The 288,358-nt window shown below is 43.5% G+C and overlaps 4 protein-coding genes across 4 annotated transcripts; 2 read left to right on the plus strand and 2 right to left on the minus strand.

Moving 5' to 3' along the window:
- The first annotated feature begins 3,270 nt into the window (after positions 1–3,270).
- Positions 3,271–17,350, plus strand: S1PR3 (sphingosine-1-phosphate receptor 3). Its single transcript, XM_079109198.1, has 2 exons — positions 3,271–3,484; positions 12,054–17,350. The coding sequence occupies exon 2, from the start codon at positions 12,202–12,204 to the stop codon at positions 13,336–13,338; it is 1,137 nt and encodes a 378-aa protein (XP_078965324.1). The 5' UTR covers positions 3,271–3,484; positions 12,054–12,201; the 3' UTR covers positions 13,339–17,350.
- A 4,728-nt stretch (positions 17,351–22,078) lies between these two features.
- SHC3 (SHC adaptor protein 3) lies at positions 22,079–238,801 on the minus strand. The gene is made up of 12 exons (XM_079109199.1): positions 237,498–238,801; positions 192,503–192,573; positions 155,255–155,318; positions 152,645–152,764; positions 149,489–149,542; positions 144,348–144,399; positions 118,256–118,382; positions 72,912–73,062; positions 71,753–71,840; positions 68,964–69,122; positions 63,565–63,860; positions 22,079–23,878 (listed from the first exon to the last, which is right to left on the minus strand). Exons 1-12 carry the CDS (start codon positions 237,975–237,977, stop codon positions 23,750–23,752), a joined length of 1,791 nt encoding a protein of 596 aa, XP_078965325.1. The 5' UTR covers positions 237,978–238,801; the 3' UTR covers positions 22,079–23,749.
- LOC306642596 (uncharacterized protein) lies at positions 81,447–116,301 on the minus strand (the record flags this gene model as incomplete). Its single annotated transcript, XM_079108390.1, has 5 exons — positions 116,186–116,301; positions 113,060–113,113; positions 107,941–107,991; positions 81,888–82,014; positions 81,447–81,568 (listed from the first exon to the last, which is right to left on the minus strand). Exons 1-5 carry the CDS (start codon positions 116,291–116,293, stop codon positions 81,447–81,449), a joined length of 462 nt encoding a protein of 153 aa, XP_078964516.1. The 5' UTR covers positions 116,294–116,301.
- A 28,666-nt stretch (positions 238,802–267,467) lies between the features above and the next one.
- Positions 267,468–268,219, plus strand: LOC306643093 (microtubule-associated protein 1 light chain 3 alpha-like; the record flags this gene model as incomplete). The annotated part of the gene is made up of 2 exons (XM_079109036.1): positions 267,468–267,907; positions 268,215–268,219. Exons 1-2 carry the CDS (start codon positions 267,541–267,543, stop codon positions 268,217–268,219), a joined length of 372 nt encoding a protein of 123 aa, XP_078965162.1. The 5' UTR covers positions 267,468–267,540.
- Between the last annotated feature and the right edge of the window lie 20,139 nt (positions 268,220–288,358).

Consider the following 288,358-nt stretch of genomic DNA (forward strand, 5'->3'; position numbering starts at 1 on the left):
CATACACACACCACACATGCACACATACTACACACACACATACACATCACTCACACATCGCATACATTACACACATATGCACACGCGCCATACATACCACATACACACTAATTAGGTTTCTAAGTGTTAGAAACATTCTTATAAAATTTGAAATGTGGAAAGAACAAATCCTGGCACCTTGATAGCTCCTGGCTGACCTCAAGGGTGGAAGCAGGGGAGAGCAGGAGTATGACGATGGGGTCACTCGGCTTTGGGAGACATCTCTGTCAGTGAGGGTACACTCCTCCTTGAAGGACTCCAACAGTGAGTCAAAGGCCTCAGACAGGGTTACTGTATAAAAGGCAACATTTCATTTGCAAATCCACATCAAGATGGATATTTTAAAGTTATTGCTCCCGAGTATAGAGCAAGTCAGCAGAGAAGAAGTGGCTTTGGGTTGTCTGTCACCTTGCAGACAGAGTGGCCACAAGACCTGAGTGGCCAGTATTACTCAGGGCTTCTTTCTACCACCAGAGCCCTATCTGTGTAAAGGTCTTCCCTTTCCCTGGGGCCACCATATCATGTTGGGACCCTCCAAAGAAACAGAAACAAGAGGCGATGTACACACACACTCACACACACACACACACACACACACACACACACACACACACAGATCTACCACGAGGGACTGGCTCACACAATTATGGAGGCTGGCAAATCCAAAATCTATACAGCTGATGTCCCCGCTCAATTCTGAAGCTATGTACACTATTGTAGAGCAGTCTAAAGACAGACTCTAACTAAGGGGTGTGCTGGTCTTTTGTCTTCAACAAAGATCCATTCAGGCCTTCAACAGACTGGATGAGGGTCACTCACACTGGGGAGGGACATCAGCTTTACTCAGTCTACAGATTCGAATGTTCAGTTCATCCAAAATCACCTTCACAGACATACTCAGAAAAATGCTTGACTAAATATCTGGGCACCTCATGGCCCAGTCAAGTTAATACATAACATCAACCATTCCACCCACCAAAAGTCTCTATGGAAGGTGGAAAAGCCTTTATTCTCTTCCAGTGAGCATCCTCACTGATTATCTGGATTGCCTGCACACTTTCACCTACAGGCACCACACCACACCTATTGGCGCACCCTGGCTGACTCAATTATTTCATCCAGGGTTGCAGAATGAGGATTTCCTAACTCGCCTGCTCCTTCTTGTACCTATAAGTGGGTATCCCTCCATTAAACTGCTTTCCTCATGAACCAGGGATGCACAAGGCGAGACTTTTATTCAACCGAACTGTAGGGAGAGATATTCTCCCCAGAGAAGCAGTGAGAGAAATATGTCTCTAGGGGCTTTACAGGGGTACAGAATGCCCCATTGTCAGGACCAGCGTCTGAGTCTTAAAGTCCAGAGACAAGATGAGGCCCTTGTTTAGTGAGAGGACTGTGTGTGGGGAGAGCTTCTCCAAACCAGGAATCTTTGGGGAAAAGAAATTTAATTGAAAGAGGAGTTTTGGGGACCTCTAAGTGATGATGTGGGCCAAATCCCCTTATCTCTTTTATGGAACTCTTCAGTGAAGAACAAAGAGTCCCATTTTATCCTCAGGACTGCTGGAGTCCACTCTGAAAACCTCAGCAGGACTTATGAATTAGGGTTACAGATTTTCTCTGTGAATGAAGACATGGGTGCTGTTCAAACTTCAGTCAGCATCCCAACAGTGAATTTCACATAGTGGGAGGTAACTCAGTGAGCACACTTGTTAATGAACCCATTGACCACCTTCATGAAGCGCAGATTTAGTGGCCAGGCTGCAGTGTTGTTACCCCTTATGGTAAAGGCCTGTGAAGCACACTCCCCGCCTCCTCTTCTTGACTTGGTGCTGTAGAACTCAAACAAATGGAAGCACATTTGGTCCCACCTGCTGTTGGAGTCAGAAAATTTTTTTTCTTTTTTTTTCCCCCCAGTGCTCTGCATAAGACTGAGAGCAAATTTGGTAGACTAGGCAAATTAGGTGATGTGAAAACACTGAGTCGGCTCAGGGGCCCACTTTACCAGCGAATCCGAGGGTAGGCAGAGCCCTGCAGCCTCAGCTGGGCAGGGTTCATGTCCCTGAGGGCTTGCATTTCTCACCAGGCAACAAAACTCGCCAACTTCTGCTCTGTGCCCTAATATGCCAGATGCAGCCCTAATAAGCATATGCTCCAGCTCCGAGGGAAGGATGTGGGGGCAGTGGGGGGCGCATCCTTTGAGGTAAGACGACAAAGTGAAAAGGGAGCGGGAGCTTTTTACACAGAGAACCCTAAACTCTCTCCAGGGGCTTCCACGCTGTCTGCCCAGGAATTTACAGTCCTGATCTGGATAATAGCCCTTTAGTTCCTCCTTCCTTTTTGTCTCCCCTTCTCCCTCTCCCTCCTCCCAAAAGCGTCTAGGATTGTACCCCTATTGAGGTCATCAAGGTCTTTGCCTTCCGCTTTTAATTGACAATTTGGCCCTTCCCTGCGGGGGGGTGGGGGGTTCTTCTGTTTAAAGACTTCACAGGGATGACCTCAGTTATCCACACACGGGGAGAGAATCCCGGCGCATAGCTGGAGGTGCAGCACAGCCGTGGTGGGGTGGGGGGCTTCACAGGTCATCTGCCTGCTGGACTCTGCTGGACGGCTCCGGTGCCCAAGGGTGTGTTCCCAGAGGAGCTGGGTTCTCCCGGCGTCAGAGGGGTCCCATCCCGAGAGGGACCCGGCAGGCGCAGGAGGGGAGATGGGCAGAGAGGGAAGAAGTCCAGAAGAAACCACTGCCAGTCGCCAGAGGCTAACCCACAAGTTCAAACCGGCGGACGGTCAATTTCAGACAGGGATGGTAGCGATCAGGACAATAATAACACTATTAATAATGGCAACAACGATATTAATAGTTTAATTAATCACCATCAGTCCGAACCCTCGCTCTCAGCTCTCGCTGGACACGGCTTCGTCCAGTTAGATTTCTGCCCCGCCGGTCCTGGGCGCCCGCGGGCGGCACCTGGAGCTCGCGTGAGGGTCGCAGGTGTGGCATCGGTCTGGGCCCAGGACCTGGTGTCCGGACGGCCCCCAGGGGACTGAGGAATAGGGCAGCGGGCGTCCAGGCTGGATGGCGAGCCCCTGCTCAGGTAAGAGGGGCCGATGGCGGGGGCCGGCGCCGGTCTCCAGGCTGGGCGGGCAGAAGGGGCGGGCAGAGCGACGCGAGTCGGTGGCGGGAGGAGGGCTCTGCGGGGCCCCGCCCCGGCGGGCCGCTGGAAAAGTTTGTGCTCTGACTCGCTGGAGCAGAGGCTGAGCGAGCCGGTTCCAGGGACACGCGACAACCACTCGGCCCCGAGTGAGTGTGCAGGACGAGCTCAAGGGAAACTCCAGGGCAGGAGCGACCTCCCGCCCCTCTAGACTTGAGCAGAGGAAGGGGCGCCTCGGTCACTGCCGCACCCCACCAGCCAGGATGCTGGTGGCCCAATGCTCTTTCCAGACGGAGGTGAGCGAACGGTACTGGTCCCGGGGACTCGTGGACACGGAGCCCTGGTTGGGTGGCCTGGCGGGAGCGTGAGGGGGTTCCCTCTGGGCCCACTTTTCGAACAAAATTCCAGCCGATGCTGGGTGCCATCGTGACCTGGTTCGCCGCCAGAGCGCTTCCCATCAGCATCCCCCTCCGGTGACCGAGCCACGGAAGGGGCAGGGAGGGGCAATGCCTTTTAAACTACCCTGAGACCGCTTAAAAAGAGCTGGATCTGGGGGTGGATGGATGGGTGTGGGGTAAATTGAATGAAAGTGAGGTGGCTTGAAGTTCCTTTAGTATTTTCCTTGGACAATTGAAAGTGTTAGGCGCCCTCCCCAAATGAGGACCTGGGGAACCGTGGAGGTGAAGGAGGATTGGGTTTCTTCGCCTGGAAAAAAAAAAAAAAAAAAATCATCATTTTAGGTTCCATTAGCCACAACATGCCAGTTTTCCTAACGTATTTCAAACGAGTCAATTAAGGCTATCGGCATCGGAGCTGGAAGACAAAGTCCCCACAAAACTGTAACCAAGTTCTCAACAGAAAATTGGCACTGTTAGTTTCATAATTGAGGTGCAGCCTAGGAAGAGACCAGTCTCAGAATGGTCTCTGTCTCAAGCCATCTTTCTGGTTGCTTCTGTCTCTCTTTCTGGCTTTGGGCACTCCCAATGGCATATTTCTTTGTGGTGTTTTTATATTTAGATGTAAGAGAGGGACTCCTTGTTGGGTTTTTAAAGGAAACACGCTTTGATTGGAACACTGCAGAAAAGAAAGGACAGCAACTTGAACTGAGGGTTCTTCTATCCTGTGTCTAGTATCCCTGGCCAGAACTCTGAGACTTCCAGAATGATGTGTCTTTCTAAAATCTGAACAGTAAAATTAACAGATGTTCCATGTAATCACATGTGTGCCATGTATTTTTTTCAATATCATTTTATTCTTTTCTTCATGGATGCAAATCTTGCAGACAGGGTTAAGGAAACTATAATTCCTAGAAAGTATAGAGAAGGCTTTTGTTCTGCAGGTCAATGACCAGAGCCAGTTTTTGTATGAGTGGTGGGTGGTGGTGGGGATATATGTATATGCGTGCTCTGCTTGAGTCATGGAAGTGTCCAGATTTTAATGGATACAGAGCTCAACATTCAGATGAATTATTTTGTTGCCATAGAAGAACTACACATTGGGTTTTTTAAATCAACAAACCAACAAATGTCCACATTGTCCCTACTAAGTCCTTCCTGTTCTCTGACACCAGAGATCTACCCTGCAAAGGCAGTCCTTTAGGGCCGCCCCCCAACAAGATGCAAGGAAGAATGAAGTTACCACCAGATTTCAGCTTTGAAAAGGCCATTTTTCTCATTACACTTGTGAATTTTTTAAGTGCCCAACTGTCCTAATTTTCTACCATATTTGGATGCTAGAAACTCTCATTTCCTGTAGGAGAAGCTTTACGTATTGGCCTAATGACCTGATTCCTCAAAATTCAGAGACTAATTTCCCTCTTTCTGGAAATCATGAATGTTTACTTATTTCCATGGTATCTCTTCCATCTTCCTCAATATCTACAGCATATTTATATATATACAGATTTTTGATTTACAGAAAATAATGAAAATAATGAAAAATAATGGAAAAATTGGGAGTTTCCCTATTGTAGACCCCCTTTTTCCTGCCAAATCCCGGGGAAACCCTTGAGCAAACTGTTCAGGACTGTAACCGTGGTGCTGCAGGTTACCCACACCTTTCTAGCTCTTCACATCTGGCTTCATAAGTTCTCTCTTATCACTTTTGGAGCCATTTCATATTATTCCCGTATCATGCATTTTCTGTTCAATTAATGATCTTAAAAGATTTTCCAGAAGGTTTTGGAGATCATGTTTTGAGGAAAAGAATACACTCCACGGAATCCTATCTAGTTTCAGTTAGTACATTTCAGCTGTTGCTTTTGTTACTGCTACTGGGCAAAAATCCTCCCATTTTGTTTTTGCATTCAACTTTTGAGGAATTGAAGCTGTTTCAATGCAACAAGGCAATGGGCCAATTAGGTGAAAAGATTTGGGCGTGCAGAGTGTGACACTCAGTAGGTAGGTGACTTTTCCCTGTTGGCAAGCGTGCTGGTGGTGTGGTCAAGCAGCGTCCCGGAGGGAGATCCTTAGCCAGCTCTTTCGTCTTGAAGGTTCTTCTCCATTTCCCTGGCTTCATAATTTTCTGAATATTTCAGTAAAGCCCCCAGAGTGTCATTCCAAAATGTTTCCAGCACAGTAGCTAGGCAATTCAGCTGTAAAACATACTGGAAAAGTTCTTATCACCTCCTAGTTAAAGGGCATGTGGCAAGGTGACAGCCTTCCAAAGCGCTTATCCCTGAGGGCGTGCATGGGAACCAGATGACAGGGACATCCAGCTCAGCCAGGCTCTACAACTAAGGACGAACGGCCCCTCCCCCAGCCTTAGTTTCCCATGCATATGATACTGTGGGTCTAGTCTTGGCACAGGACGGACCACAGTGGACTTCTTGGGCAGGATACCTCTTGTGTGAATTTCCTTTGGCTTCCTCACAGAGCCTGTTTCCACGCACCTGCATTCATTTTGTGGAAATCTTAGCAGCAATTCAATCCAGTGCTCTTGAGGACATGAGCAAAAAGAGTTTGAAAAGACTGGTTAGAAAGCAAAGGGGCAGATTCAATTGTCTCCCCATGGAACAGTCCGGAAGCCTAGGAGGATGTTCATGGGGGGGGGGGATGCCTGGGGCCAGTAACTGAGGTTCCTGGGACACAATCCCCCTGTCTGAGGTTCCCTGGACTCTGCCCAGATTCATAATAGCACCCTAGACTTGTTTGTTAAAGAGAACTATGTGAAAAAGCCACCAGGAAGCAGGAATCTCCACCAGGAAAGCGAATTCAATTCTACACTCTGAAGAAGAAAAGTGGAAAAAGATGTGACGGTTGGTATCTCACAGGGAGCTTCATTAAAGGGCCTAGATCAAAGCATTAGGCACGGGAGACTGTGTGTGAAGCCTGCATTTTTCCATGGACGATCTGGAGGCAGAGTGAGGTCACCCAAGAAAACCAGAGCAAGGGAGGAGACTCATTAGTGAGGGAATTTCGCTGGAGCCGTGAAAGGGCCAGCTCATTATTTCCTTTCTAAGTTCTTCTAAATGAAAAGAAAAGGGAAATTCTTGCTTTTCAAGAAATTTTGCTTGTTGGCAAACCCCGAGTGCTTTGCATTCAGTTCGGGGGATGAGGTGGTTGACTTTCCTAGGAGAATATTCCTTTTAAAAACATAGCATCTTGCATCTGACACGGGAAATGTCTTCCTATCTCATTGTGCTTGCTTTTTATGCAGGGGGTTGGGGAGAGAGGGGGCTAGACTTTGTGGAAATATTAGCCTTCTTCTTTTTGCCTTTCCCTTCTTTTTATAGTTTGTTTATTTTTCAAAGCGACATGTGTGGAGAAAGTGAATCGCTGGAGTAGAAAGCACATCTGGAATCCATCTGGCCCCCTCTCCCAGGCTCACCTCCCCCCAGGGGATGCTCCTTTTGGAGTGGGGGAAGGTAGCCCCGGCGAACATTGGTGGGGTCTAACTTGGGGTCACCCGCCATGGAATCATCTTCTAGAAGGTGTCTTACTCCTTCTGGGCAAAAAAGTAAACATATTGGTGTTAAATTGCCTCGAGGTAGGCCGGAGATCCCAGATCAATGATGCCAAAGGGAAGATTCTCAGGAAACAGTGTCCTAAAGGAGTTCAGGGGTGAGCAGAGCTCTCATGCAGACCAGGGCAGGCGGGAGGGGAGCAGACACAGGCAAAGAAATGCCCAAGTCCCTGGCAGAGCTGGGGAGTGAGCGGGAGCAAGGGGCTGCGAGGGTGGTCAGGGAGGGTTGTTGGGAAGGACTCAGCACTGAGTGCTCTTTGCTGATGAACTTCAGGCAAGACGCTGCAGAGGAGTCTGGCTGGCTGGAAAACCCCTGCGGGCCCCTCTGCCCTCCTGTGGCTTCTGCCCCATGCCGCCGCTTTCCAGCGCTGCCCAGAACTCTGGGCCATAGTGGCGTTCCTCAGCATCAGGCTTTCTTTTTAAGTGTTTGGGTGGAAATTAAACAACAATCGACATGTCACTGCCGTCTCCGGACAATGATCATTTAAAATAAAACAGAACGTGAGACTTCCTGCTGTGTCAGCCTTGCCCTGGAGATGGAGGGCACCCGGGCTCCCCACACTGGCTCCGTTTTGCAGGATGAGGAGACAAGCTCCCATCAGTGCCCACTTCCAGGAAGCCCAGCACCCCTGAATCATGGCACGGGTTTGTCTTAGACACCAGCACGCTGCTCAGAAAGCCAGAGGAACCAGCAGAGCATAGGAGTGTGTTCACCCGGAGGGCACCCTCTCCAGACCTGGCAGCGTTACTGGATGATAAGCAGCACGTGGGCCGTAGAGCAATTACCCTGTGTCCACAAACGAGTTTGAGTAGAGGGTGGCATGTCTGTCCACGTGGTGGATGAAGGCAGTCAGGACTGGCCGTGTCCCCAAGCATGATTCTCATGAGCATCCTAGTGAGAGAAATGTGTCAGACACCATTGTGCCCTGCGGGTTCCTTTTATGTGGAGGGCAGAAACAGGAGGAACTCACCAGGGGATGTCAAGTCCTGAGAGTGACCACACTAGGGGCTGTAGTGACCAGGAGGGCACTAAATAGCCTGAGGGGCTGGGTCCCATCCGGGGATATTCTGGGTGCTGTTCTCATGGTATTTACATCGTGTCTGTGTGGTGGGACAGGCTGACCACCCAGTTCTCTGGCAGTGGGAGTCCTGAGCTGAGCTTGCTGGGGACAGAGCTTTCTTCCAACACACTTGAGGTCTGTGGCTAGCACCCTTCAGGAGTAGGAGGAAGAACTTGCTCATGATATGCTTTTGACCGCTCGCAATAATGTTTAGGCAAAGCCAAAATCAATATGGCCTTTTGGCTTTTAGCCCAGCACTTAACTCTCAGGATGGGTCCGGCTTTGTAAATGCTGATAATCCAGAGAAAATAAGCTTTTAGATTCCAAAGAGAGACTGATATCTTCCAGTTATGCAAATGCAGAGAGTTGTATTTCACAGAAGACGTCCTGCAAAAATATACTCTGTGAGTGATGAATATCTAATTAAGGGAAATGATAAATCTAGCATCGGTGGGAAAGTATGTTTGCCCTCGAGGTTCATGGTCTTCTTGGTGGCTCTCTGGCACATCTACTAGTTTTATTGTGGTCATTTGATTGCTGGTTACTCGTCTTTATTGTTTGCCTGTTTTTCTGTTGTTCTGCACAATCTTACATATGGGAAGGAGAGGAAAGATGTGAGCTTGCATAGCGTTTTGTCTCTTAACCCTCAGTTCTCTTCCAGATTTGGCTATTTTAAAGGAACTCATTCCCCTCCCTCCCACTTCATGGCAAAATCCAAAGTGTGCAAAACTTTCCAGGGAGCACTGAAGTGTATAAAAGCGAGGTGTGGGGTTATTGTGGAGGAAAGTGAAACACAGACGACAAGATGAGTTAGCTCGAACACAGTCTGAATCATCAAGACTTACTCGTGTTACCTAGGGGACCATAAATGCAGCACTGCATTGAGTCCCCACCCAGGCATCAGCATTGGAACCAGGGTTTGTCTAAGCCTGTCACTTCCTGGGACCCAGAACCCTGGTGGTGATACAAATTGCCCAGGGATATTTTGAGATAAACCTGGATAGAATGGCATCTTGGAACATAACTGGTAGCCTGGAGGGGAGCTGGGCAGGGTGTGGCAGATCAGTTCAGTGGTGATGGCTTAGGCCCAGCATCCACAGGACATGGTGCCAGGGTCTGTTCATCCCCAATCATGCAGAGTGAGGGAGTGGGAAAAGTAATTCTTCAGTCCCTACTCACAGAGAAAGAAATAACCAGATAAGCATCATGGAGGGCACAGGTCTCTGCTGAGCACCTATTAACTTCCAAAGTGGTGGGAAAGACACCGGGAAACGAGCCCATCCAGGCAGAGTGTCCGTGTGTTCATGGGTTTGTAGTTAGTGCTCAGAAAATTTTATCTGCTTCTTATGATCACTGTTCTTCAAAAGATTGCTGGCAATTTTTAGAAAGTGATATTCAGCCTTGGGTCAAGTTCACCAGGGGCTGGGCTGATACCAGAAAATGCTACAAAACAGATAGAACGTGACTTGGGGCCTTGAAGGACAGAAAAGATTTGAATAAAAATCAGGGTTGGGGGCTATAGGAAAGCTGTCCACTGAGCAGCTCTGCCTGCCTCCTGGAGAACCCCAAAGTCCTGCAAGGCTGGGGAGCAGGGCTGGATGAGACAGCGCTGGCATGGGGTTGGTCATGAGTGACATGGAGAAGCCTGGGTAGGTGACCCCTCCTGTCCTTCAGTCAGCCCAGCTTCGGAGCTGGGCTGCTTTTCTTTCTGAAGTCAGAAGAGAGCTTTGGCCAACATCTAAAGGTTTCTCCAGCACGTGACATTCAAGCTGACCTTGACCCACGCCCTCTGTGATCCCAGACAGCTCTCATGGAGGGGCCTGGCAGTTCCAAGCAGAGAACAGACGTCAGCTCACACAGCTCCTGGGGCTTCCAGAACAACCAACCCTTCAAGCTCCAAAACACTGGAAGAAGCCTCTGCGAAGAAGTCATGAACCCTCTCTTCCCTATCTGGGAAAATTCAGGACTTCCACAGTAATGTAGGGAGGCAAGGACTTGGACAGCGGCTGTGCCCCTGGAGGGTCACTAGGGTGTCGAAAGACTTTAAAGCCACCTTTGTTCCTCAGCCCCACAGTGTAGCTTCCAGTGCAAGCGCCTGCACTCTTCATGGGACTGAGGTCCTCACAGGGTCTAGATTCACACATAGGGAGGAACTCAGGAGTGGGGAGACCTTCAGATTACACCAGTCCCCAAAATGGAGAGCCGCATATTGTCGCAGAGAGATCCAAGTGTCTCTGAACCAGTTGCAAGGACTGCAGCTTAAACACCATGAGAGTAAAAAAATCTTCACTGGATACACACAGCGGGCTATTTCAAATGAACCTCATTTGGTCTTCTTTAGATTTTTAAATATGTAAATAATTCGAATTTAAAATAAGTGAGTCTAGAAAGATGCCGCATGATCTCACTTGTATGCAAAAGCTAAAATGTTCATTTCATAGAAGCAGAGAGTAGAACAGTGATCACTACAGACTGGGAAAGGGAGGGGCAGGAGGAGGGACAATGGGCACAAAGTTACAGTTAGACACAGAAATAAGTTCCAGTGTTCTGCAGCACAGTGGCTACAGCTCATAACAATTTAATATATATTCCATAAAGAACTAAAAGAGAGGAATTCAAAACTCCCCAACACTGAAAAATGGCAAATGTTTAAGGAGAAGGAAATGCTAATGACCCTGATTAGATCATTACACGTTGTGTTGAGCTAACACACGGTACCCCACACAAATGTACGGTTATTATGTGTCAGTTACAAATTAAAAAAATAATTCTACAGAAAGCAATTTCTGCTTTGATAGTTGGGTCCTCATCACCATCACTACTAAAGGATGCTGATCAAGATGACCAATGGTCAGGGTTCAGTGGAGGAAACATTAAAATCCAGAACCCCTCAAAGGCCTGTGCTTGGATCTGCCGCCCTCACGACCTCGCAATGCTCCCAGACATGTGGTTTCTTCTGGCTCACAAGCATTGAGTTAGTTTTGCTTAATATTCAGGCCTCTGGTTTTCTTTTTCCTTGAGGTGCTGGGGTGGAACACAGGGCCTCAAGCACGCTAAGTGCACACTCTACCACTGAGCTACGCCCCAAGCCCAGCATTTGAGGCACACTCAAAGCCTGCACGGTCTCCATTGCTGTCTCTTCTTCCCTTAACCTCAGCACCAGCTGAGGCTGGCAGGCTTGTACTCCTTCTTCACCAAGCCTTGAACTCTGGTGCACAATGGCTGCATGGCCCACACTCTGCCTTCAGCTGTTTTTCCCGTGGTGGCTGCATGGCGGTCAGGTCTTGGACTCTCTGACAGGCAGACCTAAGCCCCTGCAGACCCCAGGGGGAGCTTTCCAAGGAAATATTAGTGTTTCCCACAATGTCACTCCAAATCTCATCTGAGAGGTCTTGAAAATTGAGCAGGCGTCATTCTGGATTCCATCCTATTATCCCTTGTTTGTTTGTGTGTATTTGGTTGGTTTGTTTTTATGTTCAGGTTTTGTTGTTTTGTTTTGCTCTGAGAAAACCCTGAATCTCTCTGGGTAACTGGGGAACATGGTTTACCAGCTCCCGTGTGGTAGCGGAAGGCTGACAGTTTAGCATTTCCTGGTGCTTGGAGATTTTCAAGTGGAACCTTAATTTGGGTCTGTATAGTCACATGATTGAATTTCACACCTTGGTCATTGCAAACCCCAGAGAGCTTTCCCTCAACCACTTAGAAACTTGGCCTGTGTTTACAAACCCTCCACAGCCCTGACCAGGCCAGCTGTCCAAATGCTTCGGCAGTTTTCTCTCTGTGGTTCCTTGGGTGGCGATCGATGGCTTTATCCAGGGCTCTCTCCTTCGTCTTGTTGCAGGAGGCCGTGTGCAACACCCTTGCTGGAATGGGGCCTGCACTCCGTCCTGAAGCCATAGCCAGCCGCAGTCCTGTTTGTCTCTTGAAATGAACGTTCCCTGGGCGCCACCTGGTGGATCGTGGAGCTAACTGTCCGTCGATGCCAAGCGATGGCAACCGTGCTCCCGCCAGGTCCCCAGCCCGCCTTGGGGAACGAAACTCTGCAGGTACATTACAACTACGTGGGGAAGCTGGAGGACAGGCTGAAGGACCCCTCCGAGGGCAGCACGCTCACCACGGTCCTCTTCTTGGTCGTCTGCAGCTTCATCGTCTTGGAGAACCTGATGGTCTTGATTGCCATCTGGAAAAACAATAAATTTCACAACCGCATGTACTTTTTCATCGGTAACCTGGCTCTCTGCGACCTGCTGGCCGGCATCGTGTACAAGGTCAACATTCTGATGTCGGGCAAGAAGACGTTCGGCCTGTCTCTGACGGTCTGGTTCCTCAGGGAGGGCAGCATGTTCGTGGCCCTGGGGGCGTCCACCTGCAGCTTACTGGCCATCGCCATCGAGCGGCACTTGACCATGATCAAGATGAGGCCCTACGATGCCAACAAGAAGCACCGCGTCTTCCTTCTGATTGGGATGTGCTGGCTCATCGCGTTTTCGCTGGGCGCCTTGCCCATTCTAGGCTGGAACTGCCTGCAGAACCTCCCAGACTGCTCCACCATCCTGCCCCTCTATTCCAAGAAGTACATCGCCTTCTGCATCAGCATCTTCATCGCCATCCTGGTGACCATCGTGATCCTGTACGCACGCATCTACTTCCTGGTCAAGTCCAGCAGCCGCAAGGTGGCCAATCACAACAACTCGGAGCGGTCCATGGCCCTGCTGCGAACGGTGGTGATCGTGGTGAGTGTGTTCATTGCCTGCTGGTCCCCCCTCTTCATCCTCTTCCTCGTAGATGTGGCCTGCCGGGCGAAGGAGTGCTCCATCCTGTTCAAGGACCGGTGGTTCATCATGCTGGCTGTCCTCAACTCGGCCATGAACCCTGTCATCTACACACTGGCCAGCAAGGAGATGCGCCGGGCCTTCTTCCGTCTGGTCTGCAACTGCCTGGTCAGGGGCAAGGGGGCCCACGCCTCGCCCATGCAGCCAGCTCTCGACCCAAGCAGAAGCAAATCGAGCACCAGCAACAACAGCAGCCACTCCCCAAAGATCAAGGAAGACCTGCCCCACCCAGCCACCACACCCTGCATCACTGACAGCACCAGAACGCTTCAGAATGGGATCCTCTGCAAGTGAACGTCTCCGTGTGCCCCGCTCTGCAGCCAAGCTCTTATTTATTGTATGTGTGGCTTCCAATGGGACCTCGAAAGAGCTGTGGCTCAGGAGATCTACTTGATGTTGCCCGACAACCTGCCCAGTGGCCATCTCCTGAGGAGGGGACCCAAGGAATCACCAACCCATTTCCATAGACAGAGTGCCTTGTCTGTTTCAGGCACCAGACTACTAAGCTGCTGATGTCATCCGCTGCCTTCTGCTGAACTCTGGAGCCACGTTCCATTGTTCATGAAGAGGGAAGGTCACCGGCTACCGGATGCGTAGGGTTTCTCAGCGTGCCTCTGGATGACGTTTCATAACTCCACACTACACTTACTGGGCCTGGAATGGGTGCTTGTATCTTCGTCTCTTTACGTGCTGCATGGAATTCATGTTCCGGGCATTTGCCACATGGTGCCGACACAAAATTCGTACCTTGCTCACGCAGTTAGGTAACTAGTTCTACAAATGTGTTCTGACTGTAGCACCAGGTACGAGGACTTGGTGTGAATTAGGTGGACCTGCTACTCCCAGCCTCTTTAGACTGATATGAAGTCTCACGGTAAGCAAAATTTTAAGGCCTAAATTACCAAAATAAGGCTTGTCCAAGGCCAGCCTCTGATGTGTGAGTCTGACCCTAAATAGCCCTGTGTCCCTTCCATCCTGTGTCCCTGAATAATTTTAAGCACATCCAAAAGTGAGAGATCACTTAATTTAGGGGAGGGGTATTTCTGCAAATTGCAGCCAGGATCTCCCAAGAGCCTGTGCTCCCCAGCTAACCAAAGAAACTGCCCAGGAGGGAGAGGCAGGGTTTTGCCTCCATCCTGGTTTGCCTTACCAAGTCACCGGGGGTTGTAATGGGGGAGTTTCCACTGGAAGGAGAGGGTGAGAAGACAGAACTCTGGTTCTATGTCAAGTCTGATTCTGCACTGGAAAAGTACAGGGCCAGTAACCCCCCATGCCGTCGCCGCCGAGTAGCTGGGACCATCAACAAAGTCTCACGGCTTCCTGAAAGCAGACACCGACGGTGGCTAGGAGAGCAGCTTAATTGTCAGGTTAGAAAACATAATTGACAATTCATGCATGCTTCAGAGAGATGCATGGTAATACTGCATGATACTCTCATTTTATTTTTCAACACAAGTTGGACCTATATCACTCTGTTTACCTTACAAAGGAATTACTCAGAAGCAACCTAGTACGTGTTCTTCCCCAAGGATCTTACATGCGATATACATGGAAGAAAAACGAGTACGCGTGTAGAGCTGGCATGTACACAGGGTCTCTGTGCTCTTTGTGACAAGAACAGAAGCCCCCTTCAGAAGGCTTCTCGCTGGGAGTGACTTCACATCAGTGCCCCCTACTGTTTTGTTTTGTTTTTTAGGTTTAGTGAGAACTTTGCCTTATTAATACTTAAAAGAACAGTCTTAACTCATGAATGACTCTTGGTAACAGAACTTCCCTCCTAGCGAGTTGCTCTTATTAAGGAACATTCCGTGGGTCCTGGGTAACCTGTATGTACTGACCAAAGACCTTCCTCTTTTTTTTCCTGTTGAGATAGGTCCTATTGGTAAGGAAATGTTCCATGAGGCATCTAATGCTGCCTTTGCTACATCACTAAAAAATAGTGTATTCTCTTATAAATAGCATGAGAGAGCCCAGAGCATTTCTAGGAAAGCTTTATGTAAGGTTCTGGGTTAAGAATAAGAACGATAAAAATGTATCAGGGAGCCAAAAATGCATTTTCACATAGGAAATGAAATTATTTGATCTGTCACAATTCTGAGTTGCTTTGGGGGCCTTGGGTCTCTGACAGTGTTATTGTCACACTTTGGTCCATAACTGTGACTCCTCTGGTATCTGTGCATGTTAGTTTTCATTCATTAACTTTCCTGGGGGGCCACACCTGTCATTCCCTCTAGGAGGCGTTATACAGGCTCCTTGGAGATGACGGGCAAAGCGTTTAAACAATCTGAATGAAAAATACACTTAAAAAGTAATTGTGCTTATTTGATATATGCAAAAGCCAATCACCTTCAATACCTGTATGCGCATTCCTAACTAGCTAACCAACTTCCTAACTAGAAGTTGAGCATGTCAAAGTCATCACGTGAAGTTTGGAAACAGGTGATCTTATATGCTGCAGAGAACCTGTGTTAGATCTTGTTGCAGTTTGTAACCTTTACCATTTCCAATGTATGTTTGTTAAAATAAATAAATAAAACCAAAAGGCCTCATGTCAACCAGTTTTTGGGGAGTCCGTGTGGTGGGATTGTTTTCTCATTTCACCTGGGCCACCCCTAGCAGTGTGCAGTGGAGTGGGCTGGCTGGTCACTGCTGCCTGTGCTTCTCAGCATCTTGGGGATAAACAACATTTAGAACCCCAGATCACCTTCTCCTTGGACTTGCCAACTCTTTATTGAAGGTCTGGCATACTGGATGCTATTTGCACCAATTCTGGTAGATTCTTCTGTTTTGAGGAAGGGGACTAGGGGGCTCTTTGGACAGGGAGGAGATTGTAAGAGCCATTGCAAGAAAGTACAGCCCAGAGAGATGGAATGTTTGGTTCTGCTCCCTTTGCTGTTATTTAAGCCAACCAGTGAGTGGGGCAGAACCCGGCTTTGCAGCTGCTTTCTCCACTACAAATATTAAGGTTCAGCCTCTTCATCCTGTCCCTGGAAAGGGGAGCCAATATTGGACCTGAGGGTTCTGGTGCTGACACTTATAACAACTTACAATAAAATGCCCCCTACCCCACTAAGAACTGGAGCCCTCCACCCCTCTGTCCACCTTCAGTTCTGTTCAAGGCAGACTAGGCACTAGGTCACAAAATTACCATAAGTCCCCTAGGATGGCTTCTGCCTAGCCTCCGATTTTCCTTCTCCCGGGGAATAACTGAGAATACTATTTTCCAGGGGGGAAAAAAGGGTTCAAACTACCCTCCTCTCTTTTATGATCCATCATTCAAATGAAAGAGACTTTTCTCAATAGCCTTTATTGCCAGCAGACTTACATTTATAGTCATTGAAACAATGAACTATTTTAAAAATGGTTTTTTCTCTCAACCCTTCAGCCATAGTTACTCTGCACTGGTTAAGAGCCTTTCACAGAAATGTAACAAGGTGTATTTTATAGAAAACGTCTAATTACATTGGCAGTTCCATGCTTTTAAATTGTATCTACAAGTGCAAAACCTCGACACCCAAACGTTTTTAGTAGCTAAGTCAAATATTCAAAGGGGTTGCTATGTAATCAGAAATGCACAGACCACTATTCCAATAATAAAGGCACATTTGCTGATAACCAATTATAACGAGAAGGGCAGCACGGTCTGAATTACGTGTGCCATCTTTCGCTCCTGGGTCATCACGATGACACCCAGCATGCCACGTGATATTCCTCCGCCGGGCCATCCCAGAAGCTCAGGGATGCACCAGACACGTGGTGATGGGCTCTAACGGGAAACCGCATCATTTCCTGAACTTGTGAATTGGATTCGTTGAAGGTGAGGAGGGAACCGGAGACAATTGTCGTTACTCGCTTACAGTCAGATCTCCAAAATAACCGAATAACTTAGGCTTTCTCATTCTTCAAAGAAGAAAGATTGGAAAACTTGAAGTCAGTTTTGTATTTCCCCTCCTCAGGGATGTCCCCGAAGCCAATTCCTTTCCAATCCCGAAGTGGGAAAGGCAAACTGGCAATACAACCAGACAGTAATTCTTTTTTGCTTCACGAAAGTTAATGGAAACAAATTTTTCGAATAATCACTCACGTATCGATATGTATAATTTTCCATCCAAATGCTTTTTTAAAAGTAATAAATATTATTACACATTAAATTTACATGGAATCGTCTCCTAATCCTGGGATTGAAACACCAAATGTTTAATTCTGAATACAAAGAAACATTCACACACTGAATTTCACAATATTCTGGAACAAGTTACAGTCAAAAGTCAAATGAACAGAACATTCCACTTGCAACTCACACATAGTTGTTACAAAAAATGTAACTCATTGTTCAGAGATGGATTTGCCCATTCATTTCTGCTTCGTTAATTGCTGCTTGATTTCAGTGGTCAAGAGAGTTTGGTTGTGGTAAAAATGTCTACTTGTGTGTCAATTCATGACCTCGAAAGCTCCGAGCCATCAGCCTCGCTCCCCAGTGTGTGTTTTTCTATCTACAATAGTCCAAGCTGAGACAACCAAACAGATTCATAAATACTTAGTAGGATTGTTTCCTTTCCTGTGATTTCTTCTGTAAAAATCTTTCTCTAAGCCCTGGGGAAAAACACCTATGCGTTTTAGGTCTGGGATTCACTTATTCAGGGCATCTGGGAGGAAGAAAGGGGGGAGACTGGGAACCCTGCCCCTCCCATCCAGCATCCTTCTGATGCTAGCGCCTCACCTGTACCAGGTGGGTCCTGAGCCTCCCCTATCTTTAGCCTTCCACATCTTGACAGCTTCTTCTGACATTCCATGTCAATGCCCAGTGGGCCAAGCCTTCACAGCGGCCCCAGACTGACCAGGTCCTGTTGAACATGGGTGCACCGGTATTAAGCAAGGCTTGTCACACTCCAACACTCTCGTGTGTGCACGCGCATGCGCACGTGTTGATTTCCTACTAGATTACACCCTCAGGCAGAAACTCTGTGTATTTACTTCTCTATTCCACAAGCCCAGTGCAGGGACTGCCACCTAAGGATTCATGGGCAAATGAAGCTGAGAAGACTGGTCAGAAAAGAGGTTGTGCCCATCAAATGCAGCTGCAACCAGGGAACAACCCACCTTCCAAAGCAGGCCACCATGGCGACTCCCTCCCGTACTGCACAGAGGCCTGTGAGGTCTGCAATGCTTTGTCTTCCGTCTCTCTTCGCTTTCCTTTTGTCCTACCTCTGCCTTCCTCTCCTAGGGCTTCCCTCGCCAGCTTCTCTTCCCTCTTGTCTCTCATGGCCCACAGTGGCCTCATCCCGTCCCAATGTCCTAGTATTTTGTGCTAGGCTCCTGCCAGGGAGGAGTCCGACGGTGCACAGCAGAGACTTAACCTGCATGTGGCACACACACACACACACACACACACACACACACACACACCCAAATGCATATCTATCTTAATCACCCGTAAGTATATGTACAGGTGTGTATATATATGCAGTTCACATTCACAGGTCCTGGTATGAAGTTGAAATTTTTCTGACTGCTATAAAATATGCAAGTTTTAAAACTGTGCATTTGTTGCTTGCAAACTTATAAATATGTGTAAACGTCATTATAAATAAATCGTGGCTGGCAGATGGCGTTTTATCTGCCAGCAATGGTTGCATGGAGTTATAAGTGCTTATTAATCCTCTGCTTTTGAATTCACAGCATGGACCCTGGGAACTAAGACACAAAGAAAGTATGAAACTTAATCATAAAACAGGGCAGGAACCACCAATAAGTGACAAGAAAACTCTCTTCAGTCAGTTGTTCTCAAAGTCAACCAGCTGCACCAAGGTTATCATCAATAAGGTGATAACCTTGTGATGTAATTGAAAAGCAAATGCTCAGGCCTCTCTCCAGACTCACTGAGTCAGGAACTCAGGTTGCAGAACTCTGTAATTTGTGTGTGAACCAGCAAGCCAGGTGGTTCCAATTCCTGCCTTTCATGCCAAGTTTGTTTGCTAAGAACATCTGTCTCTGCCCAAGGACATCCCGGATTGCAAAGTGTGCTCAGGTGTGCTCAGGGTCCCCCAAAACAGCCTTCCATCAATGATGGACTTGGTAAATAAAGCAATAAAGCCCAACTTTCCACACCTCCCCGCATCCACTGGGCTACTTCCGAGGTGTCCTCAGCCCTGTCTCTCTGGCCTCCCAGTGGTGAAGGCCCCATTGTCCACATCATGGAAACTTGACTTCCTTACTATCTTCCTTCCCCATACTGCTAAAATCATCTCCCAAATAAATTAGATACACTCAAATCTTCTTCAGGTTCTGCTTCCCAAAGAACCCCAACTAAGAGGAAACAGAAGCACTTCCCTTCCCATCTAAATGGCTCAGGCCTTCGTGCTTTTGAGATGGAGCATAGAGGTAAAGCCTGAGGACAGAAGCGCACTTGCCATTGTCATGGGGCTGAGCTCCATGTGCAAGCCCTAAAGGACCTTAGTAAGTCCTCCTGCATTCTCTCTTAAATTTATCCACTGACTATTGCCATTCTCCAGCAGGACACCTGGCTCCAGTTTCCTCATCTGAAAAACAAGGGTCCCCTCCCATTGGACCATCCTGTAAAGCTTCTTTGTTATCCTGTATGAAGCCAACAGGCTTAGGTTTTCAAACTGTTCCAGGGATGGGATTCCTCTACTTTGCCTTTCTTAGAAAACACTTTAAGTTCCATGAGAACCAGAGTGCTATTCTGAAACCCACTGCAAAGACTTGTCTGGGTGCAATGATCTATTTTGCAGTCTTTCCAAATCCTCCTACCCACTTCCAATCTGGTTGTCACCATCCAGAGAAAGGGGTTTACAGATGGCACTCAACCTTGGGCCAGTGAGAGAGAACTGATGTACACTTTTGTGAATGAAGCATCTCAGCCAGTATCTGTTTACATATTACCCGTTCACCAACCCCCAACACTCACATGGGGACTATGTGCAGCCACTTTGCCGTGTGGAGCAAGCCATGGCTCAGAGAAATCCAGCTACTGACATGCCCAAGGCCGACTCATGCTGGGCATGCTGAAGCTGAGGATGGACAGAGGTGCCCACCTGCTGCTGGCACTGCCCCAGAGGTGCCTGTGGTGCAGGCTTCTACTCAGCTCAGCCCAACAGGAAAAGGATCGTGGGACTGGCTTTCCTATAGCAGCCAATGCAGAGGAAAGGAAGACTGGATGTCAGCCTGAAACATCACCTGGATGATGGGGTCATCCAAGTAAGTGATGCTCCTGGGAAGAAAAGCTTCATTTCAGGAGCTGGGGCATCTTCAGAACCCAGGATAGGAGGAGGCTGGACATGTGTCAACAGTGACCCTAAGCTGATGGGCCCTCTTGGGCTCACTCCTCACTGGGCCTGTCCTTCCCTCCAGGCGGGGCCTTTACCTCCACTCATGGCTTATCAGTTTTTGTCTTCATTTAAAACTATTTATGATCCCTTCTGCCACCAGGCGACCCTCAAGGACACCATCATACATGACCCAATTGGACCTTGATCCGTTCACCCCAACATCCAAGATGGCCTTAAACAGAATAGTCACTCATCCAGGCTGAGCATGAACCCAGATCTGTGGTCCTTCAAATATCAGAAGCCCCACTCATGGTAACCGAGGCATAGGATTTAAGGTTGAGTCATTAGACCCTGTCCTTTATCCGCCTGCTCACCTGATGCTGCAGGGAGCCCATCCAGGGACAGCCTGAGTAAAGCTGATCAGACCACAATGAGCAACCCCGTGGGAGCCCCAACCAGCTTCAGTGAGACAGGGATGTCATCTGAAGCACAGATAATTCACCCAGGAGGGCAGAGGCTGGAGGGGCTGGGTATCTCCAGGTTCACCATGCCAGAGCAGAGAAGGGCATTTCAAGACTGATAGGCCCCATCTGGCACTTCTAGCAGAGTTCTGGCTGGGGTGGTGGGATATGCTCATGAGAAGGGGCGAGAGCTCTGGCATACTCTGCAGGCCCAGGGTGGCCCGGCACAGAGTGCGGCTACTACGCCCAGGGAATCAGAGCCCCAGAATACACCAGACAGTACTGTTCTGCCTGGGTTTGTTGTTCAGCAGCCCTGTACCCGCAGGCAGAAATGCAGTCTGAGAATCATGGGGAAGCAGAGCCCAGGCTAGGGAGGGAGGAGGTTCCATTAGGTGTGCCTCCAAATCCCAAGCTCCAAGCACAGGCTGGCACATGGCAGAGTTCAGGTAATGCTGGACAAGCAGCATAGCTCTGTTGCCAGCTGGCTGCATGACCTGGAGCAAGCCTCAGTTTCCCACATGGAAGCAAGAGGCTTCTGGGAATGCCCCATCACATTCCCGGCAAGGAATGTGGAAGAACGGGTGAGATGACTCATGTGTGCAGTACCCAGCTGTACAAATGAAGGGAAGGAAGAGTACAAGATCCCTGCCAATCACCACCTCTCAAATCTGCTTTGAGATGTTGTTCCCAAAAGGGAATGACAATTTTTTGACTTGGCATTATTTCAGTGTAACTAATCTTGTCATCTGAAATCAAAATTAGATATTTTGAATTAAGAGTGAAAAGTAAAAATTTGATCCCAATACTTTGGATATTCTAAATTGATTCCCATACAGGAAAAAAAAAATATGTTTCCTATCATCCTCTAAATCAACACTGACTTCAGATAAGAGGGTTACTAGAACCATAGACTAGCACTTTTTATTTCACCAAGAGGAAAATAAAATGGCATCCGTGGTTCTTAACCTTGGTTTTCTATTATGCTACTACCCCCAAACATGAATATTTTGACCTTTCACAGTGGGGGATGAAAGAATGTTGAAAGAAGGTAATCTCACAACATTTTTATATGTAGTTTATGCTCACACAGGAGGGTCAGAACTGAATATGCGTGTATAGGGGACAGCTTCCCAGGGGACAGGAGTGCAGGGTGATTCAGAGCCACCCCAAACCTATGTGGTCACAAGGCAGGAGTCAAAGCAGCTGCCATCAGCCACCTTGTCAGTCCCACTGAGGTGGATGACTTGGAGCAGGGTGTTCAGGCTGTGTCTGAAACCAACACCAGTGCCAGGCTCTCCAGAGTTCCAATCCACCACAGAACATTCTAGAAGACTGACTCAGCTGTCAGCGTGGATTCTTTGGACGCTTCAAGGGCAAAACATCCAAAGAAGGCTGCTTATATGACGTCTGGGAGTCACCCAACCCATCCTCATCCATTACCTCCACACTGTCCTCCCATTTGCCGCACATCCCCCAAAGCGGAAGTGGAAACCACATGCTCAGCAGTAGAACTTCGCCAGACATATTTAAGTCTCTCTTAATTCCTCTGAAAGCATCCAATTTTACACGACCCAACTCTGTGAGTGGAGCATCTTTCAGTTCAATTGGCCAGGGATGCCACGTGCTAACAGGATCTCACTGGGACCAGGTGACACTGGAGGAGGTGTCAACCAATGACCGAATCATCCAACTGTGTTTGAAAAGACAGCATCTGTTAAGTTACGGGGCAATCTCAGTCCCTATTTTTTTTAAAAGTCGTAAGTGTTGCCAACTTCCTAACACCAAAGGACCTATCGGAAAATGACGACATTTGATCCGAAGGGAGTCAGGACAGAGAGCTGCCGCAGGGGGCACTGGCCCTGCCCACCGAGAGACTGGGAAGCAAGGCAGTTCACCATCCCTCACTCCAGGAGTGGAACCTCAAACTAATTCTGAAGACTGCAGAACTCCCTCCCGGCCACACAGACCCAGGAGGACCCGCAGGTGTGCGGTCTCCAGGGCTGAACTCGGCGCGCATGCGCACATCTGCCCTCCCGCAGCTCTTAGACGTTTCTCTGCTGAATACAAAGGGCGGCTGCGCGGCTACTTCACTCACAGCTATTACAGGCAGCCCGGCACCAACGCGCTGGCTAAGAAAGTGCCTCCGCTGTCTTCCATGCATACTCATTTCATCATGTAGGGAGGAAAACAAGGGTGGCATCTGCCAGTCAAGATCTTGATGGGTGACCTCAAATGAATCCCTACACATAACTGGGGTCAAAGGTGACAGGCTCCCATGCTCAGCAGGGCCCAGAGGAGCTGGAGCATCCCCTGCTTTATAGTGAAGCTGCAGCAAGTGGTCCTACAGTGGAAACCCCGTGTACACAGAGCCCCGAGGTGCAAGAAGTAGGAACACGTGGAAGGAGGGGCCCAGTTCAGCAAGCCTATCCAATCTCAGGGCCACTTTCATAACAGTACTTAAAATGTAGGGTTAGACACTACTTCGGCAGCTTGCTGCCTTAATTTGATTACAATTCCATGTTTATTATGGAACCTCCTGCTTGCCTTGTATTGTGCTTATTAGGTAAAACTGCAGGCTACACCTTCCTAGAGAAATTTCCCAGTGGAACAGGTCAGTGGAGTTAAATTTTTGCCTGGACAACTACAGACAAACTTTTTTTTTTTTTTTTCATTAAAAACTTATAGCACAGAACATTAGTCTTACATCTTTCTTAGTCTTAAAAAATATAAATATAGAGGGATAATTTGTACAGGATGTATAGGTATGTACACCTTTCATATGCATATGAGAAATTTGGAACAAGTTTATGAAACTTGAACTTGAAGGAAGCTTTCCTTTGGGGGCTTTTGAAGAAGGCTCTGTGCCCTTAGGTGGCAACCCCAGGTCCTGTAGCAGGAGACTGTCGCCCCAGGTCCTCCTGACCTGTGCGGCGTTGGAAGAGGGCCGGGGCCAGCTCACTGCTTCCTCTCCACTGGCTGCTGGAGGCAGAGTTCACTCCCCGCAGAGACGATGGGCAGGCTGCTCTCAAGGTGGTGGCTGATGAGGTGGCTGATACTGTCGAAGACCCTGTCCTTTGTCCGGATCTGTGCAGGAAGCAAACAGAGGGTTGAGCATGTCCCATAGGCAGAAGAAAAGAAAACACTGTATTCAGAGCCAGGTGGACCATCTGAATTGGCCCAAGGGCAAAGGGCAAGAGGAGGGTAGCCTTCCTGGAACTGGGGCCTCCCCACACTTCAGAGATGCTGTCTATGAAGACCCTGGTCACTAACTGCAGCTGGTCGGTTCAGTCCATTTCATCTGCCCACTCCTCTGAGACAGCCCTGAATGTCCCAGCACACTGCCGCATGGACCCTGTCCACCTTGTTCCTTCCATCCTGACCACACCGGGACAGGGCCCTGGAGGCACAGCCTTCCCCAGGGACTACACTACCACACCTCTCTGCCCTGTTCCTTCCCTCACAGAAGCCTCTATCCAGCCAGCCTGCACTTTACCACTGGGGTCAAAGGGCTCCTGTGCCCTTCTTGCCTATGGGCCTTTGCATAGTTGTTCCCTGGGCTGGAAGTTCTTCTACCTGAGAATCTGGCTCAGCCTCAGTCTTGAGGCCAGAACCTCCCAATGGCCTCTCTCCCGCCATGCCTCCCAGGCCAGCCCTAGCACAAAAACGCTGCCCTCACAGGCTCTTCCATTGGCGGATGGGCCTGGCCGAGACAAAAGGATCACACTACACGTTCCTGGGCTTCCAGTTCTAGAGTTGTGCACAGTGTGTGCTGTGGGAAGCTGTCCTTATTTAGCAGAATCAGACTAGCTGAGCCAGGGGACGCGGAGGCCTGGCTTCTAGGAAATGCCGGGAAGCATGTGGCACTGTGTGGGAGTGGTTCCCTATCTCCTTCTGGAATTTTCCCCCTAAGAGAATAGATTCCCTAACTCCACCTATCCTGTCTATCACAGAAGAAGCTCCTCCCAGTCCTTACCCCCTTTACCTGCATGTTATAAATAAAAGAGAGTTGGGCGAGTTGTTGTTGTAAGAGGCCAGAGCTGGTACGACCAGACCCGTCATGCCCCCTCTCATTTAAAAAGAGTATTGGCTCTTGTGTGTTTATTGAGCAGATAAGTTTTTTGGGTACTAGATTAAAAAAAACCACCAACATCCTCCTCCGGCAGTTAACCTTTTTCTCCTCCACACGGGATGTAATAGAGAGGACCCCCCGTAGTGTGCCCCATGAACTTTTCCTGAATAAATAAATGGGAGGCAGAAGAAGGATTTGCATCCTGTTCTGCTCAGTAACCTGTACTGTGGTCCCTGAGGACCAAAAGCCATCTCTACCCTGAGCTGGTAAATTTTATTGGTATACCAGCTCACCTTTGAGCAGCCCAGCTTGGCTCCTTTGAGATGTGGGAGATGGGAAGTCGATGCCTGGCTAGACCTGGTTAGCCCTCACAAGTCAGGATGCCTGAGTGTTCTGGTCTCACTCTCCAACCTCAGGAGATCCCTCTTCACCCGTGTTCATATGAGTTGCCAGGAGCCCATCCTCTCTCTAGACAGCCAACCCTCTACCACCTTGCAGGAGTGTCCGAGGGCACGTATATTCTCTTCCTTACTCATTTGTCCTAATACGCTCCTTTCTCCAAATTCTTAATGTCATTCCCACCTCCCCTAAGGTAGCTCCTTTTGTCTATTCCTCCATCAACCACTGATGGGATGTTAGTTTCTGGGTCATTAGCCCCAGATTCCACTCCCAATCTGGCTGAAGACTCAGAAATTGATATGTTCCGAGTGAATGTGTTGCAAACCCCACCCTAAGTGCTGGAGAAGTGCAAGCCGCCTTCTCAGGGCCCTACCCACTGGCAGCTCAAGGTAACTGCAGAAGCTTTGTAATTAGGATATCTTGCCCTTTGTGATTTTCCTCCACCTTTCACTCTGTGCCCTGGAGAGGGAAGAAACTTCCTGAGCTGCAGAGGCCCCTGCTTCATGGGCAACCAGCCTCACCAATGATGAAATCTGTTGGACAAGTTGGAAAAGAATCTTTTTTTGCAAAACTTCCCAGAATCTTTTCATTGAGAAGATTGTTTAATTCTTTTGAAGCTCCTTGGAATTTCTACCCCCCCCCCCCAAAAAAAAAAAAAAAAGAAAAACCCTGGGTGATGCATTAGCTAAGTATTTAGAATCTGGGGCACCCAGAAACTCAGCTTGAGACCAGTATTCTTGGGGTTTTGTTTTAAACTTAACCCCTTATTTCTATTTTTTAATATGTTGGTTTTGGAGGAATTGGGTGATGAAGGAAGGTGTACAACAGAAAGTGCCTGAAACAGCAGTCTCAGCCAAGACCCAAGTCACCTGAGGGGCTTTCAGTAACCCCATACCCAGGTCGCAGCCCAGGACAATTCCATCCGAAGCTGGGGAGGTGATGCCCACACATCCACATAGCTCAGACTTCCCAGGTGATCCCAACATGCTGCAAAGTTAAGAGCCACCAGTTGGCGTCTTTGCAGTACACAGGCTAGACAACACAAGCACATAGGAGTAGTCATATATTTACTAAATTAAATAAAAGGATCAGTTCATCTAATTTCTATAAATACTTCCTAGAACTTCAATCTGGCTCCTGCCCAGAAAACTTGCAGCCCACAGTTATCTGTGTGGATCCACAAGTTGCACACTAGAAATGCCAGTATCTGATTAAAACCACCCAGCCCCTGGGATAAAACCAAGGCTCTAGACAGCTAAAGAGAGTCTGCTATAGTGAGGACACACTGATTGCTAACCCCAGACAACTAACTGTACAGAGATCTATATAGCAAAGAGGAAATAAAAATGAGGAAGGAAACTCCATTCTTATCAGTCTACAGAAGAATAGACCAAAATATGCATATATTAAAAAAAAGAAAAGTCTAAAATCAATATTCTAAGCTTCTACCTTAAGAAACTAGAAATGAAAAAGCAAACTAACCTAAAGTAAGCAGAAATAAATACTGAGAATGAGAACAGAAATCAGTGAAATTGAAAGCAGAAAACCAATAGAGAAAATTAGTGAAACCAAAATATTAACAGAATTTTTAAGCTGTTAGCAAGGCTAAGTAAAATGAGGGGTGGAAGGATACAAATTACAATAAAAAATGAAAGGGAATTACAGATCCCATGAACATTACAAAGATAATAGAGGAATACTATGAACAACTCTATGCCCATAAATTTGATAAATCTGCATGACATGAGGGACCAATTCCCTGAAAGACACAATCTGCTAAAACTCACATGAGAAGAAACAGACAGTCTGAATAGGCCTCTCTAGCAAAGAAATTGAATCAATGATTAATAACCCTCCTCAAAAGAAAGCACCAGGCCCATCTGGGTTCACTGGTGATTTCTATCAATCATTTGAGGAAGAATTTATACTAACTTTCTAAAATGTCTTGCAGAAGATAGAATCAAAGAATACTTCCTGACTCATTCTATGAAGCCAGCATTGCCTTAATACCAAAACCTGGCAAAGACATTATAGGAAAACTATAGAAAGTATCTCAAAAGAACATAAATGCAAAAATTCCCAACAAAATATTGTCAAATCAAATTCAACAATGCATAAAAAATTTATATGTCACAACTGAGGGATTTATTTCAGATGTTTAAAGTTGGCTCAATATAAAAGAATCAATATAATAATTTATTATTACATTAACAAGTTAAAGAAGAAAAATCACATGACAGTATCAATAGATACAGAAAAAGTATTTGACAAAATCCAACACCCACACATGATTAAAAAAAAAAAATCTCTCAATAAACTAGGAATAGAAGGGAAGCTTCTAAACTTGATAGAGAATATCTTCCCAAAAAACCTATAGATAATACTATAACTAACAGTGAAAAACCAAAGATTTTCCAATAAGATCAGGAACAAGGCAAGGATGCCCTTTCTTATCATCTTTTTCAATATAATACTGGAAGTCCCAAAGTTTTCCTCAATACAATAAGACAAGAAAAAGAAATAAAAGGTATTCATATTGGCAAGGAAGAAGTAAAACTACCTTTGTTTGCAGACTCATGATTGTTCATTAAGAAAATCTGAAAGAATCTACAATAAAAAAAAAAAAAACCCTCCTTAAACTAAGCAGTTATAGTAAGGTTGCAAGTTACAAGGTTAATACAAAATTCAATCACTTTCCTATGTATCAGCAATGAAAATATAGTGTTGAAATTTAAACTGCAATACCATTTACATTAGCATCCCCCAAAATGAAACACATAGGTATAACTCCAATAAAGTATATACAAGATCTATATGAAGAAATCTATTAAAGTCTGATGAAGAAAATCAAACAAGAACTAAATATGGAGAAGGTATTACAAGGAATTCCAAGGTATTCCATGTTTGTGGAAAGGAAAACTCAATATTGTCAAGATGTCAGTTCTTCCCAAATTGATCTCTAGATTCAATGCCAAATCAACCAAAATCCTTCCAAGTTATGTAATATTGATAAACTTTTTCTATAGTTTATCTGGAGGGGGGAAAAGATCCAGAGTATCTAACACAATACTGAAAGGGGAGAATGAATTTAGAGAATCATCACTACTCAACTTCAAGACTTACTACAAAGTTGTAGCAATCAAGACATTGTGGCATTAGTAGAATGATAGCCAAATAGATCAATGGATGAGAACGGAGAGCCCAGAAAAGATCCACACAAACATAATCAACTGAGTTTTAACAAGAAGCAGAGGAAACACAGAAAAATGTAGTGTGGACATCTCAAATGTTATTGATTGCATATGAAGTAACCTATCCCTGACCCAAAGCTTATGTGTGAGACAATGAAAGAAAGCTCAGAGGTGGAATGATCATGTTCTGTTACCTGTAACCTAATCAGTGGATTCATTCACTGATATGGATTAGCTGAGTGGTAACTGGATAGGTTGCTGTGGCTGGAGGAGGTAAGGCACTGGCGTGTGCCTTGGGGGTTTGTATTTTGTCCCTGGGGAGTGTGTGATGGGCTGACAGATCTGGCTCCATGAGAATGTTATAGGCCAGACTCTAAGGGAAATGACTAAACAGACTCCATTTTGCTCTGAGCCTCCATGTTATGTAGGAAATAAGTTTCTCCCATGGGAACGCCCTGCCTCTGTACCCATCATCAGTTACTTAGTGTGACATGTTTAATAATATACAATGGCAACTCCTATGTAGTAACCAATGTACCATGTAAACGGTAATTGTATGGATGTTAGCAACCATTCTTTAGTTTGTACCTAGGTAAGGGTCAGTTTGACCCACTTCCCCCTCTGTCGATGATCTCATGATGTTAGCTTGTAATTTTGAATCATCGCAACAGACACTTATGATTGATGTGATTTTTGGTATAAGAACCCCTACAACCCTGTGGTCGGGGCTGTTCTCCCAATAGCCATATTTTGGGGCATTGTGTGAGACAGTCAGCCGACCAGCTTAATAAAGACTCTCAAATTCGGACTTCTCAGTGGTGATCGTTCTGTTCTTAAGTTGCGCCCCATAACAGAGTGGAGCACTCTCCCTCTTCCTATTGCTGAATCCTGAGCTGCTTTCCTCTGTCACATCCTTCCACTATGATGTTCTGCTTCACCTTGGGACTGAGCTCTGGAGGCTGATCATGAACTGAAACTCTCAAACGGTGAGTCTAAATGAACTTTTCCTCCTGTGCATTTTTCTTGTTGGGTCTTTGGGTCACAGCAATGGAAAAGCTAACCAAAACACATGGAAAAAAAGGTTAATTTATTTAAAGACAGACTCTTTCAAAAATTAACTCAAAATCCTTTACACACTTAAATGTAAACCGAAAAACTATAAAATCAGAAAAAATGGCAGATGAAGGGCACCTACTGTAAAGTAGCTGCTCTCTGAGATTGAATCAAGACACCAGTTCTGTAGCTGCATGGTGCTACTGAAAGATTGCAGGAAAGTGCCAGAAGGCAATGCGGAGAGCCAGCAACCAGGTGAAACCAGAAATACCAGTTTTTATATTAGAGAGAGAATTAATAAAAGAAATAGACTGCGCCAGAGCCCAGCACATGGTGGTTCAGAGGGAAGGGACGCCTCCCTCCAATAAGCTAAAAGTTCCCCAAGGAATTTAAGAAAAGCAGGCTCTTCTGTCCAGCAAAACCACAATCTGAGCAGAAAAGACTCAATCCTGCAATGTGAGCAGATGCTAGAGAGTCCTGACACTTCCCACCAGGTATAGTGAAAGTGGCAAAGATGGGTCACCTTAAAAATTTCATTTTTAAAAGTTTCTGGGGGCTGGGGAGATAGCTCAATCGGTAGAGTGCTTGCCTTGCAAGCACAAGGCCCTGGGTTCGATCCCCAGCACCACAAAAAAAAAAAAAAAAAAAAAAAAGTTTCTGTACAGAAAATTAGAAATTCCTGAAACTTACCTTTCCTTTTCTTTCTTTCCCCTCCCTCCTTCCCTCCCTCTTTCTTTCTTTCTTCTCTCTCCTTCCTTCCTTTCTCTTTCTTTCTTTTTCCTTCCTTCCTTTCTTCCTTTCTTTTTCTTTCTTTCCCCTCCCTTCCACCTACCTTCCCCTTCTTCCTTTCTCTGTTGTCTTGTTTTTGGCTTGCTTCCTTATTGTGTATTCAAGACCAATGTCCACCTAGGCTTTAGTAGGATCAGTGGGCGCTCAAGTCATGAGTCACTCTAGGCTCAAGAGTGGCACTGGGTGGTGACAGGAGATACAGGTATCATTCTATGGGTCTTCAGAGAAGAGAAAGGGGTGTTTTCATTTGAAATTGTCGGTCTGACTCTATGACAAGGGCAAGGCTGACAAGGTACAGCAGGGGCTGGGCTCAGAGTCCCACAGAAAGCTGCTACTGAAGCTCCCACTGCAGGCCAACCACCGTCCCCATGCGGGAGGATCTCCAGTGTGATGGAGGCACTTCCCACACTCTCCCCAGCGCGTGCACTGGCGCCCTTGGGACTGAGGGGCACTGCACAGTCCCAACTGGTGCCCAGACTACAGAGGGACAGGCTGACCCGCAGAGCCTGCTGCCGCTGTGCTCCCATTCAGCACACAGATGCCCCTAAAGAGAGTGACCAGTCTGGGTCTGAGCTTTGAATGGACGGACAGAAACTTAACTGTGTGTCACAAACCACCTACAGCTAAGGGCCTCTGAAATCAAATCCCCAGAAAGAACTGTCCATTTCAAACACCTCAGCAAGGAGAAAACTGAATTTTTTTTTTAATTATTGTTGGTGCATTAGATATTTTGTTTAAAGTGTTTTGTTGGATCTTCCTTCATTACTTGTTTTTCATAGGTCTATCCAATTTTATGTATTTTTCAATTAATTTGTTTGTTTTTCTTGACAAGTCTTCTTCTTCACCATCTACGTTGTTCCCTTCTCTTTCATCCTTCTTCTCTCCTTATTTTACGTTTCCTTTCCCTCCCCACCCTCCTTCTTGCCTTTCCCCCTTCTTCCAATATAATTTAGCATTAAGTACACTATTGATTCCTAACTTTACAATCTATTCTATATTCTTTCTAACCCACTTTTCTCATTGGTTAGTAGAGTTGTAGAATCATTAAGCTTCTAAATATATGATGCTGTATGGTTTGCTCTTAGGTTTCCTCTGTTAACTGGTGTTTATTCTCTTTTCTCAAAGCACTGCTGGTGGTAGAAGTAAGCACCTCAATCACACTGGATGTTTTGAAGCTAAGACAACCTCAGCTCAGTCTATGGTAAAGGGATAACTGCTTACTGAATGACCTTCACGTTTCTTATGTGAGGAGAAGCCTCACAGGAGATGCACGCACAACCTGGAATGTCCAAACACATGAGGCAGCAAACCAAGGAGATATTTCCAGAAGTTCACACCCCCCTATAACGAAATCCACAGATATCAAAGTGATGAAACACTGGATGACAAACTTAAAAAGTTGACTGTTAAAATGACCCATGAATTAAAAGAACAGCTAAGGAATGAACCCAGAGGGAAAAAGCAGGATACGAATGAACATTTCAATACGGAGACAGAGACTCTGAAAAAGAAATATTCAGAAATCTTGGGAGTGAAAGATGCAATAAGTCAAATAAAAAACTCAGTTAGAAGTCTTGCCAACAGATTAGATTAAGTAGAAGGCTATCTTGGAGCTTGAGGACACAGTAAACAGACTCGAACATTCAGGTGGATTTAAAGAAAATTGTAGGAAACTGTGATCAGAATAGATGAGAACTCTAGGACAACCTCAAAAGACCAAAGGCAAGGCTCACAGGTATTGAGGAAGGAGCAGAGATACAGGTTAATGGCATTGGCAGCCTATTCAGTGACATAATAGCAGAAAATATTCCAAACCTTGGGTTTGGGATGGATATCCACATACTGGAGGAATTTAAGACCACAGACAAACAAGACGAGAAAAAAGCCTCTCCGTTACACATTATGATTACAATGCCAAAATTCCAGAAAAAAAGGAAGTAATTTTAGAAGCTACAAGAGAGATGACCAGGTCATATTTAAAGGAAAACCAATGAAAATAACAGAAGATTTCTCTGAAGAAACCCTTAAGTCCAGGAAGACTTGGAATAATGGATTTCAAGACCTTAAAAGGAAAAAAAAAAAAGAACCTGCCAACCAAGATTTCTATATCCAACAAAAGTCTCCTTCAGAGTCAAAGAAAATAAAAACCTCCCAAGGTAAACATGAAGTAAAGGAATTCATGACTACTATGAGAGCTCAGGAAGAATAAATCTCATTAGAATGGATAAGCAAATGAGAATTAGGATTGAAGCAAACACCGGAAGTAAATCAAAATGACAGGAAGTAATACGTACCTATCTACAATAACACTGAATGTAAATGTTGTAAATTCTCAATTAAAAGAGACTGTCAGAATGGATTAGAAAACAAGGCCCAAATCTGTTACCTGCAAGAAACACACCTCATAGGTAAAGACGTTCCATCACAAGGATATTCCATGCAATGGAAACTGGAAGCAAGCAGGAGGATCTCCTCCACCTGACAAAGCAGACTTCAAGCCAAAATCAGTTAGAAGTGACAAAGAAGATCATTATGTACTGGTAAATGAAACAATTCAACAAGAAGTTATAACAATAGTAAATATTTATGCCCCAAAGAGTCCACCAGATTACATAAAACAAATGTTATTTGACATAAAGCCTCAGACAGATTCAAATACAATAAAACTGGGTAATTTTAATACACCTCAGTCACAAATAGGTAATTCAGACATAAAATCATCAAAGACACTACAGGGTTAAAACAATGTAAATCAAATGAACATGAAAGGTATCTGCAGAGTATTTCATTCAACAACTAAATATGCTTTGTTTTCAGCTACTCATATAACATTTTCCAAAACAGATTATATTCTAGGCCACAAAGCAAGTCTTACAAATACAAAAAAATGAAATAATTCCTTGCAATTTATCCGATCATAGTGGAGTGAAGTTAGAAGCCAATAGCAAGAAAAACCATAGAAACTAAACAAACACATGGAGATTGAACAATGTACTTTTGAATGATGAGTGGATCATTGAAGAAATCAGAGGAGAAATTTAAAAATGCTTAGAATCAAACAAGAATAGAAATAAAACATACCAAAATCTCTGGGACACAGCAAATTCAGATTTAAGAACAAAGTCAATTGCAATGAGTATCTACTTAAAAATTGAGAAAGATCCCAAATAAATAATCTGCATCTCAAGATATTAGGTAAACAAGAACAAACTATTCACAAAATAATTTTGCTTATACTGACAAGCAAAGAAATAATAAATATCAAAGGTAAAATTAATGGAATAGAGAGTAAATGGACAATAATAAGAATAAATGAAGCAAAAGAGTTGGTTGTTTGGAAAGATAAACAAGATTGATAAACCCTTAGCCAAACTAAACAAAAGAAAAAGAGAACACTCAAATTTTAGAGATGAAAAAGGACATATCACAACTAATGAAATCAAAATCCAGAGAATCATTATGGATTATTTTGAAAACTTATATTCCAGTAAATTGGAAAATCTAGAAGAAATATATAAAATTTTCTACCCGTATGAACCACTAAAACTGAACAAAGGGGCCATACAAAACCTAAGCAGAGTGATAATAAGCGATTAGATTACAGCAGTAATAAAAAGCCTTCCAACAAAGAAAAGCTCAAGAGCAGATGGATTCTCCGCTGAATTCTACTAGACCTTTAAAGAAGAAATAATGCCAATGCTCCCGAGATTTTTCTATGAAACATAAAGGGGGGTGCTTCCAAACTCTAAACCACTGTCACTTGCAGAGCCCAACCAGAAAAGGACACTTGAAGGAAAGAAAACTGCAAACCAAATTCCTTGAGAAACACAAAGGCAAAAATCCTTAATAAAATTCTAGCAAATTGAATTTAAAAAACACATTACAAAGATTATACACCACAATCAAGTTGGTTTCATTCCAGGGATGCAAGGATTGTTGAACATATGTAAATCACTAAACATAATATACCACATAAATGGAACCAAGGACAAAAATTACATGATCATCTCAACAGATGCATAGAAAGTCTTTGACAAAATTCAACACCTATCCATGATTAAAAAAAAAAAAACCTAAAGAGTCTAAGAATAGGAAAAATCCTACCTTAACATCATAAAGGCTACATAAGACAAACTCAAAGGCAAGATTACAACAAATGGGGGAAAACTTAAGACCTGTCCTCTAAAATGAGAAACAAGACAAGAATGTTCACTCTCACCCCTCCTATTCAATATGGCACTTGAAATCTCACCCAGTGCAATTAGGTATGAGAAGGAAGCAAAAGGGACAAACATAGGAAAGGAAGTAGTCAAATTGTTGCTGTGGGCAGTTGATGTGATCCTTTACTTTGAAGATCCTAAAAGCTCCACCAAAAAATTCCTAGAGCTGATAACCAAATTCAGCAAAAGAGCAGGATACAAAATGAACATATAAAAATCAATAGCTTGTTTTATACACCAACAATGGATGCTGAGAATGAAATCAGGAAAATTTTATTCACAACAGCTTTAAAAAATAAAATAATTTAGAGTAATTCTAATAAGAAGTAAAACACATCTATGAGAAAATTATTGAACACTGAAAAAAGAAATCAAAGAAGACACTAAAAGATTGAACGACCTCTCATGTTCATATATAGGCAGAATTAATACTGTTAAAACAGCCGTAGTACCAAAAGCAACTTACAGATTCAATGCAATCCTCCTCAAAATACCAATGACACTCTTTTCAGAACTAGAAAAAAAAAAAGTCCTAAAATTCACATGGAAGAACAAATGAATCAGAAGAGTCAAAGCAATTCTGAGCAAAAAGATTCAAGCTAGAGGTATCACAAAACCTGAGTTCAAATTATACTACAGAACTGTAGTAATGAAAACAACTTTGGCATAAAAACAGACAAATAGGCCAATGGGACAGAATAGAAGACAGAGAGACAAACTCAGACAGTCATCTGATTCTTGCCAACATGCCAAATAATTACGTTGGAGAAAAAGACAGCCTTTTTAACAAATGGTAATGTAAAAGATTGAAGCTAGATCTCTCTTTCTCACCCTGCACAGACAACTCAAAATGGACTAAGACCAGAAACTTACCAACTGCCAGAAGAGAACATAGAGGAAGCACCAACATATAGACATAGGTGGCAATTTCCTCTCCGGGACTCCTACAACTCAGGAAAAAGGACCGAGAATCAATAAATGGGGTAGCACCAACATAGAAAGTTTCCGCACAGCAAGGGATATAATAGCATGAAGAAAGAACCTGAAGAAGAGGAGAAAATCTTTGCCAGCTACTCTTCTGACAGAGGTTGACTATGAAGAATATATATAGAACTCAAAAAACAACTCCAAACAAACAAATTGCCCATTCAACGAATGGATACTTGAACTAAACAGACACTTCTCAAAAGAAGAAGTACAAATGATCAACAAATATATGAAAAAATGTTCACCATCTCCAGCCATCAGGGAAATGCAAGTCAAAACAACACTGAGATTCCTTCTCCCTCCAATAAGAAGAATAATCATTAATGAGACAAGTAACAACAGATGCTGCTGAGGAAACAGGGAAAGACAGCCCTGTGCACTGCTGACGGGAATGTAAATTAGTACAGCCACTATGCAAAGCAGCACAGAGGTCCCTCACAAAACTAAAAATGGAGCGACTGCAAGATCCAGCTCCACTACTCCTTAGTATGTATCCACAAGAATTAAAGACAGCGTACTTTATACATGCATACCTATGTTTATTGCAGAACAGTTCGCAGTAGCCAAGTTATGGAATTAGCCTAATTATCTATCGACAAATTATTATCGACTGAATGGATAAGCACAGTGTAGTATATATACACAATGGAGTTTTATTCAGCCATAAACGAGAATGAAAGTATGCTATTTTCAGGAAAATGGATGGAACTGGAGAACATTGTTAAGCAAAATAAGCCAGACTCAGAAATATAAGTACCATGTTTTCTTTCACATGTGAAAGCTAGAGAGAAAAAAGGGGGAGACAGGGGACCTTATAAAAATAAAACAGGGGACCATTATAGTAGAAGAGGGAAGAAGGGTGGGGAAGGGAGGCACAATGTAGTGACACTGATCAAATTATGTCACATGCATGTATGAATATGCCACAATGAAGCACACTCTTGTATAATTACTATGCACTTAAATTTTATTAAAAACATAAAAATTATAAAACTCTTAGAAAATACTATAAGAAAAAATATAGACAGGAAGAGGGTGGAAGAGAGGGATTGGTCCATGGCATGAACCAAGAAAAGCAGGCAGACAGCTTTTTGACAAGGCAAGTGAATGATCAAGAATTAGGGGGGACTTGACTGGCATTTAATACTGGACACTCAAAACAGGTCAGGGACTCAGAAGATCTTATATAATGAAATAAGAGGGGAATCTGCAGCCCCACAGCCAGAGCAGTGGCTAGAAGTGCAAACCAGAACAGTTCCTATGTGAATACAATAAAGAAATTAAAGGAAACCCCATTCTTGGGAAGACCGAGGCATGTTGGGGTATGGAGAGCTCAGAGATAAGAGACGCTGCTCAAAACACTGTGCTGCACAGAATCCATGTGTGGGAGGGAAGCCACTGTCTCTCTCAGTGGCATGCACAGAGGACTGCAGAAGGAACCATGTGCAGCTGTGGTACAGGGGCTGGCAGCTGGGGGAGCCGATTATTGGCAGACCTGAGTCTGGCCCTGATACAAGCCAGGCAAACCCCATGCTGCATGATAGACAGTGTACCTAAATGACCAGCAGAAAATAATTAAGCATGGAGAGAGATTTACACAGGGGAATGCTAATCATGGAAATCCACCTGGCTTCCCCGTCCTTCTCCAATCTGGCTGCCTGCAGGACCAGCAGAGAGAGAAGCACCTGATTGGGAATTCAAAAGGGTGGGGGTATGAGGAATCGAATTCAGAGACTATATCAGAGACCAGGAATCACAGGCAAAGAAGTGGGCGAACAACAGATCCTACAACCAGTGCAACCCAAAGCAGATCCCTGGGGTGCAGTCTTCCAATGCAGACCAGCAATTGCTGGGCCTTGGAGGTGCACTGACCCGACTAATTGGCACCCATTGAAGAGACCCAAGCATACCCGAGCCTACACCCTGTCTCTAGGAGTTCCATCTCCAGGACTAACCCTCTCACCCTAGCAACCCCACTCATCCTGAGAGTGGAGTGAGTATCAAATTCCAAACAATCCCACCTAACTGCTGAGAAGGGAAGCTGAGAAACTTCTGAACTCCAATGGAAATAATTGCTCAATATTTTATCAAGATCCTTTTTCTTTCTTCTCTCACATTTCTACTCTTTTCAAAACCAAGTATTTCTCCTGCATCATTTTATTAAGGACTGAGATGTCTGAATAGTATATTACAGTTTTGTTATGTATTCTTTTATTTTTACTTTTTTCTTTTTCAAAAAATTAGTATTTTATATATAGTTTTCCTCTCACTTATCTGTTTCCCTGGATTCTCTTTCTCTCTTTTCTCCTGCTAACAGTCAACTTCTATTAATTCCTCTTTCACTCTTCCTATAATTCTTTACTTTTATCTTCTCTCCTCATTCCTCATAAATATCATATCTTATACCACTTCTGTACTTTGTCCACCATTTAAAATTGTAAATACATTTGCAAACTTACTGTTTGTATTGTAGACAATAATTGAACACATCATTTCTGTTTAATGTGGCAAAACTGTAGAAGTCTTAATAGGAGCTATTTGGTTTAAAGCTGTATACTGTTTGCATTGGTGCTGTTATTATTTCTCTCCCCCTTAAAGGTGAGGTCCTGGAAACCACGAGGGACACCATAAGTCTACAGGGTAGAAACTGTACCGCCTCAGATCCACACTGCTAGATGGGAAGACACATGAACAACATGAAAAAACAAGGGGACAAAGTGCCCCAAAGAAACCAAGATGCTCCAATAACAGAATCCAATGACAACACAGTAGAAGAAATGTCATAGAAGAAGTTTAGAATGTACATAGTTAAAACTGCTCTGCAAAGTAAAGGATGATATAAGAAGTGAAATCAAAGATAACTGTCAGGAGCTGAAAGACCACTTCAATAAAGAGATAGAGATTTTGAAAAGAAATCAAGCAGAAATCCTTAATATGAAGGAATCAATAGACCAAATTAAAAATTCAATGGAAAGCATCAACAACAGACTTGACCACATGGAAGACAGCCCATCAGACAATGAAGACAAAATACATAATCTTGAAAATAAAGTTGACCACACAGAGGTGATATTAAGAAACCATGAACAGAACTTCCAAAAATTATGGGATAACATGAAAAGACAAAATTTAAGATGTATCAGGACAGATGAAGGTGCAGAGATACAAACCAAAGGAATGCACAATCTTCTAAATGAAATAATATTGAAAAATTTCCCAAACCTAAAGAACAAAATGGAAAATCAAATACAAGAGGCTTAGAGGACCCAAAATGTACAAAATTTCAATAGACCCACACCAAGTCATATTATAACAAAAATGCCTAGCATACAGAATAAGGACAGAATTTCAAAGACTGCAAGAGAAAAATATCAGATTACATATAGGGGGGAAACAATGCAATCTGAGCTGATTTCTCAGTCCAGACTGCAAAGTTAGGAGGTCCTGGAGTAACACATACCAAGCTCTGAAAGAAAATGGATGCCAACCAAAAATTATATCTGGCAAAACTAAGCTTCGGATTGAAGATGAAAACCTTCCATGATAAACAAAAGTTAAAAGAATTCACAACTAGAATTCACGCACTACAGAACATTCTCAACAAAATATTCCATGAACATGAAATGGAAAAAAGTGAAAACCAGCAAAGGGAGGAACTACACTAAAGGAATAGCCAATCCAAGGAGAAACTATTTTTTAATTAAAAACCAGAAATAAACTAAAATGCCTGGGAATAGGAATCATATCTCAATAATAACCTTCAGTGTTAATGGCTTAAACTCATCAATCAAAAGACACAGACTGGCAAATTGGATTAAAAAACAAGACCCAACAATATGCTGTCTCCAAGAGACTCACCTCATAGGCAAAGACATCCACACACTGAAGGTGAAAGGGTGGGAAAAAACATGTCACTCACGTGGATCATGTAATCAAGCAGGGGTTCCTAGCCTCATATCAGATAAAGTGGACTTCAAGCTTAAGTTAATCAGAAGGGACAAAGAAGGACATTGCATACTGCTTAAGGGAATTATACATCGAGACGTAACAATCATGAATATATATGCCCCAAACAATGGAGCATCTATGTACATCAAACAAACCCTTCTCAATTTCAAGAATCAAATAGACCACAACACAATAATATTGCATGACTTTAACATACTTCTCTCACTACTGGATAAGTTCTACAAACAAAAACTAAACAAAGAAACTAGAACTTAATAATACAATCAATAATTCAGACTTAACAGACATATATAGAATATTCCATCCATCAACAAGCAAATACACTTACTTCTTGGCAGCACATGGATTCTTTTCTAAAATAGACCGTATCTTATGCCACAAAACAAATCTTAGCAAATACAAAAAACATAGAGGTAATATCCTGCATTCTATCTGATCATAATCGGATGAAATTAGAAATCAACAATAAAATAAAAAACAGAAGCTACTCTAACACATGGAGACTGATATGCTATTGAATAACTGAATGATCAATGGATGTCAGAAGAAATCAGAGATGAAATAAAACAATACTTAAGAGGTAAATAAGAATAACAATATGATGTATCAAAATCTCTGGAACACTATGAAGGCAGGGCTAAGAGGAAAGTTCATTGCATTGAGCTCATTCACTAAAAGAATAGAAAGTCAATGAATAAGTGACCTAACATGATATCTCAAAACCCTAGAAAAAGAAGAACAAATCAACACCCAAAGCCATAGAAGACAGGAAATAAATAAAATCAGAGTTGAAATTAATGAAATTGAAACAAAAGAAAAAATTCAAAAAATTGCCAAAACAAAAAGTTGGTTCTTTGAAAACATAAAATTAATAAACTCTTAGCCATGCTAACAAAGAGAAAAAGAAAGAAAACTCAAATTACTAAAATTCATGATGAAAAAGGAAATATCACAATGGACACTAACTGAAACACAGAAGATAATCAGAAACTATTTTGAAAATTTATATTCAAATAACATAGAAAATATTGAAGACATCGACATATGACATCTGACCTACCCAAACTGAATCAAGAGGACATACACAATTTAAACAGGTCAATTTCAAACAAGAGAATAGAAGACACCATCAAAAGCCTACCAACCAAGAAAAGCCCAGGACCAGACGAATTCTCAGCCGAATTCTCCAAGACCAATATTCGTCAAATTATTCTGTGAAATAGAAAAGAAAGGAACCCTTCCAAACTATTTCTATGAGACTAGTATCACCCTCATACCAAAACCAGACAAAGACACATCAAGGAAAGAAAACTTCAGAGCAACTCTGATGAATGTAGATGCAAAAATTCTCAAAATTCTGGCAAGTCACATACAAAAACAAACTACAATGATAGTGCACCATGATCAAATGGGATTCATCCCAGGGACTCAAGATTGGTTCAACATTCAGAAATCAATAAATGTGATTCATCACATCAATAGACTTAGAGACAAGAATCATACGATCATCTCAATCGATGCGGAAAAAGCATTTTACAAAATGTAGCACTCCTTCATGCTCAGAACACTAGAAGAACTAAGGATAGTAGGAACATACCTCAACATTGTAAAACCTATGTATGCTAAATCCAAGGCCAACATCATTCTAAATGGAGAAAGTATTGAAAGCATTCCCTCTAAGAATTGGAAAAAGACAAGGATGCCATCTTTCACCACTTTTATTCAACATCATTCTTGAAACTTTAGCCAAAAGAATTAGACAGTAGAAAGACATTAAAGGGATACAAATAGGAAAAGAGGAATTCAAACTATCACTATTTGCTGATGACATGATTCTGTATTTAGAAGATCCAAAAAATTCCACCAGAAAACTTCCAGAACTCATAAATTAATTCAGCAAAATATCAGGATATAAAATTAATATCCATAAATCAAATGCATTCGTATACATCAGTGATGAATCAACCGAAAGAGAAATTAGGAAAACTACTACATTCACAATAATCTCAAAAAAATAAAATATCTGGGAATCAATCTAACAAAGAAGGTGAAAGACCTCTACAATGAAAACTACAGCACACTAAAGAAAAAAATTTTTTAAAAAACTTAGAAGATAGAAAGGTCTCCCATGCTCTTGGATAGGCAGAATTAACATTGTCAAAATGACTGCACTACCAAAAGTGTTGTAGAGATTTAATGCAAGTCCTATTAAAATCTCAATGGCATGGTTCATAGAAATAGGAAAAGCAATCATGAAATTCATTTGGAAAAATGAGAGACTCAGAAAAACCAAAGCAATTTTTAGCATGAAAAGTGAAGCAGGAGATATCACAATACCAGACCTTATATTATGCTACAGAGTCATAGTAACAAAAACAGCATGGTGTTGGCACCAAAACAGACACATAGACCAATGACACAGAATAGAAGACACACAACCAAACCTACATAAATACAGTTATCTCATAGTCAACAAAGAGAAAAGATAGCTTGTTCAACAAATGGTGCTGGGAAAACTAGAAATCCATAGGTAACAAAATGAAATTAAAGCCCTATCTTGCACCCTGAACAAAACTCAAAGTAAATTAAGGACTTAGGCATTAGAACAGAGACCCTGTGCCTACTAGAAGAAAAGTAGGCCCAAACTTTCACCACGCTGGCTTAGGATCTGACTTCCTTAACACGACTCCTAAAGCTCAAGAAGTAAAATCAAGAATCAGTAAGTAGAATGAAATCAAACTAAAAAGCTTCTTCACAGCAAAGGAAATAATAACTTGAAGAGAGAGGCTAAAGAATGGGAGGAAATCTTTAGCTTAGATAGAGCATTAATTTCCAGAATATATAAAGAACTCAAAAAAACACCACCACCACCAACAACAACAACAAAAAAACAACAACACAATCAACAAATGGGCTAAAGAACTGACAGAAACTTCACAGAAGAAATATGATCGGTCAACAAATATATAAAAAAATGTCCAACATCTCTAGCAATTGGAGAAATGCAAATCAAAACTGCTCTAAGATTTTATCTCAGTCTAGTCAGAATGGCAAGTGTCAAGAATACAAGCAACAATAAATGTTGGAGAGGATGTGGGAGAAATTGCTGGTGGGACTGCAAATTGGTGCAACCACTCTGGAAAGAAGTATGGAGATTCCTCAGAAAACTTGGAATGGAACAACCATTTGACCTAGTTATTCCACTCCTTTGTTTATACTCAAAGGACTTAAAATCAGCATACTACGGTGACAGCCACATCAATGTTTATAGCAGCTCAATTCACATTAGCTAAACTATGGAACCAACCTAGGTGCCCTTGGACAGAAGAATGAATATACAAAATATGGTACATATACACAGTGGAATATTACTCAGCCTTAAAGAAGAATGAAATTATGGCATTTGCCAGTAAATGGATAGAACTAGAGAATATCATGCTAAGCGAAATAAGCTAATCCCAAAGAACCAAAGGATGAATGTTTTCTCTGATATGGGGATGCTAATTACCATGTGGGGGTGGGGGTGGTTAGGGAAGAATAAACCTACTTTGGATTAGATAGGTGTTATGGTTTGGATGTGGGGTGACCCCAAAAGCTCACATGTGAGACAATGCAAGAAGGTTCAGAGGAGAAATGATTGGGTTGTAAGAGTCTTAACTCAATCAGTGAATTAATTCCCTGATAGGAATTAACTAAGTGGTAACTGAAGTGGTGGGGTGTGGCTGGAGGAGGTGGGAATTGGGGCGTGGCTTTGGGTCTGTATTTTGTATCTAGAGAGTGGAGTCAGTCTCTCTCTCTCTCTCTCTCTCTCTCTCTCTCTCTCTCTCTCTCTCTCTCTCTCTCTCTCCCTCTGCCACACTCTTCTGCCATGATGTCCTGCCTCACCTTGAGCCCTGAGGAATGGAGCCTACTGTCTATAGACTAAGACCTCTGAAACTGTGAGCCCTCAAACTTTTCCTCCTTTAAAATTGTTCTGGTCAGATCATTTAATCACAGCAGCAAAGCAGCTGACTAAAACACCAGGGGCATGAAGGGGGGCGGACCTGGGGTAGGAAGGACAGGAGAATGAACCGAGCATTATCACCCTACATGCATATATGGTTACATGACCAGCGTAACTCCACACCATGTACGACCAATGAGAAGTCAAACTCCATTTATCTATGATGCGTCAGAGTGCATTCTACTCTCATGTACAGCTAATTAGAACAAACTTTTAAAAAAGAAAAAAAATGTAGATAACCTTGGGTTTGGCCATGCCTTTTTTCAAATACACCACTGAAGCACAATCCATGCAAGAAAGAATTGATAAACTAGACTTCTTTAAAATAAAGAGTTTCTGCTCTGGCTAAGACACGGTCAAGAGGACAAGAAGGCAAGCCACAGACAGGGAGAAAATCTTGGTGAAAAACATATTCAATTAAGAACTGTTACCCAAAACACACATACAAAGAAATCTTAAAGCTGAGTGATAAGAAAATAATCCAATAGGGGGAAATGGTCCAAACACCTGAACAGAGCCAAAGAAGATATACAGATGGTAAATAAGCATAGGAAAAGATTTTCACATTATGTGCCATCCAGGAAAAGCTGATTAAAATGTCAAGGAGACACTATCATATCACGTCTTTTGGAATGGCCAAAATCCAGAACAGATAGCACCAAATGTTGGCGAAGATGAGGCGTAACCAGAACTCTATTGCTCATGGGAACACAAACATACAGGAAGGCACAGGGCTGAAAACGCGAAGCAGATTCCCCTCGCTGACCCTGCACTTCTTCCATCAGCAGTGTCTAAGCCAGGTGTGGACACCTACTGAGGGACATTAACACATCTGGCTGAGCTCTGCTGTCCAGGCTCACTACCTTGGTGGTGGTTGGAAGTGCCTGTGGTGGAAGACGATAGGGGGAGACTTTTGCTCTCTGGTGGTATGTGTGAGCCTTCCAAGGATGGGCGGAGTTTGGGGGACATGCAGAGCAAGTTGTGGGTGATCCACAGAGCTGCAGGCCTGGTTGGACTTCACATACTGTGCACTGAACTTCCATGTCCTTGCGAGAGATGGAGGCCACCAGGCCAGCCCTTTGGAATGCTAACATGCTAACAGAATCACGTGTGTGACTTTTGTTCTAACCATATGGGAAGCCCAGTGGTCCCTCAGTGTCCAGAGGGGATTGATGGCAGGACCCCCGTAGATTCCAAAATCCATGGATGCCGAAGACCCTTAACATAAAATGCCATAGTATTTGCATATGAGGTACATGGACCCTCCTGTAGACTTTATCTCTAGATTACCTATAATATCAATGACCTTGTAAATGCTATGTAAATTGTTGTTATACTCCACTGTACAATGACAACTAAAAACATGCAGATGCCTCTGCTTGTTTGGCAGAGGTGCAAATGTATTTCCTGAATACCCACAGTTGGTTGACACTGCAGATGTGGAACCCACAGTGCAGAGGGCATCAAGTCCATTCCACCTTTAAAATGATGTCTCAGGAGCTGGGCCACTGGGCAGAATAGTTGTCTCTCATCCCTGTCTGAGGAGCTCTCCCCGCCCCCCAAATTCTGACCCCAACTGTGAAAGCCTAGGCTGTATTGGGAGGTGTGTGGCCTCCATGAGCCTCCAGGACACCAGCTGATGAGTCACTGAAGAGACCACAAAGAAGTCTCCATTCAGCACCAAACGGGGGTGGGGAGGGATGGGCTGCTGGGACCACCACACTCAATGATCCCAAGCTGTCCAGCCCCCAGAGCCCTCAGTGACCAGAGGTAGCGCCAATTCCATTCACAGAGGGGAGGGCCCAGGTCCGAGGACACCAGCCCAGGAAGGTCACAGCTGTTCCACAAACTCCATACATTCATAAAACTCCACAAATCCAGAGCAAAGCTGGAGAAGAGGAGGAAGTACAGGCAGGAAGTGTGCAGTGGACTCTCCCCTCAGCCCCCAAGACCTAGAGCAGAGGCCTGATGCTCACCTGCCTGGGGCCCTCCCAGATGAGGCTCCTCCAGCCCCTGCAAGGTGGAAATGGTGTGCTCCTGGCGCCCCCTTGTGGCCAGAAGAACACAATGGGGGGGATTTGAAAATTTCCTCTTGGAAGGTTCCTTCAACATTAGTATCTAGAAACATTTTCTTCTTGGTCATGGAACAACTCTGTCACACAGAACCCTATGTGGACACCCAATATATAAGACCCAGGAAGAAGGCAGGAGGGGCAGGTCACAGAGCACTTCCAGGACTTGAAGACGGGTCTTCCCACCCAAGATCTCAAATGGATGGGGAAGTCACCCAACTTGCCCAGGGCCAGAGGTGACTGAAAAATTATTATGGCACCATAATCTCCATATTTTTACAATCAACAAATAACAATGACAACAATAGGAGACAGCACACCTAAATTGCCCACTCTTGTGTTTCAGTGATCATGCAAAGTAATTCTACTGAACAGAGAACTCTGCCCCCACCCCACCCCACAGCAGAGATGGACCATCAGAATTAGTCCCCCAGCTCAAGTCCCAAGCAGGAACCTGCGTAGCCTCCAGCACTGTTCAAGAGGCCTTGACCTTCCCCGGGAACCCAGACTCCTGGAGGTGCAAGGAGACCAAGATGCAGGGTTGATGGGGGCCACTCCCGCCCCACTGCCTGGCCTGGGACACCCAGCAGGAGGAGGTTGGGCAGCCAGGGCCTCCTCCATGCCTGCTGTGTCAGCGTAGCTGTGGTTCTTTGGCTGGTCTTGCCTTCTTAGGGAGGGGACAGGCGCAGGCTTTCTCAAAGTGACCCAAACTATCCTGGAGTGAGACCAGCGTGGGGTCTTCGACACACCTGATCTACGTGGTGAGCTCTGACTGGCCTCAGGAGCAGCCTGCTAGATAGGGTTTGTCACGCATGGTCTCTGGGTTGCTTATAATGTTTCTAGTCATTTCAGGAAGAGTCTGAAAGTACAGGAAACTCGGATTCCACAGATAAAAGAGATAAGCGTGGTGGGAAGGAACCAAATCCCAGGCAACCAAAAGGCCAGGTTTATTTAGGACCAAAGATGCCCGAGAGCCTTGGAGGGAACACTGGGGTCCTGGCCTTCCCTGGCTCTTTTCATTCCCAGCAATAGTCTAACTTCCCCCCACCAGGCCCGACCTCCTGAGGGTCCACCCCCTCCCAACAGTGTCCAGCTCTGCACTGAGCCTGGAACACACGGGCCTTCAGAAGACATTCCAGACCCAAGCTGTAGCACTTCCTGTTCTTCCCTACCTTCCAGAAACAGGTAGAAGTTAGTATTTCAACTTTAGTCACCACACACCTAGGCTACTCGCACTTGTGTTTCAGTGATTATGCAAAGCAGGACAGATCAGAAGGGACTGCCATGCAGGGGAGAGATCCCTGCTCAAGAAGTCACCGGTCTAGGGCTTGAATCTCAATTCTGCCAATGTGCTGTTCTTGGTAAGTTACTGAGTGCATCCTTCGTCTTTACAACTTTCTCCACATGAGTGACATCAGCATGCCCTGGTGGGCTGATGAAAGCTCACGCCGTTGGCCCCTCACTCAGCATTTCTGACTCAGCAGTCTGGGGAAGCTCTGACAATCTGCATTTCTGAGCAAGTTCCAGATGGTACACGCTGCTGGACAGCGGAGCCACTCTGAGGCCCGCTGGGCTAGAAAAAGGGCTCAAAGTTCTGCCAGTCCACTTTGTTCCATTAATTGGAATTAACACCTGCCCAATCTATTCAGTCCCTCCCACGACCCAGAGGGAACAGAGGGCCCTTCTCCGAGGCCACTGATAATGTGAAAAGCCTGGTGGATGCACCCGGGTGCCCGTGCATGAAGCAGGTGCTCAGGCACATGCCCCTTCAGTGCCATCTGTCATGCCCACGACTCCCGTGAGAAGCATTCTGCTGCTGTGACAAGTGACAAGAAGGCAGTTTTGAGCACTGGCTGCATTCCGCCTGTCCCCTTCTGATGGTGCTCCTGAAGGCCAGTACGTGACCCTTCTGTGAAGTGGCTGTCATGTGTCCGACTTCACAGAGAGGACTACTGTCAGAATGACAAGATTGATAAGCACTGAGCGCAGGGCATGGCCTCTCCAAAGTGCTTGGGACGTGGTTGCTATTGCTATTCTCTTACCACACTGGGCACTGTGATCTTACCCTGGATGTGACAGGTGTCCCAGGTGGATTCCAGGAAGCGAGTGACCTAAGCAGAGCCTCTGCTGGCAGTGCAGGGGGAGGAGCGGGCTGGTCATTGGAAGCTGGGTGGGGAAGAAGGGCCAGCATTCTGAGTTATTTTGGGGCCATCTGATCAGTATTTGGAGGAGGAGCGTGTGAAGGGAGGCTGGGGCAGCTGAGGCTGCCTCCTGGATGGTGGAAAGGACTCCAGAAGGCCCGCTGGAGCCAGGAGTGAGGAGGATGCACGCTGCCGGGCTTGCGTTGCCTAGGCAACGTCTAAGTGGAGTTACCCTGCAGGCAGTTAGAAATCCCATTTAAAAATTTTCACTAACAAATAAACTCAATCAATGACAAAATGATCATGTCAGGCCCTTTCCAAAGGGTGACACTAGAATGGGCCAAGCTGCCCTGATGACAACACAGGTTCCCTGGGAACAGCTGGCACATGCAGCTGCTGCTCCTCATCTGATTTCCTGGCTCTGGCTGGATCCACTGGGAGGCCCTGACCCCACCCAAGGGCTCCTGCCTGAATCCAGCCCAGCTGGGATGCAGACCAAGCCCAGAAGCACTGCCCTGGCCTCTCCTGGTCCAAAAGTAACACCAGGTCCTTCCGGGAGGCAATAGTTGGGCCACAGGGCCGACCCCAACCGCCCACTCTCCCTCTCCATGTGACAGTGCCGGGACCTTGTTCACCCACCGCTCACCGCCCTTTCCCCTGCCCCTGGAGAGCACTCACTGTTCTCCAGACACTGAGCTTGACCCCGGGGCTCTGCCCAGGTGGGATCCTGATGTTCCTCCCTGGCCTGCTCCCTTGGCCTCCCCAGGCAGTGTGTCCGGGGGAGGAGGAATCTGTTTCCTTTGAGTTCAGCCTCCCTGGTCCCACTCCTTCTGACGTAATTTCCCAAGTACTGAAGACCCCATCATCCCCAGCTTTGCCCAAGCGTCTGCAAAGTCTCGTTCTGACAACAGAGAATATTAAAAAATAAAACAAAATAAAATAAAACAAGAGAACTGATCCTGGTGACACAAAAGGAAATTCATAGAAAAGGTCACCAATCAGAACTTCTTCAGATCCAATTAGAGAAGAGAGGGTTTGCGGACACAGGATCCCAAAGCTCCTCCAGACTAGCCGCATTAGCCCTGGCCATTTGCATAGCATCAGAGAGAAGGAGGAAAAGTTCCTTAAGCACCGAGTGAGGAAGATGCTAAAATCTAGCTGCTTTTGTTTCTTTAATTTTGCTTGAGTTTGAAATCCTTCATAGACGATAATAGGTACATGAAGCACTGGTGTTCAAGATCAGTCAGGAATTTCCCTACTTCTCCTTCCTACACCCAATACACGACGACAGAGGAATAAACTTCTAAAACAAAAGGGAAGGATGGGGCTATGGGCTAACAAGAAAGAGGGAGCCTGCCCAACAAGCCAGGAGGAGGAGCCATCCAGAATGTAGGCGGGGCTTGTGGTCATCCATCCGACAGTGGGAGGGGCCATACACACCAGAGGGAGTGGCTGCAGACTGGGAACGACAGCTCTCCTCCTCTTCCCTCCCTTTTGCCTCCTAACAGCCTGACTAGCATTTTATATTCAGAGAAGAGGTCAGGGAATATTTATTCAGAGAAATCAAACATGCTGTCTGGGAGGAATTAAGCCTGAAGGAGAATCATGGTGACCCGAGGTAGAGGCTTCTTGAGAGGGACCCAGCCTAAAATGTCCCAGTGTCCCCTGCTTTTTTAATCTATCAGGCAACTCCCTTGCCCCTGTGTTCATCCCCTCCATCCTTCCTCCCATCCCAACACACACACACACACACACACACACACACACACACACACACACACACAATCTCTGTCAGACTTCTGATGCCAGGGACAGACAAGAGGGAGAGAGAACTGTATATCACAGCAGAGGAGACACATCCCGGGTAATCAACCCAGCCTCTTTTCCCTAAATCTCACAGTGAAAGCATCTTTAAGGTTACAGAACATAAAGGAAATGAAAAAGTTAAAAATTTCCAGTAAAAAAGTCACCACAAGGGATGAAGCATCAGATCAGCCATACTATAACTAACCATACTGTGAATCAAAAGTGACTTAAAAACATTTTCAGACATGTAAGAACGAGAAAGTTTATATGTTGCACCTGTTCTGAGAAAGGCAATTAAGGAAGCGATCCAGTAAAATGTGACTGAATACCAAGAAAGAAGATTTGAGATACACAGCACACTGAAACTCACTCAAAGTTCAAGGAAAATATGTCTCGGGAATGATTAATTTGCTCTAGAAACATGTTAGTCCACTTCAGAAGAAGTCTATCTGTCTTCATGTGTGTTGTAAACAATAGAGGGATGATCATGGTGCTGACTGAACACCAGTAATGACACTGTGAGAAAAACATAGCTTTCTTCTCTCAAGATAAGCACATTTAGAAACTTCAAAATTAACTTATTGAAAAAGCAATTGCATAAAAGAGCACATCTATAATGCAATGTTGGGCCTAACATATAGGAATGTGATATAACATCTTTGCCAATAACAGCACAAAGAGAGTGAGTTGCAGTAAATCTACTTTGACTGAGGAAACTTCAGATGGCAATAATTATACCAATGTATCTTTTGGCTTGTTATGTTAATAGATCTAGTATATATGGCAATAATTCTACACAAAAGAAAAAGAATAGAGCTACACAGAAGTGATATTTTGCATATCAGAAGAATTAAGCTAGTATAAATTTGAAGCTAATTCTGGCAAGATAAAATGTATATGGTTAACTCTGGGGCAATCACAAAAAGATTCAAAATGTATAATGGAAAATCATTAAAAATTAAAAGACAAAGGAAGGTACTAGGAAATTAAAATAATCAAATTATGTTGTGCACCTATATAAATATGGTATAAAAATTCCCATGATTATGTATAAACAATGCACCAAAAAAAGATATAATGTATTGATCATTAAAAAATTAACATGCCACATTATAAAATATTCACTTAATGAAAAGGTAAAGCAGGAATAGAGGAATAAAAAAAAGACATGAGACATGTAAAAAACAAAAAGTAATACAGCAGATGTAAATCTAGTCATATCAATAATGACACTAAATGTTAGTTAATGGATAAAACAATGCAAAGATTATCAGAATAAATAAGGAAATATCATGATCTGACTCTATGCTCTCTGAAGGAGACTTGCTTTAGATTCAAAGATACAAGCAGATTGAAAGTACAGGATAGAAAAGGACATATTATCCAAATAGCAGCCTTGAAAAAGTTGGAGTGGATATACTAATTCTGGACTTCAGAACAAAAATGTTACTACAAATGAGGAGAGTCATTAAATTTAATACTAATAAAAGGTCACTGTTAGAAGACATAGCAATCATACACATACATGCACTTAAGAACAGACCACCAAAATACATGAAGCAAAACTGACAGAAATGGAGAGACAAGTCAACAATAATAGTTAGAGACTTCAGTATCCCATTTTTAATAATGGGTAGAATGACCAGGCAGAAGACCAACAAGGAGACAGAAGACTTGAACAGCACTAAAAATCAACTGGACCTGTTGGGTATCTTTAAACCACTCCATTCAACAATAGAATATACATTCTTCATACATGATTGCCAATTTGATAGTGAGATAAAATGGACAAATTTCTAGAAAGGCACAAACTATCAAAACTGACACTTGAAGAAATAGACAATCTATTGACCTAGGACAATGAAGGAGAATTAGTACTCAAACTACCCAAAACAAAAAAGCTAGGACAAAATGGCTTCACTGCTGAATTCTGCCAAGAATCTAAGGAAGAATTTACCAACTCTTCATAAACTCTTCCAAGAAGTGGGAGATAGAAACTCCTAAACTCACTTTGTGAGTTTCATAATACCCTGATAGCCAAAACCAGACAAAGAAAACACAAAGAGTAAATAATAATAATAATAATAATAATAATAATAATAATAATAAACCCTACAGATTCCCTTATGACTACAAATGGGAAAATCCTCAACAAAACATTGGCAAACCAAATGTAGCAAATAATAAATTATACATCCACACCCAAGTGGAATTTGTTCCAGGAATACAAGGTTTAACATCTGAAAATCAGTTGGCATAATACAAAAACCATAAGTCATCTCAACAGACACAGAAAATAATTTGACAAAATCCACCTCTCTCGTGTTTAAAACAAAGTCTCTTAACAAACTAGGGGTAAAATGATTTTTTTTTTTCAAACTGATAAAGCGTATGTACAAATATCCCAAAGTTAACATACTTGATTGTGAAAAGCTGGATGTTTTCAGTAACAAGACACAGAGGTCTCCTCTTGCCACTTCTATTTATCATTGTAGGGAGCTTGTAGCTAGGATAATTAGGAAATGCAGAGAAATAAAAGGCATCCAGGTTGGAAAGGGAAAAAAAAAAAAACTCTATTTGCTGATGACATGATCTTTATATAGAAAATTCTAACTATCCACTAAAATATTAAAACCAGTAATGACTTCAGTACAAGTTTGCAGTATACAAATATTTCTATACACTTTTGATGAATAGTCTGAAAATGAAATTGAAAAGATAATTCCATTAATAAGAACATTCAGAAGTAAAATACTTAGAAGTAAAATTAACAAAAGAAGTGCAAAACTTACACCCTATGAACTATAAAATATTGTCAAAAATTAAGGAAGATATAAATATATGAGAAAACATCTCTCTATCATGGTTTGGAAGACTTAATTGTTAAGATGTCACTATTCTCCAAATTGATCTGTAGATTCAATGTAATTTCTATCAGAATCACAACTGACTTCTTTGTAGAAGTAGACAAGCTTATTCTAACATTTATACAGAATTACTAGAAACCCCAAATAGCCAAATCAACCCTGAAAAAGAATAACAAAGTTGGTAGACTCACCTGTCCTGATTTAAAAACTTACTAAAAAAATGGTAATCAATATTTTAATCCAGTGAATACACTTGAGAGTCCACAATACAATTATACATCAATGATCAACTGATTTTCAATAGTGGTGCCGGCAATATTCAATAGGGAAAGAATAATCTTAACAAATGATGGCAAGATAACTGAATATCCACCAGTAAAAGAAGAAAGTTCAACTATTACACCATTATACATACAAATTAACATAAAGTGAATCAAAGGCTTAAATGTTAGCACTAAAACTACAAATTCTTTGAAGAAAATACAGAGGTGAATCTTCATGTCCTTGATTTGGCAAAAGTCTCAGGTATGACAGGTATGACATTAAAAGACCTGAGCATGAAAGAAAAGATAAAATTAACTTCATCAAAATTAAAAACTTTTATGCTTTAGAGGATACCATCAAGAAAGTGAAAAGACTACCTTCAAGAAAGGAAAAAAAAATAATGACAAATTATACATCTGACAATGGGCTTGTATCTAGCATATATAAAGAACTCTTAGAATGCAATAATAAAAGATAAATAATTCAATTTAAACAAATGGGCAAAGGATCTAAATAGACTTTTCTTTAAGAACGATATGTGGTCAATAAGAGAATGAAGAGTTGCTCAACATTATTAGTTATCAGAAAACTGTAAATCAAAACCACAGTGAGATATCAATTCCTAACCATGAGGATGGCTAGAATCATAAAGTGTGGTGACTTGTTGGTGAGGCTGTGGAAAAATCAAAGCCTTCATATGCTGCCAGTTGGAAAGTAAAATGGCACAGTTACCATGGGAAAATGGTCTGGCACTTTTTCAAAAAATAGAGAAAATATGGACTTTCTCAAAAAATAATGTCTACCATATGTCTCAGCAATTCTACTGCTAGGTATACATCAAAGAATAATGAAAACATAAGCTAATATTAACTACAAAAAATATTTACGGCAGTATTATTACTAACAGCCAAAATGTGGAAACAACCCAAACATCTGTCAACAGATGAATAATAAAATGTGATCTACCCATACAAGGGAGTATTTTAATTCAGCTATAAAAAGAAAACAGTACAAATACGTACTACAGATTAGATGAACCTTGAAAACATGCTGAGTGATAGAAGTTGGTCACAAAAGTTCACATACTATTTTATTTATATTAAATTCCAGAATGGAAAACCTATAGGGACAGAAAATATTCCTAAAAGGTCTGTGGGAGGTTAGAGGGTTTTAGTGCAATGGGATGGTATTTGTTTTGATGGTGATAAAAATGTTCTAAGATTGACAGTGGTGATGGATGCAAATGTGAATGAATTTACTGAAAACCAAATATACTAAATGCCCATTTGGACATGCTCTGTGGATTATATCTCAATAAAATAACATTTAAAAAAATCTCCGTACTTTCCAGTTTATAAAAAATACAGGAGAAGAAGGCAAAGGAACAAGTTCAACAATACCACAAGGAAGCAACTGATAAATCTTAGTGCAGGATATTTTACAGACAAAAAAATCTAATTTTTCCAAAAAATCATGAGTCTAGAAGAAAAAAAAAAAAGCTGCAATATGATAAAATCATGTCAAAAGACAACAAAATTCAAATGCATGCCACATTTGGATTCTGATTCCAACAAATTTATAATAAAAAGAACATCTTTGAGACAACTACAAAAAATGAATATGGATTGGGGATTGGATAATGCTGATTAGTTATTTTTAGTTTTATTGGATGAACAAGGATATTACAGAACTTTTAAGAATATTTTATAGGTGTACACGCATGTTGAAGTTCTTTACAGGTGACATGACCGGAGTCAGGCCTTGTATACACTACAAAATACTTTGAACACTCCCTCCTTCCTCTTCCTTCTCACTCTTTTTCTTTCTTGAATAATCAGTCCAAAAGGCAAGATGCTCTGGGGAGTGGAGATAGCCACTGAGACCCCCATGGGGTTCCTGAGTTCAGAGTATGGAGAGGGTGCCTCTCTGGTATGACAGATCAGCAGGGAGTTTCAGAGGCCAAGTGGACAGAGGGGAGGGCACGGTGCCAGGGGGGAGAAGGCCACACAGCCCCGCGTGGGATGTCGGAGTCCGAGGAGGGAAGGGGCCATCTAGGTGAGAGGTGGCTGGGGTGGGGTGTCAGCATGGATAGGGTGAGCAGAGAGCCCCAGTGGGGATGGGGGGGGGGGCAGGAGGAAGGGCTCACAGAGAGGAGGGGCAGCAGGCAAGACAGGAGAGGGCTCACCTATGGGGGCCTAGGCAAATAAGTGAAGGTATCAAGCGCAGAGGGAGTCAGGTAGCTCACTGCTGTGGATGAGATATAAATATGGAAAAAGAAGAATTATAATGAACCCTGAGATACTGAGTTGGAATTGGAAGACTTGCTGTGAATGACATAGAAATAAATGTAGATATTAATACAAATTGTGTGTGAGGTTCAAGTCAGAATTTGTGGGGGTGTGTGCAGGGGTGCGTGGGTACGTGTATGAGTGTGTACTTGGGTGTGCCTGTGTCTGTGTACATGTGAGGGCATTATGTGACTGTATGTGGGAGGGTACGTGTGTGTCCGTGTAAGAGTGTTGCGTGTGTGTCCGTGTGCACGTGTGTGTGAGTGTATGTGGCCTAACCTTGACCATTCAGAGGCCTGGGGCCAGACACACCACTGCTCTGGTCTGAGTAGGTCTCCCGAAGTCCCGTGTGTTGAAGGCGTGGCCCCTCTAGGAGGTGGGCTTAGAGGAAAGACGTCCAGTGGCCGGGAGTGTGCACTTGAAGGAGGCGTGGGCACCCAGCCCCTTCCTCTCTTTTTCTTTGCTTCCTGGCTACATTAGGTGAGTAGCTTCCTTCACCACACACTCCCACCATGGTGTCCGCCTCGCCACAGGCCCAAAGGCAAGAGGACGAAGCAACCCTGGACTGAAACCATGAGCCAAGTGGCCCTTTCCTCCTTTAAGTTGATCATCTCAGGAGTTTTGTCATGGAGATGGAAAGATGACCAACACAGCTCCCCAAAAGCCCACCTAGGGCCCAATCTCCATCTCTACAGCCATTGCCCTCATAAAGGACCTGGAGTCCTCAGGAGGAAAGGTGGACTGCAGGGGAAGCTGGGCCTCCGAAGCGTTTTTGCACTAGGAAGAAGTAGGCACTCAAACAGTGACAAGGACATGTCACAAGGACAGAAGCCAGTTTGAAGGAGCCTCGGAATAAATACAGAAACAGATCAGAACCCACCAAGTAAAAGTGGAAACCACAAATCCACGGCCACAAAAAATAAATAAACAGATAGATTAGGAACTAGAGTAATTAGTTTCCAAATGCCTCTCACTAGATATGTCTCAATTACAGAGGGAAGAGGAGGAAGTCTCCAGTGGGGCAGCCTGGCAAACGCCTCCCTAACTGAGTGACCACAATGGACACCATCTGTCATTTCCAGCTCAACAGATATAATAATTCAAGGAATATAATATTAAGTAACAAAAGACATAATAATTTAATCACATTTCTTTGGGATGACACAGGGTCCCTGTCAAGAGAACTTTCAGAGAAACTACTGTTTCTCTCAGAAATGGTTCCAGTTTCACGTTCATACATTGCTGGTTGAGTTGCAAATTGGTGCAGCCACTCTGAAAATCAGTATGGAGATTCCTCAGAAAACTGGAATGGGCCCATCATTTGACCCAGCTATCCTACTCCTCAATTTATACCCAAAGGACTTAAAGTCAGGATACTACAGTGATGCAGCCACATCAACATTTAAAGCAGCTCAATTCACAATAGCTAGATTGTGGAACGAATCTAGATGCCCTTCAGTTGATGAATGAATAAAGAAACTGTGGTATATATACACAATGGAATACTACTCAGCCATAAAGAAGAATAAAATCATGGCATTTGCAAGTAAATGGATGAAGTTGGAGACTATCATGCTAAGTGAAATAAGCCAATCCCAAAAAACCAAAGGCTGAATGTTTTCCCTGATAAGTGGATGATGATATATAATGGGGGTGGGGGAGGGGGATGAGAGGAACTTTGGATTGTGTAGAGGGAAATGGGGCAGGAGGGGGTGGGGGAAGGAAAAATGGTGGAATGAGACAGACATCATTACCCTGTGTACATGTATGATTACACGAATAGTGTGAATTTACGTCATGCACCACCATAGAAATGAAAAGTCGTACCCCATTTATGTACAATGAATCAAAATGCAGTCTGTAAAAAGAAGAAATGATGGCAGGGTTGGGAAGAGAGACCAGGTGCAGAGCTTTCTTTAAGTGCTTTTCTGCTGTGTCTTACTTGGTTGTATTTTTGGTGTCACACTGATAAAAATGTAAAAGGCATGTTGCTGAGATCATCTGGTTGGGCAAACACTCCATGTCCTTCCTGGCATTCCTCAGCCACCTGTCCAGGTTGGGACAAATGGACTGGGAGGGGAGGTGACAGGTGACACCTCCCCAGCAAGGCCACCAAGAGCCAGAGAGCTTTCTGCAGCCCTCCTCTCCTCTGGGCCTCTATGTGGAGACAGCAAATCCAGGAGATGAACACCACCCAGGTCTGGGTCACTCGAGTGACAGAGGGGTCTGAGCAGCCACATGACACACAGAGGACTTGGTGTAAGTCAGGGCTGAAGCTGTGTTGGGTGAAGCTTCTGACATATAATCATCGTACTAAATTATGGGGTACGGTATGATGTTTTGATCTGTGTACACATTGCATAATGATCAGATGAAGATAATTAGCATATCCATCACCTCTCCTGTATTATTTGGAAGAGCATTCAGAATTCTTTCTTTCAGATTTTTGAAATATATAAGATATTACTGTTAGCTAGTCACCTTACCATGCAACAGAACCAGAATTTATCCCTCCTGGCTAACTGTGACTTTGTACCCATTAGTGAAACTTTCCCGTCTCCCTCCCCTTCCTTCTCCAGCCTCTGATAACCACATTTCTACTCTCTTCTAGGAGATCAGTCTCCCTGGATTCCACACCAGTGAGATCACGTGGTATTTGTCTCTCTGGGCTTATTTCATTTAACGTCATGCCCTCTAGTTCATCCATCCGTAAATGACAGGATTTCATCCTTTTAGGGCTGAACACACAGTGTTCCTGTGTATAGATACACCATATTTTCTTGATCCATTCATCTGTTCACTTGATCCCACATCTTGGCTGTTGTGAACACCACCACATAAACCCAGGATTGTGGATGTGTCTCTGACATACCGATTTCATTTTCTTTGGGTACTGGGATTGTTGGATCATGCAAGAGCTCTGCTTTCAATTATGTGAGGGACCGCCATGCTGTTTTCCATAGTGTACACACAACCAAGAGTATGTAAAATTTTTCTTTTCTCTACATCCTTACCAGAATTTAATATTTTTTTTTTTTGTCTTTAGGATAATAGCCATCTAACTGTGGTGAGAGGATATTCCACTGTGGTTTCAATTTGCATTTCCTGATATTTAGTGACATTGAGCATTGTTTCACACACCTGTTGGCCATTTGAGTGTGCGTGTCTGTGTGTGTGTGTGTGTGTGTGTGTTTTTGAGAAATGTCTATTTAGGTTTTTTGTCTCATTTTCAATTGGACTTGTTTCCTACCAAGTTGAGTTCTTTATGAACTCTGGATATTACTCTCTTATTAGATGAATAGTTTGCAGGTCTTCACCCATCCTTGGGTTGTCTCTTCATGCTGTTCATTGCTTCCTTTGCTGTGTAGAAGCTTTTCATGTTGATGAGGTCCGTTTGTCTAGAGTGCCTTGGCTATCTGTGATATTGGAGGCTAATCCAAAAAAAATCCTTTCTGTTTTTTAAGTGACTCCCAGGATAAAAGAAAAATCTAGTAAATGTGGGAGTGTTGGACTGTTGCTGCTGTTTTGTGTGTGTGCTCTTAAATGTGCAATAACCGGAGACCATGTGGGTCACGTCTGTGGAAAGTCCAGCCCCCTATGGGGCAGTGGCATGCCCAAACAGATCAGAATGCCTATCCTACTGTGCTCATCCTAAGGGATGAATCCATGGTGAGTGACTCAGAGGGTAATTTTAGACACACAGGTTGACTAAATGATTCATAAGATGTTGAAATTTTTTAAAAAGGTGGGGGGCATTTCCAACTGCATCCCTGAGGCTGCTGGGACAGACCCGGTCCCCACTCATGCCACCTGCTATTTTAGGGTAAGTATTTTCCACACCTTTCCAGGGTTGCTCAGAGGCTGCCAGGGCTGGCCTTCTCTCTGGGTTTCCAGTGACCTCAGCACACAGTGGGAGGCTCAGGGGTTGGTAGACTCTGGGGTAAATTTAGACACAGAGCTGTTTTGCAGCCTTCCTTCTCTGAGTAATCTGTTCTGCCAAGTTCCCTCCCTTATAGTCAGGGACCAACCAATTAACATGAAAATCAGATGAATAAATATTGAAGAGAATGTGTTCAGCGTCTATTTTGGTGTCCTCACAGCAAGGAAGCGATGTTACATTTTTAATTAAGTCTTTCATTTCCATTTTCTTTTCATCTAAAGCTATCCTCCATAGGATCAATTAAACTAGATAATCAGATCCAGATAAAAGTCCCCCAAAAGAAAAGCCATTAGTAGGTATGACTTAACAAGTGTTCTCAGGGGTGCTACACAGTTCTCCAAAATTAACATACATGAACAGCACAGCGATGGGTAACGGCAATGTGGACACCTGGTTTAAACAAGCTACCAAAATTCCACCTCCTCACTTTCTACACCATCTTGAAACTGATTTGTGAATTTATGATAAATATATTATTAACAGGGGCATATCTCTCTAAGTTATTTTTTGGTCTACAAAGACTAAATGGAAAAAATTAATCATCTTTGTTCTATACAATGACATATTAAGTTAGGTTTTAACACTTTGTACATTTCAATAACCCAGATTTTCAGCCGAAATGTGTATCTTCTCATAGAATTGCTCGAGTATTTTCTCTCCTATTTTTTTGTTAGTTAACCACGACGGAATCATTAGACAGCCTGAGCAGGTAGAAAGAACTCTGGGTTGGTTCTAGTTAGAGAATCTTGCTTGGGAGTCTACATCTGGGGTAACGCGTGACCCTTGCACCCCTACATACGTAAACCCCTGTAACCTCCCTAGATTCTCATTTTCTAACCAGGAAAAGCCCAAGTTGATCAAGTATTCATCGAATGCTTACTGAACACCTACTGTGTACCAGGGACCATTCCAGGTGTTGGGGGTAGGAGAGACAATAAATAAAGCCACTACCCTTATGGAGAGCAGAGGCTAGTGGAAGCAGGGAGGCAAGTAATAAATTCATAAATTCATAAATGTACAAATGCTTGCTTGCCGTAAGTGCGTTAAAGTAAAAACACATCAGAATACAGAAACAGGAAGTACCCAGGGAAGTAAACCCATCAGGGACGCTTCTGATAAACCATCTCTGATCTGGAGAAAGTCCGGCTCCCTCTAGGAAGCAAGCGTACTCATGTGAGCTTGATGCCCAAGCCAGATGGGCTCACACGCACGAAAGCAGCAAAGACAGTTAAGATGGACTTCGCTTGCCAACAGTCTTAGAAAAATTCTGAAGAAAATATGAGGCATCCAAATCCGACAACGTATCTCACAGTTACTATGCCAAGGGACAGCAGTGCTTATGACAGGCTCCCAACATCAGAAAGGCCTACCTGCCCAGCTCCCGTACAGACCAAGTTAAGGAAAACATCACGCTGCTATCTCAAAAGATGCTGAAGAAGCATTTGATGAAGTTCAATACCTGCATCTGATAAAAGTCATGAGGTAATTAATATGTATAAGTCCCGTCGATGCAGAGATTTTTCTCCTTAAATTGGTTCACGGATACAGACCAAGTGCCAAAAGTGATGTCAGGATTGAGTAGCTATTCCATGCACATTTGTTAAATGAATGAATTCCTTTAGGCTGAGAAGAACAAGCCACTAAAAGGCCAAAGCCAACATCCCTAATAGAAGAAAACTGCAAAAAATGTCCTTGCAGCTGGGTTTAAGGCAAGGATGCCCCCTTCTGATTAATGCTTAACAGTGCCCCTAGTCCATGCAGTGGTGTGAGATCAGGTGTGAGGATAGGCCCTGGAAGGCAGGAGACAAGACTCCCAATATCTGCAAATGTAGAGAGCCAGGGAAACTGCTGGAATCAGCAAAATTTCTGGGCACAAGATCATAACACATTCCTATTCCTACAGCAGTCATTGTTGAGAAAAAGATAACTAAAAATAACATGCCGTTTACTAGGCACTCTCAGAAATAACCCAACAAGCTGGGCACGGAGGCACATGCTTATAACCTAGGGAGGCTGAGGTTGGAAGATTGTGAGTTCAAAGCCAGCCTCAGCAACTTAGCAAGGCCCTAAGCAACTCAGTGAGACCCTGTCTCTAAATAAAATACAAAAAAGGCCTAGGGATGTAGCTCAATGGTTAAGCAGCCCTGGGTTCAATCCCTAGTACCAAGAAACAAACAAACAAACAAACAAAAAACCTAGCAAAGGAAACAGAAGAACTTTCTGCACAGAATTTTTAAACTCAAAGAAAACCTTAAAACCTGGTTCATCACATCATGGGATGATGATCTAATATTGAAAACTGGCTGTTCTTTGCCAAAAATAACATAAGTCCTATTGATTCCAGCATGTATTTTGGGGGACTTGAACTAATTTTACAATCAAGATAAAGAAGAATAAATGTTTGAGAAGTGCTTGAACAATTCCGATACAGGAAAGTCAAGAGGAAGGACTCACACCACCAGATATTAAGACAGCAGCAAAGTCATAATAATAAAAAGAGTATAGGTCTTACACAAGGAATAAATGGTCAAGTCAATCGAATCAAGGGTCCAGAAACAGACCCAGGATGTCAAGAACTCAGTATGTCACAGAAGGAGAAGGAACTTCAGTATGGCAAGGAGAAGATGAAAAATTTGATAAATGGTAACAACAAAAAAATGAACTTACTATAATGAAGATTTTAAAATCTGGGGGTTCCTATCTCATATTGTATTCAAAAGTATTTCTCATTGAAATTAAAACCTAATTGTAAATGATCAAACTATAAAGAGAAATAGAAAAAAATATATAGAACACAGTGCAATTTGTGATTTGTGAGTAAGGGAAAATTTAAAACTCTGAATCATTAATCACAAGGGTAAAAGTGGATGGATTCACTGTGAAGAACCTCACAGACAAAATGATAAAATAAGCAGAGAAGGAGAAGGAGAAGAAGAGGAGGAGAATATACATGGAAATTCTACTGTTGAAAAAACTCAAAAGTAGGGGGGCAACAGCATAATATTTACAGGAGATAGACTGATTCTTGGCTAATGATGTGCAATCAAAGAATTGACCATGAGCTACACCTTTGCTCCTTACTCCTACCAATCAGCAAAAGCAGAAAGGCACTATCTAGGAAGAGTGAGATGTGGGCCCCCCACAGTCTGCTGGTGTGCCCCTCAGTAATCCAGCTGATCTGGAGGCAAGTACGTATTTCCTGTGACCAAAACTTCCACCCCTGGCATATGCCCTAGGGACACTATCCCTGGTATAGAGAGAAACGTGTGAGGGTCTGTAGCAGCCTGGACAACCTTCTCCAGATTCAGTGGGACTCCAGATGTATGTATGATGACCCCGGGGCAGTCCACCAAAGTGACAAGCCAACACACAAAAAGCACCATTGACACATCTGGGCGGGGCACAGTGGCGCACACCTGCAATTCCAGCAACTCCAGAGGCTGAGACAGGAGGATGGCAAGTTCAAAGGCAGCCTCAGCAAAGGCAAGGCCCTAAGCAACTCAGTGAGACCCTTTCTCTAAATAAAATACAAAAGCAGGGCCACAGTGCCCCTGAGTTCAATCCTCAGTACCCCCAACCCCCAAAAAGAAGGAAAGCACCATTGATATGTCTCAAAAACTTGAGAGGAAGGAAGAAAACAAAAGATTTGTGGACCATTGTGTTCATAAATTTCTAAAAGACATGAATGCAAAATATATATTTTTACAGATGACATCTATATTAAAAAATGACTACAGAAAATAGACTGTAAGGAAATGGTTATGTTTATTATAAAATTCCATCCCTGGGAAGCGGTTGCCTTGGTAGAAGAGGAACTAGGCAGACAGAAGTTCCAAGAATGCCCAGAGCCGAGGTATACAGGCACCTCAGTCGGGGCCCCTCACGGACCCCCATTCCACCTGCACCTCCCACAAGATGAGGTCAAGTCCAGAGGAAGACCAAAGCTTCACTCCTACCTCTCAATCACTTAAATAATTCCACCTTGCTATTTTGTTTTCACCAGATAAGAAGTTTTAAACAACAATCCTGGAATTTCCTCAACAGTTAAGTTAATTTGGTTGCATTTATTGCAATCATCTGGACTAAGCCCGGGATGAAATCAGATGTATGTACAATTGCAAGATGGTCAATTCAGTCAAACCCATACAGTTATGCAGACACAGCTGCACAGCCAGAGACCCTCAAATGCTGCATCACTAGGCACTACCTCTCTGGGTGGAAAACCAGAGACTGATTAGGGGGTTGGCTTACTGTTCAGCACTTTCCAGCCCACAGATCAAATCTCAGTGACCCAACTTTCAGAAATATTTGAGATAAACAGTACAAACCCAGAAGCCCATGCTTCCTTGTCTGTTATGAATGTATTAAGAAGAAAAATGTCCTTTTCACAGATTTGGTTTCTTCTTTCACTCTGAGGTTTTAATTCCAACTGAAGGTACTTTTGAAGATGATATGAGATGGGAACCTAACATCTTTTAAATCTCTGCAAATTAAGTCAAAGTTTCAGTGTTTATTTATCTTAAAGGACAGGAAAGTCATGACTTTCACCCTGGGCCATGAAAATTTTCCAGGCTTTATAATTCACATGGGGCCCTGACCCCTGCCACCTGCTGCCTGGCATGCACACATGGATAGAGGAGGGAGGTGCCCCCGTGAGTAGAGATGGTTAAAGGCAGGTACCAGCTTAGAAGAAGCCCTGCCCCATGCCTCACCGTGCCTTCGGGGTCCACCAGCAACAGATGCTTGGCCTGGCCATTGTGCATGCCCGTGAGGACGAAGGAGCCTGGGTTGGTGGTGCTCTTTCTGACCAGGAAATCTCCATCTTTCTCCAGAAGACCCTCCGCCTCCTTCCTACTCATCTCTCCTTGGTACCAAGGCTCGGCTTTCAGCTCCTCCAGCATCTTGGCGTCAGGGGCTCTAGGGGAGACGGGGCTGATGCACTCCACAGAGGCTGCCTTGCTCAACGTGGGTCCCAAGGACTGGTTCCTGAGTGCATCTTCAAAAGGCTCTGCATCAACGACACGCCAGTAGTGAGTTAGTCACAAGGAGAGCAAATGATAAAAATACAATGTAAGAGATGAGAATGCAATCACCATCACCATCATCACCATCACCATCGTCATCACCTACACAATAACCATCACCACCACCATCATCACCACCACCACCATCATCATCTTCACAATCACCATCATCTTCACCATCACCATCACTACTATTTCCATCATCTTCATCACCATCGCCATCATCACCTTCACATGCCAGCAGTGAGTTAGTCACAAGGAGAGCAAATGATAAAAATACAATGTAGAGATGAGAATGCAAACGAGTCCCCCAGGGTAGGAAAACCAGAGAGAAATAACTGGCCTTGATATATCAAGGCATATCATAACAAGCAATTACAAGCACAGCCCAATTTTTGGCATGACTCCCTCTGGTGAGTCTGTTTTCCCTGACAGCTGGAAGTTCTGCCAAGGATTCAAGTTCACCCTCTGTCTTGCTAGGTAGAAGGACTTCATTGTTGCCTACTGCAAGAGGCCAGGCATAGTTCATTCCCTCTACTTTCCCTGGAATGTCAGCCATATTCCTTAATAAATTTTGAATAAAAACTTGCTAATATCAAAGGTAAAGACAAGTTATGCAGCTTTGATTTCATGTAGAACCGAAGCCCAACTTACCAATGGTTTACTTCAAAATCTTTGGGTGCCTCTTGTGTGACTTGCTCTAGGATAGGAGCTCTAACTCCCCTGGACCTTCATTTACTTCCCTGCAGCAAAAGGCTTTTGCTTGACTGCCTGACACCAAGGTTGGCTTTGTGCCCCTTGAAACACACTTCTCACTGCAAGGTGGCTGTGCAGGGGAAACCGCTGCTCTAGCAGCAACGAAGACCAGTGGCAAAGGAAGGAGACAGAAATGTCTAATTAAATTTCAGTATTCAATTTTCCAGTAAGGTGGTATGTACAAAAGCACTCTGAAACATGCACGTGGTGCACGCAAATGTAGGTGTGATGGGGTGACTTAGGACAGCACGGCCCACCCAGTGTGGCGCAAGCATCACAAGAAGAGGAAAGGTCCTCTCCCGGGCAAGCTGTCTCCAGGGCCTCATGTTGTTCCTAGGACAAAACTCATACTCTTTAAGTATCCAATGGATGCTGTAAAATAAGCCAAATTTGGCAAATTTAGTAGAGGACAGAAAGCAAGGAGATGAATACATGAAGCCCAAATTAGGTCTTTTTGATAACTGCTAAATCTTTCACATGTCTAGAGGGGAAAGAGGCCAGAACTATAGCATAGAGCCATGTCTGTGGATTCTCCTCTTTTGTCATCTTCTCTGATCACCTGGAGTACCTGGAAGTCAGGGTCACAGGTCACACTGTTTCTGCAGCCTCACCACCTTCACTGTCTTCACCATCATCAGCATCATCCCATTTGTCCCCACATTCACATTGGTCAGCCCAGTCACCATTAGCACCGACATTATCACCATCACCATCACCACCATCACCACCTCCATCCCCACCACTGTTATCATGTTCACCACCACACCATCTTCATCACCATCATCATCATCACCTTCACCATCACCATCATCCCACCACCATCACCATCATCACCACCATCACCATCATCCCACCACCATCACCACCATCATCACCTTCACCATCACCATAATCACCATCACCATCATCCCACCACCATCACCACCATCATCTTCACAATTACCATCCCCACCACTGTTATCATCTTCATCACCATCACCATCATCATCATCATCATCTTCACCACCATCATCATCATCATCACCTTCACCATCACCATCATCCCACCACCACCATCACCACCATCACCATCATCACCATCACCATCACCATCATCCCACCACCATCATCACCATCACCACCATCACCACCATCACCACCTCCATCCCCACCACTGTAATCATGTTCATCGCCACACCATCTTCATCACCATCATCATCATCATCACCATCACCATCACCACCACCATCACCATCATCCCACCGCCATCATCATCACCACCATCACCACCATCATCACCTTCACAATCACCATCATCACCACCACCGTCATCACCATCACTACCATCATCACCATCACTATTTCCATCATCATCTTCATCACCATCACCATCATCATCATCATCTTCACAATCACCATCACCACCATCACCACCATCACCACCTCCATCCCCACCACTGTTATCATCTTCATCACCATCACCATCATCATCATCTTCACCACCATCACCACAACCACCACCATCATCACCATTACCATCATCACCATCACTACAATTTCCATCATCTTCATCACCATCGCCATCATCATCACCTTCACAATCACCATCATCACCACCTCCATCCCCACCACTGTTATCATCTTCACCACCACACCATCTTCATCACCATCACCATCATCACCTTCACCATCACCATCATCATCATCATCACCTTCACCATCACCATCATCCCACCACCATCACCATCATCCCACCACCATCACCACCATCATCACCTTCACCATCACCATCATCACCTTCACCATCACCATCATCATCACCATCACTATTTCCATCATCATCTTCATCACCATCACCATCACCATCATCATCATCACCTTCACCATCACCATCATCCTCACCTTCACCATCATCACCTTCACCATCACCATCATCATCACCATCACTATTTCCATCATCATCTTCATCACCATCACCATCACCATCATCATCACCACCATCACCACCATCACCACCATCATCACCATCACCACCATCATCACCATCATCACCATCACCATCACCACCATCCTCACCTTCACCATCATCACCATCATCATCACCATCACCACCATCATCACCATCACTATTTCCATCATCATCTTCATCACCATCACCATCACCATCATCATCATCATCTTCACAATCACCATCCCCACCACTGTTATCATCTTCATCACCATCACCATCATCATCATCATCATCTTCACCACCACCATCACCATCATCCCACCACCATCACCATCACCACCATCACCACCGTCATCACCATCACCATCACCATCACTACCATCATCACCATCACTATTTCCATCATCATCTTCATCACCATCACCATCATCATCATCATCTTCACAATCACCATCACCACCATCACCACCATCACCACCTCCATACCCACCACTGTTATCATCTTCATCACCACACCATCTTCATCACCATCACCATCATTATCATCTCCACAATCACCATCCTCACCATCACCACCACCATCACCATCACTACCATTTCCATCATAATCTTTATCACCATCATCTCCATCATCACCACCACCACCACCATCATCATCACATACACAATCATCATCATCACCATCACCACCACCATTATCTTAATCACCACCATTACCACCACTACCATTTCCATCCTCATCTTCATCACCACCACCATCACCATCATCACCACTTCCAACATCATCTTCATCACCACCACCATCTTCATCGCCATCGCCACCATCACCATCTTCATTCACATCACCATCACACCATCACTACCATTTCTATAATCTTCATCACCACCACCATCGTCATCATCACCATCATCACCGCCACTAGAATTATTTAACACTGGTGGTTCAAGATAAATAACACGGTGCTGGCTTTTATTTCTTAGTTACTTTTTAGTAGACACCAGTCTCTCTAAGACCCTTTCTACCTTCTGTCTCCCCTTCTCTGGTTTCTGGAGCAGAAATAGAAATTCATTGATAAGAAGAGTGGTTCCAGTTCCCATTTTTCTCAAAGCCCAACCCACCTAGCCCTCCCCAGGCTCTGGGGCCAGGAGTCACTGGCAAACTGACTAAGTTAATAGTAAAAATGGCTGCCCGTAAAAACAACAGCAAAACTACAGCCGGGAGACACCATAACAACCCAAGCAGAGGCTGGGAGAGTCACCACTTTGCAGCTTAGGAAACTGGCTCCACGCAACTTGGGCTGTCTCATTTAAAAAAATGAAAGCATTGAATTAAGAGATCTAAGGTGCCTCTCAGCACTGAGATTTGAGAGTTCTTCTAGCTGAGGTGATTTCTGACAAAATGGGAGTCCACTGTGTCTAGGAAGCCAAATTGGCTAAGGATGGGAATGTGGCCTAATCATAAAGACATGTGACCCCATCCTCACCCACATCTGATCCCTGGAGTAGCAAATACTAGACCAGCAAAGACTTTTACACCTGGTGAAGTTCTTAACCTCTAGGATTCTGCACTTCCTCTTCTATAAAATAGGGATAGTGTTAGTAATAATATTATCTACCTTCCAGATCTGTATGACAGACAGAAATCCCATGGTTCACAGGCCACCTCTGAACACTGCCCATCACTTTCCTTGTCTTATTTTGTTGTTCACAACTTGTGAGCACTTATTACCATCCGGTGGCACACAATTAGTTGTTGAAAACCCATTCATTGAGTGGGGACCGTCTATTTGGCTTTTTGGGTATCTCCACTAAATAGAAAAGTATTTGACACATGAGAAGTGCTCAACAAATTTTTGCAAGTGGGTAGGAGAAAAGAAAGAGAGAGGGAAAGAAAAGGAAAATGAGAGAAATGACGTAAAGAGAAAAGAGGGAGGAAGAGAAAGAAAGCACATGTAAGAGAGAGGCACATTGGGGTTTCTTGTTTCTACATTGGTCCTGCCTGGAAGACTGACAGTTCTGTGAATATGGCCCATTTCATCTTTGCATCTTTGACAACTAATACAATAGTTGGCATTTAATAGCCAATTAATATTTAAGTGTGTAGATCCCTGAGCACACTTATTTCTGCATGTTGTTTATCTCAATACATTTGCAGGTCTTCAAGAAGAAAGTCTGTTCCAGAAAGAGAGGGAAATTGGCTTTGCCTCTTGACTATAGAGAGGGTTATATAAGTCCCAGAGCCATAAATGAGGCCAATTGTAGCCCAGAAAAGTGCAGCTAATCACCATCATTAATCAAAACCCTGCTGGCAGAAAATCCAGTCATTGCACAGAGAGCAAGTAAGAGTCAGTGTAAAAGGTAACCTCAAAAGAGAAGAAAACAGAGACAAATGGAGACCTACTCATGTCGAAGAGGTCTTTCCGTGGGCTGCTCTCTGCACTGTTGGCCACCGCTGGCCGGGCCTGTGGTGGCATGTGCTGGGTGTTGACGTAGGTGGGAGCTTCTCCCATGGGGGCCACGTGTGATTTCCCTTCTGGCATACTGTAGATGTCCAAGGACCCTGCAACAAGAAATGCCTCTATAGTTGAACCACCCACCATTCCACAGAAGGGTTCCTTCATTAGCCCACCAATGGGACAATTCTTTCTGAAGATCCCTATCAGCTAAATTCTCCTTTCCTAGGCCTGTCTCTGCTGTATCCTAGCTAGGATGCTTCTCTGTCCTTCATGCCAAAGTGGGATCTGCCAGCCAACATTGCGGTGGACACCATATTGGTTAGGGGGCTCACCAAAGATTCTGGACCACATGTCCCCAGGGTCCTGCAAGCTCAGCAGCCATAGATGCCCCGTCTCCTTCTCTCCTTTACAAACACTCTGAGATCAAATAACTGAGCAAGAGAACTGCAAGGCTTGGTTTGGCTGCTCTTTATGTAAGGGTCAGTGAATGCTTTGTAAATTACAAAGTGCCTCCTAAAGAATTGAGACAGTTTCCTTACAACACAGAGCCACCCCTGCTGAGCTGGATCTATCCAGAGAGCCCAGGGTGGGTGCGCAATTGAGAAGCCCCCTCTTACAAGGCAGTGATGCTGACTCCATGCGACTGCTCAGCTGACCAAAGGGGTGCTGAGCCTGAGTGAGCCCAGGGGCTGGCTCTTCTGTCACCCAGAGGTGGCAAAAGAGGTGTTGCCCAGGATTGCCTGTTTGGATCCCGGTTTCTGTGTTTGCCTTTTCTCCAATGCAGTTAAACAAACCTATCCAAGAGATTGTCCCATGGCGCTGTCATTTCTGGAAAGAGGGCACCTTTCATACCCAGGGTCAGCAATTTGTTGAAGATGGTTCCATGCAACTGGCAAGAGTCAGTTCAGGGCTTTTTAAAAATTGCCAAGAGCCTATTGCTGGGTGTTTGCCGCCCCCAGCCATCTCCCAGCCAGCATGCGTGAGGGTGAGCTGGCCTGCTAACGTGCCTCCACGGGGGAATAGCACCTGCAAAACCAGGAGCTGTGATTCTACTCTCCGAATCCCACACACACTTTCTTTTTAAGAGGCTGTTTCTGGATCACCTGTCCTAGGGTTAGGAGCTGCTATTTAAGTGTATGCATTTAGGTATATTGTGAACAAATCTCCTTTAGAAAAGAATTCCACAAGCTCATTTCAAAAAGAAGATCAAAAGCCCCATGAATGACCTTCCTGACAGTCCTTTCCCACTACAGATGACAGCAGATGCTGAACTGGGACAGACAGACACCTGCCATGGTGGTCCCTTGAGCTCATACTCCCTCAGGAGGAATAGTTATGAGCAAATTAACGAGCGACATTCTTATTTGTTTCATGGGAAAACATACTTATTATTTTTAAATAAGAGCTTGAGACTTATGAGTCTCAAGTTCCATATGGGGAACTTGCATAAGACACATTTTGCCCTGGGGGAGCCTGCTACCTTCTCTGATCTTGAACCAGCTAGAATAACTTGAAAAAAAAATATATACATATATATATATATTTAAAAAAGACATTTTACAGTAAACCTGATTTATTGTACAATAATGTAAATATCTAGAAGAAATAACATGCCTATTTTAGCCTTTGACAATTGTATCTCTACATGCATATGTTATATAATACATTATAAACATAAATAGAACAGGGGTGAAAAGCTCATACTGAAAAGGTACCTGTGACAAAATCCTATCTTTGACTATTTCCATCCTACTTTGAGGCAGAGCCACAGGGTGGCTTCAGCCAGGCCTTTTGCTTTGTTGACAGGGCCAGCTCTGTGGGTCTTCCTTTCACTGGGATAGACAAGACATGAAATTCTTTTGCATGAGGAAAATTTGAAAAACTGTATTATCATTTGGTTCCTGGCACAAATAGTTATAATAAAGGGGTACATCTTAATATTAAATCAATAAGTGACTGCATTTATATTCATAGTGGTAGGAGTTGGATCCACCTCATCTAAACCTTTGTAGCAGGGCCTTAGAACTATGGAAAGAGTTAAAGAAAATTTTTGAGAAGAAAAAAGCTTAAAATTAAAAGAAATTCTTAAAAGATAAATGGACAGGTAGATTGATGGAGGGATGAATGGACAGATGGATGGGTGGGTGGGTGGATGGATGGATCAAAGATAGATGATAGAATGGATGGAAAGAGAGAAATGAATTCATACATATATATTTATATTAATAACTAGAAAATAAAGACATGTGAGCAGAAAGCAAGTTCTTAGAAAGTTATATGTAAATTACTATAGTTCTATCAGAATATGTCCAGATTATCCTTAGATGATATCTGGATTATAGATAGTTATATCTAAATTAGATCTAGCTATAGCTAGATGGTCACATCTAAATTATTTTTAGCATGTAATGTAAGTGCATGCTATTAGATTTGCTAAGACCCGAACGTGTCTTCTAAAAGCATGGAGGGCCTGAGTCTGGTCAGTCTCCAGGGGGGCACGAGGACAGTACTTAATGGACTGGACCTGATGGAGGCACTATAGGACCAGGCCAATGGTCATCAATACTGCTATCACCTCCATTTCTATGGTCTACTCAGGAATCTACAGGACCGCTCACAGAAAATATCAGCAGGGGTTCACGCTGCTACTCCGCAGAGACGGACAGCCCGCTGGCAAGCACACCGCTCATCCCAAGCATGCTTTGTGTCTCCACGGCCTCACCTTGCCTCTCACCTTGCCTGGAAGGTGTCTGCTGCCAGTCTTCACCAAATGTGTCCCCCAGGTGTCTTCCCTGGTAATAAGTTTGCTCTTTTCCTGCAAACTGTAGACACATGTAAATATATAGAAAGAAAGAACCACCCTCTTCTCATTCCCCGTCTTGGAGAGCCATGGTGCAGAGGGGGACCTTGATAACCTTGATGTGGTCACCGCTTTCTCTGCTACATCCAATGTTGCCTTGATGTCTCGCAGTTTGCACTAAAGTCTGACGAACAGATTTGTGTGGGTGTGAGGAGAAGGCTGCACCCCCGTCAAGACCACACACGGCTCCTTCTTCTCCTGACCTCACAGCCCCTCCCCAGGTGTGGCGGTACAGTCAGCTCTCGCACATGTGGCTGTATCACTCCATGTGTCCTAACACGGGTTTTAACCAAAGAGAGTGTCCCTGTGCCACGTGACACTCCCACCAACACACACATCCACCGTCGTTCACGCTAAGGGAAGCCCACTCCCTGAAGACGAGAAAGTTCCCTTGCCGTGTTAGAACTTCCATATCAGCGTCATTGTGCCATTTTTATTACGGTCATTATCATTCACCTAAGTAGATAATGGTGAAAAAGGAAAAATGTCCATGGCTGGGGCTCGGCGGTGGAGCATGGGCTTGGTATGCATGAGGCTCTGGGTTCTACCTCAGTTCTAGGGGGAACAAAAAGAAAAAGAAAAGAAAAAATTCCTATAAAAAGAGAGATAGAATTCTAGAAGGCAATTTTGAATGAAAGGGAAATTTTGAGTTGGAGGGGGAATGAGGAAAAGAGAAAAATGCATAAGTTTCTCATAATTTAAGGTTCCATATTCACTCTCTTTTCAAAGAGCCCAAAATATCATACAAATTCCATCTTCCCCTCATTAAGATCAACCAGAGTGTGATGGGATTTGTCCTAGGACGGAGAGGACTCCCCAGATTCAAAACCTCAGGAACCACAATATAATCCAAGTCCCTTGGCTAAAGCACTGTGATGTGTTAGACAAAAGTGTCTCCTACTCGCATGCAAGAGAAAGTGTGTGAGCGAGCGTGTCAAGAGTTAGCTGGAACATCAGCCTGAGATAAAATCAAAGAGAATTCAGGGAATAAAGTTCAGTGAGCCTCCAACGCAGGAGAAAAGCTCAGACCTACCTGGGCCGAGTCCGGAGCATGGGGTCTGTTTTTCAGTCGCGTGTCAAGAAAACCTCCCGGAGGAGGCATCTTGCTGGGAATGCTGTTGTAGTATGGGTGGTCTGGGCCATCCCCCTCCTCTTCTGTCCACGGTTCATCCAGACTCTGCATTCTGTTAAAAGATTTGCAAGTGCTTTCACCAGAAGTTGAACTTATAGGCAAACCCAGCAGCTCCAATGTGAGTACCTCCTTGGTTTGGATATGGTTGAAGTGTGAACCTCCGCCACAGAGTTTGATGTGTTGGAGGCTTGGTCCTCAAGGCAGCAGTATTGGGAGGTGGTAGGACCTTTAAGAAGGTCATGGACAATTCAGGGTGTGCCTTCAGAAAGAATTATAGGACCCAAGTCCTTCTCTGTTTTCCTATTTCTAGAAGTGATCCCCTCCTTCCTCTCATGTGCTTCCTCCATAATGTGATGCATCTAAGATGGTCGGTCCTCAGAGGACTGAATATATGAACGTACCATGCCCTTTCTCCTTCCATTTTTCTTTAACCTATTTTCTTTAACAAGATATCCAGCTCCAGGTATTTTGTTATAGTCATGGAAAATGAGCTTATAAAATATCTACTGCCAAATAAAGAGAATGTAGTCACTGCCCTCTCAGCCATCTATATCTTGGGCAGATATAAAAATTAGATGAGTAGTTTGATCAAAAGGTCTGCTTTATTCAGAGTTATACCCATTGGGAAATCCCAATCATATTTGACACAGTCCTTTTTGTGCATTTTGATTGAGAAATAAAAAATTTATAAGTAAAGATAACCAGGTTGTCAAGGTACTGGCACACATTTCAGTATGTCATGAAATTTATATAAGATAAAATCAACTAAAATATGAAGATTACCTCAGAGAAAGTGGCAGAATAAAAACCTTTAAAAATCATCTCTTCCACAGAAGCAACAATAAGATTGTCCAAAGATAAACAATAAGATTGTCCAAAGATAAGATTGTCCAAAGATAAACAGAAATTAGTTTTTCAAAACTCTTGAAATTAACCAGCAGCTCGGGAAGCTTACAGTACCCCAGGGAGTATTTATTTGTTAAAATTGTAAGAACAGTATCTTTGTGGCATTTTTAAATTGCCCTATTTCCATCTCTGTGGTAGCCTGGGAAACCAAGTGTCCTTAATCACAATGAAAACCAACACTCTGGCAGTCATGGAAGGGCAGAAGGGTAGCGAGACTCCTTCAAAGCCTCATTCCCAGAAACTGCCATTATTTGACCTGATTGATCCTTGAAAGACACAACTCCCAAAGCGGTCCTTTTCAAAGTTTATTTTGAACTAATGCATAATAATCATGTATATTTATGGGGCACAGTGTGACAAATCAACACACTTACATAATATGTAATGATCACATCAGAGTAATTAGCATTTTCATCTCCGAAAACATGATCATTTCTTTGCAATTGTCTTTATTTGACCTGATTCAGAGCTGGCCCAAAGAGGCAAAAAGATCTCTTCCCCAGGGCACTTGTCAAAAACAATTCGAGGTGATTGTTTAACATTGTGGCTTACTGAGGCAGTGGGTGACATTTGGGTTGAACAGTAGATTAATCAAAAGCTTGAAAGGAAAAGCTGGCATATGAGGTTTTTATAGGGATTTTAACAAGCTCCAATATAATTCTGGGCATTTAGAAAGACACATGCTTGTGCAGGCTTATGTGCTTGCCTAGGGTTGTGTGTCTGCACAGGACCAAGGTAAGAAGTCCTAAGCTCTCACCTCTGGCTGACCTTGAATCTCTGCATGAGCAGAAAGAGAAGGCTAAGGTAAAGCTGTTGACTGCCTGGCTGAAGACTGAAGGAGTGCCCCAACAGCCCTGGCCACACACACACACACACACACACACACACACACACACAGCCCCATTGGCAAAGGCTGGGAGACTTAGTGGTTCCAGACATTTAAGGAAACATGTCTCCAGTCATTAGCAAAGTAATATAGCTAACCAAGATCAGCCATTGGTGGGCATATATGACAAAGAATATAGACTTCCCAAATGGGGTAGAGAAAAGTCACTGGAACAAACAACCACAAACAACAACCCTGAAAAGGGGAGAAATATGATTTTCAGTTTGCACATTATATCATTTAAATTTCAAGTTTTAACAAAAACAATCTGGCATATGAAGAAACATGAGACAATAGCTTGTATATAGAAAAAAATAAATACATAGAAATGGTCCCAAGGAAACTCAGACTTTGGACTAAGTAAACAGACTCTAAATTAACTACTTTAAATGTGATAAAAGACCTAGGGCCATGTATGAAAACTAAACAGGAGAATGATGCCTCATGAGATAAGGAATATTAACATACATACAAAAAGAATAAAGTAAAACAGATACATTCTATAGTTGAAAATTCTAGTAACTAAATTTTTAAAAAATCATTCAAGGGTATTAATAGCAGGTTTGAGGAGGTAGAAGAACAAATGACAGGACTTAAACATTGGTCAACTGAGATTAATTAGTCTATAGAACAAAAAGAAAATAATGATCAAGGGAAATGAGCAGATCCTCAGATACCTATAGGACTCCATTAAGCATACCAATGTACACATAATGGAATCCCCAAAGGAGAAGAGAGGCTGAGGAGGACAGAAGAAAAAAACATTGAAGACACAATAATGAAGAAAATGAAGACATTTGAAGAAAAAATGGTCGAGGGAAGGGCAAAATCCTAAATCTTCAGTAACTGCATTCAATATAAATGCATTAAATACTCCAATCAAAAGTCAGAGATTGACAGAATGGATTAAAATATGATTTGACTATGTATTTTCTATGACAGACAGACACTTTAGGAAAAAAACAAAGGGAGAAATAGAAAATTTAACAATAATGCTTGGAGACACTGATATACCACTTTCAATAATAGATGGAACAATTGAAAAGAATAAGAAATAGAACTTCGAGCAATACAATTAGTCAATTAGACCAAGAGACATTTACAAAACACTCTGCCCAACAATAGAGAATAAAAGTTTTTCTCAAGTACATATGGAACATACTCTAGGATAGACCATATATATGTTAAGCCATTAAATGACCCTCAGAAATTTTTAAGGACGGAAATGACAAAAAAATATGTTTTCAGACAATGTTGGAATCAAACTAAAAATCAATAGGAATTTTGCAGGATTCACAAAATGTAGAAATTAACTTATTTCTAAATAAACATAGATCAAAAAAGAAGTTCACAAGGGAAATTAGACATTTCTTTGAAATTAATGAAAATAAAAACAACTCTCCAAAAGTTATGGAACAAAATAAAATAAATGTTTAGAGAGAAATACCTATATAATAAAATACCTAATGATAAAAGAAATATCTCAAATCAATAACTGACCTTCCACCTTAAGAAACCAGAAAAGAAAGAGCAAACTAAGCCAAAAGTCATCAAAAGGAAGAAGATACCATTAAAATAGAAATAAAGGAAATGAACAACAGAAAAACAATAGAGAAAATTAATGAAACCAAGAATTGGAAGGATCAGCAAAACTGTCAAAGGTCTAGCTAGACTGACCAAGGAAAAGGAGAGAAGGCTTAAATTATAAAAATCAGAAATGAAAGAGGACAACACTACCAACCATACAGAAGTGAAAAGGATTGTAAGAGAAATGATGAATACAATACAATTTTTGCAGATGAAGTGGAAAGACTCTAGAAAAATTCAAACTATTAAAACTGACTCGAAAAGAAATAGAAACTCTGAATAGACTAACAAATAAGAAGATTGAATTTGCAGTCAAAAAGTTTACCCTCCAAGAAAAGCCTGGGAACATATTGCTTCCTAATGAACAGGTAAAAAGAATTATACAACATGACAAAGTAGGATTTATCTCAGAAATGCAAGATTGGTTCAGTGTTTTAAAAAATCAGCTGCTGTAATATACCATATCAATAGAATAAAAAATAAATATCACATAAATATCTCAACATACACACACAAAAAAATTGAAAATATCCAATACCCTTGCATAAGAAAACACTAAAATAATAAAAACACACTTGGAATTTAAAGTCATTTCCACTAAAGGAATCTAAGAAAAGCCCACAGCTAACATCACAACTAATAATGAAAGACCAGATAGTTTTCCTTAAAAGCAAGAACAAGACAAGACTGTCCCTTCTTGCCTACCCTAGTCCAGTCAGAGAAGATAATAAAGAGAAGCAAAAGGCATTTATATTAGAAAGAAAGGAAGAAAGCCATCTCCATTTGCAGATGACTTGAACTTGTAAATAGAAAACCCAAGGTCCATAAAAAAGTTATTAGCAGTAATAAATGAGTGGAGTAAGCTTGATGGATACAAGATCAATGTACAAAAATCAACTGTATTTTAGGGGCTGGGGATATAGCTCAGTTGGTAGAGTACTTGCCTCATAAGCACAGGCCCTGGGTTCAATCCCCAGCATCTTAAAAAAAAAAAAAAATCAACTGTATTTTATACATTAAAAATGGGAAATAAACAAAAATAAAATTAACAATTCCATCTATTATAGCATCAAAAGGAATAAAATATTTAAGAGAAAATTACTAAAACAAGTGCAATATTTGCAGGCTAAAAATTATCATCTTGAAAGAAACACAACCCACAAAATTGGAGAAAATATTTGCTAAGTATATATCTTTAAAAAATCCCTCGATCCAGAATATATAAAGAACTGCCACAACTCAAATATAAAAAGATAAGTAACCTAATCTTAAAAAAAATGGACTAAAGATTTGAGCAGACCTTCTCCAGAGAAGATATACATATGGCCAATAAACACATGAACAGATGTTTGACATCATTCGTCATCAGTAAAATGCAAATTGAAATTCCAATGGAGACCACCTCACTTGCACTAGGACAGCTAAAATAAAAGACATCATCACAAGTGTGGAGGACACAGAGAAATCAGAAGCCTCCCCGATGGCTTATGGGGATGCACAATAGTGCAGACACTTTGGAAAAGAGCTTGGCAGTTTCTCACAGAGCTCCGCATCACAAGGCCATTGGACCCAGCGTTCCCACTCTGAGGTCTATGCACCATGTCCATACAAAATGTCTACCTTCGTAGAAGCAAGGTCTGTAACTGCTAAGAGGCAAAAACAAAACCAAACGTCCATAAACAAATGAATGGATGAACAAAAAATTACTCATCCACGTAACAGATTACTAAGAGTTCCCAGAAGAACAAAATCCTGATGGATCCTATGACGTCAATGAATCTTGAAGACATTCTTTTAAGGAAAGAAGGTGGACTCATACTCTTAGGGTTTGGATCTGAAATGTCCCCTAAAAGTGCATGTGCTGAAGACTTGGTCCCCAAGGTGGCAGTGTTCAGAAGTGGGACCTCTGAATTATTATTAGATGGTGAGGACTTTGATCTCATTAATGGATGGAAATATTGATGGATTCAAGCTATTCACAGGTGGTGAAATCTTAGGAGGAAGGGCCCACTTGAAGGAGGTAGGTGCGTGGGACTGCACCTGAAGCTGTATCTCATCCCATCTTCTCTCCCTTCCCTCTTCCCTCCCCTCCCCTGCTTTCCCCTCCCCTCTTTCCTTTTTTCTTTTCTTTTCTTTTCTCTCCTCCTCCTTCCTTCCTTCTTTCTTTCTTTTTATTTCTTTCTTTCCCCCTCTCCCCCTCCCTCTCCCTCCCCCTCCCCCTCTCCCCCTCCCCCTCTCCCTCTCCCCCTCTCCCTCTCCCCCTCTCCCTCTCTCTCTCCCTCTCCCTCTCCCTCCCCCTCCCCCTCTTCCTCTCCCCCCCCCCCTCTCCCTCTCCCTCTCTCTCCCTCTCTCCCTCTCCCCCCCTCTCTTTCTCTCCTTCTGAGCCACCTCAGGCCAAGAGTGATGGGGCCAAGTGACCAGGGACTGAAACCTCTGAAACCAAATAAATCTTGCCACCTTTACAGTGATTTTCTCAGATATTTTGTCACAGTGACAAAGAACTAACACACATACACACACGTATATAATTCTAGTTATACAAAGTAGCCAGAATTGAGAAATCCATAGAGACAGAAAATTGATAAGCAATTAGAAAGAGGAAGGTGGATAATTCAAAGTAATTGCTAATGGGTACTGAGGGTTTTTTTTTTTTTTTTCTTTGTGTGTGTGTGGGGGGGGGTAATAAAATATTTTTGGAATTAAGGTGATGTTTATAAAACCTCCAAATATAACAAATACATTAAACCATACGGTGTAAAGGGTGAACTTTATGATGTGAAAATCACACCTCGATCATCTTTTCCTTTTTGTCATGCTGGGGGTCAATCCCAGGGCCTCGGATGTGCTAGACAAGTGTTCTACCACTTAGCTACATTCCCGACCCTACACATCAACTTGAAAAAATAATAAACATATGCAGAGCTTTAGCTGCATGTGATTTGTCTTCCATTGTCTTCTCTGCTGTTGTATTGAGACGCCCTCAGGAAAATCAGACCATAACCAAAACCACCCTCCACTGAAATGTTCTGCGTTTTATTTTCAGCTAAAGAAGGGTGAAGAATCCAGATCACAGAATGTCTCCCCCAATCATTAATACAATGAACAAAAAAACAATACAGGAACAAGCAACTTCCCTCACCAGCAGGGACAGAAGGGGCCGGGAAGCCTGGCTCTAGGAACAGGGAAGGATTTGGACTCTTGCGCAGAGTGGGAGACCCTGTGCCACCCTTGCCAGTCTCTCTCCACCCCAAGCAATGTGGGACCAAATCCTCTGGCTTCTAGCAAATATTTCCCTATTTGGAGAGAAATGGCCTGAAGAAGAAGAAAGTAGAAAGACCAGAAGCACCTGCAATGCTGGGCCCCTGGGAGCCTGGCGCCCCAGAGGGAACACTGCGGGTGCCATTATCCACAATGCAGGTCCCCAGGACTGGGGGGGGTGAGAGGAGGGCAGGTGGAGAAGGGGTGCAGTCCCCCAGCACCAAGCTGCTCCTGCTGGAGGAGGGGAGCGGCGCCCAGGTAGAGCCGGCCCCAGGGGTGCCACCTGGGTCTGCCCCCCAGAGCCCGCGCAGTGAACATAAGGAGCACGCCGCTCAGGCTGAGGCTGAGCAGGACAAGACCCTGCAGTACCAGGCTGCAGGAAAGGCGCCTTATAATGTTCCCTTGTAGAATTCTAATCAACATTTACATTTGAAGCTTTTCTTAAAGGATAAGATCCTGTCTACTTCCTTTCCTTTCCTCCTGAAGACCTTCAGACTTAATTCCCCTCTACCTACGTTTGTACGATCATTTTATCTGACTTTAATGCAACATTTTAAAAATACAGAAAAAGCCATAATAATTACTCTTAAAGATGCCTAGGCATCGGCCACTGTGATTGATCAAATGTTAACCCATTTTGCTCTGTTTCTTGCCACCTTTCTTTTAAAGGACTAAAATTTCCCCAGGACCTCAAGAAATAAAATAAATACATAAACAATAAAAGAAATAGAAAGGAAAGGTGAGAGAGAAAGGAAGAAAGGGAGAGAGGTAGGATGGAAATTGATCACACTCTGGATGGATAAATAGGTTAACAGCGTGTTAGTGGCAGATACTAAATGCTGGAAATATAGGTATTCACTCTAAAATTCTTCGTGTATATTGAAAAATTTTTATTTTAAAATGGGAGGGCAAAATTACATTTGACAAGTCTATTTCAAACCAACCCATCAACCCCCACCCATCCTCAGATATCCTGCAGTTGATGTGTAATATTCTTAGATGCTTTTGATACTCTACACACATGTACATAGCTATAAACTACATGTACAATTGTTTATGTATTTTCAAAAGGTTCATATCCATTTCCAATTTGTTCAAGCTTTATCCTGGTAATACACATATACTGATGGATTCTTTTTAATGACTAAGTCCATCATGTACAAAATAAAACTTCTGTTGACTTGTTCTCAGCCCAGGGTACCCAGGGCCCTGCCACTTCCTACCTTTACCTCCCCTTACAGATCTCTCTCTGCTCCAGCATGCTGAGCTTTCTAATAACCTGGAAAAAGTGGGCTTTTCACAGGTGCTTCCAAAATAGACGCCTTAAAGGGAATTTCCCAGGGGATAAATAAGATAAAAGACTTTTAGTCTCTTTCCAGAGAGGTAAAGAGCAGAAGGCAGATGAAATGGGCCTTCATAATAATGGAGAAAAAACAGACACTGACCTAGGACTACAGCACAGAGTGAGGCTTTAACCATTATAAATTTTCATTGTGCATGTGGATCAAGGACAGGTTGTATGCAAGCTCAGTGAAGGGCAGAATACTGGGCAACCCATACGTCTTGTATTATGGTTTTTAATCCTTTACGCTGCATGGAATACTCAGAGGAAGCACCACAGTAGATGCCACCCATCACTTATAATAAACTTGATATCTCATGAGTGCTTCTGACAATCGCTAATTCACTTAACAATGAACTGTCCACTATCTATTTTACAGATGAAGCTCCTAGATTCAGAGAGTTTAAGGAACTTGCCCAAGGCCACACAGCAGACAAACAAACAGACTCCAAAGCTGTTAGGCCACCAAGGCCAATAAAGCAAAAGGGATGCTGGCAGCCAGTGGGAGCTCCTTGTAGCAGGATGTTGGCGAATTGTAATGACAAGGACAATGGGGCATTTGGAACCTGTAGCACAGATCTAAGGAGGTGACATATGGAAAAATCACATGGTTGCAGAAGAAACAGAACAAAATATTACAATGAAGTCGCTTTTTGGTAACCTTGGTTACTATCACTATAGTTGCAAAAAAATATTTTCTACACATTCACAGCATCATCCATATGTTGGCATCCATCTGTGGTTTCCTGGGCCTCAGCCCAGCACGATCAGGTGTCTCTGGGCCCAGGAAGCCCTCTGATGAACTGGGCCTGATCAGAGTGCAGCTTGGGGATGTAGTTTTAAAAGAAAGTGTCATCAAACGCAGAGTCTGCCGCAAGTGGTGTCAGTCCCTACTCACCGGTCCTGGAGAGTGGGAATCTTGGAAGGACACTGCAAGTATTGCTTAAACCGGAGCTCAAAGGCTTGTCCAATGGAGCCAATGACATCTTGGGCCAGCCCGTCACAGCATTCCAGAATGTGACAAGCTGAGAGAAAAGGAGACACAGGCCAATTAGAGACAGAGGCTGGAGCTCCCCAGCTCCTCAGCAAAGAGCCCCTCCATTGAAGACAGAGAGACAAAGAGGTGTCTTCCTCCTCCATAGTACATCCCAGCAGAAGTGCCTGCACCGTCATCTCTGGGGACATCTCTGGGGGCATCCCACAGCTATGGCAGTAGACATTCATTTTGTTAAGAGGCCAATGTCTGCAAAATTATAGGCTCTATTTTTAAATAAAGGATTTTGCAGTCCAAGTTGGTGGTTCTTCAATATCTTTAGAGTCTTCAAACCATCGATTCTAACCTTGATAAGGAAACAGCATTTGGAAGGAAACCTCAGCACAACTAGAGTCTGATCTTGCACAAATGGAGTCCCATTAAGGCCCCGTGGGTTTTAAGCAAAGGATTTAAACTGGTGTCTATTAAATGAATCTTCATCTATTCAAAAGACTTGGAGAAAGTTGTTCAGTTACTTTTCAGCGGGAGTACAAAGTAGATCACAAAATGCAGCCTCTGGAAATAGTAAGAAGCACAACGTTTTCCAATGATTGTAAAGGGGAGTTAGTCAATATGCCCATCTCAGCAACGTGCAACCTGCGTCCACACAAGACTGAGACTAGATTTTCATGCCACAGTCTCAGGAAGGCAGCTTGTGAGAAAGAAGATATCAAAGTCAGGGATGCCAGTGGGTCAGAACAGCACTCAGGGCAGGGGAAGAGGCCCGAGAGGGCTTTTAATGGTTTGAGGGCAGGTGCCAGCAGGACAGCCTTGACAGCGGGACAGCGTGTCCTGATGTGAACCCTCCAGACAAAAGCAGGCTGAATGAGAAAGGAACAGGAGAGGGCCTCCCAGCCTCCGTGCTCGAAGAAAGTGCTACTTCTCCAGAGCCTCAGGAAATACTTCTACTCCCAGAACAGCATCCGTGGCACCCACCAGAAGGAGACACGACCCCTCTACCTGTCCCTCCTGAGGTGCTACCAGCCTGTCACCAGGAGCAGCATGCTGACAAAATGGCAGAGGCTAGAGTTTGCCCTGAGCTCCTGCACTTGTCCCAACAGACCAGACCAGACTAGCATGGAGTCATGTATGCCAAATGCCCCAGACCATGCTGAAACTTTAAGGAAGCAGACAAATCCCAAAATAGATGGTTTTTCCAGAGAACAGGAGATTCCAGTGTACCGGAGCCAGTATAATAAGAAATGCCCTCTGTTTTAGCCCTTACCAAAAAAAACTTAATAATAAGTAACCTGATGCTGACCAATCAGATTTTTTTTCTTTTGTTCTGTTTCCTTGTTCCCACTTTACAAAACCCGCTGTTCTGCCTTGGCCCTGAGGGAGCTCTCCTTCTATTTTTAGAATGAGACATCCCCAATTCATGAATCACAAATAAATGAGATCTGTGACTAAATTTGTTGTAATTTTGTCTTTTGACAAGCATAACACACAGTCTTGTTACGAACAGGATAAAGGAATTCTCCCTAGAGAAAAATGACAGATGCCTATCACACTCCATTTTTCTCTTGCCAACAGTCACAATGTGTTTCTAGGGAGGCTCCTTCCAGAAGCTTCATTGATCCCCCAGCAAGGAGTATGGGTAGTTATTCCCAAGGGGTGACAGGGACTAGGGAGACATGGAATTGCACCCACCTTGCAGGAGAAACCACACAAGAAAGAAGCCTCATGTCGACAGGAAGTGGGCAGAGACCCCACCACCTCCACTCTCAACTGCACAAAGCCAGCCAGGTACTGGCAGTTCACCCAGAAGGCAACCCTGGAACCTCAGGCTGCCTCTCCCCAAGACTGCAGATGGACACAGGGAATTGTATTTGGGGGAAGAATGTGGGTGAGCACACCATTGCCTCTGACTGCAGTCAATCCCACTGGATATAGTAGTCCTATTTTAGTGACAGGCGAAGAATTCACGTACAAAGGTACAGGTGTCCTGGCGACCTTTTTTAGGTTGATTATTGATCTTATTTTACTTTATTGTGGACATTATTATTAAGTATAGTCCTGGGTAGTCACAAAGCAAGCCCATAGGAAGCAACTGTCACAGTTACACGAGTTGTCGATTAATACAAATGGAAGCATTTTTTTTTTTTTTTTCAGGCTAATAAGGAAGTAGGAATTCAAGTAGACCTGAAGGAGGAAAAGCCAGAACACCATTGTTCCGCCAGCCTATCTGCTGGCTTCCAGTCATACTGGGTCCCCAAAGGAATTGGCTGGTGGAAACTTTGAAGAACCAGAAAATAAGAGTGGAAAAATGTCAAAAAGTAGTCTTTTTTTAAAAAAAAAGAAGTCATAAGCTAACATTTGTAATGGAGAGCGAAGAATAGGATTTTTTTCAGGCAGTACACTCCCACCCCACACTGACTAAACTTCTATACACCCGAAAACATGGAGGCCTGAGAAGGGTGTGCTGCAACATAAGGTCAGGACACTTGGAGCCCTGCAAGGCCCTAGGCAGGAAGGGCCCTAGCAGGACGAGGACAGGTCCTGCCAGTCTAAGTGACAGAGTGTGGCACAGCCTACAGATAGAGAGCAGGCACATGAGCTTCTAGGGCTTAAATCATGACTCGGTCCTGGAACCTGACACAGTTCCCAAGTGAATGGAGAAAACAATGTCATCGGCTGCTTGATCTGAGGATTTCTGTTGTAAAGTGGCCTTTATAAGTCCCAGAAACTCACTCCACATCCCAAACGAACCCTGGATGTCATGCCTTGAGCCTGGTAACTTCTCTGAGAGTTTTTACAGTCTTTAGCCAGAAGTCACATCCTCTAGCCTAACCCATGGGATCTGGCATGTGCATCAAAAGATGAGTCCCCCTAAGGGTGGTCATCCGACCTGTGTGGCACTGTTGAGCTTCTCATGTCCATGAGGACATGACAGCCAAAGGCACGGTTCCCAAGCAAGGAGAATGACGAGACAGACCCAGAGCATGGGGCCCAGAATTAAGATGTGAAATGATAGACAAGTGAAGAACATGGGTCAGGGGGCCAGCAAAATGGAAGCACGGCATGTTCCATCTCCTTGGGGGAACCTGGTCCTTTTGCTGGTACTGACAGTCAGCAGGAATGTCATTCACCTACTGTGGAGCACATTTGCCAACATTAGTCTCTCTCTTGTTTAGCCCTGGCCAATAATTAAAGTCAGAGTCGCCCTCCAGGAGAGCTAGTCCAAACTTTGTGGCTGCACCAAAGACTACTGCATCCCTGACATGAGTCACCGGAGAGCAAGCTACTAAGCTGTGAATGTACTGTGGCTCTTGTAACCACCCAGAGCATGCAGCATGTTTCTCCCACAGGGTGGCCCTCTGGTAGTCATACAGATGCCTTCCATTTACTGAAGAATGGTAAGCATCAGTGGATCAGAAGATGGGGCCCAGCTGCACCCCAATCCATTAGAATTCTGGTTCACATAATTCACATTTCTTCAAATAAGTTCAAAGGCCAATGACTGCCCATGTCCATTAATGATCCAGGTCACCTGCTTGCTGAGTGGACTGTGGGTCAACTGGGAACCTCCAGTAACTAGCGTGCAGCTGGTTCGCATGATCACGATCTCAACAACCTGCCTGACACCTCCTCTACTGGTCAGGATGGGCAAGTTATGCTGCAGTAACAAACAACCACTACAATTCTGGCTGAAAACAACCCTTTCACTCTTGCTCATTCATTCCTAGACAACTCTCCAAGGCAATTATCCTCAGTGATCCAGGTGCTTTTGCCTTCTAATCCTGGGTCTCAATATAAGGCCTCCTCCACAACCTGGAGAAGAAAGAACCAGCAGGGCCTTGCACTGGGACTTCATGCTCCATTTATTCTGCTGACAGCCTCTGGTACGGACCTGTCACTTGGCTCCTGCTAAACAGGAAGACTGGAGGGTGCAGTCTGCTGTGAATTTGGGAGGAGAGAAAAGTAGGATATGGCAGTCCCCCTTATTCTTGGTTTTGCTTTCAATGGTTTGTTCCCTGGAAAATTCTAGAAATAAACAATTCATGTTTTAAATAGTGCCTTGTGCCTCTCCTGCCACTCTGCTCTGTCCTGCCTTGGACATGAGTCACCCCTTTGTCCAGCATAGCCATGCTGTTGAGGGTCATATTCAAGGGCCATATGGCCAGGGCCATATTCAACTAACCCTTCTGTTACTTAACAACAACTCCCAAGCACAAGAGTAGTGGCACTGATGATTCAGATATGCCAAGGAGAAGACAGGAAGCACTTTTTTCAAGTGAAAAGGTGAAAGTTCTCAACTTAAGACCTCCTGTAAGAACCAGTCTACTCTCCATGAAATTGTGAAGAAGGAAAAAAGAAATCTATGCTGGTTTTGCTGCAATAACTCACACTGCAAGTTACACCCAGTGTGTGAAAAGGACTTAGTTAAGATGGAAAAAGTCTTAAGTCATAGGATTGGGGGCTAGTCTCAGTTTCAGACATCCACTGGGGGTCTTGGAACACACCCCCATGGGCAAGAGGGGGTTCCATGTTTCTTTGTACTCACACCTACCAGTAAAGACCTTTTCGAGCATGTGTCCCAGATATGTGTGTTTCTTTATAAATTATTAATATGTGTCCCTGTGTTAATATGAATATAAAAACATTTTAAAGATATGTTTTATCTTTAAAAGTGATAAGCTAAACAAAAGTTTAACATGTCTTGTTGGCCCTATGAACATTACTGCATTGTAGTCAGTATCTCAAGACACATGACAAATATGGGCACAGTTCCTCATTAAGAACAATGGTTATAAATTTATTTTTACATCTTTGAAATACTTTTAAAATAATTTTTAATTTGGAAGAGTTGATATCTTTTCTGATGAGATTATTGTTTTTACTTTAAAATGACACCTATGAAGCATTCATATTGGAAGTCAATCTTACCAGCTTTTCTCTTTCTTTCCTGTTTGCCTAAGTTCCCATTGCTATTATAATCCCTGATTTATGGTTTCTCTCTGAGAGGTTTAGTTCAGTTAAAAATAGTTAATCATTTGATATAACCCATTTCTCAGTTCTTGCTCTTGTTAACTGTGCTTTTGAGGTCTGATCCAAAAAATCCTTGCCCAGACCAATGGCATGAAACATTTCCCTTGTTTTCTTCTACTAGTTTCTTGACAGATAACCCTTCTGTCAATTATGTCTTTAATCCATTTTAGTTGACTTTTATATGTGGAGAGAGACAGCAGCTAGCTGCATCCTTCTGTGTGTGGATATCCAGTTTTTCCAGTGATGACTTTTGAATAGACTATCCTTTCCCCAGTGTGTGTTTCTGCACCCTTATGGAAAAGCAGCTGGCTGTGAATGCATGGATTTATTTCTGGGATTTCTACTCTGTTCCATGGTCTATGTGTCTGTTTTATGCTCAAACTGTGCTTTCTTTGTTACTGCAACATTGCAGTATAATTTGAAGTCAGGTAGTGGGTTGCCTCCAGCTTTGTTCTTTTTGCTCAAGATTATTTTGGTTATTCGGGGTCTTTTGTGATTCCATACAAATTTTAGGATTGCTCTTTTTTTACTTCTGTGAATATCATTGGTGTTTTGATAGGGAATCTATAGACTTGATTTTTAAAAATTGAACTCATGGAAGGAGAAAGTAGAATGGTGGACATCATGAGTGGGAAGTGGGTGTTCTGGAGAGGAGGGATGGAGAGATGTTGGGTAAAGGATACACAACTACAGTGAGATAGGAAGAATACATTTCCAGAGATCTAGTGTACAGCAAGATGACTACATGTACAGCATGATGACAAAATATTGTATTATTGAAAAATGTAAAAAAGAAAGTGGTTGCTATCAAAAAATAATAACTATGCGAGGGTGATGCATGGGTTAATTAGCCAGATTTAACAATTCCATAATAAATATCTATAGTCTTCCCTTAGAATATGAGGGGGATTGATTCCAGGATCTCCTGAGGATACCAAAATCTGAGGATGTCAATGCCCCCATAGAAAGTGGCATATATTTACACACAATCTGCACACATTCTCCCTATGCTCTAGATTACTTAACATACCTAACACAATGTAAATGCTATGCAAATAGTTGTTATATTCTATTTTTACATGTACTATTTTTATTGCATTGTTATTCTAAATATTTTTGGTCTGCAATTCTGAAGATGTGGAGTCCATGGATACAGAAGGTCTACTGTACTTCTATTTTAATGTACAACATGATGAAATCACAATGCTATCCATTAATTTAAAAAGTAAAAAACAAAAGCTTTTAAATCTAGTTAATGCAAGATTTGAATCCACTTCCTGAAGCCACTTGATTCAAATTCCTCAGCACGCCAGGGTGGCAGCAACGTCTTAAGAGCTCCTGATCGCCCATGCCCTTCACTGAGCCCACTCTTCCCCATACCTTCTGCGGCAGGGCCACCTGACACACACACAATGTCTCCTGAGTCACTGTGCCTTTTCTATACTATGTTTTCTTCTATACCATTATAGGCAACGCTGCCCTGAATTTTCAGACTAGCTATAACTCAAAGAGGAGGCTCCACCCTTTGTAGAGCCAAGGAGATGTTTCCATCCCCTTCAGGGGAGCCACCTGCCATAGTGCTCAGGACAGAGATGGTCTCTAGCTGCCTCCCCAAGCTAGCCCAAGCTGTCCCTCCTCAGCCATCCACAAGCCTCTTATCAAGACACCCCAGGTCTCCCAGAGTTCAAATTCATGGCCTCACTCTCTACTAGCTGCAACCGGCATGGGAAGACCTGGGGACGTTGGGAGTCATTACTCAAATTGGGAAAGTTCCTGTATTATGATTTGGATCACTGGTGTCCCCAAAGCTCACATTGAGACCAATGCAGGAATGTTTGGCAGTGAAGTGGTCATGGTATGAGAGCTGTGACCTAATCAGTGGTTAATCCATTTAATGAATTAATAATTCGAATGGATCCATGGGTGGCAATTGTAGGCAGGTAGGGCATGATTGAAAAAAGTAGGTCGCGGGGGCGTGCCCTTGGGATTCCATCGATTTTAGCTCTGGGTCCTTGTACTCACGCTCTCTCTGCTTCCTGCTTGCCATTACCTGAGCTGCTTTCCTCTGCCACACCCTCCCATCATGACCCTCTGCCTCACCTTGGACCCAAAACAGTGGAGTCAGCCCACCATGGTCTAAACCTCTGAAACCATGAGCCAAATAAACTTTTCCTCCTCTGAGTTGTTCTTGTCAGGTCTTTTGGTTACAGAGATGAAAAGCGGACTAACACATCCTGCTGAACTGTGGCTACTCTCTCTTCCTCTTAGGGGCTGAGAGCTCCCCACTTAAATAGAGCATCAAAGTCCAGTGAACTCTAAGCAGAGAAAGGGAGACTCTTCAAACTCTAGCAGATTTATCAGCCAACCTTAGTCTGTTTATTTCACATATTTATGTGCACATCATTTTTCAGAGCTTTGATTCAAGGTAGGTAAGAAATAAAAAATGAAGCCACCATTCTAGTAGTTATTTAACATGTGTCCTAGCAGCAGAGGAGCAGATTATACCCATTAGACTGGCAGGAATTTCAAAGTCTGAAAGTGTCAACTGTTAAAACGAAGGAGCCCTTCTATATCACTCGTGGGGTAATCATTTCAGAACAGTTGAAGCTGAACAAAGACATGGTAATTCAGCCTTGGAGGTGTGAATACCCTGAAAAAATTCTTGCACTGAAGCACAAAACAGTGTGTCTAAAGTATTTACTGAAGATGTTATTCAACAAACATGTATCAAGCATCTACCCAGTTCTAGGCCCAGTTCCTGCTCTCATCAAGATCATTTGTCTCATATGAGACAAAAGAAGAGAAGACAGGGACACTGATTAGGAAGAGATGAGGTAAAAATGGAGACAGAGATCGGAGCAATGTGGCCACAAGCCAAGGAAAGCTGGCAGCCACCCAAAGCTGCAAGGGTCAAGGAAGGATCCTCCGCTAGGGCCTCTGGAGAAAAGGAAGGCTTGCTGACTACTCATCTCAGACTTCTGGTCTCCAGAAGGTTGAGAGAATAAATTTCTTTGTTTGAAGCTACCTACTCTGTAGTCATTGGTTATAGTACCACAGGAAACAAATACAACCATGAAGAAAAGGTAAATATAAAGAGGATTCTGGTATCCGGTGAACATACAAGATGATCAGAGGAGGTTTGACCTGGAGAGGACACCTGAAGGGAGCCAGGAGTGAAGGCTGGTGTAGGAGGGTCCTAGGTACTGGGTCCAACAAGTACAATGGCCCTGGGGCAGGAGCTTGCCAGTCATGTCGGAGGATGATCCCAAAGTTACCATTGCCAGAGTGGTGGGAAGGGGAGGTTGCGGGAGATGAGACAGGGATCAGGCAGGAGGGAGTCCACAGAGGCTGATGTCGACAGGCGGCCAGAGTAGATAAGGCAGAGACGTGGGGAAGTAAGGAAGGGGTCATTGCCACTGGACCACAAAACCTGAGACAGCAGGTGGGGTTTTTTTTTGGGGGGGGGAGGTTGCATTTTTTCTCACTGAGCCCACAGCTGGAGTCAAGTATAAAGCACAAGGGAGTAGCCCAAACCACCACCAGATGGGTCCACTTGGGATTCCAATGAAAGAAGTTTCAAATACCTGGGTGACCAGTACAGAGCATTTATAGGGGAACCGACCACAGTGCCTCAGCTTATTTTCACTAAGGACACTGAGAGAACAGGGATTAAGATTTAGATATTAGAGTTCCTCCAAAAGTTCATATGTGAGACAATGAAAAGAACATTCAGAGGGGAAATGATGAGATTGTGAGAGGTCTAACCTGTTCAGTGTATTAATCCCCTGATAAGGATTAACTGGGTGGTAACTGTGGGCAGGTAGGGTGTGGCTGGAGGAGGTGGATCACCAGGGGGTGTGCCTTTGGGGTCTATATTTTGTCCCTGATGAGCAGCGCTCTCCCTCTCTCTCCCTCTCTCTCCCTCTCTCCCTCTCTCTCTCTCTCTCTCTCTCTCTCTCTCTCTCTCTCTCTCTCTCTCTCTCTCTCTCTCTCTCTCTTTCTCTATCTCTCTGTTTCTCTGCTTCCTGGTGGCCCTGTCCTGAGCTGCTTTCCTCCACCATGTTCTCTGTTCTCTGCTATTGGATCACCTTGAGCCCACAGCCATGGAGTCAGCCATCTATGGACTGAGGCCTCTGAAACTGTGACCCATTAAACTTCCCTCCTCTGTCGTTCTTGTCAGGTCTTTTGGTTACCAAATTGAAAAAGCTGACTAAAACAGGCACATCTACAGCAAGGCACTTAGGCACATCTACAGCAAGGGGGCTGGGCACGGGGTTACACAAGGGTCTGACGAATGCTTGACCAGGGCTGGGGGCAGTTTTTTCAATGTTTTGGACAACCAAAACACCTTTGTCAATGTTCGAGAATGTTCAAGGCCCTGGCTGAGAAAACCCCACAGTCTCAGATGTGACTTTTCATGTGCCACTCCAGGAGTACAGCCAAGGCACTCTGATTTTAAATTCGAACCCAACAAGAAAGTTGGGGTGGGGAGAAACAGAACCACAGGGGAAAAAAGAGAAAAGAAAAACAAAGGAGCCTCAGGGGTGTGTGGGTGGGTTGGGAACAGTTCAGGGAGGACCTAACAGATGGGATTAGCCATTCCTGAGTGGGAGGGACGAGGTAGGTCTCCTGAGTGGCACAAGGAGCCGGCTGGCGACACGTGAGTCCAGCTTCCCAGGCTACAAAGGTGTATGTGAGAATCTTCGGCACAGGGATAAGATTGGGGACCTGGCATTGTTGGCAAAAATACTGCTCCCAACAGCCAAATTTGGAAACGATCTCGACATCAGTCCATGGGGAGAAGAACCTTCAGCCACACTGTCATTAGGAAAAGTATTTAACCTCCTGGGTAAATTGAAAGAAAAAAAAAAAAAAAGACTAAGTATTGCATGCACCCATTACGCAGATAAGGCTTTGTTTCCAGGGGAAAGAAAAGTTAGAGGTGGAGCTACAGTAATTTTCACCAATGGGATTTTTGTTTTGTTTGCAGCATTGGGGACTGAACCTAGGGGTACCTACCACTGAGCTGCATCCACAGCCCTTATTTTATTTTGAAGCAGTGTATTGCTAAATGGCCTACACGGCCCACTGTGATCCTTCTGCCTCACCCTCCCGAGTAGCTGGGACCAGGGGTGTGCACCTGTGTGTACATTAGGGGTGCGTGCCTGGTAATGAGTTCTGATGTAAAGACTTTCTGAGAAGGTCACCACCTAGTGCCTTCTGCCATCAGGGTTGAAGGAAACAGATTCCTTTCACTGAAATAACCACCTATTAATAAAGGCCAGAATAAGCAAGTCTGGCTACCTGTAGTACTCATCCCATTTCCAGGTTTTCCACTCAAGCCCATTCTACACATCTTCCACCAGTCAGAAAATCTTGGGTACAGAGCACAGGATGTTTTGTGAACTTTAGGTCGAATATGTCAGTTTTTCTCCTATTAAGTCAGCAACACCTAAGTCTCAGATATGACTTTTCATGTGTCATTCCAGGGAGTACCAAAGGGTGCTTAACCAGGGTGCCATTATGACTGTAAACTAGAAGAATCACATGCCCCTTGTAGACAGCTGTATGTCCAACTGGAGCATCATTTTGTAGTAGTTGCTTATGACCCAAATAGATCACTTAGAACTAATAGGTGCATAAGTTTGTAGGGATGGAAGTCATTGGGTAGCAATGAGAGTCCTCAAGTGGTATTTATCCCAAGAAACTGAAATAAACATATTAAAGAGAAATCTGTACTTACATGTTGACAGCAGCAGTGTTCACAATAACCAAGACATGGAACCAGTCTGAGACCATCAACAGGTGAGTGGATGAAGAAAATGTGATAAATAAACACAGAAAAACCACTCAGCCATAAAAAAGAGTGAAATCTTGTGATTTGCAGCAATATGGATAAACCATATTTATCCATATTGGGCACTATGTTAAGTGAAAGAGCAGGGCACTATGTTAAGTGAAAGAGCAGGCACAGAAAGATAAATTCTGCCTGTTCTCACACATGTGTGGAATCTAAAAGCAGCTGATCTCAGCAATAGAGAGTAGAATGGTAGTTATCACAGGCTGGGAAGGGTGTGGAGCAGGAGATGAGCAAAGACTGGTCAACAGGTACAACACTTGGTTAATTGGAAGGAATAAGTTCTGTTGGGCAATTGCACAAGACTGTGACTACAGTCAACAATAAACTATATGTATCAAATAACAGAGAATTTTTAATATCCTCACCATAAAGAAATGATAAGTGTTTGAGGTAACAGAAATGCTAATTATTCTGATTTGATCATTATACATTGTATGTGAATATGTAAAACATCACATGTGCCTCGTGAGCATATATAATGTATGTTGATTAAAAATTAAACAGAACTTTAAAAAACATGAATTTTAGAAAAGAACATGGTTTGGATGTGAGGTGGCACCCAAGAGTTCCCCTGTGGGACCATGCAAGAAGGTTCAGCATGATCGGGTTCTGAGAGTCTTAACCCAATCAGTGAATTACTCCCTGATGGGATTAACTGAGTGGTAACTGGAGGCAGGTGCAGTGCTGCCGGAGAAGGTGGTTTGTTGGGAGCAGGGCCATGGGGTATATATTTTACATCTGGAGAGTGGAGTCTCCCTCTGCTTCCTGATCACCATGATGTGAGCTTCTTCCCTCCACCACCTTCTCCGGAAATGACATTTAGCCTCACCTCGAGCCCTGCAGAATGGAGCTGGCCCTCTGTGGACTAAGATCTCTGACACCGTGAGCCCTCAAGTCAACTTTTCCTCCTCTACGGTTGTTCTGGTCAGATTTTATAGTCACAGCTGACTAACAAACATGCCTCATTAGGACCCAACAAAGCCTGATGCACTAGGAGTTTCATCGTCACACACGTCACCGCCTTGACCTCCCGTTGGTCCTGGTTTTCAGCTCTAACTCACCAACTTCCTGAAACTTCACTCGTGTGCCACCCTTGTCTCCTGGAGATGTTGGTGGTGGTTGTCCCCCTGGGACTCAGTGACTAGGAAAAGAGACCTTTTTCCCTTCCACCAGATTAACATAGTAACTGGGGATTCTTGATACCAGACAGACAAATATGGATGCTCATTAGAAGAACTACTTCTAGATGAAGAGGATGGGAAAATGTTAGAAAGGTAATAGAATAGGCGTCTGCTTTATGCTTTAAATATAAACCTTGCTGCTCGGCCACTGGTGGCTTATTCTAAAACTGGCATTTTCCCCTTCTCTTGTCCTGCTCCTCTTCCCTGACCTCACATGAAGCAAAATTACCGTTCTTCCTGAGTTGGGCCTAGTATCAGTCCTGCTCATCAACTACAAGAAGGAAGAGATCCAGACTCGGGAGTGGAGGCTCTAAGAAACAGCTGTCTCTCAAGGCTACCGCTGGGATCTGAACTGACTCCCAAGAGGGACACCTGGACTTGAGCCTACTATCCCCCACACTCACCCTCCAGTCACTTAGAATCACTGACTACTCTGGGACAGGAGTTCCTGTGTGTTCTCATTTGCCAGCACATCAAGACAGCTTCTATTTCTTTTCTCTCAAAGCCTTATCCTTGGTGTTGGATCAGCAATGGAGATAAAACTGAGCTCCTGGGATTGGTAGCGGCCAGCGCCCTGGTTGCTCCCTGAGATAGAAGAGTTTTATGCAGCTGCTGGATGAGATAGGCAAGCAGAAGAAAAGTGTGCACTTCAACTCAGGAGTCAGTGAACAGGTGGGGCGCAGGAATAATGGCCCCTTGAAATAGTAAGAGAGAAGAGGAAAAAAAAAAGAAACAGAACCCATCATGGCCAGCCCTGTGGCTGCTGTGTTCAGGCTGAAAAGAGAATCCGGAAGACTTCCGGAAATGCAGTCTTCCCTCCTGGGCAGGTATGCAGTCTGAGCTGAAGAGCAGACCTGTACTTCCAGCGCTTCCCTCTAGACTCTTGAGTGAGACGGAGGCACAACCGGCTGGGAGCTCTAGACTGAGACAGACGGACAGCGGGACCTTTGAAACGGGAGGGTTAGATCTACGCCAGCCCACGCACACCAGCTGCAGTCTGGCACAGCTTAAACGGTCCAGCTCCCAAGCAGAGGGATTCGTCAAAGGACAAGCAGAGCCACCCAGCTGCCCCAGAGAAGGGCGGGCGAGATGTGTGCAACGGCAGGGACATCGTTCGTCCCCCAGGACACAAAGTTGCACTCCCCGTCAGGGAAAGATCTGGCAACAGGCTGCAGTCACTCGGGCCAGCCCCTCAAACTGTTCTAAGAGCTTTTAGGTGCCCAGGAATGCCACAGAAACACGGGAGCCCCACAGGTGGGACGAGATGGGTGGGGAGAGACAAAGAACCTGAGTTGTGTGCAGCATTTGACGCAGAAGACTGAGCTGGACCGGTCAAGAACGGAATATGCAGCAGAGGACAGGGGCTGCGACCTCCACGCCCAGAGACACTGGGGTCACCCCATCAAGACCCCAGTGTCTACTCTTGCCTCCCAGCATCTGGCATGATCCCAGCTGGAAGGCCCAGCAAGAAACCCCTCCCTCTACGTGCCTTGACAAGGAGTAATGTTGGGTTCCGTAAGGCTCGCCATCCTGGTTTAACCTCGATGGTCTTCTGTATTGCTTTGACAGATGGCACCCCTCCACTTGATATGGCACTCTCTGATCCAGTTTTACGCACTGTTTCTTTAAGCGTGTTAACTGAGGCGTTCACTCCACTGTCCTTCTCTCTGTCACTCCCCCTTTTCTTTCTCGCCTTTCCCCCTCCTGTCTGGCTTCCCTCCCCGCTTCCCGATTTTGTGTCTGTCCTGTGATGATAGGGACTGAATCCAGGTGCTCTGCCGCTGGACTGCTTCCCCAGCCCTTCTTGCTTTTCCTTTTGAGACCGGATCTCCCTGCGTCTTCGAGGCTGGCCTTGGGTCTGCAGTCCTCCAGCCTCTGCCTCTGCAGGGGGTGGCGCTGCAGGGTTGTGCTGCCCCACCTCTTTTAAAATGTAAGGTGGGGGGCTGAGGTCGTGGCTCAGTGGTAGAGAGCTTACCGGGCCAGTGTGAGGCACTGGGTTCGATTCTCAGCACCTTGTATAAATAAACAAATAAAGGTCCACCAATAACTAAAAAAAACAATTTTTTTTAAATGTAAGGTGGGGACTGGATTTCTTCATTCTATTTTTTCCTTATTCCTCTTTTTCATGATCTTTGTGATCTTTCCCTCTCATCACTTTTCCTTCTTCTGTCCCTCTACCTTCCCTCTCTGCTTCTTTATTTTTTCTTCTTTTTGTGGTTCTTGGTTTTCTTTTGTTTTTGTTTTCTTAATTTTCTTCTGCTACTTTTTCTCTTCTATTTTTCTTTGTGGTGTCAATTGGATGCATTCATTCCATCTTCCTCTTCTTTCTCTTTTCTTTGCTCTCCCCCTCTCTCTTTTTTCCTCTACTTATTTTTTCTTCTTCTGCATCTCTTCTGTCCCCTTCCCTGTTTGTTTCCCTTCTTTTTCATTATGCTTCTTCTCCTTCTTCATTTTATTTCAAGTCCTACATAGTATAATATCAATTTTACTTTCTTTAAAACGAATTATTGTCCCATTCTAGGGTATTACTCCCCTTTTCTACTTCTGGACTAGTGGACTGGTATAGAACATTTTAAGTAAGTTTTTATGGTTAATCAGTATATGGTTTGCTCTCAAGTAATCAGTTATGGGGATCATCATCTCCTCTCAGAAGGACGTTAGGAACTGAGTGAAACAGACATACTGAGTCAGTCCTCCCAACACGGGGCTACACACCTGGCATGGGGACCACAGTAAAGAAATCAGCTTACTAATGAATCCTCTGTATAACAGCAGGAAAGACAGACATTCCAGCAGATGGGCGTCGCTGGCTCTTTGCGGTTCCAAATCCATGGACATTTGTCACCGCCTGCAGCAACAACTTGCACGGGTCTTATGGGTGGTGGAGTGGAAAACTGAGGCACTTCTATCTTTCTCTTTAGTGCACTGCTTTCTTGCTTGTTTATAGAGGATAGAGGAAGATGAGGTTTACTTGCTTTGAGAGGAGAGAGAGAGAGACTTTGCTTAAGAGAGAAACTTTGAAAGACAGGCTTTGCTTAGAGCTTAGAGGAAGAGACTTCGCTACACCTTAAAGTCCTGCATCCTGTGAGCTAAGGGTACATCCACCCAAGGTGCCCTAGTGATGCGTCTCAGTTCTCCGTTCCGCGATCTGCCTTCCGCCGCTGCCCCTACTCGCTGCTGTGTTCTTTCTTCTGGCTTTTCTGCTAATGGCTGCTGTTGCGTATGTCCCTACTAGCTACTGACGCCTGTTTTTCCCTCTGGCTGCTAATGGCTGCTCTGGCGTGTCTTCTTCTCTGGCTACTTCTAATGGCTGCTGTTGCATCTGTCTCGCTCTGCCTACGCTTATATCACCTCCAGGACGCGGAGAGCAGGGCCACGCCTCTTACGCAAAGATTAGGTGAGACGCTCTGAGCAGGCAATTAGTGCTCGAGAACAACATGCGCATACATTGTGTGCGTGGAGGAGAAAATCACCTGAGTGTGCTTATGTCAATTAACCTCCTCACTGCCGATGTGATCAGGCGCCATCCCAGCGCCGCCAACATGGCACAGCCCCCAACAGATGGGCAAATCTCCATATAGAAGAAGAAACAGTGCAGAAAGTTCTGAACTCCCCAATAATGGAATTCACATATACTGAAGTAGATGAAATCTCAAGTATGATTAATGAATTTAAAAGATCTAAGGAATAAATTAAAGGAGGGGAAAAAAAAAACAGGATCTGAATGAGCCTTTCACTAGAAAGACAGATTCTTAAAAAGAACCAAACAGAAATCTTAGGAATGAAAGGTATAATAAGACAAATAAAAGACTCAGTTGAAAGTTCCTAAAATATTTCTATCAAGGAAAACATGGAATCTCAGTTCGAGGATAAGATAGCCAGCCTTCAAACATTCAGAGGGCATTAAAGAAAAAATAAGAATCTGTGATGGTTTAGATCTGAGGTGTCCCTCAAAAGCTCATGTGGAGAATGCAAGAATTTTCAGGTGAAATGATTAGACCATGACCTAACTGGTGGATTTATCCAGCTATCTGGATTAACTGGTTGGTAACTATAGGCAGGCAGGATGTAGCTGGAGGAGGCAGGTCACTGGGGGTGTGGCCTTGGAGTTTATATTTTGTCCTTGGTTAGTGGAGCTCCCTCTCTGCTTTCTGGTTGCCATGTCTTGAGTTGCTTCCCTCTGCCACATCTTTCCATCATAATGTTCGTGTCACCTAGAGCCCAGAGCTATGGAGTTGGCCAACCAAGGACTGAATCTCTAAAACTATGAGCCAAAATGAACTTTTCCTCCTCTAAATTGTTCTTGTCAGGTCTTTTCGTCATAGAAACACAGAGCTAACTAAAACAGAAACTATGATCAGAACATATAAGAACTCTGGAGTTCTTATTAACAAATCAAACAATACTCATTAGCAGTGAGCAAGCAGTAGAAAGCAGGTTATTGTCATTGACGTCATATTCAGTGAAATAATAGTAGAATACTTCCTAAACTTTGAATGAGTCATACATCAAGATACCGGAAGCATATGGAATCCTAAATAGACAAGACATATGACACAGTATACTTACAATGATAAAAATCCAGAAGAATGAAGAAATTTAGAGGATACAAGAGTGACAGCCAGGTCACATCTCAAGAAAATCACTTAAAATAACAGCAAATTTCTCTGAAGGAAGTCTGAAGTTCAGGAGTACTTGGACTGATGTATTCTGAGTCCTGAAAGAAAAAGACTGCCAACCAAGATTGCTATATCCAGCAAAGCAATCCTTCAGAATCAAAGAAGAAATAAAAACTTCCAAGGTAAACGTAAAGGAATTCATGACTACTTATCTAGCATTGCAGGAGATACTTAAAAGAGTTTCTACACACCAAGAGAGCTTAGGAAAGAATAAATCTCATTAGAAGAATAGATCAGCAAATGAGAATTAGGATTGAAGTACACACTGCAAATAAGTAAAATGACAGGAAATAATACTTATCTCTCTACAATACCACCGAGTATACATGGTTTCAGACCTCAATTAATACAAATTGTCAGGTTTCATTAAAAAAAATTGGATCCAACTATATGTTGCCTGCAAGAAACACATCTCATAGATGAAGACATCCACCAGGCTTAAAGTGAAAAGACAAAAATGATGATCCATGCAAATAAAGCCTGAAAGCAAGCAGGAGTGGCTGCTCCAATCTGTCAAAGTGGACTTCAAAACCAAATTAGGTAAAGGGAACAATCCAACAAGAAGAAATGATAGCAATATTTATGCTCCACTTAGAGGTGCACCTGATCATATAAAACCAAATGCTATTTAACAAAAGACTCAGACAAATCCCAATACAATTAAAACAGTTATTTCAATACACCTTTCACCAATAGGTCACCCAGACATAAAATCAGCAAAAACAACTACAGAATTAAAACATACTATGGATCAAATAGACTTACAGGCATCTATAGAATATTCCATCCAACACAATGTAACTACACTTTCTTCTCAGCTGCTCTTGGAACTTTATCCAAATAGAACACATCTTGACCACAAAACAAGTCATCATAAATGAAAGAAAGGATGATGTGATTTGTTGCATGTTATCAGATTGTAATAGAATGAAGTTAGAAATTAACAGCAAGAAAAATACAGAAATTAAACATGGAGATTCAACAATACACTTTTGAATCATGACTGAGTCACTGAATAAATAAGGGGAGAAATTTTTAATTCTTAGAATCAAACCAGAATTTAGAAATATAACATACCAATCTTGGTATACAGTAAAAGCAATTTTAAAGGAAATTTTATATCTATAAATGCCTATGTAAAAAATGAGAAAGATCCCAAATAACCTAATGGTATGTCTCAATATCTTAGCAAAATAAGAATGAACCATTCCCAAAATGTAGTAGAAGAAAAGAAATATAGTCTAAAATCAAAGTTAATGAAATAGAGACTAAAAATACAATGAATGGACCAATGGAGAGTTGGTTTTTTTGAACAGATAGCAAGATTAATAAACCTGTATTCAAACTAACAGAGAGGAGAAGAGGTCAAATTAATAGAGGTGAAAGGAATATTAAAAACAGACAATCAATGGAATCTAGAGGATCATTAGGAAACTATTTTGAAACTTATATTTCTAATAACTTAGAAAACTTTAATAAATGAATAAATTTTAGACACATATGAACTACAGAAGTTTTCACCAAGAGGCTATAGAAAACCTAAGCCACAATAACAAGCAATGAGGTTAAAGCTCTAATAAGAATATTCCAACAAAGAAAATCTCAGGACAAGATGGGTATACAGCAGAATTCTTCCAGACCGGTAAAGAAAAATGGCCTATGCTCCTCAAGTTATTCTGGTGAAATAAAAAGAGAGGGAACATTTCAAACTGATTCTATGAAGCCAGAATCACCCTAATGATCAAAACAAGGTAAGGACACTCCAAGAAAAAAACTATAGACCACAAAAAAATAGTGACATTTATGTAGAATGAGTAGTCTGGGGAGTTAATGTACAGTTAATAGTGACAAATTGCATGCTTGGAATTTCTGAGGCAGGCAGATGTTAAGTTCTCACCACACACACATATAAAGGTGATGGATGTATTACTTTGTTTGGCTGTAGTCAGATTTGACCCTACATCAAAATATCACATTAAATCTAGGTGAGGTGGTGCACCCTGTAATCTCAGCTACTTGGGAGGCTGAGGCAGAAGGGCTACCGTTTCAGGGCAGCCTGGGAAACTTAGTAAGACCTTGTCGCACCAATGAAATTTGTAAAGGGCTGGGGTGTAGCTCAGTGGTCGAGTGCCACTGAGTTCAACCTCCAGTGCTATTGAAGAAAATCACTTTGTACATTTAAAATATTTACAAGTTGTAGTTTAAAAACAAATATAAAAGAAAAAAGAGACGGAGAATTCCAATTTCCTGAAAAGGAGTGGATCTACTCAGGGCTATACTAATAACATAATCAAAGTTGAAGATTTCCATTCAGTCTTTTCACCTAGTTCTGATGCTTCGTTTTCACATGAAAATGGGAAAATGGGGGGCATGATGGTACACATCTGTAATTCCTCGCAAATCTGGAAGCTGAGGCAGGAGAATCTCAAGTTTGAGGTCAGCCCAAGCAACTGAGCAAGGCACTTAGAAACTTAATGAAAACCTTACTCAAAATAAAAAAAAATAAAAGGGCTGAGGATGTGACTTAGGAAAGTACCCCTGGGTTCAATCCCCCCAAAAATAAATGGAAAAATGGGGTGAATTCTAAATTGTTGTTTTTTTAAGTCCTGAATAAGATCCAGAAATACGAATGATGTGAGCACAAGAGTAATATCCAAGGGCCTGGGGATGTGGCTCGTTTGTAGAGCACTTGCCTACCATGTGTGAGGCCTTGGGGGTGGAATATACATATTTCTCTCATAGATGAGAGAGAAGGAGAGATAATCCTTTACCTGTTTGATACTCTTTCACATGATCTTACATACTTGTTCAGCAAATAGGGGTATAGTCAATCACCAATCAAAAAGGAAGAGGAAAATATGAATCCAACTGTGATCTAAATCCAGTCACTCAGGATGTAGAGTCCCTCGTTTAGCCAAGGACAATCTCAGAATGAGAGTTCTTTCCCAAGTCTCTAATGTTCTATAGCTAGTCACATCTCCAAAGTAGCACCTCCTGTTATGTATGGTTTGGTATGAGGTATCCCCCTGAAAACTCATGCAGGAATGTTCCGAGGGTAAGATGATTAGGTACGAGATCTATAGCCTAAGCAGTGAATTAATCCGTTAATGGATTAATAATTTCAAAGAACTACTGTACTTGGAGAGACAGATAGGCAGCAATAGTCTGGAAGGAGGAAGGAGGTCACTGGGGATATGCCTTTGGGGTTGATATTTTGTCCCTGGTGACTCATTTTCCTTCTGTTTTTCCAGTCCTCAGTCATATCCTTCTACATGATATTCTACGGAGCAATGGAGTTGACCAATCATGAACTAAACTCTGAAACTGTGAATCCAAAATAAACTTTTCCTCCTCTAAATTGTTGTTATTGTTTCAGGTCTTTTCAGTCACAGTGACCAAAATCAGACTATTTTAGTCAGCTTTTTCACTTCTGTGACCACAAGACCTGACAAGAACAAATTTAGGGGTAGAAATGTTTATTTTGGGGCTCACAGTTCCAGAAGTCTCAGTCCATAGATGACCAACTCCATTCTTTGGGGCCCAAGGTGAGGCAGAACATGGTAGAAAGATGGTGGAGAAAAGTGGCTTAAGATATGGCACCAGGAGGCAGAGATACCTAAGCTCAACAGTACAAAGCTCAACAAGGCATTGCCCCCAATGATCCATCTCCTTCAGCCACACCCTACCTGCCCACAGTTACTAACCAGTTAATTACTAATCACTGATTAGTTGAAGACTCTGATAATTCAATTCATTTCCCCTCTAAGTTTTCTTGCATTGTCTCACACATAAGCTTTTGGGGCACCCCTCATATCTAAACCAGAACATTCTGCCTCAGACTTCATGCCCATTTCACAATGAAAAATACATTTAGATAATTTCCAAGAGTACTCCTCATAGTCCTAAACAGTTCCAGGATTGCCCAAAAGTACAAGTTCAAAGTCTCCACCAAGACTCAAGATAAACTCTCAAGGTAGCCCTTGTAAAAACTAAAGCAAGTTACATATATCCAAGATACAAAGGCACAGAGCATATATTTCTGTTTCAAAATAGAGAAATATGGGTAAGAAAGAAGGGATTGGGACCAAAGGAAGACCAAAATTCAGCTGAACAAACAAGTCTATAGCTCCACATCCAGTATCTACAGTACATGGCATGATAATATTCTCACCATAGGGCTTGTGTAGATCTGCACTGTAGCCTTGTTGGTGGCAGCCCACATGACCTCTTTCTGGGCTTCTCTTTGCTTGATTCCTGCAGCTTTCCTCAGCATTCATTCCATGTGACTGACAATCTCTTAAGCTTGGAGGTCTGCGGCAACATCCACTTCCTTCTTATGCGTTGCTCTCTCAGGGGCTGCCTACTGGGATTCCAACCCTGCTACTCTTTGCCTGGCCTCTCAGGCATTCCTCTGAAATCTCAGTGAAGTCTCCATGACCACCTAGTTCCAGTGTCCTGCATTCCTGCAGAACCAGGACCAGGTGGTTGACATTAAGGTTTGCTGCCATCTTGAGCAGTAGCCAAGGACCATGTAGCCTGGGACCATGGCTGCAGTAGCCTCTGAGTGACTGGGTATCTGAGTACAGTGAAACAAATTCCCAGGCACCCCCTGTACAATCAGAGGGCCCCACCTCTGGTCTCTTCTCAAAGGAATTTTTAGTTTTATACCTCCAAGCCTGACATAGGTATGGTCTTGCAAATTCCTGAGATGCCCTCAAGTCATCTTTCCTACTGCATCTGAGTAAACTACTTTAGCATCTCTTTAGTGGTTATAACTTCTTTAACAACCACAGCTTCCTAAGCTCTGTTTTTACTCACAATTTTCTGGTCAAACTGCAAGTTTTTCAAATCTTATGCTTGCTTTATGCTCCTGATTATCACAATAAACTTGGCTATAATCCCCTGAATTCTATGCTGCCTTGAAATTTCCTCCACCAGATTAATTAATTCATCACCTTAAATTCAGCTTCACAGAAAGGCTCAAGACATGGGGAAAATGTAGACAATTTCTTTGTCAGACTGGTAATGCAATCAGCCTCTAATCCAGTTTCCCATATAGTCTTCTGTCTCTGAAACCTCATGAGCTCCATCTTTACTGTCCACAGTCCTACTGGCATTCTTTGAGATCCCATCAGAATCACCTATTAATCTCTGCTTACAACATTGTAAAGCTTTTCAACCTGCATCTCTATACGTTTCAAAATCCTCCCTCCCCTGCAAACCAGCCTCAAAGGCTTCTGAATCACATGGTCAGGTTACTCGCAGTGGATGACCCCCCTTCTCTATAACAATTTCTGATTCAGTAAGCTTATTCAATGCTGTAACTAAAATACCTGAGAGGAACAACAAAGAGGAGAAAAAGTTTATTTGGCTTACAGCAAAGAGGAGAAAAAGTTTATTTTGGTCAGGTCCATGAACAGCCAACTCCATGCTCTGGACCCAGCGAAGGCAGAATATATGGTGGAAGGGTGTGGCAGAGAGGAACAACTCAGGATAAGGCAACCAGGAAGCAGAGAGAGCTCTGCTCACCAGGGAAAAAATATAACCCCAAAGGCACATCCCTAGTGACTAATTCCTCTAGCCACACCGTACCTGACTACAGCTATCAAACAGTTATACACTGATTAGGTAATATCTCATAATCTAATCATCTCACCTCTGAAAATTCTTACATTGTCTCACACATGAGCTTTAGGGGACACCTCACATCAAAGCTATAAACACCATTCATATATATATTTATATATATATATATATGAATGGTGTTATATTTATATATATATATATATATATGAATTAAAGTCATAGCAGCATAATTCACAATAGCCAAGTTATGTAACCAGCCTAGGTTTCTGTCAACAATGGATACAGATGACGTGGGATATATACATGATGGAGTTTTATTCAGCCATAAAGAAGAACAAAATCATGTCACTTTCAGAAAAGTGGATGGAACTAAAAAAGGATCATGTTAAGTGAAATAAGCCAGACTCAAAAGTTGAGGGTCATGTTTTCTCTCATATGCAGAAGCCAAGAGAATTTTAAAAGCAGGATCTCATGAAAATAGAACACAAGTAGGATAGAGGAAGGGATCAGAGGCAGAGAGGAAGGAGGGGCAAGGAAGATATTAGGGAATGAAATTTATCATGTACAAGTATGAATATGTCACAACAAATCCTTTGATTTTTATATTATTATGCCCTAATGAAAAATTTTTAAATACTTCTAGATGAGCCAAAATAACATGCAAACATTCATAAGCAGGAATCATCATGGAAACAAACAGTAACAGCAGCAAGACACCATGACCTAGCACTGCAGGGTTTCTGCAACCCCAAAGTGTCACAACCCTTGCAGTCTTTTGTTTGTTTGTTTGTTTTTTCTGTACTGGGAATTGAACTCAGGGCCTTGTGCTTGCAAGGCAAGCACTCTACCAGCTGAGCTATCTCCCCAGCCCATACCCCTTGCAGTCTTGAGGACTCTGCTTGCAGTCTAAGGAACAACAAAGCTTCAAGGCTTCCTGGAGCACACAGAACCTAGTGCTGTCTGAATGAGGACTAAGGTACTTGAGAGTCTCAGTAAGAACTTCTAGAATTCTGACTAATCTGACTGTTAATGGTCGAGACATTCATAGTAAATTAAAGCTTCCACTTGGCCTAAGGGAGGAAGGATAGAAGTTTGGAAAAGGCCCTTCCCTGACTCCTTCTAGGAGGAGGAAATGCTGGGTGGACACAGATTGGGATGGGCCAGAGGCAGACAGTGTGCACTCATGTTCATGGCAAGGTGGCCACAGGGATACAGCTAGACCTCCTCCCCATTCACACTGACTCGGAAATGGTGTGGACAAAACAGAGGTACGACAGATCATCGTGGCTGCAAATTCCTTGATATGACTGTCCTCAAAGAGGAGGTGTGTTAGTCATCATTTGTCACCATGACCGGGATAGCTGACAAGAATCACTTAGAGGAAGAAGTTTATTTTGTCTCACAGTTTCAGAGGTTCAGTCTAGTGTGGGTCAAATCCATTGCTCTGGCCTTAGGTGAGGCAGAATATCAAGGCAGAGAGCACAGTGAAGGAGAGATGCTTGTCTCTTGGCAGCCAGAAAGCAGAGAGAGAAAGAAGGAAGAGCCAGAGGGACAAGATAGAATCCCCAAAGGCATGCTCTGAGACACCACTTCCACCAGCCAGGCCACACCTGCCTGCAATTACCACCCAATAATCTATTCAAATGATCACTCAATCAACTAGACGAATGCACCAATTGGTTATGACTCTTGTAATCGAATCCTTTTACCTCCTCCATTAGCACAGATTTTGGGGAACACCTCATATCCAAACCATAACAATGGGCGTAGTTCTACTCTCCACGAATCTGAGCTACATGTGGTTGCTTTGAACAATAAAATACAGCAGAAGTGCAGCTGCCTTTCTCAGCACAAGAAGTTTCCACTTGTGGTCTCATAGAGCCCAGAGCTGCCATGTAGGAAGCTATACTTCCTTGACAGATGGAGGCACCACCTGGAAAGGCCCTGGGACTCCACACATCATAGAAGGACAGGCTGATGCAAGCTTCTAAACATCCCTGCTGAGTACCAGACATGGGAGTGAAGCTAACTTGAACTCTCTAGATCCAGATCTAAATTAGCAAAGTGGGTTTGTGTTCAACTGGTCTGGATGACAGTCCTGACTATAATAGGTGTGACCCTGCTCACCTGAGACAAATACGGGCCATCTGCAATCATCATAGAAAAGCTGCCTCTCCTGAGAAATGGTGGACTAGAATATTATGTTGGCAAGGAAGGCATCATGGGGACCACCCTAGGCTCATCAAGACCACCTGGGTCCCTTTTCTTCTATCCTCACAACTTTGTAATTACCTCATCTCTGTTCAGGAGTGACAATGTGACAATCATAAAATAGGAAGATATCTGTATTTGACCTGAATTACCTCACCTGTAGAAGTTCCCCTATCCCCCACCTAACCAAAAGGATAGTTCTGGTGATGGATGGTCAAGCTTGTCTGGGAGAGACGATAGCTATTACTGGTGGTAAAGTCTTGGTACCCTTCAATCTCAAGAAACCATTCAAAGGAAAGACAACCCGATCAATTCACTGCTTATCAGCCCAGGGGTAGAAAAGACCCAGGTGGAAAATTATCCTCACACACACACATGGGAATGAAAATTTTCACAGCCAGTGTAGGGTTCCATTTGCAAGGGCCACTGATCCCTATTAACTGCCTAACCCCTTGCTCTGCAAATACCCCTTTAGGAGGAATCGTGAGTCATAAGACATCATGCCAAAGAACAGAAGAGCTTGCAGGGTCCCTGGGGAGCAGGTCTCCATACTGTGGATTCATCTGCCCATATGGGTTGTCTTGAAAATATTTCCAAGATAGAGGGTTGCAAGGGGGGTGGAAAACAAAATGCTAAGATCTCATTCATATTGAAATTTTAAAATGGGAGAAAATACATGAGTGTGGTTATGAATTATAAAATGATGGCAAGCCAACTGGAAAATCAGCAGTTGGTACATGGGGTAGGGGCCGGGAGGAAGTGAGGGGCCAGCTGGTAGTGGAAGGAAGTGGTTTGCATTGTTATAAATGTCAGTGGTGGTAGTTCTCATCAATGAGCTTTCGACTGCAGCTGTGGTTGTGGCACACAAGGAGATGCCCAGCATTTAAGAGCCACACAGCATTGGCAGCCCCACCCCCCCAAGTGTGTTATCATCCAGTGGGTCTTGGTATTGCAAATGAACCTCCCCCCTTTTCCCAGGCTTTGTGTAAGACCCAGGAGCTCAAAGTGGTATAAGGAGACGGCACCCTGAGCTTGGACACTGGGCTGCAGAGCTGGGCAGGGCATAAGAGGCAGCTCAGGTGGCTTAATCATCCGTGGGCACACACAGGTGTGTGTTTTCAAAGTGTAACCAGGGTCACTACCAGAGCACAGGCGGGAGGTGCTAGTGTGATAAGTCAGGTGTAGCCAACTGTAGCCATCTGGACACAGGTGTGTGTTTTAAGCTTAGCAAGTCCAGGAGCTCCTAAATCAGTCAGGTGACACTGCTACCATTGCAATCTCAATTATCCTTCATAATACGATATGACACATGTTCATTTTGGCAAAGGAACTGAGCTAATGAGGAACATCTGGTACAGTGTTAAGCCTGGCTGTACATAAATGAGCGATTATGTGGGTCAAGCATCACTTACCTCTGCGATTAACAGGTCCTTAGCTACATAAGCAACGTAGTCTGTTGTGTCCTGTTAAAGAAAAACAAGATATCTGAATCACTCATCACAGGGAGAGGCAACACCACAGGGGTACAGCACACCAAGCACAAGCTGAGAAGGACTCAACCCATCACACAAGAATCAAACACTGGCTACACAACAGCCCAACCATGGCAGGTTCTTGTGATGCAGATTCTGACTCAGCCTGTCAAGGCAGGGCCTGAGCTTCTGCATTTCCAGACACCCTCCTGGTGCTGATGCTACTGGTCCCCGTTCACATTTAGAGTAGCAAAGATGCAAGGTGCCGCTTCTCTGCATGTTGGAGCTTCTGGGAAGCTTCCAACGCTTTGATACCGGAGTCCTATTGCCCAGATAATTTAACTGGTATGGTTGTGAGCCTTGAGCATCAGGAAGTTTTTAAAGTCCCCAGATAATATCAAAGTGAACCTAAGCTGAGAACCACTGCTCTCAGCAATGTCTATACCCGGGACCCTCAAAGTTGACTTAGTGTCAGAATCCCCTGCAAGTCTTGCTACAACAGATTGCTAGACCATACACCTGGAATTTCCCTCTGGTGGGCCAGGTGTATGACCCCAAAACTGGATTTCTGACAAGTTACAGCTGCAACTGGGCTGGGGACCATGCTCTGAGAAGGACTGGTCTAGAAGAAAACCAGAGTAGAAGGATGTTCAAAAGTTGATTGAAAACATCCCCTCTTGGGTGATTGAGATAAGATAGTTCTTTTCTTTTCTTTTCTTCTTCTTTTTTTTTTTTTTTTTTTGGTACCAGGGATTGAACTCAGGGGCACTCGACCCGTGAGACAAATCCCCAGTCTCCTATTTTGTATTTTATTTAGAGACAGGGTCTCATTGAATTGCTTAGGGCCTCATCTTTGCTGAGGCTGGCTTTGTAGTTGCGATCCTCCTGCCTTGGCCTCCAAAGACACTGGAATTACAGGTGTGCACCACCACACCAGGCAAGATAGTTCTTTTATTTTTGGACATAAATAATAATTTTATTCCTTTAAGATATTTTTAAAATATAAGGTCTATTTAGAAGTCTTGTCCTTCCTTGTGAAATAAGACTTTCCTCACCTGCCTTTTAAACCAATGCATAGAGAAAAACAAGACTTCAAAAGTATACTGAAGCAGCCAGGTACAATGGCTCACACCTGTCATCTCAGCGGCTCGGGAGGCTGAGGCAGGAGGATCACAAGTTCAAGGCCAGTCTCAGCAACTTAGCAAGACCCTGTCTCAAAATAAAAGTAAAAAGAACTGGGGATGTGTCTCAGTGGTTAAGTGCTCCTGGGTTCAATCCCAAGTGCCAAAAAAAAAAAAAAAAAAAAAAGAGACTGAAGCACCCATGTGCTTTGCTAGTTTCTAAAAAAGTAATAGGAGGAGAAATTGTCATCTTAAGTCTTGAAAACCAAAACACTTCTCTTCAGAGACAGTATTTTCAACATCAAAAAAAAAAAAAAAAAAAAAAAAGAATCTCAGTGGAGTAACTGGTAATGGTACTCTCACATTGGAAGCTATTACCAAATCTTATTATTTCAAAGGGCTTCAAGGTGATTCAGCTACTGGGGAGGCTAAGGCAGGAGGATCATGAGTTTGAGACCAGCCTGGGCAACACAGCAAGACTCCTCAGGAAAGAGAGAGAGAGAGAGAGTGGGGAGGGGAGGTGGCTTTCAAGTTGATTGATCAGTTCCTACTGTCGTCAGCTCCTGTCAGGGTTCTCTATGGTGACCTCCTCCGGTCACTGTCTACGAGCAGAGGGACATCCCTTATCTCTCAACAACACTCTAGAAAATGCTGCGATGAGAGAAGGGACAAGGGAGCAGGTGTGTGTGGAACAGGCATGGGTCCCTTCCTTGTATGCACCCACCTCCAGGTGGTGGGTGGTACCAGACACTTTCCACACACCACCCCCTGCATCTCACAGCAACCCACCACACCTGCACAAGCTGGAACTCTTCCAGCAGAAGTTGAGATAATGGAATGTTACCCTGGGCCACTCTCCAGGGTGAGGCTCATCGAAGCCACTTCCTTTTTCTGTTCATTGGATTTTCACAGACTGCCTAGAGAAGCCAGTTGGATTGGCTTTTGCTCACTTCTATCCAGGAGGATCTGGTGAAGATCTGAAGCTACTGGCAAAAATATATGGATTGCAGCTCATAATCAGACTCTTCCTGGCTTCAAGAGATGTGAGTGTTGGAAGGGTCCTTGGGAAACCCTTAAGAACATCTTAGCATCAGTGTTGCTCAAACTGAGGACCACAGAACCCTAGGGTGTGTTCTCCAGTGTTTGAGACGTTGCCAGGTTTGGGGGTTACAATTTCATATTTTCCTTTCCATGATAATCTTAAAACCTAATTTGATAATATCCAGGAACACTTACATGCCACTCTCACTGCCTTTGGCATACAATTTCAATGCCAAGATTGCAGTTGGGTTTCCAACATTAAGGGTGCCAGGTTTTTAAAGAATTTGAAAGAAAAGAACAGTCAGAGTAGATGCCTTAAGTCCCACTTGAAGTAATTGCTGTCACATTTGGACATAATGATGCACAACTGCAGATTTTGCTTGAATAGGAGAAAGTAGTAGAAGAATCAAGTCATCCTTACACCGATGGCAGGAGGGAGACACTGAATTCAACGGCTTCTGCCCATGGCAGTGAGTCTGGCAGCACATCAGGAGCACAGATTTAGTTTCAGTGAACTTTGTCCATCACCATAAATTCAAGTTACTTGAATGTCACTGGCTTTACAATGTTTATTTGTATTTAACTTCCAAATTTGATTGGAGTTTAGAGTTCAATAAAAAGTATAAACATAAGAAATCTATTCTTGGATTTTTGTACAGATTCAGATAACAAACGAATTTGAGTCAGCACTAATGGTAGATTCAAGGAAATACTTTAAAAATAAAATTCCATTCTAGTCTAAGAAACTCTACTCTGGCTCAAAGTTGGGAGAGGAAGGCCAATAAGAAGACCTGATAAGTATCTCTCAGATGATCAGTGCTCAGCCTGGACATGGCTGTTCTGATTCCAGTCTTGATCTTTTTCTGGAATAGTACCAGAGTGTATTAGGATTCAAGCAATGTTCTTGACATCACCCAACTACCAGTGAGCATACAAAGTTCCAAAGAAGGGGCTGCAAAGTACCTATTCTGTACTTAGACTCTCTGAACCTGGTCATTACTCTAAAATTCTTTTGGTGGTATTTTAACATTGCTTATCATAGTAGACTGTAATTATTATGTGACTATTATTATTTTTGGAGAGGGGTTAATAATGTTTTTCCAGTCTGTCTCATTCGATGTTTATCCACCATTTTCCTAAATAACACATAGATTTAGCAGGAATATCAGGACTAGAACCTAGAATTCTTGGTTTTATTTAAATTATCTACCAATAATTATAATGTGCTAAATTGTGGTTACAATTCAATTTGTAATGAGATCTCATGCACTGTCTAACATGTATTTGGAAAGTATTTGGATTGGTTAAAATGGAAAGTAACTAGGCTTTCCTGTCCTCTGGGATCATGACATTTTCTATATTAGACAAAAAAACACAACAAATATAAAAGTTATGGATTACTTTAAGTATCAGTAAATAGTTCCATTTATTAAAATGAAAAAATTATAAGGAAACTTGAAGAGAAAAAGTCCATAATCATGTGTACATCCTGGAGAATAAAATAATTTTAAGACAATTTGAATCTGGTTTTCCAGGATCTTGGATATTTGTATCTCCACTCAAAATATCATCAAGACAAAAATTAAGAAAAGTTCCTGAAGGAAGCTATTGATGCAGTTAAGTAAGATATCTGTCCTTTAATTTTCTAAACTGGGTTACATTTACATTAGAAAATGTTTTCGTCCCCTGCACAAGGAAGGAAACAAGGAAAAGAAAATTATGGTTCCAAGCATCATATTGGTTAAGCAATTAGACAACCACTGCCAATTACTTAGACCCAGAAAAAGGCAAGGATCCTGGTCGAGATATGTGTTGTGAGTGCTTTACAGGTAGGTACACAAACTTACACAGACAGGATCCTAACAAATGCAGTGTGGGAGCGTCTCTATGGAAGACTTCCGTGTTCTAACACACATCTCAATGAGGGCTTTCATGTTACATCAATTGTGGGAAATTGTCAGGATTTAGAAAGAAACAAAGGCACAGCAAGAAGGAAAAAAAAGAAAGGAGAAAAGAAAGGAAACCACTGTGGGAGAACTTTTAAAACAAGACTTTAAGTATTAACAAGAGTTAATGGGATGTCACTGATGAACTGTGCTCTGGTCATCCTTGGTCAATTAAGCAAAGCTGTAAGGGCAAAGATCCATGTGCAGGGTGGGCAATCCCTTCTGCCACCAAGTGTCCTGGGCTCGGGGTCTGAGGTGGGGTGCTGGAAAGTAGTGGGGCCCAAGACTCTCAAAGCAGTTACACTGGTCCTGGCTAGAGCCGACAATGCCAGCCATGCCTGCCCCTGACAGCCACCACCACTGGACAAAGAGAATCACTGCTTCTTGGTTGTACTGAGATCTGTGTCCCTATTATTCTGTCCTTCGGAAACATCTAGAATCTGCAGCTGAAATGGCTCTCCTGATTGATCTGACGTCCACTGTGCCAGCAGCAGTTCTATAACAAGGTTACCAGGTAAAGGAAGTAGGAAGATCATCAGGAAAATTCCCCTCCCAGGGCGAGCTGCAGACAGGATCCCCAGCATTAAGATAAGAAGTAACACGCCAATCACAAGAGCTACCTCAGGGAGAGAAAAAAAAAAGCAGAGAGCAATGAGGACCCCAGCAACTCTGAAAACTGGCGCAGGGTGCCATCTGTCACCTCTTAAAAAGGCCAAAGCTTCCAGCATGTCTGACCACTTTGGGCTGTGAAATAAAAATGAACAGCAGGTCCTTGTCAAGGTTACCTCCCCACAAAGAAATGACAGTCAAGAAGAATTTCTAAAATTTGAGAGGGGAGGTAGTTGGCTCACAATTAACTTTTGTACAGTGTCATGGGGGCACACTTTAAGTAAGGGTCCCTTCTTGGAAATTCCCAACAAGAACAAGAGGAACAAGTCCAAGGGCACTTACCGGATCGCCCCCAGAGGCGAAGGAGATGGACAGCATGTGATGATTCGCTATGATCTGCCGGGCCCAAAACAAGAAATGACACATGCTGTTATCACCCTTTCCGCATCCTGCAAAATCCACCCTTAATTATCAGGTGATCCAAATTGACAAGTTTTCCTGAAAACTGGTACCCATATGAAAAGAGCAACTGTAAAAGTAATGGCACTAGATCATCTTTCATGAACGTTCACACCCAGATGGCTGCTGTCTAGCTGGCTGGTCTGAATGACTTCCGTTAAGTCCCCCAGCAGCTGTGGAGTGGAACATCAGAATTCCATTTGATAGGTGAGGTGGCTGGGGCCACAAGGGCCACAAGACTTCCTCAAAGTAACTCAACTGATAATCAAAGACCTGTGTTGGAACAGCCTCTACCCGCCAGCCAGGGTCTTAAGGACCACACCTTGAGAAGGAAAAAGTCACACATGCACACCAAAACATTGCAATTTAGGGTTGCTGTTTCCAAAAACACCAGGACCCCCATCACAGATCCCACAGCTAGGATGGGAGGAGTGGCCCATCCCTCTGTCTTCATGCTGTTTGTACTGTGCACATACAAATGAGAAAGCCAGAAACAAAGATTAAGAGTCGGTGCTATCTAGAGCACGCTCGTAATTTATCAACTTAAAAACCAAAGAGGACATTCCAAGTTAATTTTAAAATGAGAAATTTCCATTAGCTTTATAAACCGCAGCATACTGTGGAATTTAGTAGACACTAAATAAATTAGAAGCTGCCCTAAATTTAAAAAGCTACATAAGTCTTCAATGCTATTTTTATCTTTATAAGACAATGCAATGACATTGAAGTACATTTCTGAGGGTGGGGAAAGAGCTCTCATCTCCAGCCCAACACAGCAGGTTTGTTTCTGCACAGTCCCTCAGGCCCTTGTCCTCAAGGGCGCAGGTAGAATTTACACTGCTACATTTGTGCCATCTGAGGGATCTTGCCAAACGTGCTCCTGTAAAACTCGAAATATAATCAAATTATATCAGATATTTACTTTTAAATGCCTACTTTCGTTTTTGCCAATTGCAAAACTTCAGGATATAGGAAAAATATGAACATATAAGTTACCATAGGACAGTGAGGCTGGCTAAGTAACCTGTACCCAAGCCCCAGGTGACCCAAGCTAGTAATAATCACCCTAGAATCCTTCCCTCGGACCACAGGTAGAAGGAATGGTGAGGAGATAGCTAGGACTGCCAAAGTTTTGAATTCTGCATGATTAGCTTCTGTGTACTTAATTTTTTGCTTATGACACAGCTCTAAAACTGGGGTTTAGAAATTAAATTGGAAGGTAAGATTTAGCAGGGGGAAAGTAAAAGTCATATTTGATCAACATGATGCATGATCATTATTGTGTGACTGAATCTAACTCCCTAGAGTAACAGAAAAATTGAAAAGAGGAGAAAGAAAATTAGAGTTAATTGACTCTAATAGATATAGCCTGTGCTTCCACTCTGAGGGCTTTATCTCCATTCTTCTTCTTGGAACTCGGGAGAGTGGGGTACTGCCTGTCTGCTCTCTCTGGACAGAGGAGGAAGGATCTCACTACACTGTCCTCAATTTGCTGCATTTGATAATCAAAGTCAACTGGAAGGGAGTCCAGAGTCATGGGCTTTGCCTCTGCTTAACCCACCACAGACTGCACTTTGTCATCTGAGTGGGCAACACCTGGGTGTCTGGAGCCCACCCACCCAACCTAGGGGCCAGAAGATAGGAAACAGACAAATCCAACAGATGGAGCAGCGCCAACGGCAGCAGTAGCAGCCTCTTTTATTTTATTGAGGTGGGGAAGGAGGTAAATGGAGGGAGAAGCTCCCATAGAATTGAGGGTATAGTCTGAACATTCCTGGAAACAAAAGCCCACTAGGAGTAGAGAAGGTGAAGGGTATGAGTGTAGATGGGATGCAGGGCTGAGTGGACCAGCCTCCAGAAACAGCTCAGGCAAAGGTGGAGCCTCCCCAACAAGCTTCAGCCGCAGCCTCCAGGGCTAATTACCCAATCCTCAGCACAGGGAATGTAAAAAGACTCAGGAGCGAGAGTGGCATCCAGTTATGCCCAAACAAAGCCTGGGTGTGGCTTCTCATGTCTATGCTGAATCTAGAATTTTTTCTACCTCTAGGGTAGGAATTGGAGGAATAAATGAAGCTGAGGATGCTGCTGAGTCCACCTGAGGCTGGGGAGGCCAGTAAACAGAACTATGAGTAGGAACACCAGAATTGGAGTGTTTTGTGCAGAGGTCACATTCAATTTCCAGCTCACCCTGCAAACACTGGAGGCTTAGCGGGGCAGGGGAGGCAGAAACATTGCTGTCACTTAAACCATGACAGGCCAGCCACTTCAAAGTTGATAAAATAAAATGTCGAGTCCACATCTGCTTTCCTACTCCACAAACATTTCCCCCTCCACCTCATCTGACCTCCAGAATCTCCTGTTGGTAACCAGGACCACTACTCATTTTTCCAACTGAAGAAACTTATGATAGATCAGAGAAACATCAAAGACAGACACTGCCCAGGAACACAATCGTCCTAAATGGAATTAGCCTTAATAAACATGGCTGTGCTGCGCTGCTCAGCTCTGAATTCATCCATTCTGTTTGCGCCATGGATATGCCACATCTTGTCAGCCCTGCAACACTATGAACTAAGATGCTCCAAAATAACAAACCACTAAGGAAGAAACACTACTGTCAATCAGACCATCATAGGCTAGCCACTTCACAGTTGATTAAAAAAAAAATGTCATCTATAAAATCCAAGAAAACGTGGTTATAAAGGGCTAGGACATCAAGAGACTTTTGCACATACATCACCTGTTTTCACATTGCAAATGAAAGCAACAATTTCTTCCACTGTCTTTCAAAAACAACAACAACAAACAGTTACTTATAGCCAAATTAAAGAGAACCAATGTCACCCACCATTCTCTTGGTGACTTCTCAAAGTGGTCAAAATTCATTGCCTTGTCAAGATTTCACACAAACATGTTCTATGTGGGTCTGGTGAAGCTACAAGCAGGAAGCCATCGGAGGACCCGCAGATGGGGCTCTTGGAGGGCAGGAAGGCCTGAGTAACCACACACCTGTTTGGAGTCAGGCGTCCGCAGGTTCAGACTGGCGGTGGAGATGGTCAGAGAGATGCTCATCCCTGCAAACTGAAGGTTGCTCTTTCCCAGGATGCTGGACAGCATTTTGCTCGGAGGCTGTGAAATCAAAGAGCATTATTTTAGCCTTTTATTTACAGAAGACCATCCTGCCGGGCCTCTGGGTTGACCTTGTCTGCAGGGGTGGAGACCCGGATGTCAGCCACCCCCCCCCCCCCCACACACACCCAAGCCCTCCTCAGACACTGGAAGATAGAGATGAAATGCATGAGCTAAGAGGAGAGAGCCGACGCTGACAGGGACACTCTAGAATATGCAATGTGCACAAGGAGAATCAAACTCCTTTCAAGGAGGAGGAAAGCAGACCAGCATTGGGGATTATAAGCAATCTCCAAGGATGGTGAGAACGTTGGTCGCTAAGAGAATAGCGCACAAACCCTACCACACAAACATCTTCCAGGTCGGGCTCATGTAGAGGGTCCAGCTAGAATCCCATGGCCAGGACCCAGCCCAGGATGGACAGACACGGGCTGGCTATACCTGGCGTCCCCATCCTTGCAGGAATCAAAGGACTGAGTTTCCCAGTTGGGTGCCTTCTCCCCAAGTCCCTGGACAAGCATTGTCAACACTCATTGCTCCATCCTTGGGACCCACCCAGCCTTTCGATTTGAAGTAAAATACTCTCTTTCCAAATGCCAATTAGTTTCTAAACAAGGCATATCCTTTTTTTAACTCTGGAAAATAAAAGGAAGTGACGAAGGTCAAGGTTTTCTCAAGCGGAGTCGGCAGACTGTGAGGCCTGCCCTCCACCGGCTGAAGGTAGAGCCACGGAATGCTCCGCAGGCTGGGTCCATCCCTGAAGTCAGGAACCGAGGGCCTTCTCTGTCTCTCAGCTGGGCGTACCCTATTTAACTAGCCAATCAGAATGGGTTTCAGTGTAGGATTTCTACCCAGAAATGAATTGTCTCCAAAAATGACCTTTTATGGAAATTTCGTACTGGTAAAAAAAAAAAAAAAAAAAAAAATCCCTCTTCTGTGCTTCTGTGCTTGCCTTAGGGGACACTATTCATGGCTGCCCTGATTCAGTTTGCCCAATTGCAGCACTTTGCTTCCCAGATAAATGCTACTTCTTTTGATCTCTGTGCTGGTTCTTCTCTTTTTAAGTTAACACTCCTGAAAAAGTTATTTAAAAATAGAGAGGTCCAAGGCCCACCTGTGAGATTTGGGTCAAGTGTACCTTAGGTGAAGCCCAGAAATTGGCATTGCTTCTTCCTCTTCCCACCAAGAGAACCATGAGGGTAACCCAAGACCTGTTAGCACCACCAACCTTTGAGAGATGAAGTTCCCTATCTCGGTTCTCGGACCCTCCTGTTTATGTCATCCCAGTTCTCTGCCTGAAACCTGGTTGATCTAGAGGTGCATGAATGTCCCCCAGCTCTGAAGACAGATACCACCTGGTGCCCTAGGAAGAGCAAAACCAAGCTGGCAAACTGCCCAAATGATCTGGGATGGAGATATGCGCAGCCTCCAGGGCAGATTCAGGTTCTTAAATGTAGCTTTTCCCACAATTCAGCCACACAGCAGACAAACAAACAGACTCCAAAGCTGTTAGGCCACCAAGGCCAATAAAGCAAAAGGGATGCTGGCAGCCAGTGGGAGCTCCTTGTAGCAGGATGTTGGCGAATTGTAATGACAAGGACAATGGGGCATTTGGAACCTGTAGCACAGATCTAAGGAGGTGACATATGGAAAAATCACATGGTTGCAGAAGAAACAGAACAAAATATTACAATGAAGTCGCTTTTTGGTAACCTTGGTTACTATCACTATAGTTGCAAAAAAATATTTTCTACACATTCACAGCATCATCCATATGTTGGCATCCATCTGTGGTTTCCTGGGCCTCAGCCCAGCACGATCAGGTGTCTCTGGGCCCAGGAAGCCCTCTGATGAACTGGGCCTGATCAGAGTGCAGCTTGGGGATGTAGTTTTAAAAGAAAGTGTCATCAAACGCAGAGTCTGCCGCAAGTGGTGTCAGTCCCTACTCACCGGTCCTGGAGAGTGGGAATCTTGGAAGGACACTGCAAGTATTGCTTAAACCGGAGCTCAAAGGCTTGTCCAATGGAGCCAATGACATCTTGGGCCAGCCCGTCACAGCATTCCAGAATGTGACAAGCTGAGAGAAAAGGAGACACAGGCCAATTAGAGACAGAGGCTGGAGCTCCCCAGCTCCTCAGCAAAGAGCCCCTCCATGAAGACAGAGAGACAAAGAGGTGTCTTCCTCCTCCATAGTACATCCCAGCAGAAGTGCCTGCACCGTCATCTCTGGGGACATCTCTGGGGGCATCCCACAGCTATGGCAGTAGACATTCATTTTGTTAAGAGGCCAATGTCTGCAAAATTATAGGCTCTATTTTTAAATAAAGGATTTTGCAGTCCAAGTTGGTGGTTCTTCAATATCTTTAGAGTCTTCAAACCATCGATTCTAACCTTGATAAGGAAACAGCATTTGGAAGGAAACCTCAGCACAACTAGAGTCTGATCTTGCACAAATGGAGTCCCATTAAGGCCCCGTGGGTTTTAAGCAAAGGATTTAAACTGGTGTCTATTAAATGAATCTTCATCTATTCAAAAGACTTGGAGAAAGTTGTTCAGTTACTTTTCAGCGGGAGTACAAAGTAGATCACAAAATGCAGCCTCTGGAAATAGTAAGAAGCACAACGTTTTCCAATGATTGTAAAGGGGAGTTAGTCAATATGCCCATCTCAGCAACGTGCAACCTGCGTCCACACAAGACTGAGACTAGATTTTCATGCCACGTCTCAGGAAGGCAGCTTGTGAGAAAGAAGATATCAAAGTCAGGGATGCCAGTGGGTCAGAACAGCACTCAGGGCAGGGGAAGAGGCCCGAGAGGGCTTTTAATGGTTTGAGGGCAGGTGCCAGCAGGACAGCCTTGACAGCGGGACAGCGTGTCCTGATGTGAACCCTCCAGACAAAAGCAGGCTGAATGAGAAAGGAACAGGAGAGGGCCTCCCAGCCTCCGTGCTCGAAGAAAGTGCTACTTCTCCAGAGCCTCAGGAAATACTTCTACTCCCAGAACAGCATCCGTGGCACCCACCAGAAGGAGACACGACCCCTCTACCTGTCCCTCCTGAGGTGCTACCAGCCTGTCACCAGGAGCAGCATGCTGACAAAATGGCAGAGGCAGAGTTTGCCCTGAGCTCCTGCACTTGTCCCAACAGACCAGACCAGACTAGCATGGAGTCATGTATGCCAAATGCCCCAGACCATGCTGAAACTTTAAGGAAGCAGACAAATCCCAAAATAGATGGTTTTTCCAGAGAACAGGAGATTCCAGTTTACCGGAGCCAGTATAATAAGAAATGCCCTCTGTTTTAGCCCTTACCAAAAAAAACTTAATAATAAGTAACTTGATGCTGACCAATCAGATTTTTTTTCTTTTGTTCTGTTTCCTTGTTCCCACTTTACAAAACCCGCTGTTCTGCCTTGGCCCTGAGGGAGCTCTCCTTCTATTTTTAGAATGAGACATCCCCAATTCATGAATCACAAATAAATGAGATCTGTGACTAAATTTGTTGTAATTTTGTCTTTTGACAAGCATAACACACAGTCTTGTTACGAACAGGATAAAGGAATTCTCCCTAGAGAAAAATGACAGATGCCTATCACACTCCATTTTTCTCTTGCCAACAGTCACAATGTTTCTAGGGAGGCTCCTTCCAGAAGCTTCATTGATCCCCCAGCAAGGAGTATGGGTAGTTATTCCCAAGGGGTGACAGGGACTAGGGAGACATGGAATTGCACCCACCTTGCAGGAGAAACCACACAAGAAAGAAGCCTCATGTCGACAGGAAGTGGGCAGAGACCCCACCACCTCCACTCTCAACTGCACAAAGCCAGCCAGGTACTGGCAGTTCACCCAGAAGGCAACCCTGGAACCTCAGGCTGCCTCTCCCCAAGACTGCAGATGGACACAGGGAATTGTATTTGGGGGAAGAATGTGGGTGAGCACACCATTGCCTCTGACTGCAGTCAATCCCACTGGATATAGTAGTCCTATTTTAGTGACAGGCGCAGAATTCACGTACAAAGGTACAGGTGTCCTGGCGACCTTTTTAGGTTGATTATTGATCTTATTTTACTTTATTGTGGACATTATTATTAAGTATAGTCCTGGGTAGTCACAAAGCAAGCCCATAGGAAGCAACTGTCACAGTTACACGAGTTGTCGATTAATACAAATGGAAGCATTTTTTTTTTTTTTCAGGCTAATAAGGAAGTAGGAATTCAAGTAGACCTGAAGGAGGAAAAGCCAGAACACCATTGTTCCGCCAGCCTATCTGCTGGCTTCCAGTCATACTGGGTCCCCAAAGGAATTGGCTGGTGGAAACTTTGAAGAACCAGAAAATAAGAGTGGAAAATGTCAAAAAGTAGTCTTTTTTTAAAAAAAAAGAAGTCATAAGCTAACATTTGTAATGGAGAGCGAAGAATAGGATTTTTTTCAGGCAGTACACTCCCACCCCACACTGACTAAACTTCTATACACCCGAAAACATGGAGGCCTGAGAAGGGTGTGCTGCAACATAAGGTCAGGACACTTGGAGCCCTGCAAGGCCCTAGGCAGAAGGGCCCTAGCAGGACGAGGACAGGTCCTGCCAGTCTAAGTGACAGAGTGTGGCACAGCCTACAGATAGAGAGCAGGCACATGAGCTTCTAGGGCTTAAATCATGACTCGGTCCTGGAACCTGACACAGTTCCCAAGTGAATGGAGAAAACAATGTCATCGGCTGCTTGATCTGAGGATTTCTGTTGTAAAGTGGCCTTTATAAGTCCCAGAAACTCACTCCACATCCCAAACGAACCCTGGATGTCATGCCTTGAGCCTGGTAACTTCTCTGAGAGTTTTTACAGTCTTTAGCCAGAAGTCACATCCTCTAGCCTAACCCATGGGATCTGGCATGTGCATCAAAAGATGAGTCCCCCTAAGGGTGGTCATCCGACCTGTGTGGCACTGTTGAGCTTCTCATGTCCATGAGGACATGACAGCCAAAGGCACGGTTCCCAAGCAAGGAGAATGACGAGACAGACCCAGAGCATGGGGCCCAGAATTAAGATGTGAAATGATAGACAAGTGAAGAACATGGGTCAGGGGGCCAGCAAAATGGAAGCACGGCATGTTCCATCTCCTTGGGGGAACCTGGTCCTTTTGCTGGTACTGACAGTCAGCAGGAATGTCATTCACCTACTGTGGAGCACATTTGCCAACATTAGTCTCTCTCTTGTTTAGCCCTGGCCAATAATTAAAGTCAGAGTCGCCCTCCAGGAGAGCTAGTCCAAACTTTGTGGCTGCACCAAAGACTACTGCATCCCTGACATGAGTCACCGGAGAGCAAGCTACTAAGCTGTGAATGTACTGTGGCTCTTGTAACCACCCAGAGCATGCAGCATGTTTCTCCCACAGGGTGGCCCTCTGGTAGTCATACAGATGCCTTCCATTTACTGAAGAATGGTAAGCATCAGTGGATCAGAAGATGGGGCCCAGCTGCACCCCAATCCATTAGAATTCTGGTTCACATAATTCACATTTCTTCAAATAAGTTCAAAGGCCAATGACTGCCCATGTCCATTAATGATCCAGGTCACCTGCTTGCTGAGTGGACTGTGGGTCAACTGGGAACCTCCAGTAACTAGCGTGCAGCTGGTTCGCATGATCACGATCTCAACAACCTGCCTGACACCTCCTCTACTGGTCAGGATGGGCAAGTTATGCTGCAGTAACAAACAACCACTACAATTCTGGCTGAAAACAACCCTTTCACTCTTGCTCATTCATTCCTAGACAACTCTCCAAGGCAATTATCCTCAGTGATCCAGGCTTGCTTTTTGCCTTCTAATCCCTGGGTCTCAATATAAAGGCCTCCTCCACAACCTGGAGAAGAAAGAACCAGCAGGGCTTTGCACTGGGACTTCATGCTCCATTATTCTGCTGACAGCCTCTGGTACGGACCTGTCACTTGGTCCTGCTAAACAGGAAGACTGGAGGGTGCAGTCTGCTGTGAATTTGGGAGGAGAGAAAAGTAGGATATGGCAGTCCCCCTTATTCTTGGTTTTGCTTTCAATGGTTTTGGTCCCTGGAAAATTCTAGAAATAAACATTCCTGTTTTAAATAGGCCTTGTGCCTCTCCTGCCACTCTGCTCTGTCCTGCCTTGGACATGAGTCACCCCTTTGTCCAGCATAGCCATGCTGTTGAGGGTCATATTCAAGGGCCATATGGCCAGGGCCATATTCAACTAACCCTTCTTTACTTAACAACAACTCCCAAGCACAAGGAGTAGTGGCACTGATGATTCAGATTATGCCAAGGAGAAGACAGGAAGCACTTTTTTCAAGTGAAAAGCGTAGAAAGTTCTCAACTTAAGACTCCTGTAAGAACCAGTCTACTCTCCATGAAATTGTGAAGAAGGAAAAAAGAAATCTATGCTGGTTTTGCTGCAATAACTCACACTGCCAAGTTACACCCAGTGTGTGAAAAGGACTTAGTTAAGATGGAAAAAGTCTTAAGTCATAGGATTGGGGGCTAGTCTCAGTTTCAGACATCCACTGGGGGTCTTGGAACACACCCCATGGGCAAGAGGGGGTTCCATGTTTCTTTGTACTCACACCTACCAGTAAAGACCTTTTCGAGCATGTGTCCCAGATATGTGTGTTTCTTTATAAATTATTAATATGTGTCCCTGTGTTAATATGAATATAAAAACATTTTAAAGATATGTTTTATCTTTAAAAGTGATAAGCTAAACAAAAGTTTAACATGTCTTGTTGGCCCTATGAACATTACTGCATTGTAGTCAGTATCTCAAGACACATGACAAATATGGGCACAGTTCCTCATTAAGAACAATGGTTATAAATTTATTTTTACATCTTTGAAATACTTTAAAATAATTTTAATTTGGAAGAGTTGATATCTTTTCTGATGAGATTATTGTTTTTACTTTTAAAATGGACACCTATGAAGCATTCATATTGGAAGTCAATCTTACCAGCTTTTCTCTTTCTTTCCTGTTTGCCTAAGTTCCCATTGCTATTATAATCCCTGATTTATGGTTTCTCTCTGAGAGGTTTAGTTCAGTTAAAAATAGTTAATCATTTGATATAACCCATTTCTCAGTTCTTGCTCTTGTTAACTGTGCTTTTGAGGTCTGATCCAAAAAATCCTTGCCCAGACCCATGGCATGAAACATTTCCCTTGTTTTCTTCTACTAGTTTCTTGACAGATAACCCTTCTGTCAATTATGTCTTTAATCCATTTTAGTTGACTTTTATATGTGGAGAGAGACAGCAGCTAGCTGCATCCTTCTGTGTGTGGATATCCAGTTTTTCCAGTGATGACTTTTGAATAGACTATCCTTTCCCCAGTGTGTGTTTCTGCACCCTTATGGAAAAGCAGCTGGCTGTGAATGCATGGATTTATTTCTGGGATTTCTACTCTGTTCCATGGTCTATGTGTCTGTTTTATGCTCAAACTGTGCTTTCTTTGTTACTGCAACATTGCAGTATAATTTGAAGTCAGGTAGTGGGTTGCCTCCAGCTTTGTTCTTTTTGCTCAAGATTATTTTGGTTATTCGGGGTCTTTTGTGATTCCATACAAATTTTAGGATTGCTCTTTTTTTACTTCTGTGAATATCATTGGTGTTTTGATAGGGAATCTATAGACTTGATTTTTAAAAATTGAACTCATGGAAGGAGAAAGTAGAATGGTGGACATCATGAGTGGGAAGTGGGTGTTCTGGAGAGGAGGGATGGAGAGATGTTGGGTAAAGGATACACAACTACAGTGAGATAGGAAGAATACATTTCCAGAGATCTAGTGTACAGCAAGATGACTACATGTACAGCATGATGACAAAATATTGTATTATTGAAAAATGTAAAAAAGGAAAGTGGTTGCTATCAAAAAATAATAACTATGCGAGGGTGATGCATGGGTTAATTAGCCAGATTTAACAATTCCATAATAAATATCTATAGTCTTCCCTTAGAATATGAGGGGGATTGATTCCAGGATCTCCTGAGGATACCAAAATCTGAGGATGTCAATGCCCCCATAGAAAGTGCATATATTTACACACAATCTGCACACATTCTCCCTATGCTCTAGATTACTTAACATACCTAACACAATGTAAATGCTATGCAAATAGTTGTTATATCTATTTTTACATGTACTATTTTTATTGCATTGTTATTCTAAATATTTTTGGTCTGCAATTCTGAAGATGTGGAGTCCATGGATACAGAAGGTCTACTGTACTTCTATTTTAATGTACAACATGATGAAATCACAATGCTATCCATTAATTTAAAAAGTAAAAAACAAAAGCTTTTAAATCTAGTTAATGCAAGATTTGAATCCACTTCCTGAAGCCACTTGATTCAAATTCCTCAGCACGCCAGGGTGGCAGCAACGTCTTAAGAGCTCCTGATCGCCCATGCCCTTCACTGAGCCCACTCTTCCCCATACCTTCTGCGGCAGGGCCACCTGACACACACACAATGTCTCCTGAGTCACTGTGCCTTTTCTATACTATGTTTTCTTCTATACCATTATAGGCAACGCTGCCCTGAATTTTCAGACTAGCTATAACTCAAAGAGGAGGCTCCACCCTTTGTAGAGCCAAGGAGATGTTTCCATCCCCTTCAGGGGAGCCACCTGCCATAGTGCTCAGGACAGAGATGGTCTCTAGCTGCCTCCCCAAGCTAGCCCAAGCTGTCCCTCCTCAGCCATCCACAAGCCTCTTATCAAGACACCCCAGGTCTCCCAGAGTTCAAATTCATGGCCTCACTCTCTACTAGCTGCAACCGGCATGGGAAGACCTGGGGACGTTGGGAGTCATTACTCAAATTGGGAAAGTTCCTGTATTATGATTTGGATCACTGGTGTCCCCAAAGCTCACATTGAGACCAATGCAGGAATGTTTGGCAGTGAAGTGGTCATGGTATGAGAGCTGTGACCTAATCAGTGGTTAATCCATTTAATGAATTAATAATTCGAATGGATCCATGGGTGGCAATTGTAGGCAGGTAGGGCATGATTGAAAAAAGTAGGTCGCGGGGGCGTGCCCTTGGGATTCCATCGATTTTAGCTCTGGGTCCTTGTACTCACGCTCTCTCTGCTTCCTGCTTGCCATTACCTGAGCTGCTTTCCTCTGCCACACCCTCCCATCATGACCCTCTGCCTCACCTTGGACCCAAAACAGTGGAGTCAGCCCACCATGGTCTAAACCTCTGAAACCATGAGCCAAATAAACTTTTCCTCCTCTGAGTTGTTCTTGTCAGGTCTTTTGGTTACAGAGATGAAAAGCGGACTAACACATCCTGCTGAACTGTGGCTACTCTCTCTTCCTCTTAGGGGCTGAGAGCTCCCCACTTAAATAGAGCATCAAAGTCCAGTGAACTCTAAGCAGAGAAGGGAGACTCTTCAAACTCTAGCAGATTTATCAGCCAACCTTAGTCGTTTATTCACATATTTATGTGCACATCATTTTTCAGAGCTTTGATTCAAGGTAGGTAAGAAATAAAAAATGAAGCCACCATTCTAGTAGTTATTTAACATGTGTCCTAGCAGCAGAGGAGCAAGATTATACCCATTAGACTGGCAGGAATTTCAAAGTCTGAAAGTGTCAAACTGTTAAAACGAAGGAGCCCTTCTATATCACTCGTGGGGTAATCATTTCAGAACAGTTGAAGCTGAACAAAGACATGGTAATTCAGCCTTGGAGGTGTGAATACCCTGAAAAAATTCTTGCACTGAAGCACAAAACAGTGTGTCTAAAGTATTTACTGAAGATGTTATTCAACAAACATGTATCAAGCATCTACCCAGTTCTAGGCCCAGTTCCTGCTCTCATCAAGATCATTTGTCTCATATGAGACAAAAGAAGAGAAGACAGGGACACCGATTAGGAAGAGATGAGGTAAAAATGGACGACAGAGATCGGCGCAATGTGGCCCACAAGCCAAGGAAAGCTGGCAAGCCACCCAAAGCTGAAAGGGTCAAGGAAGGATCCTCCGCTAGGGCCTCTGGAGAAAAGGAAGGCTTGCTGACTACTATCTCAGACTTCTGGTCTCCAGAAGGTTGAGAGAATAAATTTCTTTGTTTGAAGCTACCTACTCTGTAGTCATTGGTTATAGTACCACAGGAATACAAATACAACCATGAAGAAAGGACATATAAAGAGGATTCTGGTATCCGGTGAAACATACAAGATGATCAGAGGAGGTTTTGACCTGGAGAGGACACCTGAAGGGAGCCAGGAGTGAAGGGCTGGGTAGGAGGGTCCTAGGTACTGGGTCCAACAAGTACAATGGCCCTGGGGCAGGAGCTTGCCAGTCATGTCGGAGGATGATCCCAAAGTTACCATTGCCAGAGTGGTGGGAAGGGGAGGTTGCGGGAGATGAGACAGGGATCAGGCAGGAGGGAGTCCACAGAGGCTGATGTCGACAGGCCGGCCAGAGTAGATAAGGCAGAGACGTTGGGGAAGTAAGGAAGGGGTCATTGCCACTGGACCACAAAACCTGAGACAGCAGGTGGGGTTTTTTTTTTGGGGGGGGTGAGGGTTGCATTTTTCTCACTGAGCCCACAGCTGGAGTTCAAGTATAAAGCACAAGGGAGTAGCCCAAACCACCACCAGATGGGTCCACTTGGGATTCCAATGAAAGAAGTTTCAAATACCTGGTGTGACCAGTACAGAGCATTTATAGGGGAACCGACCACAGTGCCTCAGCTTATTTTCACTAAGGGACACTGAGAGAACCAGGGATTAAGATTTAGATATTAGAGTTCCTCCAAAAGTTCATACTGTGAGACAATGAAAAGAACATTCAGAGGGGAAATGATGAGATTGTGAGAGGGTCTAACCTGTTCAGTGTATTAATCCCCTGATAAGGATTAACTGGGTGGTAACTGTGGGCAGGTAGGGTGTGGCTGGAGGAGGTGGATCACCAGGGGTGTGCCTTTGGGGTCTATATTTTGTCCCTGATGAGCAGCGCTCTCCCTCTCTCTCCACTCTCTATCCCTCTTCTCCCTCTCCTCCTCTATCCTCTCTCTCTCTCTCTCTCTCTCTCTCTCTCTTCTCTCTCTCTCTCTCTCTCTCTCTTTCTCTATCTCTCTGTTTCTCTGCTTCCTGGTGCCCTGTCCTGAGCTGCTTTCCTCCACCATGTTCTCTGTTCTCTGCTATTGGATCACCTTGAGCCCACAGCCATGGAGTCAGCCATCTATGGACTGAGGCCTCTGAAACTGTGACCCATTAAACTTCCCTCCTCTGTCGTTCTTGTCAGGGTCTTTTGGTTACCAAATTGAAAAAGCTGACTAAAACAGGCACATCTACAGCAAGGCACTTAGGCACATCTACAGCAAGGGGGCTGGGCACGGGGTACACAAGGGTCCTGACGAATGCTTGACCAGGGCTGGGGGCAGTTTTTTCAATGTTTTGGACAACCAAAACCCTTTGTCAATGTTCGAGAATGTTCAAGGCCCTGGCTGAGAAAACCCCACAGTCCTCAGATGTGACTTTTCATGTGCCAACTCCAGGAGTAAGCCAAGGCACTCTGATTTTTAAATTCGAACCAACAAGAAAGTTGGGGTTGGGGAGAAACAGAACCACAGGGGAAAAAAAGAGAAAGAAAAACAAAGGAGCCTCAGGGGTGTGTGGGTGGGTTGGGAAACAGTTCAGGGAGGACCCTAACAGATGGATAGCCTTCCTGAGTGGGAGGGACGAGGTAGGTCTCTGAGTGCACCAAGGAAGCCGGCTGGCGACACGTGAGTCCAGCTTCCCAGGCTACAAAGGTGTATGTGAAGAATCTTCGGCACAGGGATAAGATTGGGGACCTGGCATTGTTGGCAAAAAATACTGCTCCCAACAGCCAAATTTGGAAACGATCTCGACATCAGTCCCATGGGGAGAAGAACCTTCAGCCACACTGTCATTAGGAAAAGTATTTAACCTCCTGGGTAAATTGAAAGAAAAAAAAAAAAAAAAGACTAAGTATTGCATGCACCCATTACGCAGATAAGGCTTTGTTTCCAGGGGAAAGAAAAGTTAGAGGTGGAGCTACAGTAATTTTCACCAATGGGATTTTTGTTTTGTTTGCAGCATTGGGGACTGAACCTAGGGGTACCTACCACTGAGCTGCATCCACAGCCCTTATTTTATTTTGAAGCAGTGTATTGCTAAATGGCCTACACGGCCCACTGTGATCCTTCTGCCTCACCCTCCCGAGTAGCTGGGACCAGGGGTGTGCACCTGTGTGTACATTAGGGGTGCGTGCCTGGTAATGAGTTCTGATGTAAAGACTTTCTGAGAAGGTCACCACCTAGTGCCTTCTGCCATCAGGGTTGAAGGAAACAGATTCCTTTCACTGAAATAACCACCTATTAATAAAGGCCAGAATAAGCAAGTCTGGCTACCTGTAGTACTCATCCCATTTCCAGGTTTCCACTCAAGCCCATTCTACACATCTTCCACCAGTCAGAAAATCTTGGGTACAGAGCACAGGATGTTTTGTGAACTTTAGGTCGAATATGTCAGTTTTTCTCCTATTAAGTCAGCAACACCTAAGTCTCAGATATGACTTTTCATGTGTCATTCCAGGGAGTACCAAAGGGTGCTTAACCAGGGTGCCATTATGACTGTAAACTAGAAGAATCACATGCCCCTTGTAGACAGCTGTATGTCCAACTGGAGCATCATTTTTGTAGTAGTTGCTTATGACCCAAATAGATCACTTAGAACTAATAGGTGCATAAGTTTGTAGGGATGGAAGTCATTGGGTAGCAATGAGAGTCCTCAAGTGGTATTTATCCCAAGAAACTGAAATAAACATATTAAAGAGAAATCTGTACTTACATGTTGACAGCAGCAGTGTTCACAATAAACCAAGACATGGAACCAGTCTGAGACCATCAACAGGTGAGTGGATGAAGAAAATGTGATAAATAAACACAGAAAAACCACTCAGCCATAAAAAAGAGTGAAATCTTGTGATTTGCAGCAATATGGATAAACCATATTTATCCATATTGGGCACTATGTTAAGTGAAAGAGCAGGGCACTATGTTAAGTGAAAGAGCAGGCACAGAAAGATAAATTCTGCCTGTTCTCACACATGTGTGGAATCTAAAAGCAGCTGATCTCAGCAATAGAGAGTAGAATGGTAGTTATCACAGGCTGGGAAGGGTGTGGAGCAGGAGATGAGCAAAGACTGGTCAACAGGTACAACACTTGGTTAATTGGAAGGAATAAGTTCTGTTGGGCAATTGCACAAGACTGTGACTACAGTCAACAATAAACTATATGTATCAAATAACAGAGAATTTTTAATATCCTCACCATAAAGAAATGATAAGTGTTTGAGGTAACAGAAATGCTAATTATTCTGATTTGATCATTATACATTGTATGTGAATATGTAAAACATCACATGTGCCTCGTGAGCATATATAATGTATGTTGATTAAAAATTAAACAGAACTTTAAAAAACATGAATTTTAGAAAAGAACATGGTTTGGATGTGAGGTGGCACCCAAGAGTTCCCTGTGGGACCATGCAAGAAGGTTCAGCATGATCGGGTTCTGAGAGTCTTAACCCAATCAGTGAATTACTCCCTGATGGGATTAACTGAGTGGTAACTGGAGGCAGGTGCAGTGCTGCCGGAGAAGGTGGTTTGTTGGGAGCAGGGCCATGGGGTATATATTTTACATCTGGAGAGTGGAGTCTCCCTCTGCTTCCTGATCACCATGATGTGAGCTTCTTCCCTCCACCACCTTCTCCGGAAATGACATTTAGCCTCACCTCGAGCCCTGCAGAATGGAGCTGGCCCTCTGTGGACTAAGATCTCTGACACCGTGAGCCCTCAAGTCAACTTTTCCTCCTCTACGGTTGTTCTGGTCAGATTTTATAGTCACAGCTGACTAACAAACATGCCTCATTAGGACCCAACAAAGCCTGATGCACTAGGAGTTTCATCGTCACACACGTCACCGCCTTGACCTCCCGTTGGTCCTGGTTTTCAGCTCTAACTCACCAACTTCCTGAAACTTCACTCGTGTGCCACCCTTGTCCTCCTGGAGATGTTGGTGGTGGTTGTCCCCCTGGGACTCAGTGACTAGGAAAAGAGACCTTTTTCCCTTCCACCAGATTAACATAGTAACTGGGGATTCTTGATACCAGACAGACAAATATGGATGCTCATTAGAAGAACTACTTCTAGATGAAGAGGATGGGAAAATGTTAGAAAGGTAATAGAATAGGCGTCTGCTTTATGCTTTAAATATAAACCTTGCTGCTCGGCCACTGGTGGCTTATTCTAAACTGGCATTTTCCCCTTCTCTTGTCCTGCTCCTCTTCCCTGACCTCACATGAAGCAAAATTACCGTTCTTCCTGAGTTGGGCCTAGTATCAGTCCTGCTCATCAACTACAAGAAGGAAGAGATCCAGACTCGGGAGTGGAGGCTCTAAGAAACAGCTGTCTCTCAAGGCTACCGCTGGGATCTGAACTGACTCCCAAGAGGGACACCTGGACTTGAGCCTACTATCCCCCACACTCACCCTCCAGTCACTTAGAATCACTGACTACTCTGGGACAGGAGTTCCTGTGTGTTCTCATTTGCCAGCACATCAAGACAGCTTCTATTTCTTTTCTCTCAAAGCCTTATCCTTGGTGTTGGATCAGCAATGGAGATAAAACTGAGCTCCTGGGATTGGTAGCGGCCAGCGCCCTGGTTGCTCCCTGAGATAGAAGAGTTTTATGCAGCTGCTGGATGAGATAGGCAAGCAGAAGAAAAGTGTGCACTTCAACTCAGGAGTCAGTGAACAGGTGGGGCGCAGGAATAATGGCCCCTTGAAATAGTAAGAGAGAAGAGGAAAAAAAAAAGAAACAGAACCCATCATGGCCAGCCCTGTGGCTGCTGTGTTCAGGCTGAAAAGAGAATCCGGAAGACTTCCGGAAATGCAGTCTTCCCTCCTGGGCAGGTATGCAGTCTGAGCTGAAGAGCAGACCTGTACTTCCAGCGCTTCCCTCTAGACTCTTGAGTGAGACGGAGGCACAACCGGCTGGGAGCTCTAGACTGAGACAGACGGACAGCGGGACCTTTGAAACGGGAGGGTTAGATCTACGCCAGCCCACGCACACCAGCTGCAGTCTGGCACAGCTTAAACGGTCCAGCTCCCAAGCAGAGGGATTCGTCAAAGGACAAGCAGAGCCACCCAGCTGCCCCAGAGAAGGGCGGGCGAGATGTGTGCAACGGCAGGGACATCGTTCGTCCCCCAGGACACAAAGTTGCACTCCCCGTCAGGGAAAGATCTGGCAACAGGCTGCAGTCACTCGGGCCAGCCCCTCAAACTGTTCTAAGAGCTTTTAGGTGCCCAGGAATGCCACAGAAACACGGGAGCCCCACAGGTGGGACGAGATGGGTGGGGAGAGACAAAGAACCTGAGTTGTGTGCAGCATTTGACGCAGAAGACTGAGCTGGACCGGTCAAGAACGGAATATGCAGCAGAGGACAGGGGCTGCGACCTCCACGCCCAGAGACACTGGGGTCACCCCATCAAGACCCCAGTGTCTACTCTTGCCTCCCAGCATCTGGCATGATCCCAGCTGGAAGGCCCAGCAAGAAACCCCTCCCTCTCACGTGCCTTGACAAGGAGTAATGTTGGGTTCCGTAAGGCTCGCCATCCTGGTTTAACCTCGATGGTCTTCTGTATTGCTTTGACAGATGGCACCCCTCCACTTGATATGGCACTCTCTGATCCAGTTTTACGCACTGTTTCTTTAAGCGTGTTAACTGAGGCGTTCACTCCACTGTCCTTCTCTCTGTCACTCCCCCTTTTTCTTTCTCGCCTTTCCCCCTCCTGTCTGGCTTCCCTCCCCGCTTCCCGATTTTGTGTCTGTCCTGTGATGATAGGGACTGAATCCAGGTGCTCTGCCGCTGGACTGCTTCCCCAGCCCTTCTTGCTTTTCCTTTTGAGACCGGATCTCCCTGCGTCTTCGAGGCTGGCCTTGGGTCTGCAGTCCTCCAGCCTCTGCCTCTGCAGGGGGTGGCGCTGCAGGGTTGTGCTGCCCCACCTCTTTTAAAATGTAAGGTGGGGGGCTGAGGTCGTGGCTCAGTGGTAGAGAGCTTACCGGGCCAGTGTGAGGCACTGGGTTCGATTCTCAGCACCTTGTATAAATAAACAAATAAAGGTCCACCAATAAATAAAAAAACAATTTTTTTTAAATGTAAGGTGGGGACTGGATTTCTTCATTCTATTTTTTCCTTATTCCTCTTTTTCATGATCTTTGTGATCTTTCCCTCTCATCACTTTTCCTTCTTCTGTCCCTCTACCTTCCCTCTCTGCTTCTTTATTTTTTCTTCTTTTTGTGGTTCTTGGTTTTCTTTTGTTTTTGTTTTCTTAATTTTCTTCTGCTACTTTTTCTCTTCTATTTTTCTTTGTGGTGTCAATTGGATGCATTCATTCCATCTTCCTCTTCTTTCTCTTTTCTTTGCTCTCCCCCTCTCTCTTTTTTCCTCTACTTATTTTTTCTTCTTCTGCATCTCTTCTGTCCCCTTCCCTGTTTGTTTCCCTTCTTTTTCATTTATGCTTCTTCTCCTTCTTCATTTTATTTTCAAGTCCTACATAGTATAATATCAATTTTACTTTCTTTAAAACGAATTATTGTCCCATTCTAGGGTATTACTCCCCTTTTCTACTTCTGGACTAGTGGACTGGTATAGAACATTTTAAGTAAGTTTTTATGGTTAATCAGTATATGGTTTGCTCTCAAGTAATCAGTTATGGGGATCATCATCTCCTCTCAGAAGGACGTTAGGAACTGAGTGAAACAGACATACTGAGTCAGTCCTCCCAACACGGGGCTACACACCTGGCATGGGGACCACAGTAAAGAAATCAGCTTACTAATGAATCCTCTGTATAACAGCAGGAAAGACAGACATTCCAGCAGATGGGCGTCGCTGGCTCTTTGCGGTTCCAAAATCCATGGACATTTGTCACCGCCTGCAGCAACAACTTGCACGGGTCTTATGGGTGGTGGAGTGGAAACTGAGGCACTTCTATCTTTCTCTTTAGTGCACTGCTTTCTTGCTTGTTTATAGAGGATAGAGGAGATGAGGTTTACTTGCTTTGAGAGGAGAGAGAGAGAGACTTTGCTTAAGAGAGAAACTTTGAAAGACAGGCTTTGCTTAGAGCTTAGAGGAAGAGACTTGCTACACCTTAAAGTCCTGCATCCTGTGAGCTAAGGGTACATCCACCCAAGGTGCCCTAGTGATGCGTCTCAGTTCTCCGTTCCGCGATCTGCCTTCCGCCGCTGCCCCTACTCGCTGCTGTGTTCTTTCTTCTGGCTTTTCTGCTAATGGCTGCTGTTGCGTATGTCCCTACTAGCTACTGACGCCTGTTTTTCCCTCTGGCTGCTAATGGCTGCTCTGGCGTGTCTTCTTCTCTGGCTACTTCTAATGGCTGCTGTTGCATCTGTCTCGCTCTGCCTACGCTTATATCACCTCCAGGACGCGGAGAGCAGGGCCACGCCTCTTACGCAAAGATTAGGTGAGACGCTCTGAGCAGGCAATTAGTGCTCGAGAACACATGCGCATACATTGTGTGCGTGGAGGAGAAAATCACCTGAGTGTGCTTATGTCAATTAACCTCCTCACTGCCGATGTGATCAGGCGCCATCCCAGCGCCGCCAACATGGCACAGCCCCCAACAGATGGGCAAATCTCCATATAGAAGAAGAAACAGTGCAGAAAGTTCTGAACTCCCCAATAATGGAATTCACATATACTGAAGTAGATGAAATCTCAAAGTATGATTAATGAATTTAAAAAGATCTAAGGAATAAATTAAAGGAGGGGAAAAAAAAAAAAAAAAACAGGATCTGAATGAGCCTTTCACTAGAAAGACAGATTCTTAAAAAGAACCAAACAGAAATCTTAGGAATGAAAGGTATAATAAGACAAATAAAAGACTCAGTTGAAAGTTCCTAAAATATTTTATCAAGGAAAACATGGAATCTCAGTTCGAGGATAAGATAGCCAGCCTTCAACATTCAGAGGGCATTAAAGAAAAAAATAAGGAATCTGTGATGGTTTAGATCTGAGGTGTCCCTCAAAAGCTCATGTGGGAGAATGCAAGAATTTTCAGGTGAAATGATTAGACCATGACCTAACTGGTGGATTTATCCAGCTATATGGATTAACTGGTTGGTAACTATAGGCAGGCAGGATGTAGCTGGAGGAGGCAGGTCACTGGGGGTGTGGCCTTGGAGTTTATATTTTGTCCTTGGTTAGTGGAGCTCCCTCTCTGCTTTCTGGTTGCCATGTCTTGAGCTGCTTCCCTCTGCCACATCTTTCCATCATAATGTTCGTGTCACCTAGAGCCCAGAGCTATGGAGTTGGCCAACCAAGGACTGAACCTCTGAAACTATGAGCCAAAATGAACTTTTCCTCCTCTAAATTGTTCTTGTCAGGTCTTTTCGTCATAGAAACACAGAACTAACTAAAACAGAAACTATGATCAGAACATATAAGAACTCTGGAGTTCTTATTAACAAATCAAACAATACTCATTGGCAGTGAGCAAGCAGTAGAAAGCAGGTTATTGTCATTGACGTCATATTCAGTGAAATAATAGTAGAATACTTCCTAAACTTTGAATGAGTCATACATCAAGATACCGGAAGCATATGGAATCCTAAATAGACAAGACATATGACACAGTATACTTACAATGATAAAAATCCAGAAGAATGAAGAAATTTAGAGGATACAAGAGTGACAGCCAGGTCACATCTCAAGAAAAATCACTTAAAATAACAGCAAATTTCTCTGAAGGAAGTCTGAAGTTCAGGAGTACTTGGACTGATGTATTCTGAGTCCTGAAAGAAAAAGACTGCCAACCAAGATTGCTATATCCAGCAAAGCAATCCTTCAGAATCAAAGAAGAAATAAAAACTTCCAAGGTAAACGTAAAGGAATTCATGACTACTTATCTAGCATTGCAGGAGATACTTAAAAGAGTTCTACACACCAAGAGAGCTTAGGAAAGAATAAATCTCATTAGAAGAATAGATCAGCAAATGAGAATTAGGATTGAAGTACACACTGCAAATAAGTAAAAATGACAGGAAATAATACTTATCTCTCTACAATACCACCGAGTATACATGGTTTCAGACCTCCAATTAATACAAATTGTCAGGTTTCATTAAAAAAAAATTGGATCCAACTATATGTTGCCTGCAAGAAACACATCTCATAGATGAAGACATCCACAGGCTTAAAGTGAAAAGACAAAAAATGATGATCCATGCAAATAAAGCCTGAAAGCAAGCAGGAGTGGCTGCTCAATCTGTCAAAGTGGACTTCAAAAACCAAAATTAGGTAAAGGGAACAATCCAACAAGAAGAAATGATAGCAAATATTTATGCTCCACTTAGAGGTGCACCTGATCATATAAAACAAATGCTATTTAACAAAAAGACTCAGACAAATCCCAATACAATAAAACAGTTATTTCAATACACCTTTCACCAATAGGTCACCCAGACATAAAATCAGCAAAAACACTACAGAATTAAAACATACTATGGATCAAATAGACTTAACAGGCATCTATAGAATATTCCATCCAACACAATGTAACTACACTTTCTTCTCAGCTGCTCTTGGAACTTTATCCAAAATAGAACACATCTTGGACCACAAAACAAGTCATCATAAATGAAAGAAAGGATGATGTGATTTGTTGCATGTTATCAGATTGTAATAGAATGAAGTTAGAAATTAACAGCAAGAAAAAATACAGAAATTAAACATGGAGATTCAACAATACACTTTTGAATCATGACTGAGTCACTGAATAAATAAGGGGAGAAATTTTTAATTCTTAGAATCAAACCAGAATAGAAATATAACATACCAATCTTTGGTATACAGTAAAAGCAATTTTAAAGGAAATTTTATATCTATAAATGCCTATGTAAAAAAATGAGAAAGATCCCAAATAACCTAATGGTATGTCTCAATATCTTAGCAAAATAAGAATGAACCATTCCCAAAATGAGTAGAAGAAAAGAAATATAGTCTAAAATCAAAGTTAATGAAATAGAGACTAAAAATACAATGAATGGACCAATGGAGAGTTGGTTTTTTTGAACAGATAAGCAAGATTAATAAACCTGTATTCAAACTAACAGAGAGAGAAGAGTCAAATTAATAGAGGTGAAAGGAAATATTAAAACAGACATCAATGGAATCTAGAGGATCATTAGGAACTATTTTGAAAACTTATATTCTAATAACTTAGAAAACCTTTAATAAATGAATAAATTTTTAGACACATATGAACTACAGAAGTTTCACCAAGAGGCTATAGAAAACCTAAGCACACCAATAACAAGCAATGAGGTTAAAAGCTCTAATAAGAAATATTCCAACAAAGAAAATCTCAGGACAAGATGGGTATACAGCAGAATTCTTCCAGACCGGTAAAGAAAAAATGCCTATGCTCCTCAAGTTATTCTGTGAAATAAAAAGAGAGGGAACATTTCAAACTGATTCTATGAAGCCAGAATCACCCTAATGATCAAAACAAGGTAAGGACACTCCAAGAAAAAAACTATAGACCACAAAAAAATAGTGACATTTATGTAGAATGAGTAGTCTGGGGAGTTAATGTACAGTTAATAGTGACAAATTGCATGCTTGGAATTTCTGAGGCAGCAGATGTTAAGTTCTCACCACACACACATATAAAGGTGATGGATGTATTACTTTGTTTGGCTGTAGTCAGATTTGACCTACATCAAAATATCACATTAAATCTAGGTGAGGTGGTGCACACCTGTAATCTCAGCTACTTGGGAGGCTGAGGCAGAAGGGCTACAGTTTCAGGGCAGCCTGGGAAACTTAGTAAGACCTTGTCGCACAATGAAATTTGTAAAGGGCTGGGGTGTAGCTCAGTGGTCGAGTGCCACTGAGTTCAACCTCCAGTGCTATTGAAGAAAATCACTTTGTACATTTAAAATATTTACAAGTTGTAGTTTAAAAACAAATATAAAAGAAAAAAAGAAGACGGAGAATTCCAATTTCCTGAAAAGGAGTGGATCTACTCAGGGCTATACTAATAACATAATCAAAGTTGAAGATTTCCATTCAGTCTTTTCACCTAGTTCTGATGCTTCGTTTTCACATGAAAATGGGAAAATGGAGGGGCATGATGGTACACATCTGTAATTCCCGCAAATCTGGAAGCTGAGGCAGGAGAATCTCAAGTTTGAGGTCAGCCCAAGCAACTGAGCAAGGCACTTAGAAACTTAATGAAAACCTTACTCAAAATAAAAAAAAATAAAAGGGGCTGAGGATGTGACTTAGGAAAGTACCCCTGGGTTCAATCCCCCCCAAAAATAAAATGGAAAAATGGGTGAATTCTAAATTGTTGTTTTTTTAAGTCCTGAATAAGATCCAGAAATACGAATGATGTGAGCACAAGAGTAATATCCAAGGCCTGGGGATGTGGCTCAGTTGTAGAGCACTTGCCTACCATGTGTGAGGCCTTGGGGGTGGAATATACATATTTCTCTCATAGATGAGAGAGAAGGAGAGATAATCCTTTACCTGTTTGATACTCTTTCACATGATCTTACATACTTGTTCAGCAAATAGGGGTATAGTCAATCACCAATCAAAAAGGAAGAGGAAAATATGAATCCAACTGTGATCTAAATCAGTCACTCAGGATGTAGAGTCCCTCGTTTAGCCAAGGACAATCTCAGAATGAGAGTTCTTTCCCAAGTCTCTAATGTTCTATAGCTAGTCACATCTCCAAAGTAGCACTCCTGTTATGTATGGTTTTGGTATGAGGTATCCCCTGAAAACTCATGCAGGAATGTTCCGAGGTAAGATGATTAGGTTACGAGATCTATAGCCTAAGCAGTGAATTAATCCGTTAATGGATTAATAATTTCAAAGAACTACTGTACTTGGAGAGACAGATAGGCAGCAATAGTCTGGAAGGAGGAAGGAGGTCACTGGGGATATGCCTTTGGGGTTGATATTTTGTCCCTGGTGACTCATTTTCCTTCTGTTTTCCAGTCCTCAGTCATATCCTTCTACCATGATATTCTACGGAGCAATGGAGTTGACCAATCATGAACTAAACTCTGAAACTGTGAATCCAAAATAAACTTTTCCTCCTCTAAATTGTTGTTATTGTTTCAGGTCTTTTCAGTCACAGTGACCAAAATCAGACTATTTTAGTCAGCTTTTTCACTTCTGTGACCACAAGACCTGACAAGAACAAATTTAGGGGTAGAAATGTTTATTTTGGGGCTCACAGTTCCAGAAGTCTCAGTCCATAGATGACCAACTCCATTCTTTGGGGCCCAAGGTGAGGCAGAACATGGTAGAAAGATGGTGGAGAAAAGTGGCTTAAGATATGGCACCAGGAGGCAGAGATACCTAAGCTCAACAGTACAAAGCTCAACAAGGCATGCCCCCAATGATCCATCTCCTTCAGCCACACCCTACCTGCCCACAGTTACTAACCAGTTAATTACTAATCACTGATTAGTTGAAGACTCTGATAATTCAATCATTTCCCCTCTAAGTTTTCTTGCATTGTCTCACACATAAGCTTTTGGGGCACCCCTCATATCTAAACCAGAACATTCTGCCTCAGACTTCATGCCCATTTCACAATGAAAAATACATTTAGATAATTTCCAAGAGTACTCCTCATAGTCCTAACAGTTCCAGGATTGCCCAAAAGTACAAGTTCAAAGTCTCCACCAAGACTCAAGATAAACTCTCAAGGTAAGCCCTTGTAAAAACTAAAAGCAAGTTACATATATCCAAGATACAAAGGCACAGAGCATATATTTCTGTTTCAAAATAGAGAAATATGGGTAAGAAAGAAGGGATGGGACCAAAGGAAGACCAAAATTCAGCTGAACAAACAAGTCCTATAGCTCCACATCCAGTATCTACAGTACATGGCATGATAATATTCTCACCATAGGGCTTGTGTAGATCTGCCACTGTAGCCTTGTTGGTGGCAGCCCACATGACCTCTTTCTGGGCTTCTCTTTGCTTGATTCCTGCAGCTTTCCTCAGCATTCATTCCATGTGACTGACAATCTCTTAATCTTGGAGGTCTGCGGCAACATCCACTTCCTTCTTATGCGTTGCTCTCTCAGGGGCTGCCTACTGGGATTCCAACCCTGCTACTCTTTGCCTGGCCTCTCAGGCATTCCTCTGAAATCTCAGTGAAGTCTCCATGACCACCTAGTTCCAGTGTCCTGCATTCCTGCAGAACCAGGACCAGGTGGTTGACATTAAGGTTTGCTGCCATCTTGAGCAGTAGCCAAGGACCATGTAGCCTGGGACCATGGCTGCAGTAGCCTCTGAGTGACTGGGTATCTGAGTACAGTGAAACAAATTCCCAGGCACCCCCTGTACAATCAGAGGGCCCCACCTCTGGTCTCTTCTCAAAGGAATTTTTAGTTTTATACCTCCAAGCCTGACATAGGTATGGTCTTGCAAATTCCTGAGATGCCCTCAAGTCATCTTTCCTACTGCATCTGAGTAAACTACTTTAGCATCTCTTTAGTGGTTATAACTTCTTTAACAACCACAGCTTCCTAAGCTCTGTTTTTACTCACAATTTTCTGGTCAAACTGCAAGTTTTTCAAATCTTTATGCTTTGCTTTATGCTCCTGATTATCACAATAAACTTGGCTATAATCCCCTGAATTCTATGCTGCCTTGAAATTTCCTCCACCAGATTAATTAATTCATCACCTTAAATTCAGCTTCACAGAAAGGCTCAAGACATGGGGAAAATGTAGACAATTTCTTTGTCAGACTGTAATGCAATCAGCCTCTAATCCAGTTTCCCATATAGTCTTCTTTCTCTGAAACCTCATGAGCTCCATCTTTACTGTCCACAGTCCTACTGGCATTCTTTGAGATCCCATCAGAATCACCTATTAATCTCTGCTTACAACATTGTAAAGCTTTTCCACCTGCATCTCTATACTTTTCAAAATCCTCCCTCCCCCTGCAAACCAGCCTCAAAGGCTTCTGAATCACATGGTCAGGTTACTCGCAGTGATGACCCCACTTCTCTATAACAATTTCTGATTCAGTAAGCTTATTCAATGCTGTAACTAAAATACCTGAGAGGAACAACAAAGAGGAGAAAAAGTTTATTTTGGCTTACAGCAAAGAGGAGAAAAAGTTTATTTTGGTCAGTCCATGAACAGCCAACTCCATGCTCTGGACCCAAGCGAAGGCAGAATATATGGTGGAAGGGTGTGGCAGAGGGAAGCAACTCAGGATAAGGCAACCAGGAAGCAGAGAGAGCTCTGCTCACCAGGGAAAAAATATAAACCCCAAAGGCACATCCCTAGTGACTAATTCCTCTAGCCACACCGTACCTGACTACAGCTATCAAACAGTTAATACACTGATTAGGTAATATCTCATAATCTAATCATCTCACCTCTGAAAATTCTTACATTGTCTCACACATGAGCTTTAGGGGACACCTCACATCAAAGCTATAACACCATTCATATATATATTTATATATATATATATATGAATGGTGTTATATTTATATATATATATATATATATGAATTAAAGTCATAGCAGCATAATTCACAATAGCCAAGTTATGTAACCAGCCTAGGTTTCTGTCAACAAATGGATACAGATGACGTGGGATATATACATGATGGAGTTTTATTCAGCCATAAAGAAGAACAAAATCATGTCACTTTCAGAAAAGTGGATGGAACTAAAAAGGATCATGTTAAGTGAAATAAGCCAGACTCAAAAAGTTGAGGGTCATGTTTTCTCTCATATGCAGAAGCCAAGAGAATTTTAAAAAGCAGGATCTCATGAAAATAGAACACAAGTAGGATAGAGGAAGGGATCAGAGGCAGAGAGGAAGGAGGGCAAGGGAAGATATTAGGGAATGAAATTTATCATGTACAAGTATGAATATGTCACAACAAATCCTTTGATTTTTTATAATTATTATGCCCTAATGAAAAATTTTTAAATACTTCTAGATGAGCCAAAATAACATGCAAACATTCATAAGCAGGAATCATCATGGAAACAAACAGTAACAGCAGCAAGACACCATGACCTAGCACTGCAGGGTTTCTGCAACCCCAAAGTGTCACAACCCTTGCAGTCTTTTGTTTGTTTGTTTGTTTTTTCTGTACTGGGAATTGAACTCAGGGCCTTGTGCTTGCAAGGCAAGCACTCTACCAGCTGAGCTATCTCCCCAGCCCATACCCTTGCAGTCTTGAGGACTCTGCTTGCAGTCTAAGGAACAACAAAGCTTCAAGGCTTCCTGGAGCACACAGACCTAGTGCTGTCTGAATGAGGACTAAGGTACTTGAGAGTCTCAGTAAGAACTTCTAGAATTCTGACTAATCTGACTGTTAATGGTCGAGACATTCATAGTAAATTAAAGCTTCCACTTGGCCTAAGGGAGGAAGGATAGAAGTTTGGAAAAGGCCCTTCCCCTGACTCCTTCTAGGGAGGAGGAAATGCTGGGTGGACACAGATGGGATGGGCCAGAGGCAGACAGTGTGCACTCATGTTCATGGCAAGGTGGCCACAGGGATACAGCTAGACCTCCTCCCCATTCACACTGACTCGGAAATGGTGTGGACAAAACAGAGGTACGACAGATCATCGTGGCTGCAAATTCCTTGATATGACTGTCCTCAAAGAGGAGGTGTGTTAGTCATCATTTTGTCACCATGACCGGGATAGCTGACAAGAATCACTTAGAGGAAGAAGTTTATTTTGTCTCACAGTTTCAGAGGTTCAGTCTAGTGTGGGTCAAATCCATTGCTCTGGCCTTAGGTGAGGCAGAATATCAAGGCAGAGAGCACAGTGAAGGAGAGATGCTTGTCTCTTGGCAGCCAGAAAGCAGAGAGAGAAAGAAGGAAGAGCCAGAGGGACAAGATAGAATCCCCAAAGGCATGCTCTGAGACACCACTTCCACCAGCCAGGCCACACCTGCCTGCAATTACCACCCAATAATCTATTCAAATGATCACTCAATCAACTAGACGAATGCACCAATTGGTTATGACTCTTGTAATCGAATCCTTTTACCTCCTCCATTAGCACAGATTTTGGGGAACACCTCATATCCAAACCATAACAATGGGCGTAGTTCTACTCTCCACGAATCTGAGCTACATGTGGTTGCTTTGAACAATAAAATACAGCAGAAGTGCAGCTGCCTTTCTCAGCACAAGAAGTTTCCACTTGTGGTCTCACAGAGCCCAGAGCTGCCATGTAGGAAGCTATACTTCCTTGACAGATGGAGGCACCACCTGGAAAGGCCCTGGGACTCCACACATCATAGAAGGACAGGCTGATGCAAGCTTCTAAACATCCCTGCTGAGTACCAGACATGGGAGTGAAGCTAACTTGAACTCTCTAGATCCAGATCTAAATTAGCAAAGTGGGTTTGTGTTCAACTGGTCTGGATGACAGTCCTGACTATAATAGGTGTGACCCTGCTCACCTGAGACAAATACGGGCCATCTGCAATCATCATAGAAAAGCTGCCTCTCCTGAGAAATGGTGGACTAGAATATTATGTTGGCAAGGAAGGCATCATGGGGACCACCCTAGGCTCATCAAGACCACCTGGGTCCCTTTTCTTCTATCCTCACAACTTTGTAATTACCTCATCTCTGTTCAGGAGTGACAATGTGACAATCATAAAATAGGAAGATATCTGTATTTGACCTGAATTACCTCACCTGTAGAAGTTCCCCTATCCCCCACCTAACCAAAAGGATAGTTTCTGGTGATGGATGGTCAAGCTTGTCTGGGAGAGAACGATAGCTATTACTGGTGGTAAAGTCTTGGTACCTTCAATCTCAAGAAACCATTCAAAGGAAAGACAACCCGATCAATTCACTGCTTATCAGCCCAGGGGTAGAAAAGACCCAGGTGGAAAATTATCCTCACACACACACATGGGAATGAAAATTTTCACAGCCAGGTTAGGGTTCCATTTGCAAGGGCCACTGATCCCTATTAACTGCCTAACCCCTTGCTCTGCAAATACCCCTTTAGGAGGAATCGTGAGTCATAAGACATCATGCCAAAGAACAGAAGAGCTTGCAGGAGTCCCTGGGGAGCAGGTCTCCATACTGTGGATTCATCTGCCCATATGGGTTGTCTTGAAAATATTTCCAAGATAGAGGGTTGCAAGGGGGGTGGAAAACAAAATGCTAAGATCTCATTCATATTGAAATTTTAAAATGGGAGAAAATACATGAGTGTGGTTATGAATTATAAAATGATGGCAAGCCAACTGGAAAATCAGCAGTTGGTACATGGGGTAGGGGCCGGGAGGAAGTGAGGGGCCAGCTGGTAGTGGAAGGAAGTGGTTTGCATTGTTATAAATGTCAGTGGTGGTAGTTCTCATCAATGAGCTTTCGACTGCAGCTGTGGTGTGGCACACAAGGAGATGCCCAGCATTTAAGAGCCACACAGCATTGGCAGCCCCACCCCCCAAGTGTGTTATCATCCAGTGGGTCTTGGTATTGCAAATGAACCTCCCCCTTTTCCCAGGCTTTGTGTAAGACCCAGGAGCTCAAAGTGGTATAAGGAGACGGCACCCTGAGCTTGGACACTGGGCTGCAGAGCTGGGCAGGGCATAAGAGGCAGCTCAGGTGGCTTAATCATCCGTGGGCACACACAGGTGTGTGTTTTCAAAGTGTAACCAGGGTCACTACCAGAGCACAGGCGGGAGGTGCTAGTGTGATAAGTCAGGTGTAGCCAACTGTAGCCATCTGGACACAGGTGTGTGTTTTAAGCTTAGCAATGTCCAGGAGCTCCTAAATCAGTCAGGTGACACTGCTACCATTGCAAATCTCAATTATCCTTCATAATACGATATGACACATGTTCATTTTGGCAAAGGGAACTGAGCTAATGAGGAACATCTGGTACAGTGTTAAGCCTGGCTGTACATAAATGAGCGATTATGTGGGTCAAGCATCACTTACCTCTGCGATTAACAGGGTCCTTAGCTACATAAGCAACGTAGTCTGTTGTGTCCTGTTAAAGAAAAACAAGATATCTGAATCACTCATCACAGGGAGAGGCAACACCACAGGGGTACAGCACACCAAGCACAAGCTGAGAAGGACTCAACCCATCACACAAAGAATCAAACACTGGCTACACAACAGCCCAACCATGGCAGGTTCTTGTGATGCAGATTCTGACTCAGCCTGTCAAGGCAGGGCCTGAGCTTCTGCATTTCCAGACACCCTCCTGGTGCTGATGCTACTGGTCCCCGTTCACATTTAGAGTAGCAAAGATGCAAGGTGCCGCTTCTCTGCATGTTGGAGCTTCTGGGAAGCTTCCAACGCTTTGATACCGGAGTCCTATTGCCCAGATAATTTAACTGGTATGGTTGTGAGCCTTGAGCATCAGGAAGTTTTTAAAGTCCCCAGATAATATCAAAGTGAACCTAAGCTGAGAACCACTGCTCTCAGCAATGTCTATACCCGGGACCCTCAAAGTTGACTTAGTGTCAGAATCCCCTGCAAGTCTTGCTACAACAGATTGCTAGACCATACCCTGGAATTTCCCCTCTGGTGGGCCAGGTGTATGACCCCAAAACTGGATTTCTGACAAGTTACAGCTGCAACTGGGCTGGGGACCATGCTCTGAGAAGGACTGGTCTAGAAGAAAACCAGAGTAGAAGGATGTTCAAAAGTTGATTGAAAACATCCCCTCTTGGGTGATTGAGATAAGATAGTTCTTTTCTTTTCTTTTCTTCTTCTTTTTTTTTTTTTTTTTTGGTACCAGGGATTGAACTCAGGGGCACTCGACCCGTGAGACAAATCCCCAGTCTCCTATTTTGTATTTTATTTAGAGACAGGGTCTCATTGAATTGCTTAGGGCCTCATCTTTGCTGAGGCTGGCTTTGTAGTTGCGATCCTCCTGCCTTGGCCTCCAAAGACACTGGAATTACAGGTGTGCACCACCACACCAGGCAAGATAGTTCTTTTATTTTTGGACATAAATAATAATTTTATTCCTTTAAGATATTTTTAAAATATAAGGTCTATTTAGAAGTCTTGTCCTTCCTTGTGAAATAAGACTTTCCTCACCTGCCTTTTAAACCAATGCATAGAGAAAAACAAGACTTCAAAAGTATACTGAAGCAGCCAGGTACAATGGCTCACACCTGTCATCTCAGCGGCTCGGGAGGCTGAGGCAGGAGGATCACAAGTTCAAGGCCAGTCTCAGCAACTTAGCAAGACCCTGTCTCAAAATAAAAGTAAAAAGAACTGGGGATGTGTCTCAGTGGTTAAGTGCTCCTGGGTTCAATCCCAAGTGCCAAAAAAAAAAAAAAAAAAAAAAAGAGACTGAAGCACCCATGTGCTTGCTAGTTTCTAAAAAAGTAATAGGAGGAGAAATTGTCATCTTAAGTCTTGAAAACCAAAACACTTCTCTTCAGAGACAGTATTTTCAACATCAAAAAAAAAAAAAAAAAAAAAAAAGAATCTCAGTGGAGTAACTGGTAATGGTACTCTCACATTGGAAGCTATTTACCAAATCTTATTATTTCAAAGGGCTTCAAGGTGATTCAGCTACTGGGGAGGCTAAGGCAGGAGGATCATGAGTTTGAGACCAGCCTGGGCAACACAGCAAGACTCCTCAGGAAAGAGAGAGAGAGAGAGAGTGGGGAGGGGAGGTGGCTTTCAAGTTGATTGATCAGTTCCTACTGTCGTCAGCTCCTGTCAGGGTTCTCTATGGTGACCTCCTCCGGTCACTGTCTACGAGCAGAGGAGACATCCCTTATCTCTCAACAACACTCTAGAAAATGCTGCGATGAGAGAAGGGACAAGGGAGCAGGTGTGTGTGGAACAGGCATGGGTCCCTTCCTTGTATGCACCCACCTCCAGGTGGTGGGTGGTACCAGACACTTTCCACACACCACCCCCTGCATCTCACAGCAACCCACCACACCTGCACAAGCTGGAACTCTTCCAGCAGAAGTTGAGATAATGGAATGTTACCCTGGGCCACTCTCCAGGGTGAGGCTCATCGAAGCCACTTCCTTTTTCTGTTCATTGGATTTTCACAGACTGCCTAGAGAAGCCAGTTGGATTGGCTTTTGCTCACTTCTATCCAGGAGGATCTGGTGAAGATCTGAAGCTACTGGCAAAAATATATGGATTGCAGCTCATAATCAGACTCTTCCTGGCTTCAAGAGATGTGAGTGTTGGAAGGGTCCTTGGGAAACCCTTAAGAACATCTTAGCATCAGTGTTGCTCAAACTGAGGACCACAGAACCCTAGGGTGTGTTCTCCAGTGTTTGAGACGTTGCCAGGTTTGGGGGTTACAATTTCATATTTTCCTTTCCATGATAATCTTAAAACCTAATTTGATAATATCCAGGAACACTTACATGCCACTCTCACTGCCTTTGGCATACAATTTCAATGCCAAGATTTGCAGTTGGGTTTCCAACATTAAGGGTGCCAGGTTTTTAAAGAATTTGAAAGAAAAGAACAGTCAGAGTAGATGCCTTAAGTCCCACTTGAAGTAAATTGCTGTCACATTTGGACATAATGATGCACAACTGCAGATTTTGCTTGAATAGGAGAAAGTAGTAGAAGAATCAAGTCATCCTTACACCGATGGCAGGAGGGAGACACTGAATTCAACGGCTTCTGCACCATGGCAGTGAGTCTGGCAGCACATCAGGAGCACAGATTTAGTTTCAGTGAACTTTGTCCATCACCATAAATTCAAGTTACTTTGAATGTCACTGGCTTTACAATGTTTATTTGTATTTAACTTCCAAATTTGATTGGAGTTTAGAGTTCAATAAAAAGTATAAACATAAGAAATCTATTCTTGGATTTTTGTACAGATTCAGATAACAAAACTAATTTGAGTCAGCACTAATGGTAGATTCAAGGAAATACTTTAAAAATAAAATTCCATTCTAGTCTAAGAAACTCTACTCTGGCTCAAAGTTGGGAGAGGAAGGCCAATAAGAAGACCTGATAAGTATCTCTCAGATGATCAGTGGCTCAGCCTGGACATGGCTGTTCTGATTCCAGTCTTGATCTTTTTCTGGAATAGTACCAGAGTGTATTAGGATTCAAAGCAATGTTCTTGACATCACCCAACTACCAGTGAGCATACAAAGTTCCAAAGAAGGGGCTGCAAAGTACCTATTCTGTACTTAGACTCTCTGAACCTGGTCATTACTCTAAAATTCTTTTGGTGGTATTTTAACATTGCTTATCATAGTAGACTGTAATTATTATGTGACTATTATTATTTTTGGAGAGGGGTTAATAATGTTTTCCAGTCTGTCTCATTCGATGTTTCTATCCACCATTTTCCTAAATAACACATAGATTTAGCAGGAATATCAGGACTAGAACCTAGAATTCTTGGTTTTATTTAAATTATCTACCAATAATTATAATGTGCTAAAATTGTGGTTACAATTCAATTTGTAATGAGATCTCATGCACTGTCTAACATGTATTTGGAAAGTATTTGGATTGGTTAAAATGGAAAGTAACTAGGCTTCCTGTCCTCTGGGATCATGACATTTTCTATATTAGACAAAAAAACACAACAAATATAAAAAGTTATGGATTACTTTAAGTATCAGTAAATAGTTCCATTTATTAAAATGAAAAAATTATAAGGAAACTTGAAGAGAAAAAGTCCATAATCATGTGTACATCCTGGAGAATAAAATAATTTTAAGACAATTTGAATCTGGTTTTCCAGGATCTTGGATATTTGTATCTCCACTCAAAATATCATCAAGACAAAAATTAAGAAAAGTTCCTGAAGGAAGCTATTGATGCAGTTAAGTAAGATATCTGTCCTTTAATTTTCTAAACTGGGTTACATTTTACATTAAGAAAATGTTTTCGTCCCCTGCACAAGGAAGGAAACAAGGAAAAGAAATTATGGTTCCAAGCATCATATTGGTTAAGCAATTAGACAACCACTGCCAATTACTTAGACCCAGAAAAAGGCAAGGATCCTGGTCGAGATATGTGTGTGAGTGCTTTACAGGTAGGTACACAAACTTACACAGACAGGATCCTAACAAATGCAGTGTGGGAGCGTCTCTATGGAAGACTTCCGTGTTCTAACACACATCTCAATGAGGGCTTTCATGTTACAATCAATTGTGGGAAATTGTCAGGATTAGAAAGAAAACAAAGGCACAGCAAGAAGGAAAAAAAGAAGGAGAAAAGAAAAGGAAACCACTGTGGGAGAACTTTTAAAACAAGACTTTAAGTATTAACAAGAGTTAATGGGATGTCACTGATGAACTGTGCTCTGGTCATCCTTGGTCAATTAAGCAAAGCTGTAAGGGCAAAGATCCATGTGCAGGGTGGGCAATCCCTTCTGCCACCAAGTGTCCTGGGCTCGGGGTCTGAGGTGGGGGTGCTGGAAAGTAGTGGGGCCCAAGACTCTCAAAGCAGTTACACTGGTCCTGGCTAGAGCCGACAATGCCAGCCATGCCTGCCCCTGACAGCCACCACCACTGGACAAAGAGAATCACTGCTTTCTTGTTGCTGAGATCTGTGTCCCTATTATTCTGTCCTTCGGAAACATCTAGAATCTGCAGCTGAAATGGCTCTCCTGATTGATCTGACGTCCACTGTGCCAGCAGCAGTTCTATAACAAGGTTACCAGGTAAAGGAAGTAGGAAGATCATCAGGAAAATTCCCCTCCCAGGGCGAGCTGCAGACAGGATCCCCAGCAGTAAGATAAGAAGTAACACGTGCCAATCACAAGAGCTACCTCAGGGAGAGAAAAAAGAAAAGCAGGACAGAGAGCAATGAGGACCCCAGCAACTCTGAAAACTGGCGCAGGGTGCCATCTGTCACCTCTTAAAAAGGCCAAAGCTTCCAGCATGTCTGACCACTTTGGGCTGTGAAATAAAAATGAACAGCAGGTCCTTGTCATAGGTTACCTCCCCACAAAGAAATGACAGTCAAGAAGAGTTTCTAAAATTTGAGAGGGGGAGGTAGTTGGCCTCACAATTAACTTTTGTACAGTGTCATGGGGGCACACTTTAAGTAAGGGTCCCTTCTTGGAAATTCCCAACAAGAACAAGAGGAACAAGTCCAAGGGCACTTACCGGATCGCCCCCAGAGGCGAAGGAGATGGACTGCATGTGATGATTCGCTATGATCTGCCGGGCCCAAAACAAGAAATGACACATGCTGTTATCACCCTTTCCGCATCCTGCAAAATCCACCCTTAGTTATCAGGTGATCCAAATTGACAAGTTTTCCTGAAAACTGGTACCCATATGAAAAGAGCAACTGTAAAAGTAATGGCACTAGATCATCTTTCATGAACGTTCACACCCAGATGGCTGCTGTCTAGCTGGCTGGTCTGAATGACTTCCGTTAAGTCCCCCCAGCAGCTGTGGAGTGGGAACATCAGAATTCCATTTGATAGGTGAGGTGGCTGGGGCCACAAGGGCCACAAGACTTCCTCAAAGTAACTCAACTGATAATCAAAGACCTGTGTTGGAACAGCCTCTACCCGCCAGCCAGGGTCTTAAGGACCACACCTTGAGAAGGAAAAAGTCACACATGCACACCAAAACATTGCAATTTAGGGTTGCTGTTTCCAAAAACACACCAGGACCCCCATCACAGATCCCACAGCTAGGATGGGAGGAGTGGCCCATCCCTCTGTCTTCATGCCGTTTGTACTGTGCACATACAAATGAGAAAGCCAGAAACAAAGATTAAGAGTCGGTGCTATCTAGAGCACGCTCGTAATTTATCAACTTAAAAACCAAAGAGGACATTCCAAGTTAATTTTAAAATGAGAAATTTCCATTAGCTTTATAAACCGCAGCATACTGTGGAATTTAGTAGACACTAAATAAATTAGAAGCTGCCCTAAATTTAAAAAGCTACATAAGTCTTCAATGCTATTTTTATCTTTATAAAGACAATGCAATGACATTGAAGTACATTTCTGAGGGTGGGGAAAGAGCTCTCGTCTCCAGCCCAACACAGTCAGGTTTGTTTCTGCACAGTCCCTCAGGCCCTTGTCCTCAAGGGCGCAGGTAGAATTTACACTGCTACATTTGTGCCATCCGAGGGATCTTGCCAAACGTGCTCCTGTAAAACTCGAAATATAATCAAATTATATCAGATATTTACTTTTAAATGCCTACTTTCGTTTTTGCCAATTGCAAAACTTCAGGATATAGGAAAAATATGAACATATAAGTTACCATAGGACAGTGAGGCTGGCTAAGTAACCTGTACCCAAGCCCCAGGTGACCCAAGCTAGTAATAATCACCCTAGAATCCTTCCCTCGGACCACAGGTAGAAGGAATGGTGAGGAGATAGCTAGGACTGCCAAAGTTTTGAATTCTGCATGATTAGCTTCTGTGTACTTAATTTTTTGCTTATGACACAGCTCTAAAACTGGGGTTTAGAAATTAAATTGGAAGGTAAGATTTAGCAGGGGGAAAGTAAAAGTCATATTTGATCAACATGATGCATGATCATTATTGTGTGACTGAATCTAACTCCCTAGAGTAACAGAAAAATTGAAAAGAGGAGAAAGAAAATTAGAGTTAATTGACTCTAATAGATATAGCCTGTGCTTCCACTCTGAGGGCTTTATCTCCATTCTTCTTCTTGGAACTCGGGAGAGTGGGGTACTGCCTGTCTGCTCTCTCTGGACAGAGGAGGAAGGATCTCACTACACTGTCCTCAATTTGCTGCATTTGATAATCAAAATCAACTGGAAGGGAGTCCAGAGTCATGGGCTTTGCCTCTGCTTAACCCACCACAGACTGCACTTTGTCATCTGAGTGGGCAACACCTGGGTGTCTGGAGCCCACCCACCCAACCTAGGGGCCAGAAGATAGGAAACAGACAAATCCAACCAGCTCCAAGTCCCGGATGGAGCAGCGCCAACGGCAGCAGTAGCAGCCTCTTTTATTTTATTGAGGTGGGGAAGGAGGTAAATGGAGGGAGACGCTCCCATAGAATTGAGGGGTATAGTCTGAACATTCCTGGAAACAAAAGCCCACTAGGAGTAGAGAAGGTGAAGGCCCACTATGAGTGTAGATGGGATGCAGGGCTGAGTGGACCAGCCTCCAGAAACAGCTCAGGCAAAGGTGGAGCCTCCCCAACAAGCTTCAGCCGCAGCCTCCAGGGCTAATTACCCAATCCTCAGCACAGGGAATGTAAAAAGACTCAGGAGCGAGAGTGGCATCCAGTTATGCCCAAACAAAGCCTGGGTGTGGCTTCTCATGTCTATGCTGAATCTAGAATTTATTTCTACCTCTAGGGTAGGAATTGGAGGAATAAATGAAGCTGAGGATGCTGCTGAGTCCACCTGAGGCTGGGGAGGCCAGTAAACAGAACTATGAGTAGGAACACCAGAATTATGGAGTGTTTTGTGCAGAGGTCACATTCAATTTCCAGCTCACCCTGCAAACACTGGAGGCTTAGCGGGGCAGGGGAGGCAGAAACATTGCTGTCACTTAAACCATGACAGGCCAGCCACTTCAAAGTTGATAAAATAAAATGTCGAGTCCACATCTGCTTTCCTACTCCACAAACATTTCCCCCTCCACCTCATCTGACCTCCAGAATCTCCTGTTGGTAACCAGGACCACTACTCATTTTTCCAACTGAAGAAACTTATGATAGATCAGAGAAACATCAAAGACAGACACTGCCCAGGAACACAATCGTCCTAAATGGAATTAGCCTTAATAAACATGGCTGTGCTGCGCTGCTCAGCTCTGAATTCATCCATTCTGTTTGCGCCATGGATATGCCACATCTTGTCAGCCCTGCAACACTATGAACTAAGATGCTCCAAAATAACAAACCACTAAGGAAGAAACACTACTGTCAATCAGACCATCATAGGCTAGCCACTTCACAGTTGATTAAAAAAAAAAATGTCATCTATAAAATCCAAGAAAACGTGGTTATAAAAGGGCTAGGACATCAAGAGACTTTTGCACATACATCACCTGTTTTCACATTGCAAATGAAAGCAACAATTTCTTCCACTGTCTTTCAAAAACAACAACAACAAACAGTTACTTATAGCCAAATTAAAGAGAACCAATGTCACCCACCATTCTCTTGGTGACTTCTCAAAGTGGTCAAAATTCATTGCCTAGTCAAGATTTCACACAAACATGTTCTATGTGGGTCTGGTGAAGCTACAAGCAGGAAGCCATCGGAGGACCCGCAGCTGGGGCTCTTGGAGGGCAGGAAGGCCTGAGTAACCACACACCTGTTTGGAGTCAGGCGTCCGCAGGTTCAGACTGGCGGTGGAGATGGTCAGAGAGATGCTCATCCCTGCAAACTGAAGGTTGCTCTTTCCCAGGATGCTGGACAGCATTTTGCTCGGAGGCTGTGAAATCAAAGAGCATTATTTTAGCCTTTTATTTACAGAAGACCATCCTGCCGGGCCTCTGGGTTGACCTTGTCTGCAGGGGTGGAGACCCGGATGTCAGCCTCCCCCCCCCCCCCCACACACACACCCAAGCCCTCCTCAGACACTGGAAGATAGAGATGAAATGCATGAGCTAAGAGGGAGAGAGCCGACGCTGACAGGGACACTCTAGAATATGCAATGTGCACAAGGAGAATCAAACTCCTTTCAAGGAGGAGGAAAGCAGACCAGCATTGGGGATTATAAGCAATCTCCAAGGATGGTGAGAACGTTGGTCGCTAAGAGAATAGCGCACAAACCCTACCACACAAACATCTTCCAGGTCAGGGCTCATGTAGAGGGTCCAGCTAGAATCCCATGGCCAGGACCCAGCCCAGGATGGACAGACACGGGCTGGCTATACCTGGCGTCCCCATCCTTGCAGGAATCAAAGGACTGAGTTTCCCAGTTGGATGCCTTCTCCCCAAGTCCCTGGACAAGCATTGTCAACACTCATTGCTCCATCCTTGGGACCCACCCAGCCTTTCGATTTGAAGTAAAATATTCTCTCTTTCCAAATGCCAATTAGTTTCTAAACAAGGCATATCCTTTTTTTAACTCTGGAAAATAAAAGGAAGTGACGAAGGTCAAGGTTTTCTCAAGCGGAGTCGGCAGACTGTGAGGCCTGCCCTCCACCGGCTGAAGGTAGAGCCACGGAATGCTCACGCAGGCTGGGTCCATCCCTGAAGTCAGGAACCGCGGGCCTTCTCTGTCTCTCAGCTGGGCGTACCCTATTTAACTAGCCAATCAGAATGGGTTTGCAGTGTAGGATTTCTACCCAGACAATGAATTGTCTCCAAAAATGACCTTTTATGGAAATTTCGTACTGGTAAAAAAAAAAAAAAAAAAAAAAATCCCTCTTCTGTGCTTCTGTGCTTGCCTTAGGGGACACTATTCACGGCTGCCCTGATTCAGTTTGCCCAATTGCAGCACTTTGCTTCCCAGATAAATGCTACTTCTTTTGATCTCTGTGCTGCTTCTTCTCTTTTTAAGTTAACACTCCTGAAAAAGTTATTTAAAAATAGAGAGGCCCAAGGCCCACCTGTGAGATTTGGGTCAAGTGTACCTTAGGTGAAGCCCAGAAATTGGCATTGCTTCTTCCTCTTCCCACCAAGAGAACCATGAGGGTAACCCAAGACCTGTTAGCACCACCAACCTTTGAGAGATGAAGTTCCCTATCTCGGTTCTCGGACCCCTCCTGTTTATGTCATCCCAGTTCTCTGCCTGAAACCTGGTTGATCTAGAGGTGCATGAATGTCCCCCAGCTCTGAAGACAGATACCACATGGTGCCCTAGGAAGAGCAAAACCAAGCTGGCAAACTGCCCAAATGATCTGGGATGGAGATAGCGCAGCCTCCAGGGCAGATTCAGGTTCTTAAACGTATGCTTTTCCCACAATTCAGTCTAGGACCAGAAAGACCATGATTGTGGGTATCAGCTTATGTATTTACTAGATGATTAATTAAAGAGGGTTTTTCTGATTTCTCTTAACTAAGTTTTGTTGCCCCACCCCCACCCCTTCCAATATAATCATGTTCAGGATGAAAAGTTCTAGTACTGTAGTTCAACCCTCAGGCTCTGGAGCTGGTGGTGTGGGTTCATCCTCAACTCCACCACCTGCTCGCACTCATCTGTGCATCTCAGTTTTCATCATCTGTGACGCGAGGCTTTCCAGTGGTGTTGTAGAACTAGCTAGTATCAGCTAATGAGAGCCAATGAGAAATTTATGTAAGCTGGCCAATCTACAGAGTTCTTAAACACTAATTTATACAAACTCACTCTTAAATAGAACACATCTCAAAAGCAGACAATAAGTGCTCAACACTTCATATCCTAATGATTTTGTTGCATTAAATATTAACTCTGCTTTTCAGGTTCTGTCTACTTATCTTGGTGGTGCAAATACTATGTAATGAAGTGTTACTGTACAGCTCTTTCATGACTCCGTTTCCAGGGATGCTATGTTAAAAGTTTGTGCTCAGCACACGGAAGTATTTACACCACAGAAATTGGCAGATGCTGCAAATTCAGTGCTTCTTGTCCTCCTTCTCAACCAAAAGAGCTGGTTGGTACACATTTTCCAGCACACCACTGGGAGATCTAGCACAATGAGTAGTTAGGATTGAGTGAACTAAATTTTATAAAGTGCTCTAAGGACAGGAATGCCTGGCCAAGTGTTTGCTGCTGTCACTGTCTGTCGGGATGAAGCCACAGGGAATAACCAAGGTTTCTGCTTTTGGTCAGCAGTGACTGCTCACTGTCCCTAGCCATGTGAGGGAGCAATCTCAACTCTCTTTGCTTTCAAAAATAACAAGGGCAAGGCCACAGAAAGAGGACAAAGAGCAACTGTGTGGTTGAAGATCCTGAGTGGCGAGAGAGGATGAAAAGGAGGAGACAGACACGCAGTACCTTTCTCTTCTTGAAGGCTCCTTTGGCACCGGGTACAGCTTCGCAGACACGGCTGATGGCTTCCCTTAGGAGGACAGGGAGAGAGATCCATTTTATCATGTGTCAACTGGCATTATGTAACCCAGAAACTCTCCACTCAAAAGTCCACAGAAAATAACTGCCTGCTTATTTCAACAGAGAAAATAGACCTGCCAGGTGGGAGCCATCCTTCTCTCCTGTAAAAAGTAAAACTAAACAAAACACAAACAGGTCAACTTAAACCTCCAACTAGTCACGCTCTGGCTCTTTCTATCTTGCTAGTTGTGTGCTAATAGTGTTATATGACCAATGACCCATTTTTCTTTCTCTTTCTTTTTCCAGTTGGCTAAGAGTCTGTTTTCTAAAATCAGCACCCTCCAAGGTACTTTTCCCAAGGTCATCTTCATTGCTATGGTCAGGGCACCAGGGCCAAACCTGATTAATCAATCAGTCACCACTATTGACCAGCATTCTACTGAAGTGAGTTAAAATGTCTTTCAAAGAAATTCATTCCTTGGAGTTTGATATCCAGCTTCTACAGGTATAAATACAGACAGTCCTGGCTTATAATGATTCAATTTATAATTTTCCAACTTTACAGTGGTATGAAAGCAATACAGATTCAGTAGAAACCATGCTTGAATCTTGAATTCTATTTTTTTTTAAGTTTTAGGTTTTTTAAATATTTTTGTTTTTCTTTTTGCATTAACTGTATATGTTACATGTGATATTTCAACCCATGCATAAAGCATGCTCTGATCAAATCTAGCCTCCCTTTATCTAACCCCCCTTCTCAAATCCTAGTAATCACTATCCTACATTCAGGCGAATATTTTAAGCTTCCCCAGATGAAAAAATACTTTTCCTTCTGTGTCTTGCTTATTTCACTTAACATGACGTCCTCCAGTCCCATCCATATGATCCTCTCTGGGGACGCCGGACAGCAGCAATGAACCTCAGCTCCCAGTCTGCCCTGGGATGGAGGGTGAGAAACCCACTCTCCACTGAGTGCCGTTGCTACGCTAGCATCCTCTGCAAGTCTATTCAGTGCATTTTCCAATTAGAAAGTTTTCAACTTAGGATAGATTTTTAAGTTGAGGAGCTGCTTCATCCCAAAATTGAGAGTTCAGGAGCTCCTGTTGTGTGTCATTGAGCCAGAAATGATGTCTATGGAACAGCAGTGGTGGAGTGGCTACTATGTCAAGCACTGTCCTGGCTCAAGGAGTCAAAGAGTGTCCTTGATGTTGAGGGACACCAAAGGGGGACAAGCAGGACAGGGCTCTGACACACAGGTCTGAGCACACTTGGGCATCTTCCTGGGAAAGAATGCAGAGTAAAACTAAGACACAGGTTGCTGAGGTGCAGATGTGGGCAGTGGAAGACTAGGGTGACCAGGAAAGGGACACCTCCAGTTCAACTCCGTGACTCAGCCAAGGTGAGAAGTGACAGGGAGATGGGCCAAAGGTGGCTTCAAAATCAGGAGCCCAGAAAGGAGCTGCATGAACTTCTCCACTCCCACGTAAAAAAAAGAGAAAATATTACAATAACAGAGAACAAATAAACAGAGATCTGGAGGAATGTTGAATGAAAAAAAAAAAAAAAAAGATAACAGGTCCTTAGAAACCTCCCACAAACTTTGCAAACTGAATGCTTCTTGCATTTAATTTTCATCTATGATCTGGGTGACAAATATTCTCTATCGCAATGCAAAGCTCTTAGGAGAAATATGTCCTTGTCTAATTAGGCAAGAGCTTGTCTCAACAAGCTTCCTATCTGCCATTCAATTCATTGTAGAGAGTGGGGAAGGAAATATTTTTTTAGAAGTTCGGATGCCAAGAAAACTAGATGAATCATCACGACTTGGAAGAAGTGAAGAAAGAAGCAAATGACTTTGATGCTTTAGGCTTGCTCCAATTTTTTAAATAATATTTTAACTGTGGTTCTAGCAAAATGGTCAAATACTTATCACCCAAAGTACTGTCTAAAGGTAAATTCCTCGTTACATTTAGAAGAAGGTCACATTGCCTTTTTATAGAATGATAAAGACCTTGGTATCTACATTTTATGACTATATATTTTTTTTAAAAAAGCAGGTCAGTGACCCTCTGCACTGTGCTTAATAAGTGAATTGATATATTTAGCTCAGTGCAGCTGCTAAATCTCTGATGTCCCAGCAAACTAGAAAAATGCTATATGCAGAATATGTCCCCTAAGTCATTCCTTAAATGTCCCCAGTAACCTCAGATCTCTTTTCCCATCCACTGACATGGAACATCAGGGAGAAGGGAAAAGTCAGCCTTCGCAACAGGACACCTGCTACCAAGGCCTGGCCGACTCAGGCCACGGGACTTCTACAACAGGGTGCTGTTCCTCGTGTGCTGCTTGTGGGAACTGCAGGGAGAAACGACACACCAGCATTCAGAAAGGATTTCAGAGCCCTGCAGAAAATAAACTGTTCTCTCCAACAGTGGTCACACAAAGAGGCACACAAGGGTCTCAGGGCACATGGAGACACTCAATCTTTTGTCCTTAAAATTTGCAAATGTAAGGAGTTTCAGAAATCGCTCAGAGCTCATACACTCAAGAGAAGTCCTAAGGATCCCCTTGTGAGCCTTTAGAATCCCCAGAGGTTTTCAAATCAAGCTGCTTTTCAGAAAAAAAGGTTCTGCCTTCATAATTGGCATAAATTCATTTCTAATGCTCATGTGGTAATATGTGTGTGTGAATCCTCATTTCAACCCAGCTGATGGTATCTATTTCTGTTTGAAATGTGACATAACTATTAAAAATCGCAATATTTAGATGCCTGAAATTAGTAACTTCAACTCCAAAGTCTAATTTTAAATGTAACTGTTCTCAATTTTCCTTCCTTGCTGTTTAAGCTCAATGCATTTTAGCAAGCAGTACCGTTTCAATTTGTTCACTTAGCAATAATGATTTAGCTTCGTGTAATTTCATTTAATCCCCATTTGAGTCCCAGGTACCAATTTTACCCTGTTTTTAATAATAGAGTTTGCTTCTTAACATTCTGTTCAGTACAACACCGTTTCAGTCAGCCAAACTCTGACCTCAGAACTCTTGCTAATACGAAAATGGAACATTTGGCAAACTCTGTGGTCATCTGAAAGTAACTGGAGCCAGACTGCCACCAAGGCTAACCCTCCGTTCCATGATTTTACCATCATCCCCCACTCAAGCTAAAATTCTCATCGTTAGAGCCAGTACCTTCAAGAGCTCATTGCTTTTTCTTGGGAATGCAGAATTTTAAAATTGAATCCTTTGACATCATTCGACACCATCTATCTCACAGTTCATCTGTCTGTCTCATGGCTGGCCACCCAATCCCCCAGATGTACACATGAGCACTTCACAGGCGCACACACACACACACACACACACACACACACACACACACACACACACACTTTTTTTGAAACAATAAAAAATAGAACGGTAAAACAGCTGGGTGAGTTCTGCCTTCTGGGGTTTACATTCTAATAGGAGGAAGAGCAACAAACAAACAAATACATTGAAGAGCAAATTGAGGTCAATTCCACAAACACACAGACACAACAGGAGTGATCTATGTGATACGTGTGGTAATAATACACATCAGTAGGGCGTCAGCCAGCCAGTGGCTTTTAAGTGAGCAGGCAAACTATCCAAGAAAAAGCCAAGCTGAGTTCCTATCTCATGCCCTAAATGCAAATAAATCCTAGATGGATTGTGAATTGAATTTGTTTGTGACAAAACCGTAAAAGTACTAAATGAAAACTGGGAAGAATTTATTTTTAATTATCTTTGAATGGGAAGATGATACAAAATCCATGAAACATAAAATATTGACACAACGTGCAGCATAAAAATTTAGGCACACAGAAAACTATGGCAATATTTCACAAAGAGAGAATTGTTTTACTATGAAGCCAATTAGGAAAATATCAAAAGCCCAATGGAAAACTAAGCAAAGGGTAGGGACAGAGTGTTCACAGGAAAGGAAATAAAATGGTTTTTGAAAATAGGAAAAGATTCTTAACTTTATGCATAACAGAAATCCAAATTAGAACCTCTCTACCGAAATTGCATTTTTATAGCCAAAGAATTATGCTTCATAATACTTTGTAGGGACAAAGACCCTTCTGCATTGGTAGGTAAGGAACCTGGCATGGCCTCAAGTGGGGGCAGTTTGGTCAGATGCCTAACAAAATGGAAGGTGCACAAACCCTTTGGTCTAGAAGATGCTCGCTCTAGATATGCCCTGAGACAGGCCAGGTGGCTGGCTCCACACACAGCCATTGACTGCAGCGATGTTTCTAATAGACTGTCAGGAAACAATCAGCGACTATCTTTAGAACCCCATTCACTAAATTATGGTGCACAATCAAATGGGCCACCAACATGGTCACAGCCCCTCACTGGAAAATGGTGTCAAAAGTGCTGTTGAAGCTACTCTTACCTCACTCTTAGCCTCCTTTAATCAGATACATGTTCCCACAAGTTGTTCCTGCAAAATCACGAGCACCTTCCACACTACAAATCAAGTGGGCAGCTTCTGTCCTCGGCTGATCTTGTCTGCCCCTGGAGCTGCTGGATGCCTCTCCCATGTCAGTTTCCTGCCTCCTCTGCGCCCCAGGGCTCCCTTCGTCCCTCTCTGCCCTGGAACTTGAGTGAGTGGAATGAACAGATGCAGTTACAGTCAGAACCATCTGCCCCAACACCAGCCTTGTTTCTTTCTTTCTTTCTTTTTTTTAGAGTAAATGTGTATTTATTTATTTTTATGTTTTTATTAGTGCATTAAACTTATGCATAATAGTGGGTTCATTTTGACATAACCATGCATGCATGGAATGGAATTTGCTCCATAACTTCCCTTTCTCTTTCTATGTGCTCAGTGAACCAGTTCCTCCCCACACAGAGGAAGCCCCAGGCACACCCTGAACCCAATCTGCTCACTTTCAAACAAGAAAAAGCCCTCAATCACTTATGAGGCCAATCCCCCGGCTCCATTTTTCTAGTTACAATAAAAACAGGTCAGACTACGGTAAAATAGTAAAAACCCTGAATTTCATCAAAAGCAAAAAAGCCCTCCCTAAGTCCACCAGCAGCTGGAAAGTCCAGGTGGCCATAGAGTAATGGTGTCTCCTAGGCTTCTAGCTGTAGCTCCTGACCGCTTGGTGGGCTGGAGAGTGACAATTGGGGATGGATACAGAGGTCAGGGGTCAAGCAGTGACATGGACTACTACAGCCCTGGGCCCTCTGGTCAGGGCTAACGTTTTCAGCTGACTCCTTTGTCCTTTCTTCTTTGATGGCTCCTCCATCTAGGAGGACAGTAGTCCCCCTCACCCATTGTTTCTCTTTCCATGGTTTCAGTAAGTTGCCTGAGGTCAAATGCAGTTCAAAAATGTTAAATGGAAAGTTTTTAAATTTTAAATTGCACACATTCTAAATAGTGTGAAATCTCTCACCCTCCTGCTCTATCCTACATGGGGCATAAATCCTCCCTCTGTCCAGAGTATCCATGCTGTATACCCTACCTACCCACTAGTCACTGAGTAGCCATCTTGGTTATCAGATCCACTGTCACAGGACTGAGGTGCTTATGTTCAGATAACACTTATTTAACTTAAGAATGACCCCAACGCACAAGAATTGTGAGGTTAGCAATTCAGATCTGCCAAAGGTGAAACCATCAAGTGCTTCCTCTAAGTGAAAAGGTGAAAACACAATAAAATATTTTGAGAGAGAGAGAGAGTGAGAGAAGAGGGAGAGTACATCCACTGGACCATGGCAGGTGGACCACAGAGGGCTAGAAAGGGCTACTTGATGCAGGGTAGAATCTGCAGACCTATGGAAACGCTGCATATGCTCATTTCCCTTCCAGTTTTGAAGAATTTCTTATCTTTTTGAAGAAACATGTCCTCTGAGATTAAATACCAAAGAGTAAAGAACACAATCCCACAAAACCTGCTTCCTTAGTTGCAGAGTACCAAAACAGGAGAAGCAAGTGAGCTGCCAAAGGCCCCTGTGGACCTGGCATTGCTGGGCTTTGTTCCAAGTGCCTCCAAGTTGCTGTCATTCAGTCCTCCACCCTCCAAGGGAATCGGGAACCCTTTATGCCTGTTTTATAGATGAGGAGTGGAGAATCAGAGACAGTAAGTGACAAGCCCAAGATCAAGTGCCTGAGCCCATATGGAGCCCAGAGAGCGTGCCACCAGTGCCACAGACCCCAGGGGCTACACAGTCAGTCCAAGTGGAAGGCCCCAGAAGGACAGTGCTCTCTGAGCCTGTGCACACGTTGCCCAGCAAGGCCATCCCCAGCAAGGCTTGGAATCTTAGAATCCTGAGAACCAGAGTCATGCAGAACCTTCAAAATCCTGAACGTCCACTCGGGTCCACCAGGGACTGAGGGATGAGCATGATGTGATGGGACTCTGGGACCAGAAACCAGGGCGGCGATGATTAATATCTGCCTTGAAAGGATTCTCAAACCATGGTGGAAAGGGGACAGGCTTAGCCACGAGGACCACACACCGCATGAGCCAGTCCTGGTGGGACCCTGCTGAGTGAAAGAGGTTCCACAAACACAGTACATGCCATGTGCTTCCACATAGGTACAAAACTCTAGGAAAGGCAGACCAGCCTACAGTGAGAAAGCAGATTGGGGTTTTCTGGTGGAAAGGGAGGAACAGTGGTTGCGGGGGGGCTCCAAGAGGACCTCCAGGAAGTTGAACATCTTGCTACATCTGGAGCGTGGTGATGTTTTCACAGGAGTACACATGCATGGCACATTTTTAAAATTGGGGGTTTATTGTATACCTCAACAAAACACAGTGAGGTGACTATAAGCAGCCAAAATAATGCCATGGTTGATGTCAGAAAAACTGTGTCCCAAACAGCCACCAAGACCTATTATATATTTTATGAATTCCTGGAAGAGCTCAAAGGCGCCAAACAAATGCTGAGAGAGAAATGCTAATTAACCTGATTTGATCAGAGCATGCTGCATGCATACCATGGTATACTTCATTAATATGTACAAGCATTATACTTCAATCAGAAAATAAATAAAAAATTTTAAAAACACCACCTGGTCATGGTCATGTGATATTGTACCACAAAATCCTACCTGGTGTTTGTTTTCTCAAAAAAAAAAAGAAAAAAACACCTCACACACTGACAGTTTCATGGGATTCCCATAATATGCTGGGTAGAGAGGAAATTAAAGACTGGAATACAAGTGCCTGGTGGAGGTCAAGAGCAAGGGCCTGGGCAGCATCTCCCTGGGTGGTAACTAGCTGTGGGAACTAGGGAAAATTACTCAACTTCCCTGAGCCTGAACCTCTCCCCAAGTAAAATGGAGATAAAACATGGCCATTTTGCAGACAAAATAAAGTGCAGTGCTTATCACAGATCTGGGTGCAGAGCAGAGTCTCCATCTCTCACATACATACCCCTGTGTGACTGTACAAAGCTCTTCAAAGCCAGGGCAACCTGTCCCCAGCCTCTCCTCCTGTGCTCCTCCTGCATCCTTTCAGCTCTGCTGTCCTTGGAGAAGTCCTCCTAGCTGAGCAAACCTGCCTTCCTTTCACTTCTGGCCAACAGTACCCAGGGGCCAGCAGTACACAGACTCTGTCCCTCCTCCAGGGCCTAGTTTCAGGGATTTGGAGGCAGCTCTCATGCCCCTACAGAATCCTTTCTGAGAGCAGTGTCACCTGCCATAGCAGAGGGTCACAACGCTTGCTTCTTTGCTTGCTGACTGCCCTTGTCTGCAGACACACCGCACCCACTACCAAGTTCTGAAGGTGATTCGTTCCTACCAAAACTCACACTGAGTGGCACTGTTGAATGGTAGGGCAGAGGGAGAGTGTTTGGGTCCTGGGGTGGTGCCCTTGAGTATGGATTAATGCCTTTCTCAAGGAAATAGGTTGGCTATCTAGGGGGCTCAGCTCCCCTTTCTCTCTTTACCAGTGCCACTCAGTGTGAGTTTTGGTGGCAGAAGATGCTGGTGCCATCTTGGACTTCCAGCCTCCAGAACTGTGAACACAACAAACCTCTATGATTTATAAACCACCCAATCTTGGGTATTCTGATACAGAAACAGAAAATGAACAAGGACACCAATCATTCTACGGGAAGTAGTCAACTTCATTCACCAACCCAGGACTTAACTCCATGGATTTAGCTGCTGGTTCTATTGCGGCCACCTGGAATGAGTGACTTGACAAGTTTACATGTACAAAGCATTGAGACAACTAATTTCCCCAGAGCTTCTACCCCTAGGGGGCATATGGCTCAGCCAGTATCTCCCACCCTATATGCAGGTAGGATTCTTTGTAGCCCCAAGGGTAGGAGTCTATGCTTCTCTGTGAAACTGAGGGAAACCCTGAATCAACCATTTCTTCTTAGTTCTAAAATTAACCTTCTTGACCTTACCCAAAACCCTGTCCTCAGAGAGGTGGATTCAACTTGTACTCCTCATAAACATAAATAAACTCTCTCTTTTTCTCTCTTGTGTGTGTATGTGTGTGCGTGTGTGTGTGCGCCTTACATGTGTTAGGCAAGTGCTCTACCACTGAGTTATATCCTCAGCCCCACTCTTTCTGTTTTGCAAAACTCATCATTTCAGTGACTGACATACTGCATGCCAGGAAACATGAGCCTGGTTCAGTAACATATGTGATCAGTTCTTTCCTGTTAGACACCCTGATTATTCAAGCCTATGGGATTCTTTTCCTATTGTCCAGTATTTCAGAGGTTCCTCAGTGTCTCCTCAGTCACTAATTTTAGTAGAATTTCCCAACCCTCCAATAAAGATGGTTGATCACAGCAAGGCTTAAAATCGAGCCTCTTGGTACAGCATGAAGGAACTACTGATCTACTAGGTTTTTTGATGAAAAATATCAGAAAAATAGTCAAGAAAGAAGAATTGAGATTTTAAAAAAAAGTATGGCCATGAATGTCACAGTTGCAATATGTAGAATATGACTAGAGAGAGAACAAGGGACGATACCATCTTAGAGAAGCCAGCAGTGCTCAAGGGCACCCAGTTAGGCCTGGGAATGGAAGGTGCCTGGTGAAGAGTAGGATCTGAACAGAGAGGGAAGTAGAGGCATCATCTTCCCAAAGAACAAGGGCTGAGAAGCAAAAAGGCCCTCACAGGAGGAATGTGACCATCCTACCAGCTAGAGGAGACAGACAGTGTGTAGTCCAACATATGCAGTACAGCCACAGAGGCCTCAGCAAGATGGGGGTGCTAGATAACCGAGGGCAGGAGTGGCACTCGCCTAGAGGATGGTCACCCACCATCTAAACCTAAGTGTGAACCAATTCTGGGCCAACACGATGTACAGTTGTGAACTAAGAAAGAGCCCAATTGGACACCATGCAGGGTTTGCAAGCAGAGATAGGGTTAGGGCCAAGGAGAGCCTGGGAGGAAGGTGAGGCTGGTGAGGGTCAGGCCAGAGCACCAGGTTCCTAGGATCCAGGCTGAGGAGTGATATGCAGGAAGCCTGAAATTCACAGGCAGCAAGAGAAGGCTGCAGGGCCCAGGAGGAGGCTGCTACAACGCTTCCCGAGAAGATTCTGTCCAGGGTTCTGACTGCATCCTGCTGAGCTCAGGGCTAGTTTCCAACACTGAGAACGAGGCCTTTTGCACAACTGACTGAACCACGTACACCTGACTAAACATTTGGACCTGGCACTCAGTCTTCTACGTTCGCATTTCTTGGTAAAATGGCAGAGAAATCATTTTGGAAGCCTCCATTAGCCAGGGCAGTGGAGACACAAGCCAGGCTGGCTCCCAAGGTCCTGGGTCTGCTGAGGCACTGAGAGGAAGCATGCATTTCCCACAAAGCCTTTTCCTGCAAGATTCTGTAGGTGTATGAACATGGACCTCAGAGGCCACTAAAACTAGGTCAGACAGCAGAAGGATTTCAAATGCAGACCTCGGCCATAAAGATATGTCATCCATCATTGTTCCACATGAGGCCTAATGGGTTTCATCCAGTTTCTGTTTAGCTCAACTTTGCACAGGTTTCCTCAAGGGCACAAACCCAGAGAAGGCAGTGCTGAGCCCACCTCCCAGAGACACACACTGGCTTTCCATACAGGACCCAGGAGGCATCAACCCCCAGGACACAGGAGTTATAACAATCCTTCCTCAAATGCCTCACCATCTGCCCTGGAAGGAAGCAGAGATACAAGGGTGTTCCTCCATAAGACCCTGGGGTGCCTGTCCCCGCTTCTGACACAAGAGGCTGCTGCTTCAGCCCCCAGACCTCAGTTTGTGAGGGATCAAGAGTCAAACCTATCTTTTGGGCCTTCTGTAAGGATAAATGGCATTATCTATGATTCCACAGAATGTATAAGCATTAACAAGACCCGGGAAACATTAATGAGCTATCAATGTCACCATCATCACATCCAAATCCAAGCTGCTTGTACATGTCATCACTCAGAACTGAAGGATATGTATATATATCATATGGAGAGAGAGGGGAATAAAAAGAGAGAATTATAAATGATAAAGAGATAAAGACCTGGTAGTTAATTCTGTCCCCAGATTCTGCATCCATCTTCGTGATCATAGTCTGATTCATTACCAACATATGGTCCCAAGAACTACATGGTCTGTCAAAAATTGTAGGAAAATAAGCAGACCCCTGTGGAAGCTAATAAAGTTCCATTATAGGACTCCTGTTAATAGTTGGATGATGATGATGGTGGTGGTGAGCCAGACACAATGTGGAGAGGCTTCCAGGTGATGTCATATCCCCCTCACTGCCACCTGGATCCGCCATACACACACACCCATCCACACTCACGGACATATGTGGAAGCACCAAGGGGCTCCAGGCATCCTTGGCTACACTGCACAAACCCTCAGCAAGTCCTTGGTGAAACCAGAATTAAAACTAATTTTCTGGTTTCCCAATCCAGGAGAATACAGTGAAATCAAAGACCTAATACTGGAATGGTCATCAGTGAGCAAAGTCCTTTTACCCAGAGTAACTGAGATCACACTCCCCTGCCTCCTGAGGGTAACCGGCTGCCATATCTCAACATTCTTTCTCCAGCAGCAGCCCCCACATGGGAGGGACAAGGGACGTGGAAGTTCTGCGAGGCTGACTGGAGAAAGTACCCCTAGGCATCAGGCTGTGCTTGATCTTCTGACGGCCACCTCAGCTGGGGGCTGACCTCAAGAACACCTCCAGATTCTCCCAGGCAGCTGTGAGGACAACAAAGGCCATCTCAGAACTCAGCAGTCAGAGAGGAGAGGGAAGCCCTGGGTTCCCACACAAGGTGGTCTGCTGAGCTCATCCAAAAATGTCCTCCTAGGGAAAGGGAATGGGGAGGAACTGGGGATGAAGTTGACCAAACTATGTTACATGCACATGTGAATATGTCACAATGAAACTATTATATATAATTATAATGCACCAATCAATAATTGATTTTTAAAATTCTTCCTTGATCAAAATTTTATTAATCATAAGACAACTCTGAGCATTATTACAAACTAGCTCTAGAAGACAAGCAATGCAGAATACAAACTTTCAAAGCATAAATCCTAGAAATAAACACTCTGTTCTATTTTTTTTTCAAAAAAAAATTTAATATCACAGAAAGAGGTACAGTGCAATCAGCAAAGAGGCTACCCAATAGACACCATCAGAAATGACAAAGGAGGGCACATTAAGGAGTGGGAAATGTTGATGGCGCAGCTGGAGGGGAAGAGGACCTGAGGAGGGCAGAGGCCCAGGGAGGCTGCAGAGACATCACAGCCGAGGTGTGAGACATAAGTGCAAAGAAAATTCCAGGTTCACCATGAGTCCACAGCTCCTCTAGACGGACCCAGCAGAGGCCCCCCAGCAGAGGCCCCACCAGCAGAGGCCCCGTGGAGGCAGCGAGAGCCTAGGTGGGCAGAGCGCACCTGCAAGGCAAGAGAGAAGATGCTGGGTTAGTCTTCATCATTTATACACAGCGTTAATCAATCGTTTCCAAACCTTCCTGTGGGAGGCTCATGGCCAGCTGTGTTGGTTTAGAAGTGCTTTCCAACTTGTGGCACAGTCACAGAATCCGGTGCCTCTGAAGTTCCCTTTTCTAGTGGCTCAACAGCACCTGTCCATTATCCCAGGGATGAAAGGCACTGCAGAGCTGTCTGTCCACTTCAGTCCTCATCTCCCACCTCTCTCTGTTCAGGGTTGTGTGATTCTATGTGGATGCCAAAGAAGGAAGCCCCCACAGGCTGACCTGGGGAGGAGCAGAGCAAGAGCCCTGGCCACCTTGTCTAGGTCCATCTACACAGTGGCCAAGGAGGTGGTACCGCCCGCCCATCTTGGAGTGAGGGAGCAGGCACCCCCAAGGAGCATAGCAAATGGGAGGGAGAGCCAGGGTGGGCACCCACCCGCCAGCTGAGATCTTGTCCAGTGTGCAAATGAGCAGCAAGAGCGGTGTGTTCATCGCACACCAGGAGAGCCCCCAGGCTCCCAGGAAAAGTCTAAACCTCCACGCCCTGACTTCAATATCCACCCTCAGGTCCACACATAAGCACACCGCACACCTGAGCCCGAACACTCAGCACTGATGCGCACCAAGGATCCGTGAGGGGCTGGGGAGATAGCTCAGTCAGTAGAGTGCTTGCCTTGTAAGCACAAGGCCCTGGGTTCAATCCCCAGCACCCAAAAAAAAAAAGGATCCGTGAGGCCCTGCAGACATCAGTTCATTTAGTGTTGAACACAGTGTCAGGTGTCCCTTGCCTCCCCATTCCCTTCCCTAGGAGGACATGTTTGGATGAGCTCAGTAGACCACCTTGTGTGGGAACCCAGGGCTTCCCGCTCCTCTCTGACCTTGCCCTACCCACTGGTGGCCACTTCTCCAGAGGCACAGAAAGGTCCACCCACTGGTCAAGATCGCAAAGCCATTTCTTGCACTGGGTTTGGCCTCTGCCCAGCCAGCCCTTCCACCGGACTCCACCTGTCCTCTTGGGAATCAAGCAAGGGCAAAGTGCCCAGACTTGGACACTGGGACACAGGAAGAAGACCATCCCTTGTGCTGTGTGGGCTCAGATCTGCCCCAGGGAATGATAAGCAGCAGCAAAGGACGGTATCCAGCCAGACATCTCCCAAAGTGGCAAAGAGCTCAGGGCCTTCCAGCACGAGGCCAGAGCTGGGAAGTGATTTTGCATCCTGAGCACAAGCAGAAGGTGCTGAGGTCAGTGTGGTCAAGGTGGCCCTGCCACTTTCCTGCCACATGAGGGGTTAGGGAGGCTCCCCTTGGGAAGCAAGGCCTGCATGGGGCTTTGGAGGCTGAGAAGGTGTGAGAGAGAAGAGGTCATGGCGAGTGCATAGAATGATGGAAAGGGAGGTCAGGTTGGGCCCGAGTGGACCACAGAGGGGGTGGGCACCATGGTATAGGGACAGTGAATGGAGGTGGGTGATCTGGAGAAGGACCCAGCACCGGCCACCCAAGAAAATGAGCAAGAAACCCAATAGGTAGCATCATAAATGCTGGAGGGGGTGATCTTTCTAAAGAAACTTAAGAGGGAAAAACACTACTAGAAACTAAAAGGAGGGCTTGGTGATGTAGAGGGAAACAAGAATGTTTTCCCTCTGAAAGGAAGATAATCGCAGTGAAGGATGGGAAACTCAGACACACGGGACAAAACTACAGGAGACAAGGGTGGACAAACCTAAAGAGTCAGGCACAGTCTGCATGAAGAAAAGCAGTGTTTTATCAGAAGACACAAAGCAGGACCCGAATACACGGAAACCACGTCCCAGACATGAAGATGGACCGTTATTGAAATGCAAATTCTCCCTGCCATGGTTAGACTGAGTGACCCCCAAAGGCCCCCGGGCTCTATAGGCTTGGTCCCCAGCTGGTGCTGCTGGGAGAAGGTGGAACCTTCCGGAGGTGGGGCTGAGTGGGAGGTCTTCTGTCATCAGGGGAAGGCTCTAAGGCTCCTCATGAGTGACTGGACCCTAGCCCCACCCTCTGCCTCTCTTCTGCATGCCAGCCATGAACAGTGCCACACACGGTCACCATGATGTTCTGCTTCGATCCTGCCCCACCCCAGTCCCAGCTGATCAGGAACTGGAACCTCCAAGACCATGAGCCAAAATAAGCCTTTTCTCTTTCTACACTGATTCTGTCAAGGTTCTGTTCCAGGAGCAAAAACGTTGACCAGTACACTCCCTGAATCCATCAATCAATCAATGCAGTTGTAATTGTCATGGGAACTTTTTGCACTAAAAAAATTTCAAACATTGTGAAGAAATTCTTAGAATCATTCAGAAATAAAAGCAAGGGTGAGTGTGGCCTGCCAGTAATAAACATGACTATAAACTACAAAACTCAGAACCATAGGATCTTGGCATGCAAAAAAAAAAAAAAAAAAAAAAAAAATCAGTGGACAGAAATAACTCAGAAAGAACAACAAGTGTGTGCAGGAATTTGGCATATAATGAGGTGTCATTTAAGTACAGTAAGGAGATTTGAGCCTCAATAGTCATCTTATTATGGGTTTTTTTTTTAAATCCAAATATAAAAGGGAAATAAATGAAAATATTAGATTATTAATAATCTTACACAGAGAGATACTTAAGACAGAAAAACTACAAGTTATAAAGGGAATGTTGATAGATGCACCTGAATGAACATTTTTAAAAGGCATGGCAAAATATTTCCAACACATATAAAATATGCAAAAAAGCTCCCACAAATTAATAAGAACATAAAGAAGAATCCAATAGAAAAATGGGTAAATGATGTAAACAGCTAATTCATAAGAGAAGAAATGAAACTGGCCATCAGCTGCGTGTGAAAAGGTATTTAGTTTCCTAGTACATGTACACACACAAACACACATGCACACACACACAAGCCCCCCCCAAAAGGAATTATTGTTTGATAATAAAACAGGCAAAAGCTGACATTAGCAATACCCAGTACTTCAAAGAAGGCTGCTTTCCTAAATTGCTGGTGACATCAAGGACTTCAGGAGGAGCCTGCAGTAGCACAAAGTGTGAACTGCTTCCAATGCACTGCTCCAATGCACAACTGTGTCGGGAAAGACAGGGCAGGGTGACTCTACTGGTATAGCCATAACGTGTAGCTCTGAACCATAAGGACTCAATCACCCCGTGTGGTGGCACAAGAGATTTGGGAGGCTGAGACAGGAGAATCGCAAGTACAAGGCCAACCTCAGCAATTTAGCAAGACTCTAAGCAACTTAATGAGACCCTGTCTCAAAAGAAAAAAAAGAAAAGGGGGGCTGGAAATGTGGCTCAGTGGTTGAGAACCCCTAGGTTCAATCCCCAGTATTAAAAAAAAAAGATAAGAATTTAGACAAAAATGTTCTGATCCATTGAAGGGGGACTTATGTGTGACTGTGAACATGCATGAATAAAAAGAAATGGGGAAAGAGAGCTACTAGCTGGTAACATGAAGTACCTGATCTTTTCTTTCATTAAGCATCTCTTGTTTTAATAAGAAAAATCCGTGTTAAAAAATGCAATCAATGGGGCTGGGGTTGTGACTCAGTGGTAAAGCGCTTGACTAGCATGTGTGAAGACTGGGTTCGAATCTCAGCTCCACATATAAACAAATAAAAGTCCATTGACAACTAAAAAAGTATTTTAAAAATGCAATCAGTTCACCCATGCTGCTGTTGCGTCAGTAAAGCATCATAATTCATTCCTTTTTATTGCTGAGTAGTATTCCCAGCATGCATATACCAAGAAATGTTTACCTGTTCACTAGTTGATTGACAATCGGGCTGTAGTTTAGCTTTATTGCAAATAACGCAGTAAATTAAGTAATTAAGTAAGTAAATGATGGCATGCAGTAGTCAACATACATCAAATTGTCCGCTCAGAATGAGTGGACCTTCTGTGAACATAAGTTCTCACTGCCAGGTCACATGGTAAATTTATATCCAGCTTTACGACAAACTGTCCGCCTGTTTTCCTCAGTGCCTGGGTCCTTTGGCCTTCCTACTAGCAATGACACACAGTGACATGGGAGATCCCCAACACATTCAGCTGAGCCAAGGAAGCCAGACACCAGAGACTTCCTGCAGAATGTTTCATTTAAAATGAAACTTGAGAACAGGCAAAGTTATCATTCCAGAAACTTCAGTGGTTGCCGGAGGCAGTTTTGGAGAAGGCTACTTACCGACTGCCGAAGGGCACAAGGGAGACTTGGGGGTGGGTGGAGACATGCTGAGCCTGATCACAGTGGTAACTAAACGGACTGTGCAGTTGACAACACGCATCGAACTGTATACTGAAAGGACTTTATATATGCAAATCAGACTTCGATAAAGTTATGGAAACATTATAGTCACAAAAAGTTCTTCAATGAAACAAGGAACATAGTCTTCCCTTTGACCCACCAATTGCACACTGAGGTATACATCCAGGAGAAATGAGGGCAGATGTCATCAGCAGACACCTACACAGCCACCCTGTGAAATGACTCACTCTGGAATACTACTAAGCAGTGAAATAGAATGAAGTACCAGGACAGGCAACAGCATGGAGGGACACAGAAAGAGGATGAGGAAAGAGTAGACCTGACATGCGCTACATTGTATCTTCCCACATAAGAGAAGTTCAAGGACTGGTCAATCCTCTGGAAGGCCAGTTGTGGGCATGGCCTGCCTGGAGGTCATGAAGGTGTTGCTGGGTGGGAGGGTCCAGAGGAGACCCTCTGGGGCCTGGAACATTTTGATCTGGGTGGGAGTCACTCAGTGAATGCTTCTGGGAAACGCCAATGAACTTAACCCTCACAATTTGAGCACTCTATAAGAGGTGTGCTATATAGCTCAACAAATTGTTGATAAGTCCAAAAATAAAAGGAAAACAAGAAAACCAGTCAGGAGGATTAAGTTGTCATTTGCTATGGCATAAGGAGCCATTGTTATTTTAAAAGCTGGTGAAAACTACCCTGAAAGTCACTTCAGAATGGCCATGTCACATCGTTTGATTTTGCAGTGCTGGGGGTCGAACCCAGGGCTTTGCACACACTAGGCAAGTGCTTACCACTTGCTACACTCCCAGCCCATGGCATTGTTTTAGAGAGCCCTAGTGAAGGCAGAAGAAGCGGGACATGACCACCAGCCCCTGCAGTGAAGAGAGGGGGCCTGGGAAGGCCGGAGGTAGGGTGCAAAGATGGTGGGTGACCCCGTGATGTCATGCTGAGTGCCAGCAAAGTCAGCAAGATGGGGAGATTGTAAAAATAATAATAATCCACAACTAATGTTCATAGAGTGCTTACTAGGTGTCTAGCCTTGCTCTATGACTTTGCAGGCATTAAGCTTTCAATATTGAAAGCATCATCCTGATCCTCATTTCATGAGTAAGAACCTGAGACCAGATAGGGTAAGTAGACCAGCCATCCTGAGATGGTGAGGGATTGGAAGTGGACCAAGCTTGGCGCATAAGCCTGCAAGCTGGAAAAAAAGGACAAGCTCAGTTGGGGATACATGAAGAATGTCATGAGCAAACCTTCACCACCCAGAGAAGACTGAATGACAACTCATAGGACAAGGGACTTGGGAATTGCTGGTGGCACTGTGGAGAAACTGGAACCTGCCATATTGCTCATGGAGATGTCAAGTTGTGCATCTGCTATAGGAAATCTATCGCGGTTTATCAAAGAATTAAACATGGAATCACCTTAGGACCCAACAATCCCACTTCTGGGTATATCTACCCCAAAGAACTAAATCAGAGACTGAAACAGCTATTTGCAAACTTGTGGTCATAGTAGCATTATTCATACCAGCTAAAAGGTGGAAGCAACTCAGATGCCTAGCAGCTGACAAATGCACCAAATGTGCCGTACAATGCAATATCGTGTGGACTTGAAAGCGAAGGGAATTCCGACACCGGATGCAACCTGAAGGAACTCTGAGGATACTCTGACAAGTGAAATAAGCAGATGCAAAAGAGCAAACACTGCAAGGTCTCCCCACATGAGCTATTCTAGGCAGTCAGATTCACTGAGATAGAAAGGAGAATAGTGGTTGCCAGAAAATAAAAAGGAGAGCTGTCATTCGATTTACAAGATGAAAAGGTTCTGTGGGCAAATGCAGGCGGTGGTTCCATAACCACGTAACTGTGCTTAATGCCCCTGAAATGGACACTTCACAACGGTTCAAAGGTAAATGTATGAGCTGTGGACATGGTCCCAAGGTCTCTGCTGCAGCCTGGTGTAAAGCTAAGGCACGCACCCACCCACAAGCTGTGGACAGACAGACTGGGCTCCATATTGGTTTTGCCCACTTCCTTCATTCTGGGCATAAACTTTCAGTATTCCTTGTCAAAATCATCATCATTGTGTGATGCATTTTTATGCCAATAGTGTTAGGATTCTTGCCTAAGGCTATAAATAATTCAGCTAAGGCACTCGCAACACTAAATGGTAAGATGTTTCTCATGGGACATCCGCGACAGCATCCTTCAACACGGTCTGCCCGACGCAGCTATTAAAAGGCTCCGTGGGCGTTTGGCCACATGTCAGGAAGCTCTGCCTCAGATGTAAACAAACCAGAGCTGAAAAGCCATAAATCACATATAGAGAGGCGCATCTTTTCAGAGAGACCAGGTTCACTCTACTACACACGTATCTCAAATACAGGTGAGAATCATATTCAGATGAAAATAAGAATTCAACCCAACATGTGAAAATAGTTAACTGCTAATAAGTGAGCATAACTGGGAAACCATTACTTGCTGGGGGTCCCAGCAACAGCAGAAGCCCAGAAACCATGAAGGAGACCCCTTCCAGAGTGCCCCCAAGGGGGTCTTTGCTTTAGCATAGCTTCCACTAAATGTACAAGGTCAAGGAAGCTGATTTTTAGTAACACTAAGTGCATAGATGGGGGGGGGCGTGACAGTGGTCATGCCGATGCACACAAAATTAACTCATATAAAATATGATTAATTAGGATTACAATAAGAGGAAAATATGGAGCACCTGACTTGTATAAAGTGAGATTGCGAAAGTATGAAAATCAAGTGAAACTCCACTCCCATTGTCCGACATTGATATTCCTTCCTAAGATTTCTCTAGTGAATATTGTGGATTTTATAATGAAATAAGATTTATTTTTAAAGCATGTGGGTTAGTATAAAGCAGGGGACATTAACCCCCCAGGAGACATTTAGCAAAATCTGAGGGCAGTTTTGGTTGTCACAATATTGTAGGAGGTGGGAGTACTACTGTCATCTCAGGGATAGAGGCTGGATCCAGAATGTTGGAGGCGCTGAACATTCCAAAATGCACGGGGGCAGCTGGCCCCCAAAGGTCCAGCTGAGAGAAACCCAAGGGGAGGCTTTTTAATTTCTCCCAGCAGGGTCCCTTCTCAGTGCCTTGGGCTCCTACTCCCCAAACACCTGCAAGGCCAGGCTACTCAGGCCTGAATTTACAAAGCAAACATGTGAACATGCACATTCAGATGAAGAGGAAGGTGACAGAGGAAGACAGACTTCCCCACAAAAGTTCTGGGTTATTTGCTCCCACCTCCCCAGCAGACAACAAGAACTCCAGGCTGCAGGGTCACCTGGACCCCTTCCCTGTCACCTGGCTTTCTTGAAGGTTCCAGGGGGACTGAGGAAAAATGTGGGTGGGTCAGGATGGGCCAGAATGGGTCCAAGGTTAGACATGACAATTGTTCCTAGTCACCTCTTATAATGTAAAAGGACCCATTTTCTGTTCTAGGGACAAAGGCAGAGGCAGAGGGGCAGCTGGATGAGGCTGGCTCTGCTGGACTTGGGTTTCAGGGAAGTGAAGATTGATTTGTTCAAACAGAAGAAAGCAAGACAAAGAATGATCAGAGCCTCATAAAGTACCACAGAGAATACATGATGTCAACAGGAACAGGCGATTCCTCCAGCCTACCACTGAGGGCCAACCTGTCCCCGGGACAGGTCAGGGGATGGCTGGTGTTAGATGCTTCACCAGAGGGGGCGCTGCAGAGACCACCAGGGTTGGGAGGACTCTCCACAGCGGGCACCAGCAGGCTGTGTGGGCACACGGGGAGCATTCTCTTAAAAAGAACACCAGTCAGAGCTGGGGACATGGCCCAGGGGGAGAGCACTAGCCTAGCATGTGCAGGGCCCTGGGTTTGATCCCCTGCACCACAAAATAATTAAGAATAAAAATAATATTTAAAAGAACACCAGAAACAAACCATCTCCCGGGAAGGGTAGGCACACTCATTATCCAACAATATTTTGAGTATTCAAGTATATTTGACTAAATTATAGGAAATTGAAGAATCGCTAATTGAATTTCATCTTCAGTGCTCAAAAGTTTTACTTCAAAAGATGTAATATGCTCCTAATCTTGAAGCCACCCCAAAAGGGTTCATTTTTCAAGGTTAGAAGTAGTCGATGAAATGTGAAGAAAAAGGACACTATACCAAATCTCTGAACCTACAAAGGAAGTTGTTTCCTAAAACGAATGACTTCCATGCTGCTAAGCAGGAAGGGAGCATTCATTTTCATAAAAAATGCTCTGGGGGCAGAAAGGAAGGGGAAATTATTTAATCTAACTTTTTCCCCATGCAGTTTGTTATTTCTGCTACTTCATTTTTAACCATTTCCCTGAAAACTTAAGATTCAATCCTTTCCCACTGGATGAGGGAGATGCAAAAAGAAAATGCTCTTTCAGATTCTCGAGAGCATGAATAGTGGGACCATTTGCTTCAATGAGCAGTCTGGCTCATTATTGGGGCAATTGATAAAAGATAGGTGTAGACTATTAGATTGGCAATAGTGTTCTCTCAGTGTTAAAGCCTCTGACTGAACCACGGTGCTGTGAATAGATAAGAAAATGCCAATGTCCTCAGGAAATACACACTTCACTAGTTAGGATTACTCTAGCAATATCTTTTTTTTTTTTTTTTTGGTACCAGGAATTGAACCCAGGAGCACTTAACCTCTAAGCCACATCCCCAGTCCTTGTTATTTTTTATTTTGCGACAGGGTCTCATTGAGTTGCTTAAGTCCTCACTAAGTTGCTGAGGCTGGCTTTGAAGTCACTATCCTCCAGCCTCAGCCTCCCAAGCCACTGGGGTTATAGGACAGCATCCACCACTCCTGGCTCATAATTTATTCTTGAACAGATCAAAAAAAATTTAGAGATAGGTCGACTTCCTTTGTCCTACTCTATACCTTTTCTATTAATTTAAAATCACATAAAGGTTTGTAAATGCACAGGAAAAATTAAGGAAAAGCTATATTTAATCAAATCAAAGATGCCATTGATTCTAAAATAGGTCATTTCTTTCATGTTTCACAATTAAGGAAAAATAGTTATTTTAAAACGTGGCATAATACTTTCCTATTAATTTAGAATGTCTCTTCTACACTTTGAACTCTTTAAGATGTATTAATGTGTAGGTTTTATTATACATCACTCTTCTGCATACATAAAAACTAAAAACCAATAGGTAAGGGAAAAAATAGGCTGAAGTATTCTTCTGACTTCTCCACTTTCTGGTTTCAGCGTTTCTGAATCTCTTTTGGGTTCAGAATTGTGTCTGTGCCTGTCTGTGCCTTCCCATCCTCCAAGACATCAAACCTGTAGGTGACACAGCAGCTTTCCTGAAGAATGCTCCACGATTCTTTCCAGTATTTTCTTCCAAGTCATTGAAGCCCATTATGTAGGTTTCGATGCTTGGTCTTTCCAGAAGGGACCAAAAAATGCTTCTGAACAAGACAGGACCCTCGCTTCCTCCGCAGTCATTTAATTGGGCGGGCATGAGAGGCCACTAAGTGTGCGCATGCTCAGGAATGTCCGCAAACACACAACTCCTACCAGCCCAGCAGAAAGAGATGCTAAGACACCGTGAATATAAGAAGCATCCAGATTTCAGAGGTTTACAATAAAATGTGAAAGGGGTGCATCTTGCAGTTGAAAGGTGATATTGTAAAGTTAACGGGGTGGGGGTGGTGGAAACTGTTTCTGTTCACTCCAAATTTGTGCCAATAAACACACAATAATTTGTTTGCATTATGTCTAAAATAAGAAGAAAAAAAAAAAAACACACCTGATCCACAGAAGATAGTTATTCTGTCTAAATGTCAAATCTGATTTTTATCCATGTATTCCCTATGTATCTCAAGGCAAACAATTATCCATTCATTTTGTTCAGATCTAAGAAGCTTCTCTGCTATGAAATGCATTAATTGACCCAAACAATATTAACCAAAAACCTATAACAAGTAAGGAAAAGCCAGACTCCAATAATGCCACGAAGGAGCTTAGAATCTGTTAAGATGCCACACTGAATTCACCAAAGTACACTTTTTTTTCCCTAAGTTTTAATATTTCTGAAGTTCCTCTGGGCCAGGTAGCAGTCATGATGTAGTTACCATTGTCTGCACATATACATCAAAACTCATAATGGATATCATTAATTTTGAAGAAACCATATTAGAGACCATATTGGAGAATTTTTCAAAGTCAGATTTACTGAGATATAATTTACATAGGGTAAACTTCACCTTTTTTAGATGGTAAGTTCTAGGAGTTTCTAAAAGTACATACAGTAATGTAACCATCACAAAATCAGAGATGTAATATTTCCATTATTCCCCCCCAAGTCCCCCAGTACCTTTTTTGTAGCCAATACCTTCCCCAACCTCCCCACCCTGGCAACTGGTGACCTGGTTCCTGTCTCAATCATTTCACATTTCCCAGGATGTCCTATCAAAGGGTCCTAAAATGTGCAGTCTTTTGTATTCAGCTTCTTTCACTTAGCAGGGTGACTTTTAGCTTTAGTCATTATTCTTGCACCGATCAAAATTGTATTCCTCCTCATTGCTTTGTAGTGTCCCTTGATTCTGATTGGTTGATACACTAATTGGTTGTTTATTCTCCAATAGATAGGTAATTTGGAGTATTTCAAGTTCGAGGCAACTAAGAATGAAGCTGCTACTCACATTCAATGCAGATTTTTGAGTGTTATGTGGGTATATGTTATAATTGATCATGGAAAAAAAGCCTAGAGGTGGGCTATGTTTAATGACTAATTTCATAAGAAATTGCCAAATTGTTTCCTAAGGGGACTGAATCACTTTGTATGCCCAGCAACGATGTGGCGGTCTCAGCTGCTCCACATCACTGCCAGCGCTTTGTGTTGTCAGGAGGTTTGGTTTTGTTTTATCTGCCATTCCAAAATATGCGCATTGATATCTCAATATGGTTTGAATTTGTTTCCCTAATGACTAATGACAGTGTCTTTTCAGGCACTCATTTGCCATTTTCTTTAGTGAAGTGCTGCTCAACATTCTGATTTTTAAATTGGCTGTTTCTTTCATGATTGCACTGCAAGATTTCCTTCTATGTCTGGACACAAGTCTTATCGGATAGGTACTTGATAAATATTTTTGTCTAATTCATGATTTGTCTCTCACTCTTTAAAGTGTATTACAAAGAATTTTTTTTTAATTTCGATGAAACCAACTTGTCAATTTTTTCTTTTATGATTTGGGTTTTATGTGTCCTACGTTCATGGATGTTTGCCTAATGCAAAGTCACAAAGACCTTCTCCTATTATTATTCTAGAATTTGGTAGTTTCAGCATTTGCATTTAGGCCTATGAGCCGATTTAAGTTGGGAAGTTCTTGTGTTTTGCAGTACCAGGGATTGAACACTAGAGTACTCTACCACTGAGCTACATTCCCAACCCTTTTTATTTTATCTCTGAGACAGGGGTCTTGATAAGTTGCTGAGCTTGACGTTGAACTTGTGATCCTCCTATCTCACCCATTGTAGTAGTTGGGTTTATAGGCACGTGCCACCACGCCCAGTTGATGGGAGATTTTTTGTTATTATAATTGCTGCTCTTTGTTTTTCCATGTAGATATCCAATTGTCTTAGCAGCTTTTGTTGAAAAGGCTATCCTTTTCCTATGGACATCTTGGCACCTTTGTCATAAATAAATTGTCACATGGGGGTATTTTTCTAGGCTCTCTAATCTATTCCATGTATCTATATCTGTCCTTATGCTGATGTCAAATTGTATTGATAACTGCAACTTTTAGTGTATATTGGGCTTACATTGCTTTTTCAAAATTATTTTGGCTATTCAAGGTCCTCAATTATTCTATATACATTTAAGAATCAGTTTGTCAACTTCTACCTAAAGCTCACTGGAACTCTGATTGGAATGGTGCTAAATCTGTACATCAATTTGGAAAAGTCAACATTTTCACACAGTTTATCTCTCTGTATACTTAGATCTTCTTTAAGTTCTCTCATCAATGTTCAGTAGTATTTAGCATGAAAATTGACACATTTTTAAAAAATTTAACTTGGTACATTTTATGTTTTTTCATGCTACCATAAATGGTCTTTTTTTTTTTTTTTTTAAACTGGGGATTGAATCCAGGGTGCTAAACCAGTGAGCCACATCCCCAGTGCTTTTTTATCTTTTATTTAGAGACAGGGTCTCACTAAGTTGCTTAGGGTCTCACTAAGTTGCTGAGGCTAGCTTTGAACTCACAATCCTCCTGCCTCAGCCTCCTGAGCTGCTGGGATTACAGGTATGCTCCACTGCACCCAGTGTAAATGGTCCCTTTTTAATTTCATTTTTAATTGATCTTTGTTAGTATATACAAATGCAATTGATATTTGTATATTAACCTTGTCTCTTGTAATGTCCACTATTGGTTCAAGTAGCTTTTCTATAGATTCATCAGAATTTTCTGTGTAAATGATTATGTCGTTTATATCACGGCAAATAAAGACAGTTTTACTGTTTCTTCTTCAATTCATGACTTTTCTGCTCTTACTGAACTAAGATCTCTAGTACAATGTAAAATCAAAATGGTGAAAGTGGACATCTTTGCCTTGATTTTTAATCTTCAATGAAAATACTGTTTTCATCATTAACTATGATGTTGAATATAGGATTTTGTGGATGCTCTGTTATTGGATTTAAATTTTCTTCTATTTCTTGTTTTTGACAGTTGTTTATCAGGAATGTATGCTGAGTCTTCTCAAAAACTTTTCTGCATCTGTTGAGATTTTCATGTAATTTTTCCTTTTTAGTCTATTAATAGAATTACACGGATCAGTATTTTTAAATGTTGGACCAACTTTACAGTCTTGGAAAACACCTCCACCTTGTGATATATTCATGGCTGGATCTAATTTGCTAATATATCATTAGGGTTTTGTGTCTACAATCATGAGTGAGTTATTTATTTATTCATTTATTTATTCTTGTAACGACTCTGTCTGGCTTTGGTATCAGGATAGCACTGGCCTCAAAAAAATCAACTCTAAAATACCATCTCTGTAGGATACTTCATTATTTTATAACCACCAAAAAAAAAGAAAAGAAAATCCCCAAAACCAACCCACCACCTATTACAATATGACATAATGCTTCCATATCACTTAGAATCAACTCATATATATCAAAAAAGCTATTGTGGTTTGAAAGTGTTTCCTACTATTTTCTGGTATACATCATACATACTTGATGTTATTTCTCCTTTAAATGTTTGGAATCATCTGGTCTTAGAATTTTCTCTATGGAAAGGTTTTGTTTTCTATAAATTTATTTAGTAGATACAACCTATTAGTCTGATTTTTCTTTAGTGAACTTTGATAGTCGTATCTTTCTAGGAATTGGTCCATTTGGCCTAAGTTGTCAAATGTGTTGCATGGAGTTGTCCTTCATGTCCCTTAACTATTCTTTCAGTGTTGGGGTGATGGTAGGGTCCCTCTGCTGGCATGAGGTCCTTTCCTTCATTCCTGATATTGGTCTATTGGTCGCTTTAATTTTCTCTCTCTCTCTCTCTGTTTTTTTTTTTTTTTAAATCAACCTAACTAGGAGTTTATAGCTTTTCAAAGTCTTTTTTTAAACCACCTTTGGTTTCATATATTTTCCATATTCTTGCCCTGAGTGAGTACAATTTCATTGAGTTCTCATGTTCTTAAGGTAGCCTAAAGGGCAATAAATGTGTGTGGGGGGGGGAGTATAGATAGCAATGATTCTGAATCAAGAAAAGATTCAGCATATTCAGACCCTGAATTTGAAGAAGTTTCCAGGAACACCTTTATTTTAATATCGCTTATTTCCTTTAGCAGATATACAAGCATTATAATGATATTAGTTGGTGCTTAAGGTAATCCACAACAGCTTTTTCAATATATACAAGTTGATTCTAAGTGATATGGAAGCATTATGTCGTATTGTAGTAGATGGTGGGTAGGTTGGTTTGGGGCTTATTTTTTTATTTTTTTATTTTTTGGTGGTGGTTATAAAATAATGAAGTATCCTATAGTAGATGGTATTTTTGAGTTGATGACAAATGGTCTTGTGTCTTTAAAAGTCCAATATGACTTGCAATGAGGTGAAAAATCTCTAGAGGAATCAAGGCCCAGTGGTCTTAGGGCTCAGGAAGAAAGCAAGGAAGTTTGTGGCTCAAACTCGGGCTGTTGAAGGATGAGGAGAGTGGAGGTGGGCGTGCCTGAGACCGAGTGCTGAAAACGTGTTTGGGAGGGTGTGTCGGCCAATCACTTGGAACCCTGAATGCTGAGAACCTTGGCGCTGCATCCTGCAGGTAATGGGAGAGAGCGAAGCTTCATGGGGAGTTACATCCTTCAGGCACATTAACCCGTTAGCAAGAACGAAGGAACTAAAAGTGAACACACCCAGAAAAAAGGACACAAATGACAAGGGAGGCTTCCAAGGAGGAGGCACTGAGCGTTGTGACTGAACCAGGGAGAAAAATGAGATCAAAGGGGCCCTGAGCTCCGGAGTTTGAGAGAACACGGAATCACGTTGACGCGACAGATGCGGAGGCCTGAGCTGAACCAGCTCTGGTGTTGGAGGTGAGACTGGAGGAAATGAGCAGGGCAGAAGGCACTGCGGTGAGAGGACTCAGGCTGGGCAACCGACTGACCATCCCCAGAAGCCACATGGCCCCTCGGCTGCTGTAAATACAGGCCTGGAATTGAGGAAGAAATTCTGAAGTAGCGATACAGATTTGTGACTTTTCCACCTAGGAGTGTTGTATAAAGCAGTGAGATGACCGACAGGGAGAAGGGATAATGAAAGTGAAAATATCAATCCACGCCAACAAGTTTGAGGCCTTCCATGTATCAGACAGCAACCTGGTGCTCTTTGGTTATTAACTCAATAAGTTCTCAAACCCAGGAAGGAGATACCATTATGGTTCCCATTATAAAGATGGGAAAACAGAGTCGCAGAGAACTCCAGTTACATGCAGAAGGTCACCCAGCTGGAAAGTTACAGAGCCCAGACAAACACCCAAGTAATCTGACTCCAACCTGCTCCACAAGGCTGGCTCTGACAAGAGCGCAGGGATCCTTATAGAATGATATATTTGGGGGATAAGTGAGCTCAGACACAGAGACAGAAAAGGAGCAGTCAGAGAGGTACATTGTGACACAAATGTGCTTCTGCCATGAGGATTATAAATACGCACCATGCCAGATGGTCCTTACAGAGAGTATGGGAATGAATGCCACGGATTTGCTGTATGGATTCTATTTAAACCATTTTCAGCCACCAAGTCATCTATGTTATCCATTTTTAAAATTTCGAGATGAGTGGGATCAGTTAAAAAAAAAATAAACGGACTCATTTTCGAAGCTGTGGTTTCATAGATGGTAGATGCAAATGGCTCGGAAATTAAAAATAGCTTTCTAGAACAATGATTCTCCAAGTGAGTTACTGGGATGGGAAGTATCAGCATCCCTTGACAATTTGTTTAGAAATTCAAATTCTCATGCCCCTCCTCAGACTTACTAAATCAGACACTCAGTGGGTGGGACTCAACACCCCGTGTGTGATGAGTTGGCCAGGTGATTTTAATGTATGCTCCAGTTTGAAAACAACAGTTCTAGAAGATGAGATGATCTAGGTGTGAGTGACAGATCTTTAGGCCCCTTGACCCAATCAGAGAGGCTGTAGAACAAGACCATCCCTGTGGTCCAGTTCTAAGCAGGCTGCTTGATTCTCAGGGGAGTTTATACTCTGGTAGAGCCAGTGAGGTGAGAAGTCCTTGCTTTCTGTTGCCCCGTGTCAGGGAACAAGTTCTTTTGCTCCTTGTTGTCATCATCTGGAGATGTGGAGCAGAATGCCCTCGGGGTTGCACAGGCTTACACCCAACCCCATTGCTACAGTTCAGCTCTTGAACATCCCCCAAAATCCATGTGTTAAAGGCCTGGCTCCCAGGGTAGCACTGTTGGGAGGTCCAGGGAATCTTTAGGAACAGGGGCCTTGTGGGAAGTCCTTAGGTCATGAGGGCATACCCTCTAAGGGGACTGTGGGTCCTCACCTCTTCCTCTTTCTCTCTTTGGCTCCTGACGTAAGCAGTTTTGCTCTGCCACGCATTTCTGCCCTGATCAGATATTTTTCCACAGGCCCAAAATAATGGAGTTCATCAGTCATTGCCTGGAACCTCCAAAACTGTGAGCCAAAATAGACCTTTTCTCACTTTAAGTTAACTCTCTCGGGTATTTCATTATAGTGACAGAAAGCTGACCAGCGGAATCTTCACAGGAGGACATCCCCCAATTTCTCCAACCTTGAAGTCGGCACTGCCATTACCAACCAACCAGAAAGTGCTGCCCGGAGGCACAGCCAGTTTCAGAGGCGGCCAAGAGGCTGCCAAGGAAGTCAACAAATAAATAAATTTTTTAAATCTTTAGGGTTTGCATGTGAAGTTTAGTCCTCAACTTGCAAAATAAATAAATAAATACATAAACCTCATAAGCCTCCTATCTCTGCCAGGCTTAACCCCCTTCTCTGCATTTCAGTAACATCCGAACTCGTCCTAACCACTTGCCCTTCCTTGCCACACATCCTGCCAGCTTATGCGCGTCTGACTGTCTGTGTTTTGCAGGACTCTGGATCTGCCATCCACACACACATACCCATCGAACTCCGCCCCCAACCCAGACACCCTTTGGGAAGTTTTCCTTCCCTTGAGCAATACACATCCCCACTGGTAGAGACAGCTACACAGTTTGCACCTGAATTCCATAACCAGCCAGTCAAAAATGACAAGCAGCTATCTAAGAACGGAGTGTTAACCAGAGCTAATGGAAGGGAACAAGAAGCAGCAGAAGGACACCTGGGTTTCCCTGTTGGGGACAAAAATGCGAGTCAGATTGGCTTATTCAGATGTTGGAGGTGAGACTAAGATGATGTTCTCTCCTGGGCCTCTTGGAGAAAATGCCCTTCCCCACTCCCTCCCACCCTCCGGCGTTCATGAAAGTTAGGACCTTGACCTTTCTACACATTATTCACCGTAACCTTCTGTTAAGAAGACTTTGTTCCATTTCCTTCTATTATTTGGGGAATCCAACTTAGAATTGCTGGACCACAGCAAGAGGCGGTCGTCGTTCCTGGTGAACAAAGTCAGGAGAAGGCTGCGGAGGCCACACTGCCCCAGGCTGACCTGCATCCTTCCATGGTCTTGTCCTGCATCCCACAGACAGCAAGCACCCTGCAGAAAACCCTGCCTTCACCTTCACTTTCATCTTCTCCGTACCCTGCATGAGACCATTATCCAGCACCCACGTCTGGCCTCTCTGATGGCGGCTTCTTCAGCTTCCTTGGTCAGTTCGGGGTGGCCCTGAAGAGCAGGGGCTATTCTTCTCTAGTGAGGGGGGCAGCCGTTGGACAGATACCCCAGCTTTCCATCTTCCAAATGTTTCTTCAAAGGGCCCCACAGGACTGAGCCCCAGCAGGCCTCCCTCATGACTCTCCCTTCCTGCTGCTGCGGCCACTCTGCAGCCACAGGGGCTCCCTAGCTAAGCCCCCAATAACCTCCTTCCACCAAATCTCAGGCTCTACTGGTTGGGGGGGAGGGAGGAAGGCACATTATGATATGTGTACCTACAGGTTCACCCAAGGATATGCCTCAGGGGTCCCTATCCTCTGCCACCACAGAGGGGACCAGATGTTTCCATGGTAATATCTTGCTAAAACTTACAAGTAAAAATAAATCTATTATCATGTATTAAGGCTGAGGAACTGAAAGGAAAACAGCAGGGTGAGACCTGGAGAAGGCGGAGCCCTTGCCCTTCCAGGGCTCTCCTGATGGCCTGACACCAGCTGGACTCGGGCTGAACCTCCTCAGGTGCGGACTGTCCCTGGTCCTTCATGAGCTGGCTCAAGCCCCCGCTCCCATGCATGCCCTAAGTGGACCCACAGAACCTGCGTGGAGCCACGGAAGGGGATTCCAGGAGCGATCCTGCCCACATTTAAGACACCCTAAGGGTCTGGCATAGAGGCGGGCCCAACGCCTGGCCACTGCTTCCATTCTGTGCTTTCTTGGGGTCTGCGCTTCACCTGGTTTAGCCACTCCCTCCTCTGGGAAGTCTCCCAGACTGGTCCTGTGTCCCACTGCCCTGCAACTTTGGGTCCTGGGGACCTATACTCCCTGTACCTCTGTGTTGGGCACATTCTTAACATACAAATGATGATGGAGGAGACCAGAGAGGACAAAATTATTCTACTTTGGATTAAAACTGGAGTAAAAAAACAGGAGTGTATTTAAAGTGTACTATAGTTATACATAACAGTGGGGTGCATTCTGACATATTCATAAATGCATGTAAGATCGGTTTCTCCATTTTGACCCCAAGTGCACATCCTTCCCCTCTCCTCCTCCCTCCCCTGATCCCCTTCTTCTACTCTGTGGGTCTTCCTTCTTTTTATCTCTTTTCTAATTGATGCATTACAGTTATATTCAAAAGGCATGATGAACACGCACACAGGTAAGGTTTCAAAAAGAATACTAAACTGTGAAAATACTGACTTCTCTCCACTGCTTCCTGGCCTCACCCTCTGGAGGGCGATAAGAAGCTGGGGCTGGAAGCATATTTAGAACAGGAACATCGAGAATGAGCCCATAACGCAGAAATTCAAAGCCAATCATTCTGCACTATTCAAAAGCACTGGGGCAGGAAGGGCTGATTCACACTGTTGCTCTCCCTCCTAATTCAGGGACTAAATCAGCCTCAGAGAAACCATAAAAATAGAGTCACTCTTTTCCCTGGAATGTCTAGCTGAAATCTACCTGAGCGCTGTTTATTTTGTAGTGAAAGAGGAATTCTAGAATATCACAATCAAGTCTACTGGCAAAGATCAGATCTACCCATAAGATTCCTTCACAGATCTAAGGAAACCAAGAGAAAAAGTCACCTTTGTTTTTCTACACCATGGACACATGTAAGAGTGGCTTTTTTTTTTTTTTTTTTTTTTTTGCAGTGCTGGGAATTGAACCCAGGGCTTTGTGCTTGCAAGGCAAGCACCCCACCAACTGAGCTATATCCCCAGTCCTACAGTGGATATCTTAAGATGCTTTCTGTGGTGGATTTCCAAAGATGAGACTCTTCAGAATTGCTTCCCCTGAGTTTCCAAGGTGAGAAAGTCATGTCGCTCTAGTTAACGTATGCTTTTCCCAACATAAAGCACCTGCAGCAAATTTCTATTTAGTAGTTTGTGCTACCTACTTTCCAAGAAGAAAGACTACCACCCAATTTGAATAAAAGATACTCAGAGCAGTACCATCCCAGGTAGTCCCCCCGTTCAACGGAATGGTTGTAATCAGACCTTCACAGCATTCCTTAGACATCTGAGGTCCCCAGGGGCTCAGGCCTTACCTGCCCATCTTCTGCTCCATCTTCCACTCCATGCGCCTTCAGCCAGGGTGGGGCCCTGAGAACAGCAAATCCTCTATGAACAACACAAAACTCTCATTAGTAAACGTGGCCTTCCTTAAAACTGCACCATATGCATTGTTTAGATGCCCCCAATAAACTTGTGATTCAGTGTCCATGCAACAGGGAAGCGACTGGGGCAAGGCGGTAGCAAGGTGGTGATAGATGCTGGTGGAGGAGGAGGTGTCCGCCACGGTGGCCAGTACACAGCCTGGCCAGACCCTCTCTTACGAGGGGCTCGGCAAGGGTGAGCATCCATTCTGGGGGAAGGTGCTCTGCACACGAGGATAAATGCGGCCAGCTGCGGGATGCACGCCAGCGAGGATGGATGCTCAGGTGCTCGTCGGATAGGAGGGACAGCATAGTGACGGTGTTTACCTTGGACGGCTCTCCTCTGAGGGCATTTCTACCCCGTTGGAACCCGGGAGTCACGCTTTCCAGGTGAGGAAGAGAAGAGGGTGGCCAGAGAGGCACGGCCATGCTGGGGTCAGCTCTGTCTTGTCCTCCTTCAGCTACAGATGAAACTTCGGGTAGGTGTCGAGGAGACCGTGCGGACGCCCGTCAGGTTAAGACGCTCAGGAACGTCACGACACACACATCTTCAGGCCTCAGCTCCCTTCCTCACACAACCAGGGCTTGCTGTGCCCTAGGCTTTGCTTGCTATTTGCTCAAATTCAAAACTCCACAGCTGCCAAGCGCTTCGCGATTTCAGACCAATTTCACATGATTATACCTCTACCTTCCAACCCAAGTCCCTTCCAACATCAGACAGAAAAGACTCCAACTTGAAGCCCTCGGTTCTACTCTCTGACTGATGACTAATTTGTGCGTCCACAGTCCATACCTGGAGGTTTGGGTACTGGGAGAAGGCCGTGTTGTGAATGTCAACACACATGCACTAACACCCGTGAGGAAAGTTTCCTGAGATCCCAGCCAGCACCCGGAATAAGAGCAAAAAGGTAACACCTTCCCTAAAAGAAAGACAGATTCCTTTCCCAGGTTTTCGAACTAAGGGGATTTTATGAATGCTCCTGGGGAATTTTCAAAACATGCCCAGTCTGAAGCAGTGAGGTCACATCTGTGCTCACAAAGTGCAATGCTGTGGGCCAAACCCGTCCCTCAGGCTGTGCTGCACGTGTCCATGTACCTAAGTTCAGGTCAGACAGGAATCTGAACCCATTAAATAAGGGAAGCAGAAACCTTAAAATACATTCAATTGTTCACTCTCTAGAGTTTGCAAATGCAGGTTTTTGTTGGCCCTGGACAATGTGCTATAAATCTGCTGCTCACCCTAGAAGCACAGCAAAGCCACATGTCACGGAGACCCTGTGTCCCCGGGACCCTGAGTGAAAGCAGACTCGTTACACAACACCTCCAAGCAGTGCAAGAAGTAAGCTGGAACCCTTTACATCCCAGACTCCACAGTACATTTGCATTCTGTTGTTGAGGAGAGGGTTGTTTCAGGTTGTTGGGAAAGGGCCAGCCCACCCAATGCGCTGGATTTAGTTGTGTATATATTCACAGCCTTCCATGTTCTAAAAATGGCTTAAGCCACTTCCAATGTAGGCAAAATTTACCATGATAAATAAAATAAAAATAAGTAGGTGAGGAAATCAAAGTAAAAGGGGAAAAAAAGTCAGACCGCACTGGGCCTACAGAGTAAGGACATGGGGGCTGCTTGTCCCTGTCCAGGGCCAGCCAGGCAGGGCTGCTCTGAATAGAGATTCACAGTGGCAGAGAGCCCAGCAGGCCAGGGGGGGCATGGCCCCTCCATAGCAATGCAGGTGCTCTGAGTAGAAAACATGTTCCCCATCCATAGCCCTCTCTACATGACATGGCACGCCACCCACGCAGGAAATACAGTAACAAGGTGCAATGGTGGAGACGAGAGAATTGCAGGAGGGGGGCTTTCAGTGAGGTCTACACGACAGCCACGTATGCAGGTCTCTGATGTCAAGCTCAAGCCCAGGAGGGTGACCAGTGTTTACAGCCGCAGTAGCCAGAATGGAAATCCCATGGCCCAACTCAGATAAAAGCAGAGGTCTCTGACTGACCTCCAGGTAGGGAGCCTGGGTTCACCCCACGGAGGGTCCTTTCCTCTGCTGGGGTGACACCAACCTGGGTTTCATCTCTCTAGCCCCCTAGGGGCTGTACAACAGGCTGGAATCCGTCAGATGTGGGAAGGAAGGGGGTCTCCCTCCAGTCAGCTGAGCAAGATTAGAAAGCATCAGAACAGCCAAGTTTTACTTTTTCCTACAACAGGATTTCTGTACAGCCTTTAGTATTCTAAAGTACATCGCGAGTCTACAAAGGTGTGGTGGGCAGTATATTTTATGCTACATTTCAGAACTGTATTTAACAAGAGCTACTTTCAGGAAACAGCTCAGGTAATCTGTCCTCTGCTGAGTCTGGAGATCATGATTTTCTTCCAGGGAATCTATTTGTTCCTCAGGTGTATGTTTCTGTTCTCAGGGCATACTGTCACAAATCCTGAATCCCTCTGTGCTCCCCACCAGAAGGCTGGTCCGAGGGAAGCAAAGGCTGCCAAGGGCCACCATCAACACAATCTTGGCTGATGTCCTGCTTGTAGAAACTTGTTTGGGGCCCTGTGATCTCTGTGCTAAATAAAAACTGAGCAATGAGAACAGCATTTCCTCTTTTCAGGCCTTGGCCTGTCAAAACAGTCCTGTTTCCCACTACAACCATGGAGGTGGATATGATTTGGACAGACTCATTACTCAGTGTGCAAATCAAGGCCGAGCTTACACAGAGGAACATTGGCAGAACTGGGTGCCCCAGTCATCTCAACACAGTGGACGATGATTCAAGTGAATGAGTCACCAAGCCACCTGGACCATGGTCTTAGGGGTAGAAGGCTTTTAATGACCACTGAGGTACTGGGTACATAAACAAAGGGTAGTTTTAAAAGTTATCTTTTGATAAGAAATCAGTAATCAATGCCCAGTGTTTTTGAAAAAACCTCAGTAAATTTAAACTCAGATGTCAGGAACAAAATAAAACTAAACCAGTCCCAAAAAAGGTACATGATATAGCTGTCAGAGCCTCCAAAATATATCTGGATATGATTTTTAAGTTAGATCCAAAAATAAGTGAGAATTTTTTTTTATAAAAATAAGTGAGAATTTTTTTTTGTACTGGGGATTGATACCAGGGGTGCACAACCACTGAGTCACATCCCGGTCCTTTTATATTTTATTTAGAGACAGGGTCTTCATAAGTTGCTTAGGACCTTGCTAAGTTGTTCAGGCTGGCTTTGAACTGGTGATCCTCCTGCCTCAGCCTCTAGAGCCACTGGAATGACATGCATGTGCCACTGTGTCTGGCTAAAAAGACTTTTTAATAAAAGGTGTGGCCTTTGGAAACATGTTTTCTTAGTGCCTGTATAATTTGATCACAACATTAGATTTTCCTGAAACCTTCCAGGAATATCTTTAGTGTGTAAAATAAACTATGACAGTAAAGTTGAACCACTGCCATGTTTAACACTTAGTTAGCACTGAGACCTTAAAAGCTCCACACTGCACCACATCTACAAGACATTTGTGGAGGATTCATTTCATGGATGCACAGGGCTTCCTCTTGATGTTGATTCATCAATATTTTTCCTTTGTGTGGTCTTAGCAATTAACTACAGTAAGAAATATGTCATATCATAAATATAACTCATTGTAGGGACAAGCAAATATGTTTTTTTTCAGAAAGTCTAATAAAACTCAAGGAAATTCTGTGCAATCAGAATTCAACGCCATGTTTCTGAAGTCCAAAAATGATGCTCCATTTGCCTATTATGTTCCTTCTCTTTTGTACAGATCTAAATGGAACAGGGCTAAAGAAAAAAATCCAGTCTCCAAATCCAACAATGTCTGTTCCACCTGCTTTCTTCCACAATTATTATCACTTTTATCCATTTAGATTCTAATCCAGAGACCCCCAGGAATCTAATCCTCACCAAAGGTAAAACTGGAATTATTCACTTGTTCCCCCACACCATCCCCAAGGAGCAGAACTTGGTCTGTGTCCCTTAGATGCTCCTCAATTATTTGTGTATATATATTTCTCCCCAACACTGGAAGGCCAGGCAAAGCAGACAGCTTGTGTTGCCCAGCATGTTGTGTACACACAGAAAGCATTAGAGCTCATGAATATATCAGAAGAATTAAAATGGCATGAAATCGTCTCAGAAATTCTAGCATCTATAATAAAGGGAATTCAGTAGAAATGATCAATAGTACTCTCCCCATCAACTGTCAGTCCCTTAAAAGCAAGAACTGTGCAAGAGAATGTGCACAGTGCTACCCAGTTCTCATATTCCCCAACAATGGCAAAGTGCTTTGCCTCCTTCAAGGGACTGTGTGACTTTTCATGAGTAGGGTGAATGAATGATTTAACAAGGAAACACTCAAACTTTTCTTTTAAATGCTTTTGCTTCAAGATGCCATTCCTTTTCCTTAGAAAGTTTTGTGAACCATTTTCTACAAATATATAGGGACAGATTCCTTCTTCATTGTAGGTAACTGATATTCATACATTCCCACCACGTGTCTTGAGTTGTCTTAGAGAGAAGGGCAGCATCAACTCTTGACCATGAACTTCTTCAGTGAGGAAAAAGTGTTATTAGGCACTTAAAACAACTGACATGTGTATATTACTTAACAGCTCATAACAATAACTTATTTTAAATTTTAATCTTTAGACTTTGGTTTGCTCACTCAAAGATACATAACATAGTGGTTTGAATGAAGTAAACAGGAAGTATTTTCTGAGGTCACTATTTAGATTAAGCAGTTCCACAAGTTCCACACAACATAAATTCTTTGGCCATAGAAATGTAGTCATTTCATAAATAGTTGTAGTTCTCTACAAGATGACTTGAAATTGGCATTTTTCTAAAAGTATAGGCTCTACCAGGAACTATACTAGGCTATGAAATTTCATAAAAACAGTGCTTAAATACTGGTCTTCAAGGAGTTTAAAATCTAGGTGATGGTGTAGAATATATAAATAATATTAAAAAATTACTGACACCTTAAAGAATTGGTCCACTTCCTAAATGACCTATTCTCATGAATGTTTTTACTTCCAGTTCTATGCAATTTCTTCTCTCTGTGTACTATTGGAGATTATCTCTTGACCTCTTGATTTTCTTTTTTTAAAAGGAATACAGTTCAGTAAATTTTAAAATTCTCAATCTCATATTACAGGGTTTTTTGCATTGAAGAAACAAACACAAGACTCGTGATGCTACATCTATCTGCAGCTTAATTATTAAAATTAAGTTTGGAAAAGGCAGGGTGTTCTTTGCAATGCCTCACAGACAGGGACAACCACACTAGGGTCTTGAGATACCGCTAGTCCTGACTCACTGCCACCAGTCTCCAACATCCAGAAGGGTAGTCTTTTCTTCCCAAAGTTTCTAAGCTGTAAACCTCTGAGACATTTCCTTTTTTAGGTAAAAGTGTAAGAGTCAAGAGGGCTTACCTGGTAATTTGTGTTCTCGTGCTGAAGTCAAGAGACCTCATTGAGCGTAGAACTTCAATGCACCCCAAGTACTGCAAGAGGAAGAAATATAAATCATGAGTTCTGGGAACTGAGATGCAGAGAAAATTTCTAACTACAACAAGGGAATTTTTTGGAAGCAATACACATTTCTTAAATCACAGTTTAACTCAGAATTCTGAGACTATATTCTGTTTCTATGAAAGCAATAATTCAAGCCCATAGGGGAGTATCGTGAATACTTAGATTGGCACTACACTGATTTTCTAAAACCTATTAGAATTGTCATTTTATTTAGATGCACATTCTTCAAAGTTTTTATTGGGGTTTAACTTACACACCGTAAAAGGCAGAAATCTTACATGTTAACTCATTATCTAACATTGTCTAAATACGTATTTGCCATGAAACTGCAACTCAGACCCCATAGTTCTAGTTCTTTTCAAGAATTTAGGGGAAGTTAAATTTTTTAAAAATTTTATTGGAGCATGATATGTGTAACATAATAGTGGAATTCATCGTGGTTATTCCTACGCAATGAAGCAATTTGATGATTTTCATTCCCCAGCACCTCCCCCTCTTTCCTCCCTAAATCTCCCTCATCTATTCTACTGGTCTTCCTTCTATTTTCATGAAATATTTTTTTTTTCCTTTTTCTCTCTAGCTTCCCCATGTGAGGGAAAAAATATGACCCTTGACTTTCTGAGTCTGGCTTATTTAACTTAACATGATGCTCTTCAATTCCATCCATTTTCTCGCAAATAGCATGATTTGTTCTTCTTTGTGAATGAATTAAAGTTCATTGTGTACATATAACACATTTTCTTTATCATTCATCTATTGATGGACACCTAGGACGGTTCCATAACTTGGCTATTATGAATGGTGCTGCTATAAACATGGATATGTATGTATCTCTATGATATGCTGAATTTAATCCATTTGGATAAATATTGAGGAGTGGTATAGCTGTATGATATTGTGGTTCCATGGCTAGTCTTTTGAGGAACCACCATTGTTATGGTTTGAATGTGAGGTGTCCCCCAAAAGCTCATATGCAAGACAATGCAGGAAGGTTCAAAGGAGCAATGATTGGGTTGTAAGAATCTTAACCCAATCAGTGAATTAATCCCTAGTGGGATTAATTGAAGTGGTAGGGTGTGGCTGAAGGAAGTGGGAATTGGGGCATGGCTGTGGGGTATTTATTTTGTATCTGGAGAGTGGAGACTCTCCCTCTGCTTCCTGATCATCATGTGAGCTGCTTCCCTCTACCACACTCTTCCGCCATGATGTCCTGCCTCACCTCAAACCCCAAGGAATGGAGCTGGCCTGCTATGGACTAAGACCTCTGAAAACATGAGCCTTCAAATAAACCTTTCCTCCTGTATAATTGTGCTGGTCAGATCATTAGTCACAGCAGAAAAAAAGCTGACTAAGACAACTACTGCCTTTCAAAGTCATTATGCTAATTTACATTCCCACCCACAGTATATAAGAGTTCCTTTTTCCATGCATCCTTACCAGCATTTATTGTATTATCTATACTCCTAGGGTTTAAATTTTAAAGAAAGAATGAAAACACTACATAACCAACACTTTCATTAACATTAAACTTCATTTTCTAATAAATATATTTTGGAGGTCTATGAGCAAACTCAAGGTGGCATTGATTTACCAGAAAGCCCTCCTCTGCAATATTCACCATAAATTTTCAGAAGTTAAAATTTATCCATCTCAATGTGTAGCTAAATTTTGATCAATTTCACACATGAAAATGTATGTATGGATATAAGGATGTAACAAAAATTATGGATAAAATGCTAGATAGAATATTTATATTCTTCAGTCCTTGGGGAGTTTGAAGTTGCAGATGTTATAGACAAATGCTTTTAAATTTAAATACTTTAGATAAATGCCTTTAAATGTAGATTTTGTGGGAAATTCTCATGGTATGGTACATAAAAACTCTATTTGAATTATTCAGAAAATCTGAGTTTGAACCTGGCTGTGTCTTATCTTGTTACGTAGATTTAAGTAAAACTTTATACTTCTCTGAACCTAAACCTCTACACCCCATAAATGTGATGGTTCCTCCTGCCACTGTGTCACCACCAATATCACAGAGCTATTTAAATACCATCACTGTCATCTCAGTTACATGAATTGCATGGCCAATGCCACAAAGATACATGACTTACTACAGAGTGACATAACTGTGACAACCAGCATCGCCAGTTCCTGTGACTATCAGGGCCAATGTCACAGAAGTATGTGACAACCTCCACCGTCAGAGTCACAGAATTATACAAACGCCACGTGCACATTGCGGAGTTATGTGAAAAACACACCCAGTGTGACAGAGTCACATGAAAACCACAGCCAGCCACACAGAGCTATGCAAATGCTATGCACACCGATGTCCTGAAGTTACGAAATACCACAACCACCTTTGCAGAATCACATTTATATCACAGCCCAAACTGCAGAATGGTGAGCTGGAACTCTACCACATCTCCTTATAGAGTTCCACCAGGAGGTGGTAGAAGTCCCCCATTGTAGAATGATGTAAATTTGATAGCAATGTCACAGAATTATGAAGAAACTATGAACAACAATGAGTTACATTCATACAAAGTTATATGAATACGTTCCTCATCACAGGTGTATATTTACATGAACACTATGACCAAATCTGAGTTACACAAGTACTACATCTATCATCATAATATTATATGAAAACCATAACTGATGTTGCAGTTATATGATCCACCTTTCCACAGATGCATTTTTCTTTACTTATTTCTTTTTTCTTTATTGTGGTAGAATACTGTTTTACCACAGTTTTTTCACCACTGTGACCAAAAAGACCTGACAAGAACAATATTTGGGGCTAGGGATATAGCTCAGCTGGTAGAGTGCTTGCCTCAGTCACATGCACAGGCCCTGGGTTCAATCCCCAGCAGCACCACCAAAAAAAAAAAAAAAAAAAAAAAAAAAAAAAAAAAAAAAAAGGACAATATTAGAAGAGGGAAAGCTTATTTTGGACCCAAGGTAAGGCAGAAAATCATGGCAGAAAGGTGTGACAGAGGAAAACAGCTAGGACATGGTACCAGGAAGCAGAGAGAGACAGTCCAACTCTCTGGGGACAAAATATATACCCCAAAGACTCACCCACAATGACCCACCTCCTCCAGCCACACCCTACCTGCCTACAGTTACCACCCAGTTAATCCCTCTCCAAGGATTAATGCACCCGTTAGGTAAAGGCTCTTATAATCCAAACATTTTACCTCTAAACCTTGCATTGTTTCACACATGAGCTTTTGGGGGAAACCTCATGTATAAATTGTAGCATTCTGCCCCGAACTCCCAAAGCTCACACCCATCTCACAATGCTAAATACATTTAGTCCATTTCCAAAAGTCCCCATAGTCTGAACAGTTTCAGCATTTCCCAAAAGTCCAAGTCCCAAGTTTCCTCTGAGACTCAAGACAAACTCTTGAGCCCTGTAAAAACCAAAAGCAAGTTACACCTATCCAATATATAAAGGCACAGAGTAAACATTTCCATTCCGAAACGGAGAAATAGGGGCACAGAAAGAAGGAGTAGGACCAAAGCAAGACCAAAATCCAGCTGCTGAAACAAGTTCTGTAACTCCATGTCCAGCATCTGGAGCACATAGCATCATGATGTTCTCTCAAAGGGCTTGTGCCCCTCCATCCCTATGTCTCTGCTGGTTGCAGCCCATGTGGCCTGTCTGTTGGCTTGTCTCTGCTCAATTCCTGCAGCTTTCTTTGGCAGATGTTCCACAGTACTGGCATTTCTTAATCTTGGGGGTCTCTTGGATAGCTTTGGTATCCTCACATCTGCACACATTGCCCTCTCAGAGGCAGCCTGCAGGGACTCTGACCCACTGCATTTTGCCTGCCCTCCCAGGCCTTCCTTGGAAATCTCAGTGGAAGCCTCCATGACTCCCTAACTCCAGTATCCTGCATTCCTGCAGAACCAGCACCACATGGTTGCTGCCAAGGTCTGCAACAATCTCAAGCAGTAGCCAAACATCCAGGGAGCCTGGCTGCAGCAGTCTCTGAGTGCCTGAATGGCTGAGCATGGTGAAACAACTTCCTAGGCAACCCTGTGAAAAAAGGGTGCCCCGCTATTCTCTTCTCAAAATAATTTCTGAGCCTCAGATGGGTGCAGTCTTGCCAATTCCTGAGATGCCCTCAAGCCTTCTTTCCCATTGTCTCTGTGCAAAGTACTTAGCATCTCTTTAGTGACTATGTCTTTAACCACTGCACTTCCTTAGTCTCAGTTTTAGTTCCACTTTTCAAGTCCGAATTTTTTTAAATCTTTCTGTTCTGTTTTCTGCTCCTGATTATCACAGTAAACTAGGCTTATTTTGGGGGTTCCCAGAAGAAGTTCAAAAAAAGATCCACACATGGAACTGTAGTGGCTTAATATCAGAACTAAAGGATCAAGAGAAAAACATTCTTAAAACATTCCACAAGTCAAGAATTAACATTAGACTGAGTGGAGAAAAGCTGGACGCTTCCTCTCTAAGATCTGGGGCAAGACAAGAAAGCCCACTTTCACCACTGTCATTCACACAGTACTGGAAGTCCCAGCCAGAGCAATCAGGCAAGACAAAGACATGCAGGGCATCCAAACTGAGAACCAGGAGGTCAAATTCACACTGTTTGCACAGGATGTGATCTTATACACATAAAACCAAAAATACTCCACAAAAATCTTTTAGAACTAATTCAAAGTTGCAGAAGACAAAATTAGCCTACATTTCTATATACCAATAGCAACTTATCTGAAAAAAAAAAAACATGAAAGCAACCTCCTTTACAATGGCTGCAAAAAAATAAAATGACAGGGAATATATTTAACCAAAGAGGTGAAAGATGGCTGCAATGAAAAGCATAAAACTTTTATAAAAGAAGTTTAGAAGAACACTAAAAATAAGGAAAAACATCCCTTGTTCAATGTTTGGAAGACTAAATACTGTTTAAAATGTCCTTACTACCCACAGCAATCTACAGATTCAAAGCAATCCCTACCAAGTGCCAAAGACTTTCTTCACAAAAATAGAAAAAAAAAATCCTAAAATTCATATGGATCCCCCTCCCCAAAAGTCAAATAGCCAAAGCCATCATGAACAAAAAAACAAAAATAAAAACAGACCACGAAGCTGTAGTAACCAAAAGTGCAACCACTCTGGAAAGTAGGATGGAGATCCCTCAAAAACACTAGGAATAGAGCCCCCATATGACCCAGCTTCTCGGGGTTTATCCCAAAGAACTAAACTCAGCATACTATAGCAAAACAGCCACCTCAGTTCACAGTCGCCAAATGATGGAATCCACCAGATGCCCATCCACAGATGAATGGATCAAGGAAGTGAGAGAAACGTACACAATGGAGTCTTACTCAGCCATAACAAAGAATGACACAGTGGCATTTATCAGTACAGGAATGGAAATGGAGAAAATCACGCTAAGTGAAAAAAGCCAGACTCAGAAAATCAAGGGTCCAGTGTCCTCTCTCATATGCGAAAGCTAGAGTCAAATAAGGGAAAGAAGGCGGAGGTGGAGATATCGTAAAGATGGAGGGTAGAAGGAGGACACCCAGACAGGGAAGAAAGATGGAATGAATCTAACAAAATCATGTTAAATACAATATAAAAGTACCTTTACACATACCTAGAAAGTACCAATCAAAATAAATAATAAAGGAGTGAAAGGAAGACCAGTAGAGTAGAGGAGGGAGGTTAGGGGGAGGGAGGAAGGGGATTGAAATCCAATTCCTCGTATGTATAATTTTGCTAAAAGGAAACTGAACGCTATGTATAATTATAATTTTAATTAATTATTAATTTAATTAATTAATATTTTAATTTAAAAAATAAACAGCACAGTATTGACATGGCCACAGACACAGAGACCAAAGGAGCAGAATAGGGAGCACAGAAGAAAACCCACATGACTACCACCAGCTGATCAGCAACACAGGTAAAGAACAAGCTCTTGAACAAAGGGCACCAAGAAAGTGAGGTCCAAATGCTGAAGAATGAAGCGGCAGCGCTCTCTCGCTCTCTCGCTCTCTCGCTCTCTCGCTCTCTCTCTCCATATACAAAAATCAACTCAGAGTGGATTAAAGACTTCACAGTACAACAGGAAACTGAAACTTCCAGAAAAAGAATGATAAAATACTTCATGACATTATTGGTCTGGGCAAGGACTTTTGGATAAGTCACCAAAAGCACAGGAATCAGAAGCAAAATTAGATGAATAGGATTATATTGAATTTTAATATAATTCTGCACAGAAAAGGATATAATCAACAGAGTGAAAAGATAACCTGCAAAATGAGAGAAAATATTTGGAAACAATACATCTGATAAGAAATTATATATCCAGAACCTATAAGATACTCAAACAACGGAAGGGGCTGATTTAAAAATGGGCAGTAGACCTAAACAGGAATTTCTCAAAAGAAGACACACAAATAGACAACAGGTCCATGAAAAAGTGTTCAGGGAAATGCAAATCAAACCAACAATGAAATATCACCTCACCCCAGTTAGAATGACTATTATAGAAAGAAAGAGAGAGAGGGAGAGAAAACAAGATTTCTCAAGGATGTGGAGAAAAAGGAATCCTTAGGTACTGTTGGCGGCAATGCAAATTAGCATAGTCATTACAGAAAACAGTATGAAGATTCCTCAAAAAATAAAAGACAAAACTACTACATGATCCAGCAATCTCACTGCTAGATACATACCCAAAGGAAATGAAATCAGTATGCTGAATAGACACCTGCACTTTCATGTTTATTATAGGAGTGTTCACAATAGCCCTCAAGTGGAAACAACCTAAGATTTCATCATCTGATGAAGGTATAACAAAAATATGGCATATATACAAAATGGAATATTACTCCACTATAAAAAGGGATGAAATCCTGACATTTGCAACAACATAGATTGAACTAGAAGACATTGTGTTCAGTGAAATAAGTCAGACACAGAAAGACAAATATTACATGATCTCACTGGTGGAATCTAAAAATATTGATATTACAGAGATAGAGAATCAAATAATACTCTCCCAGGGGTTGGGAGAGTAGTAGGAGGGAGTAGGAAGAAGGGTTGGTCAGTGGGTACTGGAGAAATAGGCTCTGGTGTTCTGCTGCTGTTGGGTGACTACAAATAATAATGTACTGCATATTTTCTGAAAGTTAGAAGAAAGAATTTTGAACATTTTTTATGACAGAGAAATAATAAATGTTTGAGGAGATAGATGTTTATCTTGATTTGAACAATATACCATCTATAACTGCGTCAAAACACCACCCAATACCTCAAAAGGATGTGTGATTTCTGTGTCATTTAAAAAATACATATTTTAAAAAGCTTTCATGAGTGAGGGGTGGGGAACCAAGTTACTTACAAAGAAAGAAAACGCAGAGCAAAAATAATGAAGTTCTTTCAGCACCAACTACACGGAGACAAATAACACCATCCAAGACCTAAAGACAAGGCATATCGAGGCAAGAATCTTATTTCCACCCAAACTAGCACTCAAGTGGGAGGGCAGAGCAAAGACTTGGGAAGTTAACCACCCACAGACATGCTCTGAAAGAAACATTCGAGAAACATAATGAATGCAACAGAGAGGAGCTTGTGGGCTTGAAGAAACAGAGAGGAGAACAGAGGCAAGAAACGTTACGGGTACATCTCAGGCTTCAGCAATGAGGCATGATGTCCCACGTGTGCCTCGTGCATCATAACCAGGAATTAACATCTCAGAAGATGTCAACATGGACAGCAAAGTGTTCGAAGGACTATTGTGTTTTATCAAGGTGGGTGCAGAAAAATATGAAGGTAGCCATTAGAAAAATATGTTTACTTGTGTGTATATGAGATTATCAACCAGGCTGGGGCTGGGGATCAGGGGTACAGCACTTGCCTGGCATGTGTGAGGCACTGGGTTCGATCCTCAGCACCACATAAAAATAAATAAAAAAATAAAAATATTGTGTCCATCTACAACTAAGAGTCTTTTTAAGAAAAGATTACCAATCACTATAAAAAGAACAGAATGATCAACTTTCAGACCACTATGGAGCCAAAGCAAGATCCAAACAAAAATGTCTGTCAGTAAAAATAAAGTATAAAAATAGAAAATGTACAAATGAACCACAGAAGACCTACAAAAGTCAGGAGCAGATGTTTGTCTAGGTTTATCCAAACACCTCAGTGATCACATAATCATGAATGGATCAGACCTGACAACTAAAGGTCACAGCCTTTCACACCGGTTAAAAATACATGTGTGTTAAATAAAGTCACAAAGGAAATACTAAACAGATAAAAAAATGCCAGAAAAAGAAAACAAGAATATACTGGGGGAAGCATCTCTTTCAAATGGGCAAGGAAGAAAACAGCATGAAATAAATCTAACAAGAAATGTGTTAGACCAAATTGAAGAAAGACTTAAGGAAGGAAGAATGACTAAAAGAAAACCTTCTGTCCTGGTCCATTTTGTATTGCTATAACAGAACACCTGATGTTGGGTAATGTACAAGGAAAAGAGGTTTCTGGGGCTCCTGATTCTGTTGGAGGATCTAACTAGCATGGTGCCAGTGTCCTGGTGAAGACCCCTGGCTGGGTAACGTGGGAGAGAAGCAGGAAAGGGACTCTGTTGCATGCAGAAGGGGCCAAGGAATGGGGAGGCCTTGCTTTTTAAATCTCGCAGGAACTAAGTCATGTCATGAGAACAACAGTAATCCATTCATGGGTGGTGTTCCCAGTGACCTGATTACCTCCCACCAGGCCCTGATTTTAAATGTTCCACCACCCCAAAGTGGCCACACTCACCGGGGACCACGCTTCCAACACATGAACCTTTGGGGAACACACTCAATCCATATTTAAACCATAGCGTCTGCATTTGTGGAAAGACAGGCCGTGCTTCCTGGGTTGGAAGATCTCATCTTGAAACACACCTGCTCTCCCCCTGATTCATCCACAATTTTACTGTGATGATAATAAAAGTCCTAACAGGACTTCAGCCCCAGAACTGGGAAAATTAATTCTAAAGCTTACAGAACAAAGAAATTTCTGAAGAAGATAAAAGTGAAAAGGAAAAGGGGAAAATTCCATGATATTGACATGGAGGGAGGGAAATCATGCAAGGGGTTAGGATAGGGTCCAGAAGAAAAGCACACACAGGGGTAGGAGTCACTGAAGAAGATTAGCCAGTCGATTCACATGAGGTTGTGAGTAGCTGTACATTAGAAAACGGTAGCTGGAAACATCTCTGCCCAGGGCTGTTGCCTACGGTGTCATAAAGCATTATGCACGTTGTGATGTGGGAATTGTACACCCTTTCCTACAAGCCCACCTTACCAGTACACACAAAGCCTAAAAGGGTTAAAGGGCTGAAGTTAAGAAACACAATTATAAAATCATACAAGAAAACAAAGAATAACGTTTTTATTACAAGACCAAAAACTCACAAAGCTGCAAGAGAATTCATGAAAAACACTGACTTTTGTAGAACAAAACAAAGAACATAATTAACATGAAAAGTCAAGTAAAAGCTGAGAAAAGAATTCAATAAGTGTCACTGAAAACAATTAATACCCAGGGTATTCTAAGAGTTTCTGTGAGTTATTATGTCAGTCTATCAGCTCAATAGAAATAAAATGACCAAAGAACAGAAGGGGTAAACTCACAGGAGAAAAACAGTCAGGACTTAGTGGTCAGAGAAATTAAAATCACCAGTGAAGGAGAAACAATTTTTCACCTAGAAGAATAGCCAGATTTGGTGAGACAAAGGAAAATGGCCATATCACACAATCTTGGAGAGAATATAATTGGAAGAAAACCTTCTTGGAAGACTAGTTGGAAGTTTCTGGATATGAAAACTGTGTTTGCCCTTTGATGCATTCATTTCACTTGTAAGAGTCTATTCACATACGAGCATGTGAAATCGTGTGTGCAAAGACAGTAATGACTAGGTCGCCTGTTTAGAATGAGATTCTGAACTCCCTCCCAAAATGTTTAGCAATACATGTGTAGTTAGACACCTAGGTCACAACCAAACCGTGGGTTCCAACACAGCCCCTGTTTTAAACAAGGCACACACAGATCTCCAAGAAACACTGTGAAGTCCTCCACATTCTATGGGTTAAAGCAAGTCGCAGAGTCAGGAGATCTAAGGGCAAGGGCCATCCCAGAGTGTGGCTGCAAGGAGACTTGGTTCCTGGGCCCCCCTTGGAGACATGAGTGCACACAGAGGAAAGAAAGTTGGAGCAGATGAGGGAGGGAGAGCAGGGGAAGGGAACAGGGGGATGCTTAACCTCTGAATGCTTTCTCAGCCCTTTCATAAAGAATGTGTTCACTTTTTACTTGCATAATTTTGAAATAATGAAAAACTTCTTAAAAAAACACCAAAAAAAAAAAGAAAAAGGTCATGCTTCATAAAACCATTTCCCCATGGTCTGATCAAAAAATGACTGATGGACTGGGGAGATAGCTCAGTCGGTAGAGTGCTTGCCTTGCAAGCACAAGGCCCTGGGTTCGAACCCCAACACCGCAAAAAAAAAAAAAAAAAAGACCAATGGACCTCAGGTGACTCAAATTACAAATCCCTCCTCATTGGCCCTCTTAAGAGTCAGGTACTACTACGGTGCCATGAGGAGAGAAGAGGAGACAGGGCAGCAGCCACCCTCTTCCTTAGACAAGCCTCAGCTGGGCTGGCCTACTGGTGGCCATCAGGGAGGCTGAGTCACTGAATCCTGTCCTGATGGCCCCAGTGATTGATCAGGGATAAGTAGGTGGGGGCCTGCAAATCACAGTCGTGGGGGTGTTGCCGGAACTGTCCACGAGTGACAAAGTCACACCCAGCTTCTGAGAGCAGCACAACTAATGACAACAGGTGATCCACCCTCCTACTGTTCACCACCAAACGTTCCCAGACAGCAAAGGTCTGGAGAAGGCATGAATACTTAACCCTAGTGATTTCCACCCTCGGTGGCTATTTAGAGACCTCTTCTAACATTCATTTGGAAATATGATGTGCCTAGGAAATTTGATATGATATTTTCAAGCATGTCCCACAAGGAGGAATCTAATCCATGCCGGATTTGAAAAAATCATCATAACTTGAATATTTTATTATTAGTATACTGAGAGTCTTGCCTTTTAGACTCTGGTACTGAGAAGAAAAAAAAAAAAAAAAAAAAAACGTGTCTCTTCCATGACTTTAAAATACTTAAGCAGTCATGAAATTTTAGCTGTTAATAAGATCACACTTGTTTTCTAAAAACAGGTAAAACTCTCCTACATCACTCAAGTCATTAATTAATAAATATGTGTCTGCATCCGTGAGGATGAACTGGTAGAAAGAAATGGAATCTATCTCCTATTGCTTAGAATTTATTAGTAGCCTCTGAGAGTTTAATAGTCATGCCTGTGAGTTCTTATTGGTCATGCCTATGAAAAAGCTACAAGTGGAAAAACAAAGAAATGCGCCCATCTGGGATTAAAGAGAGATTGCTGGGAAATCAAAGATGGGAACCACGTAGTACCACACCAAGAAGCTATAAGTCTGAAACTACCGATCCCCACGTGTGGCCCCCTGGCCAGCAACAGCAGCAGCACCTGGCAACTTGTTAGAAATGCAAATCCAAAACATCCCACAGGCTCTCCAGAGGATGATACTGTCCACTCAAGTTTGAGATTTGTCTGTATGAGGACTGATCCACATTCCCAAGTTTTCTGTGTCACATTGGTATTATTTATAGGCTACAGAAGTTCTAATGTTGGTTCTTCTACTTAGTAGCTTTAACCTTAGTTTTTTAAGGTGGTTTTTAAATTGTCTCTTTAAGCCTTAATATCTGACAATAGCTATGCCCTGGATATCTCACTCAGCTCCTGGAACACCACATCGCTGGGTGTTATTGTTTTTCCACTTAATCCAAGTTCCTAGGGGCACCTTTACCCGTATCTGAGGATTCAATTACAGTTCACACTTAGCTAAAAGTGGCTTAAGTTTCAGTGTGTTTCATTTCTTCAAACTTGTTATAGTTTAGATATGAGGTGTCCCCCAAAAGTTCATGTATGAGAAGATACAAGAATGTTCAGAGGTGAAATGATTCAATTATGAGAGCTGTAACTTAATCGGCAGATTAATCCACTTGAATGGATTTTCTGGGTGGTAACTGTAGACAGGTAGGGTATGTCTGGAGGAAGTGGGTCAATGGGGGACTGCCTTTGAGGTTTACAATTTGTTTCTGGTTGAGCAGAGGTCTCTCTCTCTCTCTCTCTCTCTCTCTCTCTCTCTCTCTCTCTCTCTCTCTCTCTCTCTCTCTCTCTCCTTCCTGAATGTCATGAACTGAGCCACTTTTCTCAACCACACCCTTCTGCCATGATGCTGTGCCTCACTTCAGGTTCAAAGCTATGCTGTTGGCTGACCTTGTACTGAACCTCTGAAACTTTGAGCAGAAATAAACTTTTCCTCCTCCAAATTGCTCTTGTCAGGTATTTTGGTCACAATAATGGAAAGCTAACTAAAACAGAAATTTATATCAAAAGTGTGGTTAGTGCTATGACTAACCTGACCACGTAGTTCAGCAACATTTAGAGATGGTGTTTGTGGAAGAAATTTTGAAAAGTTTAGAGATGTGAGCTGGAAAAGCTTTAGAATGTCTTAAGTGGAGCTTAATGAGTGATTCTGGTTGGAACTCAATTAGAACTGTGAACAGTAAAGACTGGGCTCACGAGGTTCCAGAGGGAAAGGAAGAAGCTATTGAAAATTGGACAAAAGTCCATTTGTGTTACATTCTGGCAAATAAATTGTCAACATTTTCCCCATGTTCTGAGACTTTTTGTGAGGCTAAATTCAAAGGATTAATCAACTAATTAATCCATTTGAATGGATTAACTGGATAGTAACCATAAGCAGGTAGGATGTGATTGGAGGAACTAGATCAATGGGGACATGCCTTTGAGATTTATATTTTGTCCCTGGTGAACAGAACTAACTTTCTCTCTCTCTCTCTCTCTGTCTCTCTCTCTCTCTCTCTCTCTCTCTTTCTCTCTCTGGAGTTAAGGGATCTTGGCTTACACCAAGACTTCGAAGGAAGGCCTGGGAGGCCACACAAGGGGTTGCAGAGTTGAAATCCTTGCAGGCAGCCTCTGAGAGGGTGATGCATGAAGATTTGAGAAGGAAGCTAAAGCTACAGTGTAGACCTCCCAAGATTAAGAGATGCTTGTAACATAAAACTTTTGTCAAGGAAAGCTTCAGAAATTTGGGAAAAACAAGCCAAGAAAGAGACCATTGTGGTCTGTCACAAAAAAGTCACAAGGGCAGAGCTACTATACAAAGCCTCTGGAGAGAACATCACAATACCATGTGCCCCAGATTACCAGATGTGAAGCTACAGGACTTGTTTACCTAGCTGAATTTTGGTCTTGCTTTGGGCCCATTCCTTCTTTCAATGTCCCTATTTGAACCTTGTGGAATGAAAATGTTTAGTCTGTGTCATGTATGTTGAATACATGTAACTCAGTTTTGATCTTTACAGGGGAAATCACTCAAGAATTTGCCTTGAGTCTCAAATGAGATTGGACTTGGACTTTTGGGTAAAGCTGGAACTGTTAAGAATATGAGGACTCTTGGAAATGGTCTAAATGTATTTTGCAGTGTGCAGTGGGCATGAGCTTTGGGGGGCCAGGAGAAGAATTCTGTCATTTAAATATGAGGCATCCCCCAAAATTTCATGTGTGAGAAAATTCAAGAATGTTAAGAGGTGAAATAATTTGATTATGAGGACTATAACCTAATCAGTGGATTAATGCACTTGAATGGATTCACTGGGTAGTAATGTAGGCAAGTAAGGTATGGCTGGAGGAAGTGGGTCAATGGGGGTCAATCTTTGGGGTTATATTTTGTCCTTAGTGAATGGAGCTCTCTCTCTCCTTCCTATTGGTTATGAGCTGAGCAGCTTTCCTTCATCATACCCTTCTGCCATGATGTTCTGCCTCACCGTGGACCCAGAATTATGGAGTTGGCATGGACTGACCTCTGAAACTGTGAGCCAAAATAAACTTTTCCTCCTCTACATTTCTCTAGTCAGGTATTTTGGTCACAGGCACACAAAAATAACTAAAACGGAAACCAAGATGACCTTGCAGATTCCCAAACCTTATGGCTTTTCAGTTCCTTCTGCTTCCTACACTAAGCCCTGGGCACACAGCTCTCAGTTAGTGAATCCAAAATCTTCCCAGGCTTAGGAAATTGATGGCACAACAGTGGACTTGGTGAAAACCCAAGTCCACAATATTAAAAAATAATGACTCCAATCAAGCTTCTGAAAGATTTCTTTGGGAAATAAATGGAATACGGTGAAACAGTGCTGTTATTAAAAATAATAACTCAAGGGCACAGAATAAAATTAGCTTTCTGAATGAGAACCGTTAAAAGCAAAAACATGTAGGGGTGGAGACAGAGTTCCTGCAACAGAAAGGAGAACGTCATCGATAGAATAAACTGAGCTAGCTTGCTAAAGAATTCAAAGAAATAATGGGAGTGTGTAGGCAAGAAATAAAAGCCATCAGAAAAGAGCTCAATTTATAAAGACTCGAAAAGCAAACTCGATTCATCGGGGGCAAAAGGAAAATAAATGAGAAATGTTGCTCCTTCAAAGCATAAGAAAAGAGCGATAACCACCAATGGCAAGACAAAAGCCATTATTCTGTAAAAGAGTCATACTCTGCAACTACTGAGTATGAGCAGCAAAGGAGAGCTGGGAAAGATGAGTCATAGCTGTCACCAGCTGCAGACTCTGAGGGCTCTCGCTTCACCCTGGAAAGCCTTGAGCTGCCATCTCAGGGATCTATGGATCTCTGGAAGGCACCAACCAGCTGCAGCCACGAGTGGCCTGATGACCATGGTAACAGCATATCTGTCCTTCCACCTGTCTCAGAGGGTGCAGGGATTGGGGAATGCATTCTTGAAGCCAGATTTGCAGAAGATCCCATGGGGACCTGGGGAAACAAGGGACCACAGGACCAGGGTCTAAGGACAACATGTCCTCAGACAGGTCCATGAGTCTCGGAGAGCTGGGATCTCTGAGGTGGCTTCCACTGCAGACTCTAAGTTAATCCTGCTTTTGCCTAATGCCAGGAACCTCTGGGGCCCCAGGGCACAGAGGCTTCAGGGTTAGTGTGTCCAGGTGCTTCATAAACCACAGCGTATGGTACTCAAATTTAAAAATATGTTCCTCACTCCAGAAAAAGGAAGTACCACACAGCACCCTTCCACCCCTGGGACATGTCTGGACCCCACAAACATCCTGCATCCTTTGTGGGGTTGCATTAGTTCCTCTTTCAGTATGGTAGTGAACTACCTGAGGCAGTCTACCCTATTTGTCTAAGAGGCTTAGTTGGTTCACAGCTTTGGCAGTTGGAAGCCCACATGTCATCAGGCAGGTTTTGGGGAGGGCTTTCCCTGGTCCGTGTCCCTCGTGGCAGATGGCAATGGGGGAGCATGTGTGGGAAGAAGAGGTCACATCTTGACACAGAAAAACCAGAGATTGGGTCTCACCATCCCTTTCAAGGGCACTCCCTCAACTTGACCTAAGCACGCTGATGGGGCCTCACCTCTTAAAGGTGTCACTTCCCAACATGAACACACAGAGGACCAAGCTCCTAACATGTGAAACTTTGGCCAACACACTGAAACCATATCCAAACTACAGCAGGGATGGGAAGGCGATGGTGGGGTCTCCTGGGCCCTGCTGTTGAGCATTGATCATGAGTTTTCACAATGGGGATTCCTACACATGAACCTGAGAACTAGCAGTGTAAGTCACCATCAAAGATGTGTGCGCGTGAGTGACAAAAAGAAGGCCTGCAAGGACAGACCCCAGAAACTTACCAACGACCGAGAGGGGCTCTAATGTGCTGTGAGGAGAGGGGCTCTTGGTTTTCACTCTGCCTACGTCTTACAACATTAAACATTGACAACAGGAATATGTCCATTTGTTACTTATACAATGATAAATAAGTTCATTGCTAAAGGGTAGATAAAAGAAGTTGATGCTTAGCTCCTCGGGTCTCAAACTTGAGCATGAATTAGAATCCACTGGAGACTTGTCAAGCCCAGTTTGCTGGACCCCACCCCAGACCCCTGGACTCAGGATTGCTGGGGTAGCGGGAGATTATCTGCAGATTTTCTAAGAATCAGTGCCTTTGGGAGGTGGAATGTTGAGCTTTAAATGTCACTGAGGTTCTAGAACTTCAATCCAGACCACCTCACACCACACGTGTCATGTCACAGCGGATGAGGTGTCCAGCAGGTCAGGGGAGCAGGACAGAATGAGTGAATCCCTAACTACAGCCGGAAGCAGAAGGCGCATGTGGGTACAGCGGTCACATTAAGGCACCACATCACATCTGGACCTCAAGTAGCTGACCAGAGCTCTCTTTGTGTGACAGGATCGGGGGAGATTTGTTTCTTGATCATTGTTGTCAAAATATATTTCTTGGATTTCTAAATAAAAAAAACAATTCACCCTGAAAAATCCTAAAACTATACTTTCTGCATTTTCCAAAGTTTATGAGTATTTATTTATTTTGGTAATGTTTTTTAAATAGATGAAACGAGACTCCTTTGCTCAGTGAAGTGTCTACCTGAGGCGGGGACCCCTGTTGCAGATGTAACAGGACTCAGTTCAGCAGCCATGGGGACACCCTCTCTGCACCACATAAGCTGGCAAGGACCCCTCCTCTCCTCAAATAGCAGGCATCATCCTAAAACACATGTAGTTTTGATGAACCCAAGGAAGAATCTATGCCATGATTGAGGAAGTATTTTCTTCTGTTTAAAAAATACATCGAGGCCCAGCATAGTGATGCATACCTGTAATCCCAGCAATTTGGGAGGCTGAGACAGAAGGATCACAAGTTCAAGGTCAGCCTCAGCAACTTAGGGAGACCCTGTCTCAAAATTTAAATTTTTTTAAAGGACCAGGATATAACTTAGTGGTAAAGTGCCCCTGGGTGACATCCCTAGTACAAAAAACAAATGAAAAAAGGTTCCAGATGATGTTGGTGACCTGCATGCACACAGCACCCTCCCCTCCACTCAAATCCCCAGCAGTACACAAGAGCTAGAAAGAATGAGTGGATCCCTAAGAGCAATGGGAAGAGAAGGAGGGGTGCACTGGTGAACCAGCTACCTCAGGGCACCCCTAAAGGAGAGAAGGCCAATCAAAATAAGGACAGAAACACTGCACCTGGAGCAGACTGACACAGAAGCCCACAGGGTATTAAGAAGACCCAGAGAGAAAGTCACCAAGAGAATGCTTTGTGATGATCAACTTCATCCTGGTTCCTGAACCATGTACAGTGGGAATGTAATTACAATGATATAGAAAAATCTAGGTTACCCCTAGAGAGGGTACACAAGTCCCAAAGCAGATCACAACTACATGATGTGAAAGGACATGGGTCACGGCCCCAGGAGAATGCTCTGAAAGACACAAGTGGACAATGAGGTGAGACGGGTGAAAGAAAACTTAAGAGACAGGAAAGGTAGATCCAACATCCCAACACCCATCAAACCTGAGGTGCAGACATAAGATTACAGAGGATCACGATTTTTAAAATATATGTTAATTATTTAAAAATAGTGAGCAATGGATAACGGATTTCTCATTAGCACCCTCAGACAAAAGAAATGGATCAACATCTTTCAGATTCTGAAGGAAATAATTTTTGAACTTAAACTTCAGCACCCAGCTAAACTAACTACAGGGGTGAGGAAAAAGCAGAGAACATTTTCAGATATGCATAAAGGCATTTACCACCCTGGAACTCTACTTGAAAGAATTCCTAAGGCTGTACTGAAGCAGAAGTTCACATAAATCTAAAAGAAAAAAAGGATGAAAGCAAGCAGCAATGTGGAATTGCTGTGCTGTACCTGAGCTTCGATATAGAGATAGTCTGAAAGTAGCATCCCAGGTCAACGTGGAAGATGGAATGGCAGGGGAGAGGCAGAACAGGAATGAAGAGAAATGAAAGGAGCTGTGGTCTGTGTCTCCTCTGGACTGGGACACTGGCTAACTTCAGATATTAGGACCAGTATTTAAAAATACTAGCTTTGCTGGGGATGGTGATACACAACTGTAATCCCAGCTACCTTGGAGGCTGAGGCAGGAGGACTGTCAGTTCAAGGGCAGCCTGGGCAACTTAAGGAAACCCTGTCTCAAAATGAAAAGGGCTAGCAATGTAATTCAGAGGTAAAGCACTTGCCTAACAGGTGTGAGGCTCTGTGTCCAATCAATAGTTCTGGGGGAAAAATGGTTTAAATCTGTGCATTGAAATGTAAGGTGATTTGAAGTGGCAAAGATACAAAGGAAAGGTGCTCACTGCACAGCCACCAGGAGGGAACAGTGGAAGACACAATATGAGTCAATGAGTAGAGTGAGGATATAGAGCAATGGGGACCCTCGTTCACTGCTGGTTGGAGTATAAATTGGAGAAAACACTTTGGAAATCTGATTGGCATTTTTTTCCCAAAGGGGAACATGAGCAATGTCCTATGACCCAGAAATCCACACTGAGAGAAATGAACCCATCCCGCCACCCAAAGAAGTGTGCAGAAATAGTCACAGTAGAACCATTCATCACGACTTCCAACTGGAAAAGAAGCAAATATCCACCCACAGCACATGAATAAACAAACCACGGCACATCCACGTGATATAACATCACACAGCTACGAAAATAAAAGATCCTCACCCACGTGCTACAGTTGATCTCTGTAACTGACAACAAAGGACTGTGTCAGTCAGCTTTCCATGACTGTAGCAAATACCTGAGATAATCAACTTACAGAGAGAAAAGGTTTATTTTGGCTCACAGTTTTGGAGGTTCCAGCCCACAGCCCCATTTGGCCCTGTTGCTTTTGCATTGTGGTGGGGAGTGTGAAAGAGCCAAGCTGCCCACCTCATGGCCAGGGCACAAAAAGAGAGGAAGAGGAAGAGGTTGGAGTCCCACAACCCCTTCAGGAGCATGTCCCCAGTGACCTACAACCTTCCAAGGCCCCAGCTCCTAAAGGTTGCACCAGCTTCCGACAGCACCAAGATGGGGACAAGTCCTGTAATACATCGGTCTTGGGGGAACATGCCAGATCCCAACTGTTAGCCAGGCCCTTCCACACAGTATTCATTCAGCTCATGTTGACTGAGGCTCACCGTGTGCCAGATACTCATCTAGGCGCCAGGCAGGACACAAGGTCCCAGATGAGTAAGGTCCTCTACTTACTGAGGATCCATTCGGTCAGGAAAGTAGGTCGTAAGTCTGAATAGATGATCAGTCTAGTCTTCGCCTTCCTTCGGCATTTCCTGCGCCAGCTGCCTGCCCATACTCCTGCGGAGCCAAATCTGTCAGCCCCTTCCTGTCCCTTCACACATCCTGTGTCTGCATATGTGATTTCTCCTGCCTGGAATCCCTTCTTCTCTGGTGTGCCTCCTTCCTCTCTCCCCTTCCTCCCTTCTCAGATCCTTTCCTATGATCTCGAATGATCCATGCCCAGTATCACATGGCCAACAAAGCCCCTTCACCCCTCAGGCAATAACCCTTATCTCATGAGAGGACCCTCAGGGTTCCATTTACACTGACCTTGCTGCCTGCTTGCACGGATGCCTTTTTTCAACTTTTTAATCATACCAGAATGCTTGGCACAGAGAACGTAAGAAATTCATACTGCCAAAACTCAAAATAGAGAAAACTTAACTGTTTAAGGCTGTCTGGCATCGCCATCTCTTTCCTCCCTACCGATACGCTGACACCCCAGCTCTCCTACAAAATGCTGAGCCAAGGCCCTGCATCGTTCCCCCAAACACCCAGCCAGGGCTCCAGCTCGGGTCCACACATCTTGTCACTCAAGCTGCAGAACGGTGCCTTGCTTCTCTGCACATTCCCGAGGCCTTGCATGGGCTGGGCACAAAATAAATGTTTGCTGAATGTCTTCACCAGGGGCTAATGAAGTTAAAGAAGCTTCTGACAACCCCCCAGAGATTAGGACTAGAAAGATGATAGCACTTCATTTGATAGTGCAGGGATCTCATGAATCATAATTTTTTCATTAACTTTTTATTTCACTTATTAGCACCAATTTGTATTGGTTTGTGATATGTAAAGTACTTGAACATTCCCTGACAGTGTTTCTCTCAAATTATTCTGGGATTTAGACACATCAATGTAAAATAAATAGGCCTATCCCCCTCAGCTATATTAATCCAAATAATGTCTGAGAGCATGTACGTCGCAGTTAAAGAGCAATGAGGGAAAAGGCAGGGTGGGGGGTGAGCTCAGCAAAGGAAGAAAGGGGTAAAATGTGCTTTATATTTGTAATGTTCTGTGAGTCTACAGCCATTTCAAAATGAAATGGTTTTAAAAATGGGCTGGGGGACTGGAGTTGTGGCTTAGTGGTAGAGCACTTGCCTGGCATGTGTGAGGCCCTGGGTTCGATCCTCAGCACCACATACAAATAGATAGATAGATAGATAGATAGATAGATAGATAGATAGATAGATAGATAGATAGATAAGATAAGAGATCTATTGACAAACAAGGAGGTTGTGGGATCAATGCCCAGTACTACTATCCATCCATCCATCAATCAATCAAGGGAAAAAATTGTAGCCTATCACATTGATATGAATTTCAGCATTTTCTCTCAGTTTACCCATGTGCTTTGTTTTCCCTGTCTAGAGAGGTGTCCTGAAAATGAAGTCACTTTAATTAGGATCATTTTCTAAAGATCGATTAAGTTGACACTTTCCAAATTGAATAACATGCTTAGAGTTTCCCAATGATTGATTATAATATTAAGATGAATGCATATTCTATACACTGATTACCTAATCTTTAAGGGTGACTATTAACTGGCATGTGCACTTTTGAGCTGAGTCTACCACAATTATGCCACTCGACATTTACTAAATATTTCCCTGTGCCAAGCACTCAGAGAGAAAAGGGAAGAAGTAAAAGCCATCGACTTCAGATTTCACTCTTTCTGTCTTCTGTTCTTTTTAAAGTATGAGACTTTCTATAAAAAGCATATGTCACTTTGCCTGGACTGGAAAATGACAAAAGCCCTATAAAATGTACATATATTTCTGTGTTTTTCTTTATAGAAGACTAGAGTGAACTTGGAGTCATACAGCCCTGAATTAAAGACTCACTTCATGGCTGACTATCGTTGCGAACTTCGACAAACCCCTGGACCTTGCTGAGTCTGTTTTCTCACCTGCAGAATGGGTCACAGTAAGAATTCCATGAGAGGTCACACTTTAGACCAGGGACCTTGCACTGTGCATCACCAGTCTTCTGGACATTGACTATTCATCCGTAACACTTTGCTGTGCTGTTTCTAATTTCCTTTTTGCTATGCTTTGAATGCTTTGAATCCCACCCAAATTCATATGTTGCCATCTAATGCCAATGGCATTAGAAGTAAGACATTCCTCAATGTCATGAGGATGGAGCCTCAGGAATGCAATATAAAAGAGCCCCAGAGAGTTCCCATGTCCCTTCCACCACATGAGGACACAGTGAGAAGGCATCACTATCAGGATGGACCCTCGCCAGACACCAAATCTCTTGGTGCCTTGATCTGAATTAACCTCCAGAACTGTGAATAGTAAGCTTTTATTGTTAATAAATTATCCAGGCTCAGGTATTTTGTTGTGACAGCTGAAATGAACTAGGACCCTAACTCTTTTACCTAACATTTTGCCAATTCTGTAATTATGGGTAATTTATTTTCATTTTGCTTATGTATCCAAATATCACTTTATCACTTTAGAAATGAAATTTAATGTAAATGTTAATGCCCAGTCTCTTTCATCTAATCTAAGGAAATAATAAGCATGAAAGAAAAAATTAGCTGGTTCTTTTCCACTCTTCTTCCTAAGACCTTTCCACCCTGTATATCTAGAATGCTTTTTCCTCCCTTCTCCATCGAGGTAATTGAGATTTATCTTCAGACCTCAGATCCTTGATGAGTCAATCCCCACTCACTCCTGATTCATTTGCTTCAACAACGGCTGTATTTTTGCAATTATTTTGGAGACATTTTATGGGATGAATGTATTCTTCCAAAATTCACATGTTGAAAACATAACCCTCAAATTCATAGTCTACTGTTATTTGGAGGTGGTGCCTTTGGGAGGTAATTATGGTTAGATGAAGTCATGAGTTTGGTTCCCCATGATGGGATTAGTGGATTTATAAAAACAACAGGAAGATAAAGAAGAATAAAATTGTGGCATTTGCAAGTGAATGGATAGAGTTGGAGAATATCATGCTAAGTGAGATAAGCCAATCCCCCAAAACCAAAGGCCAAATGTTTTCTCTGATAAGTGGATGCTGATACTTAATGGGGGTGGAAAGTGTAAGGGAAGAATGGAGGAACTTTGGATTGGGCTGAGGGGAATGAGCTGGTGGAACGAGACAGACATCATTACCCTGCGTACATATATGATTGTTCGAACAGCGTGACTCTACATCATGCACAACCAGAGAAATGAAGAGTTGTACTCCATTTGTGTGCAGTGAATCAAAATGCATTCTGCTGTCATATGTAACTAAGTAGAACAATTTTTTTTTAAATCCCCAAACTATCACAATGGAAAACATAATTTTTTTTAAAAAGCAATATTTGACTGAAAAGCCTAATCATTGCAAAGGTTAGAAGAAATTTCTAAGTTCTGAAACAAAGGTCCTTGGACAAGGAGAACTCAAGGGGCCCATAAACAGATGAAGACCAAGTAGATATTAGGCAATGTTCTGGAGCTTTTGGAATGAATTCATATGGTGTATGGCCTCATCTGAGATGATGCTCCACTTTAGGATCCACTCTCTGCTTATGTACAAATTTTACTATGGAGTATAGGACTGTTTATGTTTGTACACAGTAATTCAAAATAAAACTTCTTGGTATTTTATTTAAAAAAAAAATAAGAAGAAGAAGAGGAGGAAGAAAAACTGAGTTTGCACAGTCCTGCTCTCTCACCATGGGATGCCAGCCATATGTTTTATGATACAGCAAGAAGACCTTCCCCAGATGCAGTCCCTAGTCTTAGACCTCCCTGCCTCCCAAACTAAGAGAAATAAATCTATTTACCTTATTAATTACTCAATCTCAGGTATTCTGTTGCAGTAACACAAAACAAATTAAGATGAGGCATAATTCACAAGCCACAAAAATTCACTTTTCAAGTGCATAATTCAGTGATTTTAGTAAATTCACAATGTTATACAGTTATCACTACTGTTTTATTCCAGAACCTTTTCATCACCCCAAAAAGAAACTCCAGACACATTAGGAGTCATTTCCCATCCCTCCCCACCCAGTTTCTGGCAAGCCCTGATCTCCTCTCTGTCTCTACGGATCTGCCAGTTCCACACATCCTACATAAGTGGAACCTTGCATACATTTCTTTGTATTACTGGCTTCTCTCACTTAGCATAATGCTTCAAGGTGCACCATGTTGTAATGTGTGTCTCAGCTTCGTTCCTTTTTATGACTGACTGCTATTTCTTCATATAGAGGCCACACCCTCTATCCATTCAGAAGTTGGTAGAGTTCGGGTGGTTTCCACTTTTTTGTTATTATAAATCATGGTGCTGTGAACATTCAAGTGCATATATTCATGTAGACATGTAATTCCAGTTTTCTGAGATAAAAAGCTAAGAGTGGAATTGCAGGTTTAACATTTCCAAGCATCACCAGATTGTTTTCAACAACCGTTGTGCAATTTTACATTCCCTCCAGCCATGTAGGAGGGTTCTAGTTTCTCCATATCACCACCAACTTGTATTATTGTCTACCTTTCCTCTTCTTCCTCCTCCTCCTTTCTTATTCTTCCTCCTTTTCTTCCTCCTGCTCCTCCTCTTCTTCTTCTTCTTCTTCTTCTTCTTATTATTATTATTATTATTATTGTCAACCCAGAGGGCAAAATACTGCTTCATAGCATTATTTCACTGTGCTTTTGATTGGCATTTCTCTGAAGATGCTGAGCATCTTTTTATGGGATAATTAGCCATCTATGTCTTCTTTGGAGGACCGTCTTTTCAAATTCTTTACCCAGTTGTTAATCACTCATTTTTCTTTTATTGCTGAGTTGTAAGCATTTTTATGTATTCTGGGTGCTAGTCTCTTACCAGGCATATAATTTGCATGTATTTTCTCTCATTCTGTGAGTTTGTCTTTCCATATTCTTGTTAGTATCCTTCAAAGCACAGAATTTTTAAACTCTGATGAAATCAAATTTATCTAAAGAATGCTGTTTGTGTTTATCTAAGAAAGTTACCAAAATATTCCGAGGTTCCATAATGACTTGATTGATGATAAAGTTAAAATTGTTATGAATGTTTATAAAGTTAAGATTGTATGAGTAATATATAAACACTTGAGAAAAGGAAAACTTTGATTTTGATTAATTAATTAATCTATTGTATATAGGATTTGGTATCATCATTTATCTATTTAAAAGTTTCCTCTAAATAATTGTCTTGAATTTGTCTAAAAGTTACTATCTATGCTAACTACTGTCCCATACTTAATAGTACCAATCCCTCAGCATTGTTAATAGTTTATTTAAAAGGTCATTGCTATAAACTAATCAATGGTGGCAGAGTAGTCAGAATATTCTGAAAGACATACAAGAAGCTTCTGGGGACTCTAGGAACATGCTTTAGATCCTAGGCAGATGGTGTTTGCATGGCTGTGTTGTATATATACATGTGCTCATTGAGCTGAATTTTTAAGGTTCCATGGTCTGCTATGCATGTTGTCTTCAATGAAAAAGAATGAAAGATCATTTGTTTTAAGAGAGCCCTTGAAATGGCAGGAAATTTTGGAAGCTACAAACACATATTAAAAATCACTTATAACCAATTCACCCAGAATAACCTGATACTATAATAAATGTTTTCTGAAGCCCTGTTTATAGAGCAGCAGAGGTTGGCAAGCTCTTTATTAAAACCATTGACTGGAAGCTGGAGTCCCCACAGACACCACCCACCCCTGATGGCTGTCCCCTCGTCCATGCTGCTCCCATCTGAAGGACTTAAAAATTATCATGGGTATCACTTTGTCCTTTGCCCTCCATGACGGGCTCATGCTGTTACTGCTGTGACCCCAACACTCACTAGCAGGAGCTGTGAAGAGGAGAACCCATGATCTGGACCAGGAAGGGCACTCAGCTACTTTCAGTTTCCGTCCCATCAGTCTCAACCCCCTGTCCACCTCAGCATGTCGTGCAGAATGGATTTCACACAAGTTGAGAGGCTGATCTGACACATGACTGGAGTCACCATCCTGTGACATAGAGTCATTGTCTCTTGAATAAGTGCCATGAATAATCAACCTCCTTAACCAAAGGCAGAGGCTGGCCTGACTCATGGAGCTCTGAAGAGGCTCAGAGTGTGAGCACCTCTACCACTTGCCAGGCGCTCTGTGGGTCCTCCACGGTGCTCTCCTGCCGTTCCTCCTGATGACCCTCTAAGGACAGTGCTGCTGCTGACCCCATTTTATAAATAAGGTACTTGAGACTCAGGTACATCTCCATACAGCAAGCATCATCCCAGGAAGTGAAAGATCAGAATTAAGTGAAGTTGTCCGTGTGTTCAGAGAGCCCAGGCAACCATGGCTGAGGCTGAATCCTGCTCCGTCAGTCTTTCTAATCTATCTTGTGTAGCCACCTACAAAGGCATGTGGAAGGGGCTTCCCCAGGACAGCCCTGTGGGAATAAGGGGGCTGGTGTGGCAAGAGGTGCCAACCCAACAACCCACTTCAGTTTTCCTACCTCCTTTGCCAGACTTTTCCCAACTCCCACCCAGTTCATTCAGGGAAGAAACTAGTCATTTAGCTACATCCTATTCCCACATCTGTTTCTTTAGTTAGTGTGACAACTCTTCTCTAATCTTCTATTTCACACAGAAAGTTGTATTAATATAAATGCCATCTAGGTGTTCATCAAAAGAACCAGGAAGCCTTTATGAACACTAGATGGTGGCGTGTGTCATCGGCCTCATTACGATGAGGAAGCTGAGTCAGGGAGGAAGTGTTACTGGGGTTTGGTTAAAAGGAAACCACTGTGCTGGATTTCTTCTGAAGAATCACAGCAGTACAATAGACTGTATCTGCCAGTCAGAGTCAAAGGATGAAAGTGAAGAAATATTCCAAAGATGCATATTCATATCCAGCAAAAGCCACATTCTAGCCAATGTGCAAGGGAGGTAAAGTTGACCAGTCAGTCTTCCTCTACTGCCTGTCCAGTTACCATCTAGTCAGTCTCCCTCTGACATGAGCCTGGCTGCTGAGTCTTAGAAAATTCATTCTCTTCCCACAAGCACTGGTTTTCTCCAACCTCCCAATAAAAGGGTTACTAGCAAGATGGTCCCCCACAATATGGCCGGAGTAGGTCTTCTCTGCGCAGCCGAAGCCAGAGCAAACAGCCTGTGTCTCTATTCTGTTTCTGGTTAGAGGGTCCATCCTCTGTTGCCTTTTCTTGGACCCCTGTCATTGAATTGGAACATATCTAGGAATAGTTAGTTTTGTTTTGAGATGGAATCTCACCATGTTATCCAGTCTGGCCTCAAACTCCTGAGCTCAAGTGAAGCTCGTGCCTCAGCCTCCAGGTCAGCTGGGACTGCAGGCACATGCCACTGCATCCAGCTGGATGGGACCATATCTGAAGTGTGACCTGTGTTGTCCCCTGTGACACTGTCCCTTAAGACCACAACCTTCTTCCCTTCTCACTCCTAATGAACCACCACTCGTTCCAGGACCTCCTGGAATGATCAGGAATAGAACCAGTCATCTCTGAAGGCTGAGCCACAGAGCTGGTCTTGGGGGTCTCAGCACCCTCATTCTGGCCCATTGCTCTCCAACTCATGGTTAAAAAACACCCTCTTTACAGGACGCATATGTATCATCTGGATCTCCTGAGACTGCTTCATGCTAAATCTCCTAAAGAAATGTCAGCACAGTCTTGCAGCCACCAGTCAACATGCTAAACTGGATCGGGGCACCACTGAACCACCCTAAATAGTTATGCTGGAAAAGCTTTGGGCTCTGGCCTCATCTCAGCCCCTGAACCACATCTCATATACAAATCAGCATCTCCCTGCCCCTCCACGGGGTCACCTTCATGCATACCACCATCACTCGCCTTAGGATTTTCCCTCCTAAATCCCTACTGAGGGTCAACCCAACTCTGGATAACTTGACTCAGTGTCTGAGGGTCACTCAGTATAACCACACAATAAATTAATTCATGCCCAGGTTGGGTAACCCATTCCATCTGCCTCTTTGTAGATGAAAATTGTTTCTCTTAAACTTTCAAATTTCATTTTTCCTCATCAATGGGGATGATCCTTATTCTCATCCAGGGTCTTTGTGGGGTTCCTTCCAATCTGAAACCCATGAATCTCTACCCATGTGTGTATCTGAAGCCTCCTAGTTCCTGTCTTTATGGAGTTCCCTCTCCGGCTGAATGGCAATGACCAATGTGTCCAATAGAAGGATGTGAAAGTTATGACGTGTCCCTTCCAAGGTTAGCTCGTAAAAAAAATATTACTGCCTTGATCACCGCTCACTGTGGGGCAGACCATCCCCATGTGGTAAGAACCCCCAAGCAGCCCAGTAGAGCAGTCCAGAGGAACTGAGGGGAAACTGAGGTCCCTTGCATAGAGCCAGTACCAACTGGCAGCTCTGCGAGTGGGCCACCCTGAGATGGCTCCTCCAACTCCAGCAGGTCGTCAAATGCAGTTGACATCTGACAACCTCATGGAAGACTCCAAGTTGGAACTTAACAAAAGTGTTAAGCTACTGTATGTTAATTTGTAATGCAACACAAATACCCAGTATGGTGTGTTTCTTTCTTTCTCCATGATCCCATAACTTTGCAAGGACAGAGGTATATACACATGCACACATACTTTCTGAATTAAACTTGGAGTTTTGAGATAAGAGAAGATCTACATGAAGTTGTGAGAAATAATTCAGAAAGATCCCAGTTTTTCTCAATGGTAACATCCTGCAAAACTATGTCAGAATATCACAGTGAGGATACTGACATGACACATTCACAACAGAGAACAGCTCCATCACCATGAGGGTCCCCCACCTCGTCCCTTTGTGGCCACACCCACCTCCCTCCTGGTTCCCCTGTGTTTAATATCTGACATCCATTTATCTCCTTTTCATTGATACCATTTTGTCATTTCTAGAAAGTTAAATACATGGAGTGATGCAGCATATAAACTGAGTAATGGCTGTTTTCATTCAGGGTGATTCTACGGAGAGTCATCCAGGTTGCTCTGTGTATCAATAATTCACTTCTTATTATAGCCAAGTAGTGTTCCATGAAATGACTGTTTAAACATTCTCTCTTCAAAGGACATCGCTGCCATTTTAATTTGAAGCTGTGATGAATAAAGCTGCAATGAACATCTACATGAAGGTTTTTGTATGAACATGACGTATCACTCTTTAGCTAAATGCCCAAGAGTGTAATTGCTGCAGTTGCATTTTTAGTTTTTTAAGAAATTTCCTGGGGTAAGATGAAGATATTGAGGTCCCAATCTCTGGGACCTGTAAATGTGAATTTTATGACAGAAAGGACTCCATGATTAAGGATCTTGAGGAGGAGAGATTTCTCTGGAACATCAGGCTAGACCATAAATGTTATCGCGAGTGTCCTTATAAGAGGGAGGCAGAGGACACTTGGTCACAGTTGAGAGAAGGGCAACGTGATCATGAAAGCAAAGTCTGGAGTACCGTGGTCACAGTTGAAGGAGTGCTTGCAGCCCACAACCTCAGAAGCTGAGCAACACAGGAGGAATTCTCCTCTGGAGCCTCAAAAAAAAGCAAAAAACAAAAAACAAGAAAACCAGCCCTTGACTTTAGCCCTTGATTTCAGACCTCTGACTTTCAGAACTGTAAGACAATAAACTAGTGTTGTTTACAGCTGTTGTGTAGTACCTTCTTAAATTGGCAACAGAAAACAGAATACACTGCAGTATGTTTTTATTCTGGATGTCATTGGGCCTGTGATATCACCTAAGTAGCCACACGGTGTCCAGGGTGGCCGTGTCATTTTATGTACTCATGAGTAACACATGACTTATTTTCTCCACAACCATGGACTACTATTGTTATTTTTTTAAACCATTCTTCTGGGCATATGTAATAATACTTTTGTAGCATTAGTTTGCATTTTCCTTATGGCTAATGATGTTAAACATATTTTCATGTGTTTATTTGCCCTTGAGTGAAATATCTTTCAGGTCTTTGTGCATTTGCTAATCAGATTCTTTTTGATTTACTACCATTTTTGTTGTTCATTACTTATTACTGTCTCTTATTATTTATGATTGTTTCATGTGGTTTTCATGATTGACTTCTTGAGTTTTTTAGATTCTAGATACTACTGCTTTGTCGGACATGTGGTTTGCAAATATTTTCTCTCACTCGGTAGTTTTTCTTTTCTTCCACTCACCAGGGTCTTTGTAGAACATATGTGTTTTTTTTTTTAAATTTGGATCAGATCCAATTCATCCCTTTGTCTTTTTAAGGACAGTCAAACTCTTGAACTAGCCCTGAATCTCAAGGATCTCCTCCTGTGTTTTTACTGGTTTTATATTTTGCATTTTACATTTCAGTCTGTGATTCATTTTGAGTTGATTTTCACATAAGGCATGAGGTTTGGGTTAAGATTTATTTTTTGCCCATCAGGGTCGCTTGCTCTTGAACAATTTGTTGAAGAGGCCATCCTTCCTCCGCTGAATGACTTTGGCATCTTTGTCAGCAATCAGCTGTCTGTATTTGCACGGACCTATTTTAGGGTTCTTTATGCTGTTCCCTTGATCTGTGTCTCTTCCTCTATCCTCTTGCAGGGGCTGGATTACAGTGTAGAATAGGTCTCACTATCAGGTAGAGTGATTTCTTCTCACATTAGTCTTCATTTTAAAATGTTTTAGGTCTTCTGGCATCTGTGCCTTCTACATAAATTTTAAAACAAGATTTTCCATGTCTACAAAGTTCCTTTTGGGAATTGTGATAGGAATTGAATTAAAACAATAGTTTAATTTGGGGATAATTAATATGTTTTCTATCTTAAGTCTTAGTTTTACAACATGGAACTGGTCTTCACTTACTTACATCTTTTTTGATTTCTTTCATCAGCATTAAAAGTTTTTCAGGAAGTATGTCCTATACATGTTGTGTTGGGTTTATATATGAATATTTTCCTTTTCCAGTGTGTCTGGTATTTCTACATGTTCACTTTTAGCCTTCAGAAATGGAATTACTTTCGTGTAAGCCTCTTGGATCCCAACTTTACTGAACTTATTAGATTTTTAAGAATTGTAGCCAATCCCAAAGAACCAAAAGCCAAATGTTTTCTCTGATATATGAATGTTAAATCACAATTGTGGGCGGGGGGTGTAGGGAAGATTAGAAATACTTTGGATTAGACAAAAAGGAATAAAGGGAAGGGAGTGGGGGGATGGGAGTAGGGAAGACACTAGAATGAAATGGGACATTACTTTCCTATGTGCATGTATGAATACACGACTAATGTAATTCTACAACGTGTACAACCAGAAGAATGGGAAATTATACTCCTTATATGTATAATATGTCAAATCAATTCTACTGTCATGTGTAACTAATAAGAACAAATACAATTTAAAAAGGAATTGTATCACAAATTCTCTAAAATTTTCTACTAATCATGTTATTTATTTCTTACTAACCAATCTGTGCATCTTGTACTTCTTTTTCATGCTTTATTGTAGAGGATAAAACTTCAAGTGCCATGTTGAATCAGAATGGTGAGAGCCAACACCTTGTTTCCAAACTTGAAAGCATTCTGTCTTTCCTTGTCAGGTGCACTCTTAGCTGTATGGTTTGGTAAGTCCTCTTTACCAAGTTGAAGAAGTCCTTCTTACTCTTAGTTTGCTGAGGACCCCTATAATGAATGGGCATTGTACTTGGTAAATACTTTTTCTGCTTTAATTGATATGATCATATGATTTTTCCTATTGAGACAGCTGATTCTATTGGTTGATGTTCAAATGCTGGACAACTCTTTGAATACCTGGAATAAATCCTACTTGGCTATGGTATCTAATTCCTTTTATATATAGTAGATTTTATTTGCTAATATTTTGTTGAAAATTAAGTACTTTAGTTTGTGAAAGATGTTGCTCTGTAACTTCTTTCTTTCCTTCTTTCTTTCTTTCTTTCGTTCGTTCGTTCATTCGTTCTTTCTTTCTTTCTTCTCCCTGCCCCCCCCACCCACCTCCTGGCTGGGTACTGGCTTATCTGGTTGCAGTACCAGACTAATACTGCTTGCATAAAATCAACTGGGAAGTGTTCCCTCTTCTATTTGTTAGAACAGATTAAGTAAAAGGAGTTTTAATTCTTTAAATGTTTAGCATTATTCTCCAGTGAAACCCTGTGGGTTTGGGGACTTCTTCTTTTTGTAGAGCTTTCTTATTGCTAATTTGATGTCTTTAATGGTTGTGGAACTGTTCCAGTTGTCTCTTTCATCTTGGTTGATTTGGGATAGTTTGTGGTTTTAAAGGAATTGGTCCACTTCATCTAAGTTGTTGAATTTATGAGCATAATGACATTCATAGTATTCCCTTAATATCTTTTTAATGGTTGCAGAATCTGTTGAGATATCCCCTATTTCATTCCCACTATTAATGATTTGTGTCTTATGTCTTTCTATCTATGTGAATCTTGCTAGGTTTTTCAATCTTATTGATTTAAAAAAAAAGATTTGGGGTTGATTTATTTTTCCCCATTCATTTCCCATTTTTAATTTCATTGATCTCTACTTTTATGTTGGTTATGTCCTTCATTCAGTCGGCTTTTGATCTTCTTTAGTTTCTGGAGACAATTAGATTATTGGTTGGAGAACTTTTCTCTCTTCTGACGGAAGCATTTGAAGCTGTCAATTTCCTTCTTAGCACTGTCTTAGCTGTGACCCACATATTTTGATATGTTTAGTTTTGTTTCCATTAAATTCTATGCATTTATTAAAATTTCTTTGGAAATTTCTCCTTTGTCCATGGATTGCCTACAGACATATTATTTAATTCCCAAGCATCTGAAGACTTTCCTGTTGTCTTTCTAGTATTGATTTCTAATTTAATTCCATTTCAATGCAATTCCATCATGTCCAGAGTATGCAGACTGTATGATGTTCATTGTTTTAAATTTGTTAAATTTGTTTTACAGTCAAAGATGTGGTATACTTTGGTAAATGTGTCATGGACATGTGCAAAGAACATTTGTGGGAAACAAACCTTGCTCCTTCTGAATGTTCTTTAGTGAATGTGTCATGATCGTGTAGAAATGTTTATTCTACTGTGGTTTCATGGAATGCTCTCTGTGTATCTGTTAGATCCTGTTAGTTGATTCTGTTTTTAGTTTTGATATGTCCTCACTGATTTTCTGCCTAGCAATTGCTAAGAGTGGGCTGTTGAAGTCTCCAACTATAATTGTAGATGTATACATTTATTTTTGTCGTGTGAAACAAGAATGGATTCATATTGCACATGCTTTGCTGCATCAAGCTCTTGTCAACTCACATTGCCTCCTGAAAATCTTCAAACTAACTGTAATGGGATTCTAATTCACTTCATTACATGGCTGCATATCGTTCCATGGTGTAAGTGCACCAGAATGTAGTCTATTTTTCTACAGTGATACATTTGCTTTCATGGGTGATGTAATTTCTAATCACCATTCAACTGGCCTTCTCAGTTGATGGCAGAGGCTGATGGATAGAAATTCACAGTTATGAAGTGGCCCTGTGGTATGCAGTGGGGGCTGAGGGAGGAGGGTGGAAAGGAATCTATAGTGAGCTCTTTGATAAAAGAAAGCATGACTTTGGAAATCACCAATCACCACTGCTTGCAGATTTTTTAAAAATAAAGAAAGCTTTATCATCCAATCATCCTTTCTTGAAAAAAGAGGAGCAGTATCTTAAAGATGAAGTTATATCTCAGTCATGCAAACATAGGAACTAAAGACCAGAAATATTCTTCAGACAGGACAGAGTTCTTAAAATAAAATATACACCAACCCTGGCCAAAACTGCAATTCCACCATATTCTTTACTCCAAGTAGGGTCTCTTAAATTTAATTCACAGACTAGAATATAAACAGATAAGAGAATCCCAGATACAGTGGAATCACCATGGAAGGAATGAGCAGTGTTTGGCTTGGAGAAGAGAAGGCGAAGGAAAAATCCACTTTCGGCTACCCTGAAGGCTGTCCTCTGGTGAGGAAGGAGCTTGGGGCTGCAGAGGGCACATGTCAGCCAGACAGAGGAAGCTCAGCAAGCATGGGCACAACGACCAGAGATGCACTGGTGACTCCCTTCCACAGGAGCTGCCAGTCATCGACGCAACTTGAGCCCGATTCTAGCCCTGGCGTGTATATTCCAACTCTAAGAGCCTGCAGCCCGTCTTAGGAGCAAATGACCACGGACACCCATGCCAGGCTTCCCTCTAACCAAGCCAGGCTGCATCACAGGCCTTTCCCACCCCTCGGCGGACACTGTTCTCACTCTGACCTCCAGAGAGATCCTCACTAGCTCTCCGGCCCTAGCACCCTCCACCCTGCCACCCAGCTAGATTTGAATAGTCTTTCAGGACTCCAAATACATCCTGCCTCTTCCCCTCCTCCCTGAGGCCTTTCCTGATAACTCCAACCCACCACTGACCTCTTACCATGAAATTGGCCCCTTTTGAAACACAGAGTTTTTATTGTTGTTGTTGTTTTATCCTTGTTTCCTTTTTGGAAAATCACGCTGCACCTCTCACCACCTACCATCCCTTCCACAGGGCAAGGTACACAACTGAACCCATAAAAGAAGATTTGTCGGTCCATTTATTTCCCCCTTTCCTTTTCATAAATTCATGTGCTTTAATTAGAGGTGGGTCCATGTGGAGGCATTAAGGAGTTTGGCTTTCTGTTTGGAAACATCCTGGCTGTACAGTATTTTAACATAATAATGATCTCTCGTGGCTCTCATTAAAGTTGAGCCTCTTACTGAAACTCTCCTGGGGTTAACTATAAAGAAGAAGGATGGCGGGGTGCTGAATTCACGTGTCTGCTAATTACACTTCCCATCCGATGGAACAGCCTGCAAAGGCTTGGGGTGGGCTGCGGTGGGCATGAATGCCCCTTGAGGAATAAGGATCAAGGAATCTGCAAAGAGCACAGAGTTCAAAATGAGCTCTCTGGAGTTCCCGTCTTACTCTACATCTAAATAAGTCCTTAGATGAATTTCTCCAGCAATCACTTTTCTTTTTTTTTTTTTTTGGTACCAGGGATTGAACTCAGGGGCACTCAACCACTGAGCCACATCCCCAGCCCTAGTTTGTATTTTATTTAGAGACAGGGTCTCACTGGGTTGCTTAGTGCCTTGCTTTTGCAGAGGCTGGTTTCAAACTTGCAATCCTCCTGTCTCAGCCTCCTGAGCTGCTGGGATTACAGACGTGTGCTACCATGCCCAGCCTCAACCAATCACTTTTGATCTGTCACATTCCCCACTACCCTGCAGCCACCTGTATTCCTCTGTTCTCACACATTGCCTGTTTGTCAGGGAGAGCTGCCTGTTGTGGTTTGACCCCTCTGACACTCATGTCGAAGTTTAACTGCCAGTGTCACCCGGTGGGAAGGTGTGGAGGACATGGGCACAGAAATCTCGGGAGAGCCATCTACCAAGAGTGGGCTAGTTCTCCCCTTCACAGGTACCATGAGAGCAAATAGTCAGAATGAAGACAACCCTTAGGGCTTGGCCTCCGGCTCTCCGCCATGAGTTAAGTAGCACCAGGCCCTCCCTGAGGGTGACCTCTCAAGCTTGGTCTTTCCAGTCTCCAGAACCATGAGCCACAATAAATCGCTTTTCTTTATATATTGCCTGTCTCAGGCATTCTCAAAACATCTGAAGACAACCAGCTGCCCGCCTCTCCCATAATCCATGGCCTTACAGCATCTCTTAGTTGGCTCAGGCTGCTATGGCAGGTGTACGGTAGACTGGTGGTTCTAACAACAAACGTTTCTCATATTTCCTGGGGCTGGCAACCAAAGTCAAGGTGCCAGCAGATCCAGTGTCTGGTCTAGGCCCTCTTCCAAGCGTGCAGACAGCTGTGCTCACATGGCAAAAAGAGAATGAGAGCCCTCCTTCCCTTTTATAAGGGTACCGATCTCTTTCATGCTTCATATCTAATTACCTATGAAAGACCCCGAACTCCTAAAACCATCACCTGAGGGCTAGGATTTCAACATAAGAATTGGGGGGACACAAACACACAGACCAGAGCATATCATATAATTCATGGCCTAATATCACATGCCATTTAATTCATCTTAGATTCTCAGGACCCTGGCGCCAGCATTTAGCAGACACTCGTGTACAGTGGATTCAAGTGATAACTACAAAGAAAATATGTGAATCTGTGGAGACCCTGAGCAATGAGTCCTTGACTAACCACATGACAGAGACAGGGAAGATTTATTGGGGCTGAGCCTGAAAGGCTAATGAGCATTATCTGAGATCAAGGTGGGATGGAGAGAAAGAGCCCCAGAGGGGAAGAGTTTGGGCCAAACCCAGAGGTACAAGTAGTATGGGGAAAAGTTGTCCCATGTGGTTGAAGGACCAGGGGACAGGAGATAAGAGATGAGGCTCAAGAACCAAGATGAGGCCAAACCAAAAGCTTTCATACTCCTAGTAAGGAATTTGTATTAAACTCTGAAAGTGTGGAAACAGAGAGCTTTTATTTAAATGAGAAAGATGAGATGAGAGACAGGAATTTTAGAAAGATAAATGATGCACCACATTAACAGAAAAAGGTAAAAAATGCACGTTTATCTTACTAGATGCTGATAAAAAATGATTAAAAATTCAACCACCATTTCAGATGTTTTTGATTATGAAAACTAGAATCCCTCCCAAAAAATGTCTAACTTGTGAAAGTATATATAATAGAAGAATTCCTCTTTTATGGTTGAGTACAGAAGGAAAATCCTTCACTTTGTAACCAGAAGCAAGAAATTAACCTCCATCAATAGAATTCATCATTGTTCTCCAGACCCCAGTCAAGGCAATAAGAGAGGAAAAGACTGATAGGAGCTGAAACTTATTGTGCATACAGGCAAAAATATTTCCCTAAGTGGAAAAATGAATACAGAAGAATGTGCACTATTGTATTATTGTAAGAAATGATAAACTGTCTACGTGTCTAACAGGAAACCGTTGGAATAAATTTTAGCCCAACTATAATTTGAAAGTGAACTGAATACCAAAAAAAAAAAAAAAAAAATGATGAAGCAAGATTTTAGGTACTAATATTGAAAGTTCCCCAAGGCATAATAACTGAAAAGAGAAGTCACAGAACAATACATCCAGAATGTTTTGCTTTGTTGAATAACAGAAAGGAATAAGAAAAGGTGAAAGAAAGGAAAAGAAACAGTTGTGACTGTGTGTGCGTGCGTGTGTGCGTGTGTGTGTGTACAGGAATGTGCATGCACACCCTGGAAATTTAAACAGCAAATAAATGTAGCAAATTATCTCCAAGAGGAATAAAATTATCAGCATTGAGAAGGGCAACGAGGGGAAACTCTCTTTTCACTCAGTACGTTTGTCTATGGTTTGAAACATTTCAGAAAGACTATCATACATTCGTCTCTAATTTAATAAAAAGAGTCTCTCCCAAAGCAACCATCTGGCAGGACCAGTCGTTTGTTTCAATAATCAAGGCAAGAAATGGTGAGGCATGCGTCAGAAAGAAGAGGAAGCAAAAGGAGACAGGTCTGATGTGCTTTTGAGGTCGAGATGAGAACTTCCTGTCTGAAATGAGCTTGGAGAGGGGAAGAATTCAAGGATGATTTGGGGGAGTGGGTGAACAGCGACACATTAGCAAGAGACAGACGCAGGAGGGTATGGCTATCAATTCAGCTCAAGGCACACAGCAAGTATGAGGCCCAGGAATCAGTGCCCCCAGTCATGGATGCAGATCCCATCTACACGCACACCTTTAGCCTGTGACACTGGCCCCAGCTGCCATCATCTCTCCTAATTATCACCTGATTACCTCCACTCTCTTCCAGTTGGTTCCATCTTTTCCAGTTGGTTCTCCTTAAAGAAGATGGAACCATCCTTTGGAAACTCTCCGGGGGCTTCCCACTCTGCTGGTCCAGAGGGCAGCAGGTCTGACCTGGCCTCCCTCCTCCCCAGTTCTATTCAGTCCATCCACACAGCCTCCCTCTGCTTTATCATGCCCAGCACTGACACCTCTACACACATACTGCACCCACCTACCAGATTGTTCCACCCAACACTTAAGTCTCCCTTTCAACATCATCTCCTGGGAGTGGCACCTTGATTCTCATGTCACCAGGACCAACCTGGTCCCTCACGTTTCCTCTCCTCTGCCTCCCGCATTGGCACCAAAAGGACAGGAAGTGTGTCCAAACCACCACTTTATCCCCAACTCCTAACACAGCTCCCCCCAGAGTGGAAACTTGATAAAGACCTGTTGACTTAAAGAATCTATTAACAAATTGTTGGAGGAACACGGGAGATGAATAGACGGAGAGGGGAAGACAGTTCGAGAACAATCCTGAAACCAAACTGAGAAGACAAGAGGGTTGAACAGGAACCAAAGAAGAAACTTCAAGGCAGAGCCTGGGAGTCCTCTAGAGAGAGGCTGGGGGTCAACAGGAAGGGAGGCCCAGCCGGCCGAGGATTGGAGGAGGCTACAGGGTCCACCTGGAGGTTCTCCAATGAGCCTTTTCCAGGAAGCCTGCCGCAGATTGGGAAAAGCCTTCACAGCATGTGGATGTGAACTAGAGAAGTGCAGCGGAAAGGAAGGAGGGAGGCTTAATGGGGAGGCAAGAAGAAGAGAAAGAGGTTTTAGTGTGGAAGAGACTTAGGAAGATGCTGATGTAATAATATTAAAAAATAAAGATCATAAATACCCAGCACTCAGAATTTCCCAGTTATGACGCTGCATTTTGCTGTTGTCCACAGCTTGAGATGGAGTCCATTGGATCTGTGTGGGGTACCACGCTGCAAGTGCACCACCGCACATCTCTTCCAGCCTCCTCCTGGCAACAGAGTGGGAGCGCTTCACCCCACCAACACTGGCCAACACCACGGAGCTTCACTTCCACTGAGCCAGTCATTCACCACATCCAGCACGACCCTGACCTGGTGCAGGGGTGGGGGTCCTAACCGAGATAGTAAACAGTGGCAGCACCCACCTGCCACCTGGAGAGAGTGGGACAAGGGAGGTGCCTGGGGTCCACCCTGGGAAATCAGGGTCATCCCTGTGGCCATCATTTGATGAGTACTATTTTCTTCTCCCACCTGGGTTCATAAGTCACTTTGCAAACAGGGTCATGATCTATTACTGGAGTTGCAACTTCCAGGGAAAAAAAAGCACAGCTCAGTTCTTTAGCTCGTGCAGCCAGTCCCTCTTCAGAAAACAGCAATCACTTAGAAAGCAGTTGCTCCTTCCCTCAAACCAGAGGAGACCCTGCAGAACTCAGTCCTAGGCAGGAGTGAACGTGCCAGTGGCCACCAAGAATCCAGGAGTCTTCAAGATGTGGACAGTCAGAGGGAGACAGAGATTTCTTGGAATGTAGGAGCAGGAGGGGTTCCAGGTAAAAGGATGTCCCATCCCCTGCCCTGCCCAGCTTCCTGAAAATGCGCCCCACCCCCAATCTTCTGCTAAGCTGGCTGTGGGGCCTCTGGCTAGGGAAGTCTAGAGGGGTCCAAATTGAGACTCTTGGATGAAGAGGAAGCAAAAGGAGATGTTCTAAATCCTCGGCAGCAAAAGGGATCTTTGGGACCTGACGTAGGACACCCCAGTGGCCCCTGAAGGAACTACACCGTGAGCTTGCCATGGGCCGGTGTCTATTTCTGACAGTCGGAAGTACCTTGTGAGAGATACCAGTGGGTGGGAGGTGCACCGAGTCCTGGAGACGCGCCTGCGCAATTCACTTTTCCGTTTAGTCATAGAAAAATGCATGTTCTCGGGAAGAATGGGATGCACAGAGCCCTCGTAACTAACTTAACTTTGCCCATCTCCAGGTAGAACAGTAAGTCACCATGAGGAGCTGGCTCTTTCAACCAAACACTTAAAATAGTTACAATTTCCATGAATCATGGAGCTGTGAAAGCTTTCAGTGATCCCTCCTTTGGTGCAAACCGTAAGGAGCCCCGATTTTCCAGAACCTCTGTTAACAACAACCCCGGGGGCTATTTCTTGCCAGCAGAGCTGGAACCCTGTTTTGGTTTTTAGTTTTGGTTTTCTTTTTCCATTTGGACTGTCGGCTGTAGAAATTTTTAATATTTGCAAAGTAAAATCAATAGTATTAAACATACTGTCAGTAGGGCCCTCTAGACTGCCAAGTAATTATACTTAGTGGACTTTGATCAGATGGAGTTTGTCAGAATGACCTCAGCAGAGAGCACGGCTCCACGTGAGGCTGGGTGAAGGCCAAGTTCCATGGAGTTGGAAGAGTTGGTTAAAACACTTAAAATTTGGGATGGAATTTTTGCTTCTTTTTCTGCCTATACGATGGTTGGAAGGGTGGAAGGACTCTGTGGAGGGGCCTTCTGCTTTGGGAAAACATTTCAGATGACACCCCAGCATGATTTCAAGTCCAAAGTCAGCAACATTATAACCATGAGCTCTTAAAACATGTTTTCTCATGAAGCCTCAGCTTTGAAGACTGTTGGACTCTTCCCATGGCTACCAGAGTTTCAGGAACCCAGGAACTCTAATAGTCAAGGGAGGCACCAGCTCAAGCAACGTCATCAAAATTCCTTTTCTGCAGCTTCCAAGTTTCAGTGCAGTTCCTCCCAGGAGCCTGGGATCATAGCTAAAGATTCAAATCTTCCCCCTCGGTGGTAGGATTTGCCAGAGGACCTCTGGAGCAGGGCAAGGCAACTCTGAGTCCAGAATCCATGGATCAGCCAAGCATGGCCCAACTCTGTCATCCCAGCAACTCGGGAGGCTGGGGCAGGAGGATCAAGAGCTCAAAGCCATCCTCAGCAATTTAGTGAGGCCCTAAGTAACTTAGCAAGACCTTGCCTCAAAATGAAATATGAAAAGGGCTGGGATGTGGCTTCAATCCCTAGTACAAAAAAAAAAAAAAAAAAAAAAAAACATGGATCAAAGAAGCCACAGATCTAACTAAGCTGCCATCATCTACCCTGGCAAGAGCTAAAGGCTGATAAAGCCAGAGACACAGTCCAGGAGCTGAGAAGATGCCAGATGGCCAAGGGCAGCAGATGATCTCCTTCTGGACATGTCAGGTAGAGCAGGAAGCTTGAAGTACACCTGGCACTTCTTTGCTGACTCCACTCACAGAGACAGAGCAGCACAACACAGCCTATAACTATGAAAATACAGCCTTTGGCCCCTGGACTCTTGTTGGGGGTCAAGTGTCCAAACAGAGATGCCCAGTTGCCCCTGACTTAAGTGGTGACATCTGTAACTGTTCTGAAAGTCACCAGTCCAAATACTGGGAGGCAGGGTCTGGTGCACACCTCAGTGGGCCACTGCTGCGCTGTAGTTTTGGTAGGGAGAGGAGGATGTGAGATCACGATGGGAACAAAGTGGTTTGGTTTTTTACCCAAACTGGAAGCCAGTCATGAATTTATAGGTCCAAAAGCATATTGCAAGTGTTAGGGTGTAGCCTTTCACACAGCTGCACACTCCATCCCTCTGGTGTGCCATTACACATCCACATACATCACAGTGTAGTTATATACCTACACTCTCTGTCCATTCTGGAGTGCAGTTACATATACACATGCCCCAATGGTCAACATCCATTCTAGTGTGCAATTGCACACACACACAAACTAGGATCAAATCCACCCACTCAGTGAGCTGTTCCTATGCTCAATGCCTTCCACTGTAGATATTCTTTATCCAGAACATACTGCACACATCACAGGTAAAACACAAATGAGAAATAGTCTCAAATACTAGGAAATAATTCACTCCTTTCCTGATTGTTCAGATCTCCTATAAATAGCTCATAATTTTCAGTAATGGGTAACACTCCACCAACCAAAACCTATCTAAGTTTGACAGAGCTGTCACCAAAATTCATGAATGGCATAATCCACTTGCTCAGTAAATGTTGGCGATAGTATTAACAGCTCTGAGCAGTGTGCCCTTAAACCCTTGCTCTTAAATTAGGCCTCCTGATTTTTGACATTTGCCCTTGGGTCAGTTCTAAATGTGGTCACTTCTTGTTGTTGTTGTTGTTGTGTGTGTGTGTGTGAGATGCTGGTCACTAAGTCCAGGGCTTTGAGCATACTGCGCACATGCTCTACTGGTGAGCTGCAACCTCACCCCTGTGAGCCTTTTTAAGTCTGTGATACACTCCATAGAGTCACCTTTCTTGTGGGCCTACCATGGGGCCAAAGGCTGACCTAAATCAGCTCATACAGTGTCACCTTCTGGCTCTAGCCTTGAACCTCAGGCTTACTTGTCTTCTATGATTCTTCTACATCAGCCTAGTGGCTCTTTAAGAATGAGTTCCCATGGGCTGGGGCTGTAGCTCAGTGGCACAACACTTGCCTAGCACGTGTGAGGCACTGGGTTCTAGCCTCAGCACCACATAAAAATAAATAAGATAAAGGTATTGTGTCCATTTACAACTAAAAACATTTTTTTAAAAAAGAACTAGCTTCCCTCACTCCCCCGAACTATCACATCTACCTTTCCTTCCTAAGTCTTCCTTGCACAGACCTGAGGACCAACATATTGCCTTCAAATATACTAAAATCCAACAGCAGCTGCAGGTGATTGGGATGCTAGCCAGCTTTGGCTTTAGGGCAATAAAATGTAAAGGTGAGCAGCACCATAATCAATATTCTTTTGTATTTCTATTAGTCTTTTAGACTAATATAAAATAGGTTTTAAATAGAAACTTAATGAAAATATGTATTGATCTTTGCCATTGGATTTTTCTTTTCTGTCTATCCAAGGCATATTTTCTTGTTCTTTCTCTGTCACCAAAAGGAAAAAAGCAAGAGTAGGTACACTCAGAGGTGTGAAAAGGTGTTGGTGAGAACTTCCTGACATGCATACAAACCTTGAGCCTTCCTCAAGTACTTAACCTCTTGCTGTTAATAAACAGCAAACTCAGTGGTGGCACAAAGGACAGATTAAACATACCATGAGCTTTGGATTCTAGTGTTGCTCAGAAATTTTTTCCAGTGTTAAATTGTGATTCTTCATTAATTAATATTACTGCTGAAATGCTTTGATGCCTCCTAAATGATCAGAACCCACCAGACTTGTGTATTTCACAGTCCTTCTCTTATGTAAGAAAGTCAAGTTGAACTATTTGCTGATTATCATTCTGTGTGCAATATCCTGATATTACCTGTCAGCAGGTATTTCTGAAAAGCAAAATCTATTATGATCCAGTATATGAATTTTCCTGAAAACCAGAAACCATTCAGGGTTTCCCTTAATTTAGAAAAAAAAAAAATTACATCAAAGAGAATAACAAGTCCTTTCTCAAACTCTAAGCCTTTAGACTTTATGATTGATATCCAGTCATATGATAAAGATTGCCCCTTTCTATCTACCAGAAATAATTTAAAGGAAGGATGTCAGCAGAACTATTTACAAAACAGTAAATAACACCAAATTAATTTTTTTTCCATTTTCACAATTTTTTAATAAAATAAATTGGTGGTTGAACCATACATGGGCAATGTGGGAATTTGCACATGTGCACCAACAGAGGGCCATGTGATAATTTGAATCAAACATGCACACAAGGAATGAAATTGTCCTTTAGAGTCTGACTTTTCTTTCTGCGTGGTTTTGAACTTGTCCAAGAAAGCAGGGACAACGCCAGCATTTATATTCACATGACCCTGTGGTTCACAGCTGCTGATGATGGGGGACAAACCCAGAACAGTGCCCAGCACTCATTAGTCATGCTATGTGCCCCCTGGGTCACTGCAACCCACAGGACACAGATAGGTTCCAGATCCAGCCAGCCCTCTGACTCTTGGAGTACCATCACTGAGGGTAACTCAAAAGACAGTCAAGCAGAGCAGACTCATTTTAGAATGATCATCATTATTTTGCCACAGCTGACCTTTAGAATTGGACAGCGACCCTCATCCTAACGCAGAATCAAAGCCCTAAGCAGAGTGAGACTTTTTAGAGAAAAACTTCAAAAGCCTCAGTTTGACGTTATCCTCAATTTAAAAACTACCCTCTCTGTTTGACGCAACATATATAAAAAGCTCTGTCAAGACATATTTGTGTATTTCAAATGCAAGCTTTTAAAAAAATAGCAATTACTAACACTCTAGAAGTGGTTAATACACTCTAGTGTCACAGTGTAACCTCAGAGTTAGTTGTTAGGGTTTTTTGTTTAGTTTTGTCTTTTTGGTTTTGGCCCCTGGGTGTATGATTTAAACAAGCAATACAAGAACATTCATTTTCTTTTAAGATGTACTCGACCAAGTGTGCATACTACACTCTGATCTATGTCCCTTTTGGTAAAATATAATAATCCATATTCAGAAGCTAAGAAGCAGGTCAGATTAAAATGCAGACTCGAACAAGAAGGGGCCCAGTTTTAAACACCAATGGTCACATGATTTATAAGTACTTCTCATAAAGGTAAAGATAACTCATATAATAATCTGTTTATTTGGAAATTTTAGTTCCAGAATTGCCAAGAAACTACATTTTACCGGAAGATGTGTTCTGCTGAATTTTTTAATTGGATCTGCAGCCAGTATTTACAGACCAGATAGTCCCACTGGTTTCCCAATGTTATTAACACAGGTGGGGACAGAATGTGTGTCTCATTTCTTTTTCACTAAAAAACCATGCCTTGGATCCAATATAAGCTGGATTCTTCCCCTCTTGCCCAGGGGAGTCTGTCCCGCTCTGGAGCTGCTGATCCACTCACTGCCTGGCAGGCAGGAGGAAATAAGCATTTGACAGATTAATTGAACTGAGCTGAGTATTTGCTCCTTAAATATCACAACATGTTTGCATAAAGAAAAAAAAATCTATTAACTACATCCTGTTTTTATAATTATCTGTATTGGAAGAAAAACTCCTTTCCAGCCTGTGGCTCCAGGCAGCAGCACCTTCGTACCCTTTGAGCCCATTTAAATGGAAGACTACAGGCACTGGGGAAAGAGTCCCAAATTCTCCTTTCTCTGCTGCAAAGCAAAACCATTGGGTATGGAAAGAAAGACTAACGAAAACCTTGCTACACAAGAAAGTAGAAGTCGTCTTACAGAAAGCAAGACAGCGTTTGACCCACCCTGCCAGGAACTGGAGAGTGTGGCTGTGGTGGGCAAGAGATCGCCCACCCCGCCGCCAGGGGAGGACACAGTAGAAACAGTGACATTCGGTGCAACTCTCAGCCCGTAGGGGACTGCCCAGGTCTAACAAGTGTGTTTCATAAACACTAGGTAGGCCAGACCCCCGGTCCCACGGATAAGCGCCCATGGTGAAAGGGGCCCTGGCCAGACATTTGGTGAGGCCAGGTGGCAAAGGCATGCCAGCAGGGTGGAGCCCAGGGGAAAGCAGGACAGAGCCAGGTCACGCGATTTTTCAACCTTTTCCCAATGGATGCGGAGAAGACGCATTTGTAGTTCGCTCCTCACCGCTGCCCAGCTAACTGATTTCTAACGAGTGCGCATCTCCTCGCCTCTAACGTGACAGCCGCGGGTGTTCCCCGCACCCTGAGGCTTCAGGAAAGGGCCTGACCTCGGTTGGCCCTCCCACCCGGCCTCCAGGACCCCCACCCGGACGGCCCGCGCCAGTACCCACCTTGACCACATAGGTGACTCCGGGTCCCAACACCTGGTCGCTGGCGTGCGGCGCCCCCCGCGGGGGCCTGGGCAGCGGCTCGTCGCCGGGCCGGCCCTTCTTGGCGGTGCTCATGCTCACGGCCGGGGCGCGGGGCGCCGGGGGCGCGCTGCCGTCCGGGGCGGCCAGGCTGGGCGCGCTGCAGCTGCCCGAGAGCCGCGCGCCCGCCCGCTCCCGGGCGGCCGACGACAGGCCGCGGAGGCCGGAGCTGGAGAGTTTCAGGTGGGACACCTTGTGAAGCAGGTGGCCCAGGCTGCCGGGCCCATCGTCGGGCGCCTTGCGCAGGGCTTCGCCGGACACCAGATAGGGGGCCGCCTCCGGGGTCGCGCGCGCCGCGGAGACCTTGCCGCCTCCGCCGCTCACCGACAGGCTGTGGAGAAGGTCATCGACCGATGTCACCGAGTCATTCCTGAAGCGGTTGTACTTGGTGCGTGGAAGCATGCCCCTCCGTGGGCTCGCCGCATCCGCCCGGGCGCTGCTGGTGCCGGCCCCCGCGCGGGCTGCCGCGCATAGCAGGCGAGCCGCTGGCCCCGGAGCGGGACGGAGAGCTGGGGTCCCAGGACAGCCTTCTGGAGAGGAAGAGCAGAGTCAGAGGACGATGCACTCCCACCATTAAAAGCCAGCACAGCAGCGGCCGCGCAGCCCCGGCCCGGGAGACCGCTGCTTGGGGTTGAACGTTTGCTTTGCAAAAGTCATAGTTGCTTGTGATGGAGAGCCCAGCTGCTTGGGGCTGCTCACAGCAAAAGCATGACTCACTCTGAGAGGAGACCCTTCTCAACAAAGGCTCGGTGAGCACTGCAAATCACTTCCTGTAGAAGAAGAAAAAAAAAAAAAAAGGAAAAAAAAAAAAAGAAGCAAAAAACGACATCCACCCGCTGACAGCAACTGGAGCCAATCAATTCTCAAATTTCCCTTTTCTACCTTCCCAGATTTTTCCTTCCAACCTTTGCTTTTTCACTTCCCCAACCCCCCGTTCCGCAATTGTGCCAAAGGTAAATCCAATTTCTTCAAATGATCAAATGAACTTTCGAAAACCCATTATTCCACGTTAGGTTTTTCTCTTCCCTGCTTAGCTCATTTATGTGAGCCCTAAAAGTGTATGACGGCGATGCCTTAAGATGTGACGAAGGCTTTTTAAGAACAAGTCTTCAGCGAATCCTGATGAATTCTGACTAGGAAAGCAGTAAGAATTTTTTAAAAGAAAACAAAAAGGAATATTCACCCCCAGGTGAACATAAGATGCCAATTTCCTGGGTTTTCCTCTTTCTTTTCAAATCAACAGAGCAGCCATGATGACTCTTTGTGGCAATGCAGTTCCTCAAAAAAAAAAAAAAAAAAAAAAATCTGCATATGAACTTCTGCACAGTGTGCTCAAGGGGTCTTCCCTGCTAATTTACAGCAGTCTTTCTCAGCCAGGGTTAAGTTGAAAATTTACTTCCAAAAAAGAAATGCTTCTTCGATGAGTGGCAACAGGCTCCAGAAATCCATTCCAAAAAAAGGGGGGATGCGTTTCAAGTTTTATTCCAACTGAATGTGTTTAAGCCCTGGAAAAATGCCTGAGAAATGCTACCAATGCATTACAATGTCCCTTCAGTTGCTGCCTGCAGCCCGGCAGTCAGGAGGAAAAAATTCAGCTGCACATCAAATCCACAAGGGGGTGGGGGGTGAGCCTTGTTTTCAGGAATCGGGCTCAGGCTTGCAAAGAAATGTACAGGCCTTCTTCCTCCCAGTTAGGAGAACAGGACGTTGGCATCCTCCAGGTCTGCCCTACACTCTGAGACCCACTGTCCCCTTCCCCGGTAGCCTCTGCAAGTCGGCCTCATGCATTAAGATAACCTGCCCCACCGTGAAACACTGAAAGTTCCCGGCAACTTCGGTGCGAGCAAATGAATTCACCTCTGGCTCACGCTCAGGTCACCCTGAGCCTTCTCCCGCCTAGAACTGCACATGTGTGGCACATGAGGTCCCGCGTTTCTTGTGGAGCAAGGTTTAAGGAGCGCCACTCATGGCGGGCGCGCGGGTGAGGCGGGTTCCGAGGACGCAGGAGCGCGGAGAAGCCGCGCAGTCCCGGCGCAGGAAACGCGTCCCCACAGCTCTCCTCCAGCGCCGCAGCCCTAGCAGAACAGCCACTCGGCACTCATTTTTTCTCTTCCCCTCTCTTGCATAGCAACAGCAAATGCACACCCCAGAGATGATTTTGATGGTTATCAGAGTCTCCCTCAAATCGGAAGCAAGACAGCCCTATCATTCCCAAACCGTGATCTTCATTAGAAGCAGACAAAAACACCAAAATGTGAATGAAATGCTGTTTGTGTGAATGAAAGGGCTAGCGAGCGAGCCAGCGTTTCTGTGAATGAAGCCGGGCCTTGCAGCCGGTGCCAGGCAATCCCCTGGGCTCCGGAGGCCTCAGCCAATGAGCGGCCGCGCGGATGACTCATTCAACAAAGGCTCGCTCAATAGTGGAAGATTCCATTTCAATCAAGGGCGGGATCTTTTATCCAACGGCAGTGTGGGAAAAAAAGAAAGAAGGGGGAAAAAAATACCACCCAGCTCGATTACAAAGATGCTGGGAGGAAAAGGACAGCTGTTCATGGAGAAAGGAAAAACTAGCGTTTCAAGGAAATTCAAGATCAACGGGTCAGGTCTCAGTGTGAATAAGACCACTCTCTTGGAGGTGAGCTCTGCCCCAAAGTTTCATTCACCAGTTCGGTTACATCAAGGAGCAGCATGAATGTGCCTTTCGGTTCAGCTTTTATTATGAATGTACGTTGAACGCACATTCAAAACCTAGGTTCCCCTCCCTTGATTCTCTTTTTGATAAGGGAATAGAGAACATCTGTGCATGCTACAGTCTCCAAGGCAAGAAAAAACCCAATGCTACCGAATTAACCCTTTAGCCAACAGGGGTCTTTTGAGTTCTTTTATTATGATGAGGCCAGTAGAGGGAAATGGGTTATTTAAAAACATAAATAGCAGTATAAAGTTGCTGCATATTACAGGATATAGACTCAAAGATGATGATTAATGTTCCAAAATCATAATCGTGCAGTGAATCCACACTTACGCAAAATGGTATCGACATTTTGGAATATAGGAGAAAAGCAGGAAAGAAAAACCCAAAGGAACCTGGCATAGGTCTGTAATCCCAGCTACTCAGGAAGCTGAGGCAGAAGGATTGTAAGTTCAAGGTCAACCTGGGCAATTTAGTGGAACCCTGAATCAAAATAAGATTTTTAGAGGGTTGGGGTTTTTATCTCAGTGCAAATCGCTCCCAGCTTCAATCTCCAGCACCACAGAAAGCCAAAGGTCTCAACATCAGAATAGAGCTGCCCAGCCCATGAAGAGAGCTGAGGTAACTCATGCCCAGGGGAGCCCTTGCTCCCCTGGGGAGCTGTGAATTCTTATTTTAGGCTCTGTTCCCCAAAGCCTCAGTATCTAGTTTATCAATCTGCAACAACCTAGAGATGAGAAGGAGACTACTAGGGTAGGTAATGCTAAATTTAGATGCAATTTTCATCTGTACTATGACTTATATATGATTTGTCTTTTCTAAAAACTGATGTTGAAATCTAATCCTCATTATAAGGTATTAAGAGAGTGGAAACTGAATCCAACCATAGTGCTTAGAGATGGACTGTTTGGGAGGTGATTTGGGTTAAATAAAATCAGCAGGGCCGAGCCTCCATGATTGAATTCCGGTGACTTTATAAGAAAAGGAAGAGAGACCAGAGGATCTCTCTCTCTCTCACACACACACACACACACACACACACACACACACACACACACACACACACACACACATGCTTCCTGACTCTTGCCACGTTAAGCCCTATGCCACCTCAGGAAACTGCCAGGAAGAAAGCTTACCAGATGCAGGCCCTTGACCTTGGGCCAAAACTGGAGCCAAAATAAATCTTTCTCTTTTAATAACTCACCCAGTCTGTGAGACTGTGTTATTAGCAACAGAAAACAGACCAAGACAGTCTGATAACACAGAAGAAAGCACCCTGCCACTGAGGCCCCCTGAAGGTGCTAACAGTGAGGCTGCTAGCCCCTCGTAACCCGCAGCCCACCTTCTTCTACTGAGAAGAAAGAAAAGTGAAGCCCACATTTCTGATCTGAATTTGCAGGCTGAGTTGAACCTTATCCATCAGGATGAAGAGTGCAGGGAAAGACGAGGTGCTGGATGCATAGGAATGGGGTCTCCCACATAGAAATGCCCAGAGCTGGACAGTCAGGGTTCAGGCTCAAACTTGAGGATCTTATTTTGTATGAAAAGAAGCCAATGGTCAGAGGGCTTACAAAATATGCCAACTTAGTAACTGGTAGAGTGGTCTGACTCCAAAACCTTGCTTGTGACCTTGCATTTTCCTCATTTAGAGAGTCTGTATGAGATACCTGCTGAGCCCTCTTCTTTGCAGGTGGTGATTATCCATTATTGTGTTACCAAGGAAAAACCTAAATAAGCCCTCTAGCCTCACTTGCTCTTAGTTGGCTTAAAATCATTACTTTGGGAGGTCACACAGCTAGGCAAAACATTATTAATCTCCCACTAGCTCTGCCATAAGTAAAACCTCTCACATGTGGGGATACGATGCCAAGGTTACTTTTCAGGGATGTAAAGGCCACTCTTGCTGAAAACACCACTCTTCACTTGGGCTGGCAGATGTCTGATGGGTGACTGGAATGAGATGCAAATCTTAACATCTCTGTCTCCTTTGTTGCCTTAAACTTTGGGTCAGAGTCTACTCAGCACTGCCTGTAAAAATATTGATTCCTTGAGAAACATTCTGTCCAAAATCATAACACAGGGTTAACTTGGCCCAGACATGCCATGTGTGTGTGTGTGTGTGAGTGTGTGTGTGTGAGAGAGAGAGAGACTTCAAGGCTAAAGACTTTTACCTGCTGCCGTGACCAGAAACACCAGATCAAGAAAGGAGTGAGAGTTGACACGCAAGTTCCTGGCAGATCTCTACTTATCCCCAGAAAAGACACCAACACCCCTCCCCTTTATTAGCCTCTCCCTCTCCCTTGCTATTCCCATCCTGTATCTGTACCCTCTCAACCCTCTGAACTGGAGAAGCTGATTTGTGAGCAAAACTCCCTCTTCTCTATTCTTTGGCCACAGAATGAAACCTTTCTTTCCCCCCAACACTCTTCTCTTAGACACGGATCTTTCCAGGGACTGAACTTCCGGACCTGGGTTTGGTAACAGTTGGACATCTTAGCAAGGAAAATGATGCCAACTGAATGAGAAGAGCTTACTTTCCAGAAGATGGAATGAAACAAAAAGTAAGATATAATGCAACAGAGAGAAGCACAGCAGACTGAGCAAAGTCAGTGACAGGAGGTTTTGAATGTATTTAGAGGAAGAGACTAGAGCGGAAAGAGAAAAATTAAGGTACGGGAAAGAGGGAGCGAGAAGAACACAGGAGGAGCTTTGACCCTCTTGCAGAAGGTGGAACACTTCATCCATGGAAGGGAGAGAGAATTGACAAGTAGATCTTTCAGGGTCCAGGTAGGAAAAGAGTGCCCACTCCCAAATGGTTCCAACATAGAGTTTCACGAAAAGGATGCCTATAGAGGTGGTGTTAAGTCAGCCCCAAAGGATGGTGATACACCAAGGATTCATAAGAACCAGAGCCATTTCTACCTTTAGAACAGGAAGGAAATGGATTCACCCTGGAGCCAGTGAAATTCCACTGGAACTCCAGGGAGAAGCTACTGGAATTTGGGAGGACTAAAGTTACTGACAGAGAGCAAGGAACAAGGAAGAAATACCCAGCCTCTGCCTCTCCCTACTCTGGTCTCCTGGGAAGCCAGAAGTCCAGGGAGCCTGGTGAGGGGTCCCTGGGAGGAGGCAGCCCTTGGGCACAGAGCTGGTAAGAAGGGATGAGAGAAGGCAGACAACAGCCAGCACCATGGGTAGGTGCACTTGAAGGTAAGTTTGTCCAAGGCCATGGTAGGAATGCAAAGATTTTATGCCTGATTGGGATGTGACCCCTGATTTTCTCTGTGAATCAAAAGCAAGGTTTTACTTTAAGAGGTAGAGGCTCCATTTAAATATAGAATCTGAGTTAAGGGTAAATGTTTACAATCTTCTGAGAGGAGTGAAAAACCACCAGCCACTAGATTGAGACAAAGGATGGAACTGCCCCATGGCATCAAGGACCAGCCATGATTCTGAGGTGTCCCAGGGCGGAGGTGTGAGTTTCTCTGTGTTTGTGCATCTGCCAATATGTGAACTGAAGACAGTGAGTTGTTATAGACAATTTCCTCCAGGATAAAGGCAGAGGCAGCAGGTGTGGAGGACTCAGGCTATCAGAATCAGAAATGGGGTATGGAAAGAAAGAAGGCTAGAGGAGGACCTGGCCACCAAAGGAGCAGATTCAGGCCCGGAACTCTCAAAACCCCAGGGAGCCGGGCATGGGGGCACACTCCTATAATCCCAGTGGCTCAGGAGGCTGAGGCAGGAGGATTGCAAGTTCAAAGCCAGCCACAGCAACAGCAAAGCACTAAGCAACTCAGTGAGACCCTGTCTCTAAATAAAATACAAAATAGGACTCAGTGGTTGAGTGCCCCTGAGTTCAATCCCTGGTCGTCCCCTCCACACACACACCAAAATAAAAAGCCTCAGGGAGACCAGAGCCTGGTCCTTAGGGATATCCACAGAGGTGGACAGACAGAAGCAGATGGTTCCTAATCATATCTCTCGAGGCGTAGGTGGGGAGAAGGAGCAACTGCACCAAAGGACTTGAGGTGAGGGATTCAGTTGTCTTAAAGCCAGAGACTGATGTCATCAAGGAGAAGCTGGGGATAGAAAGAAGGGAACTGTCTCCCCACAGCAACATGGGAAGAGGTGGGAAGACCCGGCACTAGAGAATGAGTAAAAGAGAGCACACATTGTTTATCAGGAAAGAGATGAGAGCCATACCCTGAGTGGCTATTGGAGGAAAATGTCCTGTGTTACTCAGCTTTGCTTCACTATAACAAAATACCTGACACAGTCTGCTTATGAAGAAAAGGGGGTTTATTTAGCACATGGTTTGGATCCAGTGGTGAGTGGTAGCTGGTGGAGCACATGAGGGATCCAGCAAGTGAATACTTTTCAACCCAGGTGCACAGAGGGTAGTTGTCCCACAATCCCTCCTGAGGGTAGTGCCTCCAGTGACCTAAGGACCTCCACCAGGCCCACCTCCTGCAGGTCCCATCACTTGCTGAAACTGCCACCCTGGGGAGCAAGTTTTCAACACGTGAAACTTTGGGTGGACTCGAATCATATCCGAACTCTAGCAGGACCTCAGGCCTAGTGACAGACGTGCAGCGACCTGTGGGTGACTGTGTGGTCATTCCCCACATAGGGAGAGGGTAGGCAGGACTGGTGTTGGGATATGTGGTGAACACTATGGGGCAGGTCACCCAACTGTGGGACCCAATGGTTCAGTACCCAAGAGAGTTCTCTAGGACACCAAATCTGGTCCTGGCTCCCTGTTTTCAGAGGCAGACCTTGAACCTTGGCCAGCTCCAAGGGAAGGTCAGAGAAAGTGGCTCCCCAACCTCAGTGCCTCTGCACAAGTGCTACATCTCTTTATCTCTTAAGATCACTGCATGGCAGCTCTGGTTTCCCACACCCATTGAGTGGCAGCACAGGAGGGCCAATTTCTCAGCGTCTGCTCAGTGGGCCCAGCATGATATGCTAAGCCCTTCCTGCCGGCCCACCTAAGCATCAACACCCTGCCACATTGGCCTTTTTATGACCCCATTTTACAGATGAGGACGCCGAGGTCGGGAGAGGCTAAGTGACTTCCTAGCATGACACAGCTAACAGGTGGCAGAACCGGAATTCCCAGATTCCAAAGCCAGCCTGACTCCAGCACCCCCACAAAGACAGTCCTACAAACAGGGCAGGGGTGTCCATTCTAGTTCTGCCACTGTTCCATTTCCACCTCCAGGGAGGGAGATGAAAACACAGCCTATCACTGTTGCCATGGTGACCAGGCAAAGCTAAGAGCACACGGATTCCGCATGACATGTTTTATATGGTTGCGGGAAGATGGACAGGTCACTGCCAACCTTACGCTCAAAAAGGGGTGCAAGTAAATGCTGAGGAAAGTCTAGCAACATGTTGGCCTAGTTAGGGGAGGTGAGAGGGGGCATTAGGGTTAGGGTTGGGGTTTGGAAACAGAGATGCAATAAAGCCAACAATACTAGGAAAACAACTCTTGTTTCAAACAGAAGAAATCCAGGGAGCCATCCCTCAGAAAAAGGTAAGAGAACTACCAGGATTTACACTCCACAGTTTATCTCTGACACTCCTGTGTGCTTAAAAATAGTTCTTGACTAAAATATGTAAGAGCCTCATTTCATTTACAAAATTATAAATTATAGCTTTTCCTAAAGAATTAATTCATTTAAAACATTTTGAATGAAGTTTTGTATTCCCTTTAGAATCTTTTGACTCTAGCTTTATGTAGAAACAATTTCATGTTCCTCATCTTTTCTCCCAAAGATTTATTCTTAGAGACTTCTCATATTACAATACAATCTCCATAAATATGTATCATCCTGAATAGTATTCAGTGGAGTTGAGACATTATCATTTCCTAACACCTCCTATCACTGGGCACTTCAGTTGGTTACAAGATGTCAGTATCATAAACTTTGCCATAAGAGCCTTTGCACACACGGCTTTCTTGGTATCCATTTAATTATTTCTCAATATAGTTACAAGGGAAGGAAAATGTCTATGACTCTTGATTGATATTGCTATGTTAGTCAGTTTTCCATCACTATACCAAAATGCCTGAAATAACTAGCTTATAAAGAGGAAAGGGTTATTTTGGCTCAGAGTTCTGGAGGTTCTAGTTCAAGATGGGTGAATCCATTGCCTTGGGCCTCTGGTGGACCTGCCAGATGTCAATGATGGGCAAAGTGTGGAGGTAGAACCAACAGCTCACCTCATGGCCAGAAAGCAAAAGGACAAGAGGAAGGGGCTGTGGTCTGACAGTCCCCTTTGGGGGCATACACCCACAACTTAAGGCTCCCCCATGAGGCTCCATTTCTTAAAGGTTCCTGCACTTCCTAAGAGTACCCCCTGGACTTTGGGGGACTTTCCAGATCCAAATTACAGCAGTTGCAATGTTCTATCAGTTTTCACTACCCGCAGTAATCACCAGGAATCTATTAACTTCCCTGCCACTTCGGCAGCTTTGGTTGGTGTTATCTTGGGGTTTTCGTAAGGGTCAGTGTACCTCATATTGAATAGTTGTAAGATGGCTACTGAAGGGCTTGTGACTATGGTTGCGTCAGACTCCACCTGCATCCTGACTGGTTGGCTCCAAGGCCAGAGCGGTAAGATCTGCTAGACCTCAGGAGGCCAGGTATGTGTGGACTTGCACCTGCAGACTTTTACCTCCACCTGCCATTAAAAGTGCAGGCTCACAGCTCTGGACTCGTGGTCATGTTGAGTTACTTTTGACTGAATTATTTCTGCCTGATTCCATGTAGATGTTCCCTATTGTTGTCAAATGTTTATCATTTTAATATTTTTATGATAAATATTTTAGTATATATAAATAATTTTCTAACATATAACACTAGATATAAGAATTTTTTGTTATTTGAATATTTATGTACTCTTTATTATGTATTATGGTTTACACATAATTATACTAATATAGGCATATTATTTATGTTGGTATGATATTGTGTGTATTAATTATATGAATTATTTCTTATCTATATGGATAATATAGTTTGACTTCTATATAATTATATACACTAATATATGTAAGAATTCTTTATTGGTACAATATTTGTGTATATTATAAAAATACTATTTTCTATTATAAATACTATTTCTCATATTTATGTTATGATTTATACATAATTATAGATACTAGTATGCATATATAGCCTATATTTGTGTAATATTTACATACATTAATTATACCTGTTCTTTTTCTTTCATGAGGATATAACAAACAATTTAAATACTAATATATGTTTAAAACTCATATTGGTATAATTATATATTACATATATTATCTCACATTAATATGTTACAAGATACATAATTAGATAGACTACTCTACTTATATAGCCTGTGTAGGTATAATATTGATATATATTAATTATATGTATTATTTCACTTTCATATGGATGCAGTATGTTATGACTAATTCCTAATTATGTATTAATGTACCCATCCATCAGACCTACACTGGTATGACATTCACATATAGTACCTACTATTCTCTTTCATAAGGAGAGTCAGTAACAGATACTCAGGGGCATATGTCAGTACACACAGCCAGAAAGGCCTTCCCTATGTCAGAGGGACATAAACAGGCTGACTCTGCCACGCCTTTTCCATGACAAGCCACCAGCAGCCATTCTGTGTTGTCTGATTCTCCAAACTGAGTGAGCTTCTGAGTCCCCTGGTGGGCTTATCCCACGCAGGTGACAGGCCCCCCTCAGAGTCTATGACTTGGTTGACTCCTACATAAACAAGGCCTGATGACCACTCAACCACAGGGCAGCCAGCCGCAACCCCACCTGAAAACCAAAGTCCTGGACATACCCAAGCCCAGGGCAAAATACACTGCACACAGTCTGCCTGTGCAGAATCTGGGTCAAGTCAATGGTCAATGTCGAGAGGACTGGAGACAAAGTCCTGGCAAAACTATCAATGAGGCGTCTCCCTGGAGCTCAGAAGAACGTTTTCATGTAAATCCATCTTGAGCAGAGTCCCCAGCCCCGGCTGCCCTTCAGAACCACATGCAGAGCTTCCTAATCAAGAAAGCCAGGACTTTACACCAGGAAACCTCCAAAATATTAATAATCACTAAAATACAGACAAGAACCTCTGTTAGGTACTTTAAGCAGGATTTCATCTTCATGATGCAAGTAGTATCATTATCTCTGTTTCACAGATGGGGAAACTGAGGCAGAAAGAGATTAAGTAACTTGGTCAATTCACAGACTAGCTGGAGGCAAAGCCAGGACCCAACTTTAATCACTATGGCTGCAAGTCAAGCTGTGACCTCCCCTCCACAGCCTTATGAGTTAGCAATGCCCAGTACCCAGGAAGAGTGTGTGAAGAGGAGGTAGATACAATAAAGTGGCTTGCTTGGAAGTCTGCTTAAAAAGTAGTTGGATTGGGCTGGGGATGTAGTTCAATGGTAGAGGACTTACCCAACATGTACCAGACCCAGGGTTCTATTCCCCAGCACTCAAAAATAAAGCTTGGTCCCCAACTCCCTTTCCCATGCTACACATCCAAGCTGTAGCTTCTTACCTGCCCACCAGGAGACAGATACGTTTGCTCTGGTGATGATAGATGGTGGATCTGTACGGGCAGATACCAGGTGCAGAGAAGAAAATGGGGATTAGCAAAGATATTTACTATGAGCACGCAATGGAGTTGGCTGCTTCCTATGCTGGCTCCCAGGATAATGCTGGCAGGGCCTGCTCCTTCCAAACTGGACAGAGTGGGTTCTTTCTCTGGGAACTGACCAGGCCTGACAGAGGCATATGTTGAGGCCTATCACTGACAAGCATCCCGGGCACTGCCCCATGTAGTGCCCCCAGCAGAAGCAACTTGCATCTAGAGACGGAAGCAAAGAGAAAAAAAGCAGCTTGAAGTCAGGCATGGTGTGTGCCTATAATCCCACTCAGGAGGCTGAGGTGGGAGAACCACTTAGCCCAGGAGTTTGGGCTAGTGTGGGCAACTGAGCAAGACTCCGCCTCAAAAAAAAAAAAAAAAAGAAAAGAAAAGAAAAAAGGAAGAGGAAGAGGAAAGGGAGGAGAAAAAATAATCAGGGAAATAACAAGAAAGTGTCCCAGAACAGAAGTGCTTGCACATCAAGATCACCAGGAGCATGAGAAGATCCTTGAGGACCTGGGGACAAAGAGACCATTGGATGCAGGCAGTCTGTGGTGGTAGGGACACAGACGGTGAGAAGTAGCTCACAGATAAAGAAGCAGGCTTCAGGAAGCCTGGAAGTTTTAGCGGGCCAGCCTCTCAAATCCTGAGATTTTGTATACAGGCAGAGTCAATGAAGGACAAAGAAGAAGCAAAACAATTTTAAACACTCAAAGTACTCATCCCTTTTCAGGCAGCAACTGCAAGATGTATACCTCGCAGAGGAAGGCATGGGACCTGAGAAATGCATCCAACCCAAGAAGAAGAGGCGATGTCCAGGGTGAGGATGAAGGGGACCCCAGGGTGCCACCAGGAGAGCAGGTGGATGTGCCAGGGGAATGTTCTCAAAGTCACTACCTAGAGTGAGAGGCGATTTAGACTCTGGCAGGGGCTTGGGGTTCTATTAATGATAGGTACAAAGAATACCAAGCAAATAAAAAAGGCAAGCTTTAAACTCCAAGGAATATAAAGAAATGTGCAGAAAAGACAAAATAATCTTAGGGTGCCAAGTAGACTAAGTTCTAAGTAACATTTGCATAATCAGAATAACATAAACACTGAACGTTAACTGAGCCAAAATGCACCGCAGAGCTGGCCCTTCATATCTGACGAGCCTACATCCACAGACTCAACCAACACTGGATTGAAATGATCATTTTTTTTGTATTCCAGAAGTTTACCAAAAATAAAACTTGAATTTGCTGCATACCAAGTACTGCCCTGAATCCACAAGCGAAGTGATGGGTACATGCCATGCTAAATATTGTCAGTCATCTAGAGGTGATTTAAAGTATATGGAGGATATGCATACATTGTATGAAGATCCTACACCATTTTGAAGAAGGCACTTGAGCATCTGCAGATCTGCAGAGCTACTGAGGTCCTGAAACTGATCTCCCTCAGATAGACAGAGGTGACTGTAAGCGTGTGGGAGGATGGGAAGTTGGGAAGTGGTTATGGGTGGTGTGAGAATATATTGTAAATTTCAAGGAATCACCTGATTCCAAAGAACAATTGAAACTCATTGCTGCTGGGTCATGAGGCTTAGGAAGAGAGAATCCGGCTGCCATTTCTCATGACAGGCCCCATAGAACTAATGGATCTGCAGACAATGTGCACACGTTAGCCCACAGGTTTGTAGATCAGGTGCTGGAAGAGAAATTCCACCAGGAAAAACCATCTCCTTTGAGGCTCTGATTTTGACAGTTCTGTGTCTTGCGATCCTGCCAGTAAGAACCGGCTGCAAACCGTTATTTCCAGATATCTCAGTGAAGTGAGCTGTTGGATCACATTTCTTATGATTGTCTGGTTGCATGGTGAGAGTCTGCCAACACCGATGGCTGGTTCCATTGCAGTTGATGCTGGTGGTTCTACCTGCTGCTTGGGCCATGCACCTGCTGGCTGTGTTGAAGGCCTTCTGTCCTCAGGGCAGGGAGGATGTCTGTCTTACCAAGATCAGGCCAAGGGAATATACAGCTCACTCGGTGAAAACCTAACCCAATGGGAATGCAAAATGGTACAGCCGCTTTGGAAAACAGTTTGGCAGCTTCTTAAACTAAGGGCTTGGATTGTAATCAGTGGTAGAACACTCGCCTAGCATGTGTGAAGCCCTAGGCTTGATTTCCGACACAGAAAAAAAAAAAAAAAATTAACACAGATTCGTTCATCCACCCAACAATTCTACTCCTGGGACTCTAGCCACAATACATAAAAAAAAAATGTTGTCCACAGAAGACCTGTGCCCAAGCATTCATAGCATCATTATTCACAATAATGGGGTCCACCCAAATGCCCATTAATTGCTGAATGGAATACTACTTGGTGATAAAAGGAGCAAACTATTGATGTATGCTACAACATAGATGAACCTCAGAAACATTATGCTCAGGGAAAGAAAGCCAGACACAACAGCCCACCAGCATGATTCCATCTGCGTGAAGTATTCACATGAGGCAAATCTACAGAGACAGGAAACAGATCACTGGATGTCTGGGGCTGGGGCCTGGGGGCCAGAATAGGGACTGACTAAAAATGACACAAAGGAACTTTTGGCTGTGGTGAAACCACTTTAGATTCAGATCATGGTTATGGTTGTACAGCCTGTATATATACTAAAAATTATTGAGTCGCACTTGGATGTTAATCAAGCCTAGGGAAAAAAAAAATCTCTTTTAAGAAAAAGTACCTGGAAATCCAGTTTTTGATAAAAAATAGAAAGACATCTCTTTGTATAAAGGCGTTTGCATTCTGATGTGCCCAATACTGTTATAGGTCAGCTCTTGAAACCATTTGTTCTTCATACAAGATGCTGTATCAGACCAGCTCTCCTGCACTAAGTGGGTGGGATGGACTGAGACAGAGCAGGAGAAGATCTGGCAAAATGAAGAATCTGCAATTTGAGCAAATGAGAGAAAATTATTGTCACCTTTAAAACTGGAGTGTACCATACTTTGAAGTCTCTCTGAAGAAGCTCTTCCCATGACATTAAATTTTGTAGTAAAAAATCTTTTTTAGGGCAACTCCCCACCCTAGTCAGCGATGGGGTAATGACTCCCATCTGAAGAGGGTGCAGAAGTCCACAGAGATGCAATATTTGCAAAGGTGCAAAGTGGAGAGAAATAATTCACATCATAATTATTGAAAACTGGTGCCCCATCACTGCTGGTGGGGCTGCAAATTAGTGCAGCCACTCTGGAAAGCAGTGTGGAGATTCCTTAGAAAACTTGGAATGGACCCTCCATTTGACCCAGCTATCCCACTCCTTGGCCTATACCCAAAGGACTTAAAATCTGCATACTACAGAGATACAGCCACATCAATGTTCATAGCTGCTCAATTCACAATAGCCAGACTGTGGAACCAACCTAGATGCCCTTCAATTGATGAGTGGATAAAGAAACTGTGGTATATATATATACAATGGAATATTACTCAGCCATAAAGAATGATAAAATTATGACATTTGCAGGCAAATGGATGAAATTGGAGAATATCATGCTAAGTGAGATAGGCCGATCTCAAAAAGCCAAAGGACGAATGATATCGCTGATAAGTGGAGGATGACACATAATGGGGGGGAGGGAAGGGTTAGAGTTAGGGTTAGGGAGGGGGGCAAGTATGGAGGAAGGAAGTACTGTATAGAGGGTAAAGAGGGGTGGGAGGGGTGGGGGGAAGGGAAAAAATAACAGAATGAATCAAACAACATTGCTCTATGTAAATTTATGATTACACAAATGGTATGCCTTTACGCCATGTACAGAGAAACAACATGTATCCCATTTGTTTACAATAAAAAAAAAAAAGAAAGAAAACTGGTGCCCCATATTAGTCTCTGATCTATTAAAAGTCAGTTTTTAAAAAAATATGTTTTAAAAGTTGAATGATTTTTCTGACCTTCTCAGAACTGCAGATTTCACTGGTTCCATTTGGCTTTCCTGGAAATTTTTATCAAACCTCCCAAGAATGATGTGTTTAAAGAGTTAGGATGGGTCTAAGGGGAGGATGGCTGCCCACGGCTTCCCCTGAGAGCCATCTTCTGAGCACACAGGGCATCGGAGGACTGATAATAATCGATACATAAATAATATAATATGACCAGAGTGATCTATAATAATCTGTAATACTATAAGTGAATAATATAAAATAACCTGTAATACTGCACATGAAATACTGTACATGAACATTTTCCAGCCCTGAGCCTATGACTCAGCCATTTAATAATATTTAGCTGTGATTACAGGTTAGTTTTGCCCTGTTAGTTCCCTCCCTGAATCAGACATTTACTCTAGGGATGTGACACAGGAGGAGACAGCCATTAACTTGTCTGGCAGTACGCCCCGCCTATAATGGCACAGTTAACTGATAGAGGGACAGAACATACAGATCTGCACAGACCTGGCTGGTGATACCAGGATAGACCAGGTTATACTGTGATCACAAAAGACTCCCCACACCTCTGTGGCTCCTTTCCTGGCCTCTTCACACATGCGCCCTGGGTCAGTTAGGGCTCTGTTCCCTGCTGTCTACTCTCAGGGACTCAGCAAACAGAGCGGCCTCTATGGGGGCCACTGCATGCAACTGCATTCAGGAGAAAGGGTGCTGGCGATGTTTTATGCGACCTTCCATTTCCCACCAGGAAGTGACACCAATGAATCACCGCTGCTCACATTATACCAGCCAGGGCAAGTCACAAGACCGTGCTGAGTCAGCAGGGTGGGGCTGCACCAGCCTCCCAGGGAGAGAGCGCTGGCTAGTGAATGCTAACGGGGTGTCCCACTGTCACCCCACAGCATCTGCATCTTCAGCATCACCACTCTGCCCAGCACATGTCACAGGCTCACTCATCTCTCAGCAAAGACCAACCCAGTGAGTACTCAGATGAAGGAATGAATGAATGAAGACTCAAGAATAAAGAGAAGCCCAAGCAGGAATGGCACCTACCATGCTCAAAAGCAACAGCACCGGGCTGGGGAGATAGCTCAGTTGGTAGAGTGCTTGCCTTGCAAGCACAACGCTCTGGGTTCCATCCCCAGCACCACCGGAAAAAAAAAAAAAAAAAAAGCAACAGCACATGCACCATGATCCCATGACCCAGAGGAGATAAGCATGGAGCAGGCCATCCTGAGAGTGCTGTCAAATGGACCAGACAGGGCCTCTGCCCTCCTGTAAAGGAGCATGTAAAATATAGACATGCAAAAGAGGAAGATAAACCACTGCTAACATTCAGTCCGCTCTTTCACTCTCTGTCTATATTTTTGCACATAAATAAAATCACGTTGCTTTCATTTAATGATAGCATGAACATCTGCCCTTACCAGCAGATATTCACCTAAGAAAACAGGGTTCTTAACCTGGTTCCATGTAATTCAATGGGGGGAAAAAATGAATCCTTGTAACTTGGATTTACTGCAGGCAACAGCCTCAGTAGTAGTTTTCAGAAACATTTTTAAAAATTCTTTATGTTTCTCACTATCTCAAATTATAATAACTACCACCACTCACTCTATCTGGATAGTTTATGAAATAATAAATAAACATCTATATTTGTATGTGATGTGTATTTTTTAAAATATAATTGGCTGCCTTTGTAATTTCATAACTTTGATTTTATGCATTCAAAAACATCATTATGTACAATTATATGCTGTCTTTTTTTCATGCCAGGCAAACACTCCACCCTGAGCTACATCCCCAGCCCAAGAGACTCACTTAAGGCATGTGTTGAAAGTGAAAGGAAGAAAAAGATGTTCCATCCAAATAGTGACCTGAAAAAAAGTGAAATAAAAAGGGTTATGAGAAAATACTATGTATAATCACACACTAACAAATTGGATCAACTAGATGGAAATTATAAATTCCTAAAAACCTATGGCCTACCTACTCTGAATCATAAGCAATAGAAAATCTGAGCAGACCTATAACTAGTAAGGAGATTGAATCAGTAATCAAAACCTGCCAATGAAGACAGCTGAAGACCAGATGGCTTCACTAGTGAATTCTGAAAAAAAAAAGTCTAAAGAATCAGCACCAATCCTCCAAAAAAATTAAAGAGGAGGGAATACTTAAAGCCAAAGAAAAAGGATACCCCAGATAAATACCCCTGAGAAATATTATGCAAAATTCCTCAACAAAATACTAGCAAACAATTCATTATCTCATTAAAGAATAATACACCATGATCAAGTGGAATTTAGCTCAATATACGAAAATAAGTAATGTGATACATCATGTAGACAGAATGTAGGAAACATAACTCCACATAGTCATCTCAATTGATGCAGAAGAAGATTTGACAAAATTCAACACTTTGTGATTTAAAAAGACAACAAACTGGAAATAGAAAAAAAATGTTTATCAACATAATAAAGACCATATATGGAAAACCCACAACTAACATCATTTTCAATGATGAAAAACTGAAGGCTTTGTTTTTAAGATGTTTTAAGAGAGATCTGCTATTACCACTTCTATTCCATATAGCACTAGAAGTCCTGTCTAGAGTAATTAGACAAGAAATGAAAGGTAAGAAATGATTAGTAAAATTAACTGTGCAAATGACATGATCTTATATGTAGAAAACCTTAAAGATCACACACATTTGTGAGCATGTTAGAACTAAGAAATAGATTCAGCAATGTTTCAGGTTACAAAATCTACACACAAAATCACTTATAGCCAGGAATGGCAGCCCATTCCTCTAATCCCAGCAACTCAGGAGGCTGAGGCAAGAAGATTCAAGTTTGAGGCCAGCCACAGGAATTTAGCAAGACACTGTCTCAAAAAATAAAAAAGTACCAGGGCTGTAGCTCAGTGGTAAAGCACTTCTGAGTTTGATCCACAAAAAATCAGTTACCTTCCTGTGGAAGTCCAACTTCTTTCTCATGGGTGTCTGACTTTCCCAACACCATTTGTTGAAAACACTATTCCCCTGTGATTCTTGCCTTCTTTAAAGATAATTTAATTCATCTCCAGTCCACGTAACAGAAGGTATATGTTATAGGTATATGTTATAGGTTATCTCATTATCTATGAAGGTATATGTTATAGGTTATATGTTATAGGTTAAATGTTATAGGTATATGTTATAGGTTAAATCGATTGGAAGAGACTACAATTTTTACTCCACTTCCAAATACTGCTTTTTGAGGTTGGTTGGCTTGTTCACAGGGCTGAGGAGGAAATCTAGGGCCTCAGGCACACCAGACAAGTGCTCTACCTTGAGCTAGACCCACAGCCTGAAATACGACTATCTTCATGGACCACTTCTCAGTGTTCACAGGGTTGAGGTCACTTGACTACTGAGGACTCCTTATGAAATTATCAGTTTGATCAACATTTATGAAGCATTTCCTGGCTACCTACTAGTGTTCTGGACATAGAGGTACAGCAGTAGCCAAAGCAATGTCTTTGCCCTCAGAGAGTTTTTATTGTAATAGACACGGGGTTGGAGAAGTTAGGGTAGATTCAGAAAACCAGTTAGAGCATCCAAGAGATGTTCGCTATAGTAAGTAAACACTGTCTATTGTTGCACAATATGTGACTTGTGCAAATGCCAAGGACCTTTCATGTTATGACCTGTCATCGTATGTACTACCAATTTTTCTTTGTGGAGTACTGTGGCTTGAACCCAGGGTCTTGTGGATACTAAGCAAGTGCTCTACCATTGAGCTACATTCCCAGACCTAATGATGAATTACTTTTAAAAAGAGGATTTATTTGACAGATGAATTAGTCCAGATTATATTTCAATTATAAGTTACATAAATATGACTTCTCAGTGAGGATAACTTTTTTGTAAGGTAGAATTGAATACATTTTAATAAAACTATATAGCAAGATAATTGATGTATTAGCTTTTTATCACCATTACAAATTTCTGAGATAATCAGAGTTTGATTTATTAGTGCAGTTGTGGAGGTTTCGGTCCATGGTTGATTGGCCCTGTTGTTTTGGGTGTGTGGTGGCACTTCATGGCAGGAGTGGGTGGCAGAGCACAACTGCTCTCTTTATGGTCAGGATGTGAAAAATAGGAAGAAACCAGAGTCCCACGATCTCCCTGATCTGAAGACCTCTCACTAGACCCACCTCCTAAAAGTTCCATCACCTCCCAGTAATACCACTCTGAGGATTAAGTCTCTAATAGATGCAGAACCTTCCAGGCCAAAACTATAGGAATTAGGTACCACAAAACAACTAAATTAGGGAGAAATTAACTTTGGAAAAAAGCCACAAGATCAGAGCATTTCAGTATACGCTGGGTGGGCAGTGGGGAAGGAAAATCAAGGCAGGGTAGGAGGGCATACCTGCTTGTAGGAAACACATGTGCAGAGAGAGGCATGGAGCCTTCACAGTGGATTGGGTCTCTACCCAGAGCAGTGTGCAGGTGTTTATCTGAGACATCCTGGAAGGATCTCCAGATGGCTCCATAGGTAACCCCAGAGAAGACTTTTTCCTGGAAAAGTGGCACTCTCATGTGCATGCTGTGTCTGAACAGATGGTGGCATGTCAGCCAGTGTCGAATCTCAGGTTCAGCATGAGGGCCAAAATGATGAGCTTCACATTCAGACCTGGGTGGAAGTTTTCCTTAGGAAAGGCATTTCATTATCCCAAGTCTTTGTTTCATCATCTATGAATTCAAGAATAGAATCAATCTCTTGAAATTGTAAGGAGGCATTTGTTTTTTCTTTAAAAATTCTAATCATTTATTTTATTCCCAAGTAGGAAATTGGACAAAATTTGACTATCTCTATTTCCTGCAGTGTCAGCTGAGGCAGAATGATGGGTGTACTCATTTGGTTAGCATCATGGTGCTGGTTGTTGGCTAATAGCTCAGTTGGAACTTGTCTGGGCCTTTGGTTCCTTTTCATGTGGGCCTCCACTCTACTGCTTGGGCTTCCCTACATGATGGTCTTTCAGAGTAAGCATCTCAAGTAAATGAAATAATCTCTCTCTCTCTCTCTCTCTCTCTCTCTCTCTCTCTCTCTCTCTCTCTCTCTCTCTCTCTCTCTCTCTCCCCCTATCTATCTTTCTTTCTTTCTGAATCCCCTCATTCCACCTCCCTTTCTTCTACCCCCAGCCCTGAGCATATAACCATAAAATTCTCTGAGTTCCTAGTCATTTGACTTTTATGAACACATTCCTCCCCTCTGATATCTAACCTGGCATTAGTCTGTTCTCAGCTTCCTACTCTGGCTGACATCTCTCTTGACTCCCTCAGTCTGATTCCTGTTATTTATCTTTGGCTTGTCCCCAGTGTCAGCTACATTTTGGCTGGTAGTTTGATTCTCTCCCTAACCCATAGTTTTTTTGGAACTGATCTAGTTTACTATCTGGCTTGATTCTATGCACTCTTCCTTCCAGCAAGTAGTTTCTGCTGGTTCTCTGCTTACATAAGTTTTGCATTACTTATGTGGTGCAGGAGTTTGCAAACAACAACAAAACAGTGGGGCAGTTGTGAGTAACAGTAGCTGAAGGAGCAAGGATTCAGAGTACCAGCTCTGGGATTTACTTGTCAGTGTGTTGGGCAAGACATTTACACTCTTTGAGCCTCGATTTTTTTTTTTTTTTTCATTTTAAAATGAGTCCAGGCTGTGCTTGGACAGGAGGAATAACTTCTAATGTTCTATAACATAGGATAACGATAGTTCACAACAATTAATTTTATGTTTTGAATAGCAGAGAGGATTTGAATATTTACAACACCAAAAATGATCAACCTTTGGGGTGATGGGCATGATCAGCTAACCTGATCATCAAAACAGGTGTACATTGCATACATGTATTGAAATACCATACAGTACCCCACAAATATGTAAAATCATATGCCAATTAAAAATAAAGAACGAACAAAAGTCCTAAATACTAATGACTATAACAAAAAACAAAATGAAGATGATAATAACACTTTTGCTTGCTGTTATGATGATCGAAGGAGATAGTTCATGGTGGAGGTCAGTGAGTATTCAGTTCCTCCTCCTTTGCTCTCTCTTCCTGGCACATGGAAGAACCAAGTGCTGCCTGCTGGTTGTTCTGGTCAATGGTGTCTGCATCAAGGGTACTTGCTGGTGTGAAAGTGGGGAAGGTGTGGTCAGGGCTGAGCACAGGGAGGCAGGAGTGCCACCCAGAAGAGCCCATAGGGTGTGAGCATGGGTCTGACAGTCAGCTAGGACTCTCAACCAAGGTTGCAGACCTGGAAGTGGATATAGCTATGACGGCACTGAGGTTGGACTCCTGCAAAGCAGGATGTGAGCACAGTTCCTGCATCCTGGCTAATGAGGAGCTCAAGTTACTTCAAGCATCACTGGGAGCCCTGCAGCATCAGGATGCATAACTCTTCAGGTTGCTCACTAGAATGAGAAGCGTGCTCTGATAGTTCTTCCTGAAGCTGAATTGGCACATCAAGTTTGTTATTGCAGGTTGTGAGAGACTCTGAGGGTGCAGGAAGTTTCCAGTCCTCCAGTCTGATGACTTTGGTAAAAAAAAACCAGTGGGGAGATGATTTGTAAGGTCAGGAGAAGTGAAGACATGGACGGTCCTTAGCATGGGCTACATTATTATTTTGAAATCTTCTACAAACGATTTTTTCTACATCTCACTGTAAAACTCAGAAAATAAAACCTAGCAAAAATAGAAAATAAATATTATCTGTATTTAGATGTTGATTCATACATGACCATTGAAACTCCACATCATGTTCAACCACAAGAATGGGATCCTAATTGAAATAAGTTATACTCCATGTATGTATGATATGTCAAAATTCACTCTACTGTCATGTGTATCTAAAAAGAACAAATTTTTAAAAATAAAAAATGAAAAAGTTTATTTACAGCTTTCATTTCTTCCATCTGCATCCACACACTGCACATACATCCACGCTATACACATCACATCACACACATGATGTGCCCATCATACACACACATACCACCTCACACACACACACATCATGCACCACATACCACATAATACCCCACACACCCACCACACACTCTCACACACATACCACATACCCTATACACATACACTGCAACACACACACACACACACACACACACACACACACATGCAATCTTTAAACCAAAATGAGATTGTACCAAGCCTACTATTTTTAAAACTGCATTGGCCCTTAGTGACTTATAAGGATGACAAAAACTCTTCTGTAGCACCATTTTAAATGGCTACATAGGATTTCGTTATATGAATTTACTTAATTATTCATAATTGATTTATTTATTTACTTTTTGTATACAATTTATTAAACCAACTCTCCATTTTGAACATTGTATTTCCAGGTTTTAAATATTCCAAAATATGACTCTTGAATATTCTTGTATCTGAATCTTAAAGCACATCCCTGATCATTTTCTTAGAATAAGCTCACAGAATTAGAATAGCTATGAAGGCATTTGATATCAAGTGACAAAACACCATCCGCATGGTTGGACTCATTTATATTCCCTTCAGCAAAGTGTGAAGCTGTCAGTTTCCTGATGCTCAGACCACCAGTTAATTTTATTAAAAGTTTTTCTCCCCAATTTTTGGGTGAAAAATAGCATGGACTTGTTATGGATGGAATTGTACTTTGCCAGAATTCATATGTCACAGCTGAAGAAATAGCTCCTTTTGGAGAGAGTTCACCTAGCATGCGGAAGGACCGCGGTTCGAATCCCAGGCCGCTCAAATGAGAATAAAAGAAAACCCGCAGAATTCATATGTCAAAGCCCTAACCCTCAATGTGACTATATATGGACATGGGGCCTTTGAGGAGGAAATAAAAGTTAAATGAGGCCATGAGGTCAGACCCCTGATCTGATAGGGCTTATGAGAAGAGGAAGAGAAACCAGAGTACTCTGTCCCTCTCCTTGTTTCTGTGACTGTCTCTGTCTCTCCATATGTGAGGAGAGGGCAGGAGAGAAGGTAGCCATCTGCAGGCCAGGAAGCAGGCCCTCAGTGGAACCCACCCATGCTGGCAATTTGATCTTGGATTTCCAACCTCTAGAACTCTGAGAAATAAGTACCTTTGTTGGAGCCACCCACCTGTGTTGTGATATTTTGCTATGACAGCTTGAGCTGACTAATACACACCTTTTTTTATTTGTATCCATATGTATGTTCATTATGTTTTTTGAATGCTTTTTCCTATTTTTCTCTGTCACATTTATTTATGATTACTTCACTGTAAGAATGGCCTAAGATCAATACTTTTAAGCAAACTTTTAAGAGGTGGGGTCTTGTGAGAGGTCTTTGGAGCATACCTTTGCAGGAGGTGATGAGACACCAGCTCTTCCTCTTCCTCTGTTTTCTGCTAGCTGTGAACTGAGCAGCTTTGCTCTGCCATGTGCCCCTGCCGTGGTGCGCTGCCCAGCAACAGGCCCAAAAGCAGCAGGACCAATCCATCATGGTCTAAAAGCTTCAACACTGAGCTGAGATCTCAGGCATTTGTTGTAGTGACAGAAAGCTGGCTGACACGTTGCGTGAGGCGATACATTCACAGGGTCTGAGGACTAAGAACTGGACACATTTCGGGTGCTCTTGTTTAGCTGAGTAGAGAGAGAAAGGGAGGATGAGGGAAACAGGGAAGTACCTGGAATCCTGTGACAATCTGGAATGCAGTCCAGCTCAGCACTGGGGACCTCCGTCCAAGGCACTAAGTTCACTCTTCCTCCTGTTCTTAATCATAGATTATGTTGCCTGCCATCTCAGCATGTTTGGGAGAGTGAAGATGATCAAGTTCTAGAGGCATCTGGCCAGCACATGGCCTAGACCATTCCCTCCAGAACTGCTCTCAACCTGCAGAGAATTACACACAAGAATACCCTCTGAACACTGCAACCACCAAGCAAGTCCAAGTTTTTATGATGAATGTGGACTGACCCAGGGGGTAGAGAAAAAAATTGTTTTTAGGACTTTCAAGTGGATATTTGTTTTTAAACTGAATTTTCATGTAGCAGAAAGGCAGTGAGTTCAAAATCATCAAGTGAATGATTTCTGTTTAGAAAACTCATTAAAACCGTGTTTACAATAATGCATTTCAGGCTTTGATCCAGTCTGCTATGTTTGGGGGTGACTGGTATTCCTGCAGACAGAAGCCACACGGATGCCTGGCACTGTGCCACCGCCCCCTTTGGACACCCTGCTGAGCACAATTGAAAAGTGCCCTCACTCCCTGCTGGGCTCCTCCATGGGGGTAGTAATGGCGTTGGAGGTGGAGTCACCTACCTGCGGAGCCGTGCCTGGACTCTCAGGTCATGCGTTGGCCCTGTGGCCAGGCAATTGACTCTTCTCTCTGGAGCCTGCTGCTGTCATCTGTAGATAATGTGGCATAGGGAGAAGAGAGAACAAAGGAGGTACTCAGGACCTGGCTTGTGGTCTCCCTTGCTCTAGACTCATCCTCCTGAGACCATCTCTGGTGACATTTTGATAACAGTATGTCTAGAAATCACATTTTTCCCCCTTTAGATTTAAGAATAAACACATACGTGCACACACGTACTTGGGTACATACAGATGAACACATATGCACACACACATATACACACACTCACAGGTGTGTACACACATCCCCTCACCCATGCCCACGCTCACACACAAACAGCAACACAAGACCTGGGACCCAGATTCTGATTTAACGGATTGGACTGGATCCTGGGTAATATTTTTTTTAATGGAACATGCACACAGATAACCCCTGGACACCATGAGTGTCACGGCAGACACTCTATCAGATGCAGAACTGCAAGCATCATTTCACATTATTCACAGATGTTTCTCACAATCAATCAGCAGGGGACACCTGAGAATTGCAGATGTTTGTGTTTGGTGGCAGCAGCCTGCCAGGAACCCGCTTTGTTGTGAGTGTGTTGAAACTTTTGGTGGATCAAATTCATACTGCCTGGACTTACCACTGCTTAGAACACAGAACACAGCCACACCTGTGCCACACCTGTGTCCCCACCTTCCCACTCTGTCCCTGAGGCATTCTTCTGTGGGCTCAGCAATGGGGAGCCCTGGAGAATGGGAGACAGGAGAGGGGATCAGGATACCATAGCCTGGCTGGGTCCCTCTGCTGCTGGCCCCTGCTCTCTTTTTAAGGGAAGTCCTCTTTATAAGACCCCTCCTCTCAGGCCCAGGGGTGGTCACAGCAGCACTGTGGTGTCCCCAGGGTGTTTCGCGCCAGTCCCCGTGGATTCCCTAGGCCATATATTTGCACACTCTCTCTATTAAACCTTCCTCCAGTTACCCTCATGGAAGACAGCTCATCCACTTTATGCAGGGACTCTGACCTGTAAGATTGGCTGGAATGAAGGATGCGGTTGGCCTTGTCCCTGAGACCCACTGCGGACTGCATGTCCAGAGGAATCAGCATGCAGGTTGAGAAAGGGGCATGCAGAACACTGCTCAGGGTGTTGGTAGTAGGATGAGGCAATGTTTTGATCTTGGGGAGGAAAGATCATCAAAATAGAGAGGGTGCATATTTTGAATGCATGGGGAATAATCTTTTAAATGTAGTGCCCCAAAGGGAAAACCAGAGGGGAAAACCTGAGAACCATTTATATAAATGAACACGTGCGCGCACGCGCGCACACACGCACAACATACACACTCATGTGAATACACACATATTAGCGCTACAACAGAGCAAGCACATCTAAGCCTAGGACACACTCCTCTAGGAGGTGTCTGAAGTGGGCAACAGAGAAAGAAATAGATAGACAGGTAGCTCTGAAGAGGACAGCAGCACAGAACCAGAGAAGCTTCTTCAAACAGTTGCTAATTAGACCCTCCACATTAAAGAGTATAACAAACTCAATATACTTTACTGGAAGTTCAGAACATGCATTTTATAAAGATAGGCAAGGTGCTGTTTTGTGGTAGTCCATCAATCCAATCACGGAATACCTGTGTGATTTTCTTACAGAATACCTCTTCCAATATTTTCATTGTCTTTGTTTTTTGCAAGAGGCTCAATTTTGCCCAAAGAACCTGGAAATAATTCCTCCACTCTGTGTTATGGCAAAACATGTGTTACCATGGTTTCTTAAAACAAAATTTCAATTAGCAGATGGAGCTACTGAGAGGAAAGTGTCTTATTGGTGCAGAAATTTGGAACAGAATTAAAGCTAAAATAAACACATTTCAAAAAGTCCTATCATTTAGAATCACAATGAATGACTGCCAACAGTATGGTGGTATATTAGTTATTGTGTTAAACATTCTTAATTGACATATATCTCATAAAAATTAGCAAAGTCAGTACTGAAGTTCAGTTTACAATATGTTTTATTTTAGTCAATAATATTTTTAAACTTAGAGAATGTTGGATGGAGGTAGATAAAATGCAGGAACTTATTTAGAATTCACTGTGGATGATTATAAACCATTGGAACATTTTGAAAATGTTGAAATGAATCAATGGAGATAATCTAAATCATCATCAGAATTCCAATTATTTTATCTTGTAAACTATTTTAAGCATTCAGAAATTACAAGGTGAGACTTATAGTCAGTGGTTTGTTATCATGCAAAATCTGTTCTCACAGAACAATGTAATTTTAGCTGAACACATGGCTATTTAGAATGAGGACTCTGTTTCCCAGCTTCCCTTGCAGTTACACGAGGTCATGTGACTAACCTCATGATGCAGGTCAGGGCCCTTCACCTTCTTGGTGAAGCATCCTGTGCCTTTGGCTTCTTTATTGACTTCTCCTCTTTGGTTTCTTGTTGGCGGGTGCTGCTCAAGCTTCTGGGCTTGGCTTCCATGTGAGGAAAATCCACTTCTACCTACAGTGAGCAGATGCTACTGGAATCTGCTTGTCACTTACAGAGGTGCCTAACTCTAACCATTGCAAATTCCTTCATATATTCAATAGGGTTGAGGATATAAAGCAGCAGCTGGTGTACTTAGTAAGTTCTCTCAGAAGAATATGATTAATATTGCAGTTCTGAGTGTCAGTGGTGAAACTCAGACACCCAGTTGTTCTGGAAAAAACCTGGCCCCAGTGTATAAGCACCAGCCCAAGTTTCTATGAGACTCGAGAGGATCCAAGATTGCACAGGGTGTGATTTAATGGGGAGACTCGGTGAAAGAAGCGAGTCTTGGGCAGGAGCAAGACAGGTAGGTCCCTGTGATTTGCATCAGAAGGACAGGGATTATAAAGTACTCAGTACAGAAGTGATTTCATCCAAACTTGAATGTACCTGGTTTATCTTAAGCTAGTATCAAAGACATCAGGCACATTCCTAGTGTTGATGTCACCAGGGTCCAATTGGTTGTAAAGTTCTGTGTATCACTCCAGTGGTTTCGCCAACTTATGGGTTGCTGGGAGACTATACAGGGAAAACAGCACTCCTAGGAGCACACATGCTGCCCAAGATGGCTGGGTCAGGTCAGCCTTGACTGCTGCATTGCTATGCCTGGTCAGCGTATCCTCACTCTCCCCCCATCTCAGTCACCCATCAGGAACAGGAAGGAGCATGATTATGAGGTATGGGTTGAAGAACTGGGTAGGAAACACGTAGCTCACAGTTCAGGCAGTTGTGTTTGGTGGTTCAGGGGTCAGGATTGGTGAACAAGATGAACCTGTGTCATAATGACTCAGCGAGGAAAAGGAATTTCTCATATTTAATGGAGTCTGGTGACATCTGCCTTCTGCAATGGCCCTGCAGAACCTTTGCTTCCCTGCAATACTGAAGCCACACTTCACACATCCCAGACTGGTCCCCTCCAGTCCACTCCCACCAGCACAGGCTGTGGCCACTCAGTCAGTGGGGCAAGCTGAAAACCCAGAGCTCACCCTTGACCCTGACTGGTCTGCAAATTTCCCCTACTTCACATCGTGATTCCCCTGAAACAGCTGCCTTCTCCCACTTACAGGCTCAGGAGCTGGCCCAGGGTACCCCAGACACTGACCTGGGCTTGGCCTCCTGCCAGGAACCTGTATCCTCTCTTGTTTGTTCATCTCTGACCTGCCTCCACACACCACACAGTGACCACATCACTTTCTGCTCAGCAGCCTTGGGAGGCTTCCTCTTGCCACCCAGATCACACCCGTCAGTGTCCATAGGCCCTGCCTGGCTTGCCCTGTGGAGCTCTCTGGGACCCCTTGGCTCTACTCTCACTTCCTCCCTGCTCTTTGGTCACATTGGCCTCTTTCAGTTCTGCCTATCCCTCAGGTCCCTGCCACTCAGTCTTCACACGTGCTTTTCCCTCTTCTGGGAATCCTCCTCTCCCAACCTTCAGAGCATTCAAACCTCCCGTCCCACATCACTGCTTCAAGGACCCTGGTCAGTCCCTCCTAATTAGTTATTTTTAATCAATAGAATGATTAAAATAATGAGGGTATAAATTCCCGCCATCATCTATCTACCTATCGATTGTCAACCTACCTTTCTACCTAGCCGTCATCTACTTATCAGCTATCTAGACTCTGCATTTATCATCCACCATTCACCACCATGTCAGTCACCTATCTGTCATCTAATATCACCCACCCATTTCTACCATCTACCTACCTACCTGTCATTATCTCTAGCTTTAAAACAGATTCCAAAGTAAAGACTAGCAGACCCAAGGGAGAGGAGACACCTCTCACCTCTTCTTCAACCGGATCCTTTTCCTGACTCCACCTTCCTTTCTGGCCACAGCCTTACCCTGTATACACTCCTTCTTAGCTTCACACTGTAAAGTCCATAGGAAATACTCTTACAAGCTTGGTCTGCATGTTTGTAACTCCTGTTCTCTTGTGAACCCAGTGCAATCTGGGGGTCACTGAGGATCCTTCACATACCCCCATCCTGGGATCCATTCTTGGTTCTCATGGAATCAAGCACCCCTTGAAAGTGTAGATTACTCTCTCCTCCCCAGTTGCCTCCTTGTTTCAGGAGTTCTCCCCAAACCCTAGCTGGTGGAGTGCCCAATAAACTCAGGGTTGAGATTTTGTTTTCTTTTCTGTCCACACTCAGGACTTGGTCTCCTTATGATTTTAAATACTGCAGATAGCCTAATGGTTCCCAAAGGTTCATGCCTCATCTTTCCTTCTCCCTTTAGCTTCTTATATGCCAAGTGCACATCTCAACTTGTAGCATGGAGCATGGATGGGTGGAGTTTTTGTCTTGGGAATTTGAAGAATGAAATCTATAGACACAAGGGAGAGAGGGCACAATGACAGAATTTATTTAGAGTAATAGAAAGCAGAGCTCCTGAAGAGGGAAGGGTCCCCCAGGGAGGGGTACCAATGGCGTCTGTTGCCTAGGAGTTTCATGCTCTGTTGATGAGAAGCTGACATTCCATTAGAAGGTCTCTCTCTAGTTTGTTCCCTTTATCTGACTCAATTGAAAGTGTACAACTTTAATTTCTTCTTCCCATAATGGGATGGCTTAATATCTTCGTTGACCTGACTTTGTCCTGTACTTGTTCCTTAAAACAAAAGTGTTGTGACCTGCCATCACCCGGGCGAGTTACCTCCCGCAGCCGCCGCCACAGGGCTCAACGCGAGCCCCGGGGCCCCGAACTGCAGTCACATCCCTAAGCAGCGCGCCCCGGATCCCAGCAGCGCGCCCTGCCGGGCCCGCGCGATGCCCTCGGACCGGCCTTTCAAGCAGTGCCGGAGCTTCGCCGACCGCTATAAGGAGGTGCAGCAGATCCGCGACCAGCACCCCAGCAAGATCCCGGTGATCATCGAGCGCTACAAGGGTGAGAAGCAGCTGCCTGTCCTGGACAAGACCAAGTTCCTGGTCCCAGACCATGTCAACATGAGCGAGTTGGTCAAGGTCATCCGGCGCCTGCGGCTGAACCCCACGCAGGCCTTCTTCCTGCTGGTCAACCAGCACAGTATGGTGAGCGTGTCCATTCCCATCGCGGACATCTATGAGCAGAAGGATGAGGATGGATTCCTCTACATGGTCTGTGCCTCCCAGGAAACCTTCAGCTTCCGAGCCAGCAGTAGGGGGGGAATGGCCTGGGAGTTGGGGGACGTGGGGGGGGGGGGGGGGCAGGGGCAGGCTCTGCCCAGGGAGCTCCTGACCTCTGAACTGAGCTGCTTCTGCCCCTGGGGGGCTGGGGAGTGGCCCCAGCACCCCTGCTGTGTGGTTTCTCTTTTTTTTTTTAGGCCCCTGCCTGTCTGCCCACCTGCCCCTCACCCATTTGTGGCTCTGCCCCACTGCCTGGACCTGTCCACCCCTGAAAGAGTGGCCCTTGGCTCCCCCATCTCCACATGGTGTATGGATCTGTGCTCATTGTCCCTCTGCAGAATAAAGATTGTCCAGGCCTGCAAAAAAAAAAAAAAAAAAAAGTGTTGCTTAGGGTTTAGGAACCCAAGCATGAGTGGAACTTTCCAGTCAGGCAGCCAAAAACAAAAAACAAACTTTAGTCTAGGGTTTCTATCTGCGTGGAGGGACCCCCATTCTCTGAGGTGCCCATTTCTATCTGCCTATATGAAATCCATCTGTTGCCTTGATGTGTGAGCAGCTCATAGAATTCCCATACACTGCAACTCCAGGGCAGCCACACCAGCTGGAGAACTACAACTCGGCCAGCCCCCCAGGACCCACAGACCTCTTTTCAGTTGTTGACCTCATCACCCCAACACTCTCCCAACTTCTAGCAGCAATCCTTCCTGTTTTTAAATTCTGTGCCAGCAGAATCAGGCAGGGTGTACATTTTTGGGGGTCTCAAATCCTTGGCTTTCATTGGAGGCCCACTAGACTTGAGCAGGGAGCTAGTTGTTCCTATTTGGCCAGAATTGAGGGGATCCCTGGCTCATGGATCTTTATATTTTTAAATTGGTTTGGTCCCGAGCAGATGGCATGAATAAGTCACCCGAGGCTTAAACCAGTCGACCATGTGTTCAAGCGTGAGATCAGAAATGCCATTAGAATCACAGGTGGCAGGTTGGAAATATCTTGCAAGTATGTCTACCCTTGCTCCCTGTCACTCTTGACGCTCAGAGAACATGGGACTGAGGGCTTTGATATTTGCCTGGCATAGATGTGGGCATTTCTGAGAAAGCATTGTGTTAGCCAGTTTTTCGTCACTGTGACATAAACAACTCTAAAGAGGAAAGATTTATTTTGGTTCATGGTTTTAGAGATTTTTTCAGGCCATGGTCAGCTGGCTCCATTTCGTTGTGCTTGAGAAGAGACATCACATCATCTTGGAAAGGCATGAAGGAAGAAAATTGTTCATTTTATGGCAGGAGAGAGAGAGGAATAGAAAGGGATGGGAGACAAAAACTACCCGTCCAAGGTATGTCCCAGAGACCTACTTCCTCCACCATGCCCTACCATCTCCAGTACCACTGACTCCCAGTAGTCCATGCAGCTATCAGTGGATTAATCTAGTGAGGACATCAGATCCTCGTGATCCAATTCCTTCTCAAGAGCCTTTGAACACTGCTGCCTTTGGCACCAAGCACATGAGTCTTTGGGGGACAATCCAGGTCCAAACCATAATAGCACTGCATGTGACACAAGAGGGTGGCTTTTCAGAGGCAGGGCCTGCCTCCTGGGGTGCGACCTGACCTTGGTGTGGACCCCGAGAGCCAGGGAGCCCCAGCTGCTTCCGCTTCATGATCCTGTCCCAAGGGCATTCCAGGGAGGGGTTTGAGCCAGAGCAAGTCCCTTCTCTGTGACAGTGTCCATCCTTGAGAAAAAGATTTCTTCTGATGAAGTGTGCTATGGGATTCAGACTTTCAGTTAGGAACATGATTGTTCTGTAGACACTTTTTTTCCCTCCTGACCTTGAAAGGGATGAAGACAGTTCTTGCAGGACCCTAGTTATTTGTCTTGAGAGGAATGCTACGAAAATCATGACGGACTCTTCCCTGGTCCCCTCTGGCTTCGGGTCTCATGGTGTCTCCCTGCATGCTCTCCTGCTGCGATCCCACCTGCCATGATGTAATGAAGCCAGGTGGGCCCTGGCCAGAGCCAGTGCCATACTGTTCCCAGTTTCAGACTCCCAAACTATGCAATAAATGCATGTCTTTATTTTACAAAGTATCCAGCCTCAGGTGTATTTTTATAGCAATGGAAAATAAACAAATACACCCCGATTTAACGAGTGTCCTGAATAACTCTCTTTAGCGCTGCCTGCTATCAATTTGGAGGGATCACTGTCTTAGTCTGTTTTGCGCCGCTGTGACAGGACGCAGGAGACTGGGTACGTCGTGGAGAACGGATATTTATTTCTCACAGTTCTGGGAGCTAAGCAGTGCCAGGTGGAGGGGAGCACCTTTGGGAGGGTCCCCTAGCTGTGTCATCCCCTGGTAGAAGGTGGAAGACCAAGAGAGCCGGCGTCATGAGTGGCAAGGAGGAGTCAATGAGAATAAACTTGGTCCAAATCAATTGGCTTTTATTTGATACTGATCACACAATTATTATAGTTATTTTAACTTTAGTCACACCAATATCACACATTAATCACTAAATTATTATAAGCCCCGAATAAACAAGACTTACTCCTTACTGAGACCCGTTCCTAGAGTCCACTCCTATGTGATGTGTCTTGAGTCGAAGGCAGCGCCTCCCAGAGGTTAGTCAGGAAGATGGCTCAGGAGATCTTGCTGGGGAACTCCCTCCGGCTGGAGTCCTGATCAGCGAGGATGGTTGGAAGGCGAAGGAGGACATCGAGGTCACGGCAGACAGGCCGGGCAGAGACGTCTTAGGTGGGGTGCACATGGGCAACTCCACTGTCATGGAAGACGAGGCAGCTCCGAGGTCACCTCCACAGGAACGTCTCGGTCATGATCAGGACGACGGATATTCCAGCAAGCGACGAGCAAGTCAGTGAGTCTCCTCCAGGCCTGGCACAGCACTGGCGTCATTGGTGTAAGACGGGGACTGGAGCTAGGCTCAACATGAGTCCTTTTAAATCCTTTTTATCAAACCCTGCCAGCCAGTCTTGGTCAGGGGGAAGTCAGTTATCTTACTCAGGGTCAGTTGCACGTGTCTCCAGCTTGGGGCAACATCAATCTTATCTTGGGGCAACACCACCTCATTACCTCATTACAACACACAGCACTCAAGTTACTTTTTGCAAGTTACACAGCACACAGAATGTCACACATTTAATTTTGCTCCTTACAGTAGGCCAGGCAGAGAGTCTGGAGGCAGGGAGTCGAGTGCAAGGGGGAGCCAAACCCACTTCCATGGCCAGTCCATTCCCCATGTTTAACCATCCATGAGGACGAAACTCCTCCACCTGGTCCATCTCCCAGCACGGTTGCATTGGGATTATGTTTCCAACATGTGCACTTTGGGGAGCAATGGAAACTACAGAGATCAGGAACCCGATTGCCTTCTCATAAACTCATCCATCCACTGGGGTAGAAACAGGACGCTGTCCAGATGCAGCTAGGAACACTTGTTCTTCACTCTTGTTCTTTTCACCTGCTGGGTGGGAGGTGTGGGGGGGGGGTCCATTCTTGCTTTTAAATCTTCAAGCTGGCGCTTGCATGGTGAAATGGTTTCCTCGGCTACCGTGCAGTGACACAGCTTGGTAAGCTATGTAGGCCATGAACACGCATGTGTTATTGAAGATTAGCAGTGAGTGTGAATGATACAAGTTGAAATGCCCTTATTTAAAAGCCTGTGAGTGATGTTTTAAGACTGCAGTCTGAAAACTCTTGGTAGAGAGTTACTTGTTTTGTGGGTATCCGGTGCAACCCAACCTGGAGTTCCTTTGACAACTGTATGTTTTTTTAAGTGGGTTAGAACATAAGACTGAGTCTTGGAGATGATTTTATGTATTTTGAATTTTACTCTTTGGTGGTTCGTAGTCTATGTAGCTGTTCTGTATTCTTTGTTTTAATTCCCTAAAAAAGTTTTCTGACTGGATAAAATGGGAGACAAATAAAAGCAGATGTGTCGCCGGGGGCATGTTCCCGCACTGCCTCTTGCCATTCTTGGTCCAGCCCCTTAGGAGAGTAGAGCAGGACCCAGCGGGCGAATGTCCCGAAGGCCTTCCGGCCAGTGTGGACTTCATGCACCTTGTGCATGTGCTGCTGTGTGTCTAGTTTATACCTTGATGGGATCTATTTTTCAGTGATTGCAACAGCACTTACATAATCAAGGCTATTGATGTTCAAGGAGGCATTAGGAAAACTGCATTTTTTTATTTTAATAATTTTCGTGATTTGCCAAAACATTTTCAGAACAGGTTGATTTTTTTTTCCTTTTTCCTGCCCTCCCTCTCTCTTCCTTCCCTGCTTATTGAATATTTACCAAGTGTCAAACAAAGCATATGAAATGAACATGATTGGTTTTTTGCTTCATCTTCATCAGGCTGTGTTTCCCAGTTTGGGGGTCAAGCATCCGTCTGGATGTCACTGTGGAGGTGTTTTTAGTCGATTCACATGTAAGTCAGGGGACTCGGAGTGAAGCAAATTATCCTCTATGACATGGCTGGCCCTCATCCAATCAGTTGAAGGCTTGAAAAGACTGATCAGCCCTGAGGAGGACGTTCTGCCCCCAGAGAGCCTTCGGATTTGAACGGTAGCACCAGCGCTTCCCCGGGTCTCCAGCCTGCCCTGCAGATTTTAGATTTGCCAACTCCACAATCATGAGAGCCGATTCCTTAAAATAAATCCTCTATTCATCTCTGTGTCAATTTCTGTCTCTGTCTTATGCACATACTATTAGTCTGTTTCTCTGAAGAACCATGACTAATAAAATGAGTGAATTCAAATCCATTAAAAAAGCATCTTTCATCTGGAATTACCCTGGACTCTTTATGAGTACATGTAGCCAGGGAACAGACCATCACAGACCAGCACGATGGGTACACAGTGGACGTGTGCAGAGCACCATGGGAGCCCCTGACTACAAGTGACCACACTGGCTTGCTGGTAGGAGAAACTTCTAGACAAAGGCAGTGACTTAGGTCCGGTGCTGGTGTCATATAAGAGCACCAACTGTGACCTTCACGTAGAAGTACAAAGTGAATGATGGCTGAGGGGGCCCAGGGGGCTGGCAGAGGGTGATGTTGCTTGGTACGTGGGAGCTTCGCACACACAGTGGATGGCTCCTTCAAAGTCAACCACCTATCAATCCTGACCCTCTAGTGTCCGTGGTCTTTTGCAAATGAACTCACTCTAGCTGGTGTGGATCCAGGATATTGGGCAATACACTGAGTTCTTGGGAAGCACAGCCGGCCATGGCCTACTGCTACATGGGACAAACAGTGCAGCGGGCAGAAGTGCCCACCACAGTGTAGGCCTGCCCGGGGACAGGTCCCGAGCTCTCTCCCAGTCTCACCTTCCTGGACACACCTGCCCTGTCCTGATCACCTCCACCCTCCTTCTGTCAAGCATTCCCCACTCTGTAGAGGGAAACCATGACACGGGGTGAGGGAGGGGCTGTGGGAGAGGCTGTGTTAGTCAGCTTTCATCACTATGATGAATACACCTGACAATAGCAACTTAGAGGAGAAAAAGGGTTGGGGGGCCATGGTTTCAGAAGTCTTCGTCTGTGTTCAGCTGAGCTCATTGCTTTGGGGCTGATGAAACAGAACTCCACGGTAGAAGGGCTTGGTGACAGAAAACTGCTCTGCTCATGGCAGCCAGGAAGCCGAGAGACAGAGAGCACACAAGTGCATCCGTGAGGATCCGTGGACAAGATATAGTCCCCAAGGGCACGCCCTCAGTAACCTGGCTCTTCCAACCATACCCTACCTGCCTACGGTTACCACCTGGTAGTCCATTCAGCTATGGGTGGATTAATCCAGCAACTGTATTAACAAGTTGATTCGGTCAGAGCCCTGATCATTGCCTAAAATCCTATCTCTGAACTTTCTACTCTGGAGATAATGCTTTTGAAGAGCTTGTGAGGAGACACTGCAGATCCAAACCATAACCGAGGCTGTCCACAGGATGTGTGTGTGGTCTTCCTCACGCTGACTCAGTGAGAGCCAAGGCCACAGCCCTGGTCCCACAGTCTCCTTTTCGGTCTTGCTCCATATACAAGCCCAGCAAATGCTACACAGCACATGTTCTGATTCTAGGAGGAGGTTGGCTTTGCAAAAATGAGTACCTTAGGCTGCCCTTGGAAACGGGTTAAAAGTAGTCTTGTCATGTACCTGCTGAGTGTGCTCCAGCCCAGCAATCCCTGCAGACTGCATTAGAGAGGGATTCCAGAACACCTAAGGGAGACTCTTATTAGACATGAAACTCCCTGCCAAATACAGCAGAAATAGATGCTATTAAAACACAGAAAACCTTTGTTCCTAATTCTAAGGCACTTTATCTCCATTGATTATAAGTTCTCATTTTTTCATAATGTAAAATTTGAACACTACGTAATTCTAGTGATTTAGTTATCACCAGAGAATTGTTTCTGTGGATGCATGAGTTCATCTATTTTTAATGTCTAGATGCTCCAGCGCTTACTTATTTATTGAAAAGTCTTTATACTTAGGTGCCATCAGGTCCCGGTACAATTTCGATGTCACAGATTTTGTGTTCCCCTGTAGCGGACATCTGTCAGGTCTTCCTTCTGGAAATGAATCCCTGGTCTATTCCAGGGAATACTGGGCAGGGGTGCTAATCACATGTCCCACCTTCCCAGGTGTGACATGAAGCCTCAACAGGCCACACTGAGTTATCCTTGGGAGTGATGTAGCTGCTGGCAGAAAGAGGATTTTTTTCCTCTCTTTGGAGGTTATTAATTGTAAAGAGTAGGAAACTGGAGTTGTCCCTGGCCATCTTTGCTCAGACGTAGAGAGGACTGGCCTGAAATGAAGTTGAAGGAGAGGGTAGCAGATCTGCAGATGTCTGAAGACATCCTTTGAACCCCTGGAGCCAGCCACACCTGACACAAACCCATGTCAAGGTCAGCCAGTGAATGACTTCCATTTTTCTTTGCTTAGGATAGTTATTTTTATGACTATTAAATTTTTAAAAATTCAGTTATGACAAAATATACATAGCATCAAATTGACCATCTTGGCCATAAAAATGTGTGCACAGGTACATTTGACCTTGTCATGCAGTCACTTACCACCCTCCGTCTCCACGACCCCTTTATCTTGCAAAACTGAAACCCTGCACCTGGTATGGTTTGGACATGAAGCTCCCCCAAACTCATGTGTGAGACAGTGTAGGGCTGTTCAGAGGTGATAGGATGACAGCTGGGGATGGATTAATGATTTGAAAGGACTCCTGTACTGGAGGTGAGGCGGGCAGGTCAGATGTGCGGGAGGAAGCAGCTCAGTGGAGGAGTGTCTTTGGGGTTCATGTTTTGTCCCTGGTGAGCTGAGCTCTCTCTGCTTCCTGGCCGCCAGGACCTAAGCAGGGTTCCTCCACCACACCCTTCTGCCATGATGTTCTGCCTTCCCTGGGGGCCCAGAGTGACAGAGTTGGCAGACCGTGGACTGAACCTCACACACCGTAAGCCAGAGTGAACTTTCCCTTCTCTAAGTTGCTCTCGTCAGGTCTTTTGTTCAGAGCAATGAAAAGCTGACTTCAAACAGTTCCCACTAATCCACTCCCTCTTCATTCCACCCTCAAGACCTAGCAAACACCGTTCTACTTCCTACTACGTTTCTGGGTGCCTCTGATCGGAGGAGTCAGACAATATGCGTCCTTTGGGAGCTTGGTTTATTTCACTTAGCATCATGTCCTCGAGATTCATTCATGTCTGCCATGCACAGTGACATACTTTTATAATCCCAGCTTCTGGGAAAGCTGAGACCAGAGGATCACAAGTTCAAGGCCAGCCTTGGCAAATTAGCAAGACCCTGCCTCAAAATTAAAAATAAATAAAAAAGGACCTGGATGTGGCTCAGTGGTAGAGTGTCCCTGGGTTCAATTCCCAGTACTGGAAAAATTTTTAAAAAGGATTCATCCATGTTGTATCATGTGTCAGCATTTTTTTTCCTTTTTAAGGCTAAATGATATTCCATCAAGTGTCTATACCACATTCTATTTATCCATTCCTCAGCTGATATGAATCAGTGGCTTCTACTTTTTGTCTGTTGCAAATAATGCTGCTACAAATGTAGGTGTCTATTGTTAAATTTTTAAATTATAAAGTTCATTGTAGACTTGCATACACTCGAAAGAAATAATCTAGAAAGATCCTGTGCATTTCTACCCAGTTTTTCTTAACGGTAATATTCTGGCAAAACCATCCAACAATATCGCAGCCAGGATCACAACACTGATCGAACCCCTTGATCTTACTGAGATTCTCTTGGTGTTACAGGGACTGTGTGTGTGCATGTGTGCAGTCCTGTGCAATTTCATCACAGACCATGAACAATTCTATCACCCCCAGGAGTCCCAGGGTCCCCTGCCCCGCCAGCCTCCCTCCACCCACTGTCCTCAGTACCCAGCAACTTCTAATCTGGTCTCCATTGCTAGAACTTTCTCACTTCAGGAATGTTATACAAATGAAATCATACAGTAGATTATCTTTTGGTGTTGACTTTCTTTTTTTAATGATATAAGAATGTTTGTAGCATCTTTATTTGTAACAGCAAAAATTCTGGTAAAAATCCTAATGTCCTTAGTGGGCAAATAGATGAGCAAACTGTTGTATATCCATATCACACATTATTACTCACCAGCAAACAGAACCACCAGGATGGGACTTAGGATAATTTGCTTAAAGCCCTCAAAAAGGTACATGATATACACTCTTATTTGCATAACACTGCACTGACAAAAAAATTATAGATATGAACAAATCTTATCACCAAGGGTGGGGGTTGGAAGCTAAACATGATGGCATATCCTGGACATTCATCCAAGTAATTGCTCATAACAGTTTTTTTTTTTAATTATGTAGCATTCCAGGGTTTACCGAATGTTGCCTCTGTTTAATTTACTCATTTAATGACACTTGAACTGTTTTTAGGTTTTGGCTATTACTCATAAAACTTTTATAAATATTAATGTACAAGATTTTGTGAATATATTTCTCTGAGATACGCATCCAAGAGTACAAGTCGTGGGTCATATGGTAACTACGTGTTTAGCTTTGCAAGAAAATGCCAAACTGGTTACCAAGGTATTTGTGCTATTTAATATCTCAACCAGCAAAAAAAAAAAAAAGTAACCCAGTTTCTTTTTTATTTTCAGATTTAAGTTGATTGCATTCTTTTTTTTTATTTGTTCTAATTAGTTTCACTTGACAGTAGAATGCATTTGAACACATCATATATAAATGAAGCATAACTTCTTGTTCTTCTGGTTGTACATGATGTGGAATTACACCATTTGTGTAATCATATGTGCACATAAGGTCATAATGTCTGATTCATTCTACTATCCTTCCTACCCCAGAACCCCTCCACTCCCTTCACTCCCCACTGACTAATCCTAAGAACCTCTATTCTTCCCAAGCTTACCCTCCCTTATTTTGAATTAACATCTGCATATCAGAGAAGACATTGGGCCTTTGGTTTGGGGGAATTGGCTTATTTCATATAGAATGATAGTCTCTAGTTCCATCCATTTGCCTGCAAATGCCATAATTTCATTCTTCTTTAGGGCTGAGTAATATTCCATTGTGTATATGTACCACATTTTCTTTATCCATTCATCTGCTGAAGGACACCTAGGTTGTTTCCATAGTTTGGCTATTGTGAATTGAGCTGCTATAAACACCGATGTGGCTGTGAAGTGACCAAGTTTTTCTGCATTCTTGACAGAGTTTGGCGTCATCAATAGTTTTAAATTGCTCTGATAACGTTTCTTTTTTTCCTCCCTCTTTTCCAAATTCTTCTTTCCACTCTTAGTCTCTCTGGAGGTTTCCTCCTGCTGGAAGAATGGAGTGAGTAGGGAAATATGATAAAGGGGAGAACCTGAAGTAGTAGACTTGACAATTACGTATGTCACATATATATATATATGACAATTATATATATTCCTGCACAAATTAATTACATAATTAATATGTGCAGGAATTAAAATTGCTGTCCAATCTATAGAACATCCCGGGCAGGAACCTTAAGGAACTGGGAAGAGTTGGTGCCTGGGGAGAGAAACTGCGGAATGGGTACACAGATTCGTGATTGAATTATTCTTTGTGATATACTACTTACTTGTAAAACTTTCTATCTCCTTTTGTGTCTGTCTTAACAAAAGCAGAATTCAGCTTCCAAACAAATATATAAGAAAAAGAATTTGAAGAAAATGTCACCCATATAATAGAAAGTAGGGTACATAGAAAACCACATCAGAGATATATGTGTATATATATATATATATATATATACGTATGCATATATAAACATATAAACATATCTGTAACCATAATAAATGAAAACAGACTAAATGAATCCAACAAAACAGAAATTTTCATTCAAATAAAAATCAACCAGGTCTATGGTTTGTAATAGAGGCACCTAGAACATAAGCCACATACAATGACAGTGATGTGAGACAAACTCTTTCTGTTAATAACCAAAAGAAAGGTGATATAGCTATATAAATTTCAGATTAAGTAAGCACTGTGAGGGAAAAATCTTGAGGACTAGCAAAAGTTGTGTTAGTCAGTTTTCGGTCCCTGTGACAAAATACCTGAGATAATCAACTTAAAAGGGGGAAAGGTTTATTTTTGTCCATGCTTTTTTTTTTTTTTTTTTTTTTTTTTTTTTTTTGCAGTGCTGGGGATTGAACCCAGGGCCCTGTGCTTGTAAGACAAGCACTTTACCAACTGAGCTATCTCCCCAGCCCCTGTCCATGGTTTTAGAAGTCGCAGTTCATGGTCACTTGGCCTTGTTGTTTTGGGCCAAGTGGCACAGCACATGCTGGGGAGCCTGAGGCAGAAGAGGCCTGTTCACCTCATGACTGGGTATGAAAGAGAAGGGAAGAGGAGCAGCTGGGCCCTGAGAGCCCCTTCAAGGGCCCGTCCTCAGTGACTGGAAGACTTCCTACTAAAGGTTCTGCCACCTCCCAACAGTGCCATGCTGGGCACCGCGCCTTCCACACACGGGCCTTGGGAAGACACCTGCCCGCACCAGGGCACGGGTCATTACTTCACGCAAAAGGAATCACGTACTCCTAAAACTGCGTGGCGTCACGACTCACCTTTGGCTTTTCTAAGCCCCAATATACGAAGGCAGCGGCAGATCTTAGCACGTCTTTTTCATGGATGGACATATCAATAGACAGACATTAAGTAAAGACACAAATATTTGAAAAATAAAAGAACAGAAAATAAAGCACATTCTTTGAGCCCTGCGTCAAATAAACAATAACCGCTTACGTGTTTGGACAGCTGCCCCTGAGCGCCGAATGTTCTCGGCGTCCCCGTGATTAGCTCACGTGCACCTCGTGAGGAAACCCGGGCGGAGGAAGGCGAATCGTTCACCCAGGATCGCTCGGCCAGGCGGTGGCAGTGCTGGTGTCTGAGCCCAAGTTTCCAGAACACAGCCCTTGACTGCTGGTCCGGAGGTCAGCCAACTTTTTCTACCCGCCCGTATTCTAGGCTTTGCAGACGGTGTGGTCCCTGTCACTCTGCTCAACTCTGCAAACAGAGAAAACAGAATGGAATGGCATGACGTGCGCCCGGAGAGCTTGACTTACAAACCTAAGACGCTGGCCGGGCGGCGCTGAGCCGCAGTTCAGGCCCTGCACTAGACTCTGGCCTGTTGTACAGCGTTTCAGCCTTTGCAAAACAGCTACAGAAATGGAGGGCGCGTGGCCCACGCCCCTAATACCAGCGGCTCAGGAGGCTGAGGCAGGAGGATTGCAAGTTCAAAACCAGCCTCCGCAATTTAGCAGGGCCCTAAGCATCTCAGTGAGACCCTGTTTCTTAATAAAATACAAAAAAGGGCTGGGGAGGCAGCTCAGCGGTTAAACGTTTCTGGGTTCAATCCCAGGACCAAATAATAATAATGGTGATAAAAATCAAAAACATGCTGGATGACCTGAGGGACTCAAAGACCACAAAGAATGAACCCCAGGAGCACCACATTCGCTGACCGTGCTGTGACGTGTGACTGCATCTGTGTGTGTGTGAGAGCGAGAGATACAGAGGTAGCTAAGAAAACTCCATACATTCAGAAAGTAAAGGCACATTTGCGAATAAATCAATGCTGGAGAAAAAATTATTATGGGAAGTATAAATATTTTGAACCACAACAAAACTACAAACTAAAGACCAAACGTTTTCTCTGATAAGCGGGTGCTGATCCATAGTGAGGGGCTGGGTAGGGACAAATGGAGGAACTTTGGATTGGGGGGGCAGTAAGGGAAGGGGAGGGGCGGCGGGGATGGGAAGGACGGTAGATGGAGACATTGTCCCTGACGTACATGTATGATCATGCCACCAGTGTGACTCAGCAACAGGTACAGCCCCAGGAATGAGAAGTTACACTCCATTTGCGTACAATGTGTCAAAATGCAGTCTACTGTCCTGTAAAACCAATGAGAACAAATTTTTTAAAATAAAAATTTAATTTTTTAAAAAACTGCATATCAATATTTGCAGAGGTCATGTATAGTCATAAAGGAAAAAAGGTTAGATATTAATAAGCCAATCACACCACCCAAGAAGGAGCGAATACAAGAGTAGATCCAACAGAGAGGAAATGAGGAGACAGTAAAGGTCAAAGTGCAAATTAAGGGAAGAGAAAACTAATCCACAGATGAGAGAAGATTGACAAAATTGGATTATTTCTGAGCAAAATTCATAGTGTAGAAAAACACGGCTAAACAAAATCAGAATTTAAGAAGCAGAAGGCTTTCAAACATTTTAAACATTTAAGAAAAGGGATATAACTGTTAACACATAAAAGAAAGAAAAGAACAAGAGAATACCAGGATAAAACTTTGCACATATATTTATAAACTTGAAGGAAATTGACAACAACCAAATGACCAAAAGTCACAAAAAAAGAAAAGAAAAACTTCAGTTGACCTATAAGTGATTAAGAAATTATGTTCATATGGAAAAGTCTGCCCACCACGTTCAAGTTTCACCCTCCACCCAGGGAGAGATAATTGTATGATAATTTTTCCTTATTAGCATTAAGGAACATCCCATTCCTATTTTATAGAAGCAGTTTTGGAGAATCCAAAAAGAACTGCTGTTCCCTAAATCATGGCGTTGGTATACGATCATTTTCTTTAAAAGACATAAAAACTTAGCTATTGTGAAGTGTGCTGCTATAAATGTCAATGTGCCCATATCTCTATAGTATGCTGATCTTTGGGCAAGTTATGGAACCAGCCCAGGTGCCTGTCAATAAGTGAATGGATAAAGAAAGTGTGATGTGTACATACACAATGGAATATTACTCAGCCACAAAGAAGAATGGAATGATGGCACTTGCTGATGAATGGATGGAATTGGAGACTACTGTGCTAAGTGAAATAAACCAGGCTCAGAAAGTTAAGGGTCAAATGTTTTCTCTCATGCACTGATACTGGAGTAAAATAAGCAGAATAAAAGGAAAGAGGATGCCATAAAAATCGAAGGGAGATGGGTGGAGTAAAGGAAGGGATAAAGAGGGAAGGGAGGAGAGAGAGAGGCAAAGGGAGGAACTGCAGAATGAAATGGACCAAGTCATTCTGTGTACTTATGGGAACATACCACAGTGAATTTCACCATCATGTATGTCAATAAAACATGAATTTAAAACTATAAACAAATAGAAGGGATATCACAAGACTGGGGGAAGCAGAACAGGGGAGGGAGGAGGGGAGGAAAGAGGAAGGACTGGGACCGAGCAAATTATATTCCATGCCTGTAAGATTATGTCAAAATGAACCCCAATGTCATGTACAACCACCATGCGCTAATAAAATAGAAAAAGCAAAACCGACACACAATAAACTGTTTACGGCACAAACTGGACCAATTTCCCCACATCCTCACCAACACTCCACCTGGTCATCTTTTAAAATGGTGGAGCGTCTAGTAGGTGCGCAGTGATATCTCGCTATGGTTTCGTTTCCCTGTTGGTTCATGTTGTTGAACTTCTGATGTGTTCACGTGCCCTTTTTATTTTTCTCTGTAGGAAGGATTGTTCTAATCTTCTGCTCATTTTTTTGTTAAAATGTTTATTTCTTATTTACAAAATCATGATCACAATCAAATGGTTATGGTTTTATGCCACAAAGTTCTGGGGTATTTTTTGTTTGCTTGGGGTTTTTTCAAAATTTTATATTTGCATTTCTAATTCTTTTTTATTAATTTTTTATTTGTTTTAATTGGTTATGCAAGACAGTAGATTGCATTTTGACACATTGTACACAAATGGAGTGTAACTTCTCCTTCCTCTGGATGTGCGTGGTGCTGAGTCACACCAGTGGTGTAATCATACATGTATATGGGTAATACTGTCTCATTCTACTGCCCCACCCCTCCGCTCACTCCCCTCTGAATAATCCAAGGTTCCTGCATTCTTCCCTACCCACCCACCCCACTATGGACCAGCATCTGATTGAGAAAACATTTGGTCTTTGGTTTGGAGGGATTGACTTGTTTCACTAAGCATGTTATTGTCTAGTTCCATCCATTTACCTGCAAATACCATAATTTCATTCTTCTTTAAGGCTGAGTAATATTCCATTGTGTATATGTGCCACATTTTCTTCATTCGTTCATCTGTTGAAGGGCATCTAGGCTGGTTCAATAGCTTAGCTATTGTGAATTGAGCTGCCATAAACACTGATGTGGCTGTGTCACTGTAGTATGCTGATTTTAAGTCCTTTAAATGTAAACTGAGGAGTGGGATAGCTGGGTCAAATGGTGGTTCCATTCCAAGTTTTCTGAGGAATCTCACACTGCTTTCCAGAGTGGCTGCACCAATCTGCAGCCCCACCAGCCATGTCTGAGTGTGCCTTTCCCACATCCTCGCCAGCACCTATGCAGCATTAGTCACCAGAACAGCTTGCCAGGGTAAAGGGTACAGAGGAATACATTCATCTGCTATGGGTAAGAGTGCAGCAGCCTGAGGCTCCCAAACACTGGGATGGTAATGCTCCCTCTCCTGGGTGTCAATGAGAGGGTAGCACCAGAACCTCAGGATAGGTGGGAACAATCTGGGAAAAAGTCACACAGTCAGGGCGTTTACTACCTATTTAGGGCTGGCTGAGTACGGCACAGCAGGGACCGCTTGAAAACACTTCTTCTTCCGACAATTCTCTATTACTACTATTTCTATACATGCAGTGTTTTTATTTTCATATGGTATTGCACGTGAGTTGTGAAGGGACACCAGTTGCCATCTCTCATTATATTGTGGGAAGGGGAAGTATAGGGGGATAGCGGAGGGTCCCCAGGGAGATCCCGGAGTAGATGTCCTCAGGGAGGGAACAAGCAATTTGCAGGAGGCCTCCGAGGAGGTAGGAGAGGAAGACAGGGAGAACAGTGATCCAGGTGAGCTTTAGGAGAAATGGCATCTTCCTTGGAGGCCTGGGGGCCAAAACTGGGTCCAGGGGAGAGCTGGGATCGTGAGTGGCAAGTCTCAAGCTGGAGGAAAGGCACTTCCAAGAGCCCAGGGCAAGGAGCAGGATCCAGGGCTTGCAGGCCAGACCACCTGAAAGTGAACTTTAGACGGGGGAAGAAGGTTAGTGGTACTGTCCATCTACCCTTCCCAATCTGTCCCTCTCTCCCTGTCCCTTCTTTCTATCTCTGAGAATTTGTTTTTTCCTTTTTTTTTTTTTTTTTTTTTTTTTTCTTTTTTTGGTACAGGGATTGAACCCAGGGGCATTTAACCACAGGACCACATCCCCAGTCATTTTATATATATATATATATATATATATATATATATATATAAAATGATACATATATAAAAATACATATATATAGATAGATAGATAGATATATTTTTTTTTTTTTTTTTTTTTGCAGTGCTGGGGATTGAATCCAGGGCCTTATGCTTCCAAGGCAAGCACTCTACCAACTGAGCTATATCCCCAGCCCTTCTTTTTAATATTTTATTAAAGATGAGGTCTCACTGAGTTGCTTAGGGCCTTGCTAAGTTGCTGAGGCTGGCTTTGAACTCGTGATCCTCCTGCCTCAGACTCCTGAGGAGCTGGGATTATAGGCCTGCACCACCAAGCCCAGCTTCCCTCTGGTAATCTCAAGGTTAAAAAAAAAAAAAAAAAAAAAAAATCAGCATTCACCCACTCAATTTTGTGCCAGTATTGCTATGCGTTGCTATTTTCTCAAACATTCCATATTTGCATATCAGGTACTTAAGGTGCTTAATATCAATGGAGTGTATGGTTCCACAGCTTCCTGTGGCAACACTGGAATGTTCCAAATCACATCACCAATAAATAAACATGGAAACTCATGTCTCTGTGGAAGGAGAAGTTTGATGGAGGAGTTTGCATTTTTAATCTCTCATCTTCTAGGAAATCCAGAGAAAAGATGCCAAATATGACAATGAAGATGTTATAGACTCCCACAAGCTTCACCTCTGACAAATTCTGTCCTTTATAATCCGTTTTCATTGAAAATTCTGCTTCAGCCAGGCACAGTTGCCCACGCCTGTAATCCAGCAAATTGGGAGGCTGAGGCAGGAGAATCACAAGCTCAAAGCTAACCGAGCAACTTAGCGAGGCCCTAAGCAATTTAGCAAGACCCTGTCTCAAAATAGTAAATAAAAAGGGCTGGGGATGTGACTCAATGGTTAAGCACCCCTGGGTTCAATCCCTGGTACCAAAAAAAGGAAGAAACAAAAAAATTCTGCTTTACGGGATGAGAAGACCTTGTGATCTAGATACGATCTCTAGGTAGAAAGAGACTACTGTGATTTGGAAAAATTTTACTCCATATTTGCAGCTCCCGTATTGCAACATTCGAATAAATGAGATAACCATATCAGGGCCATGGGTGGGGGGTAGGCGTGCACCCTCCAGCTTCAGTTAGTATAGGGAGGCTGAGGCAAAAGGATCGCAAATTTAGAAGGTTGTAAGTTCAGTTAGTCTGGACCACTTAGATCCTATCTAAAAATGAAAGGGTCGGGGATGTGACTGAGGAGAAGAGCGCTTCTCCGCAAGAGGGAGGCCCTGGGTTCAAGCCCCCATTACGAGGATGTGGGGTGGGGTGGGAGGGCCGCGAGAAACAGAAAACCGCTGTGAAACGTGGTGCCATTTCTCCCAGGAGGAACGCTGAGAATGGAAGCGCATCTCCAACTTCGGAGTTGAATTCCCTCCCCGACATTGCCCTTCTCCTCTTTCACCTTAAAATAAATAAATAAATAAACAAATAAAGCAGATTTTGGCCCATGCCTGCGGTTGGGGTGGGATACTGCGTGCGCTCCCGGGTCGCCAGATAGACCTCAACGGATGACCTTGATCTCTTGGGAGACGCGCTCGCGAGATGACGGGCAGATTTCGCTGTGTCACAATCCCTGCTCTGTCGCGTCAGTCGCATTCGTCGGCACCCGTGGGTGGCGTGTCGCGGGGCTCCGGGTTTCTGTGGTTCTGGGCACAGGGAACGCACTGCCTTTCCGCCTTTCCGCCGCGGACTTGCAGGTCTGCACTCGGAGCGCCACGCTCTCCGCTGCCCCGGCGCGGCAGCCTCACGTGCGCCCAGCCTCCGCAGCCAGCCTCCGCCGGCCCCGCCCGGCGCGTCCCCAGGGCAGGATTCCGCGGTTAGGAGTAGTCACGACTCGACAGCTTAGTCCCACGCAGGTCGGGCTGCATTTCCATAACAACCCGGGACCAACCACGCCTAGAGCCAGGGATCCCAGGGACACCTTCGCGCCATGAAATGACAGACTGGGGGCCAATCGGAAGCCTGCAGGAATCAGATGAGCCCATCCTGGTGGAATTAAAATGGATTTAATCCTCATGCTAATGAGGACTTGGGAGCGGTAATGCTGCAACAATTCATAGCCTGCTTTGTGCGATGACATGAGCAGTGACATTTCAAGAAGATAATGGTAGATGATGCGGAGAAAGCAGTCACATCTTCCCACTGAAGCCCGGGTTTAATTGGCTGCCGTGGGGTGGTGTGTGTGAGCGGCGATGAGGAACAGCAGCACAGACGTAGAGTGGGCTTTAAAAACATTGCTGTCTTTTCCAAAATGTAACTAGCGTACTAAAACCAATATGCATTTCCGTGGAAGACATCATACTGCTATGCGCAGGAGTAAACAGTTTCAATTTCTTGCAAGTAATTCAACTATTTTGCAACGTCGAGTTTCTTCTAAGGAAGTTCGTAAGACCACATTCGACAATGACTTAACAATAGACGTTTTGAGAATGTAAAGATGTATGTGTGACTGTTAGAATGTAGAGCTATAAATAACTTTTTGAATTTTTTGTGATTCTAAGGAAAAAATTCTCATTTTAATTATGAGGTTTGTTGGTTTGGCTAAAAAGAAGCTAAATAATATATTAAAAAGTGTCATTTACATAAAACAGTCTGTGTAGGCAGATATGAAAAACCACATATTCTATTAAGATGAAAGGTTTACTATTATGATTTTTCTTGCCTGGCAAGGAAATCTCGTAAGGATCGATCTCTATTGGATGAAAATTTTCATTCTTCCTCAGAATATTTGATTTTTTTGTTTGTTTGTTTAGCTCATTCACAACATGAGATTTTTAAATTCTTCAAATCATAAGAATCAAATATGAAAATAGATCTTTTCTTAAATATGGCTAAAACATTTTAATGGCTTTAAGTATATTACAGAAAATGTTTTAATTTGAATTTGAATGCCAGATTCAAAAACTAGCTGACTCTGGTTTTCTAGAACTAGCCCTAGGGAAACTTTTATTTGTCCTGCTGCTTGATAATTCCCTATATATCCACAGAGAATCTCCTTACAGGTAACTAGGACATCACAGAAAATAGAGCCAAAACATTTTGACAGATCTTTTAATTATTTATCTGTAAGTTGTTAATAATTTTTAAATCCAGTACTTGCCCTTCAGAGATTGACATATCTCATTTATAGTAGTTTTAAGAAAATTATCTAAAAATGCTACCTATTCTTTTGTGTGTTGGTTATTGGAGACTCTTGAACTGTGCCTGCCGTACATGTTTATAAAATACACCCAACAAGCACAACAGGTGCAGTGTAACAAAAATGTGACTTTATTTTGTTTTTTCATTGTCTCTGTAAGAATTTACTCGGTAGGGGCTGTCCCTCTGGACCTTATGAGAAGTAAGTGTCCAGGATTACTAGAGGTTCATCCTTGGTGTTGCATGAATCAGTAACATTCCTTTGGGTTGGGGGGTCTTCCAGGGCATGGATATATCTTAACCCTACACACTGAAAGACATTGCATAGTTTCCTGTTTTAGATTCAACAAATACAGTTATGTTTCTCTAGGCCCTTCCACCTGTTCTCCCCAGCCTCTGATAACCATTGGCCAAGGGATACAAAATTATAGTTAGTTGCAAAAAGTTCCGGCATTCCGTCACATGGGAGGGTGGCCATAGTAACAATTATGCCCTGTACATTTCAAAATAACTACAAAATTCTGAATATTCTCACCACCAAAAAATGATTGCTGTTTGAGATGACGGATATGCTGATTATCCTGATTTGATCATCACACAGTATTTACATATATCAAAACATCACACCACAAACATGTACAATTATGTATTGATTTAAAACAAAATAAAACTTTTAAATGATTTATCGTCAAATGACAAAACAAAACCACTGCTATGAACATTTATGTACAAGTGTTCACATAAAAATGTTTTCATTTAGCCGGGTGCACACCTGTAACCCCCCCCCCGGCTTGGGAGGCTGAGGCAGGAGGATCTCGAATTCAAAACCAGCCTCCCCAACGGCCAGGCCAAGGTGCTAAGCAATTCAGTGAAACCCTGTCTTTAAATAAAATACAAAATAGGACTGAGGATATAGCTCAGTGATCAAGTGCCCCTGAGTTCCATCTTCAGTACCAAAATAAAAATAAAATAAATAAATAAATAAATAAATAAATAATTTTTCATTTGCTAAAAGTGTAACAATTCAGCTGGGGGTTTTTTTCTTCAAAATTATTAGTTTCATTAATTTTCTCTATTGTTTCCTTGTTTTCAATTTCATTAATTTTATCTTTCCTGCTTTCCTTAGAATTTTTCTGTTCTTTTGTAACAGGGACTAAAGGCAGTTTTTGCTGAAACCATGGCCTCTTCACTGAGCACTTCAGATGTTTTATGGGTACCTAAAAACAGGTTAGAACCCTGGCATCTCCACTCTGATATCACATGACTCATCACTGCCTGAGACTGGGGCAGAGTCTTGCCCAACTCTGCAGATACGTCTCCTTCTTGCCTTCCTGACTTTTCTTTCTGAGTCATTCTCTACTAAAGTCACCATAGGTCCCAGCAACAAGTCTGATGGAGAACCATCTGGTGGCCAAAGTAGAATTCCTTACCAGGCAGCAGGAGCCATCTGCTCATCACCATCATGACCCCCATCTGACCAATCCTAAAATAATGACCAGACCATGGCCTGACA

This window comes from Sciurus vulgaris (assembly GCF_902686455.1).
Source record: "Sciurus vulgaris genome assembly, chromosome: 13".
Taxonomy (NCBI): Eukaryota; Metazoa; Chordata; class Mammalia; order Rodentia; family Sciuridae; genus Sciurus; species Sciurus vulgaris.

Coding starts and splice junctions, on each gene's coding strand:
- S1PR3 (XM_079109198.1), top strand. CDS start 12,202: ATGGCAACCGTGCTCCCGCCAGGTCCCCAGCCCGCCTTGGGGAACGAA.
- SHC3 (XM_079109199.1), bottom strand. CDS start 237,977: ATGCTTCCACGCACCAAGTACAACCGCTTCAGGAATGACTCGGTGACA. Junction 152,765..155,254: donor GAGCCTTCAAGAAGAGAAAG/GTACTGCGTGTC, acceptor TTGATTTCACAG/CCTCCGAGCAAAATGCTGTC. Junction 63,861..68,963: donor GAAAGACCTCTTCGACATGA/GTAGGTCTCCAT, acceptor TCGTTGATGCAG/AGCCTTTTGAAGATGCACTC.